This window comes from Myxocyprinus asiaticus, chromosome 33, assembly GCF_019703515.2.
Source record: "Myxocyprinus asiaticus isolate MX2 ecotype Aquarium Trade chromosome 33, UBuf_Myxa_2, whole genome shotgun sequence".
Classification (NCBI taxonomy): Eukaryota; Metazoa; Chordata; class Actinopteri; order Cypriniformes; family Catostomidae; genus Myxocyprinus; species Myxocyprinus asiaticus.
This window is the reverse complement of record NC_059376.1, coordinates 32,079,534-32,367,891: the sequence shown is the minus strand read 5'-3', so window position 1 is coordinate 32,367,891 and position 288,358 is coordinate 32,079,534. Positions and strand designations below refer to the sequence as shown.

Genomic DNA, 288,358 nt, shown 5'->3' with positions numbered 1-288,358 from the left:
TAGAAGTAACTAAAATAAACACGCGTTACAACAGAGCTATGCAGAAAAGCATTTCTGAACATACAAAACGTTGAAAATTGTGGCGGATGGGCTACAGCAACAGAAGACCCCTCTGGGTACCACTACTGTCAGCTAAGAACAGGAAACTGAGGCTGCAGTGGGCACAGGCTCACCAAAACTGGACAGTAGATGACTGAAAAAAAAAATGCCTGGTCTGACAAATCTGGATTTCTACTGAGGTACACAAATGGTAGGCCACTGCAGCCTAATTTTTCTGTTCTTGGCTTACAGAAGTGGAACCTAGCGTGGTCTTCTGCTGTTGTAGCCCATCCGCCTCAAAGTTCGACATGTTGTGCATTCTGAGATGCTATTCTGCTCACTACAATTGTACAGAGGGGTTATCTGAGTTACCGTAGCCTTTCTGACTGCTCAAACCAGTTTGGCCATTCTCTGTTGGCCTCTGTCATCAACAAGGTGTTTTTGTCCACAGAACTTCTGCTCACTGGATGTTTTTTGTTTTTCGCACCATTCTCTTTACACTTTAGAGACTGTTGTGCTTGAAAATCCCAGGAGATCAGCAGTTACAGAAATACTCAAACCAGCCCGTCTGGCACCAACAATCATGCCACTGTCTAAATCACTGAGATCACATCTTTCTCCATTCCGATGGTTGATGTGAACATTAACTGAAGCTCCTGACCCATATCTGCATGTTTTTATACATTACACTGCTGCCACACGATTGGCTGATTAGATAATCGCATAAGTAAATGTACAGGTGTACCTAATTAAGTGGTCGGTGAGTGTAAACATCTACAGTACATCTTAATATTGTCATGAATCCCGCCTTTGTTGTTCCTCCCGCTCACCACCAGAGGGCTCCATCACCTGGGGTTTGACTTTAACTCTCTGGACTCCATTTCCCATAATCCCCGTACCTGTCAATGATTACCTGTTCACCTGTTTTCAATTCATGCAGCTATTTAAGTCTCACTCTCACTTGCTGTCATTGCGAAGTCTTGTTTTGCCCAGGCTGACATTTCTGAGCATTTTCTTAGTTTGTTGATTTACCTGTGTACTATCCTGGACTGTTTACCCTGTCTTTGATCCATTGTTGCCTGCCTACTATTACTGCCTTGTTTGTATATAACCTGTGATTGTCTGCCACCTGCCCCGATCTCTTGCCTGTTTATTGAATACCCCTCTGGACTGCCTTTGATATTACTGCTGCTGGTGATTTACCCCTGCCTGTCTGAATTACTACATTTATTGTTATTAAAAGCTGCACTTAGATATCAACTCAGTTGACTTATCGTTACAGAAGACTTCGCCAAAAACCGATCCAGCTGCTTTTTTCCACTAACCACCGAGGTCTCAGCTCCTTTATCAAACCCAACGGCACACCTGGCCTCAGCTAGAACAATTCACTGCACCATGGATATACCAGCATTCTTCGTTCAATTTAGCCAGGCAGACTTATCAATAAGGGAGTACTCCCATTTATTTTCCACTTTTGCTGCCCACACTGGTTTTGATGATGCCGCTTTGAAATCCATATACCGGATCGGACTCACAGCACACCAGTGGAGGGAATTGCCAGACTCCGGAGACTACACGTGGGAGGTATATGTGAGTCTAGTACTTGAAACACTCACTTCGGAGGAGCCTCCTCTCTCAATCCCGATCCCGGATTCTAAGCCTTGTATGTCTGAAGCCTTCCCACACCATGTCACAGCCACGTCTGAGTCTGCTCCACACCATGTCACAGCCATGTCTGAGTCTGTTCCATGCCATGTCACAGTCAGATCTGTGACCACTCCATGCCATGTCACATCCACGTCTGAGTTTGCTCCATGCCATGTCACAGCAACACCTCAGCTTGTCCCATGCCGTTTCACAGCCAAACATCAGCTTGCTCCATGCCTTGTCACATCCATGTCTGAGTCTGCTCCATGCCATGTCACAGCCACGCCTCAGCCTGCTCCATGCCATGTCACAGCAATGCCTCAGCCTGCTCCATACCATGTCACAGAAAACCTCAGCCTGCTCCATGCCATGTCACAGCCATGTCTTAATCTGCTCCATGCCATGTCACAGTCCAGCCTTCCACGACTCATTGCTCGAAGGCCTTCACAGCCCTTGTCTCCAAGTTGAACTATCCACCACTGATATCGGTGCGTAGGGCCACGAAGACTCTTTCCCACAAATTGTCAGTACCCTTGCCTGCCACGGCCAACGAGCCAACGCCTACCATGACCAACGAGCTGACACCCATGCCTGCCATGGCTAATGAGCCGATGCCCACGCCTACCACGACCAACGAGCCGACGCCCATGCCTGCCACGGCCAACGAGCCAACGCCTATGCCTGCCATGGCCAACGAGCCAAAGCCCATGCCTGCCATGGCCAATGAACCAACATCCACGCCTGCCATGGCCAATGAGCCAACGCCCACGCCTGCCATGGTCAACGAGCTGGAAGCCTCGTCTGTCCCAGAGGCAGCGTTGCCAGCCTCGTCCGTCCCAGAGCCAGTGTTGCCAGCCTCATCCGTCCCAGAGCATGCGTTGCCAGCCTCATCCACCCCAGAGCCAGCTGTCTGGAGGAGGAGGAGAGGAAAGGTTTCTGTTTTCAAGTCTCTGCCAGTGTTCACAACCACAGAGATTGTCTCCGTATCTCAGCCTATGTTCACGACCACAGAAGTCGTTTCCAAGTCTCTGCCCATGTTTACGACCACAGAGGTCGTCTCTGAGTCTCTGCCCATGTACACGACCACGGAGGTCTGTCATGAATCCCGCCTTTGTTGTTCCTCCCGCTCACCACCAGAGGGCTCCATCAACTGGGGTTTGACTTTAACTCTCTGGACTCCATTTCCCATAATCCCCGTACCTGTCAATGATTACCTGTTCACCTGTTTTCAATTCATGCAGCTATTTAAGTCTCACTCTCACTCGCTGTCATTGTGAAGTCTTGTTTTCCCAGGCTGACTTTTCTGAGCGTTTTCTTAGTTTGTTGAATTACCTGTGTATTATCTTGGACTGTTTACCCTGTCTTTGATCCGTTGCTGCCTGCCTAACATTACTGCCTTGTTTTACCTGGATATAACCTGTGATTGTCTGCCGCCTGCCCCGATCTCTTGCCTGTTTATTGAATACCCCACTGGACTGCCTTTGATATTACTGCTGCTGGTTATTTACCCCTGGCTGTCTGAATTACTACATTTATTTTTATTAAAAGCTGCACTTGGATCTCAACTCGGTTGAGTCATCATTACAAATATTGTACAACATATTTTTTTTTAAATATAAAGATGATCGCTGGTGGCGTAGTCATCCTAATCCTATTCCATAAAAGATGCTTTCTTTTAGGTATTATAACCCACTCTTGCTTGCAATGCTTAAGATTACAGCACTCAGTGAAAGGGTAGGAATACTGACACCCACAATGTTGTGATGGGAACAGTAAATCCCTCACCGATGCCTCACCCAAGAATCAAACAGGCAATCTGCCAGATCTCACCAGCGGGCACATGGGAAGACATCTGAATGCCTGGTTAAATTGTTGACAGTCAACCACACCTTCATTTGTGAAGGACATGGTCCTGAGAGAGCCGAATGTGATTGTACAGTGCAGGGGAGTGTAGTGTGACAGATGGGGGCATGAAAAGGTAGAGGAAGCCGAGCTTTGCTGTCTGCAGTCATCACAGATGGCGCAAGTGTCAGTGGAACTGGAGAGAAGCACATAACTGTTATTAAATCACTTTCTGACATGCTGTGTGTGTGTGTGTGGAGAGAGAGACATGAGACAGCAATATACACAGCTGGAGTGGCTATTTCCAGGTGAGAGAGACATGGTGGCACTTCAGCAGCTAATGGAGTGGTGTGTGTGTGTGTGTGTGTGTGTGTGTATGTGTGTGCGTGTGTGTGTGCGTGTGTGTGTGCGTGTGTGTGTGTGTGTGCGTGTGTATGAAAGACAGTATGCAAACATGAGAAGTATAAGGGGTGTATAAGCATTGGCTGAGACTGAGATAGAGAAAGAATAAAATAAAAAAGAAACAAAGAGAGGGTGAGAGAAAAAGAAAGACAAACAGCAAGACCAAGAGACAACAAAGTTCAGAGGAACTGAAAGCAGGTTTCTAGGAAGAACTATTTGACTTAATTTTTGTGTCACCTTAAAGATATAGAGCAGTTGCTCAAAACATATTTGGATCCTAAAGCTACATTTATAAATGTATGAAAGTCATTGCATTTGATAAAAACAATATCAAAAATGTGTCTTTTATTTCAAAGAAAGCTGGCACAAGCACACTTTTCCAACAAAACACTTAACAAAAAGACATTTAAGTTTTAAATGATAAAATAAAATACATACTGTTTAAAGTCAAGACAAAAAAGGATTAAAAATTAGGATTACATGTTCGATGGTTCTTTTTCATTTTTCCAGGTTTTTGAATGCAGAAGTAAACAACTGCAGGGTAAACTTCTAATGCGGTGAATAGGAGATTATAGCAAATATTATTTTTAACAGTAAAATAAAATGTATATTATTACATTGAAACTTTCCACAAGAGGGGGAAAAAGAGAGTGGTGAATTACAGCAGTCAGAAAAGAGAACATGCCAAATTTACTGTCAAATTTACTCCCTAAGCAGCTGTATTAGAAACCCCATTGCAGCTGTGGTAAATTTCTTTTTTTTTTTTTTTTTTTTTTTTTTGTAATTCCAGGGTAATATAACACAAAGCATAATGTTATACATTTACACTAAATAATAATAATAATAAAAAATAAAAAAACAGAAAATAAAAAAAGTTATAGCTAGATTTACGCTGCATAATAATTGTCATTACAGTCTGTGGAAAAGGTCTATTTTCAAACTTGGAACACATCCATTAATGTGGTGAATTACACCTGTGTGAATTTGAGGGGAACTGACTTCAACCATTCACTAAAAAGGACTTTGGGACCAGTTAGTTAAAAGTACAGTACTTGCAAAAATGGTGAAGAAAAGTGAGGTTAGTTCAGAAAAAATATCTAGCATTATTTGTCTGCAGATGCCACTTGGTTTCGTATTTAATTAATTTTATAAATCTAATGTTATGAAATTAATACATTTTCACGTGTGGTTTAAGCTTACAAATACTCTCTGGGACTACTGTAATATTTTGGATAAAGTGAAAAATGGCAAATATTCTGAAGTTCATTAACACTAGAATACATGGCTACTGTGATCATCCTGTTTAAATATATTGTCTCTCTCTCACTTTCTCTATGTCAATCTCACTTTTATTATAACCTATGCTTGACAATCAGCACTCTTTTCTTTGCATGACTCACTTACCAATGTTCCCGAGTCCCCCAGTTACCCTGGCTGTTGTCAGCTATCCTTGGCTTCTGTAGTTCAGCAGTTATGTAGAGTGCCGTGCAAGGGGCTTTTCATTTCTGTTCAATACATGCACAGACAACAAAAAGCAATTAATGTGAGTTTATGAACCTTCACTGTCCTTGCCATATGTTGTGTAACTAAAAAAAAAAAAAAAATATTCTCCCACCCTTCAATAGCATCAGCTTTGGAAGCTGCTTTTATTTATTTTTTTGCAACTGGCGTCACCAAACAGAATTAAAAAAAATAATGTTTTCAAATACATGCACCGTGCAACTGCCATTGAAATTAATGGGAAAATTAACGGATAGCTCTCTACAGGTATTTTTCAACAGAGACAAGTGTGATTTCTCAGAACACTTATTTCAGTGATATTTGTCAGGCAGTAGGGATATTTTATGTGTGTTCAGCAATCAGCTTTAGTGAACATCCACTTTGGTATCAAGTCACTGAACCAAGCAGAAGTATACACTAACACACATGCTGCAATCTATCTCAGCTAGTCATACTCAACCTGCCACCCTCTGCTTATCACTTAAAGCCAGCTGATAATTTTAGAGTCATCAATTACAGATGGTCGTTTACCACCACTCTGCAATCTGATAGGACGGTTCAGATCTGCTGTGGCCACCTGTGCTGACATCACACCTCTCATCATGAGTGTGTCTCTCAATGCACCTCTGTTGCAGCTCTAAATCACCATAGCTGAGGCATTTGTGGATAACTGGAGATTTATTTATGATTAAGGTTATTGCAGGGAGTCTATCACACACTCGGGGGAGAGAGAGAGAGAGAGAGAGAGAGAGAGAGAGAGAGAGAGAGAGAGAGAGAGAGAGAGAATAAGGAACAGGAGGAAAAGGCACATGTAGTGTGCTACTTACATGTGCTCTGCTTTAAGGCTGAGGATTGGAGGTTAGGTCAGTAGGTGAATGTCTGACAAGGTTTGAGAGATGAGTCTGGTCATTATTCACAGCTGTCATTTTTAGAACCTAGTTTTAGGCTTAGCAAATACATCAATATGTCACAGAGAGAGTCCACTTACTCTCTCTCTCTCTCTCTCTCTCTCTCTCTCTCTCTCTCTCTCTCTCTCTCTGAGCGAGTGTGAGTGAATATGAGAGCTTGTGGCGGGGATTTTGGATTTTGTTTATTACTGATACTCTATTGTGGTGCTTCTCTTTCTTTCGTATATGAAAAAAGGTAAGAAGTACTTTGATTAGCATGAATGAAACTTAAAGAGAGGTGGTCAAAACATGCATTTGACCAAGTGAGAGTCATCGAAGGTCAACAGCTCCAGCCTGACATCACACTCACATACCCATATTTTTCAGTTATTAAAGATCGGTTGTATCGAGTGACGCATGACACTCAAACAAAAGAAAATACAACCCAATTATTAGTACCGAAGAGCCGTCAGGACACCCTCTTCCAGGCGGTTCACCATAATCCAATGGCTGGCCATTTAGGTCATGAGAAAACGCTTAACCAAATAATGGTCCGTTTTTTTTGGCTGGGCATTCACAGGGACATTCGCAAGTGGTGTGCGGTGTGCCGTGAATGTCAGTTGGTGAATCCACCAGCCACCCCAAAAGTGCCATTGCGCCCCCTACCGCTAATTGAGGCCCCCTTCAAAAGAATTGGCATGGACCTCGTCGGGCCATTACAACAGACCGCACACAGGCATCGCTTTGTACTAGTTCTGGTGGACTATGCAACGCGATATCCGGAAGCAGCACCCTTGCGCAACATCTCAGCATGTAGTCTTGCAGAGGCACTCTTCAGAATGATCTCCTGAATGGGGATTCTAAAATAAATCCTCACTGATCAAGGCACTACATTTATGTCACGAACACTATGCAAACTATATGAGTTGTTAGGTATTAAATCAATTCGCATCAGTTTACCACCCACAAACAGATGGGTTGGTGGAACAATTTAATAAAACATAAAAAAATATGATTCGTAAGTTCATACACGAGGACTCTCAAACCAAATTCATACACCCCGGTCATGTATGGAGACCACCTCTCACCGTCGGAGCTCACAGACGTGGCCAATTTGCAAGCAGAATTTGCGGACATGTTCTCGCCTCTCCCCAGTCGCATGAACCTCATACAACACCATTTCGAGACCACCCCGGGGGTGGTGGTTCACAGCTGCCCTTATCGCCTTCCTGAACACAAGAAAAGGGTTGTTCAGGAAGAATTGGAGGCAATACTCGAGACGGGCATAACAGAAGAGTCGCACAGTGATTGGGCCAGCATGGTGGTTCTGGTTCCTAAGAGAGATGGGACGGTCCTGTTCTGTGTAGACTATCACAAAGTGAACATGGTGTCCAAATTTGACACGTACCTGATGCCTCGGATTGACGAGCTGCTCGATCGGTTGGGTGCGGCTCAATTTTATTCGACACTGGACTTAACAAAGGGTTACTGGAAGATCCCTTTAACTCCAATCTCCCAATCAAAAATGGCTTGTTCCACACCGTTTTTATTGATCCGTTTGTGTGTGATTACTTGGCCACTGAATGCCCTTTTGTTTAAGTTTTGTGAACGATGTTGAAGAGTAAATAAAGACTCACGTTGACTGTTTCCACTGCCTCCTGACTCCTCCATTTGTCCTGAAAACACGAACTCTGTTACAATGAGTTTTTAACCTGGTTAAATAAAGGAAAAGAAAGAAAGAAAGAAAGAAAGAAAGAAAGATGAAAACACTATGAGAAGGCTTCCTCAGCCAAGGTTAATTGGGGCAAGTGTGAGGCACTACTGGTAGGACAGTGGAGGAAAGAGGCAGCATCTTGTTTACCTATAGATATTACAGTTTTATCTTCTGTTAATGCCTGATCTTCTGTAAAGCTGCTTCGAATCTATGTGTGTTGTGAAAGGTGCTATACAAATAAAAATGACTTGACTTGACTTGACCTGGTGGTTTGCAGTGGGGAAGTATTGGGATAAAGATTTTTGGTGGTTTTTTTTGGTACACAGCAATATCAGGAGAAGAATTGGGATGGTGTAATGGAGAAAGTGTGTGTTCGACTGTCTTAATGGAAATGGTTGCTGCCCCAGCTGTCATAAAGGGGTCATGTATTAGTAGTCAATAACTTGGTTGCCTCGATGCTTTGGCATAGACTTGTCTTACATCCACCAAGGGGCTTAACTGAAACTGTGCAGAGGACTATACTGGACTTCTTTTGGCCTGGGCAGCACTGGATTCAGGCTGCTGCCATTACCTCCTAGCCCACGAAGGAGGGCAGGGTCTCACTGACATTTCTTCCCGCATAATGGCTTTCAGGTTGAAAACAGCACAGAGACTTTTATATGACTGTGGTCTGAGATGACAAGAAACTGCAAAGGTGCTTTTGCAGAGTGCAGGGCAACTGGGATACAGTAAACAACTCTTCCTGCTAAGGCCTGAAGAAGCAAATTTTACAGGACTAACACTGTTTTATGCTTCAGTTTTGCAGGCGTGGCAGGTGTTGAAGATATCTAGGGATCCCAGTGTTTTGTCCGGTATGAGGCTCTTTGAAGAGCCACTGTTTTACAATGATTTTATCTGTGCAAGGACTCAAAATTCTGCCAGTCTACGATCAGTGCTGTGAGAGGCAGGTTGTACAAAGCTGGTACATCTCCTACAGGCCATGCATTCATCTTTGGCTGATTTGGGGCAAATGGCTAATATAAGATCTGAAAGACTGTTGAAAAATATTGTGGAGGAGGTCTGTGCATCGTTGCCACAGCTCCTGAGAGCGTTTGCTGAAAACCGTGTCATGTCTGACCAATGGAATGATAACACTGTGTAACACAATTTTTGTTCCTGGGTTTTAATTGTTATTTCCTAATTGCTTATGCCTCAAAAGTATAGAAAATGGCTATTATTTCCCACAAACTTTGCTTTTGTGACCAGGACAGTGATATTTTGAAATGTACCTATTTCCAATGAGAAAACGGGCAAATTTTTCTTTTCGTTCACATAAAGTCAGAAAAAAACAACATATGAATCCAAAATCCTTCTTTATCTGTGGTCCAACGAAGACACTGGATTTGACCTTTGCCTCAGGCAGCTTAGGGAAGAAGTCTTGAAGGTACTTGAAGACTGCCAACTCCTTATCTAGAGCTCTGACAAATTATTTCATAAGGCCCAATTTGATGTGCAGTGGTGGCATCAGCACCTTACGGGGTCCACCAGTGGCTCCCACTTGACGTTGTTCCTCCCCACAGAGAACTCAGTCCACTGTGGCCAGTCCCGCCTGTGGTAGTGTGCCTTGGTGCTGTCCCACAGGCAAAGATAGCAGGGACACATGGTAAAACCGCCTTGGAGACCCATCAGGAATGCCACCATTTTTAAGTCTCCGATGACCTCCCAGCCGTAGTCATCATACTTCAAGGCGTCCAGCAAGGTCTTGATGCTGTTGTAATCCTCTTTGAGGTGCACCGATTGAGCCAGGGGAAGAGACAGGTACTTGTTACAATTATGGATCAGCACGGCTTTGAATATTACTTTAGTATAAATACATGTTAATTTAGATTAATATGTTGTTTTTTCTGACTTTATGTGAACGAAAAGACACAAATTCGCCTGTTTCTCATTGGAAATAGGTAATTTTAAAAATATCACTGTCGTGGTCACAAAAGCAAAGTTTGTGGGGAATAATAGACATTTTCTATACTTTTAAGGCATTAAACAATTAGGAAATAACACTTCTTTTGAGGCATTAAGCGATTAGCAAATAACACTTACTACCCAGAAAAGAAAAGAAAAAAAACATTGTTACACAGTGTAATTGTGGGTTCGTTTCCCCATCTCTTGGATATCACTCCGGCTGTGGGAGAGTGGAATGACTCAGAGGTCAGCTTCCTCTCTTTTTCAACTCCACAGATGAGTATGTTTGAGGAGCTAGATAAGGAAGCAGCATATATTGTGTGAGTGAAAGTGTCATTAATGCGCTCTCTGGCGGGAATGAAAGCATCAAGGTGGAGTTTTTTGGCCCAGAAAGGCTGCTGGTGATTCCTGTATAAGCTGCCCATTGAAAAATGGACAGCAGATCTACCATGGAGAATAGTTCACGGTGCTATAGCCACAAACAGACATGCAGCACACCTGGATCCTATTCAGGGGGTGGGATGTCCTTTATGTGCTCAGTGTGAAACTTTGGTACAATTGTTCACTGGATGTGTACGGTTGAGGAATCTATTTAGGCTATTAGAATTGTGGTGTTTGGGTTGGGGAGAGTGTTTTTCTTTTAATTTGTTTATTTTTGGTCCAAAGTATTCTGTCAGAAAAAAAGAAAAACATGTTTTAATAAATTTTGTTTTAGGAGTGGCAAAATTGTCCGCATGGCTTTCCAGACAAAAAAAAAAAAAAATTAAATATGATCCAAAGCAGAGGATCAGAGGAAGTTGAATTCTTTCTGAATTATTCTGCAGTTTGTGTATGCTTGTTTTGATGATGTTGATATGCTTTTCTTTTAATAGTTTTCTTTCTGTTTTTCTTTCTTGTTTCTTCTTCCTTGTTGTAATTAGTGGCTGAGATGTTAAATGAAATAGGAAATGTTTAATAAAGTGCTTTTTCAATCAATCTCTCTCTCTCTCTCTCTCTCTCTCTCTCCTCTCTCTCTCTCTCTCTCTCTCTCTCTCTGTCTGTCTGTCATATTTTTGATCCACTAAATTCTACACAATTCATACTACATTTCAATGTTGGGTTCTGGAACCCTGCCTATTTTTGTAATAGTATTATAGTATTGCTTATAATATTATATTATATTATATTATTATCTGTTTGTCATTCAAATATATCTATAGCCATATAAATCTATTTCTGTATGTCTTGATCATCTCTCTATTTTTTTCTATTCTATTCTATTTTCTAGTAAGGCATTGTGTAATGGCCTGGCAACCAAAAGGTTGTAGGTTCAAACCCTGCAATATACAAAAATGCTGGGAGCCAGGGTTTTGTTCAATGCATGTAATGTAAAATGCTTTTTAGGGGGAAAAATGCTAAATGCTAAATGACAACTGTTCCAAAGGCCAGATCCAAAAGAAAGAAAGTATGACTTTAGCCACATGTAAGTTTCTGCTGAACATACACATGCTAACAATGTCTTCCATGTTGTCTGGGACTGTTAAAGAAAAGAACTGTCAGCATTAGAATTTAAGTGATCTATGACCCTATGTGACCTGACAGTTTAAAAAACGTCCCTCTGTTCTCATCTGAATTTGTCCGCTGGCTTGAGAAACAGACATTTTAATATGATCTACTGGTGGGGGATTATATCTAACAGATCATGGATAACAGACAGGCATAATTGTCAGCAATGATGACTCCCTCAAGAGCAATGAGAGAGAGAAACATGGGGATGTTACAGAAACTTGGTGATTATATATCCTCTGCTTGTGTGCCTGTGGAACCTGAATGCTTTTGGGAACTATTCTGTCTACAGGGAGTTGTGTCCTCTTAATATTGAGATTTGCAGGTGTATATTTTTCCTCACTCTCTTGGAAGCTTCATGTAAGTACCAGACAAACATGCAGCCAGCCAGACATTTTTGAATGCTGAGCAACATAATGGAGTAAATTAACAGAGGTTCGGGAGGAGCGTGTTCATTTTAATCTGACAAATCACAGCCCACGAGCAGGAGTATATAAGCTGCTGCTTACCTGCTTCCTGTGACAACTCTCCTGACATCCCACCTCCACCCCATCTCCACATATTCTCTAGATCCATTATCTAAATAAGTCCGGGGGGGTAATCAGGACTTGAGTCGGGTCTCGAGCTCCGAGCCCTCCAGTATACGGACAGCAAGCCAAATACGTTTACTGCTTCAACACAAGATTACATTAACATACAAACTACTGAAACATACCAACAATTTAATGCATTTCATAGCATGCATTAAAAGCTGAATAGATTAAGTGATTAATGAAGTGACTTTCTAAAATGCTTAGAATAGTGAGCACTGATTCAGCACAAGAGTAAGCTTGTTAATTTATCATTATCTCATTGTAGTCAGTACAGATAACTATTTTACACCCGGCTCAGTTTGTTAGTCTACAGTGCAGTTTTGCATATGAAAGGTGTGTATATTTTCTTTGGTGTGGTGTTAGTGTCCTATGTGTGTGTGAATATGCTTCATTTTTAAACCATGCACATTACAGCCACTTTCTATTCTCAGTCATTTTTATCATGCAAATTAATTTGCATATAAGGAGTCAAGCTCAGTTATTCAAAGCTGTAGGAAATTACACGTTACACCACACAGTTTGGGTCATTAGTAAAATGAGATAATTTAATAAAATCATGTGTTTATGGATATGACGAAAGTCTTTTATAGTTAGCAATCAAGGAGATAACTAAGACTGCTATTTATGTAGGTATTATTGCAGGTGCAAATATTTTTCCTGCAACAATACAAACACAAATACACACAGGCATAGACACACACCCTGCAGCTCCTCCTCACCCACAGCAATCTCGCAATGAGGACATTAATCACTAAACACACACCCCAGGGTCTGTCTGACAATATAAACACACTCAGCCCAGCTCTGTTAAAACCTACTTGACATCAGGACGAACTGGCAGAAAGGGTGTGCGTGTGTGAGAGTGTTTGTGTCTGTACTTAGCTGTAGCTTTTATTTTTGTCACTTTATGTCAGGAATCTGACAAAATCTTCCATTGGAGAAGTCCACGTTTGGAGAGAAAAAAAAAAAAAGAAACATAAAATAATAATGTTTTTTATTATTTAGAAAATGAAAAATGCTTTATTTTAGAGGTAGGGTTTGGGTTAGTCAATTGTAATTATAAAATATTTTATATTTTACACTGAATATTTTTTTTCATTGCATGTTGAAAAAATTCTTGATAATTGCATGTTAGGTATGGGAATCGTAAGGAATTAAACTTTCCGGTGTCAGTTTGGATTCCTCTCAACAATTCCGGATCCTTAATGATTTTATTCACAATTTCTGTTACTTTAAGGAAGAAATCATTGGAAATAAGAAATGCAGTATTTACTGTATTCAGAGTTTTATATTTTAAAAGATCAGATTCTTGCAGAAGGCGTGTTTTAGTAAGATATTATATTAATTAATTAATTTGTATAAAATATCAATAATTACAACAAAACTCATAAAGTGTATTTCAAATACAAATTGTCATATGAACAACCAGTCAGTAAATGTAAGCGCAGCATAGTTCTAGCTGGAAGACTAGCAGCTGTACATCATCGCACCATTAGCTAGGTAACTCCTAGCCAATCACATGTAAGCCATTGCTTTATAAGTCTGCTCACAATCTGTCACATTGCTGTTTCAGTGTGCTAACACGGCAACCTCCACCACCACACCACCACCAGTTGAGTCCCGTCCTGCACGGGGGTAGGCTCCTTGCCCCTGCCTCCTATCTCCGGCAGGATATGATGGTTCCGAGTACAACTTCTTCGGACCGCCAGACGGGGCTTACGCCAAAGAGAGACATTACATTTCTGTTCTATATTCATCAAATAAATGTCATCTTAAATTTCACTCAAGTCTTCCTGATAGAAATACTCTGATTTAAGTCTCATGAGTTGGACATGGCGAAATTAATGAGTTGTGGTTCAGTAAGATTAGTTGATTCACAAAAATTAACCGGCTGATAAGAGTCATTCGATAAGGAGTTAGCGTCGTAGGTTTTGTGGTGGGGACAGTTTGGGGGGAGGGGTGTTGGTTGTGACATAACGAAACACATGAATATTAATTAGGTTATGCACAAATAATTTCAAATACTCTTTTACTGTTTTGAAATAAAATCCAATTCAAGGGCAATAAATATTTTACATAATTCTGGGATTTTGTTAGTCTGTGGATAAATACATGGATCAACAATTTTCTTTACACAGTGACTGATTGGTCTCATGGTAAAGTTTTCACCTCTAGTACAAGGAAATCCCGGTTCTAATCAGCTGTAATATAAATTCTATTTTAATAAACCAAGATTACATCTGTATGTCAATGGATTTTTGTTTGCATTTCACTTTGTGATTTAACTGGACAAGAGCGTGAGCTGCTGAACAGCAAAGCGAGTAGAGCACCCGTCTGTGGGCATGAGAGAACATTGCTGCTGTCAACTGTCACTCAACGTCACTCAACAAAATGAAGATTCCTGCTCAAGACATGACAACATTTCTTCAGCATTTGACACTTACCTGACAAACGGCAAGGCCAAAAGTGGTAGGGACATGTCCCACCCGTCCCACCCATAAATGACGCCTGTAGATTCAAAAGAACCAGCTTATATGAGTCATCTGTCCTTCATACAGGACTGTTAACAGAATTAAAAGTCATGAAAATCATTCAGTTCCGGTATTTTTTTAAATAAATACAACTGTTTCTAATAGGATTCCCAACCCTACTGCCTACAATTTTTTCACTCTATTATACACAGAAAGCCTGTCTACCTTTTGCATTGATGCCCACATGTTCATGTAGGTGTGCCATTGTTATCTATGTGCTTAACTTCACATATTCAAACATCAAGTGTCCATTGAAAGGAGCAGGGCATCAGTCGTTTGTGATGGAGGGATGACTCTCTGTCTTTCCTTTTCTAAATAAAGCAGGGTGAGCCATGTCTGTCTCTCTCTCTTTTTCTCTCTGCCTGGCTCTCTCACACACAAAGTCCCAAAGACACTTATATAGTATCTACTCATATGGTGGGTGTAGTTGAAATTTGGGCATTATGAAGTATATTTTTTAAGTTTAAAGATGTGTATATTTTTTAAATGGTAAAAAAAACATTACTATATTGGATAACAGTGAGTCACATTTCTGAAAAGGAGCATGACAACTTTGAGATACAACAGAGGGTTAAAACTTCAATAATACACGTCAAATTTGATTAGTTAAAAGGAGCATTTTAAAGGTATAGTTCACCCAAGTCAATGGCGTAAGTCAGATTTGAACTTTTTAAAATAACTTAAAAACCTGTCGTATTTCTTTTGAAAACATGTAATATGATGTATTAGTCACATAGACTACTTTTATGACACTTTTAGTGCTTTTTTTAAGCTTTAAAGTGAGTCACTATCACTGCCACTGTATGGAAATCATTCTTTAAAACATCTTTTTTTGTGTTCCGCAAAAGTCATATGAGACATGAGGGTGAGTAAATTTTCATTTTTGGCAGAACTAACCCTTTAAAAGAATTTTATGGGGAAATAAGGGGTTAATTTTGAAATTACTATTATTATTTTACACATAATCTGTGTACACTTTCTGGGTCCCCACAACACAGACAGTAAACTCAAGATCAACAGAACATGAAGATTAAAACAAATCTCCTGTAAGAACATGCTGTGAAGAGGAGGTGTAGAGGAGGATCTTTGGCTAGTTTTGCTATACACAACAAAATGAGTCTGGCTTTGTAAGTTTGATCATTTTAAATTTAGGTACCATATTCTTTGCTTCTTCAGTAGTTTCTTAGTAGTTTAATCAAATTATTAACTGCAAATGTTTATTTGCAAAATGTTTCATAATCACAATGTAGTCATTCCAGTTTTTTAAATGTCCAGAAACCTGTGTTTTATCAATCATGCACACCATGACGCAAGAAAGCATCTTGCAGAGCCAGAGTTTTGACACAGTATTTACGTAAAGTCTGGTCCACACTGCAGCATTTCCCAGTTAGACAGGAAGGGGCCATCTGGCTGACGGGTAAATCTGAAATTGGATTTAACTCTGAGAACAATGTGAAATATGAAAGTGTGCTCTCAGATCTTGTTTGAGATTTTGAGAACTTGTCAATAAAGGTAATTCCATCCTGCATTTCCATGAAGCCAAATTATTCTGAAAACAGTGAGTAACGGTACCATTTCCATTAGAAAATGGTTCAGTACAGTACGATTATAAACTGTTCCCACACACATTTATCTGGTTTAGTGACATGGCAACTCACGATTAGTTACTTGTTGGTTATTTTCATTCAAATCCTGATTTTGTAGAACCACAATGGAAAAAGAAATATAACTGTGTCAACAAGCCTGGATCGGTATAGAACAGAACGATTCAGCAATGATTTAGAAAAACAGTTCCACTGATTATCTATTAAAAATTCAATGTCATCAACTTAGTGATGAACTAGTTCTTACTAGAACTGCTTTTTGTAAAAGCCCTGAGCCTTGTCAATAAGCCAATGCTTTCTGTCTACAGTGCTTGAAATTGTAATGAGGGCTAAATTGTTGCTTAATTTTTTTTATTCTGAATATGTAATGCCGTTACATGTATTCCGATACCCTAGCCCATAGCCCAACCCTGTCTATAAAGGCCCAGGTATACTTAGTTTTTGTGCGTTTTGGATTGGCTCGCGCCCAGTTGACCGCGTTGCTTTTCAAAGTACAGTCAATGGCAAGCACATACGCAGATGATGCACACAGACGAGGATGTGTCCGTCTGTCGAGAAAATCAGGGCTGCGCGCAGTCAGTCCATGCTACATTGTGCTGATGACGAAATTTGCGTCATGCACACTGAGTGGAGCGATCCGCAATGCAGACACCCAAAGTACACTTTGGCCTTAAGTCAGTCAATTAAATAAAAGTGGAAAATTCAGCCAGCTCTGTCATATTTAGGTTTTTTTTTTAGCATTTTTAGGCAATAGTTTAACTTTCAGCATGATTTATCAGTACAGAAAAACTTTGGCAGAAACCCCTTTTCTAATTCCAGATCTTATTTGCGTGTTTGAGAGATCCTGTCTGTACATCATCATCATTACTGTTTGTGTTCCTGGCAGAGTGGCAGTAATGAGGAACAGAACATGAAGCCTGAGCTGGTTTCTATGGTTTCTGTGGAAGAGGCTGAGGGCACAGACTGACACCGGTAATGATTACTGACACTCATCTATTCAGGAAAAGAATAGCAGCAGTGTGTGTGTGTGTGTGAGACAGACAGACAATCCTCGAGAGCTGTTGGAGAGAGTATGGAAAGGGGAGAAAGAGACAGAGACAGCCTGAGACAAAGAGAGGATGACAGACAGACAGTGAGACAGACGTGACAGTCATAGCTAATGGTGGGTATACAGTGTGTATGTAACTGGTGTCAGACACTATAGTATTGAGGCTAATGGCGTGTCTTATTATCCATTAAAAACCACACTTCCTTTCTTCAAATGTACCTTACATACATGCTGACCTGGTTGCCTGGCAGGACAGCCACTGTTCTGCACATAGTCACTGCATTTGTGACTTGTGGCATTATGTATACAGGGAGTGAAAAATAAACAAGACTGGATCATGTGGAATAATGAATAGAAAGAAAGGCATACCTTCTCAGTGTTTGACAGACAAGAACAACCATTCTGACCTTCTGATTGTGGATTCCACAGCTGCAGAGACCAATGGCAATGTATACAGAACACTGTAAGACATATAGACATTTGCATTGTATAAGTATCATCAAGCTTTCCATCCAGTCCGCCTGAAGATATACAAAAACACACAGTTAAACCAGACTCATTAAAAAAAAAAAAAGAAAAAAGAACTGCCTTCTTATTACCACATACTGTATCACTTACTGAAGTATGTAAATATACATAAGAACACATTGACTGTTCTTTTCATTCGTGCATCACACAATTTCATAACTGTAATTAGTGGTGGTTGCTAAGGCAAGCATCAACATCACTATTGCTCATTCTTATGGTTAGGAATTTAAACGAACCCACTTCTTTTGTGCTACGGGCTGTGACTGATGCCTCAAATAATTTGGCTTATTAAGGAGAGATGTGCTATAGTTTTTTTTAAGCAATCTATCAGACATCTGCATTTTTGTCAGGTGAACTATAAACTAGAATATCATAGAGACTTGGTAGTAGGTTTGGGAGCCAAGAGCCATTTTTTTTGGGTAGCACCACTAAAAATCTAGTTTTAACATACATTGTTGCAATCAGTTTGCCAGCAGCTCATTAAACTGTTAACAATCTAAGTAGATTTTGCCCACTGCAAACTTAATAAGTTCTTTAAAAAAAAAAAAAAAAAAAAAACTATGACTATATCGGTGTTTGTGTATGTATATGTGGGTGTAGATGAGTAAATTACAGCTGTGTGTGTTGGTGAGTGGATTTTGGTTTTGTGTGTGTTGGCAAGTGGGTGTAGGTCATGAGTGTGTATGTTTTGGTGTGTTGGGGGAGGGGGAGGGTAGGTTAGTGGGTTACAGTTGTGTGTGTGTGTGTGTGTGTGTGTGTGTCTGTGTGTGTGTGTGTGTGTGTGTGTGTGTGTGTGTGTGTGTGGGTAGCACTGCAGGATCTATTGGCAGACCTCCATAATACTGTGAGTCTATGTGGTGCTCTGTTCTGCTTTCTGAAATATCGATCACACCAGCAGCCAGAAGGAATTCAGACACACTATTTAGACATACATAATATAGTTTAAATCCATTTCCAAGATACAGTTTTTTTTTCTCCTCTTTCTTTTTTCCTCCCCAATTTGAAATGCCCAATTCCCAATGTGCTCTAAGTCCTCGTGGTGGCGTAGTGACTCGCCTCAATCCGGGTGGCGGAGGACGAATCTCAGTTGCCTCCATGTCTGAGACAGTCAATCCATGTATCTTATCACGTGGCTTGTTGAGCGCGTTACCGCGAAGACATAGCGCGTGTGGAGGCTTCACGCTATTCTCCGCGACATCCACACACAATTCACCACGTGCCCCACCGAGAGCGAGAACCACATTATAATGACCATGAGGAGCTTACCCCATGTAACTCTACCCTCCCTAGCAACCGGGCCAATTTGGTTGCTTAGGAGACCTGACTGAATTCAAACTCGTGACTCCAGGGGTGGTAGTCAGCGTCTTTACTCGCTGAGCAATCCAGGCCCCAAGCTGACCAAGATACAGTTTTTTAACAAAAATACTGCAATAGTCCAACAATTTTCCATTTGCAAGACTCCTTCCGCTAAACAAAAAGTTATATGGTAATACCATGGTACATCTCTGAAAAAATATGGTATTTTTTGTTTAGTGGAAAGAGACTTGCAAATGGAAAATTATTACCATATTTTTGTACCAGTACCAATGTAATACCATATAATTTGGCATGTGCCATGGTAATACCATATTTTTGGACCAGTACAAATGTAATTTTGTAAATTACAAAATGTTTTTTTGGACATGTAATATGGTAATATGTTTTTTGGACATATACAATGGTAATAACATGGTTATGTGGATATACTGTATATTATGGTAATACTATGGTTGTTTGAACATGCACTATGGCAGTACCATATTTTTGGACATGTACCATGGTAATACCACAGTTGTTTGGATAACCTGCAGGAAAATCCAGCTTAAGATGGTAGCTGTGTTTTGGAACATGGTAGCTGGTCCAAGCTGGTACTTAGCTGGTCCAAGCAGGTCCTTTTCTGGTCCTTAGCTGGTCGTCCAGCTCCTATGTTCCAAAAACCAGCTTGAGCTAGTATTGCCAGCTGGTACCTGGTCTAAGCTGGTCTCCCAGTTTGGACCAGCAAACAACCAGCTTGGGCCAGCACATGACCAGCTTGAAACCAGCTACCATGTCCCAAAACACAGCATATTACTATGGTAATATGTTTTTCGGACATGTACTGTGTTAATACCATGGTAATGTTTTTTTGGACATGTATCGTGGTAATACCATGGTTGTTTGGACATGTACTATAGAAATGCCATGTTTTTTAAACATGTACCATGGCAATACCATGGATGTGTGGATATGGACCATGCTAATGCAATGTTTTTGGGACATGTACCTTGATTATTTCATGTTGTAGAGACATCTACCATGGTAATACCATGGTATTCTTTGAAGTACTGTGGAGTACCATGTAAATACCATGTTAAATGAATATGGTAATCATTCAGTACTGTGGCATATATCAAATGACCATAGTATTCCCATCTGATATCATCACTGTACCATGGTACTGCTATAGTACTGCTTTGTATGGATCTTTATCTAAATTTTGTCACAAAATTAACTGGTAAATCTAGAAATTGTGTTATATTTAAATGTTGACATGCTGAGAGAGCCTCCAGACACTCCGTTAATTCAGAGGTCAGAGTTTGTACCACAGGCAGATGAATTTCATGAGCAGTTACTGTATAACAGAGGCAAACACAGACACACACACACATGATCCAGTGTCAGCCATAGATCTAAAAAAAAAAAAAAAAGTATTTCTGTCTGTATGAACAGTGATTTGCCCTACACACATCCAACTTGCTTTGATACATTTTTTAATAGGTCTCTGCATCACATTTAGAGAGCTCACAGATTTTTCCCTTCAATTCAAGTCCTCCCCAATTAATCCACTCTTTTTTGTATTTTGAGTGTTTCTCCTGATCTCATCTCTCTTTCGCTCTTCATATTCCCTGTCGAGTCGAGAGTGTGCAGCCCACGTTCACTTTTCTAACTCATAGAGTCTATGCATCCCACATGTGGGGAAACAGAGCGAGATGGAGGAGAGATGAGCGCAGCGTGTGGTACATCCCATGTGACGCATGGAACGGCAGACAACAAGATCTTCCTTTTCAAATTTGCGGAATTAATCTTGTGTACCTTCACAGGAACTTGTTTGCATTTCTGATTAAAAAAGTAAGCAAAATTCTGTCATTATTTACTTACTCTCAAGTCATTCCAAACCATATGACTTTCTTTTGTGGATAATAAAAGGTGAATTTTTGAAGAAAATTCCTTTGCCATAACTTTTCCAGATATTGAAAATGAATGAGGACTTAGGCTGTCAAGCTCTAAAATGACAAAAAGCACCATAAAAGTATCATAAATCATGGTCCATATGACTTGTGCATTTTTTTCCAAGTCTTAAGTCTTCTGAAGCTGTATGATAGTTTTGTCTGAGGAACAGAATGAAATTTAAGTTGTTATTCACTGACAATCTTGTCATCTGGCCTAGCTCTCATTGATGCATTAATGAGGGATATTTTTAATGAATCAGTTGATCCAGTTCAGAAAACTGGTCTGAAAAATTTGTTCACGAATTCGATTGATCTGATTCAAATTCAGTTTACTGACTTAAAGCAGTCACAGCTCTTAACAGCCCAGAAGAGGGGAAGATTATAAGTGAATGTTAACTTAAATTTCAGTCTGTTCCTCACACAAGTATACAATGGGAATTTCTTGAGAGAGCTTGCAATATAGCATACAAGATGAATGAACAATTTTAATATATTTGTATAGACCTTAATGGTATGATGCTTTAGCCCCAGTTCTCATTTACTTTCATTATATAAAAAATAATGGCCAGGATTTTGTTTAAATAGTTACCTTTTATGCTCTACGTAATAAAGAAAATCCTATGGGTTTGGACTGACATATGGGTGAGTAAATGATGACAGAATTTTCATTTTTAGGAGAACCTTTCTTTTATTAACTGAGCAAAGAAGCACAGCTCGTCCTGAACAAAAGTGAAAATATGCATGAATGTGGTTTGGCAAGGTGGTTTTATCATTTATTTAATAGAGATAAGCTCGACACACATAAGGCGAATCAGGCTACAATGTGATTTAATTTTAATCATATTAGTATAAACGTTATGCTTCCCATTGAAGTGCAAGTAAAATAAAGAGAAAGAAGCTTAGTAAATCCCACACACACTTGCACACAAGTACAGACAAACAGACACACCACCCCCATTCCAGCCCGTCTGACGCCCACAAGCCCAATATTTCATGATAAACATACTAAACAGTTGTCACATAACCTCACCAAGAATGTTTAATTCGCTGAATGGTGTCCCATTGTCATATTGGAAATAAACATGGTTATTTAGCGTTTTTGATCCAATTTAGATATTTTGGTCCATCCAACACACTGTAAATGTAAAGTCATGTACAGTATTCCATACAGTAATCTGTATTGTATACTGTACATTTTGGCATTGGTCAATGTATCAGGTCATCTGGGTATTCAATGCATTAAAAAAAATGCATGCTGTGCAAAAGTAAGAGTAGTTTTAGTGTGTTATCCCGCACATACCCAACTATTTGGATGTACGGTTCATATAAAATATTTAGTCCTACTGGACCTTTTTATTTGTTTATTTATTTATTTATTTTTTGCAGTTTATTGTGCTACCTTATAACCAAGATGTGTCTTGCCACTCATCAACATTATGTACTCAATGGTGTAAAAATAATAAATAAATTTTTATTTATTTATTATTTATAAATAAATAATAAATTTAATAAATAAAGTAATTAATACTGATAAGGTATAACAATTTACCTTCAAGAGATCTGAAGAGTAATAAGGACTTTTTTTTTTTTTTACTTTTGGATAACAACGTCTGCTAAATGATGTAAATGTAAATTTATCAAGATAAGGATATTCTCGTGTAGCCAGTGGGAACATGGTGAAGAGGTCTCCAGTGGATACAAAATTGCAGGGGAAAGACAATGATAAATGCAAATAATAAAATGCAATTAACCATCTAATCTAATATTTAGAATAGAAAAATAAACAGGCTTATCAGCTTTTAAAAGGGAGGAAAATTTGTTTCCCATAACTTTTGTTGTTGACTTGAAAGGCTGTGTGTCAAACTCAATGGTATTTTGGCACAAATTCACCTGTCACTCGGTTAAGCCAAATCAAGTAGAAGCCAAGCTGATGTCATCAGATAGCATTGTGTGAGGAACCAAGTTGAGAAGTGTTTATGAACTGACAATCTGATGTTTTACTCGTGATTAATGTGAAAGTGAATAAAAGTACTTGTTGTTGTAGTGTCTCTAGTGTTAATTTCACCAGGAAACTGCCATGAAATGTACAACAGGCACATATAAATCATTTTGTAAAAATGTAGGTATAGTTACGTGATTCTATGAGACAAGATTGGCATTGGGTCACCTTTTGATGTCCAACATAAAATCTGGGTCCTGAAGCAAAAGCAGTTGAAAACCACTGATCTAGATGTTAGGTTCTAGACTTACTAAAACTGATAAGTAGAGACCAAACCAAAGGATGTACCAAAGATATATATATATATATATATATATATATATATATATATATATATATATATATATATATATATATATATATATATATATATATATATATATAATTTTTAGGACTGTCGATCTATAACAAAATGTAATCAAATTAATTACATATGTTGATTAACTAATTGAATTAATGGCATATCTAAATAGTTTCTGAGAAAGGCCCTCAAATAATAATAATTACATATATAATAATTATAAATAATTATATTTAAATAATTATAACTTTAATATAATAATTCAGAGAATTTAAATGCATTACATTATTGTGACAGACAAGTAAATTTCAGCGTTGATAGGACAATTAGCGGGCAAGACAATTGATTGACTTTTGTTTACTGACAGTTTATTGACTGCTTTTTTCATATTATTGAACATAAAATTGACTGACTTTAGAGGGCAGTTCACTATTCCCTATCTGTCACTCACTCGACGTTGTGTCGATGTAGTGACACTAGGGGTCACTCTTGGGAGCCCCAAGCAAAAAGGCCAACGAGAATTGGTGAGTGGAATTTGCAAGCCATTCCCCCGGACATACGGGCATAAAAGGAGCTGGTATGCAACCACTCATCCAGATTTTCTCTTAGGAGCCAAGCGGTTGTATTCAGTGCACTGAATTCAATTCCCTCCAAAGACGCACCTCAAAACTGCTGGATTTACGATGTATTTCAGCGGCTTCTCCCCCTCTGCACCCGTGGAGTGCAGAGAACGCCCCTGGGTGCTTCAGCAGAGTGAAAATAAGAGAGTATATTCTAAAAGACTACATTTTCATTCACAAAAAGAGCGGCACACACGGAACATCTTTTTAAAGATGCCTTTCCGTTTGTGAGTTATTCCTGATTGCGGTCGTTATCTCTCCGCTTCTGATGGCCACGATCGCTGTCTTACGTGACATCGTTCGTGGATGAGTCATGTCCTCATTGTGAGAACATGACCATGGCAACGTTGCGGTCGCGGCTTGCTTTCATAAGAAAGCCACCCCAGCGGCTCCCCGCACCGGTCCTTCTACCTACAGGTTTGAGGCCGCATTGGTTAGCACTGGGGGCAATTTGGGGACATCAATGGGACCACCTCCGCCGGGTATCCCCCCATGGACCTCCCATTCCCCAGCACACTCGCTTGCCCCACCGGCTCGCCTCAGCGTGAGTTCAACTTCTCGTTCGGAGCTCCGGAAAATGAGGAGTTATCAAGTGCAGTATCGGAGAGTGGGCTCGTCCAGTCTGATGCAGAGGCTTCGGCTGGGCTTCCTCCTTCGGGAACAGTCGCCCAGTCTCACACCGACACAGAAATGATGGATATGCTTTCCCGGGCGGCCACGAGCGTCGGGCTAGAGTGGAACCCTCCACTCTCCCCTGAACCCTCGCGGCTCGACGATTGGTTCCTGGGCTCGGGGTGCCACCCACGGCCACGCCCCTCCCCTGTTCCTTTCTTACCGGAAGTGCATGAGGAGCTGACAAGATCGTGGGAGGCACCTTTTACTGCCCTTTTACTCTCAATACCCTCGATGGTGGAGCGGCCAGGGAGTATTTGGTGATCCCCCAGGTGGATAAGGCACTCGCGGTGCACTTGTGTCCGCAGAGCGCCGCCACCTGGCGCAGGCGTCCAAAGCTCCCATCCAGGGCCTGTAGGTTTATGTCGTCACAAATGAAGCCCTGACGACTGTGGCCTGCAGTTCCGCTGGACAAGCCACCTCCGCCCTGCACGCCATGGCTCTCCTGCAAGTACACCAAGCCAAGGTGCTAAAAGAACTGAACGAGGGTAGTTCTGACCCGGGATTGATGCAGGAACTGCGCTCGGCAACCGACCTCACTCTCCGGGCAATGAAAGTCATGGCACAGTCTCTCGGGCAGGCGATGTCCACCCTAGTGGTCCAGGAGTGCCACCTTTGGCTCAACTTGGTCGAGATGGGAGAGGCGGACAAGGCACGGTTCCTTGACGCACCCATTTCCCAGGTTGGCCTGTTTGGCGACGCCGTCGAGGACTTGGCCCAGCAGTTCTCAGCGGTGAAGAAGCAGACGGAGGCCTTACAACATATCCTGCCCTGGCGCGGCTTAAGACCCCGCACCCTGTCTGCTTGTCACCAAGGGTGTCCTCCTGCAGCAACATCAGGAAAAACTTTCCACCGCAGCCCGCCCCCATGGCCCGGCTCCTGCGTGGAGCCCTCCGCAGGAAGCAGATACCACCCGTCTCGCGGCGGGCTGCTAAGAACCCGAGGAAGGCTTCGAAGCGTCCCCGAGATGGGCGACCCAGGGGCGAGGGGACCCACTTCTCTGGAGCTGGTCAACAGACCATTCCATCCCCCGGTGTAGGGCTGGGAGGAGAATCTTTTGCAGAAAGGAAGCGCTGTCTCCAAACAGAGGATTGCCCACTGGGTCATTGACGCCATCGCGATGGCATATCAGTCTCAGGACGTGCCACCCCCTGCGGGGTTAAGAGCCCACTCTACCTGGAGTGTGGCGGCCTCCGGGGCCCTGGCCAGTGGCGCCTCTTTGGCAGACATCTGCAGAGCAGCGGGCTGGGCAACACCCAACACCTTTGCGAGGTTCTACATTCTCCGGGTTGAGCCGGTCTCGTCCCTTGTATTGGCAGGTAAGAGCAGGTAAGTTCCGGGACAGCTGGCCGGGTGTACCGCTTGCGCATAGTGCCTTTCCCCTCCCTTGAGGTGAAGACGTGCGCTCTTGACTCCCAGTCGTTTTCACAGACTGTGATCCCTGGATGACTTTCCTCCTTAGCCCTCTGGCAGTTGATTTTGCGTTAAAATATGGTTATCTTTTACTCATTTGTTTTTCAACGGCTACAGCCTCTTTGTAAGCAAAGACCGTGATGTGCTCGTGCATTTATGTTGTCAGTTTGGTCATAAATGTGTTGAAATTGCTGCTCAATTCGGCTCTGACTCGAGCAGCATGTTGGTAGGGGTGTGTGTCCGCTGCAAACTCGCATTCACATCTGCCTCTGTTCCACTACACAATGCCCATATTTTCACAATCCAATCAACAACCAATGAATAAACTCAAATCACCGCCCTACATTTTTTTCTTGTTCGATAAGCTATTTCACTTGGAAATATGTCACAATACGGAAGTCGGTCGCAACTTCTGTTTCATGCCAACTTTAAGCTGATTTCCTGTATCAACTAGTTCAGGCATGCCCCCCAACCACAACTTTCATGCAGTCGAGCTGCAGATGTCAGAGAAAATGGCTCCATCTAGCATTGGGTGAACAAATTTTCTGCGTTCCTGCAAGGAAATATGGAGTAAGATAAGGTGAGGATGTGACGATCAGTTCAACTTGTTGCAAAAAACATAATAATTGCTGGCAACTGTTATTTAATTTCCATAAAAATATTAAGGTACTGTAGTTATCATACTTCTTGCCAGCCAATGCAATGCGTGTCAAAAGTGAGGAAATCAAAACTAGTCAGAAGCCAGTTAGTGAGCTAATCTAAATATCGTTAGCGTATCACAAGCTTTCGTTCACTAGATCGCTAGCTAGCAAGCTAAAATGGAACATCATTCAGATTTGCCTTCAGTTAACATGAAGGAATTAAAGAGCACTGGCAAGGGGAAAAAAGCGTTAGCACTAGCACTGGACATTGGCACTAGGTAGTCAGTCTAGCTAGCAAATCGGTTGTTGGTGTTAGCAACTGGTTGTGTATTTACTAGCTAGCTCGTAAAGTTTGTAAAGCATTACTCCTTGCTAGATAGCAAGAAGAGTACCCATTGTTTTACACGTTATTTATTTAATAGGGTTCACCACAAGTAATAGCAGGCTGCAATGTAACCTGGACAGAAATAAGTATAGAAATGGCTGCTATTTGGCATTTTGCACTACGTAAGTTTGTAATCATGTAGCTGTTTATATATGATTGTCTTTGACTGCCTTACATTTCCTAACTTTGATGAATAAGTACTGTGGCAGTGCCATGGTACAGTAATGGCATCAGATGGTACTTTGATATAAACCATTACCATAGTTTATATCAGATGCTATGTCCAAAAACATGGCAACACATACCTACACTTACAAAAAAAATTACATACATAACATTTATATATATATATATATATATATATATATATATATATATATATATATATATATATATATATATAAAACAAACAAACAAACAAACAAACAAAAAAGGTATTTGAAAAAACTTTTTTTGTAATTTCTTATTTCCTACTGGGCAGGGGAAGGGCAGAGGTAGGTGAAATGAAAACAATGGTTTATTTGCATGCAGAGTAGGTCCAGATAGATTTCAGCCTAATAGTGATACTTCATTTAATGGCCAAATGTATTTTGTGTATTTTCAAGATACAATATACTGTATTTTAGTTTGATCATTTTTATTTTATTTTTTTCACACAGTATTTTTTATTTTATTTTGATACATTTAAACGGAGGTATTATTTTAAATGCATTTTCATGTATTTGTGCCTTCACTACCCAAGGGACCAATCACAGCTGAGCGGTCTTCTTGATCAGGAGCCTGGGTGATACCCCTCCACACGTGGGGAACCACTGGAGAACAGCTGGGACTTTTGCCCTGGAATTTTCCATCTGGCTGAATTATTTAAGAGGGTTGGCAAACAACAGCCATTAAAACATTAGTCTTTAGAGATGCCCTGCTTTGGAGCAGGTACAAATACTAGTTTGGTTTTATTGCTATTAAATGCCACTCGCAATGCAATGTTTAATACATTTAGGAGAGGTGAATTAGTTTGTTGTCTTCTTAGTATAAGGTCTTGTATATAGAGCAAGTTTAATTAAATATACAATACAACCATGTTTTAACTGTTCAGCAGTCACTTAACTTACCTCAAAACATGTGTAAACCATTGTAAAACTGCTTCAAAGGGAAATGTACACAACACATATAGGTATGCTCTACAATCACCTAAAATTTTAGGTTGCTACCTATTGGCCTGTTAAAGGAATAGTTAAACAAATGAAAATCCTCTAATTGTTTACTCACCCTCATGCCATCCCAGATGTGTATGACTTTCATTCTTCTACAGAACACAAATGAAGATTTTTAGAAGAATATCTCAGCTTCGTAGGTCCATTCAGTGCAAGTGAATGGTGACCAAAACTTTGAAGCTCCAAATATCACATAAAAGGCAGCATAAAAGAAATCCATATTACTGCAGTGGCTTAACCCATGTCTTCTGAAGAAATCTAAGCAGTTTTGGGTGAGAACAGACCAAAATGTAACTCTTTATTCACTGTACTTCTTACCATTGCAGGTTCTAGGCACGATCATGATTTCAAGCTTGATAACACTTCCTAGTGCACTAGATAGCACTAGAAAGTGTAATCAAGCTTGAAATCATGATCCCCAAGGAGACTGCTGATGTCAAGATTTTTAGTAAAAAAGAAGTTACATTTTTGTCTTTCCTCACCCAAAATTGACTGGATTGCTTCAGAAGGCATGGGTTAAACCACTGGAGTCATATGGATTACTTTTATGCTGCATTTATGTGGTTTCTGAAGCTTTAAAGTTTTGGTCACCATTCTTCTGCATTGTGTGGACCTACAGAGTTGAGATACTCTTCTAAAATCTTTGTGTTCTGCAGAAGAAAGAAAGTCAAACATATCTGGGATGGCATGAGGGTGAGTAAATGATGAGAGAATTTTCATTTTTGGGTGAACTATAAGCCTACTTTAAGCCTACTTTAAGCTGGTGTCCTCTTAAAGGGACAGTTTTCTTTACGGTAGAGTTCTTACTTAATTTTTACTGTGGAATTATTCATCTCAACCACGTACTGCACTCAAATTGGGATAATATTATTCAAAATTTGGCTATGTATTTCTTAGGCTTTTCATTAGAAAGGAAAATAGGAGGCAAACCTTTGTGTGTAAAATCGATAGTTGACTGTTTGCATGTGTGGGTGGGTGTGAGTTGTTTATGTACGTCATTCGTCTGTCCCTTGGCCCAAGAGCATCTGGACAGAAAGAAAAAGAACCAATAATCCAACTCCATGCTTGTAGTCATTCCCCTGGGGCATTAAAGGTACTACATTTCCCATATCATCACTAAACATTACACAGTCTTAATCAAAATCCATTCTGTCAGCCTAGACCTCCAGTCACACGCAGGGTCAACTGAAATCGACAAATGCTCTTCCCCAGAGGTACACTGATTCAATGATGCCATCACAGTTCAATGACAAATTATAAAAACAGAGTGCTCTTCCCAGCTGCCTAATAGCACAATTTTTCATTCCAACAAGAAACGTCTGTCTAGTCAAAATAGCATGCTATTTATCTCCTCTTATTAGGAACAAAACGTTTAGTTATTTAAGCAATAGCAAGAGCTCACATGACCCAAAAAGGCTGTTGTACTGAATATCATCAGCACGACTGCAGACGTGATATTACTTTTATATAATAGTTCTATAAAAACAAAGTTAATATAACTAAGTTGCATTCAGACACAATATGGCCAGTTATTTCTTCCATTTTGCTCTGAAAATGATGATAATTCTAAACAATGACTAAGCAGGATGACAGCCTGTCAGTTACACAGCAAATACAGACATTTACATTTACATTTATTCATTTGGCAGACACCTGTACATCTGATTCATTACCTCTCAGACAAATGGAGTGATACAATGTCTGCTAATAAATAAATATAAATGCGAAAAAGGACAGGGGGCTGATGACAATTTAGACAAACAATATATATATATATATATATATATATGCCCATAAATTATTTTAATGGGATGTAAAAATTACTTCCTGCAATATTTTGTAACTACTACACTTTCAGAAAACTGAGAAAGTAAGAGCCACTAAAACTTAGAAGTAATTTTTTATATTATATATAATCTTTACCAAATAAATTAGCATTGGTCAACATCTTCCAGTGACCATTTTCTTGAAGTGAAATATTTTTGCATGTTAAAGACAACAGCCAATTTGCATATTTTAAAAACTTGAATGGGTAAAGTCTGAATTTAAAACAAAAATCTTGTTTTTTTGTGTGTATTATAATATGGATAGGAAATAAAAAAGGAAACATTTTCTATTTGTTTATTCCCCCTTTAAAGGTAGATTTCATTTAACATTTGATGTGCCTCTTGAATTATTAATCAGCATGCTCCATTGATCTGATTCGTTACGTTCGCTGAAGAATTTATTGTATATTACTCTCAGTGATAACAAAAGCTCTATCTCAGGTATTTATTTCACCTGTTAAGCAGGAGCAACACAAACTAGCAGGATTACAACATTAAATTAAGCATAAGGAAAGTGTCTAAAAGAATGTAAATAGTTACAATGATCATTGCAATACTGTAGTCACATGCGTGCCAACACAAATTATGCAAAAACACTATTTGCTTAATTTGTATGCTGTTCCACCAAGACTGAAAAGACAAACAAAAGCAACAAAAGACATCTGGACAAACAACTTTATTTTTGATTATGGGTCTATACACTGTACATCCTGACATTGCAGTATATAAGCCAAACTACTCTCAACTCTAATCTCATAGAGCTCTCTATCTTACATTATAGTCCATGTGAAGGGAGAGGGGCAGTCTAAGAGGGAGATATTGACCAGATCAAACTGTATAAGCGGCATCAGTAGAAGAAGAAAGCATAATCTCTTACATAAAAATAATTTCAAGAATTGTAAAGTTTATAGTATATTGTTATAGCAGCAGCAATGAAGGGCTAAGAAGATATGGAAAATAAAGAAACACATTGTTAAAATAAGTACGAAAGTATGTGGATGTCTGATTCAACCAGAATTGATGTATTTGATATTCAGTTGAACATAATAAAAAAGTTGATAACTGAAAAAAGAAAGGTATTTACCATAGTCTACTAAACATTATCATTATTCTTTAAAGCACAAAAAAAAGTGAAATAAAGTACTGAATATGCTTGCGTTGGGAATACAACCTTTGAAATTGTTTTTAAAACAATTCTTTCTTTTTAAAAACACAACGTAAAATATAACTACTATTATGTAAAGTTTTTCTTATTCTGAAAAAAAACAAAAAAAAAAAAACAATATACATTTATGATACAATTTTTTGTAAAATGAAAACAGCTATTTACAAAGGTGAATTTGTACTTTTATCATCCAACTGGCTAATCCTGTTCATTTATAAGTGATGTTATGTCATTATTGCTGTGTTGTAGCTTTATTTGTTAGCAAAAATGGCTCTTTTAGAAAATAAAATCAAACATTTTTAGTATTATATGGGAGCAAAGGAGCCTTTTTGAACAATTTCTCCCTTTTTCATAGAAAACCATGAACAAAGTAAACTACACATATCAATTTGCATGTAAAAACTACAAAACAACCTCATCTGAATTATTTTTTTTAAATGTTTTATTTTTATAAAATTGTTTTGGTCTGTACAAATGCACAGCCTCTTGCTACTCTTGTTGAAGACACTGAGCGTCCTTTAGACCCTTGTTTAATTAATATCTGCAACATATCCTGCATTGTACAGGTCAGGGCAAATCATATCATTTCAATGGCTCTTTTTACATCTATAGCAAAAGTAACCTCTTAAATATATTCAGTTTATTCCTTAAAAACAGAAAGAAAAGAGTTTATTTATCCTGTTGTATATTTAAAAGATATCTTAGTATAAGATTTAAATTCTTCTTTACCAGTGGCAATTGGAACATTAAATTCTGCTATGCATTTCTCTTTCATTTATTTTTTTAAAGAAGAAAACATCAAAGGAATACTGACAAAATGGCATTAAAACCTATCAAATAAGCTCCTATAAAATAAGCTGCCCCCACCACCCCTCCCCCCCATCAGAGTGCAAATGGGACGGCCCGCTCTCATCAGCTGACCGCTGTCTGAACAATTGTTCCTCTTCTGGAACCCCAAGGGGCCAAAGACAGGCACTTGAGGGTCTCCAGCATTGCATATGCACATAAGGTCTGTATTTATCCCAAGAGTAATGGCATTAATGTGTGTATGTTTGCGTTCATGATTGTTAAGAGCTCTTATCTTGAAATTTATTGTTGAGAGGGTTTTGTTTTCCTTTGAAGTAAAAAAAAAGATTAAAATTGCTGTATATTGCATAAAACAATGAAAAATTACATATACAGTTTTAATGCCCAATAATGAATATACGAATGGCAGACTTGATCTTTTTCTTTAAATTCCATGCATATGAAAGAAATTACATAAGCTTGCTATTGAAAGAAGGAACATAAGACAAGCAATAAAATATTCACACAATCTGAAAAACATCCGTTATAGCATCAACAAGAACGACGAAAAGAAAAGAGCCAAAACGTAACATACATTCTGATTGCATTGTACCCAATGTATATAAATCACTTATAAAATATATGTATTTTCAACAAAATCTATCTCAGCTAAGTGTGTGAGCATTTAAAGATGCATTTATTAAACCATCGAAACTTCGTTCATTCATCCATTTGTATACAGTAATATGCTCTTGCTCACAGCAAACATATTTCAGCCGAGAGGAGCACCTGCATTCTTATTTAAACTCTCTTTATCAATGCTGGACATATGTGTGTCTGACTCCTATTCGTTCTGAACGATTTTAAATTTGATTCTGAACCGTTCAATGCATGTAGGAATCCAGGACAGTAACAATAACACTTTAGCAACGATTATAATCATATATCGATAACTATGATAAATGTTGAATTAAAGTCGGATTGGGGGGACAGTTCTGTGTGCGCTGTCCACATTTGAGCAAGCATGTAGATCTTTTTTATTATTATTATTCTTGCAGTTTTATTTATTTACAATAGTATGTCTTAAAAACATGATTACATTGCATTTATTAGAAATGCATATAATTAACAAAAATGTTTATTTCAACTTTATACTTAAGAATACTAAACTCTCTGAGATAAATGCGTGGGAGAGTGTGGGAGCGCAATGTGTTTAGACAGTATTTTGTAATGACAAAGTGCGATTCATTATTGTAAAGTAAAAAACAAAGCGAAAACAAAACAAAAGAGAAACATTTTCATATTTACATATTATAATTTACATAAAAAGAACAATTTGTGGTTCTTGATCACATGACACCTTCAGCCCTAGAAGCCATATCATGAGCTGGGCCAATTCTCAGCACCTCAGCCCACAGAGAAGCACTGTATGAGTGTGTTTGCAAGTGTGTGAGCTGTGGCCGTAGCAAGAACAAACCCTCACAACCCTTACAGAGCCACAAACCGCCAATGCCACACAGACAACAAACTTATTAAATGACCCAAAACGCACACAAACAGTAACATCAAGCATGTGTTTATGTTTGAGTGTACACACATGTGTTAATGTGCATGCCGTATCTGTCTAGTTGTGTGTACACACTCTACAGCTTGTGAGGGGGAGAATTTGTTTGCCATGGCTTGATGATAACACTTACTTGAATACAAATATCTCTCCACTTTCAACAGAGTTGAACCCCTCGGCCCTCTTCGGCCTGGTATTTCTCTTACAAGGATAAGTGTGTGTTTGTGTGTAACTATGTCTCTCCATATCAAAACTTTAACAAGCATGACAGAAATAATTCTTTCTCTTTTCTTGACACGTAAAAGAAGGGGAATTTGAGCCTCTGATAGTTCGCAGAAGAAAGTTGCTGTTTTGTCTCATACACTCACTATGAAGTCTCTTAAATAGCTTATTACAAAGTGAATTTCATCGTACTTCCCCAAGATGAGGAAGGGAACGAAAGGAAACAGGAATTTCAGATGGGATGATGAGTCCTTTTCTGTCAGACAACAGTGTGGGGTGGAGAGCATGCTTTAAAGGTCACCTTAAAAATTGCCATGTAAAATGTTTTATTGTCATCACCAATTTATGATTTTTTTCCATCATAGAAAAGTCTTTGTTTTAAAACATATTCAGTTTCAGGCACAGTTAGCTTTTGTGCTATTGGATTCTTCCTTTCTAAATTTACTTTTTGCATTTTTTTATCCTTGTTATTTCTGATTGGAGTCGGGGTGCATTTCAGTGCTCTCAAAGCAACACATTTTTATGTGTTAAGTTTAAATTCCCTCAACAAAATTTCAGGATACCTCCGATTAGCTCCAATTTTGCACTGGCTAGGAGCAGGTGGGTGGTGCTCACCCGCATGCTAGTTGATATGATTGGGCGGTAAGTTCTGTCAGTCAGGACGATGTTGAAGTGGATTGGGCGAGGTCAAGAGATAGTGAGAAGATTAGTTGTTTGAGTCTTTGGTGGGTGGGGGTGCTGCTTCTGTGCCATTTTTGCTGGAGCTTTTGGGCCAGAGTTGTTCCTGTAGCTCTTTTACCACTCGTTCCAGGTGCTCCCGTGCCTCCCGTTCCTGCATCAGATCGGATCTCAGCTGCTCTCGGTCAGCTTCTGCATGCTGTAGCTTTACCTGCAGGTCCTCAATCTGAAAAGACAGTACAAAGATAAGTTTCCAGTAATAAGCTACTTTTTCAAACAAGTAGTGGTGTTGCATGACAAGACACAACATTGTTGTATTTTGTTACGTTGTATTGCACACACAGCTTTGCCAGCGAACATGCTAAGGCAAGTTGGGAAGTGTGATTTTTCATTTGGTTTTTGAATTAATTTGACCCTGTGTGACATTCTACGCTTTCTTTTATATATATATATATATATATATATATATATATATATATATATATATACATATATATATATAGTGAAATATTTTATTAAATGCTGCTGTTGATCACTGTGTTCAGCTTGGTTATATAAATTAGAAAATCAGAGTGTTTTCTAGTTGTATTAGTTGTGTTTAGTGTAATTAGGTAAGTTGAACTTTGAGTTCACTTTGAGTTCATAATTGTTTTTGTGCCAGAAAAATACTGCTCTGATGTAAATATAATTGAAATCATCTGATAATCATGGTTATACAGTATATTTATAAAGATATCTTCCCCTTAAAGTCAATGTAGTTCTGTAACAATTATTTATTTATTTATTTTTCAAAATTTAGCTTAACTGAAGTTTTCCGGGTTCAGTTCAATACAAGTTAAGCTCAGTCAAACGCATTTGTGGCATAATGTTGATAAACACAAAAATAATTGACTCGTCCCTCGTTTATAAAAAAAAAAAAAAAAAAAAAAAAAGGCAAAAAATCACAGATAATATGGAAGTGAATGGGGCCAGTTCATAAACATTAAAATACACTTTTCTAAATGTCTAGCCACAAGACAAACATAATATGATTTTATTTGGAACATGATTTTGCTTAAACATTAACATGACTTTAGTGTGATAAAAATCGCTTATTAACCTTATCTATGTATATCCAAATAATATGTTATCCTAAATAATATGTTATATCCAAAACTGGGATTAAAGGGTTTACTAACATCCATACTTTACACAGATTAGTAAGGTTAATAAGTGATTTTATCACACTGAACTCATGTTAAGACGTGTCATTTTTATGTCTTGTGGCTATATTTTTGAAACAGTATGTATTTTAACATTAATGCACTGGCCCCATTCACTTCCATTGTAAGTGCCTGACTGTAAACGCATTTTACAGTAAGGTGTTTTACAAGGGATGAGTCGAAATTATTTTTTGTGGTTATCAATTTTATTCTACAAATGCTGTCGCTCGAGCTTAACTTGTACTGAACCCAGGACATTCCTTTAACTACTTTCCATTATGAGTAGCTTGTAGTTTGTGAAGCTGCAGTTTCAAAATAGTTTCAAAATAGCACTGACACACACACACACACACACACACACACACGTTGGTGCGGCTATCCTTATGAGGACTCTCCATAGACATAATGGTTTATATACTGTACAAACTATAGATTCTATCCCCTAACCCTTCCCCTAAACCTAACCCTCGCAAAAAACTTTCTGCATTTTTACATTTTCAATAAAACATCGTTTAGTATGTTTTTTAAGCGATTCGAATTATGGAGACACTAGAAATGTCCTAATAAACCACATTTATAGCATAATACCCTTGTAATTACCAGTCTGCAACCTAAAAAATGTCCTCGTAAACCACCCAACAAACACACACACACAGTCAGACAAACATCTATTTTCTTGTTTAGTCTGAAGCACACATCCTTGACAGGAAGTTACCCTATTTCCTTCTGAGTAATGACACGGATCTCACATGAGACTTGCAGGGCCACACCCAGTCTGAGGGTTCAGTTAAATGTGTGTTTGTGTGGGTGGTGTGTCATGTTACATGTGTCTAAACATACTTTAGATAACTCTTCATTAAACAGGCGCTTGTTTATCCAAAGCCACTTCCAGTACATTTCTAGTACAGGGACAGTCCCTCCCTCTGGAGCAACCTGGGCTAAGTGCCTAGCTCAAGGGCATAATAGTGGTATGCATGAATCACATCTTCAAGGGTTTGAACCTAAAACTTTCTGGTTACTATCCCAGATCTTTAAGCACTAAGCTACACCACCCACCCACATAGTGAATATATGTCTATCTGTATATGTTTGTGAACTAACCTGAGCAGAGTACTTGGCTCGCAGGCGGCCGGCCTCACAGCCTTTGTCGCACACTCGTAGCTGTCTGGCCTGCTCAAGCTCTCTCTTAAGCCGTATACGCGACTCATTGGCCTCCCTCATTTTCCTCTCGCTTTCAGCACGCAGGCGCTCAATCTCCTTCCGCAGGTTCCTCTTCGCCTCAGTTGCCTCACGAAGCTTCTCCTTCTTAGCGACGCGTAAAAACTCCAGCTCCTGTGGAGGACAAGAGAACTGATAATTACTCACTCTGTCTTTTAGATTTGTATTATTTTCCATGACTTTTCCAAGCATGGAAATCACAAATTTATAATGTCCTCTCATTTCCAGGTTATCCATGACCGTGGGAACCCAAAACACACATGCAAGAAAGAAAGTGCGTATTTTTTTGTGTGTATGTGTACCTGCTGAAGGCTCCGTTTGGCCTGCAGGGCAGATCCGAGCTTCTCTTCCTGTTTGACCCTCATCTTCACTATCTCATGCAGAAACTTCTCCTTTGATTCTTTTGAGTCCAAGCCGCTGTCCAGTGCCTGTCTTAGCGTCTCTAGCTCTGACTCCAGGTTCGTCATGCCGTGCCCCTCCCCTCCAGACACCAGGGGGCCTTCAGGGGCCCCACTGGCTGGCATCAGCACTGCTGGAATGGTGGCTCTGGGGCCAGCGGGAGAGCTCAAGTCTTTAGCAGAGCTCGAAGATGTAAAGGATGGGGAGGAGAGGGAGGAAAGTGATGATGTCACTAAAAAAAGAAAGAAGAGACATAATGGTCAACAGTTATTTAAGGTTTTGAATGTAGGAACCGATTACATAGACTTCATTGGTTCATATTTCAACAGCAATAGGTAAAGATGGGTGGATCAATGGTACATTAAATTTATCATGAAATACTGAATATCAATACTTCCCATACTCACATAAATGTATTGATCATGAATATTATCATGAACATTTATGTATTTCATAAGCTTCAATGTGAAAGAATGAACTTTGTCAGGATTTGTCAACTATTTCTCCTTCCGATCATCTGCACATAGCAGAACTGATGTTAATAAATAGAGAACAAAAAAGGAGTCTGATAGTTAATTGGCAGTTTAGGCCTTATTAAATGTTAATTATAAAAATATATATTTTTTTTTTTTCACCCAATTTGGAATGCCCAATTCCCAATGCTCTTTTATGTCCTCGTGGTGGCGTAGTGATTCGCCTCAATCCAGGTGGCGGAGGATGAATCCTAGCTGCCTCCACGTCTGTGACTGCCAACCCGCGCTTCTCATCATGTAGCTTGTTGAGCGCGTTGCCACGGAGACATAGCGCGTGTGGAGGCTTCATGCCATCCACGCTCAACTCACCATGCGCCCAACGGAGAACGAACCACATTATAGTGACCATGAGGAGGTTACCCCATGTGACTCTACCCTCCCTAGCAACCAGGCCAATTTGGTTGCTTAGGAGACCTGGTTGAGTCACTCAGCACACCAAGGGATTCGAACTAGCAACCTAGCGAACTCCAGTGGTGGTAGCCAGCGTCTTTTACCACTGAGCTACCCAGGCCCCTAATTATGGCTTTTTATGTTAAATGGCTAGAATAACCGGCACCCATTTTATCCTTTAGAAAATACAAAATCCTTCCATCTACTATAGGAATTTGTATTGATATCTGTGATATTGGCCTTGATAGTACTTAGTATTGGATCAAAAAGAAAATAAGTGGTATCGCACATCCCCAACCATGGGATCACTTTTTTTCTTTTCTCTGGCATCTGTCAAATATGTGACGAGATGTGTTTTAAAATGAGCCGTAAAGGATGGGGAATGAATCCGTCATTGATTTTCTGTCACATTCACACAAGCTTTTACAGTTTTAATCCACCTCTCTCCAGAGCGCTGACTGAAAATGAACGGAGTACAAAATGAAGTGTGAACATAATCTTAATGTATTTAAATGAGGCCTTCTGTTTCACAACACGAGTCATACTCAGGTGTTTCAGTCCCCTCTCTTGCACACTCTCAAGGGGTGGTCACACTAGGCTTTGAGCACACAATTTTTTTTCGGACAACATAAGTATCCAGGATATGATGTCATGCGGGAGAGATTTTGGTGTAAGTAAATAATAAATCACAAATAACAAATAATATTATGTTAAAAATGTTAAAATATTTTGTCTACTCACTTTCCTTCAACAATAAATCTCACAGCTTTGAAATATGTATCCTTTGAATTGAGCCAGAGGTCAGCGTGTGACGTTTCGGTCTCCTAATGGTAGCGCATCCTCTTATCGTATGTATTCACGATTCAGAGTTCACCAAGCTTGAATTTTGGTACATAGCGTAGTATGAAATTTCTTCACATGAGCTTGCGTTTCCACTGTGCTACATTCGGATGCGTTTGAATGGCAGTGAGTGGAGAGTGAATTGTAGTGTGACTGCCCCTTAAAACATGAAAATATACAAAATACTCCTCAAATAAATCATTTGAAAACATCTTGGAATGCTACTTGCTGGAGGGACCTCGTGAAGTACTCTTTGGTTGGGTTTCAGTCATACATTTTTTTATTTTTATTTATCATCACTAATTTTATGATAAAAAAATCATTAAAATGGAAGGCTTTGGGGCAAGGCAATCTGAGGGGTTTAAAATCAGAAATGCACAGTTCATATTTTTTTAAAGTGCTTATATTAAGTCCTCTGTAAGAATGTGTGAGATTTGAGCTGTGAAGTTGTCTAAATCGTCCTGTTAGTGGGAGGTCTACTAATCTACTCAGATAATTCCTGTGGATTTTTCTCTATGTAAACAGTCCATTCTGGTATCCTTGCGCATATCATGTGAAAGTTCAGTGTGAATTTGAATGTTTATTGCAGTGCAATGCCTTGCCCCATACACCTAAATGTGTTTTTCTTTTTTGAGGGCTGAGGGAAACAGAAAATTATTTCTGTGGTAATCAACAGCATGCACCAATGCTGTTGAGAAAGCTTTAAGGAATAAAATGTAAATGGCAGAACTTTCATTTGTGGGTAAACAATCTCTTTAACTTGAACCCAGAACATGAGGTAGAACAACAGTGAAAAGTTGCTTTACTCACATTCTTCACGGCTGTCCACTTCCACCTCCACATCCGATTCCCGCTCCTCCTGAGGGGGCGGTAGGGGCTTGGTGGCGGTGGCTGAGGGGCAAGACTGTGGGCTGGGGTGGGTCTCTCCTGCCAGCCTCCTCTTCCTCCCATGGCTGGCACCTTCGCTCTCTGCCCCTTGCGGGTGTGAAGTGCTGGGGGCAGTAGGAGATGCCTGCCCCCCTTTATGGAGGGGCGTCAGAGCTACGTTGGGGGCCACTGCACTCTCAAGACTCTTGTAAATGTAGAAGCTACAGGAGATATTGTGGGGAGAGTGAGCAAACCATTTTGAGAGACAAATGATACATAGATGTATTAGAGCAAACAGGCATGGACTGCTGTATTGCTATGCTTGTGTAATGGTGTTACCTAACATCTTAAAGAGTGCGGGTGATTTAGAAGTGAGTAATCCAAACCAAATGGCAGGTCGACAGGAAAAAAGCATCTCTTCAGCACACAAACGAAGGGTGGGGAGAGAACAACGACCGTTTATAGCGGTTTCAGAGAAACCGCCGAGCTGGGCCTCGGTGCGGTGACTCACCCATACCCTCTCCAGTTATGATGGCATAGTTTAAACCACATATATCTAAGCAAACAAAGGCCAACAAGCCTGCATCATGCTGCTCTGTACTGAAAAGCCTCCAAACCCTCTGTTGAATTGCTTTAGACTAACCACATCCAAGAATGACTAACAAGCTGGTTTTATGCGCACTCTCACTTTCACACAAATGAACATTTACACACCCTGACTTAAGGTTACTGTTACAATCTTTGTGTGCTACATCCTCTTTTATAATGTGTTGTTTGCACAATTTTTTAAATAATGTAAAATAACTTCACTCTAATATACACAAACTAGAATTTCTTGTAATTTTTTTTTAACTAATTTGACTTTTAACTGCTGTTGGCGCCATTTATGTACAGTAAGCAGACAAGTATACTGCTTAGTCGTCATTATATACAAATATTTGACCAGTATTGAGCAATCAGACTTGAATATTTAAGAACAATATACAGTATAATAGCCATTGTTATTATTTATCTGCTGTGTTAACAAATTTAGGTTACTGTTACAATTTTTGCAGCTACATCATCCTTCATAACCGTTAATGGTTGCGCAATCATTGAAATGACTATGAAAAATAACTTGTCGCTAAGAAAATAAATGTTTAATTCTATAATCTTGCAATGTGTTGATATTTTCAGCTGATATCTATCCACATATTATGTGGTTGACAACTTCTATAATTTTAATTTTTGCACTGTCTGTGGCATTTATTTTTTAATATCATTTACCTGTCATGTAACATGTTCGCATGTCTGCTGGCTCCCTCCTTGTCACCAACAGAGATGTTTGGAGACCATGGCCTGAATGCAGAAGGTCTCTGCCTGGGCTGGATACAGTTGATCCCCTGGAGCAAGAGAAATAGTCGTTAACTGATGTATTTACTGTAAGCATCATGATGACACATGCATATTCTTACAGTAGAGTACACATATGAAATGTATTCCAATTTCAAATGACCAGATAAAGAATTTTCGTTGTACAAAGAGCCATATGCACACAAAGCATTAAAAATATTATTTAATGAAATGCTTGCTGAAGGTCCAGCATGACAAATGACCTAGCAGTACGAGTACTCTGAGGTCGTGGTGTCTGTTTGAAATCGGAGAAGTAAGCTAGCCTATTTCTAGGCTTTCTTCATTTTAGGAGAATTGATTTTTCAAAAGAACATCATCAGTAATTCTGGGTTGAGATCTCATTTCAGAAGAACCTGATTCTCCGTGTTAGCAAGAAAATAGTTGCTTGGCTCCAAAAATCCTTTTAGAAATGGCCAAATGCCAACTATGCAAACAGGCTTGTGTATTATTGATCCATAAATAAATATAGTATAATCTGAACTCTGTACTTTCGTACAACTGATCACTTGTATCACATGAAAAAATAAAATGCTTTGTAACCTTATTGGCTGATGCAGACAGGGACCGTAGCCAATCAGGTTGCATGTCTTTGTCTCCTGAGGGCGACTGTGCTGGAAAGTCATCATGTTTGGTCTTCTTGGCAGGAATGGTTTTAGACACCTAGAAAGAGAGGAGGGAAGAGAACGCACATAAAACTCATCATCATTCAGTCTGATTTATTTCACACCATGTTTTCGTGGTTTTACACTGCAGCTTCAGTTTACTACATATGTGCTGTCCAGTTGGGTGTTCTGATGCCCTGCAGCCCTTGGTGTACAGTACAGTTATAGCAGGATCGATAAAAGCAGTCTGCCACATTAAATAAGAGTTGAGCCAGAGGGCACCTATCACTTCAGACAGAACCGCGAACCGTAGGAGACAGGTGCAAAGGGAAGGTATCCGATGGCTCAAACTGTGAACATTAAATTTAGTATGAGTGTTGAGAGTGTGTGAGACCATGTGCCTGTGCCATCTCCTTTTATCTTGCTTGCACATACAATCACAAACACACATGAATACACGTTGAGGCAGTATTTGTTTTGCTTTGTCACTAATGGCTGTGACATGACAACACTCAATACCAATAAAACCAATAAAGCAACACTGACCTTCCTTTTCTATGTACTCGTTTGCTCCAGACACATTTCAAGGCTATTAAAAAAACCTGGAGACATTTAAACATGGGGCCCAGTGCAATACCAGATGCTAAAATAATGCATGACTGGAGCCCGTAAAAGTATACAAAAGTGGACAAACGGTATAACCTATTGGTTTTAAGCCAGTGGCCACTTCATCTGGTGGACTTGAGAGCTTGTGAGAACTATTCTTTGCTGAGAGAAATCCAACGGACAAACTGCAGCCTGTTTCTCAGCAGCAATCCGGCCTGGTGGCCTAACTGGCCCAGCAGGGTCTTTTGGATAAGATGCTTCCAACTGGGTTGGATGGTGTCAAACAGGTTTGACACAGTTAATCAATCATCAGCTGAGAAAGATGTAAGAGTCCATGCGACAAGCTATTTCCTTGCAAGTTAGTTACTGCAGACACAAGACATCTAAGGCAGCCATTTTTAAGAAGTTTTACAGTGGAAAAAAAGCAAGAAATTCAGTGGTCATTCCTGCAAAAAAAAAAACAGGCTGTGCATGGAATTGTCTCGGTGGTGCTCACATACATGAATGGTTGCATCACCTATGACCTCATTCAGCAGGCTGGTCTATTGGGTGTGGTTAATTTCCAACATCAGAGTATGATTATCTGACCCCGAATGCAGTCACTTGCCATGTGTCTGTGTTTGTTCATGGATCAAACTGCTGACATTGGATTAGATGTCCAAAAACCAAACTAGACCTGCCTGTCTCAAAGTTTCATTGGTTAATGGATGCCTGTGTCACAGTGCATTGCAGATAGCATTTCATATTCTAAAAATAAAAATAATAATTGTACTTTTGGTCACATAATGGAACATTTATTTTGTAAACCCTAACGTTTTTCCTCTACGCCCTTGCAACACACCATCCCCAAAGTAACCACTGGATTTGCAGTGTTCTCTAATGTAACGTAAACACTATGTGTATGTACCCTTATAAGATCAAAACATCTGTGTGATCTTGAGAGAGAACCATGCTAACTGTGGCCAGTCAGATGACTGTGGCACAGTTAGGCCTTAAAGTCTACAGTGCAGAAGAGAATTGGCCTCTGAATAACATCACTGTAGAAATTAGTTAGTAAATGGTTTTAGCTCTCCCTTAGTCTGTGTCATCCAGTTGGTTCTTCTATGGTCCCTCTAAAGCACATCAGCCCACACCATTACTCTGACATTGATTGGACAGCCTGTGGGGTCAGGTCACTACATCACTCTAAGCTCTCTGTCTTACTCTAGGCTTGATTCGTCAGCCTGCAAGGTGGACCGCTCCCGGGCTCATTGGAAGTTGACAAGACAAGGCAAACAGATGGAAAAGTGGAAAAAGAGAACAAATTAAAGACAGACAAAGAGAGAACAAGACAGCTAGACAAAAAGTAATGAGATGTGCAAGAGAGCTAGAGAAAGAGGCCTTGTCCTAAGAGATGCACTTGAAGTAGACTTGAGGTCTCGTGAAGTCAACGAGACAATAGGATATCCCATTTATCGTTAGCGGACTCTACTGTGTACTTTGACCCAACAGCTTATGTGCCAAAGTGTATACTTACAATAAAATGTACTTCGGTGGTACCAAGGTACAGTATTTGATTGTACCCAGGTACTTTGATATATGGTACTGAAATTCATGGTATTTACATGGTACTCATGGTACTGTATTTACATGGTACTCCTTCAAGGATACAGTGGTACTATAACTGTACTTGTCCAAAAAAGAGGGCTGTGCCATGGTACAATGTAAAAAACATGGTAGTACTTTGTTACATGTCAAAAAAAGAAAATAACATGGTAGCACCATAGAACAATGCCCAAAAACATAATAGTACTATGGTACAATGTCCAAAACATGGTAGTACCAAGGTACATGTCCAAAAATCCATGGAGGTACAGTGTCCAAATATGTGGTAGTATCATGTACATTGTCAAAAAAACAAAAACACGGCTGTACTATGGTACATGTCCAAAAATATGGTAGAACCATGGTACATTGTCCAAAAACATGGTCGCGCCACGTAAAATGTCCAAAAAACTATGGTAGTACTAATGGTAAAGTGTCCAAAAACATGGTAATGTCATGTACAGTGTCCAAACACTACTGTATTACAATGGTACTTGTTCAAAAACATGGTAGTACCATGACAGTGTCCAAAAACCATGGTACAATATCCAAATAACCATGTTAGTACCATGGTACAATGTCCGAGTAATATTGTAGTACCATGGTACTTTTGGTGCTGTAAGTGTGTAACTGAGGAGGAGAACTGCAAAGACTAGTGTCAGAATTTGGGAGAGTGCTAGCGACATCTTTCAATACTTCTAAAGGCTATTCTACTTCCTTTTTTTCATGTCTGAGTTTGTATATCAATGTCTCTATCTATCAGGTCTGTCATTTTTACAGTCATTGCTTCCTCTTTCCTTCATCTGATGGGTGGCAAAGGGGCTTCGTGTTAGTGCCCCCCTTTAAATTTATCCCCAGCTTCCATTCTCAAATTAAACAATTTGCTGAGGGGTACAAAAATAATGCACTTAGCAGCCTATGCATAATGTTTTTGTGTGTTTGTATGTGACAGAAAGGATGGTACAGACAGTCATTCAAGGCAGGCAGACAGGAAATCACACCTCTTGATAAGCAGGACCAAGCATCATGCGAGAGACATACTTAGACATGAGCTCAGCTCTGAAAAATGCACAATATATAAATTCTCTCTCTTTTTTGGCTTTCTGAGGAATCTCACAACTCTCTCGTCATGCTATCTTTGACATGGGTAGACAGTACATAGACGCCTTAAAAGTGAGGGTTGACTAATCATGACACACACACACGCACCTAAAAAAATAAGTGCACAGGACGGACAAGTTTCTGCAAAGCTTTTTGGAACTGCAGGTGTCTAAAGAAGGGCAGGGTGAATACACACACACACACACTAACAGACACTCAAAAAGTTTGCTTTGCACATAGGTGTGAGAAAAGTGGTATTTTTTTGTTGCTTGAGGGTTTTTATCACTTCCTTGAGGGATGACAGAGGAAATGTGTTTCGAATAGTAGAACATCCACACAACCATTTACCTCTTGCCACATTACACACAATTAATCTACTAAACAAGCCAAAAAAGTTGCTAAATCACCTCTCCTCTCTTGCTGTCCTCGTAACACCACCCTCTCCACGTCTAGTCCTGCATTTCCTTTGGCACAGATTGCAGGAATTCCCTCTTAAACAAGCAATCCCTGTCCAAATCGCACACGCACAAACAGAACTGATAGAAACTTCCTGCTGCGACACTGGCACTGTAAACATTGTCCTAAAGTCTCTGTGATATTACAAACTTTTAAATAAAGCAATAAGCCACAAGAGGCTGTGTGTGACAGGGATTTTACTGTTAAGAATTGTTCTTAGGCACAACGTGAAGCCTAAGAAAAAATAGCGGCAACGGTGATAAAATAAAATTTACGAATGTTTAAGACGTAGATAAAATTATTAATTTTAATAATAATAATTGGAATAAACAATTCTTTTGCCAAGTCATTTAGTTCATTAGCCTAACTGTAGGCTGTTTACAATTGCTTTAGTTGCTTTGAACACAGCTAATTCAATCATAATGTTTAGTCTGAACTATTAGATTTATAAAATAACTTATATGTAGTTTTTAACAAACTCTGTGACTGCTTTGCCGTGCCAGTGAAAATCTTCTGGTTTCCCCAGACACATCTGATTGATGAATCTTGCAACAAGACACACTGAGACAGGTTTTCAAGAACCTTGCGTAACAACTTAAACCATGCTAGTGTAATGCAAAAAGAGTAAACCAGCTTTTTGTTTGTGCTAGCGTCAATGTATGTTAGCGATACTCCACCCTCTGTGTGACCTGAACATGGCCTCCCCCTTGAGCTAAGCAACAGGCCTCAAGCCGGAAGGGAGGAACTTCCTGTAAAACTAGCAGAGCGCTGCTCTCTCCTTCCTTCTCTTGCTGTCTTCAAATGGGTTGTCATATCTCTCACCAGGCAGTGACCACAGAAACTCAGTCTACCAGGGTCTGTGTGAGTTTTTAATATGCAGGTGTCAGACAGCGCAATCTACTATCCACAATGCTCACATTTATCTTTCCCAATCTATTTAAATTTACATGACAGCTAACATTGTCATGACTGCTTGGAACTGCACCCAAGACTTTCACCCACTGTTGCACTTGTGTATATGGTTGAGTGACAATAAAGGGATTTGATTTGATTTGACACGTTTAACATTTTGACATTAAAGCTTGGTGTGACCTTGCTTTGCGACAAGCATTCTCAAAAGCAAAGCATTTCAGGTACACAGATGCTGTCAAGCTTAAATAATTTGAGGCTTTTTGTCAAGGAACACGGTTCGATTGGTGACGAAATCCTGAGCGGGTTTATGGGAGGTAGAGGTGTAAAATGAGACTGTGAAATTAATTGTTCTCTCTCATGTGTCGAGTATGTGAGACATGCACTCTGGGCAAGTATCCAGCTCATTAGGAACATAGTGTCTGTACCGCAGCCTGCTAGACAAAACAACTCCCTAATTTTAACATACACATACAGATGTTCAAGGTATTTTTCTTGCTTTTCCAGAATATCAGATGTATAGGCAATAACTTTAAACTAGTCTTGCGACTCTTGGTCACGTTTAATCGCTTTGCGTTGTATTAATTTTACCTGCAAATTGTGTTGGTTTACTTGCAGATTAAATCCACGCATTGTTTTACACTGAATACAGTTTCAAATAAGTATAAAGGGGAAATTATGACAGGCGTTCATCCGTGTTTTATAATTTCAAACATAGCACATCTTAACAGAATTTAGAGTAGGAACAATCCATTTTACAAAATACATTTTGTGTTGAAGATTAAATGTATTCAGAACTAGCTTTCAAAGTGTTCACACAGAATCTGGTTTCAAATAAGAACAAAGGGGATATTATAACTGCCAAAGACACACTGACCTTTTGAAGCCGCCCACTTTTTTGAAATCAGATGCCTAAATATTAAATTATATCACCTAAAATAACAGTAGGTTGACACGTCAGTGTCTGGGCTATTTTTAGTACCCAGATTGCATGGTGGGTAAAAGTCGTTAAAAGTCTTTGGATGTACACAGTGGGACAAAGGTCTCGACAGAGGATTTAAGCCTGTCATTAACGTCTGTGGTGTGTGTGTGTGTGTGTGTGTGTGTGTGTGTGTGTGTGTGTGTGTGTGTGTGTGTGTGTGTGTGTGTGTGTGTGTGAACGTGTGAGGTTGGGCTTCCAGGAAGAGTCCAGTGACTCCAGACATAACAAGGCCGCACAACACTCACAAGTACACCACAATAAGGCAAAGCAACAGAGCTAAATAAGGACCATCTCTTTCAATCGCACACATGCAGTCCATTGCAGACTCACAAACACACATGTACACACTTAAAACCACAGAGCAATACACAAACACAGCCGTACACATGGCACCACATCAAAAGTGAAGTACTCTGTGCAGCTGCTTGCTTGCATATTCAACACACACACACACACACACACACACACAAACCTGGAGTTGTCTAAACTTGGTCACACCAGAGAGGAGGGATAGGGTTCCACTTCCTCTTCCAAATTTGCTTTGGCAACGGCTTGTGTGGGAACGCAGCAGACCCTGTTCCCCTCGGACACATATGGGGCAAGTTCATAGCTCAGGAAAGACGGTATATGTCCTGCTTTTGCACGACTGACTCATCACACACCTTGTTGTATTCAAAAACATAAACGTTGAATGCCTTTCATATCTCCAAGCCTTGATCTGCAAAGCAAACTATATTCAAAATTAGACCTGCCAATGCAACTGACAATTTACAACAAAAGAAAAGCTGAGTAGATGTCATGGATAGAGAGAGAGAGGAAGATGTATAGATAAAGAATGATGGAGAGAGAGAGAGAGCCCTCAGGGTGCATGCAGATGAGGGGAGGAAAGAAAGAAATACAGAGAGGGAGATAAATCTATGACTCATTTACTCTCAAAGTTAAAAGCATCTAAGAGCAAGATAATCACATTTCAATGTTTTTCAAAAGTTGTTGAAATTGCTGAGGTTGGACCTTAATGGATGCTTATTGATCTAGGAGTGTTGTGTGTGTATAACTGTTGCTTTCTGCCATGTATTACCTCATGTCTACTGATAGCCACATCTCTAATCTCTTGTTAGAATCAGCTGTTTTTCTGTCTATGATGATAGGATACAGAAATCTAAAACAGACACGGACAGCCAATAATTTTTATAATGCCGATAAGTTAAACCAATATGATGACAGATATTATTGAATTTATATTGTTTTATATTCACAATGATGTCTCCATTCTAGAATTTGTGGAATACAAGGTGTAGATATTTTGACAGACACTGACAGCCGATAATTATTTGTATTATGCCCGAGAACCGATATGATGACCAATATTATAAATCTACATTGTTTGGTCTGTTGTTTGGAATGGAATCTCCAATCAAGAATTTGACATGCTTCAAGTAAAATCGGATATTGAAACATTTTAATAAGTGATAGATCGACATATCGGCCAAACCAATTAATCAGGCGTTATTTGGCCATTTTGAGATTTTTGGCATCAGCCGATAACCATGTCCACTAGGTATCGCTCTCTGCTCTATAGAAATCTGTTTCAGCAATTGAAAAAAAAAAAAACCTATCAGTTGACTACTAATTTTAAAATAAAAATATAAATAAAAGTTTAGTACTTTTGTAACCTAGCATTGGAAAAAGAGTATTCTGTTTCAATTGGAAAAATAAGCCCTGACAACAAGCCCCAATATCGGCCAAACCAGACCGATATATCGGCCAAACCAATTAACCAGACGTTATTTGGCCATTTTGAGATTTTTGGCATCAGCTGATAACCATGACCACTAGGTATCACTCTCTGCTCTCTAGATATCGGTATCAGCCATCGAAAAAAACATATCAGTTGGCTAATAATTTAATGTACAATAAAAATGTACTTTTCAAACCTAGCAAAAACGCTAATATTGGACAATACTGAGCATGTTCTTACACCGATTAAGCTTAATAAGCGACAACGTGTGTGGTCATGTAAACGTATTAAACAGCGTTCCATTATCGGTGTAAGGTTATAAACTGCGTAAGATTAACTGATCAACACACCTGGAATTTTGCCCATTACCCTGATTTTGCGTGGCAATTAAAAACACCTTAACCGGCGTTCTTACCATCTTATCCAAAATACGCACGTCTTGTGTGCAATCCTCTTCAAGTTTTGCAACAAAAGCAGATAATAATGCGATTATTTCAAATCTCATGTAAACGCGGCTTTCTTGCTTTGTCGGATTCTTTAAATAAGCTGATTTTTGGGAGTAATCATCATACTGGTATGCATGTAAACAGGCTCAATGATACAGTCAAATACAGATGAATTGTGCATCACTAAATAAATGTGATTATTCTTTCTTTGGAGTGTCATTGATCTCCTTTAAGTCGCGAACCTGCTTTCTGGCTTTGTAGATGCCAATCGTTGCTAGCAAAGTTCAAACGCAGTGACAGTTTAAACCTAATCAGGAGAGAAGCCTTTTTAAGCCAGGACTAATTTTTTCCTCTTTGCCTTCTATTCTCGCTCTCTTTTTAATGATTGCCTTTCAGCAACGTCAAAGGAGCCACCGTTGTGAGCATGCTCATAAAAATATTCAGAGAGCCTCACTGAAAAATTCCAGCGTTTATGACCTCATAAAGTCAACCATGGTGAGATACAAAGAGTTAGAGAGAGAGATTTCTCTCATTCCTCACATGAAGGGAGGGAATGGAGGAAAGACAGACAAAAAGAGAGAGAGATGGCAGGCACGGTTGGGTGATGGACTGCTTTAGTTGCCGAAAGAGCAGCCAGCCAGAACACATATCAATAACTGTGGATTAGTCTGTTTATGTGTGCGTGTTTGAATCTATATGTGTGCAGGCATGTATCCAGACAGCTGGCCTGGGATGGGGGTCACACACACACATACATTTTGATGCTCAGTATTACTTGGAGGCAGTGGAACACTGCAAGGTATTCCGGTAGTCTCTGTAGAGTGAAAACACATACTGTATGTCTCTACATGCAACAGGAGCCGAGAGGAGCGCCAAAGCAAACACACACTCGCACAAAATAGGAAAGATGCTAAAGGCCTACACACACACACATTCTGGCAGATTATGAGGTTGCTGAGGCAAACTCCTGAAAGGATTGCTTGCCAGTTCAGACAAGAATATGTGTGATCACCTTATTTTTGACTGAAACAATCCAGCTATTTTAGCTAACCTCATAATTTTCATTCTCTCCTTGCCAATCCACCTCCTTTTTTCCTGCTCTCTTTGTCTGAGATTTCTTGTACATTTCAGCAGTTAGCGTTGAGAAGGCACTAAAAGGAGCTGTAAGAAGTTTCTGCTTTGCTACCATCCACCATTTTGCTAACTTTAACCACACCGTGTCTCTCCAAAACCCTGTCATGCAAAGACCCGACAGCCAACCCGATGTCAGCAATCCAGCGCAAATAAAAATAAAAATTCCAAATAAAAATTGCTTACAGCACTTTTAACAGATGCTTAGCAGCAATGCTAATGCAACACTTATGTAACATTATTTGTTTCCAGAAGAATGCAGCAATCCGTCTAGTCACACTCTCTCACTAAAAATTCAGTACATTTTTGATAATGCTGCGAGACACAAAAAAAAAAAAAAAAAAAAAGTTTAACTCTCATTTGTGATTAGTCATTTCCTGTGAGCAGGAAGTATATGAAATATGACAAACAGTGGTTTAGCAGTTGTTTCTCGCTCCCTTTTGTAAAGCTCCATAATACTTGCAGTCAAGAAATTAGCAAAATCAATGGGAAGTTTACATCCAATTTGGGGTACACAAAAATCTAGTAAAACAAATACATGGTCACATGTTTCCGGCTTGGGGCCCTAAGAAACAATTGCATTATTAATAAAGAAATAATTCGGAAGTGGGGGTTAAAAATAGCACACATAGGGGACGGGATACAACAGGACAAACTCAAACGACCCCACCTCCTGCTGTAAATTTGTACGTGTGTGCTGTGTCCACCCAGCATGTGGCGTCTAGTTGGAACACATAGGGACACATCGATCATTAACGGCTGAGAGTCATGAAAACATTCGGAAGTATTATGGAAACCCTGGACCATTATGGAAAGTGGGAGACCACCGGGGAAATCTGGTGACAATGCCTGGCCCCTGTTCCTGACTCTGACCTCTCCGGACCTGAGCGCCACAGATACGGGATACAGCTCAGGGGTGTGAGCTGGTTTTAATTAGCCCGAGCACTCTCATTCCACAGTGGCAGGAAGGAGAGACTGAAATAGAGAAGGAGCTATTAAAAGGCAGGCCTGAATTTAGCACCGTTGAGCCGCCACAAAACCGGCCTGCACAGCACCCAGCAGTCTCCCGAACAGAGTTGGAAAAAGAAGCGCAGGGCTTTCTTTTGGAAAGTACAGCTGTTAGAGAGAAAGAGAGATGACCACTCCTGGCCAAATCTCTCTTTAGCAGCTGCACTTTCCACTAGAATATTCTGTTCTTCTTTTTCCATCATCTCCAATAGCAACTGCAAAGCTGTATCTGAATAACAGAACAAAGACTTCTTTCCTTTCTTCTCTCCCTCCCTTTTTCCTTTTTCTCGCAGCTCTGAGTAAAGCATTAAGATTCAGATGCGTCTAAAACCTTTAAAGTCAACACGAAAGTCAAAACTGAGCCTATTTACTTTCTTAATATGTATTCCTGACCTTATGTTCACGATTCAGTTTGCATTAGTCCAAAGAAAAAAAAAATCATCAAAATGAAACAACACCTCTTTTTGGTTGAGGTCACCTAAGCTGTCCATACTTTTTGACAATGTTAAAGGGTTGTTTCACCAAAAATGAAACTTCTGTCATCATTAACTCCTTTATGTTGTTAGGCAGAATGTTAGGGACTGACAGCCTTAGTTACCATTCACTTTCATTGTATGGAAAAAATGCAATTCCACAAAATAAAGAAGCTCATATGGTTTTGGAACAACATGAAGGTGAGTAAAATATGACACAATTTTAATTTTGGTTTCAGGAGGCGATCACAACTGCTTCCATTCTGGTCTGGCTCCATTCTAATATGCAACGCCCACTTTTCACAATCCAATCAATTCCCGATGCGTAACATCAATTCCCACTCTACACTTTTCTCTTTGAATATCCTATGTCACTAATATGTCACATTAAAAATAAAAATAAATAATTCATCATGTTCATCTTCTCCATACTTGACTGATGGTGGAGAATGTCAGGAGAGAACAGATTCATGAACTCTGGAAGGTGTTTTATTTGCGCTGTTCTTGATTTGACATGCCTGCTAGTTGATTGCATCGATGAGAATGTTCTATGTGCTTTGCATTCACAAGAGGAGGAAAATCTGTATTGGGAAAACAGCACAGACTCCTGCTTTGTGAAAGGTGGACAGGATGCCAGTGCTGGATTGAGGTCACACGGTGGCGTGAACGTGGGATCCTGTCCTGGAAAGGGGGGTGAGATTGTCGACCAATCAGATGGCACAACCAGGCCCGGCTGATTTAGCATGTTAATGCCAGGTTCATTTACTGCCAGGCTCCAGTCTGTGGCAAATTAATGGGCGATGGCCCCAGTCTAACACAATCACAGCTGACCCAGACAGCGCTCCACTAATGCAGACTCTCTCTCTCTTCTGGCTTTGTGCCTCACATGCATAGTTGCACGCACACACACACGTTTTTAGTATCCATCTTTGTTAACATTTAGTGCAGCAGTAATGTGCAATTGCACTGAAAAATATTTTTCTTAATCTGTATTTAGAACTAGTTTTCAAGTAAAAATACCCAAAGATGCTTAAAACAAGATACATTTACTTGAGTAGCAAAATTACATAAGATATTAAATCATTTCAGAGAAATCAAGTAAAATTTAATGACGCTTATTGTGACTTTATTTATCACAGCTGTGACTATATTCCTTGTAATTATGAGATATAAACATGCAATTGTGAGAAAGTCTTCTGCGCTAGCAACCATACTACTCCAGCCACTTTGAGAAATTGGCAGTGCAATACTGAAGATATTGTTAACTTTTGCATGGCAAATTGCTTGTTATGTTCCTCATTTGTAAATCACTTTGGATGAATTCGTCTGCTAAATGACTAAATGTGTAAATGTAAGTCAAAAATAAGAGAAATAAAGCTGCAATTGCAATATTTTAAGTTACAATTATGAGAAATAATGTCGCAGTTGTATGATATAGTATCAGTTGCAACACAAAAACTCGCAATAACAAGAAATAAAGTCACAATTACGAGATATAGTCACAATTGAGAGAAATAAAGTCACAATTTTAAGATAAAGTCTAAATTACCTTTTTTATTTTCTTATTCCATGGCAGGATCAAGGCACCATAATAAGGGAAAAACAACTTTACCACATTGGCAAAAAGCTTTCTCTTGTTTTAAGCAAAAGAACTCGCTAAACATTTCTTAGATTTCTCTGAAAACAAGACTTACTCTCTTGTCATTTTTTGTTTGACAAAAAAAAAAAAAAAGAAAAAAAAATGATTTAGAAAATAATTTTTGCAATGTATCTGTTGTATCTTCATGCTAGCACAAATGTTAGTTTTACCAGAGCTAAGCCCCATCTACCCACCTCTCTGCACACCAAAATCACCATTTCAAGTAAGTAAGCACTTAAATTACAACTCTAAATCCCCAAACTAACAGTCATGGTATGTTCTCATCTCAAACAGACAGACAAATCCTCTGTAAAAGAGCCATGCTAAAGATATTTTTCTCAGCATGGCTTGATATCACCCCAGTCTGGTGGTGGAAGCTAGAAAGCAGTTCAAACACACACACACACACACACACACACACAGTCAGACCAGACAAATCGCTTTCCTATCTGCGAGGAAATGGGTCATCATCATTATGGGTGGAAATGTGGAAATGGTTGTAGACAGTCAGTACGTTTACATGCAATTTTAAAGTTTGATTCAGTCGCACTAAAACAATAATTTGTCTTTTTGACAAATTATTAAAGCTACAATATGAAACTTTTTTTTGTTAAAAAAATAACAAAATGTTATTAATGAGAGAGTGCAACAAAAATCCATCTTCCAAACCATGTCTTTCCTTTCCCCAAATACACTTTGATAAACCTAAAATAATGATTTATATTTTAGAGCTGTCAGGACGGATTTCGCAGGAAATTGCATACATATGTCATTCGCCCATGCGTGTTGACATCATATCCGTACACAGAGAAAATAAGTTCCGGCTACTGTAGCGCATGTATGGTGTGGGAGTAGCATGAATAATTATACTGTAATCGGTGCAGAACTTTTCACTTGCTAGCACAACTGTGTATTTTTCTTTATAACAGCAATAATTTATATAAATAAATCCTTTAGTCCTAGACTTGCCAAGGACATGTGAGTCTTGAAATGATGTTGACCACTGGTTGGTAACAATGACAATCTATAAATTAGTTACTACCATAGTCTATTTGGCCAGAATATCCTGCAGTTATAAAAACTTTACAATGATTGACCTTATTAGACTAGCAATCGTTATGTCTAATGTTAGTGAACGTTGCCTCATTTATCTAACATCATTAATTTCAAAACATCAATGTTTCCAATAAGTCAAAACAACAGCATAACATATGGCACTTACCTGCTCAGATGACATTTTTTCAGATATCCGTCTTTTCCTTTCTTTCGTTATTTATTTGTCCATTCACTCTTATAAGATGTCCTGTATCCATGTGTACACTGGTGCCTCGAAATACATTCATCCCGCAGAGGAGCAGAGCCGAAGCACAACCAAAACAATGTTCTTCCGCAAGACGCATGCAGTTTTATTTTTTTAACCGCTAGAAGGCCAAAAGTTACATAGTGTAGCTTTAAATGTCTTGTAAATGCTTTAGTCTGACTGAAATTGTACCAGTCTGATTTTTGTGAAGTTAGACTGACAGACCCAGATAATGTGATTGTTGCCCGACTTCATCCAGCATCTTTACATGTTAATCTGACCACAACTGGCCTCAAAGTTTTACACGTGCTACGAAAGACAGAGGTGATGTGCAATGTGTATTTAACACAGCTGATGTCCTTCTTTCAAATACGCAAAATGTCCTGTATACTTGGACAGACAAATGAAGACTATAGCTCGACGAAGCAAAAATTTGCTCTAGCTTGATTATAACTGTGCATAAACGTATTGACTCAGGAAAAAGAAAGCTTATTTCACAGCAAACAAAAAGCAGAAAGAAGCATGTTTGTGGAAGGGTTTCTGTAGGTGTATTGGTGTGTGTAACAAATCAATAAAGAATGTCTCTGCCCACTAAAAAAGCCAATCCTTATTGATTGGAAACTGAGTCATAAGTATTGACTCCATCTTTACACTAACGAGCTGGTTAACAGAGCCGATGGAAACCAGGCCAATCCGAAGATGCCCAGCAGATGGTGACATGTAGACTATGTGTGCAATGAGGCACTATACACAACATTTCCTGGTTGCTCTGCAGCTAAATCATATCAGACAGAAATCACACATGCCATGCTGGTTGAATTGCGTGTGTGTTGCCAGCTCGGCTCTTAATCCGCAAGGTATGTCTTCCAGCGATGGGCAGATGGGGTTATAATCCGATCGTATTAGTCCTCCAAACCCAAACAGATAGCCTTTTAAATGACCCATGTGACTAAATCATAATGCAGCCTTTGAAACAAGTCTGTTTGATGCCATTTTGTTTAACAATGTCTTTATTGCATGGAAATACAGTATAATGACCATTGTTGTGGTAATTCACCTCTTGTGCATGTGATCTACTGTAGATTGCCCATTAGTACTACAACCACGGTCTTTGGACCCCTGCAGGGTGTCCACTGTGAAGATTTATAAATAATATTACATTTTAACTATTTAATGAACATTACCAAAATATTGAATAAGCATTATAATATTTTATAATTGTAGTTAATGTTCTAATGAAAGTTATATGTATGTAATGTGTTACAGAGCAATTTTATACTGGAGATCCTTAATTTGGTCCATGGAACAGTGAACTACTACTACAGCTTCTCCAAACACGCACGCACACATTGCCTTGCTTTGAACCTGTGCTAACAGATGAGCAACTACAGAGCCAGTTATGATGGAGCTTTAACCCAACACTTCACCAGTACTGATCAGCTTATCTGCATCTGCATTACTGCTGACAACCACACACACACACAGAAATACACAGAGCTGCAAGTGGTCCACGTGATATCTGCATTCCAGAGCAGGAGGTCTTTCTCCTCTGAACAATAGAGGATTGGAAAGTGTGCCAGAGAGAGAGAAAGTGCGATAGACAGAGAATGAGAAAGAGAGGAAAGGACAGAAAGGGGGGCATGGGAAAAAATGACTCTAATGTGCCCAAATGCCCTGTCCTACTTCTGTCAAACAATTCTCATGCCAGTCAACCAACTGCTGTTGCAAAATTCATTGCTATCTTAGGGGACATACATGTAAGATGGGTTCTTGCATTCTGTCTGTGCATTTTTTTTAATTGTTGGTCTATGTTCATATGCTTCAGAGAGGGCTGTAAACACAGACACTGAGGAGGGCACTTCTCTCCCAGTATTCAGATTAGTGGTCAATCAAAATGTGTTTTCCAATGGTTGATTCTTAAATTATTACATTTGGTCCTGCCCAGTCTTGGATATTTGGTTAAAGGGATAGTTCACCCTAAAATGAAAATTCTCTCATCATTTACTCACTCTCATGCCATCTCAGATGTGTGTGACTTCCTTTCTTCTGCTGAACACACACACACAAAAAGATTTTTAGAAGAATATCTCAGCTCTGTTGGTCCTCACAATGCAAGAGAATGGTGACCAGAACTCAGAAGGTACAAAAAGGACATAAAGGCAATGTAAATGTGATTCATATGACTCAAGTGGTTAAATCCATGTCTTCAAAAGCGATATGATAGGTGAGGGTGGGAAAAAGACCAATATTTAAGTCCATTTTTTATTATGAATCTTCACCTTTGACCAGCCCCAACCAGCAGGTGGCTTAATGTGAAAGTGAATGTTGAAAGTGTTGATTTATAGTAAAAATAAATATTTAAATAATTATATTTTTCTCATCCGCATCTGTCTTATCACTTCAGAAGATATGGATTTAACCACTGGAGTCATATGGATTACTTTTTATGCTGTCTTTATGTTCTTTTTTGACCTTCTGAGTTCTGGTCACCATTCACTTCCACTGTGTGGACCTACAGAACTGAAATATTCTTTTAAAAATCTTAATTTGTGTTCTGCAGAAGAAAGACAGTCATACACATCTGGGATGGAATGAGGGTGAGTAAATGATGAGACAATTTTCATTTTTGGGTGAACTATCCCTTTAAATCCTTGGGGTCAGATGAACATCTTTGGCCAATGCAACAAGTCTCACCATTTTAGATTTTAGATTTTAAACCACTGGACAAATAAGAAGAAGTTGGGGCTGGGGCAAGCATCACAAGCACATTTAGTGTAGGAACTGCACCTCCATATATGAATACTGCACCATATTCATCACAGCGGAAATATTTTGAAAATATCGATATACAGGTTGAGAGAAATCCTTTCAGGCTGAGTATTCTTCTTAGCTTCAGTTGAAATGCAGTAATGGTGTTTGGTTAGAGCTGATGGTGCAACATATAGCTGTTAGCAGTGGTCAACACACACATGCACACACATTGCAAGCTATAAGTGGACTGTGACTTTAACACACTCTTTCCTGCACTGCTGAGTTCACGCTTTGGCCCTCTTCAAACCAGCAATCAATTATCAGTCTAGCCAGAGCAAGGGCAGGACATATGAGATCAGGGTGTGCATGTGTGCGTGTGTGTGTGTGTCTTGTCTGATGTCCAGTACAGCTCAGGCAATTATACAGTATGTGTGTGTATGTGCTCATGTCATGGGGTTAAAGTCAAAACCAGCACCTTCTGCTCTTAAGCTAGCACATTACAGGCCTGGAACTTGTGATGGAGCAGATGCACACACATGCACTACATACCCACTTATGCATTAACACACTCAACCTGAATGCAACAACTGCTTCTACTAAGTTTGTTTTATTCATAAGGTAATAATAAAGGAGTAGTTGATGCTGGAATACATCAGAAAGAAAGAAACAAGATGTACAGTTACTGACAGCAAAAAACATTGATGACTGTGGGGGGCGTGCACACAGGATGTGTTCTTGTGTTCAAAAACAGCTAGATGGAGTGCAACAGAAGGCAGAAAACTCAAGATGCATCTGTAATGCCCAGTCTTGTTACCAGTTATCCATAATTACCACACAAACCTCTAGAATTCTTGATACTGATTGGTCAGTTTCGGCACTATATAACTGACCGTTGGCAACCATGGCAACTGTGCTAGTTTCACAATTCTCTTATTACTCCACTATCTCCTTCTTCTCGCATAGTAAAATAATTTAAACTCAAATCAATAATTTCATGTTTTTATTTATTTAATAGCTGTATATTAAGTGGTATAATGTACAGTCAGCCAGTGTTTTTTTTTTTTTTTTTTTTGCTAAATAAACTCTTTCAAGATGCCCGTGATACAAGATCCTGAACACTCTTTAGAGATTTATTTTGTGATAATGACCAACTGACTGAATGTACAATATCTCTAAATTAGAAGGGATATTTCATCCAAAATGTAAAATTCTGTCATCATTTACGCACCTTCGTGTAGTTCAAATCCATATTACTTTAATTCTTCCATGAAACACAAAAGGAGATGTGTTAGGTAGAATGTTAGTCTAAGTCACCATTCACTTTTATTACAATTTTTTCCATACAATGACAGTGAAAGAAAAAGGCATGGGGGTTTGAATAATCCCTATAAGATATAACCAAGACATAAGACATTGTAGCAGACAAATAATACAGTTGTTACTGTACATGCTTAAGATACTTTACCTTTTTGTGTGGAGATCGGGAAATGCATCGTCAGGGCATGCCCCTTACAAACTGAACTATTTTTAATGTGACATATAGTAGCATTTTAAAAGCCCAGTGTTCATAATGCAATGCAAAGAGAAAGGCCTATATATGTGTACAAGCCAATTCCTCTGATGTATGTGTACATATAAACCAACAATTAAAAAATAACTAGATAATGCAACATTCTCATTTTTTATGGTGGCGCCTTTAGAGTATCAATGGGAAACAGACTGTTTTACTGATGGCATCTCTTTTTATAAAAGAATGACCACAGTGCTGATGGAAGGACCAGGTGTTAAACTGAAAAACAGTGAAAACTGAAATAAAGTGGTAAAAAAGAAAGGGGGAAGAACTACTGAGGGGTGTGAGAGATGAGTGAAAAGGGCCTATGAGAGCTGTAAAAGAACAGAGCCTGTAAAAACCAGGGGGTGAAGTTGGGGTCGAGCTCTCTCTCTGTTTTTAGCAGGGTTCACTCAGAGGTGATTGACCAGTCCTGAGTCGTAAACAGTCTGAAGTTTACAGCCATCGTTTCGGTTGTTGTGCCCCCACCACCACAACCTCCATAATCAGGCTGAAGAAAGCCTGGCCACTATAAACTCCATGCAGAGAGGGGGACAACTGCTCGCCAAAGCCAGGTCAGGGCAAGCCTGAGGGGGCAAGCAGAGTTCAACTGTCCAACGCTGAGACCGGCAGGAGATCATAAAAGTAGCTTTACTTACTTTTGGTTTCACATGGTAAATTAAACCAAAATGTTTCGTTGCCCTCGTCAAACCAAATGCAGGTAAAATAAAATATTTTGAATACCCCAACTTAAAGTCAACATGAAATCAATATTGACCCTATTTTCATTCTTAATGCACATTTCAGGTATCACTTTGAAAAAAGATTTGTGCATGTTCTCCTTAAGAAAAAAACTGTTTGTAAACTTGAATTAAAATGTAATAATTTGTTCTTCCTCTGAAACTAATTTATTTTACAGACAACGTACCTTAGGCTGTGCAGGCTATCAGATAATGTTAACTAATAGCCAAATAGCTATTTCGACAATGTTTTAGCAAACTCTCATTCTGTTTAGCTCCATTCTGGTATGTAACATGCACCTTTTGCCATCAAATCAACTCCTGATAATACATATTATAATAAAAGAATCGGCCTACATTTTTTCTAGTTGAATATCATGTTTCACCAATGGAAGACGAGAAACCAGTTTAAAAACAATTGTTAATTTTGCAATTCCATTAGGTGACGCTAGTGCTGCACTTCAGCTTTAAATAAATACACAAATAAATTGTAGTTCAACTATTTGGCCAACAGGGGAAAAGGAAGAGGAGGAGCTAAAACGAAGAGATGAAAAGCAAAAGAGAGAGCAAAGTGGTCCGGGGGTCACAGAAGGTCCAGATTCCATCTGGTCTGTATCAGAACAAACATGAAGGGTGAGAGATATACGCTAATGTTCTCATCCTTGATGACGGGAGGTGTCAAAGAAATTACAGCAATGAAAAAGAGGAGGAGGAGAAGAGAGAGTGGGGCAAAAAGACAGGATGTTGTGGTTGAAAAGGGAAAAAAATAGGAAAGAAAAAAAAGCTTGGCACTTTCCTCACTTGAGTTAGTCTTAATTAAAAAGGACTGGTTTTATGTAACTGCCGGAGGGGAGAGACAATTTACTGCAAACATGTTCAGACAGACTATCAGACTACCTAGAATTTCAAAATCCACAAAAGGAGATAGATCCTTTTCCTATTGGCTCCTAAACTATGGAATAGTCTCCCTAACACTGTTCGTGACGCAGACACACTCACTCAAAGTCAAGCCTAAAGACTATGGGTGTAATGGTTCTCGGTAAAAAATGAACCATACGGTTCGCCACCCACGATTCGGGAAGTTTATTAACGCAAATTTGGTTAAAATTTGGTACAAATACCATGGTTAAACTATGGTTACTGTAAAACAATGATTTTTATTAAGGGCAAACCTGTTGAAGTGTTTGTCACAAAATAGAGTATTCTTACTTTCGATTTGGCAGTAATATTTTTTTTTCTGTACATTGCAAATACCGAACCATACCGAAACCATGACCCTAAAACCGTGATATAAACCGAACTGTGAGAAATTCACCTCATTTATCCATCAACTCAAAATTAGGCTGCTTTAGTTAGGTCTGCCGGAACCAGAAACATTTATCATGATCTATAACTCTCCAAAAATTTGAATGGCATCTTTGCTAATATTATTCTGTTTGTGTCCCTGTCACTGGATATAAATCCCGAGGTTACCAGAGCAAGCCAGATCCAGCTCCGTTCCTGCTTGGTGTCGGACTCCACTGCTATTTGTTTCTGAGTGATGACAACTAAATGCAGCCAGTGCCAGCCAAAAATCACTTCAGTCTATTACGATGGACTTCAGGGGATGAACTGATGCCAACTCCAGCCATAAGACATGGGATACTTCATATGCCACTGCCTGAACCTTGGACTTAGTATAGACCTCACCAAAATGACCTGCTGGTTGAACTGCGATGCACCTCACTGATCTCTACCTGCATCACCTTGGTCTAATGATGGACTACACTCTTAAAATGGAATACATAGACTATCAATTATTTGCCAACAAAGCCTTCATCAGCCAACTAACAAAGGACAATGCATCTATATGAACTTCTGCAGTTAATCCAGGGTGAACTTCAAAGACATTAGTCATTAATCTTACAGTTCATACATTCAAAATCTTTGTTTAAACACTGGCCCTTAAAACTTACATAGTTTACTAATTTTAAACCATGACTTGCACTGCACACAAATAACTAATATTGGCATTATATTCATGCTGTTTAGCCAGAGGGGAACTGGGCCCCACAGTGAGCCTTGTTTCTCACAAGGTTATTTTTCTCCATTAACCAACATCTTATGGAGTTGTGTGTTCCTTGCCACAGTTGCCTTCGGCTTGCTCACTGGGGTTCTAATTTAATTATTAAATTTTCTACACAATTTAAAATCATATTTAATCAAACTACACAATGACTTTATAGATATTACAGATGTTATTTTATAGATATTACAGTTTAATTTTCTGCTAAAGCATGATTTTCTGTAAAGCTGCTTTGCAACGATGTGTGTTGTGAAAAGCACTATACAAATAAAAATGACTTGACAGACTGAAAGAGAGAGTCAGAGTGAGAGAGAGAGAAAGAGAGAGAGAGGAAAAATATCTCAGTCTGTGTGGTTCTGCTTAATCTCATGTTTATAGCTGGTTGTGGACACTGAATGAACATGTTTTAATTAGACAAATATAGGGGCAACCACAAAGTTCAATTAGAAATTTTCTTTTGCAGTAGAAAGTTTTAATTAGGGCTCAGGTTTGCGACAGTTTTGGTTTTTATGGGTTTATGACAGCCACTAATATTGGTGTTAATCTAGACTTAAGACCCGGGTATACTTCGGTTGACCGCGTTCCGTATCGGATTGCACCCGGTTGCTGCGTTGCTTTTCTGAATATAGTCCATTGACCCTGAGTGCACACAGTTCGTGTCTGTGGGTCGAGAAAATCTGGGCGGCACGCGGTCAGGCCATGCGGACTGGCTTATGACGAAATTTACGTCACGCATACTGTGCACGGAGCGATTAGCAGCGCGGACAACCGAAATATACTCAGATCTTTAGTCTTAGACTAGTCTGCAAAGGTAAATCCTTCAGATCTAAATCAGTAAAACCTAACAATCTCCATAACACAACTGTAAGTAAGCCATTCATAGATTGATTCACTCGAAATGTGTAAACACTGTGGTGCTTTCCAAACATCACACAGTTTGTCTAAGCACCCCGACCAGCAGGACAATCCAACATTGGCTCAACCAATTGACGAGTGGTGCGGGTTTGGGACGGGACAATGTGTTTGTCGACCAAGCAAAGACGGGGGAATGTTTGAGAAAATTATTTGAAAACAATAAGATGATGATAGTGGTGCAAAAAATACTCTTTCAAGTGTTGCATTCACAAATACTAATAACAAATAAAAATGTATTACAGATGCATCACCATCCCAAGTCTACTCTTCTTTACATCCAGATTTGACCAAAATGATGTCTAGGACAAACCTAAAGAGTGCTCTTGCAAGCATGTTATTGCACCATAATTCTGAACACACACACGTTTCTCGCTAACCGTTTGGCGCACAGACAGGAAGGTGACTATTTCCTCAGTGAGAACAAGCTGTAGAACAATCTCACTTTCCTCATCTTGTGTGTGTGTATTTGGGTGTGTATGTACTAATAGTGGTGGCAGAAAGATTAATTATGCTCAAGAATGTCCCAATGCAGGAAATTCTGTCTGACACTATAACGGCAGGTTAAAAGGAAGCGCTGACCTCATCCTCACCCCTATCAGACACACATTTTAATTATATATTCACTCTACCCACCTTGTATTCCTCAATCACAGAACAAGTCAATTTAAAAGTGCCATAATGTTTTATCAGTTCATTTGCCTGGAACCACTTAAATTGCTATGGATTTGGATGTAAAGGTCTGAATGCGGAACATGTGATCAGAAGAAAAATCGACACTAAAGAGGTACGTGAAAAGGTATGAAAGCACTTAAACACTGCCTGCAGTATCCAAACACACTGTGTCATAACCAGTCACAATGCAATAAAGCAACAAGCGCTAAAAGTCATTTCTTGCATGTAATATGAGTTTTTGTTCTACCCAGCCATGACCATGACAAGCGACAGAAAAATGTTCTTGTTTGGTTGGTTGGTTACAATTTTAGTCAAGCTTTCTAGGTAGCCTCACCCACAGTGAAATCTTGTTGGTCCAAAATCCTGCTCCACATTGCTATTTGATTGGCTGTAATTGTGTTGTGCCATGTAGCATTTTTTGTTTAAGTATAGATAATGTTGTTGTGTTACAAAATGTGTCAGCGCAATTTATAAAGGAACTTTTTTACATGAATGCCAATGCTTCTAGCTAGGCAAGCTTAATTTTGTACATTGTGTTTTGAAAGGTGTAAGTGCAATTTATAAAGCAACTTTTCTACACTAACGCTTTTAGCTATGCAAGCTTAATTTTGTGCATTGTTGCATTTCGGAATGTGTCAGCGAAATTCATAAAGCAACTTTTCTACACCAAGGATTCTAGATAATTTTGTGCATTGGGGCATTTCAAAATGTGTCAGCGCAATTTATAAAGCAACTTTTCTACAGGAACGCCAATGCTTCTAGATATGCAAGCACGATTTTGTGTGTTATTCGTTGTTGTCGATATTTAGAAAGGAATTCACAAAGCATTTGCAAATGTGTTTGCATAGTTGCTCGAAGTTGCCCATTTTTACAGCTTTAGGGAGGGCAGTAAAGAGTTTAGGCTACACAGTGCTTTTAACAAAGCACATTTTGTGCGCTGATGTGTTTTTAAATTGTGTCAGTGCAATGCATAAAGCAACTCTTCTACACAAACACCAACACTTCTAGCTACACAAGCCCAATTTTGTGCATAGCTGCTTTCCGAAATTTGTCAGCGCAATGCATTAGGCAAAACAATACTACATGAACGTCATTGCTTTTGGCTTCAAGCTCAATTTTGTGCATTTTTGCATTTCGAAATGTGTTACTTAGAATGCAATTCACAAAGGATTCAAATATGCATTGTGCAAAGTATGTTTCTGGCTTTAGAGAGGACAGTGAAGAGTTTGCACTGTGATTTTAACTAAACCTGCAAACCTATATTCAGAGAAACTGCCCTGCCAGCAAGATGTTTCTTTAGAAACTTAGAACAAAGACTCCTCACCAATCTATAGAAGATATTCATCATGCTTTTTTCCAGACTAAACTGTTTTAAACTTCTCCATCACACACACACATACACAAACATGCCCTAGACTAAACTGTAACTTCTAAGTAAAGCCAGAAATGCCAATGTAATCCGAGATCTGTGTCCATAAACATACGGGTTCATCCACAAGTGTATTTTGAGAGCAATTCTCCTGTGTGTCTGACCATTCAAAATCCTGCCAAGTCTACTGTGCCACTGATGTTACTATAGCAATGGCCAACAAAGTGCAATCCAAACAGCGGTCATAAGATCGTTTTTGTGTGTACAAAAAGATTTGTTCCATGTTTGCAGTAGCAGTCTGAGTTACCAGTGGAGTTAAAGGGAGTGCCAGCCTTTGTGTGTGTGTGTGTACATGTTTATACTACATTGTGGGGACCAAGTGTCCCCACAAGGATAGTAAAACCTGAGATCACCTACATTGTGAGGCCCAGCCAGTGGTCCCCATGAGGGAAATGGCTTATTAAACATATAAAAATTTGAAATTTAAAAATGCAAAAAGGTTTCTGTGAGGGTTAGGTTTAGGGGTAGGGTTAGGGTTAGGGGATATAAATATGATATATATATATACAGTATAAAAATCATTATGTCTATGGAGAGTCCTCATAATGATAGCTGCACCAACATGTGTGTGTGTGTGTGTGTGTGTGTGTGTGCATGTGTGTGTGTTTGCATAGATGTGTGAGAGCTTGTCTGGTGCATGCATGATTGAGTGTGTGTTTCTGTGCATACAAGCATAGATTTGAGTAAGCATTCATGCATGTTTTTTTGGGGGGGTGGGAGGGGTGGGGAATCAATATTTCAAAGTTTTGCCAAATTCATAATAGTGTTTTGATATTCTAATGGAAAGAAGTTATATCTCTACTTACATTTTTAATATTTATATTTTTTGCGGAGAAAAATTTACCAACTTTGTTCGTGTGCACCTGCCTCTAAAGGTGGGCACACTCATGTTGGCATTGCTGAATTGTGCAGACATGCATGTACAGACATGAATCTGGAAATTCCTTTCCCTCATTCACAAACCCCACCAGAAAAAAAGGACAAGCCTTTCTTTCTCTGAAATAGTGAGGCATGTCAAACTGTACATCTGCGTGTCTGCATGCTGTTATCTGTGTGTTTGTTTAATGCAAATCTGTCTTTCGAAAGTCTCCGGTGAGGCAGAACGAAAACTAAGACTCTGACTGAGAAAGAAACAAAAAGACTCCCTTACAAAATCACCAGCCCGCACACACCCACCCACACATGTGCGCAAACTTTCCCACACATCCAACCAAACCTATGGTGACAGGGTTATTATAGCTTTTATTTCTATTTTATCTTCAGTTTAGTTTAGTTTTCGCTGTTCAATTTTAGTTTAGCTTTTCAGTGTTTTCTAGTTTTAGTTTAGTGTTTTGTGTGTGTGTGTGTGTGTGTGTGTGTGTTGTTTTAAGTTTTAGTATTAAGTTAGGGTTAGGTATAGTGTTTTACCAAGTTAATGTATTAACTAAAGCACTGGGAACCGAGAACATACAACTCTCATGAGCTGGTTTTGGTGAATCTACAGCACGAAACATTAGCGTGTACAAGCATAATGTTGTACTTCAGAACTGTGAGACTTCAATCAGGCAGTGCAGTTACTAACTGGTTGATTGTATGACAATTTGTCAATTTGTAGTTAACCATCCATGGTTATCACTCTTCATGTTTAATGAAGGCAACTTTCAAAGGTTTTACATTTTATGGTAATTTTTTATTTATTTTAGTTCATTTTTGGAGTAATTAAAATGTGATTTAGTTTACATTTTCCCAACTATGTTAATTTTCATTTTTATTTCTGTTAACAAATATGTTTTCATTTAGATTTCGTTTCAGTTTCTGTTAACGACAGTGATGGTGACAAGCATTTACTCCCCCAAAATCCCCCCTAAATTGAAAACCTATATTAAAACTAATTTCCTACTCTAGGAGATGAGTGACTTGACACACACACACACACACACACACACACACACACTAAAGCACACAGTAATTATGAAAGTGCCTTGGATTCCAGAGCCGTGTTCTCCTTAAAAGTTGACCTTTGCCTCAGTCCAATCTGTCGAATAAAATGCAAAACATCAATCATCCCTCTCTCAGAGCTCTATTTCTCTTTTTCCATCTCTTTCTCTCTGTACTAATGGGTCTCATCCCTCATTCATGAAGACAGACAGGAGCGAGTTGTTACTCACCTCATAAAAGAGAAAGACAGCATACCATATGCAGCCATATGCATCATTAGAGAAGTGCAGAAGAGAAAAAAAGAGGGGCTTTTTTTAAATAGTTTATCTTGTTTGTTTATCATTTCATGTTGCCATATTTTCGGGCTATCGCATACAAAGAATTTGTGAGTGCGCATGCACTCATGAGTGCGTTATTTTTCATTCAATACTGCAAGATACGCCGTCTGTCTCCACACCCTTAAAAATTCTTGGATGGGGTTTTGTTTTTTTCCCCAGACGTGCTTTTTCTTTCGCTCCCCTTCTCTCTCTGTCTTTCTTTCATTCTTGTACTCTTCGGTGTCTGGCAGGGCGAGTGTTTTTCTCCATGGAAACCGACATAACAGTCTGCCTAAGCCAAACTCCAGCTCTACAAACAGAACCAAATCAAATCTATCACCCAGTCATTCTATTCCATGCTCTCTCTCTCTGTTTTTTTCTCTCTCCCTTAACTAAACCAGTTCTGAAGGATACAGTTCCGAACATAGACGTCATTCCCAAACTCCTGGGGATCGTTAATATTTGTAAGATGAGGTTCTGTGAGTAGGGAAAGCACACTCAAAATATAAGGTATATAAAAGATGAAATCATCGACACCACACAAGGGTGTAAATTCAGTCCAACGGTGTGGTTAACCTTCTCGAATGCTAACACAATTTTGAGTGTGCATTCAACCAGAAAACTGACTTAACTGTTTTGAATCGCTTTAATGACAAAATCACCACAGAACCTGGATATTTTTCTTGGTTACATAAGGGTTTAGCCCGCAGATGGAAAAGATGACGAATGTCATGGGGTACTACGTTTCCAAAGGCTTTCCCAGTGAAACACATTATGAAACACATTGTTCTTACTGAATTTGACGAATGCATTTGAAGGAAACTAATGACTGAGGTCTTGAAACTTTCCAATGCGTGCTCACAACCATATGCATCCAACCTTTTAGCAATTTTAACTTTTCGCAAAGATCTGCTAGTTTGAGTACATGTCTATATGAGCATGTCTACATGCATATACCTCTATACGTACTGTATGTTCAGAGCAGCTATTTTCCCATCTAAAAGGGTAGAGGGTATTTATCCCTCCTTAGCTGAGTGTGTGGATGTGTGTATGAGTATTTACAGCTAAGTTGAATCCATTCTTAATATACTACAAGGTGAAAGGTAATGTACCATTAAGAAGCTTTGATAAAACCAATACAGCCAATTGACTCACTGGCTTCTTCATATGAACCTTTGTATGCAAAGAGATTTCTGAGGTGTGTGTTTGTGATTGCTCACCTTTGCATTTCGGATTCAAATCCACAGCTACATTACAAAACGACATTATGTAAATAGTGTTGCTTTTCTTTATACATACCACACTTTGTGCCATCTTATTTAGTCTGTCATGTTAACAAGATTACAGATGTTTTTTTGTTGTTGTTGTTGCTGTTTTAAAGGGATAGTTCACCCCAAATTGAAAATTATGCCATTATTACCCTCCCTCCTTGTTCCAAACCCATGACTTTTTTTTGTCTTTCATGGAACACAAAAGGAGATATTAGGCAGACTAAAGGCTAACTTATACTTACTGGCCAAACAGGCTTCGCTTCGTTTGTCTACAAATGATGATGAAATGCAGTGAAGTTTTTGTTCTGCCAATGTGTTAGTTTGGTGATATTTCTCCTGTTAATGCACATCTCTGAAATTCTTGACCTAGGAGAACTTAGCTGGTCAAAGAGCAATGATGATTGGTTAAAACTAATCGTGGGTGGGATTTGGAAGTTCCGTTTTTTATTTACAATCGCACGTGACTGCTGAGGAGTTGTTACCTAGGTTACTGTCGTTAAAATTGAGAACTTTGAAACCAGTCTCTCAAAGATTGTGCAGAAGTATGCCTTTTTATATGATTCGCAGCACAAACTCCACAAAGACAGCATGGCCATGACAAATGAGTGGAGATGTTGGAGTTTTTAAAAGTGGAAGGGGCTCCATGACAAGTTAAATAAAGCAAAGAAGTGATACAGCGCTAAAAGCGGCGATCCATGGAGAGAAAAACCTGCATTATTGGTATTATTTCCGTGACTGGAACAGTACGTTAAACGCGTGACATCACCTTAACTGAAATAGTTTTAAAACAGCATTGCACATAGTATAAACGCTGATTTTGGTCGTCAAGTCATATGAGTTTAGAACAACATGTCATCAGTAAATTGAAATTTTTGAGTCAACTATCCCTTTAAGAAACACCCAGGAATGTATTTATCTCTCTCTCCCTGCCTTTTCTTTCTGTCAATTCCTTGCTGTTCCTTTGTTTGTGAACCAAACATCAGGAAACATATGGAAATGATAGACACAGAGGTATGGCGATACAGAGAAACCTATTATTAATGGAGCCACAATTCTCCAGATTTATCGTTCTCACTCTTTATTTGATTCAGAATTGCTTGTCAAAGAGACAAAATCACAAGTTTTCAATGACAAAAAGGCTTTTTGCAATATAAACTGCCATTCACAATCACGCATAAGGAAAGCATTTGAAAAAGCTTTGCATAATTTTCCACATTGACTCAAGAGTGCGTTCCTTGGCTTGGCTGAGGCTTCCGCTTTTTATATTTCCCCAGTCAGCCTGCATTGCAGTTTATGCTCAGCAAAGCCCAGAGAAAAAAAATGGCAGAAGCAGGCAGCTGCCTGTCAGCAAAGAGAGAGGGAAAGGGGGTGGAAGTTACGACTGGGCTGGGGGTGTGTGGATAAGTAGTAGGATGTACCAGCATGAGTTGGCGAGACTCAGGATTTTCCACTGACATGCCTCCCCTAAGGTTCCTCTGTCTCTTCCACTCTCTCATACCGTCACTGTCTCTCTTACTCTATGAGTGGGTCAGTGTTCGCACTCTCTGAGCGGGGGTAAGAGGGGCGGTTAGAAGAGGGGTGTGTTTCCTGCTGTCCTCGTCGCCTGTATCACTCTCTGAACAGCAGTTGGGCAGCTGTGAGCATTTTGGGGGGAAGATTTGCACCAGGTTTCAACCGTAAACAATGAGCTCATTCTTTTGCATCTGTTTCCAACCACGTCAGCCTGAGCTTGTGCTATATCTTTGCAAAATAAGGGCTGTTACAAACAAATCTACATTTTAAATGCTTTGTTGTTTTATATTATACTGTACATGTTTTAAGACCTTTAATGATGCGTCAACACTGAAATATTATTAAGATACACGTAAAATGTAACAACTGCTTTGTAGGGCTGAAATGATTTATAATCCAATATAAATATCTAAAACTCCTTTAAAACAACCTACGTTTTCTTTAGCAGCTATACAGCAAAAGAAAAAATTGTTATCTGAGAATGTTGAATATAATATTAAAAATACAAATATTTTAAAATATCTAAAAATCCTTTAAAAAAAGATGCATTCACCTAAGAAGCAGCATATAAGATATTTAGACTTGCTTTTACAGAATAGATCTTGAATATAAGTATATTTTTTCTTTACTGCACTCGCAGAAGTATAACCAAGTGAAAAAATACACTTATATACAAAATACACTTATATTTAAGATACATTCTCTTAAAGCAAGTCTCAATATCTTATATGTTACTTCTCAAGTAAATGTATATTGTTTTAAGAATTTTTAGAATTTTAAATGGAAAACAGGACAAAAACAATTGATAACAAACAAAATGATTTTTTGCAGTGAATTTCTTTACTGAATTAAACTTAATATAAAGTATTTTTTTCCCCCTTTAATTCAGTGAATGTCATTTAGAGGTATTTTTAAAAGATGATTTTGTCCTCTTTATTGTTAGTAAGCACGTTTAATACAACCTTTTAAGTCAGGGCACAAGCTGAATAATCGGTTAAGAGCTAATGATTCATCGTTGCAATAATAACAGAGTAGTCGAACAATCGCTCTAATAATTGTTAGATTTATCAATTATCAAAATATTTGTTAGTTGCAGCCCTACTGCTTTGGCACTGCAAAAAACATTCCCTCATTCGTATTTTTGTCTTGTTTTCTAGTAAAAATACCAACATGTCCTTAAAACAAGATACATTTGCCTGATAAGCAAAACTACATGAGATATTTAGGCTTTTTTTCATAGAGTACATGAATCTTAAATCAAGTTTGTTTCTGAACTCATTGGCAAACTGTTTGTTTTTTGTTTTTGTGTTTTTTAGGCATAATTCTAACAAACTTTTGTAAGAGTAATAATTAAAAGATAGGTATTCTCTGAAAACAAGCCTTGTTATCTTTTACCAATTTGATTCTCAAGTAAAAGATTTTGGGATATTTATACTGGATAACAAGACAAAAATACTGACAAAGAAAATGATTTAGTTGCCGTGTGTTCTAATTTAGGTTGTACGCTAATGTTCTCAGCCCTATTTTTGTTTTTCCATCCATCTTTTCACTGAAAAGTCGCAGCCCATGCATTTTAAGTCTAGGCCTTCAGTGCGATTCATGCCATTAAGAAAACTCAGTTTCACAATGAAAAAAACACTGCATGCCTATCATACATTACGTGGCAGTCAACTAATAATACCAACTGACATTTTAAAAACACGTCCACGCACGAAAGCCAGAACCAAGGAGGTCTAATACCAAGAAAAATCTCTCTAATAATGTTTGCAATTTAAATTTTGCTTGCAATAAATTTTGTTTTGTGAGGTTACACGGTTACTTTTCAAAACTTGATCCGACACTGAACGCTCAAGCAGCCTAATTTACACTTAGAAAACTCCTGATGTTGCTATAACAATGCAAAAAGCACTTACCAATTTACTTGAAGTGAAAATCAGTCCTCCTTTCCTGTTTAATTAATCAATCACACGATCATGCAGAACATCTCAGATTTTTAAATCCATAAGGATCTCTTTCTCAACGGCAATAACAGCAGTGACAGCCGACTCGTCAGCAAGATCTCATGCTCTTTGCTTTCAAATTACGTACATCACTTAAAGTGTGATTGCGTCACTCAAGCCAACTAGAAGGCCTGGAATGGGACATATCCTAAAGATCACACCCACCAAGAACAAATAAATCAATCTGATTGGCTGATGAATCTGACAATCTCACTTTAGATGCCTATTCACTGCAGTGTTGAGGGATTCTGCAGAAATTCTGAAGGCCTGACGGGGTGGAGCTCAGACTCACGTGCTGCTTCAGTTAAGGAGCATGGCTTCTGGCATGTGATTTGTAAAACAGTTTTCATAATTTGCTTGTAAGCATCGAGGAATAAATTCTGATTGGATAAACTTTTTGTTTTTTGCTATTCTTTTGTAGATGAATTAGGAGTGGAAAGTGATTGAAAATACATAGGCAAAAAGGTAAATGAGAATGAAAGGATGAAAAAATATTTTTTATTTGGCATGTTACGCCAGCAGAGAAGGCTTTTCAGTTACATCATATTAAACCTTTTCTGGAAAACTGGCTTGAGATCAGCAGAACAAGGGAAACATCTATATGGCAGTGAGAGAAACATCAACCCATTTTGTCTAAGCCATTTCCTGTTTAAAGTAGGATGTGAAAGGATAAGAGCCTGTAAAGCTTTCCTGATGGCTTCTTTGCTCTTTTAACAGCGTCGTCTCTCTACTATTTTACATGTTCTCTCTCGGCAAACAGCATTTCAATTAACTTGGCCTTCGGTTTAAAGGGATGTTTTCTAACTGTGTTACTTTAATGCTGGAACGGGCTTGTTACGTGATGAAATAAAAAGCAGCCACTTGAGTTTCGATAAGGACAGTTACTGAAGTTAATTTTTTCCTTAACATTTTTTTGTGTGTGTGTGTGTGTGTGTGTGTGTCTGTGTGTTGTTTAATTTTCTCACCATTTCTGAAATATAAATATGGATGTGTCAAATTATTATACTTTTTTCAATTACCATGCAAGTGAGTGATTAATGAGAGAAAGGACCAATCTGATCGGTCCGTCTAAAGTAAAATTATACACAATAAATTGAATAATTATTAAAAAGTTTGACCATGTGCATTTGGCTTGCATTTTTATCATTTATTTGGGTCAAGGACAGAAAAGAGTGTGTGTGTGTGTGTGTGTGTGTGTGTGTGTGTGTGTGTGTGAATATTTCCATGCCAAGAGAAGTGCAGAGGGTGAGAGAAAGTGTTGTGACTGCAGTGTAGGAGGATATTCCGTGTGTGTGCGTGTGTGTGTGTGTGTGTGTGTGTGTGTGTGTGTGTGTGTTTGCGTGTGTGTGTTTGTTTCTGTGTGTGTGTGTGGGTGTGGGTGGGTTTGGGCGGTTTACGAGGAAATTTTTTTAGGTTACAAACTGGTAATTACAAGGGTATTATGTTATAAATGTGCAGAAAGTTTTTTGTGAGGGTTAGGTTTAGGGGTAGGTTTAGGGGATAGAATCTATAGTACAGTTCGTACAGTATAAAAACCATTATGTCTATGGAGAGTCCTCATAAGGATAGCCACACCAACATGAGTGTGTGTGTGTGTGTGTGTGTGTGTATGTGAGAGAGAGAAAGAGAGAGAAAATGCCAGCCATGCGGAGGGGGGTCTCTGTGCATTTTGACTGCAGTGTTAGGACAGACAGATGAGCAGGTGGTGCTCAGGTGGGGGCGAGTGTTGGGTGTGGGGGATTGTGGGCAATGCCAGACTTCTCTGCCCTTTACGCTCCACATGCCTTCATACTACACATGCTTCAAACAAGCACCACCACCACAAGTAACTGTGTGCCTGTGAGCCTGCAGCACGTGTGTATCGTGTGTTCTCATGAAACACAGTTTTTTTTTTTTTTTTTTTTTTTTTTTTTTTTGCAGTCTGAGCTGGGTCGAGCAGTAATATTCCATGTTCAAATGCACCACGGAAGCCTTGTGTAAAAGAAAAGCTCAATTGGGGTATAAAAAGCCCCTCACACACATGCACACACACTCAAATCTGATTAGCAGTCAGCAGGGTCAGTCAGTAAGACTAAATCTGTGTGCATATGTGTTGCACACAGGCAAAAACTGTTGGCACAAAAAGTCATACTCTGGATAAACAGTGAGCAATCAGGTCTCATAATCTCAATGGACACTTACAACAGTCAATAAGCAATTGAGAATGATGAGAGTGTTTATTTGTTAAGTTATTTCATGGAGGATGCTTTTATGTGAAGGGAGATATGGTAAGTTATGTGATAGGTATCAACAATATTTTAGAAATTGAAATAATGAAATAGATTTAAAACTAGGTCAATGGCCCTGATAACATTTACATTGGCCATATGTCCGTGTGTGAATAGGTTTTCAAAATAGTCCTCCCTTTGGGGATGTCAAAGTTAAAAATTATTCATAAATAATGTAAATAATGCAGTTTTGTTTTAAATTCTAAAAAGAAAATAAATTTAAAAAAAATTTTTAAAAAGTGTTTCTTTTAGGGGTAAGGTTTGCGTTTGGGTTAGTCTGTATAGTCGGGTGATTCTCATGAAACTGGTCAAGAAAATGTCCAAGTCCAATTTTATTTCAAAATCAAAACAAACAAATGACAAATTAAATTTTGCATAAAGAAAATGAAGACTATTTTAGGGCCATTCTGATTTTTTTTTACATTGTGACATATATATTACCACAATGCGAAAAAAAATATGGTCATTATGATATTCTCATTACCGCAATGTGAAAAAAAGATATATTATTTAAATTAGTGAAGTATGTATACATCATAGTAATACGGTGTTCCGTTTCCGGTGAGAGAATGCTGTGCGCACCGGGCTGCCGCTTCTCACCGGTACTCGTGTTTGTTCTGCATGTTTGAATGTTTGGACTCCCTCATTTGCTTTGCTACATCTTCTCTTACCTCCATTGGACTATACCCTGGATTATCTTCATACCTCATCACCTTATTGCTGTATTCACCATCTGGATTTGCTTCAGGTTTGCGTGGCTCTTGCTATTAACTGTGCATCTGTCTGCCGCCGGCTGCCAACCTCTGCAATTCTCTTCTGTACCTCCCTGCATAGTTGGTGAGTGAGTCTCCACACTCTCGTTTAACTGTTGTGGACAGTATTTGGGTAGTGGGCTACCTCCCGCTTCTTAAATAACTGGTAAGGTCTCTGTGTCTCGCTGGTGTTGTACAAATGGCAACAGAGCGTGTCAACCCCGGTGTATGTAACAATTACGTTGCGCAACCCTTAGTGATGTTGTGTTTCCACTGCTGTCCATCACTGATCTAACCATGCACATTTTCGGACTCAAAACGTTCGCCCTCGGCCTGCTTAGAGCGGCTGCTCTAGGCTTGTTGATCAGCTGCATCCTTGCCATGGCACTTAGCTATTTGCCGCTGCAACTGCGTGGCTTGAACTCTCACCCCCGGCTCGATACGGCTACATACTGCCTCTGTAAAGCGCTTGGGATAACCCGACGGCCGTGCTACATCCATCGCTCTCCTCGTCACTACCTCTCATTACACTGCTCATCGCCTTCTGCTATCCCCTCTATCTGGTCAAATTGTATGGATACTCGTTACTCTATGCTGCCTGCTGCTGATCATGGGAGAAATTATAGCTCCCTAACTGCTATTCCATGCGAACCGCCTCACCAATACGATCTACGTGACGTGACTGTTTACATCCTGCCATTGTCCTGTTCAACTGTCAGTCCCTTACAGAAAAGGCAACATTGCATTGCACCACAATAACTGATAATAACCTAGATATACTGCTGCTTACTGAAACATGGCAAATTCCCAATGACTATTTCCACATGAACCTGCTAACTCCCTCTGGATATAACTACCTGGCTAAACCTCAACTGATTTCCAGGGGTGGGGGTCTGGCTGCTGCCTATCGCAGCAACTTGCATACTAAAATCATTGACTTCTATGAGATTAGCACCTTTGAATACCTGTTTTTTGAAGTTACTGGTCCATCGCCACTGCTTGTGGTTCTTGCCTATCGCCCACCAAAATCTTTGTCTGATTTCTTCAGTGATCTGAATGAGCTGTTAACTCTAACCTGTGCCATGTGTCAATCTGTATTGTTACTTGGTGATTTCAACATACATGTAGATACTGATTGCGCTGCTGCCGATGAGCTCATGTCTGTGTTTGAGTGTTTCAATTTAGTACAACATGTTGACTTCCCTACACACTCTCATGGCAATACTTTAGACCTAGTCTGTACTGCTGGTTTAAGTAATGACTCTGTGCTCGGCTCTCAGATTGGACTATCTGATCATTAATTCATTGAAGTTGTGAAACCCCTCTCCCCAGGTCATGCCAGAAATCCATTATAACCTACCGCAACTTTAAATCTATTGATCCAGTATGCTTTTCTGCATCAGTACAAACCTCATACCTTACAGATATTACTGAACTTACCTGTCCCACTGACATCCTCACTAGACATAATCCATCAGTTTCTAATGCCCCTGATTTACATGTCCCTCTTAAGAGTAGACTTGTCCCCTCCACTAACTCGTCTCCCTGGTTTATACCTGAACTTCGCTCTCTGAAAGCTGCAGGATGCCGCCTTGAGCGTTTCTTTAAGAAAACTGGCTTAACTGCTCACTCATCTGCCTACATTGACCATAAGCAGATATACAAATCTGCATTAAATGCTGCATGTTCTGCATATTTTTCTTCCCTTATAAATAATGCCTCTTCCAGATCCAAAACACTCTTTTCCACTGTTAACAAACTCACCAACCCACCTGTGTCTGTTATTTCCAATTCTGTTGAGCTCTGTCTTCACTTCTTTCAAAATAAAATGAATTCACTATGCAAACTTTTCCCTCCTATCATATCCCCAGATGCTCCACAAGATTTCCTCACTGACCTCATGATTGGCACATTTTCTGACTTTACCCCTACTAGCACAACTGCAATTAATGAGTTAAGAAATCAAATTCTACTTCCTGTCAGTTAGACCCGGCCTTGTCTGTCTGCCATTTTGGTGCCTATTTCCCTCCTCATCAACAGACTTCTTAGTATACTGGTATTGTCCCTCTAGAACTAAAAACTACAGCTGTCACCCCAGTTTCAAAAAACCCAGCCTAGACCCCTCTGATCTTAAAAATTACCGTCCCATTTAAAATCTCCCTTTTCTGTCCAAATTGATGGAAAAAGTGGTTGCCTCTCAGCTACAATCCTATCTGGCCTCATACAATCTCTTTGTGCTATGGAGTGGACGGAAACCAGATTGAAAATACTCAGAGACTGCACTCATTAGAGTCGTTAATGATCTTCTAATGGCCGCAGACTCTGGTGCACTCACTATTCGTGTTCAATTAGAATACAGTTCTGCATTTGACACAATATCACACAGCATACTAATTTCTCGCCTCTCTGCTATTGGCATTTCTGGTACTGTACTATCCTGGTGCAATTCTTATCTCTCTGACCATCAACACTACATCTCTATTCGTCAGTCAAAATCTACTACAGCTCCTGTTCCTCAAGGCGTTCCTCAGGGTTCTGTTCTTGGTCCACTGCTCTTCATCACTTATATGCTTCCCCTGGGTCACATCATCCACCGGCACAGACTCAACTTTCACTGTTATGCTGATGACGCACATCTTTATATCAGTTCAAAACCCACTGCCCCTTTACCCAAAGCTCCTTATCTGAATGTATCAATGACATCAATACCTGGATGACCAATAATTTTCTTAAACTTAACACTGACAAAACTGATGTACTTGTGTGTCTGATGTGTCCTGATCAGACCCTCCTCTTCAGTCAGAAACCTCGTAATTATTTTTGATTCTTCACTCTCCATCCTCCCTCACATCTCTTCTCTCACAAAAGCTGCTTTCTTTTACCTCCGTAATATTGCCAGACTACGCCCCATTCTCAATACAAAAGATGCAGAAACTTTTGTTCACAGTTTTATCACTTCACGACTCGACTACTGTAATGCCCTCTTTTCTGGTCTCCCATTCAAAACAATCAATAAACTGCAATACATTCAGAATTGTGCATCTCGGGTTCTCACTTATTCCAAGATCTCACATCACTCCCATTTTTCATAGACTGCACTGGCTCCCTGTCTCTTATCGCACTCAGTATAAATTACTCCTCACTACATTTAAAGCTCTCCATGGTCTTTCCCCTCCTTACATCAAAGATCTTATTCATCCCAACACCATCTCGCTCACTCAGGTCTTCTGACTCCGGTTTACTACTCATCCCACGTTATAAGCTAACATCACTGGGTGGCAGGGCTTTTAGCACTTCTGCTCCAACATTATGGAATCCTATCCCACAATCCCTCCATGACCTCAACACCATACATGATTTCAAAACCCACCTGAAAACATATCTCTTTGCCCTATGTTATTCTGAATCTTAATTGATCTGCTTTTTTTTTTTTTTTTTTTTTTTTGCTAAAGCGACCTTGAGTTTGTAGAAAGGTGCTATATAAAATAAACATATTATTATTATTATTATAATACTCCCTTAGGTACTGCCTTTTACTTTCAATGATTTTAATAATAAAAATGAAAAACTTTTTTTACTTTAATACAGTATAAAAAAAAAAATGCCTGTGTTATGGTAATGAGAATCATCATTGAAAACAATGGGAATGAGAATTGGGGGGTAAAAATGTGCTCAAGTGTTCTAAAATAATGTCACAACCTAAAAAAATCTTAATGGTCCTGAATTAAGTCTTCATTTTCATTTTTTACATTTATTGGCTTAAATTTGACTAGAACATTTTCTTGACAGGTTTTGTGAGAATCACCCAGTCATTATAATTAACTTTATCCAAAAACAATAGTCTATGAAATGACCTCATTTGAAATAGCTAGGTAAACATGTGTGAGTGTGTATGTATAAGACAGGGAGAAAGTCTTCATGAAATCATAGCTTTACTGTCTTCACACAGCTGTTAACACAACTACATTAGAACACAGACTTAAAATCAGTATATTAAAATAAACATTTCGAACAGTGTAAAATTCTCTCCTTCCTGTCAAGTTTTAATTCACAGAGGTTTCTCTGCTATTTGCAAGCAAGGTCGCTGAAAAAAGGGCATGGAATTACACCAACATTATCTCTCCTTCCTCTAACCTACCCCCCCCCCCCCCCCCCAACTCTCTCTCTCTCTCTCTCTCTCTCTCTCTCTGTCTCTCTCTCCCTCACAGAAACTCAATAAGTTTTAGCAGTCTAGCCAGAAGGCTACAGGCCCAGACTGCAGCTGTTCCATCTTGTCTTCTTCTCTCCCACCCCTTTTCTTTCTCTCTTTCACTCTCACTCTCTGCAGAGTTGATGCATACTGCAGGCAAGCCAGTTTTTGCTCTAAAATTGACAGGTATAGTTTTTCTGGTCTCCATTCACTTCAGTTATGTCCACCACTTACCAGGAACACAGAGTGCCATTCTTCTCACTCTCTTTTTCCCGCATGTTTTCCCCCTTTGCATCCCTCTCTTTAAACTGAATGACTGGCTGGAGAGAATATAAGGCCGAAGAGAGCTGGGCAGAAGTGGAAAAACTGCTGATCTTTCAGGGAACATGATCACAGAACCAAAAGAATTCTTTTGAAGTTCTGCTATAAAGAGACAGTATGGGGGAAATGGTTCAAGAGAAACTAACGGAATAGCAGCTAGCGTGTCTCGCTCTTTGTGAATTATATATGCTAAGTATACCTCAGTTGCATGGCGCAAATTTTACAATCGGACTGTCAATGTGCAGCTTAGTCGTCGGCGGTGCAGAGGCCTGGCGCTGACAATGCTGAAAGAGTATCAAAAAGCAGTCGCAGTGCGCATGAGTTAAAGGAGTCTATATACACTCATGGTCAAAAGAGTCCACTTTGAAATACTGAACACTGGACCGTCAGTGAGATGGAATGGTACGCAGAAAAAACATCATTCAGATGGAAAAACACAGTGATCACAATGCTCACATACATCACTACCGTGAGTTTGCTGTAAGAGGCGAAATTATAGGTGGTCTCTGCTGAAAAAATGTGTTCACAGCTGAATCCGTAGTCTCACTTTGGAGAATCAGACACTGCCAGATGCTGGCACGCGTCTCGCAGAGTTCTGCTGAAGGCTGAGGTGAGACTGTCAGCATAAGTCCTTCCTATCCTCTGCTCTGATCTACCTGCTCAGCCTCGTGCCAGTGAGGAGAGGAAGCCATTAAAGTTTAATGAGAGCTGAGGGATACAGAACACACTACAGACACACTTGCATACCCACTCCTCTACAAACTACCGTCAGCTCTTTTCTATTTCTTGACATTCCCCACATCACCATCACTACAGAAGTCAGCTCCACTCTACACTAGCTGAATGGAGATGAAGGGAGAAAAATGTGAGAAAAAGAAGGATACTGAGAGAGAGAGAAATTGTGTGATATTGTGGTAAGAGCGTTCTGTGGCTCCTGACCTACATGCAACAATGATTCACATGATTTAGCCCTGCACATATAGTCAAGGGGAAATAGATTTACTGAAGGAAAAGTGGTCTTATCAGATGTCCACTTAGCAGTGTGATGTCCACTCTCTCTATTAGCTATTTAAAAAAACAGCAAGCTCTTTGATACATCCCACCCAAATATACAGTTTAGGAAATATGATAACATAGGATAGAAAACTGCAATTTTTTGTTTGGATGATATGATCTGGATAAAAACATCAATCTTGTTATCTTTTGGAAAGTGGTTTACTTCCTTCAGTGCTTCACGGAAAAAACATTTGGTTTTGTTTCTCGCCACAAAAAAATTCAAAAGCCGTAAGGAGATGTAGTGCTGTGTACCTTACTGATAAGAATGTGTGTTTGTGTTAGACTAGGGTGGTAAACCGTCCCAGCCACTTTAGCAATCAGTGTGGTGTGTGTCTCGGTCTATCTTAAAGCCACGCTGGCCTACACTTCAGTTTCACTACGCTTCTAAGTTTGTGTATGTGTGCATGTCTGTTTGCACTGCAAAAGCCGCTACCACAAAACCATTTTTACCCAGATCCTCCCTTGCTTAGGTTGAACACACACCCATATGCATCTACATATTCACAATTTGTCACATTTATGTTTAGATAATGTATATGAGATATGGAAAAACAGTGACACTTACCTAAAAATGGAAGAAAGCAGGTCCAGAAACATGAAAAAAGAAAAAAGAAATTAGTTAGTCATTGATAGCACAAATAACCTAAATAACAGATCAAACTGCAAAGCACTTACATTTTAATAAAAAATGGTTTAATTCTACGCATGTTTTATGGAAAAAGGAAGATTTCTGAAGTTCAAGGGAAGGAAGACAGCCTCAAGCAGGACTCTGTAAAGCACGTATTTTAGTTCGCAATAAATTAAAAAAAACAGAAAAAAAAGAAAACAAATTCCACCCCCACAAAACCAAAAGGCTGCGTAGCGCCACATAAACACACACAAAACACACAGACGTGCAGTGCTTGTGAAAAAGAAGACCTTTGTAAGTCCTTATGCATCAAGAAGACCTTTGTAAGTCCTTATGCATCTGTTTGCTGATCTCGCTCTATCTTTCTTTCTGTCTCCCTCTTTGTCTCTCTCTTTTTCCATTTTCTGTAACCTCTGTGTAAGTGGCGGAGGGTGATGCAGTGTAGCTCATTAGAGGTAGTTATAGCATAGAGATTTCCAGCCCATAAAACCTGCCATTTTTCCCCTCCTTTCCCTCAGAAACCTCCCCAATTATCACAAACACAGTTGTACACGTTACAGACAAAACGCAAAATCACAGAAACTCTTTTAAGTTGCCATTAGAGTTTGTCTTTCATAGATTTGTTGAAAGTAAAAAACGAATTAATTTAATTATGTATCACAACATCTCATTTAGGATTCCACAAATCCCCACACAAACATAATTCAATCGTTCTACAAGGCCAGGCTTGTTAGCCTCATGAGTGATGTGTATTTAGTGTGGTCAGATAAGAGCAAAAATATTCCTGATAGCAAAACTGCTTTGCTAATCTTCAAAGCAAGAAACCTCAACTACAGCAAATCTTTCTTTGAGCAACTTTGCACATTTTCTTTAAAAATACTATGCTAATGCTCAGCTAACGTGAACATTATTGTGTGAGTGGGACTCAAGTGGGACTTTTTGCTTTATAAACAGACACACTTGTACATGTTCACGTATAAGAAATGCATGCGCACTCACTAGTGCACACTTGTTCTGCTAATGAGGTGAAGCCTTAGCAAATCTGTTTGCTTTTCTCATCTTACCCCCTCATTACATCCTACTTCAGACACCCACAAATGATCATCATTCACAGTTATTCAACACAAAGAGAAATATAAAAGGAGAAGAGGGCGAAAGAGGAAATGTATGCTAACCGCTAAATGCTACAAGCTAGCCACTCTGTACGACCGTTGCAGAGAAATGCGAGATTGGTGGCGTTTTAAAATAATAATAATAATAATAATAAAATAAAAAAATAAAAAAATAAATAAAAAAATTAATGGCAATGCTTACCACTAAATGCTACAAGCTACACACACATTTATGATCTTATAAATTTTTTTTTACATTTTCAAACAATTTTGTCACACATAGTGAACAGGTAAAGTACAAAAAAAAGTTTTTGTATTTAATAATAATTTTTTCCTCTGTATAGTGTAGTGGAGATCTTTAGCCATCTAAAACAGTATTGCACAATGGGCTAAGCCATTTGGCATCACACTGTAAAACAACATCAAAGACACATTTTCAGAAAGTGTCCCACTTTACCCATATGCACCCTTTTGTGTAGCAAATTCCTCATCTTGTGCTGGTGGAGGCTAAATCCGTACATATTTAAATGAGTCACTGAAGAATTATAGCGTGTAAATTTGTATTTTACATCTTCAAAACGACAGAAATGTTTGCTCTGGTAGCTCAGAGAGAAAGGCATTTTCTCTTTGAGGGATAAACAGTAAATATGTGCTGACAGATGAAGTGCAGACAGATCAGCTGAAATTTTAAGGTGAATGACTCTCTTCAAAGACTCCACTTTCACATGGAGATTAATCACTTAAGAAGATTGTCTTCCCCTCTTTTTCAATACTGATGCTGTTAACAGGATTGGTTTGGCTAATGTTTCATATTTAGCTTATCCCAGACTGACTGAAAGTGGCACATTTTCAACTGAAAGTGGGATCAACTTGAGAACTTGGGATGCATGCTTGAAATGCAGTCAGTGAGTGTTGATAGGGGGCTCTGTTGTGTTTATCTGTCTTTAACCTTTAAACACCAGTCACTAACTGTGAACGCCCGGTTTAGCTAGAGCCCGGCTGAGAAAGTGAGCCCATTTCCTTTCTCACTACCTTATCAGCCAGACCACATCTGAAAGCCCATTCTGAGTCTAGTTCTGTTTAAGTACAATTTTTGAGGGGACAGAAGATAACAAAAAGCAACTACTAAGAAGTGAGAATGGAAAGAGGAAGATGTGAGTTCGTTCAGCAGCCCCAAAACATTGTTCTCGTGAAGCATCTGTCGAAAGTGTCAACCAACAAAACTCTCACTTGAACTGGGAACATTCACCATCACTCTTGCATTTACTCTTTTCAACTTTTGAAATGACTTTATGAATCATGGTTAACAATTCGTAGTTGTCATTTTTGACACTTTTACCAATTGCTCTGTAGGTCAGTTCATCAACACTTGAAATAAATACCTTTGCAAAACACAGAAGTTCCTGCTGGATGATAACTTAAGGATTAACATGAACACTGAAGTGTTGTTTAGTATTGTACACAATGGACTTTTGACCTTGAGATGATGGCTATACATTTAGAAGTTGAGAATGAGGGGTCGCCTCTTTACCCCCTCACCCCTATTAAGACCAAAGGTTAGGCAGCCATGCCACTTTATGGGTGCCAGATGTTATGGAAGCAACGCCATGCCTGTGAACTAGCCTGAACCTCTGTTAAGAGTGACCGCTTGACCCTGGTCACATAAACCTGGCATTCAAAATCTCATTCATCAACAAAGAAAAGCCTTACAGCATAAACTAGGCTATGCTGATCCACCACCTAGACCTGCACCAAACCAGCATAAACCAGCCTGGACCAGCATGGAAATTCAATCTAGGTTTTTTGGTTGCATCATCCAATCTATAAAAAATCTTGCAATTTTGTCATTTCCAAGACATTCCAAGAACCAAAGAACTTAGGATGACCAAAACTCTTCAGAGAAGATACCATCAAACCAGTGCAGATGAGACAGACGTGTGCTTGTCTTGACGAGGTCGCAAACCCATGAACGCTCGAAGTAATGGCTCACACACCGTGTGGGTTTATAACCCTTCGCACTCTAAAGTTTGGAAGGGCAAGTCTGGAGCCCTTTTAAGAATAACAGCCAGGCACTTTAAGTGCTATCTTGGAAAGTGATCAGCAAAGACAAATCAGCTTAATGTCACCATAATGAGCACGGGCTTGCTAACAGTCCCTGGCCCAGGTCAGTCTCAGTTCAGGTTGAAATACAGGGCGTCAACCACAGAAACTACAGTGGGACTGAATGGAGGGTAAAATGAAGATATAGCATAGACAGTTTGAAAGATTGAAAAGAATGAAGGAGAACTGGAAAATCAGAAAATGTTTTATTTACAGATCTTCTAGACTGACAAAGGTTGATAGTTTTTGGAAGAACATGAAAGAAGATTTGATCACTTAGAGAAGATGATTCTCAGAGAGCTAAGATGAAGACAAAAGTCACCATGACTTTTGAAGTCAACATGAAATCAGAATTGTCCCAATTTACTTAACTGACGCATTCTTGGTCTTATTGTGTGCTATATACATTCTTCCAAAGGAAATAAAAATGTCTTCAGACATTTGCTGCACCTCTAAACATTTTTTTTCTTGTTAGCTGACATCATAAAGCACTCTTATTTTACAACCCCTCACTACTATCTGTCATACAAAGACCACTTTTCATTAACCAACCAATTCCTGATGGATAAATTGAGGATGAAGTCTCGCCCCTTAATTTTTCTCTTGTTGAATATCCAGTATCACTCAAAAATCTGCCACATCACTAAAGTCAAGTCGGTTGCATCAACATTTATGTTGACTTATACAAAAGCTGGGAATGCAGTGAAATTGTAACTGTAAGCATTTTCACACCCCTGATAGGGAGGCCTTCTTCTCTGTTTGAGAGAAAGAGGGAATTTGAGATGGTTAAGAGCAGTACAGGAAAGAGAAGGCATCAGTTTTTACAAGATCCTTTTTACTGCATGGTTTTATTTCCCTCTCTAGTGCTATTACACATCTGGAAAACAGGGCTGAAGCCACCCCCACCATTTCTCTGTTTCTTTCACTCTCTACTGACATCACCTTTGTTCTCTGGACTGATTAATAGCACATGAGGGTTCAGTTGATGTGGGGGGGGGGGTTGTAATTGGACATGTAACTTAACTGCAGGTCTATGCTCTTGTAATTTTAGTAAATAAGTCCGCAGTGAACAATTCATATTTTATAAACTTATTCATAAACTTCAGCTGGTCCAGAACTCAGCTGCACGAATCATTTCTAGAACCCCCTCTATTGAACACATTTCACCTGTTCTTCAACATTTGCATTGGCTTTAGGTTAAGTACCGAATTGATTTCAAAATCTTGCTTCTCACCTACAAGGCCTTAAATAATCTTACTCCTTCATACCTCTCTGATCTTTCTCATATTTATACACCTACTCGTACCCTCAGATCTTCCACATCAACCCTTCTTGTCATACCACGTATTCGTCTGAACACTATGGGTCTAGAGCCTTTAGTTATACTGCCCCTAACTTATGGAATTCCCTTCCTCTGGACATTCGTAACAGTGAAAGTCTTCATACTTTTAAATCTCGTCTTAAAACTCACCTTTTTAAACAGGCTTTTTTATGACTGTGCATGCATTGAGTTCATACTTTGTATCTTCCAATGTTTTATTGTATATCATAGTATTGTTTGCTTAATGTTGTTATTGCTGATGCTTTCAAGGATGACTTTTTTGTGTTCTGTTTGTAAGCTGACCTGTTGTGAAAGGCGCCTATAAATAAAATGTATTATTATTATTATTATTATTATTATTATTATTAATATTTTCTACCCCTAATGCTGCTTTTGAGGTTACGTAAACCAGTGGGAACCAGTTTCAGAACTAGATAAATGGAACTGAAGATGAGCCTGCATGATCTAGGCACTCATTTACCCATTTACAAGCTTAAAAGAGTATTTTCTTTCCTAAAAAATAGGAAGGAATAAATACAAACACTTCAAATGTCCCTTTACAAAGCTTCAACATAACCCCTCCTTATTGAATTCCTTACACATAAAACCAAAATATCTCTACATTATAAAGCAATTAGACATTTTATTAGAATATCAATTTATAAAGAGAGAGGGTCAGATGCACAGAGGTAATAAAGGCCTCTTTGTCCCTAAGCGATAATCACTCTCTCTACCTCAGCCATTATTACCAATTAGAGAGTCTGTCCTCATTTTAGTGGGATGCTCTTCTCTTCTCCTCCCCTACCCTTCCCTCGCACATAGACCCATGCACAGACACCTGCCTGAGGAAAAGGAAAAGCTTCTCAGTCACCATTTCCTTATGCCCTTCATCACAAAAGTGTTTGAGTCAGGAAAGTAAAAAAAACGGAAAGAAAGATAGAGCACTGGGTACACTTAAGGGGCAATTATTGCCTCTCATTTGCCAAAATTAATGTTAGGCATTTCTGTTTGCAACTTTCATTATTATTTATTATCTGTTTGTAATTATATATTATACAGATTACTACAACAAAAAGGTTGTGGCTAAAAGGTTCTAAAGTCTCAAAGGTAATTAGGTTGCACTATTTTGCTTTTTGTGGTCACCAGGACAACCACCAGATCTTAGAGTTCCCCAACCTCCAAAACTGCAAATGTAACCCCTGTTTACAACTTCCAGCTGAGGGCTGTCATAGTTTGACTTGTATGGTAATATTGTAATGAGCTCAGATGCTGGGACCTCCTTTTCTCAAATCAATAATTTGGGTGTTTTGAAAGGTTTTTGTACCAAACATATACCCACTGTATGAATTATCTGACTCTGAGCACTCCTCTCCATCTCTGTGCTGAATCTTTGGATGCAGGTAACAGCTGGCTAATGCTATTAGTTTAAGATATTAAGGTCGGGGGGTAAGCCTGCTCAATGAAACAAAAAAATATCCCTGCAGTCTGAAACACAGGCCAATGTGGTTAACCCATAGAACAAAGACAAAGAGCTGCAGAAACAAAATATTGATGTCATTTTTATGACTCATGAGAATGGAAATAACACTTTGATGCTAAAGCTACACACGCTTAGCTGAGGTGAGCCCTGGGGTGTTGCAGTGAACGCAAAGACTGAAGCTGTTCCGGTGTAAGAGAAACAAACATTTCACAGTAGCAAAGGCAGTTTAAAGTGAAAAGTGTGCACTTTGCCGTTGATTAGTCTTTCGTGCCAAGACGAGGAGCTGATTACCTGTTGTTGACAATAATCTGAAAAGCTGCTTTGGTGGGTTTATAGATGCAGAGAACTGGCTGCTGCCGCAACCTGGAAAAAGGTCTCTCCAACTGGAGGTGATATCTCTTGTAGACCTCAACTCAGATGGATTAAATAGGGGGATTGATTAAAAATATTGATTATCTAATCTTATTCAGATTGTAATTTTAACTCTCTCTGGAGTTCGGCCCCTCTTCTGAGAACAAAACTGCCTCTACATGATGATCATGCGGAGTTGGCGCTTGTGACGTTAGCTCGTTGTGGAGAGGAAATTTACACTACATGTTCATACGTAAATCATGGCTGCATCCCAACTTAAATACTATCTGTCCTTAATATATAATACAAGATTAGAATAAGTGCTTCCCAAATTGTCATTTGTTGAAAATGCCAAAGGTAAACATATGGTGTACTATTTATGGTTGATTGTGTGCACCAGTGCTTGTTTTTTGGAGTTATATCGCTATCAAAGAGGAATGGTGTGTGAAGGTTGTCTTTCACATTTTTCAGTTGTCGAAAAATGCAGAGGAATGCAAAGGTAAGCTGCCACAACAATTTTTAAACAAACAAACCTAGTTAAAGGTGCTATATACAGTAAGCGATTTCTGATGTTTTGCCAACTTCCACTAGACCAAGCCACTGAATTAGCCCGCCCCCATTGCTTCAATCACAGTTTTTTTTAAATTCCCGCCCTCCAAAGACATGTCAGCCTACCTACTGTCAGCAACCCCGAACACATAAAAGGCAGAGAGCATTTCTGATTGGCTAGAAAAGGGAAGGCCAATCCCGCAACTCTTTTTTCCATTTACAGAGCCAAGGGCTAACGCAGAGACAAGTAATATTTCTTAGGATACCTGTTTCAGTGATGTCTGTCTGAAAATAATGACATTTTATTGCTATTGCTTACTATTCCAAAAAATAAAAATGCTTACACTAAAGTAATTAGATGGTGAATTTAGCTTAAGTCTAATGCGTTCATCCAAACAAATAGTTGCCACATTACAAAGTGGACTGTGGCATCAAGACCCAACTTTATGACGTGATAGTATGATACTACCTTACTCTCTTACTCTCTTACTCCATCCTCAAAAGTATGTACTCTCCCAACCCACCCATGTGAAATGACGGCTATAAAAATAGGCCCAGACTCCCTTAACTACCACTCCCACCACATGAGCAGCCACACAGGCACAAACATCACCACAGAGGCCAAAGGTGCTTTGCTAGGAGAGTGATAAGCTAGCTCTAGTGGTGAGGGCCCCTCTCTGGAGCTGAAGGAAACAGTTTCGGCCCTATCTCAATGACTATAGAGGCCTCCCGTCCCTCATTCTCTCATCTCCTCCTCTTCTCAGAAAAGATCCCTCGTGTGTTGATACGGAGAGGCACATGGTGAGGTGCGCCTTATAATGCAGGCTAATGTCACACTGGTGAAGGTAGAGAAGCGGATTCTACATAGGGGAGATGAGAAAGGAGGCAAAGAATTGGCAAAGAGACTTGAGAAAACAAACAAGGGCTATCTTCTGGCATGGAAAAATAAACGGGTGAAAGAGAGAGAAAGAGAAAAAAATGTGAAAGAATAGAGGGATTAAAAGAAAGAGGGTTGAGTAATTGGGAGTGACAAGCCTGTGGTGGTGTGTCAGGCTTTCAATTAACAGGGTTGAGTGAGTAAGAGATGGAAAAGAAACAAGAGAGAGAAAAGGAGACAAAAGAGAGAGGGGGCTGATCTTTACTTTCCAACTTTTGATGTTCAGTAAAAAGTAGCATGAAAAAATATAGAGAAAAATGCCTCGATCATCTTATGTTTGTTCATCATGTATATGTACTGTTATGTCTTGCAAATGTAAACACAGTTTTATTCCAGCTAAACTGTGTATGAATGAATATAAATTACATTTTAGTTCATTTAAAACCTAATAACCTAAAAATGTGCAGTAAATAGTTTTTGTTAGCACTGTATAAATATAAACAGTATAAATATATATATATACACTGTATATAAAATATCTTGCTAAAAATAATAATCAGCCCTTTATGGTTGGGCCGGTGGAAATGTTGGCAGGGGCGAGTAAAAATTTGAACTACTGGCCCCTGTGGGCCAGCAGGAAAAAAAAAATCCTTATTGTTGAGCCCTGCCTCCTCAAGTTGCCATGAGAGAGCAGCCTTTTAGAGGTGACCTGTGATCAAAGGCAACATTTCATCCCTGAACCCTCCTGCTGGGAGTAGCCAACCTCTCTCACTTTCTCTCTCAATCTCTCACTCAAACTCAGAGAGTAATATCTCCTCATCTGCCCGTAAATATCACAGATTATATCAGACTTTAAAAGGTCCTGGCTCTGTCCTCTGAGGGGCCACCCTGCCTGGGCCAGTCAATGGGATGGGGAAGAGGAAATGCAACCGTGCGTAAAAGCATTAAGCTAAACTAGGCACAGCTACTCTGCATGGCACTGCAGAGCCTGTCAAACACACTGTAATGCAGTCTGATCCATAATAGAGAGAGAAAGAGTTCACCACACTTAGCTGAATCAGGTCATACACTAGCAAGCACACAGATGCAGCTCACAGACCCCACCTACGCACAGTCACACACATACTTTAAATTGATGACACTTTCACTCTTAAACACCACCTGAATTAAAAATATCTGAAAAATATCTTCAAACCCTTTGAGAATATTTGCACAATTCTTACCTGAGCAACTCCTTTTTGTTTCTTACTCTGAAAATATGAAGTTAATGATAAGATAAGACAGTGAAAGTGAAGACGTCAAGATGAAATCAAGATTTTGAAAGAATGGAATTAATAAATATTGGAAATTTTCATGAAAACAATCAAGCCTATTTTAAGACCATTATGATTTTTATTTGTTTATTTTTTTTTGCATTGTGACAATTTTCATGACAACCAAGCAAATGTTTTTCCAAATATCCATATATACTGTATATATTTATATAGTATATATACAGTGTGTGTGTGTATATATATATATATATATATATATATATATATATATATATATATATATATATATATATATATATATATATATACATGTGTGTGTGTGTGTGTGTGTGTGTGTGTGTGTGTGTGTTTGTGTATGACTATATATCTTTCTTGTGACTGTAATACAATAAATCATATAAAATCTTATCCAGAAACAAAAATTCTGTATAATAAATACTACCATGATATTTAATATTTTTAAAAATTAATATTAACGTATGAAAATATATTATTTACATTGTAATAATATTTTTTTTCACATTAAAGTCATGGGAATTGGAGTAAAACAATTATTCATTATTATGAAAAAAATCTTAATAGTCCTAAAATAGATTTTATTTTCTTTATGCAAATATTTTTCTTTGTTTTTTTGTGTGTGTGTGTGGGGGTGGGGGATAAGGAAATCAAAAGGAAATCAAAAAGGAAATCCCATATCAACCACGTTTCCACTCAAGACAAAGAAAAATAAAACTTTGTGACTTTTATTTCTTTGTCAGCTAGCTCAGATCTCCTGATGACATGCTAATACCATGCTGTGTACTACAGCTACACTGATCTTTGATCTGGGTCCACTGCCTCACTTCTGTAATTAAAGAACCTGGACACTATGAAATCTCACTCCCGCATGATGGACAGTTGACCCATGCCATTGGTATTGGCTTTCACAGAATGACCGGCTAGCCGTCTTGAGTGTGATAGACCATTACACACATGAGGCTTACATGTCTGCATGGCTGGACGGCACAACTGTCGTGTTGCCTTACAGGGTTACACATGCTTCTGAAACCACATGCTGTAATGGCTGGTTTCATTTTTAGCACTAGCCACTTATCGGAGAGTAGCGTCTCAACATGAAAGGTTGAAGGTGAATGGTCAATGGGTCCAAATTAGAATTGTCACTCACGATTACTAGACGTTACTTTTGTTTTTATCATCCTGGTACCCAAGTATTATCCCTTGCCCACATTTGATCTTGATAAAAAGAATAAACAATTTTACAGGAAAGGCATGAATTAATAGATGACCCAGTGTCATATGACTATTGTGACCATTTCATTGGGAAAGCACTCATTTCCTGTCTGCAAAGCATGGCTGTGGTAAGGAAAACAATGAGTCGGGCAACCCTCCTCAGTAATGCAATTATTTTCTGCTTAAGCAAAGCACCCATGTCTGCAGCAGTGCAACAGCTCTATGTGTGTGTGTGTGTGTGTGTGTGTGTGTTTGTGCGTGTGTGCACGTGTGTGAGCATGCTATTTCAGCCCACCAGCCAGTCTAGCTCCTATTTAGCACAGGAAGTGCAGATTTGCTTAGCAACCATATTAACTCTCCCTTCACGGAGGTATTTGGATTTATACCTCTTCAATGACAGCCAGGCATGCATGGGCAGACATATTACATACACTCACATAAATGCATGTTTTCCTGATATTTGAACTCACAAAGGAAATACCACTCCCAAGACACACAGCAGGAAAAGGTTTCCGTGGGCCGCCAAAGACTGCTGTGCACACACACACTGGCACAAACCTGGTACTTTCCCTCCAGCAAATTCCACTATGTTCCATTCATAAACCAAGTTTGTATTTACATGTACATAGACAGGCAATCAACTCTCATTCAATCCAACATCCCTTAAATAAAAACTGCTTTAACCAACCAAAGCTAGTTTTCTGGTCTTAGCTGGTCTAATTTAAATGCTGGAAGAAAAAAAAATCAACCAGCCTAAGATGGTTTGGTAGTACTTTCACTTCAGTGTATTCCACTATGCGTTATTCATTAACTACGTTTTTGTTTACATTTACACAGATAGCCAATCAAAGCTCAAAAAACAGGTTAAGGCAACTTAAGCAGGTTTGCTGATCTAATTCCATGCTGAAAACAAAAACAGCTTTAAACAGCCTAAGATGGTATGGTGGTCTTAGCTATGTTGGTCTCCTAACCTGGCTAATCTCGTAGCTTGGGAAATCTGGTGCTCAGCTGGTTTATTGGTTGCCAGTAGGTCTCCCAGCATGACCAGCTGAAAAGAGTACCCAAACTCCTCTAAAACCAGCAAACAGACCAGTCTTACCAGGCTGTGAGACCAACAAACCAGCTTTTTTTTTTCCTCAAGGTTCAAAACCCTGAGTTACTCAGCCATAAAACCGCTGCTCTGTAACTTACAGACAGACCCAACCTATGAGGTCTTTGACTCCAATCAACTGGTAGTTTGACTCTGATAGATTGTTTCTATCACAGAGGTCAGAGGAGATTAATGAGAGGGGGAGTGACAGGAAGTCGAGCCAGTTCCACTCAACAGAAGCTGAAGAGGCTGTCTGATATGTTATCGAAAACAAAATAAACATTTATCAGCGTGCATGCTCTGCTCAGCCCAATCACCCAGTCTCTGCATCAGGGCCCCAACTCAGGTTCCAAAGTTCAGCCGCACAATTTACTCGCCAAACAAATCCAGAATTCGGTCACCATTAAATACAAGTAGAAGTGGATGACTGTGATCATGCTCAGTCAATGCATTCGCTCTTGGAGCTGTCAATCATGCACAATGAACCGGTACACAGCGGGGTTTGGCCGCTATCGTTTGTCGGTTTTCACACAATGATTTCTCAAGACCACTCACCTTTGGTTGAGAGAATAGCTTATTTACACATGTGTCAACTTGAAATTGAACACCTTTCATAGGGGTTTTTTTTCTGCCAGGCTTTTGTGACAAAAGAAGAAAAGAAAACACAACCACATGCCTTTAACTGAATGAATTTGCTTTACAATCTGTTTTTTTATTAAGTTGGTTAATAGTGTTGAAATGTTCCAACAGCTGGCTCCTGAGCAAATTCAACAGTTCTTGCTTTTGGTGAGGGCTTTGTGGATGGCGAATTGCTGTGCTTGTTGGTGCTGCTGCTGTTGTTGTTTGGCAGCCCTTGTCTTTCTTTGGAAGAGGGGAATACAAAGGAGCTTTGATTAGAGTGTGTTTGTTAGGAGTTGTGCTGACATCTGTGTGTCTGTGTGTGTTTGTGCAGTGTTGGCCTTAGTTGAATGCTCAGCAGGTCAACTAGAACATGCTGGCTGTTTCCCTCAAAGCCGCCAACATTCAGTTCCAAATGAGTTCAGCTTGGGGAGAGCCTTCGCTCTGGGGCACAATCACAAGGCTTACTGTTACAGGCATGAAAGAGGGGAGAGGGGGATGGGGACTTGTGAACGGGGACAGGAGAGATCTATCCGGAATGAGAATGAGGCAAAGAGAAAGTGAGGGATGAAAGTTTATAACATTTAACATAACTGTACTTGTTCTGTGGTTTTGCTTTGCCTTGGGGAATCGGGCTAATCAGCCGGGAGGGGGATAAAGACGAGCCGGAGGTGCCAGTTCGAGAGAGAGACACACGCGGCCACGTTGCATGTGTGTCTGTGTTTGTCTTAAGTTTTATGTTGTTTTCAGTTCATTTATATCATTAAACCTTTATGTTAACTGTTCAGCCAGTTCCCGCCTCCTCCTTCCCTGTTAATTTAGGTATTAACATATACTTAATACCTAAATAATTTGATTGTAGCTTGAATTCTTCCAGCATGTATACAAATTAATTGGATCACAATTGGCCTCGCCATTGAGCATATCCTCTGAAAGACAGGTGGTGACGTGTATTATGTATTATCGCACTCCCTCAGTTGTCCTTCAAATTTGATTATGTGTTATGTCATGTATACTTGGACAGACAGATGAATACTGTAGCTCCTCAATGATGATGAAAACCCTTTGCAGCTTGATTATAAGACCGCATGTAACCGTGTGGAGGGTAAATTGCCTTTGAGACTCCAACTAAGTCAGCTTGGTTTGGTACTTTGTCTTGGTACAGCCAAATGTTGGACCATTCGAAACTTCACATTGCTGTAAAAACCATCATCTTGAATGTGAGTGAAAGTAGGCTGCAGTGAATACAACATTCAAGATCGCCGTTTCAGGTCACTGTGTAGTTCATCTAGAGCAGTTCCGACAAACTGAAAAGACCTTAGGTAAATGGAGAGCCCCAGGAAGTGGAAGAACTGGCTAAGGCCCAGCAAGAGCGACTACACCCAGGAAGAGGAGAGATCTGGGCCTCCTCAGGAGACAGTTTGAGAAGCAGAAAAGAGAAGGGTCCAATTTCATCTGATAAGTAAACAGAGCTGGAATAGGGTCCCTGCACAGGGGATGCAGAGTGTGTGTTCTTTTGTCATTGCTGCCAAAAACTACACACTCAAGAATAGAACCTGCTAACTTAAATACTCTCTTCTTTCCTTCTCGCTCTCAGACTTTCTCTCACTTGTTAAATGTTCATTCCAATATTGTCAGTGATTCAAAATCACTGTTACTCAGTTACAGTTACTCTTGTTTGTTGCCATATTAAGTAGCCAACTCGCCGTATGATCTTAAATGAATGTTCAATACAAGATAAAGGAACATTCCTGGTTTAGTGCAAGTTAAGCTCAATCGACAGCATTTGTGACAATGTTAATTACCACAAGTGCATTATTGTATCCAAGTTTTGCAAGGGACGAAAATTATAAAAATGATTTTTGTGGTAATCAACATTATGCCACAAATGCTGTAAATTGTGCTTAATTTGCACTGAACCTGGAACATTCCTTTAAGCTCTTACCACAGAAAATAATTTTGACTTATCTAAAAAAAATCTTAATTAAAGTGCTTTAACAAAATATATGAGCTTTGCATATAAAAATTATTTTCTGTGGTAGTCAACATTATGCCATATATGCTTGCGATAGAGCTTAACTTGTATTGAACCCGGAACATTCCTTTAAATGTCACATGGTTGAGGGGCAACTAGAGCCTTATGCTATCTCTTTTGAACTAGCATAATCACTTGTTTGACAGAGATGTCAGCTCATGAGAAATAAAACCTGATGACTTGCGGAAATCAAAAACTGTTATCTACACAAGCTGATTTTAAAAGTTGGCGTGGACGCTGATTTAATTTTCTATGCTGTACAATTAATTTAAATGCTTCAGTCCAGGACTGTTTGATATGGCAAATGGTGTCTCCTATCTCATTCTGCTTGCTTGCTCCATCTTCTTCCCCCTTCCATATCACCTTCCATTCTTCCATCCATCTCTTCCTAGATGCTAATGGACACATTAGCCTGTGTTAGCTTCAAGCGAGCTTATTATGCAGCCCTGGCTTTATCAATTCACTTCTGTCTCAATTAGCATCAGCTTCATGCTGTCTCTCCTCGGCCGTGAAGGGCCATATCGATCTACGACTCAATTGATCTCCTGAACGATTTCACACAGACCTGTCTGACACACAGCGGAGCTTGTGTATTAAAAGTATGAGCATATTTATACAGTCACTTTATATGACCATCAATTCAATCAAGATAGTGAAGATATACTGAATAATTGTTGTTGCACTGGTAATATTTCTATTGTTTGACTGATATTTGGCTTGGCCTGTGGGTGCTGTTTTAGTGTAAGTGGTTTTGTCGATTGCAAAGTGGCTTTTAAAGCAAAACTAGAGTGAAATAACAAAGCCATTCTTCAAGCAACAATTATGTGATTTTGCACAATACTTGTTGTTTCTCTCAGAGTCTGATTAAAGTGCAAGGGCAATTTGTTTATCCGCTCACGCCCTTGTTAAAGTCTATGTGTGTGTGGGTGTGTGTATGGCCCTGAGATCTATTGATTACTGCAGGAAGCACATTCTGATGTTACACTGGGCTTCCTGAATTTGATGCCATCTTCTTAGACCTTGTATGTGAAGGCATTTTGACAGTGCATGTGTCTGTGTGTGTGTGTGTGTGTGTGTGTGTGTGTGTGTGTGTGTGTGTGTGTGTGTGTGTGTGTGTGTGTGTGTGTGTATTCTTACCTCCCCTCAGACACGGAGACAAAACAGCTCAACCTCTGTCCTTCCTTAAAGACACAACAGCTCTCTGACACAGACTTCTCTCTCGCTTGCCCACAATAACAGGCTATAGCTCAGTGTGTTTCTGAATAACACTCCAGTCACTGAGCCACCACATGGTCCATCTTTTGTAATACATTTTCCACAGCTTATACTGTTGTTCCCTGACGAAATAAAGAATATTTCGTCTCTCCAAACATGCAGTGTGGACACAGTTAAAAGAAAAAAAAAAAAGACAAGTGGAAACGTACAAAACACTGATGTTTTCTTGAAACTTCAGCTCTTTGTGCGAGCGACTAGGCTACATTAGAGGCATAGTTCAACCAAAACTAAAAATTCTGTCATGGTCATTTATTCACCCTCATGTTGTTCCACATTGTTCCGTGGAACACAAAAGGAGATGCTAAGCTGAATGACTCCATGTCACCATTCACGTTCGTTGTGTGGGAAAAGCAGCATCAACAGTCTTCAAACTTTCTTGGCTTGTGTTCCACTGAAGAACGAATGTCGTTCAGGTTTGAAATGCCACGAAACTGAGTAAATTATGTCAGAATTTTCATTTTAAGGTGTAACCCATTAATGTTTGGTCAAGTGGGTTTGCTAGGTTCCTTCCATGGAAAAAATAAATATGAGCACAAATTGCTAGTATATTGTCTTAACCTCAGTATAGAGGAACTAGCTGATGATCAGCCAAAAAGCTGCAAAATACAGTAAGAACCTTGACCCAATGAAGGCACGGATTGTTAGAAGCCAAGGTAAACAGATAATTAAACAGACTGATATGCCAAATAGTGAGATGTAGGTTAAAGATAGCAAGAGAGAGGCAAAATATCAGACCACTTTTACAAAAGTCTGCACAGGGCAAAGGTAAATAGTAGTAACCTGTAATTAGATACCACAGCTGCTGTGCTATATGTGTCAGATGTTCTACTTAATCATAACAGCCGTATAGAAAGGAAACAAAGACGTATTGTCAGATATAGGATGCCTCTTTAAAACTGGGCGGGCTAGTCGGAGACTAAGAGGGTACAATTATCTTCAATTTCCTCATGGAAAAAAAAAGACCTGGGAGAGATTGTGTTCAACTTTCTCTCTGTGTCTCTGTCAGTTCAAGCTCTTGTGAGTGTGTGTGACAGTCCTTTTCAGTGCAAGATTACATGCGTGGGCAGGCGAGGAGTGGTTTCAGACAGTAAATCAATGGATTCTATGGTGTAGAAAGTCTGCATGTTTGCACAGAGCACATGGGGAGCCACACACCTTTAACCTGAGACCTTACCTCCCTTCAAGAGCACACACACACACACAGAGCTCTGGTTTCACACACATTGTTTTATTTAGCATGTCCGTTGTCAGCTCATTTGGAGGAGTGGTACCAGGTTGGAATAGTATTAATTGCGAGGGATCTATGACCCACGATCGCTAACCTGAGGCACCACACCAACCTGGATGCTAATGGTATTATAAGCCATTGTTTCCAACACTTTAATTTACCTGGAGTAAACCGAGAACATGCACACACTCCTTCCTCCCCCAAACCTCACAGCCTTCCCGGACTTCTGATTGGTTTAGAGCTCTAACAACTCCATGATGGCCAGGATAGGAGTCAAATATAAATAATTCCTTTCTTAAAGGTCTGTGAGCAAAATCTTGTCAAATTAAAGGGATAGTTCACCCAAAAATGAAAATTCCATCATCATTTACCAATCCTCAAGTTCTTTAGCTCATGTTCCTTAGCACAAAAAGAGAATAACCAATCACTTTCATTGTATGAGAGAAAAAAGATGCCATGAAAGTGAATGGTGAGTGAGGCTAACATTCTACCTAACAAGTTATATGGGTTTGGAACAAGATGAGGGTGTAAATAATGACCGTATTTTCATTTTTGGGTGAACTTCCCCTTTAAACTGAATCAAATAAATTGATCGGACCTGTGAGGTGAACTGACAATGTTCCAAAACAGAGACAGTGTTCTTACCAATCAGCCATTTAGAAATTCACTCATTCTGTATTAATAAATTTAGGACATGTAAGCTTCAATTCAATTTGACAAAGATAAAATAGCTAGCCTAAACCATTGACCTACATAAAAATAGGCTACCTCTCATAAATAATTGTAAATAAACACTAGTCCTCTCTCACACAGTTTGCGAATTCAAAACTCCTACATGCTCCTGAACTTTAAAGGACTATGTGATATTTTGCTATTTAATTTTAGTACAATTTCAGTTTCTGGGGGGGGGAATGGAAAAAAGCTATTCAGTCAGAATGATAAGTTCACCATTCACCAAAATCACCGCTCAAACATTTGTTTCACAATGCAACTGAACAAATTATGATTCAAAAAGCACAACATTATTCACTCTGACGGCCAGCGACTTGTGCTCTATTGTTAGCATTTGACAGCAAAGGCTAACTGCAAGAGAAAGAGCTGGGGAGGGGTATTGTTGAAGAGAGACAGACATTCTTTTGTTATCTGTTCAGCAAAACCAAAATAGCCTGCAGGCTAAAGGCTGGAACTGATACACCACGTCCCTTAATCAAAGAACAAAATGACAAGCTCTACATGTCATGCCTAGCATGGCCTTTCCACTATAGCCGCAGGGGTTTCAACTGGCAGCCATCTTTAGCAACAGCAAACTAGGAAATGATTAGATGATTATATAGTTGTGTCTGGTATAATAGGTAAGAGCGTGATTATTTTAAACGAGATATGTTGATATTACATCAGAAAAAAACAACAGGAAAAAGGGTCAGATTTAACAGAAAATAAAGAATAAAAAAGACTAAACCACTGTGAAAATCTCTCTAATGGTTTGCAAACATTAGCATAAGTATAATGAATACCCACTAATGTTATCAAGATGTTTGAACAATGTAATTTTAGAGCGTTTGCTCTAAAACGTTTCCTGAAGGATGTAAGAATGTCATTCGGTAAATGTTCTTACAACATTTACAATTCTGAATGTACATGAATGTTAGAATGATATTCAGCCAAAGTTTTCACAGCATTTACGATTCAGAATATATGTAAATGTTAGAACAATATTCAGTGAATGTCTACGAGACATTTACGATTAAGAATGTATGTGAATTTATGTTTCCCTATCTGTCACTCACTCGACGTTGGTGTCGATGTAGTGACACTAGGGGTCACTCTTGGGAGCCCGAGACACCTCTGGTCTTTGATAAAAGGCCAATGAAAATTGGCAAGTGGTATTTGCATGCCACTCCCCCGGACATACGGGTATAAAAGGAGCTGGTATGCAACCACTCATTCAGATTTTCTCTTCGGAGCCGAACGGTCATGCTCATTGAGCTGAATAGCACTGTTCATTCACCTCTGCAGGATCTGACGGCGCATTTCAGCGGCTTCTCCCTCCTCTGCACTGGTGCACTGCAGAGAACACCAAGGCGGGCTTCGGCAGAAAAACTAGAGAGTATATCTTACGAAAGAGCGTTTTTCCCCTCTAAAAGAGTATATTTCTCTAAAAGAGCGCACACACGGAATGTCTTTTTAAAGACGCGTCTTTCTAAAGATGCCTTTCCGATCATGTGTTATTCCTGGTTGCGGTCGTTTTCTCTCAACTTCGGATGGTCATGATCGCTGTCTTTCGTGTCTGGGCGCGACCCACACGGAGGCAGCGTTTATGAATGGTTCATGTTCTCACTGCGAGAACATGACCATGGCAACGTTGCGGTCGCGACTTGCTTTCGTAAGAAAAGTCCCCCTGCGGTGACTGCACCAGCGTGGAGCCCACCGCAGGAAGCCGACGCCACCCGTCTCACAGCTGGTGCCGAAGAACCCACGGAGGTTCTCGAAGCGCCCCTGAGACGGGCAACCCAGGGACGAGGGAACCCACTCACGTGGAGCTGGTAGAAAGACCACTCCATCCCCCGGTGGAGGGCCGGGTGGAAAATCTTTTGTTGCCTTTTTGTTTGATTTCGCCGCACGCCCAAGTGGCTGCGGTACCCAACAGTTCAGCAAAAGAGCGGCTTCCTTCCTCCCTGGGTCACATACCCGGTGTGTACGGTCGTCATCACGACTACCATCCACGGGCTTTTTCTTGCAGGATTGGTGCTCCAGCGGTGCCCTTTCAGCCCCTGAGCGACCAGCTGTGGCACACAACCCGCCCCCGATGTGGCAGCCTCCACGTGTTACGAGGACAGGCCTCTTCCTCCCCGTCTCAGGCTGTTCCGGGGGTGGTCACAAGGAGCCAGGTAAGTGCTTCGATGTCCCTAGACTCAGCACGGCCACGACGTGCTGTGGCACCTCGCGCTCCGCCCCGCCGCAAGGCCCCACCTGCCGGTACATCCAACGACGTTGTCCCCTTGGTCCCCCTGGCGCGGAATTTGGACGCAGGGCTTGCGCCTCCCAATCCATTGCGGTGGCTGGTCCGGACCGTCCGACTCGGCTACGCGATTCAGTTCACCAGGCGCCCGCCCAGGTTCAGCGGTATTCACACACTGCGTGGCCATTACGTCGGTCTGACACCGTCTTTTCAGCCCTTGGACCGACCTCTCGTTTCTACGAGCAGGTGTTCCCCTAGAACTGGTCTCCAGGCGTGTCGTGGTCACGACAGATGCCTCCAAAATGGGCTGGGGCGCTGTTTGCAACGGGCACACAGCCGCCGGCCTCTGGATGGGTCCGCGACTGCGTTGGCACATCAACTGCCTCAAGTTACTGGCAATTCTGCTCGCCCTGCGGAGGTTCCGGCCGTTGATTCAGGGAAAGCACGTGCTAGTTCGGACGGACAGCACGGCAGCGGTAGCATATGTCAACCGCCAAGGTGGTCTACGCTCTCACTGTATGTCACAACTCGCCCGCCATCTCCTCCTCCGGAGTCGGCAGCACCTCAAGTCGCTGCGAGCCACTCACATCCCGGGCAACCTCAACACTACAGTGGATGCGCTGTCACGGCAGGTTTCCCTCAGGGGAGAGTGGAGACTCCACCCTCAGGTGGTCCAGCTGATTTGGAGTCGATTCGGTCGGGCACAGGTGGACCTGTTCGCCTCCCAAGAATCCTCCCACTGCCCGCTCTGGTACGCCCTCACCGAGGCTCCCCTCGGCATAGACGTGCTGGCCCACAGCTGGCCCCCTGGCATTCGCAAATATGCGTTTCCCCCAGTGAGCCTGCTTGCACAGACCCTTTGCAAGATCAGGGAGGACGAGGAGCAGGTTGTCCTGGTAGCACCCTACTGGCCCACCCAGACGTGGTTCTCGGACCTCACACTCCTCGCGACAGCTCCCCCCTGGCAAATTCCCCTGAGGAAGGACCTTCTTTCTCAGGGACGGGGCACCCTCTGGCACCCGCTCCCAGACCTCTGGAATCTCCATGTCTGGTCCCTGGACGGGACGCGGAAGACCTAAGTGGCCTACCACCCGCGGTGGTAGACACGATCACTCAGACTAGGGCCCCCACTACGAGGTGCCTGTATGCCTTTAAGTGGCGTCTATTCGCTAAGTGGTGTTCTTCTCGACACAAAGACCCCCAGAGATGCACAGTCGGATCAGTGCTTTCCTTCCTGCAGGAGAGGCTGTAAGGGAGGCTGTCCCCTTCCACCTTGAAGGTGTACGTTGCTGCCATAGCAGCACACCATGACGCAGTTGACGGTAAGTCCTTAGGGAAGCACGACCTGATCATCAGGTTCCTAAGAGGCGCCAGGAGGCTGAATTCCTCCAGACCGCCCCTCGTTCCCTCATGGGATCTCTCCGTAGTTCTTCAGGATCTACAGAGAGCCCCCTTTGAGCCTTTGCAGTCAGCCGGGCTTAAGGCACTCTCCTTGAAGACTGCCCTCCTGACTGCGCTCACTTCCATCAAGAGGGTAGGTGACCTGCAAGCATTCTCTGTCAGTGAAACGTGTCTGGAGTTCGGTCCGGGCTATTCTCACGTGATCCTGAGACCCCCGACCGGGCTATGTGCCCAAGGTTCCCACCACTCCTTTTAGGGACCAGGTGGTGAACCTGCAAGTGCTGCCCCAGGAGGAGGCAGACCCAGCCCTGTCGTTGCTGTGTCCGGTGCGCGCTTTACGCATCTATTTGGATCGCACGCAGAGCTTTAGAGTCTCTGAGCAGCTCTTTGTCTGCTTTGGTGCACAGCGGAAAGGAAGCGCTGTCTCCAAGCAGAGGATTGCCCACTGGCTCGTTGACGCCATAACCACGGCATATCTCGCCCAAAACATGCTGCCCCCGGTAGGGCTACGAGCCCATTCTACCCGTGTGTAGCGGCTTCTTGGGCCCTGGACAGAGGTGCCTCTCTAACAGACATTTGCAGAGCAGCGGGCTGGGCAACACCCTACAACCTCCGGGTGGAACCGGATTCGTCCCAGGTAGTGGCACGCAACACAAGCAGATAAGCCCGGGATAGCCGGCCGGGTGTATCGCTTGCACATAGCGCCTTCCACCTCCTTTTGAGCTGAAGACGTGCACCGTTAATTCCCGGTAGTGTTCATAAAATTTGTTCCCTGGTTGACTTCCTCCGAGCCCTGTGGCAGTCGAGTTTTCGGAGAGACTCACTGCCGGCCCAGTACACACGCTAACTAAGAGCCCTGTTCTGGGGTAGGTGCTCCGCATGTGGTGGTTCCCTGTAAGGCTAAACCCCATGTGATCTATATCTTCCGCTAGTTCGTTTCCCTGCTGGCCAACTGCATCTTCCTTGGGCAGAGCCCCTCTGCCCCAGTCTCCATGTTTGTAGTAACTCCTCCCCCATTGGGCAAGATCTACCTTGAAGGCTCTCCACATGGTTGGAAAGACCATTTGAAAAGAGTATTTTTCCACTTAAAAATATCCCCCCTCTCTCTTGGGGCGAGGTGTTGTCTCCGCGGTGTCCTCCCCTTGGGAGGGACACCCCCCAACTAGACCTGGCGGCCCAGTCAGATAATCCCCCTTCTTTTTTAGGGAGTGGAAAAAGAGAAGGAGAAAAGAGGCCACGACTGGGTTAAGCCTGTCTCTATCTTTGGGTAGTCGACTTGTCCCCAAAAAGGGCCGTTCGACACTCATAACTGTGTTGGGGGAGGTTACGTGTCGACCTGGTGTGCTGGCTATGAGGCACACAGCAAGTCTGCCCACCACACACTGCCAGTTCACGTAACACCGTTCAGCCTTGTGGCGTTTTGTATAGGGACCCCTAGTGTCACTACATCGACACCAACGTCGAGTGAGTGACAGATAGGGAACGTCATGGTTACTGGTGTAACCTCCGTTCCCTGATGGAGGGAACGAGACGTTGGTCCCTCCTGCCACAACGCTGAACTACCCGCTGAAATGGCCGGACCTTATATCGGCTCCTCAGCGTAAAACCTGAATGAGTGGTTGCATACCAGCTCCTTTTATACCCGTATGTCCGGGGGAGTGGCATGCAAATACCACTTGCCAATTCTCAATGGCCTTTTATCAAAGACCAGAGGTGTCTCGGGCTCCCAAGAGTGACCCCTAGTGTCACTACATCGACACCAACGTCTCGTTCCCTCCACCAGGGAATGGAGGTTACACCAGTAACCATGACGTTTTGCAGCATTTACTATTTAGAATGTACACGAATCTTATAAGGATAATCAAATGTATGTTTTCGAAACATTTACGATTAAGAATGTATCTGAATATTAGAACATTATTCTTTGAATGTTTTTTAAACATTTTATGAATCAGAATATTTGTATATTAGAATGATATTCAGCCAACCATATTCAGTAAATGTTTTTGCAACATTACAATTTAGAATGTGTCCATTGGCTCTTTTTAAGATGTTTATACACCAATATAATGTTAAAACAATGCAATGCTTCCAGATGAAACCTTTTTTCATAGACATCTCTACTGGGTTCATTTGTTGAGTTTCTCTTTCTGTCCGACATGCTACATCATAAAGTGTCAAACCATTTGCTATGCTAGCCTCACTTGAGGATACAATCTTGAGAATGTTGAAGAAAACCCAGGGCAAAGGGGCTTGTGAAGACCACAGCCATGACAATAGACTTAGGCCTGGGCTTTGTCTTCAAGTCCCATTCCTAAACTCCATCTGATCCTTTTTCAGACATTTGAAGGACAAAAGGAGCCCAGTCAAACCCCAGGAATGGGAGATGGGACCTTGGCATGCTCTCCATCACCCCAAACACAAAACCCCTCTCATGGCCAGGAGTGTCCCTTGACATTGGGTCTTCAACCTACCATTCTTTAATATTCAACACTCTTGCCAGACACTAACACACACTCTCGCATGCACAAATGGCAGACAAAAAGACCCTCTGATTTGCCTCCCAATGAAATGCAAACACCCAGGACACATCAATGACAGAGCCGTGCTGTGTTGCAGACCGCAGTATGCGGTTGTTCATTTAGACAGGGTTTGAGCACAGGCCTTTGTGTAGTTAGACTGACTAACATCCACACACACAGAAGTGCACACCCGGCCTATGCCCCAGTTCTGTTGCCTGTAGGGGTGTGACGATTCGCTCTGACAATGATTTGATTCGATTACCTAAAAATTATAATATATTGCGATGCATCGTGAAATCTGAAATCTGAAACCAGTAATTACAGACGAAATGTCATGTGCAGGCAGATACGATCCAGGTTTTAATGGAGCAGGCTCAGCAGGGTCATAGAATGAAAACTGTCTATTAGTAGCATGTAATGACAGCAGTAAAGATAGCTTGTGATTTTAAATTTAGACTTCAATTGGATATAAATCCACTATGCGCTGTGGTAGACATGTAAATAATGCTGCATTTTATTCTTCATGATTTGTCAACTGGTCGTTTAAATTTTACGACTCTTTATATTATAATCCAAATAGCTCCAAAAGTTGAACACCTAGAAGACTGAAACCACTCTCATCTTGATCATCTGAATTGAGAATTTTTTCACAGCAGTTTGTTTTCCTGTCAACCCTTTTTAGTCCATGAGTCGTGAAGGTGAAAAATAAGCACTCTTCACCTTTAAAGGCTATTTCCAGCAAACACGCTGTCTGGGTTCATGCAAATTCATTTGTATTAGATAGAGCATGATTTGTGAAAACATGTAAATGTGGTAACACGGGATGTGGTAACTGTGAGTTCCCTATTCATTTTGGGATAGGAAAGAGGCGCCAGGCAAGCCTGTTAAAGAGAATTAAATCACATTTTCATGCAGGACTGTTTGCAGCACACACTGCGAAAGATAAAAAAAATGTGATCCCTTCGTGGCTGTCGCATGTCATTGACCAATCACAGGTGACTGTAATCAACTGGTTAGTTCCCTTCAGAACAGTCAGAAAGTGCTCCCTATTCTGTAGCATTCACTAAAGAGAATGAATTATGAAGCATGAAGTGCCCACCAATCACATTTATTTAAGCCATTCGTGGTTAAACTGTTTTATGGGGAAATTACACATTTTATGGAGATACAAAAGCAATATTAACATATTGCAATTGGGGAAGAAGCCAAAAACATTATTGGGTATTTTGAGGAAAATAATGAATTTAATCCATTTTGGAATAAGGCTATAACATAACAAAATGTGGAAAAAGTGAAGCACTGTGAATACTTACCGGATGCACTGTATATATACATACATATGCGAAACTTTTCTTTTAGGGTTAGCGTATTCTACAGTTTTTATGATTAACTTTATGTAAAAGCAGTAGAAATCTATGGTTATGTCCCCCTTTAGATTAAGTAAACGTGTGTGTGTGTGTGTGTGTGTGTGTGTGTGTGTGTGTGTGTGTGTGTGTGTGTGTGTGTGGACATTCTGATTCAACGATGAACCATTTGTGTGGGTGACAGACAGATGGAGTTATTATGAGTGAGTAAATGTATTTACACCTTTATGCACATTCACACTAAAATGTACGATTCATAGCATCCATACCCTGCTGCCGGTCTGGCAGTGATGATGATAGTAAACCCATCATCTGCTTCTCTCTCTCTCTCCTCTGTAGATGATGCCAAGAGCCCAGACAGCAGTCATAACGAGAGGATTTGAATTACATTTTTATCCAGTCATGTACTGTAATAGTATGTCTGTCTACTAATTTCAACGTTAAATTGCACATTAAAAAGCAGGATCCCTCTGTGCAGTGCACGCTTCAAAGAACTGCAGTTATACAAGTTTGACTAACCAAACCAAATTATGGTGCATCACAAACCAAATGCCACTGGACCCAGACGAAGGCTTAATTTAGAATGGGGTGAGGAAGGATGTTTAGTCATTTGTGTGCCTATTTCTTTCTTTAAGTGTCTGAGTACAAAGCTTTACATGCCTGTAAACAATTACAGTATGGCCGAAGCGTTAAAGTATGATCGTTCAAACTAAATCATTCAGTACAGGTTTTTTGATGACAATTTAGCACCTTTCTAGACATTTTTAGTGAATTTCCCCTATATGGTAGGGTATTATGCTATGTATCATGCTATATTTATGTACTAGGTTGTATATACATATTAGTACTATACATGATGTCGATTGTCCATTAAAAACTTTCCCCAAGCTATAGCATGCAGATATATAGAAAGCTGCTATTGGGGCAGAGTGACTCCAAAAAATAACAGATTTTTGTCATCATCATTAAGTTTGAGGAAGTGTCACTCTCTCTGCTTATGTGTGTGTGTGTATGTGTGCGACTTTCATGCTGCCTCTGTCAGACAGCCCTCTGTCCGGTGGGAGCTGAACGGTGGCCCCTGATTGGTCAGTTGGTCTGAATAGAGAGGGGTTTGATGAGAAGGGTCATGTGTCAGACTTCTCTTAAATACACACACACTGCCAGCTAAAGGCTGACTCACTCCATCACACAAAGACAATAGGGTTCGGCTGACACAGCAGAAAATCCAATGCACACACATGGACATTTAGGCTCAGCAGTCACCAACCATAGTGTGAACCAAAAAGAACTGTGCCACGAATTTAATTTAGAAATTTCATATTGGATGCATTACGTGAGGTTGTATATGTATAGTCCTGAGAATAAAGGTGGTCCTGGCCCTGTTTCCTTTTGTGTGTGACTGTGATACATTGAAATGCCAGTGTAGCTCATAGGAAAAGAGTGAAATCAAAAAGTGGAGGGGGTGGGGGATCCTAATTGGGACACTCCACAAACATGGAACCACACCACAGATATACTCTCATATTTACTCACAGATATGAGAAAACAGCTTTTTATATTCGCAAACAACTAAAGATAGGGGAAGTGTACAATTGTTAGGAATTAATTACAAAAAGTGAATCTACACTGATAAGCCACAACATTAGAGCCAGACCGATATGGGATTTTTGAGACCGATACCGATTTTAGAGAGGGAAAATTCACTGATTACAGATATGGTGGCCAATATATTACATTTTTTAGCTGGAATGAAAACAGACCTTTTCTATGTGGATTTTGCACCGATTTTGCACCTATATGACTATGCAAATGTACTCAGAAGGCTGCTTTCTTAAACAAATATTTTTATCAAAGAATATTTGACATTATTATTATATATTGTCAACAAATTCTAGAAATGAACACTGAGAAAATAAAGAATAAATAAAAATACAATAAATAGCTTAAACATCAGTACTGTATGTTTAGTATCAGTCAGTTGCTGACAATTAAAATAAAGAATAAATTCAAATTAAATAAATAGCTAAATAAACATCAGAACTGTTTAGTATCAGTCAAATGCTAACCATTAAAATAAAGAATCAATAAAAATAAAATAAATAACTAAATAAACATCAATACTGTATGTTTAGTATAAGTCAATTGCTGACCATTTAAATAAAGAATAAATAAAAGTACAATAAATAGCTAAATAAACATATGTACTGTATGTTTAGTATCAGTCAAATGCTGACCATTAAAATAAAGAATAAATAAAATAAAATAAATAGCTAAATAAATATCAGTACTGTTTAATATCAGTCAAATGCTGACCATTAAAATAAAGAATAAATAAAAATAAAACAAATAGTTCAATAAACATCAGTACTGTTTAGTATCAGTCAAATGCTGACCATTAAAATAAAGAATAAATAAAAATAAAATAAATAGCTAAATAATCATCAGTATTACTGTTTAGTATAGGTCAAATGCTGCCGACTATATTAATACTGCAGAGTCAAGAGATAAACAGCAGCAGCGGTGTTACACTGTATTCTGCTATACAAGTTCAGGGGAAACTTTCAACGGTGGAAAACCAGACTTTTAAATATTACATTTTATAAATGCAACAACTGGAATTGTTTGGTTGAAGGGGGTACCAAACTGTGAATCCTAAACAAAACAGTTTGGTGAATACATGTTTACACATTAGCTTCCACTCAGCTGACAACAATGAAAGTAGCTACGTGATTAGCTAGTTAGCTATAAGCTCGTTGTCACAGAGAGTAAAAGATGGACATTGTTTATTTTACTTTCCAGCATTGTGTCTCACCAACTAGGTAATAACATAGCGTGAAATCAACACTCAACAGACACAATCCACCACCGCACCGTTGTCTGCTGAGCTGCAAAAAGATACTCTGATGTTTACCTTTCAATATGCTACATTACTTACTGCACTGACAAACTACAGCTTGCTAACAGCAAACAGACATGAGTGACATGGTTGTCAGGGACAAGGTTAACGTTATATTAGTTATATTGAAAAGGGAAAATGATGGGGTCATTGTTTATTAAGTTTCCAGTATGTATTTCACAAACTAGTTAACAACTTATCATCAAGAAAAAATATCATCATGATGGCGCCGTGGATGGCTGCCTCGGTGTGGAACTCCTCAGTTCTTTTGTTGTTTTTGTTTGTTTGTCCTGTGTTTAGTAATATTTTTCCAGTTAGTTTTAACAGAGACGAACTGCTGAACATTCGACAGCATGTACCAGACAATCTTTTCCCGGTTTTTAAATATTCAGACATTTTGCTAGACATTTTCGTTGGAGGCACGACTTTGTTGTTCAGAAGACGCAGGCGAGGGAGACGAGCCGGTGCGCTGGTCAAACTCCGTCGGCGCGGATTTCGAACAGCGCTGCCGAGTATTCACTTAGCGAATCTCTGCTCTCTTCCTAACAAAACGGACGAACTACATCTCCTCACCCGTACAAACAAGGACTTTTCAACCTCTGCTGCCTTGTGCTTCACAGAAACCTGGCTGAGTGAAGCCATTCCGGACAGTGCGTTACATCTCCCGGGCTTTTCAAAGTTCAACAACGACAAACCGTGGTTTACAGCAGAGCTCAGGCAGCTTCGTCAGGCCAAAGAGGATGCTTACAGGGGTGGGGATAAAGTCTTGTTCAATCAGACCAGGAACACACTGAACAGGGAAATCAGAGTGGCTAACAGGAGATACTCTGAGAAGCTGAAAAACAAGTTTTCAGCTAACGACCCTGCATCAGTGTGGAGTGGCATGAAACAACTCACAAATTACAGGACTCCTACCCCCAACCCTGTAGGGAACCAACAACTGGCTGACGACCTGAATGTGTTCTACTGCAGATTTGAAAGGCCCAATCTCACACCCCACACCCACTCTGAACTTCACTTCACACAAACACCAACACCTCCTGCAACCCCCCTCCTCCCCCCTCCTGCTACTCAACCTGCACTTAAGATCTGTGAAGATGATGTGAGCCGCGTCTTTTGGAAACAAAAGACAAGGAAGGCTTCAGGCCCAGATGGCGTCTCACCAGCGTGTCTTCGATCCTGTGCTAACCAGCTGGCTCCCATCTTCACACAGATCTTCAATAGATCACTGGAGCAGTGCGAAGTCCCATGCTGCTTCAAATGCTCAATCATTATTCCTGTCCCAAAGAAACCAAAAATCACAGGACTTAATGACTACAGACCTGTCGCCCTGATGTCTATGGTCATGAAATCATTTGAGAGACTGGTGTTGGCCCACCTGAAGAACATCACTGGACCCTTTCTAGATCCCCTTCAATTTGCTTATCGAGCAAACAGGTCTGTGGATGATGCAGTCAACATAGGATTGCATCATATCCTGCAACATCTGGACAGACCAGGGACACATGCAAGGATCCTTTTTGTGGACTTCAGTTCAGCTTTCAACACCATCATCCCAGCTATACTCCAGAACAAATTACACCAACTCTCTGTTCCCATGTCTATCTGTCAGTGGATTACCAGCTTTCTGACGGACAGGCAGCAGCTTGTGAGACAGGGGAAACTTACTTCCAGCACCCGTACAATCAGCACTGGTGCCCCCCAGGGATGTGTGCTCTCCCCACTACTCTTCTCCCTCTACACCAATGACTGCATCGCCAAGGACCCCTCTGTCAAGCTCCTGAAGTTTGCAGATGACACCACTGTCATCGGCCTCATCCGAGATAACAATGAGTCTGCATACAGAAGGGAGGTTGAACAGCTGGCTGTCTGGTGCAGTCAAAACAACCTTGAGCTGAACACGCTCAAAACGGCGGAGATCATTGTGGACTTTAGGAGAAACACCCCAACACTGAACCCCCTCACCATTCTAAACAGCACTGTGGCAGCAGTGGAGTCATTCAGGTTCCTGGGCACTACCATCTCACAGGACCTGAAGTGGGAGACCCACATTGACTCCATTGTGAAAAAGGCCCAGCAGAGGTTGTACTTCCTTTGCCAGCTGAGGAAATTCAACCTGCCACAGGCGCTGCTGATACAGTTTTACTCAGCAGTCATTGAGTCTGTCCTCTGCACTTCAATAACTGTCTGGTTTGGTTCAGCTACGAAATCAGACATCAGAAGACTAAAAAGGACAGTTCGGACCGCTGAGAGGATTATTGGTTGCCCCCACCACCCCTTCAAGAACTATACACTTCCAGAGTGAGGAAAAAGGCTGGAAAAATCACTCTGACCCCACTCACCCTGCCCACTACCTTTTTGAACTGTTGCCTTCTCGCTGACGCTTCAGAGCTCTGAGCACCAGAACCGTCAGGCACAGGAACAGTTTTTTCCCTCAGGCTATCCATCTCATGAACAGTTAACTTGCCCCATTGCGCAATAACTATGTGCAATACACAGTTTAGTCTTTTTTTTTATATTTATCCAACACATCCAACCTCTTCTGCCATTTCATTCCTCTGAAGAAAAAAAAAGAAAAAAAAAGAAAAAGAAAAATTGGCAATAAAGCTGATTCTGATTCTGATTCTGAACTTACCGTGATGACACTGCTGAACTCCGCCCTGTCTGCAGAGCCACCGTCAGCTCAGCTAAATCGGCACTACACAACATTAAAACCATCTGCCTAATATTGTGTAGGTCCCCCTCGTGCCGCCAAAACAGCGCCAACCAGCATCTCAGAATAGCATTCTGAGATGCTATTCTTCTCACCACAATTGTACAGGAGCAGTTATCTGAGTTACTGTAGACTTTGTCAGTTCGAACCAGTCTGGCCATTCTCTGTTGACCTCTCTCATTAACAAGGCATTTCAATCCGCAGAACTGCCGCTCACTGGATGTTTTTTTTGTTTTTGGCACCATTCGGAGTAAATTCTAGAGACTGTTGTGCATGAAAATCCCAGGAGATCAGCAGTTACAGAAATACTCAAACCAGCCCATCTGGCACCAACAATCATCCATGCGATTATATAATCAGCCAATCGCGAGAAAAATGTGATCTCTGTGATTTGGACCATGGCATGATTGTTGGTGCCAGATGGGCTGGTTTGTGTATCAAATTAAACACTTAATAGAAGAATTAAATTTTGGAAAATCTTTATGATCTATATGTTGATTTTACCGACAAAGGATGGAACAGAAGGTGATGCAATTGCACAGAGGTACAATATATGCATGATACATTTTTCAAAACTGAACTGATCCAGTAAGCAGTGTTTCTCCTTTGCATGTGCATAACTGCCATTAATAATACATATCTACAGTGCCATGAATGGATGAATGCAAAAGAAGGAATGAATGAGTAAATGTTTTATTTATTTAAAGCATTACATTATCTAGCCCTTGTTTTCACCAAATCAAAAAGTTACCTCACACACCTTTAAGCACATCCAGTCTCACATAGACAATCATAGTAACCACAAATACACCCATACCCCTCTGACATGCATCTACGTATTTTCCCACCCCTCCTCCCTTTTGTGCCAGACATAGAAGAAAAAAAACTCCCTCGTCCATCCCACACTCTTCTGTCTGCCACCCACCATCCCATCTTCCTTACCTCCCCCATCGTCTCTATCACTCAGGTATATGAATGCCTTCCCAATGGCCAGCCAATACAAACACACACACACACACACACACACAAACATAGACTGGGTTGACTGATGTGCGGGGGTTGGGTGGAAGGAGTCTTAAAAGAAATGAAAGCTCCTTGATGAACCTCTCTCTCTTTTATCTGTGTTTATTTCCATCTGACATTAATGAGATTTCAGCTACTGCATGTTGAAGGGGAGGGGTGAACAAGCTAGAAGGCTAAACTGTGTGTGAGTGTGAGTGCTTGACATGGTAATATAATGTCACAACACAGCCAAGTCATGACGAAGGACAATTACGCAAGAGGGAATAATTAGAAGAAATGTACAGTCTCATTTGCTTTTGCCGTATAACTCAAACTGAGAAACCTTGGAGCTTTTGAAATCGAAAATGCGTTTTATCAATCGCTAAGAATCTCGACAGTTGCAAAGACACTGCAAGGCTGGGGTTGGCTCACTTGATTTAAAAAGTTGTCGAAGTCCTTGGTGAGAGTTAGGGCTGTGTATCGTTTCCTGTTTCCTGATTTGATTCGATTTAGATTCACAAGCTCTCAATATGTTTCTGATTTCATTACAATTTGATTAGATTCTGATTCATTTGGGTACATTTCAGTTATAACATTAATTTTGCTTACATATGAAAGATATTCTCTCTAAGCTAATGCCCTGCTGAGGTTGTTAAATAATGGTGAAAAAAATGCTGAAAAACAAATTATTTGAAATTCAGCTCGAGAGGTGAAAAACTGATCAAATTAGCATGAATGTGGCAAATAAGCCAAGTGTGAATCTTCACACATGAATTGACTGCTAGCATACAAAAAACCAAAATGAATTGCCTTGCATTTGTATTCTATTAGAGCCACAAAAGTAATTCAAGTCTTGAATTGTTCCGGGGTGATCTCTTCTTATCTCTAAATCAAAGGCACATATTCTCTCTCTGTGCCTAGGTAATCACAGCTATGATCCATCAGATCGGGCCTGTCAGTGACGGACTATATGAAAAATCTTAATTAGCACCTGAAGAAAACTCGGTACAACAGCTGCTCACTTTGCACAAATTGCATCGAATTTAATAACCACCTAGAACTACATGTGAGGGGACTTTAATTCAGGGTCAGTGGGAAGAATGAGCTTTGTTATGAAAGAAACAGATTACTGTTTTTTTTTCCTGCAAGTTTCATATTGAGTAAAACTGTTCAGGTTTCTTATCTGGTGCTTTTATGCAACAATAAAAATTACCCTTGCAGATATGCAAACAAAAGCCTGTTCATATCAGTAACCGACTGGACAACATTGAATCAGTTTCTGTGCCTTGCAGGTCTTTGACCTTACGAGACCAAGTTCTGGAACATACTTATGACGAATTTGACACGAACAGTCTTAAAACAGCAGTTCAGCTCGGTTCTCAGTCAGGATCTTCTGGTTTACATCGTCAGAAGCTGCAGAACTGCCCGTGCTCGTGAAGCCCCTCGAATTCTGAAGGGGAGGCGGAGAAATACGCAAATGCAACTCTACATGCTTCAGCCATTGATATGCATACCAGGGACCAGCTGCAGCTGAGCTGTCCAGTATGTGTGTGTGGGGCTAAAGAGCGATATGCCAGGCGAATGAGATGGGACATACCTAATGGGGGGTGGGGGGGTATCTTGTCTCAAAAGACATTGGAAAGATGCCATGCTCTCTACGACATAAAAATCACAAGTCAGCCAAACCGTATGCAGAGGGCGGACGAAAGAAACTGAACATACAAGGTGTTTATCAAAGGCTGTGATTTAGACGTAATTATGTAGCTTTGATGCCAAAGAGCAAACAATTAAGTAAGAAAATGTCTTCAAAGGCTGTGAGTGGTTAAATCCTGCCTTAATGACTGGATGATTAGAGAACTTCACTACCCACTTCCAGCACCTGGGGAGAATTAAAGGTAGAAAGAAAAAAAATAACACTTGATTGTGGAGGAGACAAGACGTTGGCAAGGGTAGAGTTTTATACGGAGCAGGAGTGTAGATTTGTGCGTGTCTAAGTGAGTTGGAGGCAGATGCGCAGAGAATGCAAGAGAAAGAGGGCACGCTTCATTCATGCTCATTCATACTCTTGTTTGCATAATCAGTCAGTTCTCACCGCGCTTTGGGAGTGGCGGTCCTGGAATGCGGCTGTCACAACTCTCCCTTCCCGTCACAGAGCTGTGCAAGAACGCACCGTCTGCTAAAACTCTTTAAATAACCCCTGATAAAACACCTCCACATTTAACAGGAAACTCGGAGGGGCAAATCAAACAGATGACTAAGTGGGAAGTGGTCATGATACAAGCTTGCTTTTGCTTATGGGTCCGAAAAGTGCATGGAAATGCCAATTATTTCGTTGAGTAAAATTATCAATGTAAAAACATTTACCACAAAAAAGATTAAAGATAGTGGTAAAAAAGAATTTTGATGTGTTTTTAACCTTCTTTTTTATTCTATAAATTTGCCCCAAGAAGGCATCAAGACAATATGCTAGGCTTTTCAATTAAGGAAAAAAAAAAATACAATAAAATTCAATATAAACCAACATTCCAAAAAGTTCAAAAATTAATTAGTATACTTTTATTTAATTTTTTTAAAGCCTACTAGTCACCTCTTTCAATTTATTTAAAAGCCTTTTAGTCACCTACAACACTTATTGTAAGCTTACAGTGGCTTTTTAGTGTCAAGTCATATAGCCTAGTAGCTATTTTTGTGCTTAATTCATCCAAAAATTCCTGACAAACAGATCCAGACTTTGTTCTCGTGTAAAATAATCACGATTGCTCATGAAGTCCACACCTAGGCTTACACTTTGAACCTGTATTCTAGAGTTCAGTAAACTCTAACCTTGTTTGCCAAATGGTCAGACACACAAACTCATTTGAACCCTCTGAATGAGATTTGGAGCAATAACAGGATTCGTCTCAACAAACAAGCGTAACACTAATCGTTACTGTAGTGTTAAAAGCAGCACGTTTGGACCCAAGACAACTTGACAGAACATAATGGCTTGGAACGTTATACTCTTAATTAACAGTGCGGCAGCATGAACGTGTGTGTGTGCCGGACACAGAAGCACAGAACATTCTGTCTTGTTGCGTCTTCCGGCTGCAGACTGTAAGCACCAGACAGACACACACACTCACAAACACATATACACATATATGTCGAGAGAGATTGAGTAACTACAGTCTGTGACCTTCTCTGAGCAAGCAGCAAAGAAAGAGGAAGTTCCTTCACCCCAACCAGAGACAGAGAAAGCAAGAAAGTGTGTGAGAGAGAGAGAGAGAGAGAGACAGCTAGACTACTTTTCACAGATGAGGAATGTCTCAGTACGCTCTGTAAATAACTCAGCAAAAAAGGAAAAAAACACAACAACTCTGTCACACACACACACACAGACATAATCTCCATTTTAAAACCTGGTGAGCTTCCTACCTAGACAGAATTTAAAAGAGAGGGTTCATCCAAAAAATATAATTCTGCCATCATTTAAAAATCATTTACTCCCCCACATTGTTCCAAACAAGTATGACTTCCTTTATTCTAAATTCAGACTAGAATTTATCACAAATTGTGGCATTGCGACAAAGTCAGGGGAAAATTTTCCCAAAATGTCGGAGTTGAGAGAAGCAATGGCTATATTTACATTTCATTCAATACTTAAAGGTATAGAAAAAATAATTCTAAATAATTTTAAAAAAGGTACAATTTTATCCAATATTTGTGTGCTACATTTTTTTTTTCCAAACTTATTACAGTATTATACCGTTATCTTAGCAACATGCTAATATGAAATGCTATTGGACTCAATTGTAATTTGCAACTTCTGAGTTCTTTGCAAGTTGTGTAGTGTGTCAAGTTGCCAGTAGATTGTTCAAAATCAGTCAATTTTGTGTTTCGATTGTAGTTCGGAACAGAGCTTCAGAGTGGTGGAGAGTGGTGGTGGTGTAGTGGACTAAAACACTGAACTAGTAAGCAGAAGGTTGTTGGTTCAAGCCCCACAGCCACCACCATTGTGTCCTTGAGCAAGGCACTTAACTCCAGGTTGCTCCAGGGGGATTGTCCCTGTAATCAAGGCACTGTAAGTTGCTTTGGATAAAAGTGTCAGCCAAATGTAAATGTAAGCTTCAGAATAGACCACAGAAACACAGTATACAAACACATAAACTGTTATGTCTATCACTTCAGAAGGCTTGTATATAAAGCCTGCATCTTTATACTAATATCTGACTGGAAAATGAAATTGTGTTGTTACACTTTTGCGAGAAGTCATCAAAATCAAATTCCGACTCTTCCTGGCAAAGGAGTGACCAGGCAGTCGGGCATGCGTAAAAATACCAAATCTCTCCCGCTCTCCCTTTCTAGATAGATCAACAGATATATTCCACTTCCTCTCTATGTATCTAGGTGGTTTTCGAGTGTTCCCTTCTTGTGTGTCCCGAGAGGCAGGAAAGCTCTTGAGATGGATAAAAGCCTGCAGTGGGGGGTCTGATAATATGATAATGCCGAGAGCTCCGGGACATTTTGGTCTCACTTGAGTCTGAGGGAAACAGCTCGATGTTAACGAGGAAACGCCATTCACTGCGCAGCCTGTTCAAGTCTGCAAGCACTTATGCCACACATCAATGTGCATAAACACACACTCCCTGTTTCAGAAACGGCCTCGTTTTACATTCTCTAGCTCTATCCATACAGGGAAAGTAACTGGGTGAAGGAGCGACTGTATGTGTGTGCGGGTGGGCGAGTGGGGGGTGGAGAAATGCTGATCAGAGAGAGAGATGGGAGGGAGGAGATGTTGGTGAATGCACCTCTTTGTTGGTTCATATTCCGTTTCCACCACAATACTCCAATCCCTGCATCATCAGCTCCATTCATGAGAACAGTTCATGCAAATGACCAGGCTTGCAATTCATTGAGTGTTTGTTAGTGTGTATGTGTGTGTGTGTGTGTGTGTGTTGCAGGGGGAGGCACACTACAAAAATTCTCTACCTCACAAACAGGAACCCTGTCTGCTGCAATAGTGTAAGAGTAAGTATTAGAATATAATATTATTATACTTTATCATTAGCTGGTTTTATTGCATTATACCTTCAAATTATCACTTTTTCAACTAGTAAAAAAAAATATATATCTTTATGATGCATATATAAATGGCAAACTATAAGCAAACACAATGATAACTTGGAGTGCAGTTTGGAGAACTTGTTTCCCTCCCCCAAAGCTCTAGTGGTTCAAATCAACAGCCCAGTTATTAAACCCTCAATGGCCCAATCATTAAAAACACATCCACTTTCAAGTACCTGATAACTAAACAACCCATTTCAGAATTACCATAACATGACATCATTGCCGTGGGACATGTGGATGTCATGCTGGGTTCGGGAGAGACAAATGGGGGAACGAAATGATAAGGAACAAGCACTAGACGTGAATATTGCCCAAGCCCTTAGCCACTCTTTTAATGGCCCTGAATGGATGTTTGTTTTTACAGTCAGCTCTATCTACAGTAAAGGCCAATGGGACAGAGGTCACGACACCTATGCAAGACTGGTCAATTAAATGTATTATGTGAAACCCAAGATCTGCCTACAAATTCTCTGTGATTTGATGTTGGTCTGCTGAAGTTAAATATTTCATGCCATTAAATTTAGGCCAATTTAGGCTATTAAATTGTCTCTATATCCACCCACAGAATCCACATCTCATGCCCAGATATCAGGTTGTAACATTTGGACTGGGAAACCAATATCGTGATAGTCTCGAAGACTGGGTCACCAAAGCACTGCCACTCTTGGCCCTTGTCCAAGCACTCTTCTAAGGACAGCTGATATATACAGCTGATATATACTTGGAATATATCAATGCAATACTTAAAACACACAAATTTCTCACTGCTACAGACTTTGGGGTGGTGTGGCTTTATTAAATATCTAGTCTGCACCCCCCCTCCATCATCAGGTTGTTCCATAGGGACTGTCACTATAATAAGTATAGGCTACTGAAAGTCTGTCAAGGGACTACTTACTGATGAGTCTTAAATTTGTGCCATTAAAGAATATGGACAATCTTGGCCTTTTTCCAAGGCTGGCAGTTCTTGGATACATTTCAACAAAACTTAACCAATTCACCATCATTTAGAGTACAAAGTAGCAGCAAAAATGTATCAAACTGGCTTACCCTTGATGCTTTCCGCTTATATTTATTGGCGAAGTCAAATTTCTCCTTAATGTCATCCAGGAGCTGCTCCAGACGCACTCTCTCCTCTTTCCCCGTGTAATCCGGACTCAGAAGAACATATGCCCTCCAGTTGGCCGAGTCAAAGCCCCAATGGCAAGTCCTGTTCTCCAGCGATTTGTGACTGTGCACCACGAATTTATGGGTTGGGTACATGAGCCTGCAGTCCATGCACTGGATGCAGGGCGCGTTGGGACTTATGTAGAGCTCCGGGACGAACAGCCCCTTACACTTCCCAAAGCACTCGTGGTAGATCTTGAAGCTCTTCTCGGTGAGCTCCAGCTCTATAGAGCCGCCGTAGATCTCCTTTTTGCAGTGCGGCGGATACGTTCCCCCGTAGATGAGCGCGTTGCACAGGCGTTCCGCGTCCGTCTTGGTGATGAGTCCGCAGGACGGCGCGGAGAACGGCAGGATGCCCATCACTTTCAAGATCTCCAGCTGGTCGGCGGTGCATCGGGAGCAGTAGATGTGCAGATCGTCGCACACCGAGTTGATCTGCTGGAGCGAGAAGTCCCGCAGCACTGTGTTGAGGATCTGCGGCAGGCACAGGCGCTTCTCGCCGCCGACCACGAAGCACGAGATGGTCTCGCCCTCCAGGACTGTCTCGCACCTCTCGGTGGAGCGGTCGGACGGGATGAAGAGCGGCCCCGGCATCACCGGAGGAGGCTGCATGGGCGGGAGGTGCAGCACGGGCTCCGGAACGTCCTTCCCGTCCTTCTTGAAGAGCAGATCGTGTTGCCATCTGGCCGAAAAAGCGGCCGGTCCTCCGAGAGAGATCATGGAGCTCAGGTGAAACTGTTTGAGAGTTTGTTGCAGTCCCGGGTGAGGCTGGAAACTCTGTCGCGTTACCGTTTCCATGTTTTACGCACCGTTTTAGAAGTAAAACCGAGAGTCTGGTTAGGAAAACAACTCAAGGGTCCTCGTTCTTCGTCTCTAATTCCAAGTCTCTGAAAATAAGCACAATAAGGCGCAAATGGCTTCATCAAACATCCATCAATTCTATATAGTTTCCTCCCAATTTCCTAAATCAGACAAATGTTTCTACCGGCGTGCCTTCTTCCCCTGCAGCGCGCACTCTTCTGTCCATATCCACAGACAGAAAACTGTAGTCTAACAGAATCACAAGCGCGCAAGTTGCAACAAAAGTATCCCACGGAGGAGCCGAACCTTACCCACTTCAAATTCAGCAGTGAAATACACAATCCACACTTTTAAATCCGTATTTTCCTGTGAGAGTAGAGATCGGTGCAGCCGGACACGGCGCGTCGCATCCGCTCCCCTGCCCCTGCAGTTCAGTATGACTGAGTCAGTGAGCACAGCTTCTCTCTCGCTCTATCTTTCTCTTTCTCTCTCGTCTCGCTCACTCAGTGTTTGTGTGTGTCTGGCTCAGTCATTGAATCCCAGCCAAGAATGTGACTGACTCCGCTGGCTGTGGCTCTTCCAAGAGCCAGCCTTCACTCCCCATTGCTGTAGAGAGGGAAGGCCATAGGGAAGTCACTATACTCATTATTATAAATATTTATCGTTTTATCCCCCTGCTTATTATTGTCGTACTTAGTTATTTATTTATTTATTTATTTATTTTACTTTAATTTATCCTTTGTGGGTTACTTTGAATTATTTCATGTTATTTAATTTCATTTATTCATTTTGTTAAAAATGTTACATTTTTAATTTCTTAGATATACTCTGCATACTTATTCTATTTTATTGTTTATAACTACTTGTTTACTCCATTTGCTTTCTGTTTAGTTTTACTTGATACTTATTTTTGCGCTACATTTAAACAGTCGATCCTCAAGCAACCTGTTAAGAAAATGTCCTGGTCATATTTTATGAAAAAAAAAAATAATTAAATTATATTTTACATAAAGAAAACGTCTACATTATACTATTAAGGTTTTTTGCATTGTGATATTATTTTCAGGGCACTATTTTACCCCCCAGTTCTCATTAACGCATCTGTAACGCATCTGGACATTGGACATTAGAATTACTTTACTAATCCTATTGCTTTCAATTACGATTCTAATTAAGAATACCTCACAGTTTAAATATTGTGTGTGTGTGTGTGTGTGTGTGTGTGTGTGTATTAGAAATGAGAATCAGTAGGTAAATATAAAAACAGGACATTTTCTTGACGGCTATATGCTACAAAGGCTTTGAAAATACACAAATTCAATAAGAATATTGAATTTTACATTTCAATTCCACATTCTAGAAACCTCATTGGTGTATTGGCATGGTAATATGCTTTAAATTGCCAAAGCAATAAAAAAACAAACATTATATACATACAGTATATTATATACAGTACATACATACATATACAATCAATAAGATTATCCATTTTAGGTAATGGTATGTACACAAATGATTTGTAACATTTGAACATTGTACATTTGTACATTGAACATTTGTCAGGGAAGAGGAAATAAGAAAGAGAAGGCAAGCAGGGCAGTATGTTGAGTGGGTTGATGGGTGGAGTCTGAAACAGACGCTCTAATTTAGACTGACTGCGGTCTGAGTTTGTAAGCTTTGGTTTTCCTGAGAACTCTAGACTGAGCTGAGTACAGCAGACTGAACTGAGAAAGAACTGGAGTTACTAGAAAAATAAACACTCTTATAATATGTTTGTTAACATGCGTATGATGCAAGGCAAATATAATGTTACGGCAATTATTTAAAAATTAAACAATTATGTCAAGCTATTATAGTATTATAACTTCCATCATCACTGTCATGATTTTCAAAATAATGATCATGTTATCATTGCAATTGCATGTAATTATATGTATGGTCATATTTAATACCAATGTTACAATGTCACTTCTGAGATTCATAGAGGGTTTGTGAAAGACAGACCTATTCCCTGTCTGTGAACAGCTGAATACTGTGACCTATATTTATCTAACACATGGTCTATATCAGTATAAGTATGGATTTTATGGCTGATGATTATGAGGCTAATTTCAGCAATGGTCCACACCTTTCTTCGGACACTACAGTGAAGTACATTTGCCTGTGATTTATTAGTAATAATTCTCTTTAGAGTAAGTCAAAACTTTAGCATGAAGCATAGGTATTCTGTTGCAGTAGCTCTCTCTAGCTCCAAGGAGATGCTACTGCAGTCTAATTACAATGAATCAAATGGCCTTGAATTGATGCACAAGCATCAATTCACCAGCTGCCTACTTCCATTTGTAGCAAAGGTGCTGTGTTACAAAAAAGGAGTGTATGCCACTGATTAAAGGTAAGATACTGATGCACAGTTCATATTTTAAAGGGATAGCTCACCCAAAAATGAAAACTCTGATGTAATGTACTCACTCTCTTGTTGTTCCAAACCCCCTTGACTTACTTTCTCCCATGGAACACAAAAGGAGATGTAAGGAAGAATGCTAGCCTCAGTCACCATTCACTGAAAGTGAATGGTGTTCCAAAGAAGAAAGTTTTAGGGGTTTGGAAGAGCCTTGTAAGTTTGACCAAAATATGATCATTAAGTCTCTGCTGTTTCTCACACTTTTGCACAGTTATGGAAATGTATTAAAATAGGTGGTGTGAATGGGAACAATAATTTTCTTTTCTTTTAGGTGTTTTTTTTTTCTCCGTCTGTTTTAAAATGTCAAATATTACTTATATCAATCTTCAATCAAGCACTGTATTTATACACAAATGTAATAACTATAAACAAAACAAAAATACTATACTTTAATGAGTCTTTTTATTTTTTTATTATTTTTTTTTTATTATTCAATTAAAGCTGTTTCTCTATTTTGTCCTTGAAAAAAAATCCTTTTTGGATCCTGACACTGATTAGACAGGTTAAAGTCAGACCAGCATAGATAAAGTTTTATTTAGATAGCTGTAAATAGCATATGAAAAAAGAGAAATCTATTTATGTCTTGCATTATGATCCTGATATAAATATCCATTTTGTGACTTTTTGCTAGACAAAAACAGGTTTGTATAAAGCCTGTAAAATGCAAAGGCATTCAGATTAGTTGCCTTTTGTTTAGGCATCACGACATATTTGCAATAATTACACCGCAGAAGAGTCAATTACCTATTTAAATTTACCCAGCGATATTTTAAATGGCAGACGCAATGGCAGACAACAGTGTGGGAATCAGTGAATCAGACTCAATTAGTTCCAGACTTAAATCATTTATTTAATCTTTTTATTTTTGAAAATCCAACACACTCGTGCCCTCTGAAAGAGGAGGACAAAAATGAATAAAGTGGTATGAATAATAATTGATTTGGTAGGTAATAATTAAAAGGTTATAAACTGCATTGAGAGAGGTTTAAGAGAGGATTGGTGTGTTGTTTTTGTTGTTGTAAGACTGTTTTTTAGACATCTATGCCCAAATTACACCACCACCCTCTTAAAAAATCGAATCAACATCTGGCAAACCCAGATTAGAAGAAGAAACCAAAGATAAGTGCTGCATTACTGCCATTAAAGAAGGAGAATTATAAGCAGTGATACATGCTGATGTTTTGTAAACACATGGATTAGAGGTAAGCATAAAGTCTCACTTTCCCAGCACTGGCTGTGCAACCAACCTCCACTGTGCCAGCTGTCTGACAAGTCAAACCCGTCAGAGCCGCGACCATTCTAAAGAAGGGCAGAACTGCGGCTTAATCATTCTGGTGAGTGAGAGGCCATGCCTGCATCTCTCTCTATCTCTCTCTGGAAGAGACCCAACTCAGCCTCCTCTAGTTACATGCTGGCATCTTGAAAGGGGCAGAGGTTTGGTAACAGATACAAGCAGATAAGAGCTCTGCATGCAGTGCAGCCTTTCAGACTCATCTTGTGGATATTCTCTTAAAGGAATAGTTCACTCAGTAACTACATTTCTCTGTCATCATTTACTGACCATTATGTTGTTCCATACCCATATGATTTTCTTTGTTCCATGAAACATAAAAGGAGATGTTAGGCAGAATGTCAGCGTAAGTTACCATTCACTTTCATTGCATTTTTTTTTTAATACAATGAAAGTGAATGGTGACTGAGGCTATCATTCTGCCTAACATCTCCTTTTGTGATTTCCAGAAGAAAGAAAGTTACACAGGTTTGAAATAGCATAAGGGAGGACAGAAATTATATATTTTTGGGTGAACTACACCTTTAATATACTCATTCTCTTGCTTTCTTTCCATCTCACACTTCTACCACAGTGCATTGAGAAAGCTTGCGTTTGGAAGGACTTGGGTAGTGCCCGCTATTTTTACATTTTTCACTGTTCATCAGGCAACCATGGCGACCTCTCACAACATTGCCTCAGACAAGTCGAAATGACATAAGCGCTCTTTCCTGGACGCAGTCTCCCCGGCTCCATCACCGAACAGACGGCCCAGTCTTACTCAAAATTCATCTGCTATTGTACTCTCTCACTGTGTTGCTATGGAACCATCAGTGTCAGCATTAGAACCTTCTGGAATTCCCATCCAGAGGAGCGATGGATCCAATCCGTGCCTCAGCCTCTCCAGAGCCCAGAAATTTGCTTTCAGTTTTTGTTTTTCACCACCATGTTCCCTTATAATGCAATCATGATGCTGATGTTAATAGTGTGTATGTGTTCCTTTAATCCCTGCCATGATCACTGGAAAGCTATTTAGTTGCTATTTTTGGTGTAGCCTTTTCCCAATTATAGTGCTGGTGTATATTTTTTTATCCTTAAAAGTCTCAGTTGTATTATTCTGACTTTGAGATACCTTAGTCATCCAGGTTATTTTATTTCCAGAGCACCCTGGAAAAATAAAACCTAAAATTAGACTACTTTTTTCATGCAACCCTTTTGCAAAATACATTTGATTATTTTTATTATTTAATATTAAAATATTATTCAGTATTTATAATACTACTTTTCTCAAATTAAAAGTTGAAATTTTAAAGTGAAACGGTAAAAATAAAATTACATTAAATTGCACTGGGTTTCCATATTAATACAAATCAGAGCAGCATTATATAAAAACCCAGTGAAAACTACTGTTTTATTTTGTTTTGTTTTGTTTTAATTTAACATTATTTTATAAAAGGGTTGCACAAAAACAAGTACACAATATTTTATTATGAATCTATTATTGTATTTTTTTTTATTTTTATTATTATTATTATTTTGTTTTGTTGAAAGATTTTGGTTTACTTACACATTTTATTCTAAAATTAAATAAATTAATAATGCACTGGTTTTCCATATTAATACAAATCAGAGCAGCATTATTGATTTAGAAACCCAGTGCATGTTATTTTTTTTCTTTCATTTTATTTTATAAAAGGGTCACACATAAAAGTAGATTGAAAAAAGCAAATTGTATCAATTACAGTTGAAGTCAGAAGTTTACATACACTTAGGTAGGTTGAAGTCGTTAAAACAAAAAAAGAATTTAACCACTCCACAGATTTCATATTAGCAAACTATAGTTTTGGCAAGTCGTTAAGGACATCTGCTTTGTGCATGACACAATACATTTTTCCAACAATTGTTTACAGACAGATTGTTTCACTTTTCATTGACTATATCACAATTCCAGTGGGTCAGAAGTTTACATACACTAAGTTCAGGAAAATTCCAGAAACTGATGCCAAGCCTTTAGACAGTTAGCCAATTAGCTTCTGACAGGAGGTGTACTGAATTGGAGGTGTACCTGTGGATGTATTTTAAGGCCTACCTTCAAACTCAGTGCCTCATTGCTTGACATCATGGGAAAATCAAAAGAAATCAGCCAAAACCTCAGAAAAAAAAATGTGGACCTCCACAAGTCGAGTTCATCCTTGGGAGCAATTTCCAAAAGCCTGAAGGTACCATGTTTATCTGTACAAAAATAGTACGCAAGTATAAACACCATGGGACCATGCAGCCATCATACTTCTCAGGCAGGAGACGCATTCTGTCTCCTAGAGATGAACGTAGTTTGGTGTGTAAAGTGCAAGTCAATCTCAGAACAACAGCAAAGGACCTTGTGAAGATGCTGGAGGAAACAGGTAGACAAGTATCTATATCCACAGGAAAACAAGTCCTATATCGACATAACCTGAAAGGCTGCTCAGCAAGGAAGAAGGCACTGCTCCAAAGCCGCCATAAAAATGTCAGACTACAGGTCTTACTTTTTGGAGAAATGTCCTCTGGTCTGATGAAACAAAAATTGAACTGTTTGGCCATAATGACCATCATTATATTTGGAGGAAAAGGGGGTGAGGCTTGCAAGCCGTAGACCACCATCCCAGTCGTGAAGCATGCGGGTGGCAGCATCATGTTGTGGGGGTGCATTGCTGCAGGAGGGACTGGTGCACTTCACAAAATAGTTGGCATCGTGAGGAAGGAAAGTTATGTGAATATATTGAAACAACATCTCAAGATATCAGCCCGGAAGATAAAGATCGGTCGCAAATGGGTCTTCCAAATGGACAATGACCCCAAACATACCTTAAGGACAACAAAGTCAAGATATTGGAGTGGCCATCACAAAGCCCTGACCTCAATCCGACAGAAAATTTGTGGGCAGAACTGAAAAAGTGTGTGCGAGCAAGAAGGCCTACAAACCTGACTCAGTTACACCAGTTCTGTCTGGATGAATGGGCCAAAATTCCAGCAACTTATTGTGAGAAGCTTGTGGAAGACTACCCAAAACATTTGACCCAAGTTAAACAATTTAAAGGCAATGCTACCAAATACTAACAAAGTGTATGTAAACTTCTGACCCACTGGAAATGTGATGAAAGAAATAAAAGCTGAAATAAATCATTTTCTCTACTATTATTCTGACATTTCACATTCTTAAAATAAAGTAGTGATCATAACTGACCTAAGACAGGGAATGTTTTCTACGATTAAATGTCAGGAATTGTGAAAAACTGAGTTTAAATTTATTTGGCTAAGGTGTATGTAAACTTCTGACTTCAAATGTATGTATCTAGGATTTTATTTTTGTAGGTTGTTCTAGTTGAAATAATTCGATTTACTTACACATTTTATTCAAGCAACCAATAAATGAATAAATAAAGCACACTTATGCTGTATATTTTAGCAACGAAATACTACTGAATGTCACTCGTACTGCGCAAATCGCGAGCAGCTTTAACCCCCAAAACTTTTGCTACCCAACACGGAAGTAGTTCAAAGAAATTCCCGCGTAGTTTGCAGTGTTTGGAAAAGCTATGTGCGGCCAATAAAACCAAAAGAAGAAGAAGAGATCCCGGTGTTTGTGTGTTTACAAGCGAATTACCACGATGTCAAAACTAAAGAGGAAAAAATCAGCAGTGGAGGAATGTAGATCCGAGCAGCTGTTCCGGATCAAAAAGACAAATGAGAATTTATGCACATTGCAGGAAAGTAGTTGCAGTAAAACATCTACGGGCAGGTAGGAAGTCTGTTTAAACTGATTTCTATTGATATACGAGAGCTTGTGTATTTGTGTTGGGTTTGAATAAGAACATATTTCCCTTGCAATATATAATTTTCCCTTACAATATAGAGAAGTACCATGTTATTATGGTATAATATGAATATGGTAATGATTCAATTTCATGGTATATATTAAGGAGATCTAAAATATGCACAATCGACAAAACGTTTGGACACAACTGAATTTATGTTTCTCATAATCTCAAAGCTAATGCTTAAACGCAGTGGCGGTCCGTGAAGGCTAATGTGTACATCAAAATCATATCAGTTTTGCTTGTAATTATGCTCTTGTGCACAGACCATCTCTCCCTGATATCTTAAAGAAGACTTGATAACGATTAACGGTTAAGCTTTCCCATCACCACACCAACCCAACACTGGTCAACAGTAAACAAACGGAACAAATCAATCACAGTGCCATTCAAACTCTGACCAAAACAAACAAATGAATGGAGGCAGGGCCCCATTCAGCACTGACCTATGAGAAGCAATTCCATTCACTGCTCTTTCATTGTGTGAACTTTTAACTTGTTTTTAGATCCTTCAGTAATATGGATTTTATCAATATTAATAAAAAAAAAAAAAAAATATCCCATCACCTGTTGCACAGGCTTGATTAAGCACTCAATTGATATTGAAAGTTCTGATAGTTCACCCAAAAATGAAAATTCTCTCATTATTTACTCACCCTCATGCCATCCCAGATTTTTAGAATTAATATTTCAGCTCTGTTAGGTCCTTACATGCAAGTGAATGGTGACCAGAACTCAGAAGGTTCAAAAAGGTAATAAAGGCAGCATAAAAGTAATCCTTAAGACTCCAGTGGATAAATCCATATCTTCTGAAGCGATGTGATAGGTATGGGTGAGAAACAGATCAATATTTAAGTGCCTTTGTTTTTTTAAAAAAAATTTTTTACTTTTTTTTACTGTAAATCTACACTTTCACTTTCACTTCCACATTCTGGTGTGGAAGTGGTTTTCACATTCAGCCACCTATGGGGTTGGGGCTGGGGCTGGCCAAAGGTGGACATTTATAGTTACAATTTTTTTTTTTTAAAAAGGACTTAAATATTGATCTGTTTCTTACCCTCACCTATCATATCACTTCTGAGGACATGAATTTAACCACTAGAGCCATATTAATTACTTTTATGATGCCTTTATGTGGTTTTTGACCTTCTGAGTTCTGGTCACTATTCACTTTCATCGTGGGGACCAACAGAGCTCAGATATTCTTCTTAAAAGTTTTGTGTTCTGCTGAAGAAGGAAAAGTCATACACACCTGGGATGGCCTGAGGGTCAGTAAATGATGAAAGAATTGTCATTTTATGGGTGAACAATCCCTTTAATTGCTTAACTGACAGCATTTTGAATGAATGGGCCGTTTAAGGAAACTGAGCTCCACTGCTAAAATGAATTAATTTCTTTGTTTTGGCCACTACATAATTTCTGTTATTTCTTAGTTTACTATTAAATCAAATCAAATCAAATCACTTTATTGTCACACAGCCATATACACAAGTGCAATGGTGTGTGAAATTCTTGGGTGCAGTTCCGATCAACATAGCAGTCGTGACAGTGATGAGACATATACCAATTTACAATAACATCAAATGAACACAACACAATTTAAACATCTGTTATACTCATAATTACACTCAACAATATACAAATAATAACATACACTGTACAGTATACAATACGCTGTTTTTTTTTTTTTTTTTTTTTTACTATATAGATACACATTATTCAATAAAAATTTAAAATAAAAATATATAAAAAAAAAAAGTATATATGTATAGAATGTACTGTATTGACATTCAGGCTGTCGGTTGATAGTCAGTTGTTAAGAGAGAACATAATATAATAATAATAATATAATTTATGACAGTCTGGTGTGAGATATAAGAGTAAGGGTAATAAAGTGCAGTGCTGATGTATTTTGATCGTGGGAGATCAAGAGTTCAGAAGTCTGATTGCTTGGGGGAAGAAGCTATCATGGAGTCGGCTGGTGCAGGTCCTGATGCTGCGATACCGCCTACCTGATGGTAGCAGTGAGAACAGCCCATGGCTCGGGTGGCTGGAGTCTCTGATGATCCTCCGAGCTTTTTTCACACACCGCCTTGTATATATTTCCTGGAGGGAGGGAATCTCACCTCCGATGATGTGTCTGGCAGTTCGCACCACTGCCAGACACAAGTGCTTTGCGGTTGTGGGCAGTGCTATTGCCGTACCAGGCGGAGATACAGCCAGTCAGGATGCTCTCCACAGTGCAGGTGTAGAACCGTGTGAGGATGTGGCGGTTCATTCCAAACTTCCTCAGCCGTCTCAGGAAGAAGAGGCGCTGATGAGCCTTCTTCACAACGACTTCAGTGTGGATGGACCATGTGAGTTCCTCAGTGATGTGGACACCCAGGAACTTGAAGCTGCTGACTCTCTCCACTGGTGCTCCATTGATGGTGATGGGACTGTGTTCTCTGTCTTTTCTTCTGAAGTCCACCACAAGCTCCTTTGTCTTACTGACGTTGAGGGAGAGGTTGTGCTCCTGACACCAGTGTGTCAGAGTGTGCACCTCCTCTCTGTAGGCTGTTTCATCATTGTCAGTGATCAGACCTACCACCGGCGTGTCATCAGCAAACTTAATGATGGCATTGGAGCTATGTGTTGCAACACAGTCATGTGTGTACAGGGAATACAAGAGTGGGCTGAGAACACAGCCCTGCGGGGCTCCAGTGTTGAGGGTTAGTGATGAGGAGATGTTGCTGCCTATTCTAACCACCTGGCGTCTGCTTGACAAGAAGTCCAGGATCCAGCTGCACAGCGAGCTGTTTAAGCCCAGAGCCCGGAGTTTCTCATCTAGCTTGGAGGGCACTATGGTGTTGAATGCTGAGCTGTAGTCTACAAACAGCATTCTCACATAAGTGTTCTTTTTTTCCAGGTGGGAGAGAGCAGTGTGTATTGTAGATGCAATGGCATCATCAGTGGAGCGGTTGTTGCGGTAAGCAAACTGCAGCGGGTCAAGATTGAGTGGCAATACAGAGCAGATGTAATCTCTGATTAGTCTCTCAAAAAATTTGCTGATGATGGGGGTCAGAGCAACAGGACGCCAGTCATTTAAACAAGTTATTTTTGATTGTTTTGGTACAGGCACAATGGTGGATGTTTTAAAGCATGTGGGGACTACAGACAAAGAGAGGGAAAGGTTGAAAATGTCCGTAAAAACACCAGCCAGCTGGTTCGCGCATGCTCTGATGACGCGGCCCAGAATGCCGTCTGGGCCCGCGGCTTTGCGGATATTCACCCGTCGGAAGGATCGGGTTACATCCGCTACAGAGACGGAGAGTGAACTAACCTCTGCAGCTTCGGCCGCGACAGCTCTCTCCGCGAGGGTGGTGTTATTTCCCTCGAAACGAGCATAAAAAGTATTTAGCTCATCCGGTAGAGAGGCAGCAGTGTTCATGGCGGAGTTTTTATTCCCTTTAAAGTCCGTGATGTTAATTCCCTGCCACATATTATTCTAAAATGTCGAAAACTAATCATAAATAAGCAGGTGTGTCCAAATGTTTGACTGGTAGTGCATATTAAAGGATCATTATATTACCATCTATTACTTATACCGTCAATTAGGGATGCATGAAATGAAGGAAAAATGTGATATGCAGTCAACTTGTTGGATAATGTGATGGTGATATGCAATGCGATGAACATGCGATTTATGTGTACAGATCAAATTAAATGATTTTCAAGTAGATTTAAAGCTAGAAAACAATGACATATTAAAGTGGCCTGAAGTGACATTCTGTAAAAAGTATTATCTAGCATTAATGGCAATCAAATTGAAATCTAAACATTGGGTAGGCTAAATTGACCATTTACAGTGTAAAATGACATCTCAAGATAAACATATCTCTGCATCTCCACAAACTATACAGATTAATCGCAACCCTGGTGATACACTTATTGCGATAAGTTCATTTGCGATATATTGTGCAGCCCTACCATCAATGTACCATGGTACCTCAACATTGCTTTATAATATAATATAATATTATATGATAAAAACTAGTAGTACTGGTTTACATAATATACAATACTGTCTTTTTCATGTCATTGTGTACTATAATGTCCAGTTCTGCTGCTGATGCTGTGTCATGGTGGGAGAGATCTGAATTAAGTGATGTGGAGAGAATCTGGGCTCTTACCTGGAGGGCCCTTTGCCCAACCCTGCAGCCAAACGAGGAAGAATATGTTCCACAGCTTCCTCCACCCTCATCCACGGTATAACATCAGGTTATGATGAGTTAGAAAGAGGGGCATTCATGCTGGGACACCTCCTTTTGCATCTTCTAGGAGTTGTTAGGAAAATAATAAATGGGTTTACAATTTACATGGTAGATAGAAGCTATTATATGGCTTCATTTCATATAGTCTGAGATATTTATGAGGTTAATTCCTGCATTGTGTTCTGAAATGGATGTTGCATGCAAACAGACACTGTAAGGTCTAAAGATGACCTCATACTGTCAGAAGCGTTAATGAGGCTAGTTCACTGAACACTTCATTCCCTTACCCAAAATGTCACTAATGGTTAAGCAGTAATAAATCATTGTCTTTAGAAGCAGGACTCCACCCTCTAATTGTAAGACCTTGACTCTCACATTTTCCTTGTTTTCATCTGTACATGGGAAAATAGGATTAATGTTATTTTCCATGGATATGAGAGAATGGACAGTGCTGAAATCTGTTGTTCAGCATTGGCATTAGGGCTGTAGTCTGCTGTTTTAGTCCAAAGCTGCATGTTTTTGGAATAAAAGTATATTTATTTTGAAAATTATATGGAAAATGTTACAAAATGTAAAAGATTTTCTGGCATCAAGTTATTTTTCATTGGCATATTGTCAAAGGTAAATTTGTGATTAGATATATTTGCTATAATTACATCATACATTTAGCTTTTCTTATACAGTGTTATTTTCTCTAAGTTCCCTCAGAGAGATCCTGTAGAAAAAGTAAGTGATTGGAGATGGCACAGTCCAGATGAAGTTGTTAATGCCCCTCCTGATCTGCCTGCTCAATCTTTCCTCAATCAGCTACCACCAGTGAATGACTTTAACCCGCATTCACACCCTCCAGTAGCACAGAACACAAGGGAATCTGGACAATCACCCCTCATCAATCAAGAAAGTCATAAATCTCAAATTTCTCAGCAGTGCCACCTAGAGGAAAAAGTTAATTGTGGCCATGCATCGTCAGACAAACCGAGCAACAAGCTTGGCCCGGCAGGGAAAGAATCTGAATGTCGTGAGATGGAGCATCATGGGAAGACAACCATCAAGAGTTGTAGCTCGTTAAAGAGAGCCCCCAGCTATGAAATGGTTGAGGGAGTTAAACTGAACACAAAGGCACCTTCTGTGCACAGGTACAGACAAGACAGTTCAGCCATGACAGGAGGGCAAGGTAGAGAGAGGGAGGGGAGGATGTCAGAAAAGCAAATGGGTGCTGGAGGATCTTTAGGAAGACTGGAAGTAGAATCAGGAGCAAGAGGATCTGGGCTGGGAAAAAAATCAGGAGTAGGAGGATCTGGATCAGGGCTACAAACAAAATCAGTACGAGGAGGATCTGGATTAAGCTGGGGAACACAATTAGGAGTGGGAGGATCTGGATCGGGGCTGTTAATAAAATCAGCGGCAGGAGGATCTGGATCTGGACTGGGAGCAAAATCAGGAGGCCTGCAAACAAAATCAGGATCTGGATTAAGCTGGGGAACACAATCAGAAGGAGGAGGATCTGGATCAGGGCTTGGAGTTAAATCAGAAGCAGGAGCATCTGAAGAAGGGTCTGGATCAGGACTAGAGTGTTGCCCTATGTGTCTTATGCCGTTTCATGCAGGGTAAGATTGATCATCTTTTTATATTATATTATTTATATTATATTTTTAATTAGCCAGGTCTAGGTTACAACTTCGTAGTCCAAAGACTATAGTACCAAAGGTATCCCAACATTCCCCCATTTTGTGTTGATTTTTGCTTATAGGATTATTTTGGCTGAGCAATAGTCAGAGAAGAAAATTGTAGATCTTGAATTTTTTGGATTTTGTTGGAATTCGATGGGGTTAAATTGGCATAACCTGTTCTTCATAAAAGTTATCTTTGCTCAAATGAAGATCCCCAGAGTCTGAAAGGGTAGGCACACATTCTTGAGGCAAGAAGACTGAGATCATATTTGGCACAAGAGATGTTTAGCTGTTACTTAAGGTAAAGCTAGAACATACATGTGCTCACTCTCTCAAGCCCCTTGGCAAAACATTAATTGTCAGGAAACATTTTGACTAGGTTGTAAGATGAAGTGATGGTGGATAGGATCATGCATTCTGTCACCTCTTTCAAATAGCCAAGAAATAGAATTAGTCATGTTTTGGAGAAAGACATTTTATTTTCCCTAAATCAGATGGATTTAAGTGTTTGCGCCTTGGGTGCTGGATGGATAATGCAGCCATGATTATGTAACTCACTCCTGGATGTGAGCTCATCACTGCAGAGGAACTTGGTTCAGATGGGATCCATATATATTTAGTTATATGAATACCAGATCCTTCACTCTGATTGACAAACATAGCAACATTTAGCAGCTGTTATTGTGTACTACATTATGTAAGATGCAAAGAATAAATCAACAATTAACATTGAATTCTGAGACCTTTTCCTTACATAAAAATACTGTGGTGGTACAGTGGTGATATCTGATGGTAATATCCTCATACTTTTATATATATCATGAATCATATATGATTGAATGATTACCATATTCATATACAATGGTTTTTCATGATACTCCAAGGTATAGAATATCATGGTATAGTACAGTGCATCCGGAAAGTATTCACAGCGCTTCACTTTTTCCACATTTTGTTATGTTACAGCCTTATTCCAAAATGGATTAAATTAATTATTTTCCTCAAAATTCTACAAACAATACCCCATAATGACAACATGAAAGAAGTTTGTTTGAAATCTTTGCAAATTTATTTAAAAAAAAAAAATCACATGTACATAAGTATTCACAGCCTTTGCTCAATACTTTGTTGAAGCACCTTTGGCACCAATTACAGCCTCAAGTCTTTTTGAGTATGATGCTACAAGCTTGGCACACCTATTTTTGGGCAGTTTCTCCCATTCTTCTTTGCAGGACCTCTCAAGCTCCATCAGGTTGGATGGGGAGTGTCGGTGCACAGCCATTTTCAGATCTCTCCAGAGATTTTCAGTCGGGTTCAAGTCTGGGCTCTGGCTGTGCCACTCAAGGACATTCACAGAGTTGTCCCGGAGCCACTCCTTTGTTATCTTGGCAGTGTGCTTAGGGTCGTTGTTTTGTTGGAAGATGAACCTTCGCCCCAGTCTGAGGTCCAGAGTGCTCTGGAGCAGGTTTTCATCAAGGATGTCTCTGTACATTGCTGCATTCATCTTTCCCTCAATCCTGACTAGTCTCCCAGTTCCTGCCGCTGAAAAACATCCCCACAGCATGATGCTGCCACCACCATGCTTCACTGTAGGGATGGTATTGGCCAGGTGATGAGCGGTGCCTGGTTTCCTCCAGACATGACGCTTGCCATTCAGGCCAAAGAGTTCAATCTTTGTTTCTCATGGTCTGAGAGTCCTTGAGGTGCCTTTTGGCAAACTTCAGGCAGGCTGTCATGTGCCTTTTACTGAGGAGTGGCTTCCGTCTGGCCACTCTACCATACAGGCCTGATTGGTGGAGTGCTGCAGAGATGGTTGTTCTTCTGGAAGGATCTCCTCTCTCCACAGAGAAATGCTGGAGCTCTGTCAGAGTGACCATCGGGTTCTTGGTCACCTCCCAGACTAAGGCCCTTCTCCTCCGATCGCTCAGTTTGGCCAGGCGGCCAGCTCTAGGAAGAGTCCTGGTGGTTCCAAACTTCTTCCATTTACAGATGATGGAGGCCACTGTGTTCATTGGGACCTTCAATGCTGCAGAAATTTTTCTGTACCCTTCCCCAGATCTGTGCCTCGATACAATCCTGTCTCGGAGGTCAACAGACAATTCCTTGAACTTCATGGCTTGTTTTGTGCTCTGACATGCACTGTTAACTGTGGAACCTTATATAGACAGGTGTGTGCCTTTCCAAATGAATCAACTGAATTTACCACAGGTGGACTCCAGTCAAGTTTTAGAAACACCTCAAGGATGATCAGTGGAAACAGGATGCACCTGAACTCAATTTTGAGTGTCATGGCAAAGGCTGTGAATACTTGTGTACATGGAATTTTTTTTTTTTAATAAATGTGCAAATATTTGAATCAAACTTCTTTCACGTTGTCATTACGGGGTGTTGTTTGTAGAATTTTGAGGAAAATAATTAATTTAATCCATTTTGGAATAAGGCTGTAACATAACAAAATGTGGAAAAAGTGAAGCGCTGTGAATACTTTCCGGATGCCAAAACTTGGCATTACAATGGTACCATACCCCCCCATATTACCATATAATATATATTATATTATTTATTATATTTTATTTATTTTGCCTTCGGATCACTGTTTTAATTTAGGATTATGCTTTAAAAATATACAAAGAGGTACAAATGTATTAAATAATTTCCATTGAACATGGATTGTATCTGTAGAAGACATGACAGGCAAACATTTTAAGAGAACCACAAGGAAAGATAAATGCAACTTAAAAAATATTTGCTTATGACCAATGGTTTTAATTTGGTCAATAATTGGCCAATAAATATTGGTGGACAATACAGGATCGGTACATCCCTAGTAATATACCATGATACTTTTTGAAGGTGTTACTTAGAATTTCCATTTATATACATCTATTGCCTTGCAAAAATCTACTGTGGTAGTACCGTGTCACAGTGATTGTATCAGATGGTAATCCCATGGTATTTTCAAATGCTACAAAGAATTCGTTATTACCGTTGTACCATATTTACATGTTCTTGGTCTTATGTTATTTCACATTAAAAAAAAGTCTTTGTAATCTTTATATATATATATATATATATATATATATATATAATATAACTTGTTCAGCCTCTGAAATTACTTTTGATTTTGGGTGACGTCATAAATTCCATTTACTTTTTAATCCCTTCAACCTCATGGCTCAGTTCTGGTATGTAACACTTTTCATGATCCAATTAGTTCCCGATTAATTAGATCATCCCACCCTACTTTTTTCCTCTCTTTGAATATCCGATTGCACTCGGAAATAATCAATTCATGACTCATTTTTTTATTGTTACCTGTGACAGGCTTTTGTAGTCATCATTTTCACCTTGCTGCCACCTTGAACCCTTTAGCCAATTTTAACAGTATGAAAAGGCTGTTTATTAACTTTCCTGCTTGTAAACTTTAGACCACCTCTCAGAAAGAGGAAACACTATGTTGAAATATGGCAGACTGTGAGTGTGTTTTTGCAGAGGAGGAAGAGATACTCTAAGAAGGACAGTTATTCATCAAAATTCACCAGATTCTTGCGAGGTCCGGCAGTGCTGCGCCTTCAGTGTGGTGGGCAGCACAGAACGTTCTAGAACAAGGCAGGACTTTGTTGGGAGAGCAGGGCTGGCGTGCGCCCTGCCCGCTCTCTGCCTGCTTGTGTACATTGGCTAGACTGCATAGCACAGCCGAACACAGGCAGCCCCAGGAGAGAGACACAATGAATACTCTTGTCTAGAGTGGGAGAGATACAGAAAGAGAGAGGGGAGAGGTGAAGAGTGAGTTTCCCAGGGCGTAGATATGAGCCAAAGCCAGGGGGAAAGATGGGTGAAGAGATGGAAATATTGATGGAGGGAATGAAGGAACTGCATGGCGAGTTGGCATGTGTAGGTTCACAGAATGGTTTTGAGGTTTGCTGCTGGGAAGCAGCAAGCCATCTTGATTGGAAAAGGGATTAAAGAGGAAAGGAAAGAGTCTTAGGGAAAAGGAATACAAACAAATGAATGTGAGTGAAAATGAGGTAGTTTTGGGGTGAGAAAGGAACTGTATTATAAACGTTCTTTGGAAAGTTGCATTTTAGACCTGGTGACCTCAATTTCTGTGTGTGCTTCTTAGCCTGCAGCATACTACTACAAACTATTATTTAGTACTGTATTTTTGCCATATGTAATCAAATCCACATCAGTAAACTACAATAAATTGAGTTTTTCTGTAATTTCAATTGTAGTTTTCAGTGTCTGATGTTATTATAGTACAAAAAAAAAAAAAAAAGCCACCAACTAGCAATAAGTTAAAATCTAATAGGAGGTTCCGGGGCTAATTGTCACAGTGGAAAGTTGTCGCTATGGCTTTATCTAAGTAACTGTAAGGTTTTGAGTCAAAAGTCCAATTACACAAATGTTTATTTCAAACTTCTAGTTTAACATTTATTTTCGTATAATTCTAAATTTGAATATTATGATCCAAACTCCAATATCATCATATTTTTGTAATAGCAGTTGGGTGTAACTTAACTGAAAAGATAAACTATTCTTTGAACTGGTATTTTACATAAATGTCAAATTGAGGCAAGTTGTCACATCTTTTAAATGTTGTGAATTTACACAATTGTATATTTAGATAATTAAGTACAGTATCTGTTGGTTTTAAACAATGCTTTGATATGTGTTAGCTTTTACATTTTTGCTGTTTCATTCATTGAATGTTTTGCGTTTCATAAATGTTTAACTGTTTAATTTTTGGTGAAAAACCTATGATAGGCCATTTAATGGCATTTTCCCATTGTGACAACATACCCCAGATCATGTGACACGCTGTATTCAGTATAAACCATATCTTTTTCTTTTTTTTTATTTTTTATTGGGCAATAATGGTGGATATGCTCAAAAGCCTTTTTTAACCAAGACTTTAAGGCATGTGCCTATACAGAAATGACTTTCAAAAATAAACCTGAGAAATATTTACTGGTGTAAAATGTGTTACAACTAGCCCCAGTCTTCCCTAACTAATATAAAACCAGCATTTGTCAGTTCTGGGAAAAGTGCATGAATTCTAGGTTTTCAGTACATATTAATAAGGTAGAAATGTTGGAAACCATGAGGAATAAAATAGAAGGAGCTTAAAATATTGAAGTGTTTCCAGATAAATGCTTCTTGAGCAACACCAGAGGATTAGCTACACTGTAAAATATTTAGAAACAACTTTTCTCCGCATTCCAAAACTTACGTCAACATGCTTTGCTTCCCAAAAAATTTGTTTATCATTTTTTTGTTTTTTTTTTAAATAAAGTGAGGGTTCAATAACTTAACGTGACTTAAAACCTTTTTTTTTTTTTTTTTTTTTTTTTAAACTACTCATTGTGCAAGAAGGTAATGTTATTGCATTAGCACCCTTGTGTCAAACTCTGTTCCTGGAGGACCACAGCGCTGCAGAGTTTAGCTCCAGCCTTGTACTAACTTGCCTCCTTGTAATCTTCAAGCACTCCTGAAAACCTTAATTAGCTGCTTCAGGTGTGTTTAATTAGGGTTAGAGCTAAATTCTGCTGGACTGTGGCCCTCCAGGAACTGAGTCTGACACAGGTTTATAATTCAGATTACTGGCAAATCAAATGTGTCCAAGCAGTAGTAAGCAGTGAGATCTTTATGGTCCAGTTGCTTGCTGTTTGATACATGGCCAAACTTTTACCACTAACCAGCCTTGAAAAATTACAACAGCACAGTTGCACTTTTTTATATTTGAGCACCAGTGTTCTTTTGTGTGTTTCAAAATATCATGTTCTCCTAAAGAATTAATAGTTCTCTGGTCTTTTTCAGGTTCTCCCAAATGGAATGTGATGCTCATCTTGCACAGTGTTTATCGGAGATGAATGAAGATATTGCCTGGTGATGATAACACCGTCATGTTATATAAACCAGTCTGCTGGATCCCTGTATTATCTTCCTCCACATGTGCTTACATTGCATCACAAGGATATGTAGATATTCTATACATGATTTCCTGAACTTTATAAATTAAAGTAATATTTACATCTAAAATTTGAATTTGAGTAAAAGATCACATGAAATGCCCATGCAAGTGCTATTTTTTCTATCCTGTTTTGACATTATTCCTATTGAAAAAGGAAGTTTTAGGTGTTTTTTTTTATTATTATCTAAATAGCCAATAGCCTTTAGTTTACATCACACCCGTGAACCATGATTTGCTACTTTCTGTTGCTAGTCAGAAGTGATATAACAGCGCATTCTCTTTCTAGACTAGAGCATTTGAGTAAGATATCAATATTTTTTGTCCACTTTCCCGAAAGAGAGTTACTGTAAATTTTAAATGCGTGCATTGCTCAATGATATTTTTCTCAACTTTGTGGGGTATACTAGCTTATATGACCTCAAAACTAAAGCTAACAAGGACCAAAAGCTACAAAATTTCAATTTTGATTGGGTCTATAAAATTGGAATGACATTTTGAAATTCCTCTATGCTGAGACTCGAACCTGTCAAGTATTTCTCATCATAAAATAAGATCAAGATCTGCATTTTGCATTAAGCACAGCGTCAAACTGATGTGTTCTCCAGGTTCTCACAGGACAATGTTGTTTTTCTTTGTTGTTTTTTTTTTTTAAACCCACATATTGGGTTCCCAAACCCAGAAATCATGAGACAGGAAATCTAAAGTCATTACAATGAACATTTACTGATTTACAGTTGTTATGTAAGATGCATAAGTCTTAACCTTAAAAGACCAAAGACATGTTCACATCTCTCTCCCATTCTCAGCCCACAGAAACTCTACTATAGCTTTCATTTGCAATAATTTTTAAAAACAAACACTTCAGATATAAAAGTATCCCCAGCATTGATAAAAGTGTAATTTGCTTTGGACTCAACATAAGGAAAGAACAAAAAAAAAAAAAAAAAAAAGCAGAAAACAGCTCGCAACAGATTTTGTATTTTGCAAGTTATTAAATAATGGAAATTTCTTAACCTCTTTTGGTAGTTGTTCAAACACGCAACTACAAATGCTTTTAGGGAATGGATCTCATATTTATTGCAGTTTTGGCTCTGAATTTAAGACCAGCGTTTGGGAGATTGAAGATATCTCTGATAATGGTGCACTGCAGAAACAGATTTATTTATTTTTCTGAAAATGATTAAGGGTTAAATTACAGATATTTACAAAGATGAACAATGCCAAACTCATTCCATTTAAAAAATTAACAAAGTTAAAACAATGCACAATCATCTGATACTTATACATGTGGATTCTGTACATTAGCTCGAGCTGGTGGTAAATTAAGTTGTTGGTTGTATGAACATGGTTTATTGGTCCTTTGTAAAATACCATAGTACCTGTTCTCATACTGTTGCAAGTATAACCATTGGTTTATGAATGAAATATGAGGTTTTATTTTATTTATAAGGTGAAGACGTAATTTCTGAGCAACAAGTGGCACCGAATGGAATTGCAAAAATAATGACATTTTCAACCTCGTTTCTAACCAATGGAAGAATAGGGGAGTGTTTTCAAACAGGCTTTCCAAACTGTCTTCCATTGGCCAATCAAACTAATATTCACGACCCAAACTTATGCCATTAATTGAGCCGGTGTTATGATGTCGGGATTCCCTAAGCTGGGATAGGAGAAAGTATTTTAACCTAAAAAATATATTGCACACATAACCTTTAAGTCAAATGTCATGTTGAAGTTTCCTTCAATGATGCAGGACCATGGTTACCACCCCCATCAGGGCTGTCAAGCTATATGTGAAAGCCACTTGTTGGCAGTTCATAAAAGAACATAGTTTGCATCCAAGTTCTTGTAATAAACAAAGCATCTATATGTCATTCATAAAGATGCTCATATAAATTTTGTGCCTGATTTTGTACCAGCTTTTCATTCACAACGGTTGAGTAATCTGGTTTTTTTTCTCTGCCTTGTTATCGTTACGGACGACACACATGTTATCTCCTGGGTTGCTCTTTATTCCTAGCCTGCCTGCTAATCTCACTACTGTCTGACACAAAAGAAGCAAATTAATCCTGTTAACATGGCAGTGGTTCTTCATGCAGGTCTGATATCATCAAAGCGTTCACATAAGAGTGGTCTTCCGCTTCTCTCTCCAAGAAAAAAAGGAAATAAAAAGCTCAAAACTTAGAGGTTAAGTGCATTGAAAGATAAAAAACATATCTAGTTGCTTGATAACTATATCACTTGGAGGGATTAATCAGTAAAGCTAGCCTGTGATTGGTTGTTTTGATTCTTTAAAGGGAAATTACAGGTTTTGAAGTTAAATTTAAAGACCTTTTTGTGTGGCCTGGAATTTAAATGTACCCTTCATTTTTCCAAGTGGAAAAGGTGTGTGTAGCTATGTTCTCACAAGCTTTGCAGTATGTGTACTGTGTACAGTATGCATGGTATACCTGGGTGACCTACCACATTTGTCAAAATGTGCAGTATACAACAGCACACTGTGCAGAATACCATATTTCACAACACAATGAGCTCAACTTGACATTCCATTTCCAGTGTGATGAATGAACCGAAAGTAATTACAGCTGTGATTTCTGTTTTCACTCATTACTTGATCAAACTGCCAAAAGTTAAGGCAGTTTTAAACAAAACTGAATAAAAAATTCACAATATTTCCAATGCCTTGCATATTATTTGCATGAAGGTAACTGGATGCCACTAGTATGCAACGTGATGAGGTCATGTCACAATGCAAACCAAATTACTTTGGTTTGAAATATTTATCATAAAATAATGCCTACTATTTCACTTACTATTTAAAAAAAATAGAATGCAGAACACAGTGTATACTTTACTGTATTCATTAAGTAGTTATTTTTCTGCTTGGATTGAATTGAATTTAGCATTTAATTTAGCATTTGGATTGTGTAGACTTCCTGTATTCAGGTCATGTGACATTCTGTTGCATTTTTTGAGATTCTGTTGCACAAGTTTACCACCACATGACGGTGACAACATGATGTACAAAGGCTCAACAGCACGCTATTGACAGATCACATGATAGTTATCGACATGATTACAACAACACTGAGTAACAGCCATTTGTGTAATTTAGTGTGCGATTGTAATAAACTAAACTGTTTTATGTATTTGGGCTTTGAGATCATTCAGTGTCTGACCTTCATGTCTGTGGTACTAAATTTTGGACAACATTTGTATCAGTGTGTTTGTGTTATGCAAAAATCACACCTGCGGCCCACATTCGTATTGAATGATGCATTGGAAAAATAACTCCAAGCATAGTGAATTTTGGATCTTTGAGGCACTTCTTCAAAAACACATGTTGTCTCCCATTTACTCAGTAAAAACAAGTACAGTTAAAAGCATAATAGTTGTTTAAAGCACAGCTACCCACTGTGGATGAAACCATCACGGTCATAAATTAAAATGTGCCACTTTGCATCATAGAAGGCATCATAAATTCTTTGATTGGCTACCTACACTATATTACAAGTTTTATCTTTTTTTTTAACCTTTCAACATTGTACATTCTTGTTTTGCTTGAGGTCGCACCTCATACAAGATTAAAAAGAATCAAAACTGAGAAAGTTTAACAGAAAATAAAAGTGCACATAAAGTTAAAACTTTCATATTTAGCGAGGGATGATGGGGAATGTAGTCTCTTATGGACGCAGGCACAATGATGGAGCTTACTTGAGTCCCAGGCAACAGTGCGCGCACACAAACAAGGGCATCAAAATCAAAGAGGACGCTGGGAAGAAGGAAGACAATAAACGGCTGAAATTTTGGGAATAGTGTAGAGTTTGTTTTCTGCAAAATTTTCATCTCCAGTTGTTTATTCTTCCAGTGTAACCCCAAAATTACGTGGGGAGGGTCAGAAAGTCTTAGTGTTACTTTTTGTCTTTAACACAGAAAAAGATGGGCATCCTGCTGTCTTCTCTGTGAACACAGTCTGAGAATAACTCAGCTGCAGTAGTCTTGTGGAGTCACAGGCGGAAAAATATCGGCTGTGTTGTTCTTCCCTCATACAGTTTCTTCAGTGGAGAGCAGCAGAGGGTTAATATACTCAAATCCCTCAAACTCAGACTGGTCTATTCTCTTTATCACGTCCCTGATGAGAGAGAGAGAGGAAAAAAACATTATTAATGTAGGAGTTACAATTCAACAGTGTATTTCCAGAATGTGGGGAGTATTTTAATAATTGAGTGAGTGGGCAATTCAACAAAATGGCTAAAATGAGGGAGCTGAAGACCTGGGTTGAGAAAATACTTTTTTCAAAAGTGACGTTGATGAGTTTGTAGGTTTGTGTATGAAACTGGTGTAACTGCGCAAACTGAATGATTAGAAATGGCGATGTTGGGGGGCCTGGGTAGCTCAGCGAGTATTGACGCTGACCACCATCCCTGGAGTTGCGAGTTCGAATCCAGGGTGTGCTGAGTGACTCCAGCCAGGTCTCCTAAGCAACCAAATTGGCCCGGTTGCTAGAGAGGGTAGAGTCACAAGGGGTAAACTCCACGTGGTCGCGATTAGTGGTTCTCGCTCTCAATGGGGCACGTGATAATTTGTGCATGGATCATGGAGAGTAGCATGAGCCTCCACGTGCGGAGTCTCCGTGGTGTCATGCACAGCGAGCCACGTGATAAGATGCACGGATTGACAGTCTCAGAAGCTGAGGCAACTGAGACTTATCCTCTGCCAACCAGATTGAGGTGAGTAACCATGCCACCACAAGGACCTACTAAGTAGTGGGAATTGGGCATTCCAAACTGGGGAGAAAAGGGGATGAAAAAAAAAGAAATGCCGATGTTTATGATGCAATTTCTCTGTATGTAGCCTTGAATAGGTTTCATTCAGGCTGTCAAACCACAAACAGACATACTTGTAACTGAAAATACATTGTGTAGGTTATTTGAAAGATACTTATACACATTTTGATCAGCCTCCGGAGATGTTGCGGCAGTATGCAAACCTTCATAGAAAATAATAGTAATATTTATGAAAATATTCATAGAAAATATTGTAGTAATTATGCAATGATTAGCCCTTTTTTATATCTGGGGGAAAATGCCAATATACACTACTGGTCAAAAGTTTTGAAACACTTACTCATTCTTTATTATAATTTCTTTTCACATTTTAGAATAATAGTAAAGTCATCAAAACTATGGAATAACATAAATGGAACTATGGGAATTATGTTGTGACTAAACAAAATCCAAAATAATCAAAACTGTGTTATATTTTAGTATCTTCAAAAGTAGTCACCCTTTGCCTAGAATTTGCAGAAATTTACTCTTGACATTTTCTCAACCAACTTCTTGAGGTATCACCCTGGGATTCTTTTTAAACAGTATTGAAGGAGTTCCCATCTATGTTGGGCACTTATTGGCTGCTTTTCTTTATTATTTGGTCCAAGTCATCAATTTCAAAAACTTTTTATTTTATTTTATTAAATTTTAGTTTTATAATGAAATAAATTAATATGGTGGCACAATTATATTTTTGTCTACAAAACTAATTTCAAACATTTAAGCATATGCCTTCAGATCAAAAGATTTTTAAGATCATGAGAAACATTTCAATCAAGTGTTTCAAAACTTCTGACCAGTAGTGTAGATCGATAATCATCTGGAAAATGTTCTGGGCTGCATTTCCCAAAAGCATAGTAAGCCTAAGTAGATTGTAGAAACCACTTGCGCCAATGGTCTCTACGATCAACTTAAGCCTGTGATGCTTTTGGGAAACCCAGCCCTTATTATCCCAAGCCTAATAAATGGTATAATGAGCAATCAAGCATTCATTTTCACAATATAACCACCAACAGACACAAATGCAAACTCTGATGCAATCTGGAGATGGATTTCAGCTGTTTCTGAAGACTCTGCGGTCTCTTTCTTCTCACATAATAATGTAATTTCAACTGAAATCATTATTTCATGTCCTTTTAATTATTTATTCTGTAAGTAAGCATTTAAAAAGTGGAATAATCAAATTTGTTTCCTGTTGGGGTTTATTCTGCATTAACGACAGACTGACTGCAAGCTATCCCTTACGCAATTTTGACACAGTTTTGGAGATTTCGTTCTTTCCAAATTCATGTTGATAATAGATGTATTTGTATGCCTATTGCCCACATAAACAAATAGCTGCCTGGGTCGCCTTCCTGTCTAATTGGGCAGAATAAACTACAGTGAGGTTGAGTCTTTTTGCCTTTATTTATGTCAAAACTATGGCTATGCAAGGCAATGTAGGTGACCTGAGGTGGCCAGTGAAATCAGAGCTGGTGTGTGCATAAATCCAGCACTAAACAGCCTGCCCAATAACAACAACAACAGCCTACTGCGTCAACAGCGTCAAGGGGCTGGTTGACCAAAGATGGGCCTTTATTACAGCAGTGGGAAGACAGGATTCCGCTAGAGTCCAATTGATAATTTTAGCGGCGTCTTCCTCCTCTTGGCTAGCAGCAGTAATCCTTTAAATGTGTAAGGAGATTGCAACATCTTGCTGAAATCATAGACCTCTTGCCTTTCTGGCTAATCCTTACAGAACCTCAGGAATTCATTGATCTATTTAATCAGCCTGTTGAGGATACCTCTATGCTGCTATGCCCCACCTCTTTTATGGTGTAATGTTGGGACGATTCAAAACTTGTTTATCACTTTCTGTCAAGCACGGTCCATGGAGGACAATTCTCCTCTCCAACAAGCTGTGTAAGAACTTATATTTCACCAGAACCGGGCTCAATGCCGAATTGTGTTTGTGCTGTGTCTGTTTGACTAAAGTCCCAAGAGTGCCACTTGACTGTGTGTGTGTGGGGGGCCGAAATGCATCCAGCGAGAGAGAAAACTAAAATAACATGAATGACACCTCCATGCCGTAATATCAGGCTCGTGTTTCAAAGGGAGTGCAGGGGGGAATGTGTAATGCCACAGAGGAAGAAACAGAGAAAGAGGGACATTTTTGGCACTGACCAAAATAAACAAGACTCTTCACTGTGCAAATGTTGTTTCAGAAAAGAATTACCAGATGCAGCTAATTTCAAAGAGGATGGATAAGAAAGAAAGAAAAAAGAAAGACAGAAAGAAAGAATGAAAAGAATGAAAGAATGAAAAAGAAAAGCAAAGCTGCATTATGCTGCCTTCATATCCTCATCGAATGTTCCTTTACGTGTTTTTCCTTACGAGGAAATTGTTATCATGACATGATGTGCATTCAAGTGATTTTACTTGGAAGAAAATGCATATGTTGGGCAATTCCTTTTTTCTTTTTCATATTCTGATTAACACAGGAAGCTTTTTTTGCATTAGTTTAAACATTTAATTAGCACACCCGAATTCACTGTGGTGCCGTTCATATGTGGGCACAATATAAATATGATCATTCTGGGGCCTGGGTAGCTCAGCGAGTAAAGAAGCTGACTACCACCCCTGGAGTTTGTGAGTTAAAATCCAGGGTGTGCTGAGTGACTCCAATCAGGTCTCCTAAGCAACCAAATTGGCCTGGTTGCTAGGGAGGGTAGAGTCACATGGGGTAACCTCCTCGTGGTCGCTATAATGTGGTTCGCTCTCTGTGGGGCGCGTGGTGAGTTGTGCGTGGGTGCCGCGGTGGATGGTGTGAAGCCTCCACACACGCTATGTCTCCGCGGTAACGCGCTCAAACCGCCACGCGATAAGATGCGGAGGCAACTGAGATTCGTCCTCCGCCACCCGGATTGAGGCGAGTCACTATGCCACCATGAGGACTTAGAGTGCATTGGGAATTGGGCATTCCAAATTGGGGAGAAAAAAGTGAGAAAATAATAATAATAAAAAAATTATAATAAAAAAAAATGATCATTCCAATATGACTTTAAGGCAGCATTTAACTTAGTAACAATAGAAACTGAAAAATTATACCAAATAAATACATTATTATACTAAGGAAATATTTTTAATCTTGTTGTGATGTGAAATATGGAGGAGTAAAGTATGCATTTAGTGGATGGAGGTGCTACTTCAATCTAAAATGCTTTTTAATTAATACAATTTTATTGGTAGGAGCAAAACTGCAATTTTGGTACAGAACATCTTAAGCCACGTCCACACTAATAAGTTTTCTTTGAGAATGCATTGATTCTGCTGTTTACACTGCTCATTCACAGCGTTTTCCTCCATAAAAACTTCCACATAGACTTGTAAAAATGCTCACCGTAACTGCATACTTTGGAACTGCATACTTTACTGCATATGATTATTTTAGGAAACTGACAACAGAGTTTTCAAACGAGGGGGCCTGGGTAGATCAGCGAGCAAAGACTCTGACTACCACCCCTGGAGTCTCGAGTTAAAATCCAGGGTATGGTAAATGACTTGAGCCAGGCTTCCTAAGCAATCAATTGGCCCAGTTGCTAGGGTGGGTAGAGTCACGTGGGTTACCTTCCTTGTGGTTGCTATATGGTGGTTCTTTCTCTCGTTGGGGCACGTGGTGAGTTGTGCATGGATGCGACAGTGAATAGCATGAGCCTTCACACATGCTAAGTCTTCTTTGTAACGTGCTCAAGCAAGCCACATGATAAGATGTGGGGGCTGACTGTCTCAGAAGCAGAGGCAACTGAGATTAGACCTCTGCCACCCGCCACTACGAGGTATAAGAGAGCATTGGGCATGCCACATTGGGGAGAAAATGGATTAGTGTGGACGTGGCCTAAGAGAGTAGTATCCCTTCCAGGGCTGTATTACAGAAACATCCAAACTCTAGAATCCTATTTTATCTGTTTAGTCACCAATGTTATTTGAGAATCCCAACTTGAACTACAACTTGTCATTTCTTACCATGAGACCTAAGCCACGTTCACAATAATACATTTTTGTTTAGAAACATATTGATTTTGCTAAGTTTACACCTCTTATCCACACTGGAACGTGTTGTCCTCCAATGAAAACGGAGAATTTTGAAAATGCTCTCTAGTACCACATACTTTGGAAAACAGTGACATTGGGAAATGGAAAATGGAGTTTTCAACTAAAAAGTGTGGAAGTTAGAGTGGAAACCTTAAGCTTGGGAAGTTTTAGCTCTTATGAGAAGAAAGAAAGAATTAAACTGAAGACTGTAATGAAAGAATATGATATGTAAGGCCTAAGATTTCATTGACATCTTTTTTTTATAAGACCAGACTACTAATATTCAGATCTTCAAAAAAAAAAAAAGCCCCATCATAATAACTGACATCCACTGGACACACAATTTTCCTTTCTAAGCCCTTTGTGTGAGCAGTGTAAAAAGCAATCGTGTCTCTAGCCACAGTGGATCCAGTTCATCCTTTTCTGCTGTGCTCCGAAACACAGCCCACTCTGGATGCATTTTACTTTAATTCAAAACACTAAATCTCTTACAAGGAAGGATTTCACCCCCAAACCCCCCTCTTTTTTCATCTGCCAGATCCGTCAAACAAAAAAGGCTTCCATTACTCCCCCCAACCATCGTGTGGGACGTCAGGCTTTTCCAGAGCTCGCTCTGCTTTTGAAGTGTCTGGCTGCTGCGTTCCTTTGAAGCGGGGTTGGAAAATCTCGTATTGAACTAAGAACCTGCTATGGCTCTATAGATTACTGTCTGTCAGTTCATCAGACTGCGGCCCACTTGCTTTCCGCTAATTATGAGTGACAGTTTTACCAACAAATTCAATCGGCTTCTAGACCGAACTGATTGTGTATTCAACAGTTTGTGTTCACTGTGAAACAAGGGTCGTCTTCAACAAGATTTCCACAGAATTGAAACGCCCCCGTCATTCAAGTTCTACACATCCCCACCCCTTGCATGTTTGTTGATTAAATATTTTGTATAATTTGATTATACTTTCAGCTACCTGCATGAGTATAGTAGAGTATATTACTCTCAGCTCCATTAAAAACATAGTAACATGTCTCCCTAAATCTCAGCACAGAAAATGCAAAAAAACAAAAGTCTGCAGATCGCATCTGGGTCTGCCCATGGCCTTTGAATTATTGCGATAAAGGGATAAATATAATTCACAGTCCCAAATCACGTCATTATTCAAAGATGCCGCCCTCTTTTTCCTTCCCTCTCTTTCTGAGCTGCATTTTCAAAGTTGCATTTAATGTAAATTGAAAACAGGAATCTGCTTTAGTAGCTTGAGTACCGCCTGTCTCTATGGATCAAATCAGAATAACTAATTTGGCCAAATACAAAAGTCATTGTAAAGACCAGAGTTCCTCTCCAGAGAAATACACCTCTACAGAACAATACATCTCAAAGCCTGGCTTGATCGTTACCCCCGCAGAATGACTGGAATGTCTGAAGAATCTCTTGAAAGAAATGGGGTGAGGCCACAACAACTGACCCTAATGTATTCAGGCATGCCATGTATTAACCTCCAATCTCTAATCCAAGTCCTCTGCCTTCCATTAGCCATCAAATAATTTAACATTTTATGCACAGAGTTGACTTGCCTTTCTCTTATTTTTAGCACTTGTTTTAATCACCTTCTAGGTATTCAAAAAGGACCGGGTTTATGAATGAGGAACTGAAGAAAAGACTTCAAACGCTTTCAAGACCCCCTAGTTCACACTGATTAAAGCCAGTTTCCATCTAATTCTGTGGTTTTCAAAGCCTCTCGGCATCAGGTTTTAGCCATTTAAGAGCTGTTCTTTGTCCTTCCTTTCAATGTGGCCCTTTTCGGCACACCTCATACTGTAAAGCAATCAGAAACCCTGGAGGGGATGTTTCCATATGACATCATCACCTCTTGACAATAGCCTCCAGATGGCGAAACCATTTCACTTCTGAAGGGGAATCTTAGACATAAACCCTCACCATCCTGACCACCAGAATCGAGTTTGAGTGGAAACCCCCGTTATTAAATGCTTAAAACTTCTGGTAGTGCAGTCATGTAACTTTGAAGTTGTTAAATTATTACATAATCACTCTTAAGATGGATTCCGCAGAAGTGACGACTTACTTTTATTTCCATTAGACATTTGGAAGATGTTACAGTATGTAAGGAGATGGCAATTTGTACTTTTCATAACTGAAATCTTCAAATCAGATATGACCAAACACCAGTTCAATCACATTAATGGTTTTAGCGACCAAACAGGCCTTTGGAATATAGGTGAAATGATTCCTTTGTCGCAGATTAATTATCCTTTTAAAAATATCACGTACAAAAAACTAACATATTTATAGTGCTTCCAAGGCAGCACTGTACATATACCTAAAAAATTCTAATTAGTGATTTTTCAAACCATTAAACTTAAATATTAACTCTTATAAGTTCTTAAGTCATTTAAGATTAAAGTTTGCAAATCACTCAATCACTGACATGATAGAGTGTTCGGCACTCAAAACCTAAAGGACAGTGATAACTTCATCTTAATATTTGAATATTGGATTCCAATTGGTCTTCTTTCTTTCATGTATTTGCAGACTGATTTGTGATTGGTCTTTTCTTCTTGTAATTATTTAACCATATGCGCTCCTTTGTGTGTGTTAATTCTCATACACAGCCGACAGAAAACAAGATGCAGCAAAGCGATTCAGATGAAACATTTACTCTGAGCCAAAGCCAAAAACTAAGCTTATCTAAAACTTTTAACACTATTTTTGGTAGCACTTTATTTGACAGTACTGTTCTACATTTACGTACTATGTAATAAATATAACTATAGTAATTATGAGGTACTAACCCTAAACCTAACCCTAACTTTAACCCATATTAAGTACAGTACATGTACTTACCCAATATTACTCAGTACTTTCTTGGGTATACTGAAAGTACACGTACTGTAATATAAAGTGCAACCCTATTTTTGCTGCCTTGCAAGCACTGGCATAAGCACAATATTTTTCAATACTTACTCGTCGTCTGGTGTGAGCTGCACCGGTTCATTGGTGAACTGTGTGTCGAAATTGTCTAAACCATAGTCGTCTGTGATCTGAGGTTTGAATGGTGGTGTCACCTGCTTTTGTTCCAGCTGGAAGAGAAATGTGGAAAAAATTATCAGTTGGTACACAGTCCACTCCAACATCACAATATCAATACCCCTGATCAGGAGAAATTGCCTAATATTGATTAAGCTATACAAAGTAAGTGATTATAGCTCCTTTCCAAACTTTACAGAGCTGCCTTGCTGTCTACTGTCTTGCATAGGCAGATATCTTATAAGGGTCCGTTCACACAGAACATGTTTTTGAATTCATCTGCATTGTTTTTCAATTGTTTTTCTATGTAAACGTGCTAGATAGACATCTTTAACTGCTGCATATCTTGCTGTTTTTTCAGCATCTCACGCATGAGCGCTGCATTTTTTAGATGCCACATCATATTAAAAAGAACTTCAATCTTGAGACACCTTCTTTCTGTTCTGTTTGTTGAACTATCTGTTGGTCTGAACGGCCCCTAAGGTTGCATCTGAAATAAAACCTCGTAAGTGACTGATTTGGAATGCTCTACATATAGAAACTCAACTCACAACTGATCCCACCAAAGATTGATGTTAGCATGTTGCTAAGCTAACAACGTGATACTCTAATAAGCTTAGAAATATACACAAATATTGGGTAAAATAATCCATTTACAATTAGTTTGAACTTTTATCAATACTGTTTGAAATTGAAAGGAATGAACAATTTATTGTCGACAATTCTCTCGAATCATGTTGGATTCATTTTTCCATTCTGGGATAGCCTTCTCCTCGAAGGATACATGTGAATGCCTTTGACTGTAGTCAAAAGAAAGTATCTTAGAGGGCGGCATAATGTTGCCGCCTACTTTTTAGAACAGCTTTTGCATCAGTAATGCACCTATGATGCCTTAAAATGCTATCTAGGAAGGAAACTCACTAGGTGTTGGAACAGAGCAAAAACATAAATGGTTGCTGTACTGCGACAACTGTGTAAAACCACAAAAACACAGGCAAAAAAATGCAGGACAGAGAAGATTTTTAAATGATGTTCTCTCAAGGTCGGTAATGAATAATATTCCATTGCATGCACCATTAAAAACACTTTGAAAAGTACCAAAAGAGGGTGAAATGCCCCTGTGTGAGGGACAATTAAGTCTGTGTGAGTTCTGAAGTGCCTCAGAGAGTTTTTCATAAAAGCAAATAAGACAAAACAAAGTGGCGAGGGGCAAGGAGAGAATTTTCATGAAACATGAAAGAAAGGGACAGTGGTATTTATTGTGGGCTGAGGTGATGTTATGCACTCATCAGAATGGACAGATTCTGTGGTCGTCAACACTATGGGTCAGATAAGGTTTGTTTTCATGTTGTGGACTCTTTTTGCTTCTCTAACGTTCTCTCTCTGTTTTGAGGACATGATCCTGCTGTGTTCCACTCCACTCGAACAGATGGCCCCTCTTCTCTACTTTCACAATATTCTCACTCTCTCTCTGATCAGATTGTTAATTCATGACTACCTTCATGTCTCTTTTGTTGGTTTGCCAGATAGAAAAAGCAACTAGATTTTTACATGATTTTCCAAGTACATCTGGCTGGTTTTCAAGGTTGTAGGTTTGTGAGAGCTTGACATCTCAATTTGCTCTTTTTACATCCCCCTTTCCCTCTCCTTTGCAAATCCTCATCTGCCATTCTTACATTTACGTCACTTGACTTTTCCCCAAGAGCAATATGCTTTGTCTTGCATACTTATGGATTGCAGTGTAATGGCAAAACAAAAGCGAAGAGAGACATAACAGAGAATTTAAAGATGACACACAAGGGAAAAAGAAATGTTAATTGGTGCCCAGCCGCCGTGCATGCATGTTTTTTTTATTCCCGGGACCATTGACTCCAGAGAGTGAGGCGTGACTCAGTTGGCTGCAGCCTTTCTGGCAGAACATGCTAACGCTCGTCTCTGTAGCAGAAAACCAATTACACACGCATACCCATCCAGATGCACAGAGAGTTTTCACGTGGACATGTGGGAGGGGATTATTCCCACACATCTCTTTCTCTAGTTCTCACTTTCATGCCGCTCTCTCAGTCTCTCTGTCGGGGTCCGGCATCATCTTCTCTCCATGCAGAATGTGTGACGAAATGGTAGTAAACTTGCTGAAATGTTGAGATAATCTGCTGGGATCAAACAGCACTGATTGCAATGGGACACAATGTACCTTAAGCAAGCTTAATATGGTTAGTGGGAGCTATTACGAAAATGAAAACTAGAAGTAAAAAATATATATTTTTTGTTAAATTAAAACTTGAGATTGCAAAAGAACAATAACTGCACTAAAACTATGAATGTACACTATTATACAAATGAAAACTAAAGAGAGTAGGGGTTGCACCAACTACTGGATTATTTCTGCCACTTTTCTTCACGTTGGATCTGTGTTGACTTGTCATGGATAACATGACTTGGATAAATGCCCCTGAAATGCCAGAGTGAAGGTAGTTACAATTTACTACTCAGTGTAGCAGCAATGGCACATTTATAGCACATGCCATTGTCCGCAAGGACAGCAATATTTTGTGTTGTTGTGAATTTGATAAACTTAAACTTTGAGTATATACAGAGTGGTATGCATCATTAGGAAAATGGAACGATTTGCGGGGCTATGCTTTAAAGAACAAAAACTAAAACTAAAAACTTATGAAATAATAAAATAAAACTAAAATATTAATTTTCATAATATTTCATCAAATATAACTGATCTAAAAAAATTAAAAAAAAAATTTTTTTAAAGGATTTATCCACCATTAAAACTATCTTGACCTAAAATTAAATACAAAAATACAAAACAAAATAAAGGCTACACATGAAAAAACAATAAAAATAAATAACCAAATAAAAAAAAAACCTTTACAAAACTATAATAACCCTGCTCTTAAGACAGTGGAGTTTTCTTTCTGTCTGTCTATCTATAGATCAATATATTACATAGTTATCCAGTATAAATTATACATATAGAATATCAAAAACATGTTGAATAGCTTTCCTATAGTTTAAATGGTAGATTGTAGCACTAACTACACCAAGGTCACTAGTTCGTTACCTGGTGAATACACATACTGATAAAATGTACAGCATGATTTGCACTTTAAGTCGCTTTGGATAAAAGTGTCTGCCAAAATGCATAAATGTATATATGTACTGTAAATAAACTATACATTTGAACCTTTTATATTAGACTGCATAGACAACCATACAGATTTTTTTAATCTTTTTTATTTTTGGATAGACAATACAAATGTGTGCGTACATATAATAAAATCTCAGAGGACACACATAAACACACCAAGTCAATTAAGACATAACTGCACCCTCAGCATTCACCAACTCTCTGCTTATAGAATTAGGATTCCTTTGTGAGTTATTTACACACAGAGATACTATCTAGCGACATAAAGGCATAAAGCATGTTGAAGCAGTCAACATGCTCTCACACAATTTTAGTTAACCTGTGTCTTTAGTGATTTGTTTTTTTCTCTATCATTTATACAGGACATGAGTTCATAAAATTTCCTCTTACTGTTGAGACTGAACTCAGATCAATTTTTGTCCGCCTATTGTAAAGGGTAAAACTGACTTCACAACCTGTAATGTTTATGTATTGAATAAATGAAAAAATATCTTGTCAAAGCCAAAGGTGCTGCGGTAGTGCACATGCTCTTGATATGGAGCCAAAAAATTGGACATTTATAAATTAATTTAGGATTTCAGGATTGTGGGATATCATAGGCAGCAAAAGACACATCTATGCTGTCTTTAAAAATCCCTCAGATTAAAGCTGCACTCCATAACCTTGTGCTCTCAAGCGACATCTGTGGTTGCAATTTAAAATTGCAAGCAATTTGCGGAAGAATACATTACGTCAGTCGTGTTCTGGCACTGCTCTTCTGGCAGATGAATCTCCCAATTTGAGCTTATCTGGACATCGACTGTGTGTGATCATGACTGGACCCGGAGTCATAACATGCTATTTTCATGTTGATATTATGTTATACAATTAAACATTTGAAACGGAAATATTACTTGCTTTGATGAAGATAAACAACACTCTTATTTCCATATTTGAATGAATTTTACATTTAAATCGCTTTTCTGACACTACACTCTTTTAAAAAGAGAACAGGGGACTCTCCCCAGCCTCCACCAGCAGATCTTAATATGATTATTCAAGTGTTTTATCTACTATTAATGTTTGAATTGTACTACAAGGCTTTATTATTTTTATACTCTATTGTCCAGCCTCAGTTACTACAATAGCATGTCTATGCAATGCACACAATAACACCATAAACTAAAAACATAAAACGAGGATTCAATAATGATGGGGATAAAATATACTTTATTAAACGTAAAAATAATATGTTTAAATATGCAATATAACAATTACAAGGAGTCAATTTCAGAAGTCATACATATTAAACATGTCACAGTAACTTCACCGGACAACATAGATACATCGCGATCGGTTAACACACGAGTAATGTTCAATTCCTAAAAGCATGACAAGCAATATAAGCTTCAACAACCCTACCAGAAAATATATCCAAGCATTATAGCAGGTAAACAACTTCGCCAAATGGATAACAGATAAACATCCATCTAGAGTGCAACGATGCTGTCCTGAAATGAGTGAGTGTTACTGAACTGAGCTGAACAGCGTAGTTAGTTTCTCCAGCCGGAACATGAGACAGCCGGTACTTCTTTCCTGTGCGTGCGGATATGACGTAATGAAGCAAGAATGTACGTCATAAGCCAGTGATTTCACGCCAAATCGAACCCAACAGCTCAAAATACAAATAATTTATATAGGCTTACTGTAGTGAATCGGGGTAAGGTAATGACATTGTTTTGAACTGATTGTTTATGTACTTAATCAATAATGGCAATTTGTTCATTTTTAACCAAAAAATCTTATGAAGACATGCAAATATTGCATTGGATTTGGATGTGCCTTGTTGCCTTCCTACCTTTGTATACTGCCTGCTAAGGAGCCAGTAAATTTAGCTAGGTATGCCAAAGGGCATAACTTCTCCCTGCTCAATTGTCTATGAGCACATGACCCAAACCTTTTGGTTCTCTGGACTAGCCTCAGATGTAGACTTCCTGTGCCACCTCTCTGCTAAATCTGCCTTTACATGCTGCCATCACTGAGAGTGACGCAGAAAGAATGTGTGTTCTGTTGCGTCTCCCTCAGGGCCCACATTGCAGACGGTGTGAAGAGAGAGTGGAGAGAAGCTTTTACACCATCACAACGATTCTCCCACTCACTCAGTCTACCCCCTGCTTCCTTATTCAGTCCTCTTCTCTCTCTCTCTCTCTCTCTCTCTCTCTTCCAATTTGTCTCTCACTGTCTCAATCCACCTCCCTCTTCTCATTCGTCTCTCTCTGCTTTTCTCACTCTCTCCCACTTTGTCTCTTACCATCTAAAATCATCTCCCTCTCCCCATTCAAGCCGTTCTCACTCTCTCTCTTTTGCAATCTGCCTCACACTGTCAAAGTCAACTTTGCTCGTGGTCCCTAAAGGAAAAGTGAAGCTTTTCTCATTTTGCTAATCTCTTTTTTTTCTGTTTCCTCTCTCTGTGTTGTCTTGCTCTCTGCCATAAAATTGTCACGATTAGTCACAACACTTTCCATAAACATTTAGCTTTGGCCTCAAAAAGTAATTGGACACTTTTTAAGTCACACTTAAATTTATGAATGCCATTGCATGAATTTCCAGGCTGGTTTATGCTGGTTTGGTGCTGATCTAATTGATGGACCAGCAATGCTGGTCTTCTTAACCACAATTTTTTTTTTTTTATATATACTTTTTGATGCCAAGGACCCTCAAATATGACGATCCTCTAACTAGGAACCCCTTGTCTAAAATATAAAGGTAGCTATATATGTTTATGTATAAAACCCTATTTATACTGTTTGAGAAAAATAGTAAGTGTGATATTATAAAGATTACATTTATTTGCATTATTAAAAAATTGCCTTTTATACTGTCACTGTAATTTCTTGAAATGTCAAATGATTTTCTTTGCATTTAAGTTGACAGCGTTACTTTTCTACCCTCTATTAGAGAAATGTTACAGTACATAAACCTGAAGAAAAACATTTTCAATTTAATAAAAGTTTTTTTGTAGTCTTTAAAAAGCTAAATGAAGCAGTAATAATGCAGTTTTTTTTTTATTTATTTTTTTTTACTTAATTATTATTATTATTATGTTTCTTTAAAAAAAAATTATACTTTTTTTTCTGCTGACCCCCAAGCACCCCTAAAGGGGTATTAAAATCCCTGGGGTAGATAACAAAATATCAATAAAGTTGGGTTTATTTAAAAGAGAAAACTGAAAATGTAAATGTTAAATTAAAATATTTAACAAAAAAAGGTTTGTTTGGTTTTAAGTGAAAAAAGAAACAATACATATACTGTTTGAAATGAAGACAACATGTATTTAGTCACTGTCTGGTTGTGAAACATATGGTAGTTAATACGATGAACTACACCTGTGGTTATTCTGCTAGGACACCTGTTTGAACTTAAGAAGAACTGACTTCATAATCCACTAAAAATTACATTGGGAAAAGTTGGATAAAATTATAGCCAAAATGGTACAGAACAGTGAAGTTAGTTCTGAGAAAAAGTCTTGAAGCATTTGTTTGCAGATGCAACTGTTATCTAATGCAAATACGTTTTCAAAAAGTATCCAATCCATCCATATTTTTGGGCCACTGCATCTGTATTGGTATGCTCACGAAACTTCAACATCTGGTAAAGGTGAAAGACGAATGTTCACTCATCAATCACAAAAGGAAACATTTCTGAAACGGCAATTATAGCTTTATCTGAAAAGGTCAAGCTGAAATACATATCACACAGAAAAAAGAAAATGTATTAAAAAAAGAACATCAGTGAAAGCATCCACTTGAAACCACTTCGTACAACCACAGTAATAGTTTAGACAAGCTATGTGCTCTCAGTTGAACATCAAATCAATGTCTTAACTCATTCATGAGCAATTAACAATAAGTGTAGCTCAAGCCTGTTCATTAGCAAAGCTCTGGGGTTGATTCTGTGTATAATACAACAGCTAAGTGTGTATGTGAAAGAATCTGTGTGTTCAAACTCATCCATTAAGCTAACAAAGTGGCAGAAAATCTCAGCAATTGAAGCATAGCACGTTAGTGACAGAACTCTAGAGCACGTCATTTCCTTTCCACATTGCCGACCTCCCGAGTGCACATCAGAAAATACACAGTGGGCACGACCAGCCAACACAAATGCAATTACAGCTAATAAAACAGAACAGGTCGCAGCTGACTGACTGGCTGAGGAATTCAGTTATGTGAAGATGTACAAATACATTGTCTCTGAGAGAAGTTTGAGATGGTATCGTGAGACAGAATGAGATGGAGTGTAGCTCATATTCAGGCTATGTAGTTCTTACAACCCAGAATGAATCTGCATGCTTTTTGTCACATTTTCGACGTTGATTCTGAGGAAAATATATGTAATTCAGGAAAATGGATTTAAACAACATGTAATTGCATTCAAATGACATTTTACTTACTTAATGTGACATTTTTTAATAACATAGGATCTAAAAAAAAATAAAAATAATGGGACTTGACTGTATTCACTGGAAATGGATTGAATCATGAAGAGTGGTTTCTATACACTAAAAAATATTTTAAGATTTATACATTTTAATATCATAAAAAAATTCCATCAAATTGTATTGTGTAATCTTTAGCTAAATAAAATTAATACATATTAAGTTGTTTCATTATAATTAATTTTTTATTTTTTTAAGATTACACCATTCAATTGGATGGAAATTTGTTATGAAACTGAAATCGTCAATCTTAAAAGTAAAGGCTGAAATATTTTTTAGTGTATAAAAGGTAATTAGAGTGGAAGGGTAAAAAATAAATGAAGTTGATAACGTAGGATGGAAATTAGTTTGAGAGGTGGAGCAAGTTATGGCATTTCGATTAAAGATTACAAATACTTTTTTTTAATATATTGTTTTTTTATAACATGCACAAGAAGAACCAAACATGTAAGGGACAGGGAATGACGAGTGTGTGAATTCCATGGAAACCGGCGGTGCTTCTTTTTGAATTCTTGCGAATCTTCAGTATATTCCAAAATAAAAATCCCTTCCAGCACCTTTAACTTTACTCATTACCTCATTTTCATCATTCTCTCTTTTTCACTCACTGTCTGTCTATCTGTCTATCTCTGCCTCTCTGTTGTGAATCCAGAGTCTTCCTCCTATACATACTAACTCATCCATTACACACATGCATATGGTTTTCTGCAGTTCCTGAATATTGTATGTTCTCTCACTCACTTTAATATTTCAGCACTGTGTGCATCAGCAATACGAGGCCAATTAACAACCCCCCTTCAATCTTGTGGCGTTTCAGCAAAGGCTGAACCTTATTTGATATTCTCATTAATTTTTGCTGCTGTTATGGAGAAAAACACCCATCTATCAATGGCCACGCACTACATCCTGCATTCTCAAAGTGTAGTTCATAAATTCCCAGAGTCTGAAAGTGCTGTAACCCTTGTTTAAATAGACATCATCAAGACAACTGTAGTCTTTGGTAGAGCTTTCTACTATTTTTCAGGGAAATGTCCAATAAAGCTGATTTAGATCACTACTTTTATAATTTTAAACCAGGTCAGGCAGGTGCTGCTCAGCTGTGTTAATTGTATAATAACGATTAATCTTGGACCACTTCAATGGCAGCTTTTATTTTAAAGACAAATCAAAAAAGCATTCATGCCATTCCAAGATCATCAGTAAATTTCAATCACCCTAATTTTCAGCAAATGTAAACAGCAATAAAAACAGTAACTAATGTCAGAGCCATATCTTAGTAATTAGTGTGTGTGCTTCAGACATGTTGTGGGAGACATGGGTCTGTAACGTGTCCTGATCTCATCCCTCCGTCCTCCCTCAACCCAAATAATTTCCTGTCTGCTTCCATCAATAAAAAAGTAATAAAGCTTGCCATAAAACCTAAAGCTAACAAGTGACAGATGCTTACCTGGTCCCAGTCTATGCTTCTGAAGAATGTGTGAGACTTGATGTCTGTGAATCCGGTCTGAACTTGGCACCCCAGTCTCTCTTTCGGGTCCTGAACAGAACACATGCCCCATTAATAACACATCCAACAAAAGCCAGAACTTCACAAATATTTATATTACTTCATTTCGTGTATCCTCTGTATTTCAGGAGAATTGGGTTTATCCAAACTGTATTAAAGGATTAAAGTAATTCACCCAGAAAATCTGAAAAATAGCCTTATATCGGTCAAACCTGTATGACTTTTTTTCTTCCTTGAAACACAAAGTGAATTTTTGAAGAATATCCTTCCAGTTCGTTCCCATAAAATGCAAGTGAATTGTTCTTTTGAGTTGGATCTTTTTAATTAATTGGTTAATCCAGTTCACAAAACCGGTCCAAATGATTCTTTCATGAATTGGACTGATCCAGGTCTCAATTTCAACTTACTGACTCAATGAAAAAAAAAAAAAAAAGATCAGTGAGTAAAGACTTAAATTTCAATCTGTTCCTCACACAAAGCTATCATATGACTTAAGAAGACTTTGAATATAAGTTGCTTGGACCACTTTAATTATACTCTTATGGTGCTTTTTTTTTTTTTTTTTTTGTCATTTTGGAGCTTTTCAGCCCCAATTCTCATTTACTTTCATTAAAGGGAAGAGAATGGCCAAATTGTATGGGTCTGAAAAGTTATTTTACAGAAGAATAAAGAAATCTAGGTTTATAAGTAAAAATGGCTTTATTGCTTAGGCTTTCTTGAAATCTTCCCATAATACAGTCACTGTTTCATTCACTGTTGTTATCTTGCGCTCAAAGACGTTAGATGAGGATCCAGGAGTCTGTCAATGGCTCACTGTGCTGATCTACACTCGTTTAATCCAAATGAATCAGGCAGCAGCTAAGAGGGCTGATATAACTGATTACAGCGTGTTATTGGGCTTGAGGAACTCCAGCTCTTTGATAAACGCAATTTGTCTTTGACGATTAAAGGAAGACACTTCATTATTCAAAGATTTAATCAATCCAAACACACACAGGCACATAAACTCCAGTGCATACACCCTTATGAGACCGGAGTTATCTGGAGGGGACCCTTGATGATGACCCTCTTTATTTTAGTCCAGATATTTTAGGTCAAGTCTTCAACCCAACCCACTAGGAGATGAATCACAACATTACAACATGTGCTTCTATTCAACATTTGATTAAATACTGTGTGTTTGAAAATCAGATAAAAAGACAATGGTACAAGAATTTGTTCGTTTGAGGGATTTGATTGAAAGATTTAGACATTATTGCCAAAAATGTGCAGCTTAAGTACTCCTTATTCTCACCTTGTTCAAAAAACCTTTCAGTACACTCGCTGCCTTAACAGACAATGACCTGGGAATCCGTATCGGCTTCTCCAAAATGACTAAAAGAGAGAAAAGGAAAGAAAGAAGATAAAAGAGTATGAGTCATCCTTGCAGAGTATTCTGGTCGTGTTGTGCAGATATGTTAACACACACACACCCACCCACACACACACACACTAGAGCCGTCTGAATAAACCCTTTAATATTCAATCAAAGACTAAAAAGATTTCCCCTCCACCATGTTTATTTTTGTAAATTCATAAAATTTTGTTGCACTGTTAAGTGGATTTAAGACATCCCACGAAACATAAAATGGAGAAAATGTGTCTTTTTAATATGTCTCATATTTGCTTTTCAAATCCTTGCATTTTTTTTCTTTTTTTTTTTTTTTTTACTTGTGTGTCATGGGCGTCCATCCAAAATAAAAGCCTGTTAAATTTCATCCCTCTCACTTTCTCTCTCTCTCTCTCTCTCTCTCTCTCTCTCTCTGTCCTGAAAAACAGAGTGCAGATGAGCGTTTATCTTTCCCCTTTCTAAATGCCACAATCCCTGTTTGTTTTCTTTTCCAAATGAAAAGCTAAAGGGATTTAGGATTCGCTGGGGCCGTGCCCTGCTGCTGCAATGCGGTTTGGATGGCAGCCCAAAAGCGGCTAAATGTTGGCTCGGTGGTGGCATCTGGGCATCTGCCCTGCTCCTGGGTGGGCGGCGGAGCACCGGCATGGGGGACAGCATAGGGTAGAGGCTGGATTGGGATGGCACTGCAGCATATGGACGGACTGAGATTGGGATAGAGGGAATACAGTTCCGGTTCTGGAGACAGATCCAGGTTCATGTTGTGTGTGTCTGTCTGAAAACGAGTGATCCAGGATCATGCTGTCCTCTCGGTTGGAGGATGAGAGAACAGACAGAGAAGCAGATGACCACTCAGTGTCTGCTTTGGAGATGGCAAGGATGTGAGAAAAGGTGAATAAAGGAATGACACAAATGCTCCGACATACCAAGAATGTCTTACTAACGTTAAATTAGATATGGATAACAGATATGTAATTTTCTTTAAAGAACATTCACTGCTTCAGAATTCAGAGCGCATTAAAGATGCACTTAGTAATTTTTTGTATATTTTGCCAGTTGTCTTGGACACATAACAGTGTAGATGCAGCATCATGCAAGATCGAGTTTTCAGTTACTAAGGCCATTGTAGAAATGTGCTTTTTTGCACTGAGCCAATTTTATTCTATTCTGTGAGCGAACGTATCTGATAATGGGGGTTATGAAGCTAATATGAGCAGTATGTGGCTGGTCATAGTCCCTGTGAGGCTACTCGCTTCATGTAAAATAAGTCTTCACATGTAAGCATACATAATTTGAAACATGTTTTATTTAATTAATATTTCTTTAGGCATAAAAAAACATTAATAAGGAAAAAACTATAAGTGCACTTTCCATGTTTAAACATCAACACTGCAACATAAACAACAACAGTGTTTCCTGTACCTAATGTTAGTCTAGTCAACGATGAAGATATATCTTGTTGACGAAGGTATGCCGAAAAAAATCATATAGCAAGACATTAACAATGCAATAACACTGTTTTATTTTATTTTTAAAGAAAGAAAAATCTAGATAGAATTGATTCAAATTATCCTGTAAGAGAATGTTGGGGATTTCCATGCTTGAGCTGTCTGAGCTAAAAGAGGTTGTTTTGTTTAATTTTACTGTAACAGTTATGGAAAGGAGGAAGCTGGGGCCGGCTTGACAAAACACTTTTCAGCAGTACACAGAAGGTTTGCTTTTCAGCAACACCACATTGATACACAGATACACACAGACAGCTTCGTGTATCTCTCTCTCTCGTCTGCCGCTGTCTCCTCTCCTTAAATACTCCCTGCCCCTCACTGGAACGCGGACCTTATTCGCCACTTATCTTCCTGGCCTCGCTCTGCCTAGCCGCCACTTGGCCCCGCCCTGCTCGCCACACTTACATGTTAAGCATATTCATCTTTAATCTGTTTGATACTTGTTTAAATAATTGCAAGTAGTTCATACATTTGTCAAAATATTTCAATATTTGGTAAAAGTTTGGTCTTTTGGTTGATACATGTTTTTATAATTTTGTACATTATCGTTAACTAAAGTGTTTTTTTGTTTGTTGTTTTTTTGTCAACTGAAATTATGTGCCATTTTAGTCAGAGTAAAATTAACTAAAATGAATGAATATGACATAATTAAATGTCGACTAAAATTAAAGAATATTATCGACAAAAGAGTAAAATTATGACTAAAATGAAAAACTGTGAAAATTACAGCTGTACAGAATCTATAGCTTCTTGGGGGAAAAATAAATAAATATTCCCTTTAGTGAGTTTGCAGTCTGAATTGAATTTGATGAGATAAAAAAAAGACTGGACACTACAAAATAATAGAAAGACAGTAATAAATAGACAACACATCTTTCAGTTGTGCTGTCTGATTCAAGAACAAATTACTCTTATTGGCTGGTTCTTTAATGAATCAACCAAAATGTCTCATCAATGAGTTATTGGTTGGAATTAGCGAAAATCCTTGCTGCATCCGTCAGAGCAGTTGCAGAATTAACTAACTGACTGGATGTCTGCATGATGACAATATTCATTCAAAAAAGAGTTTTGTTTGAAGAAATGTTATTTAATGGTTAAGAATAATTATTGGTTATTATTATTTCAATTTGACACAGGGATAAAGATGCATAATTATTATTTTGGTTAGGCCTGCATCGTCGCAAAGGTGGATGCGTAAATATAAGATCTGAAAGTGTTGTTTTGGCTGAGAGGGTTCAATGAACACACCCTGGAAGAGATATTCCTCTGTGTTCATATCTGGATTGTCAGTGATGATGTCGAAGGGAGATCGGCCTGCCATCATTTCGAACATAAGCACACCCAGGGCCCACCAGTCTACACTGAACCCTGAGAGAGAGAAATAAACAAGTAGAGAAAGAAAGAGGAAGGGCAAGGCAGAACAAGAGAGAAAAGTAGCAATTTATTAAACAATCCTTCTAAAATAATATTATACTAAATGTTGGGCTCTGCGTCGTTCAAGATCATGTGGTATTGATAGTAAGGATGTGCACGGATTCAGGAAGTATAAGGACAGGTTGTTACTCTTACCATAATCCTCTCCCCTCAGGATCTCAGGGGCGATGTAGTTGGGTGTCCCACAGAATGTGCTGGTGGTGTCACCCGGCCTGATTCCCTCCTGAAACAATGGAAAAGCCATAATGAATGCCACTCTTTGTTCACATTCTGGCTGTAAAGAGGTAATTTTATTGTTATTACTGTTAATAATGATCATTAGGCTCTACCTTGCACATGCCATAGTCTGTAATTTTGATATGGCCATCCTGGTCCAACAGTACATTGTCCAGTTTTAAATCCCGGTAAATAATGCTCTTCTCATGCAGAAAATTAAGAGCGATGCAGATTTCAGCAGCATAAAATCTGTAAGAAACAGGAAAAAAGACATCATAGCTAAGACTCATTATCACTGAACTTACACATAAGGAACAACAGACGATGCGTTGTGAATACCATTGTTACCACAAGTACATTTTCAGGTTTTCATCCCAAAAACACTTGTGTGGTAGGACTGCTTGTGCTACTCAAAGTATTTTGCAAAGAAACAGGCCAAGTTCTTGTTACTGGTTCAACAAGCCTCGAAAAACTTGTCATGCAATTGAATTAAATTGAAATGTTTCCTTTTGTGTTTGTATAAGAAAGAAAAAAAATACAGGTTTAGATGCGAAATAAGGGTGAGTAAATTATGAGAGTATTTTCATTTTCAACTATCCCTGTAAGAATCAATATGAAAGCACCACGATGGACTCTCATACACTCATATTTGGTTTTTTTCTTTTTCATTTTGATGATTTAGGAAAAAGTAGATAAACATCAACATAAAAGTGGGAGCTGCACATCCTTCTGTCTCAGTGGGAACATTTGACTGTCTAAAGTTAAGAGTTTAAAAAAAAAAGAAAAGAAAAAAAACAGATAAAAAAGAGAAGGTGTTCAAAGTAGGAAAAATTAGTGGTGACATTTCTGATCAGGTTTCTCGACTGGCACTCTGCTGCGTTTGCTTCATGTCGGCATGCAGCAAGGGCTCGTGGGACCTTTAGGTGCAACTCATGAATATTTAAGCTCATTAGCCACAATTAGCATGTTTATTTGCATATGCATGGTGAGCAGGGTGCATACTGATAGAGCCAGTCGGGGGTGCGCTTGACTCACCTAATTAGCCCATGTTTGATCTCAGTTTATCATACGTGTGAAAGGGGGCATTACACCAGCTGTAACAGGATTCACTGGGGAGTCATCATCTAACAGACCATCCTGACTCTTTTAGAGAAATATAGACTAACAGTAGTGTATTCGAACTACATTCAAAACAAGGGCGTAAGTTGGTTTTAAACATTGGTAAGGGATGTTTTAAAATCAACGCAACTATTCAGATGTTCCATGTTTTTGACTACATAGTAAAAGGTTATTTTACAGCTCATCAGTTGCTCGTATTTAGAAAGGTTATAAAAAAAACATATTCTTGTAGTGCTCTTTTATAAAATTTTATATTTTAAAATGTGAATGTAATTTGATGTTATTAAATTATTTTAAATGTAATAGCCAACATATCAGGGTTGCCACCAGTGTCAGAAATTGAGTTTTACATTAAGGGGCAATGTCTGCCCCTTGGATTTTTGATTTTCAGGGGATTTCTTCCCTTTATTGAGGCATCTTTCTTTTTAGCCATGTAAAACATTAACTTGTCATGTCTGTTTATGTAAAATACATCAATTTAATAAATTAATACAAATTCTTAAAACTGAGAATTTATTTCCTCCTACCCAAAGAATTAAATCAACATCAACTCATATTTTATGCCACAGATGGACTATTAAGAACTACTGTATATCAGATGTTCACAGATACAGATGTTAAATAAAAAAATGGAATAATTAACTACAAGGGCAATTCACATTTTGAATTTCATGCCATTTATGTAATTTATTTTTTATATTTTCATTTTTGGTGGCATTTTTGCCACATGACCCTTTTATTTCGGACACTGATTGCCACATTTGTTTTGACCAATGAATTTCCATGACTTTTCTACAAACTTTCATGTCATTTCTGATTATAATACAAAAAAGGATTATCATTTTTTTTATTCAGATCACTAATGAATCATTCGGACAGATTTATGAATCAGTTTAACGATTCATTTAAAAAAACTGAAAAGAATGATTTGTTGACAAATCAAATAACACTATCGCTTGTGAGCAAGTTTACCTCAACATTAGAGCAACACATAGACAGTTACATATTTTTGAGCAGAGCAAAAATAGAAAAATTAACATTCACTAAAGAATTTCCATTACTTTTCCATGACTTATAAAATTTTATTCATTTCCATTTTTAGTTTAACATTTTAACATTTTATTAATTTTCAGGTTTTTCATGGTTCCATACGAACCCTGACATATTTACTAATTATAAAGGGCTTTCTAAAGACCAATTAGAAAATTAATTCAGTCAACCCATCAAATTATACACACACAAATACATAAATATATATTAATATACTGTGTGTGGACAGACAGACAGACAGACAGATAGATAGATAGATAGACAGATAGATAGACAGACAGATAGAAGTTTTGCACATCCCTAGAAGACTCTTTGGAAGCAAAGATAGTAGGATCTACAGTGTGTGCAGATTTATTTAAATAACTTAAAATCAAATAAATACAATATAACTAAAAGGATCAATCCATCCACATTAGAAATTCCACTTAAAATCTGTATGCCTAATCTAAATAGCTCACTTAAGTCACTGTACAGAAAAATCGCATACCTGGCATGTTCCTCTGGAAGCTTTCGCTGCCTCTGCATATGGAACATGAGATCTCCTCCATTCACATACTCAATCACAAGAAACAGCCTGAATGGAGAGCAAGAAACATTCATTAAGCACACTGTTTTTCAGAAAACTTTTGGTTGTATCTTGTTTTACTGTTACAGAAATACAAGCGAGATATTGATTATCTACATTTGTATTCTTATACTTAATTAGTAAGTAATTTGTAGGTTAATTTCACTTAAAAGTGTAACAATATGGCTATGTGGTGCTTTCAGAATATTACTCTGTTTGTTTGAGCAACTAGTCTAGCCAGACACAGCAACACTGGCTCAACCAATTGTGTCTCGGGCGGGATTATCTATTTGTCTGATCAATGGCATGAGTTTGGGGCATGGCTATCTGTTCGTACAATCAACAGGGGGAGTTCCCTATCTGTCACTCACTCGATGTTGTGTCAATGTAGTGACACTAGGGGTCACTCTTGGGAGCCCCAAACACCTCTGCTTTTTGAAAAAAGGCCAATGGGAATTGGCGAGTGGAATTTGCATGCCACTTCCCCAGACATACGGGTATAAAAGGACCACTCATGCAACCACTCATTCAGATTTTCTCTTCGGAGCCGAGCGGTTGTGTTCAGCGAGCTGAATTACTCTGCCGATCCATTCACCTCGAAAAGCTGTTGGATTTATGGTGCATTACAGCGGCTTCTCCCCCTCTTGCACTGGTGAAGTGCAGAGAACGCCCCTGGGCGCTTCAGCAGCAAAAAGAGTATATTCTTCCTACTAAAAGAGTATATTTTCCCTTCTTAAAAGAGTGGCATTAATGGAGAGCGTCTTTTTAAAGATGCCTCTCCGTTTGTGTATTTCCTGGTTGCGGTCGTTACCTCTCCGCTTCCGATGGCCACGATCGCGGTTTTACGTGCTTCGGCGCTGCCCACGCAAAGACAGCGTTCGTGGACGGGTCATGTTCTCACTGCGAGATCGTGACAATAGCAACGTTGCGGTCGTTTTCCTCGTTAGAAGGAAAGGCCACCCCAGCGGCTCCCCGCCTCAGTCCTTCTACCTACGGGTTTGAGGCCACCTCGGTTAGCACTGGGGGCGATTTGGGGACCCCAATGGGAGCCACTCTGCCAGGTAACTCCCCACGGACCTCCCATTCCCCAGTACGCTCATTTGCACAGACTCCCATTCAAGATGCTGATGCAAAAACGCATTTAAGCGAGCGTCCAGCATCAAGATTGGTTTGCGGCAGTAGACCTGAAGGATGCGTACTTCCACGTCTTGGTTTTACCTAGACACAGACCCTTCTTGTGGTTTGCTTTCGAGGGCCGGGTGTACCAGTACACCCATCCTTGTCCCCTCGCGTCTTCATGAAGGTCGCAGAGGCAGCCCTTGCCCCGCTAAGGGAAGTGGGCGTCCGCATACTCAACTACCTCGACGACTGGCTGATCCTAGCTCAATCTCGAGAGTTACTGTGCGCACACAGGGACCTGGTGCTCAGGCACCTCAGCCGTCTAGGGCTTTGGGTCAACTGGGAAAAGAGCAAGCTCTCCCCGGTTCAGAGCATCTCTTTTCTTGGCTTGGAGTTGGACTCGATGACGACGCGCCTCACGAATGAGCGCGCACAGTCGGTGCTGAACCAGACCAGACCAGTTTGCGGAGAAACTCGCTGCCGGCCCAGTACATGTGCTAACTAAGCCCTGTACTGGGGTAGGTGCTCCACATGTGCTGGTTCCCCATAGGTGACCCCATGTGACATATCTTCCGCTAAATCATTTCCCTGTCGGTAAACTGCATCTTCCTTGCTTGTAGAAACTCCTCCCCCCTCGGGTAGGACCTACCATGCGACTTCTCCACATGACATACTTGTGACATATTTCCACTCAAAATACCCCCCCTCCCCTCTCTGGGCGGGGTGTGGTCTCCGCGTTTGTCTTCCCCTTGGGAGTGACACCCCCCGACGTAGACATTTATGGCCCCCAGTCGGTTAACAAATTCCACTCTTTTTGAGGGGAAAAAAAGAGGAAAAGAGGCCACGGCCGGGCTAGCCTGTTCCTATTTGTTGGGCAGTCGACTTTTTCCGAAGGACCATTCGACGCACATAAGAGCGTTGGGGGAGGTTACGTGACGGTCTGGTGCACTGGCTACGAGGCACACACCGGTCTGCCGTCTTGCACCACCAGTCCACGTAACACAGTTCAGCTAGTTGTGGCATTTTGTATAGGGAACCCTAGTGTCACTACATCGACACAACGTCGAGTGAGTGACAGATAGGGAACGTCCTGGTTACTTTTGTAACCTCCGTTCCATGATGGAGGGAACGAGACGTTGTGTCCCTCTTGCCACAACACTGAACTACCCGCTGAAATGGCCGGGACCTTGTCTCGGCTCCTCAGCACAAAACCTCAATGAGTGGTTGCATACCAGCTCCTTTTATACCCGTATGTCTGGGGGAGTGGCATGTAAATTCCACTCGCTAATTCCCATTGGCCTTTTTTCAAAAAGCAGAGGTGTTTGGAGCCCCCAAGAGTGACCCCTAGTGTCACTACATCGACACAACGTCTCGTTCCCTCCATCAGGGAATGGAGGTTACGAAAGTAACCAGGACGTTTTCTAGAATCTGTTTGGAAACATTGTTATTTTTTTTTAACTCTGTTTGGTGACACTAGTGGCGTAGGTATAAAACACTTTAACTTTAATTAAATACAAGGCGATTGCTTTCTTATAGGCGAAGATGTCACAATATTATTGTATTTTTAAAGAGATAGTTCAACCGGAAAAATCTAAATTCTCTCATAATTTACTCATGGGGCCCTATTTTAAGAGCGCTAAGCGCAGCGCTATGCCATAAGTTATAAGCACAACGTCAGTGGGCATGACCGTGAAGTTTTGGTATTTTCGTGCATGCATGCGCTAAGTCTAGGCGCAAGTGGGTTTGGCGAAATCTCGTGTGCCATGCGCAAATGGGCTTGGTCAAGTGCAATTTAATTGGGAGGTTCTTCTCCGGTTATTGCACCCTCTGTGTCCTATATAGTCCATTCTCTCAAGCATCAGCACTCACAAACAGCACATTCATATGAAGCTGGTAGTGTAAATGGACTGTAGCAATGAATTAGAAGAATAGAAATATGGACACAGTCCTTTTATATGCTTAGAAAATGTTTTTCTTGTCAGAATTTGGATGTACGTTCTGTTAGATTATAGGGAATGTAAGTATTATTAATCATTTTCATCTACTGACACAAATCATAGCTAGTATTAATAGTGATTGTATCAGCGCACACTTCACTTCTACCGGTCATTTTTGATTTTGAAACATTAACTTCTAAATTAAAAATTAAATTACATTTATTGAAACTACACATTTCTAAATTCAAATTACACTTTGAATCAAAATGGTTGGAAATTCATCTACCAAATCCAAACAATTTATCCTCTCCAATACCAATACAAATTATATCATAAATACAATTGTATATAAATAGTAATAATAATTGAAAAATAAATCATGACCTTTAGAAAGCTTAACACAAATCTCATACATTTTTGTTTCATCAGATGGCTACAACTCTGATTGTCAGGGACATAATTTGATGTTCCACAATATTTTCAGAGTTTGGACATGAACTTTATTAATCTCCAAACTGCAAATGCAGGAACTGAATTCAGATGTTGAGCTGAAAACAGGCCTGCTTTTGAAATGTCTAAGCGCAATTACATATTTCTAAGGAAAATAGCACATGGCGTTTTGCGGCACTTCATTTACATACAATACACCCAGAGTTTGCATGCATACACCCACAGATAGTGCAAACACTCCCACCCACGCCTACTTGCACTTTGCGCTTGCACGATAATTGCACTTAGCATTAGCACTCTCATGAAAATTGGATAAGATGTAGTGCACGGATGTTGTGCGTAGTGCTGCACTTTGCGCACTCACGAAAATAGAGCTCATGATGTCATTCCAAAACCATATGACTTTCTTTCATGAACACAAAAGGAGATGCCTGAAAGCCTCAGTCACCATTCACTTTCACTGTATGGAATAAAGATGCAATAAAAATGTGAATGCTGACTGACACTAACATTCTGCCTATCGTTTCCTTTTGTATTACACTGAAAAAAGGAAGCCATTTGGGATTGGAACAACATTTTGGGGTAAAATATCCTTTAAAGTGTAGTTTGCTGAATTAAATATGTTCTCCTCTCACCGGCTCTCCGTCTGAAAACAGGAGTGAAGTCCTACTAAGAACGGATTGGTTGATGCTTGTTCAAACACATGCTTCTCTGTCTGGACCCAGTCAATGTCCTAAAGCAGAAAGAGAGACAGAGAGACAGAGGTTTGACTCCTCATGAAAAATTAAGTGTAAAGGAAAATGACAACAAGCTGTTTGACTGTTTTCTAAGAACTAGAGAAGAGGACATGATGTTTCACTGTCTCTACTGGGGGGGGACTAATGTAGAACAAAAGAAAAACAAGCCTCAAAGATGTGTTTTCTGAGAAAAACCTGATCTATTGATCGTTTAACAGCGGAAAACACTTTGCACTATGCATGGTGACACTTTGAAGCATCAAATCAGTTCGGAATTAAAAAAAATTAAATAAGAAAAGCACCTTTCTCTTCCTCTTTTAAAGATATGTATAATGCAGAAAGGAAAGACAACAGAGAAAAAGACATGTAAATAAAAGTTTCACAGGTCAATTATGGGCCAATACCAGTCAAATGTTTGGACACATGTTGGGGTTGATTTGTGACCACATTTTGTTTTATTTTAACTTCTTCATAGTAGCCACCATTTGCCTAGATTACAGCTCTGCATTCTCCACACCAACTTATGTAGCCACCTGAGATGCTTTTTAAACCTGAATTCCCCTGTGTGCTTGGCACTTTTTGGCTACTTTTCCATCACTATCTAGTAAGTAAAAAATGTAACAAAAATGTTTGTTTTGAAAATTATTTGTACACTACAAAACATAATTTGTACAAAAATAATTTAAGCATTTAAGACAAAGCCTTTAAGTCAAAAATGTTTATACGATCATGAGAAATATAAATTCACTCTGGTGCGTTCGAACCTTTGACTGGTAGTATATACAGTCTACAGTTTGTAATTAAAATGTACAGCTGACACTCATTTTCATCTGTCATCTGCAATTCGGAAGACTCTTACACTTTTACCTCATTTAACTATCCAGATGGGATGTTACAAAACATCTTTATTGAGAATTTCCTGTGTGTGATAACACTGGCTCAGTGATGTGTTGATAAAGTCAAGTGAGTCTGCAATGTCAGCTGCTGTCAACACTTGAACATTAGGCAACACTTAGAATCAGCTCAAAGAACTCCACAGAACTTCTGTTACACAACAACTAAAGCTGAAAAATGACAATGAACTTCTGCTCAGAGACTAAGGATGCAATTTTCAACCATTTTGACCAACTATTGTTTAAAAATACACACACACACACTCACACACACACACACACACACACACACACACACACACACAATATGTGGTGAATAGATGTTTTTATATTTTCATCACACAAAGCTATTTTAAGATTAAGTCTTATGGACTACATTAATCATGTTTTTCCTTTCCACTTTAGGAGCTTGATAGCCCCTGGTCACTATGAACTGCTGTTGTAAGGAAAAGAGCTGTGTGAAGTTCCACAGAAAAAATAACAGCATATGGGTGGAGAAAATTTTCATTTTTGCTTAAACTATCCTTTAATTAGTGTGAATGGTTACTGTAGAGCATAAATGCACACAGAGATACAGTACAGTACAATAAAATACAAACAAATGAGAGAGAGAACAAGTTCTTTGAAGCAACGCCTGCTTTCTTGGAAGTCATTATCCTCTCTGTTTGTGCCTATTCAGAGGTCAATTGCATCTCTCTGTCATTCTGAAAGGACCTTTGCTCTGGGTGAACAAGGAGTTCGTGAACTTCATTCATGTGCATTAGCTGGCAGCCAAGCATGGCTTTATGCTCCTGCGCGAGCCAAGTTTACATAAACACAAAAGCTTTGACTGTACAGAGTTTACATTGTGTTGAATAGCCGTACAGTTCAGTTTGTCTTTCTGTTTGACCTCTGTTCACACAGATCAGGTTTCACTTCAGAGAGAAAAACAGAGAGATAAAAACCGATTAGGAATGGCTAAAGTTATAGCTTGGTTTCTCTTTGATTTCAGAATCAAACAATAATAGAGTAATGTGTCTCCTAATGTTGGATTAGTTCTTTCAGTTTAAATTCACGGTCTACACTTACTACAGTCAAAGCTCATTTTAGGAGAACTCTGCACCAGGAGCTTTGAAGCCTCAAATATGCAATAATGGCTCAGAAAAGTGAAATTACTTATGAGAAAAGCTCTAGCACCATTTATTTGCAGATGACTGGTTTGATATTTTGTAATCTATACAATATAATTCATACATTTTTAGAGAGCCTAAAGTGTCCAAAACATTTTGGGGCCACTTTATTTCTATGAATTCATACAATGTAAATACTAATAGTTTTCTAAATATAAATAAATAAATAAATAAATAAATAAATCGTTGACTAAATGTTTTACTTTTCTTACTAGTTTTAATTAAGTTACCATTACTCTCTAAACCCTTAAGTTGTCATTAATAAAAACAATCAAGTGGTCCTATTTAAACAGTAATTGAAATGTCACATTTTGGAATCCTAACTTAATTGAGTTATATATAATGATCTACCAAATTTGGCTTCAAGTACTACTAACTCAGAATGATCAAGTACAAAATTGCAGCTGTGTGGAATACCCATAAACCCTTGCACTTGGGATACATTATGTATGGGAACTTATGGACAAATATAATATAAACAAATTTATATAGTTTTAATTCTTATGACTATTGTTGTTATTTTGTTGTAGCTGGTTGATATTTGTGATTTGTATGAAATAATTAGGGTGATTAGTGTTAACTTTGGTGAACTTGGAGCCTGTTAAATTTAAGTCAATCTTCTCTACAAAAGAGCAGATTTTGGTGCGCTAAGAAGTACTGAGTAGAATCCAATGTGCCATATGGCTAACCTCGAGTCCAGTCATAATTTCCCTTATTCTGTATAAGATGTGTTCTAACTCAATAAAAAATAAAATAAAAAAAAGTTACTTTACATCACAGATGAGTAAAGTTTAAATGTAACTAGTTAACTGTACTTAAATAATTAAGTTCACTTTACTTGAGCCAAAAAAGCATGCAAACCAACTGCCTTAAAAAAATAAATAAAATAAAAAACAAATTACATTTTACAGTCACAAGTTGCACCTTAAAGATGGTTAATAAATACTGATAGTTCCTTGATTCCTTTTTGATTATATAATAAAAAAATAATAGAATAATGTGTCTCTTAATGTTCTTTTAGGGTTTCCAGTATATAAACTCAAACTACACTTATTACAATCAACACTCATTTAAGGAGAACTCTGCACTGGGAGCTATGAAGCCTCAAATATGTGGAAGACTCTTATGGTCCCCACTGTGGTGGTCTTGGCAGCTTCCCTCCAGGGGAATTACAGAGAAAGAAGAATCTCATCTTGTGTTTTTAGGAAGCAGAGAGGCAGGCTGCAAGGCAGCTGGGGTCAGGAGTTTATCTCCAGCTGAATTTCATGAGACAGAAAGCTGTGCCTTCGAACGTGAGTTACGATATAGGTTTAGAAACAAAATCAGTTGGTATCAACAATAAATAGGTGGTGTGGTATAGTGGCTATATATCTGGGCTGGTAACTGAAAGGTTGTAGCTTCAAACCCAGGGGTATTGTCCCTATAATAAGTGCAATGTAAGTTCTTTGGGCAAAAGTCTCAAATAAACCACTAACTAATAATGAATTGGCTGAATCTTTAAACTAAATGGCTACTAATGATCCATCTGGCACTTTCCTAAATATACGAAAAACAGCATTATCTGTGGTCTAAAACTAGAGCACCGTCACTTTCAAACAGTACCACAATATTATTACTACTGTTTTTTGGAAATGTTACCATGTTAATACCATTTTATTCTGTGAACCTTGCAATACCATGTAAATACCATGGTATATGAATATGATATTCCACGGCATTGCAATCTGATACCATCACTATACCTTGGGACTGCTATAGTAATGGTAAAGGTAGACTCAACTGAGCTAATCTAGGACAAGTTACTCAAAACCCAAGGACAATCAAGGACAAGGACCATCTGAACATTTTGGCACTGGATATACTGTATTTTCATTGATAGACATGAAATTGTGGTTTGACACTATTGTGGCACTAAAGGTTCACTATACAGTTAGAAGGTATCTTTCATTTTAATTAAACATGAGCTTGTGAAATCCCCTAAATATGTATTTCAAGCTAGTAGTGATGGAGGGAGGATTTAGCAAACGATTCAAAATAAGCACAATCTTACAGCACCCTCTACTTGTCATATTTAAAATAAAAGTTCAACATACAGAGAACATTTTAAGGGGTCAGTGTTTGGTTAGCTTCGGCTAGCCCCTGCTGGTAGATGCAGTAATTACATCATAACATGGGATAGAACATGCTTCTCCACTGACAGCTATTCAAAAGAAGCTTTGTATTCTGATTAAATGAAATTTTTGCAGGCAGTATATACTATATGTATTATATATTTTAGTAGATGTTTTACCAGTGCCCGGATTTAAATGCCACAAGTTTTGGATTAAAGTTCCTTTTCTCTCATCTTTCAAATTGACAAAAGAACAAAATGCAACACTGCATTGTGTGTAAAACTAAACAGAAGTGTTCTAAATGTTTTATTAATTTACCAGGACTCAGTAAATATTAATGTTAAACCTATAAAGCATATCCGTGAACATAAAGCAGCCCTGTGCTTAAAGGGACCACTCACACAAAAAGGAAATTCTGTCATAATTTACTCACCATCTTCTTGTTTCAAACTCATGTAACTTTATTTTCTGGAACACAAGATGAGATGTTAAGAGGAATGTAGCCTCAATCGCCATTCCCTTTCATTGCATCCTTTTAATTTTTTCATTCAATGAATGTGAATGGTGATTGAGGGTATCATTCTGCTTGAAATCTCCTTTTGCGTTCCATGAAAGAAAGTAAGCCATAGGAGTATGGAAGAATGAGTAAATGATGACAGAAGTTTCATTTTTTTGGTGAACTATCCCTTTAAGCATCATCACCATGGCAACAGTCTGTTACCTCATCATCATGCACCAGTTCTTTCTTCACCACCTTCATGGCATAAATCTGTTCGTTCTTCTTGAGTCGAACCAGCAGCACCTTAGCGTAACTACCCCTCCCAATTACCCGGATCAGATCAAAGTCTCCCAGCCCAAGACCCTGAGAGATCTGAATCCCCTCGATACCGTCCACCACTGCCTTCAGATCCTACATGCACACAAACACACATGAAACAAAATTCACATTCTTCATATCAGTGTCTTCAGAATCAGTTGGAATTTGTTTTTATTTTTTGTTAAAGAAAAATCCATTCAAAAATGGATTTCAAATTATTCAATTTTTTCTTTTTTTTACCAAGAAATAATAAGAAATAAGCATTGCAGTCATTAAATATTCCCTTTGTTATCTATAAGGCTCACATGAATTTGGTCTAGATCATTAGTCATGATGCTATGGTGCCTTGAAAGTCTGTATGAAATCATTGTCAGGAATCTTTATATAAAAACACAGCCTGTTTCTCATTGACAGACAAGAAACAGACAATTACTTCAGTTTCGGACACAACCTTTGTGGTTTTGGGATGCATGTGTCATACCTCTGCATCATCTTCAGCTTTCTCCACTTTGCGGTTGTGCGTTAAAAAAGGTACTGGAACTGAGAGAGAAAGAGAGAGAGAGAGAGGGTATAATATGCAAGACCTCTTCAAAATGTTCACCAATGCAATGTTTTCACATCTGACCCCAAACAATACTGTTTAAAAACATTTTTATTGCTTTTTCCATACTAAAAAATGGTCGTACCAATAAAGTACACTGAACTGAGAAAGAAAGACTGATCTTAAAATCCAGTGTCTGCATATTAATTTAAGATAAGAAAAGTTTTAACATCCAAATTACACACTCTAATCACCTTTAAGTTTTATTATTAGTAGCATTTAGAGGTCCGATTCATTTTAGTGCATTGGTTTGTTCAAACGGTTTGTTGCAATGCAACTGTTCAAAACACTTATTTAGCAATTTCAAAATTATATCAAAAGTGTTCCCAAAGTGCTCATGTGCCATTTTATGTTTCATTTCTGTAGTAAAATACATTTTAGTTAAACACTGCCATTTATCAGCTTTATCCAGCTTATTTTCAATTAGGTCATATACTGACTGCTCAAATGATTTGTTGTTTATGGTTCCAAAGTGTCAACCACCTCACAGCTTTACCGAAAAGTAAAGCAAACATAGTTCTCCTTTACAGTTAAGTGATTGCAAAATTAGCTTGACCGAATCATTAAAAAAAGAACCGGTTGAAAATAATTATTTGTTTTTGCATTTTGAACATCACTCACCGAGAGAAATGTGAAATGTGTTATGAAATGCAGATCCCAACAGGGGGAGCCAGAGACTGGCCTGCCTCACAGGGAGAAGCACTGTGTCTCTCTCAACTGGGTCAATGTGACATTACTCACACCTGACGTACTACTGTATCCACCCAGAGTCAGCAGTGCCCTCTGACAGATAGAGGAGAGAATGACCCCAATACTCACACTAAAACAGCATTTACACACACACAGTGGAGATGAAGACCTACTTGTGTCTGTTTCCTCAGGGTCCTCAGGGGGGAGCTCCACTTCCTCGCCACTTTTATCATCATCTACCAACGGCTCCTGTGATGGCATGACTGGATCCTGCAGAAAGATAGAGAGAGAGGAGACAGACAAAAAGGTATCAAAAGTCTTGTTTTCCCTCTTTTCCTCTCTGGTCCCCCGAATTCCACTTATTCCAACATCAAATCAAAATGAACCCTGCACTATGCACATTATTCTAAAGAAAATAGTAATTTTGTTTTGATAATCTTCCATCAATGAAATAACTTTCTCTGCCGCTAAACTGACTTTTATGTTGACGTAACCAAGGCTGCACGGACTGGAAAAATAATGTTAACCAATAATATTATGCAGTAGCCAACTTTTCACAATTTAATCAAATGTCAATGGATAAACATTACATTACATTACACTACATTATACATTACACTTTTATTTACTACATTACTAAATTTTACTCAGAAATATCATGTCATATTAAGGCAGTTAAATGCTTCGGAATGCTGTTTCTTTTATGTTGTCTTTAAATGTATAATTCACCCCAAAATCAAAATTCTCTCATCATTTAGTCAACCTCTTGCCATCCCAGATGTGTACAACTTTCTTCTGCTGAACACAAATGAAGATTTTTTAGAAGAATATGTCAGCTCCGTAGGTCCAAACAATGTCAACAGGGTCCAAAATTTTAAAGCTAATAAAAAGCACATAAAAGCAGCATAACATTTATCCATACTACTCCAGTGGTTAAATCCATGTCTTTAGAAGAAATATGATAGGTGTGGGTAAGAAAAATCAATATTTAAGTCCTTTTTTACTATAAATTCTCCTCTCTGCCCAGTAGGTGGCGATATGTGAATCGCCAAAAACAAAAGAAGAAAAACTCTTACAAGAGAAGAGCGCTCTGGAAGGCTGTTTGAAAGTGGAGATTCAGAGTAAAAAAATGACTTAAATATTGAACTGTTTCTCACCCACACCTATCATGTTGCTTCTGGAGACATGGATTTAACCACTGGAGATGTATGGATTACTTTTATGCTGCCTTTATATGACTTGCATTGTTTGGACCTACAGAGCTGAAATATTCTTCTAAAAATCTTAATTTGTGTTCAGCAGAAGAAAGAAAATCAAACACATCTGGCATGGCATGAGGGTAAGAAAATGATGACAGAATTTAAATGTTTGGGTGAACTACCCCTTTAAATTCTTGAAACTCAACCTATGGCTGCTGAATATTTTACAAAGTAAAGTTTCAAACTTCCTTAACAAAAATATGCTAGAATAAAAAATAAATGTACCATCTGAGCATTTCAAAAATGTCTGGCCAAAGTGGCACTACAGTAATTACTGAGGATATTGTGTCCCTTTCTGAAGACATTATTTTAAAGGCATGTGAGGTCCTGGCCTCTGGAGAACATGGTTTCAGTTACATCTTACTAAGTAGTCTCAGTCTAGACAAACAATTGAGATAATGAGTGAGAACTAGAGTGAAAGTCATCAAGTGGAAGACAAAGGTTTAAGATGTCATCACAAAGAGAAGTCAGATAGTGTCAATAAAGCTCCTAAGCTTTGGGTTTTGTTTAAAGAAATCATGACAATGGAAATCTGATGACTGTTAATAAAACAATACTCTCTTGTTGAATTACTGACCTATGCAAAAGTAAAGGAATTTCATATTTCTACACAAATGATGGTGTTTTAGAGATGATTTATCTGACAGTTTTCAGTGTGTGATTCTCTTTGGCATAGAATCAGGTCAGTTAATACAGACAAGTCCACAAGGTCAGCCTTCGAAACACTATAACCGACTTTGGTTGGGGATGCACTTCCAGTTTTAACAAAATGACAAATACCAGAGAAATTGTTTATGCTTTCATATTTTACAAGTTAATTTTTCAGTTCTTTAAGTCTGGTGGTGACCGAATAAAAACTTTTAACACACTGGTCCATAAACATACAAATGAAAGCTGACTAAAAGACTCACCATATGCCTTTGACAGGTCATTGGAACAAGCTTGTGACAGCGTTTATGGACCAGTAGCTTGCAGTTGATACACTTGTAGCCCTGACGCCCCAGTCCCCATATCCTCTCACTGCAGTGGCCACAGTATGCTTTCTGAGAGAGAGAGAGAGAGACGGACATGACTATTGGAGTCAAACTATCATTATTTATAGCCAATTTAGTGCATAAAAACACTGTAACGGGTAAGTAAATACATTTTATAACAAAAACAAAGGCCACGTCCACACTAATGCATTTCCTCACGTCATCATCTTCCAAAGTATGCGGTACTAAAGAGCAATTTTGAAAGTCTCCATTTTCGGTGTAGGAAAACGCCATTCCAGTGTGGATGGGAGGCATAAACGAAGCTAAATCTGTGTTTTCAAACAAAAACGTATTAGTGTGGACTTGGCCAAATCAAAGAATAATTTAATAGGCAGATAGAGCACATCAGCCTAGTAATAAACTGAATTACAAAAAAATTAAATGTAAAGGAAATAAATAAAATAAAGTGTAAATAAAATAAAAACTAAAAAATAGGTACACTCAGTATTGCACAAAACTTTTAGGCAGTTGTGAAAAATATTGTATAGTGAGGAATTTTTCAAAATTAATGCATCGAATAATTTTGATTTATCTTTTAATGAATGTTATACAAATTGCAGTAAACAAAAACAAAAAAACCCTATGCCTTTAAAAAAGCACAAATTCTCCTAGGTACACTTGTGCACAGTTTTCAAGGTTGTTGGCAGATAGGCTGTTCCAAGCATCTTGGAGAACTTGCCACAGTTCTATGTAATTAGGGTGTCTCAGTTGCTTCTGTCTCTTCATGTAATCCCAGACTGACTCAATGATTTTGAGATCCGGACTCTGTGGGGGCCATACCATCTGTTGTAGGACTGCTTGTTCTGCTTCTGTGCTATTCTATTTGCAAAGGGAATGTTTGGAAATCTAAAATGGATACTTGTATTGACACACTGAAGCAGAAGATAGAAAATAACAATCTTATGACAAACAGTGTTTATTTATTTATTTATTTTTACATCAACTGTGCCTAAGACGTTTGCACAGTACTGTATACACCACTGTTGTATAAACCATTTTTGACAGCATACGAGCAAGATAAGTATTGTGCAAGTAAATTAGAGTATTAAAATTAAAAAATAACCTACATCAAGTCAACAGAACAACAAAAGGAAAATCAAATGTTACTGTAATTAGTAATCACATATATAGCATTTCAGCATATATTTAGTCAGATTTAGCAGCAGGAATAGGAACAGATCTGATTTGACATCTATGAGTGTATCACTAAACTGCTCCATGTACAGCTAACACTTGCTAAATGAGGCATGCTCAGCACCTGTATATTTAAGGCTTAGTTACTGGACTTCTAGTTTACCAACAGATTTTATTTAAAATCCTGGCAAGGCAGATCAGATGAGTCTCTTTGCTGACAGTGCAACCAATGTTAAGGTTTCAAATGAACACACACTCTGACACCCATGCCCTCTGAGTCATAAATATATAAATCACAAATCCTCAGCTCAGTTTGTTGTATGCTGCACCATCTGTTTGCAGATGAGCAAGATGCAAAGAGAATGAGAGAAAGAGAAACAGAAGATAGAGAAAGACACAAACACAGACTTATAGGCTCCAGAGGCTAACAAAAAGATTGAAAGTGTTGCTATGAAAATAATAAATAATACTGTCAAAACTGGGAAACAATTTGTAAGACATCAACAAGAATGATGCTAAATGTTCACAGTGTCTATGTTTGGAATAGTGTATAACAGTATATCTTGGGTATACTGTGTATAGTATGCTAATTTTCTACATACAAAAATACCCGGATGAGCTACTATTTTTGCCAAAATTTTCAGTATATTACAGAGCATACCATAAGTAATACTGTATTGCACACTGCAATGCACTTGACTTGACCTTCCATTTCCAGTTTGATGAATGAACCAGAACTGAATACAGTCCTGATTAGCAATTCCTCTTTTGTGACTCATTATTTGACGAGACTGCCAAAAGTTAATATATATTTAAACAAAATTTGATTAAAAATGAAAAATAACATTTTTATTTCCAAGATGCTAACTGGATGCCACTCACATGCAATGTGATGCGATAGTGTTACAACAATGTAGCATACTACAAACATTCATTGTGAAATAATAACTACTGTTTCACAAGCTATTATTATTAAATACTAGGCAGTATACAGTATATATTTGATGCAGTATACATAATTTAGTAAATAGTAAGCTAAGAATTCAATTCCAAAGATAGTTATTACATGCTGTCTGCTAATGCAAAGCTAATATCTTCTGTCCATCTGGTAAACCGACTGCCCACTAGGGGGCTCTCTCATAGCAGGACTTCTACATGTAGTGTGTTCATATTAAATCAGCTAATCTTTCTATAACGATCATGCACTTTCTCGCCCCTTCCGACAGATCAGTGACTCTGTCTGCTCTACCAGACACCTGAGTATCATCAGATTAATCGACTGTCAACAAACCCTCAGAAAAGAAGTCTTTTGATAATGGATGTACAGTAAAGGAAGCTGGACATGCTTTCTCTAGGCTCTGTTTTACAGCCCTGTGATCGTGTCATGATCCGCATGCTACTGATGAGTTTTTAGACAGCATTTCCTTACTATATGAGAAGATATTAACCTGCTGCAGTGATTTCTCTGTTATCTATGGAGCCTCCAGCCCTGATGAATGACCTACATTTTTCTTCTGCTTTCTGTCAGGTGCTCAATTTATATAACTGAGGTTAAACACTCAGAAATCATGGTTTGAAAGTATCACAAAGTATCTAAAGCTTGAAGCTGGCATCAAAAAATAAACATGTTCCTTATGTTGCCATCAAGTTGGAAATTACCATATTTATGAAATGTACACACAATAATGTCACAACAATGTCGTAATAACAAGCGAGAATGACAAAATGTTCCATGAGGCCTGAGTTTCCAAGTTGGGGGTGTCAATTAAAGAATCATGGTGGAAGCTAATGGGTATTGGTCATACTTAAAGCTGAAATATGTCATTTCTGTACCACTAGCATTACCAAAGTGAATTCCAAAAATAAATATTTCTAAAGGTTTTCAAAAAGGCTTCCTGAACACTACTTCCTCCTACCATTGATTGAAAAAACAGAAAGTCCTGCATCAAACTCACACCATCGATAAAGCACTGTTGCTCTTCATTTTTTTAAACAAATGCTAAAAGCAGACTATGTTTTGTTGGGAAGTGAAAAAGAGAGAAAGAAATATTAAATTGCATAATATGGCTATTTTATTCTGATGAAATTCACTTGAATGCACATTACATCGAAATTACAATTTCAAAACTTGTAAGTAGGAGCTTCCTTTTTGAAAGCAGTATTAGATCAATCATCAGAAAAAAATGATCTAACAAGAATGCCATGGAACCACCTAAAGCAATAAGCAATTATTCTGCTCAGTTCTTCTTATAACTGTGTTCCAGTCTTACATATAAACAGTCATCTATTTCTTTCTCTCTCTCTCTCTCTCTCTCTCTCTCTCTCTCTCTCTCTCTCTCTCTCTCTCTCTCTCTCTCTCTCTCTCTCTCTCTCTCTCCCTCCCTCCCTCCCTCCCTCCCTCCTAAATTCCAGCACAGCTTCCACCCTGTGGATATTTCAATGAACTTTTCAGCAAATCGAGCCAGTGCTGCTAAGCAAACACAACGTCAGAGAAACAATTTGTTTCTTCACCCATTTAAAACACATTAACTCTGCACATATTGGGCTTTCATTCAGGATAGTGGATAAAACTTTAAACCCAACTGATTGTCCACACACATGGCAAACATTTAGCACAGTTGAGTGATTGGGGCCTTGAAAGCTAAGCGTATGCCACATGTATCCCAGATACATCATGTACATCATGGGAATGGACAGGAAGACCCTCTACTATCTAAAGTTAGAACTAATACTACTGGCCCTGCTATATAAATACAGCTACTGATATTTCTAAATAGGCCTTTGTTGGTGTGTTTCTCTAGTAGATCCTGGTCTTGACCACATGAGAGTGACTTAAAAAATGGCATGACTATTTGAATTTTTCTCGCTCTTTTTTAAATCAGTTTGGTGTACTATGTATACTCCAAGGTTCATAACATAAAACTGTTTATGGAAACTAGGTAACAAAATGGGTCATTCAGAAATAATTGCTATATCAACAGTCACAACCATGTCACAACATTAACACATGACCACATTGATACTCATTTCATATGCGAAGGGGCTAGTAAATCAGAAGTCAGAAAAATATAATTTTCATAAAGAAGTCTTAAAGGTACAATAGCAAAACAGCATGTTTAATACTTCGGGTCAGAGAGGAGGTGGAAAACAGTCATGAAAAACTTAATTATAAAAAAATGTATGTATTTATTGCAACCTGGTCTCATAGTGAAAACGTGAATCTATACATTTTTGCAAAACTCATTAAACGTGTCTCCAGGTACAAATTGCTGCAGTTTCTAGATTAAATGAACATTATAGGTGCTTCAACAACTGTGTGTTTTATTCACATTCACACAAATCATAAGGTCAAAACCTGATTATGACTTTATAAACACTTAGTTTTCTCTCTCTTACTCATACAATGCTATGATATCGACACACTTTTACTCTAACGCATCATTTGAAAAACGAAACATTTTTTACGCTTGTATTATAGACCCACCTACTTATATGCACTTATACTAATGTGACCAGCTTGCATGGTAGCTCACATGGTAGAGCAATGGACTTTGAACTTAGCAGACTGCGGTTCCAGACCGCTCAAGAATGCAAGCTGAAACATGACACCACAGTGTCATAGAAGCGACATGAAAAGACATGCTTGCTTAAGAAAATGTGCTTTTCATTTCCCTTATGCACTTTAAAACACTATTGGTTGGGTTTAGGTGTTGGTTGGGTTAGGATTTAGGATAGAGCTGATTTATTATCCACAGGATGGGCTGAGACCATTACAACCTTTACGAAACGGCTGAAGACACACCTCTTCTGCAAGCACATAATTAATCAGTATCCATAAATAAAGCCACCTCCTGACAACAACATCCAAAAAAATCTCTCTAACTCTCTTTTCTCTACTTTTTCATATTTACACTTCTGTACTACTCTGGTTTACTGCTGACATATGGCATTGCTGTACAATGGTGGCTCTTGATAAATTGATTGTGATTTTTTATCATACAATTTATCTTGCGTGATAAATTGCTTTTGCTATACCTTTTAATACAAATGTTAGATGTATAAGTGGACTTCATAGGAAAAAAAAGAGAAATATTACGTACAGAATGTGCACTACGATATAGCCCCTTTGAATATCAAAGTATCAGTGGGTGGGATAGAGTAACGTCCCAAATTCAGAACTCTGGAACAGCTCATTTCTAGGCTTTACCCATAAAAATATGGGTAAAACCCCTGTTCAATTAGGCTGTACACATTTAAATCATTTTTAAATCATTACAGCGGGAGGTGACTGAGGTAAAAGCAGAGACTGAAAATGACCAGAGACATAAGTTTAAATGTAATGCAAAACTTTCAGCACAGCAGGAGAGAATCTGTCTCCTTTTTTGCAACTCATGATTTTTTTATAAGGAGCAGCGCAGAGCACCACGAGAGGATCAAACAGTTATGTCAGACACTTTCACATGTGCATCCACCCACACACGCACACAAAACACACTGTCCTATCCTCCTCTCTCTTTTCTATTGCCTGCCTCTATTTCTTTTATGTCCTCTCTCTCTCACTGCCTCCCTCTCTTTCTCTCTGTCTGTTTTGAATAAAGGGAATAAAACATAGAGTGGTCTAATTCAAAGCCATCCATGTTTTTCAGCATTTCTTAAAGCACACACACACACACACACACACACACACACACACACACACATACACACACACTGCCATAAGTGGGACACTGATAATAATTATAGTGTATAATTAAAGTGTGGATCTCTATAGTATACACTACACAGAGTACATAGTACAGTAAACACTAATCACTTTAAATGACTAAGAGCTCTCAGATCTCAAAACAGCGGCAGTAGCAGTTTAATCTGCTCAGAGGAGTTGAGCACATTGAAATGAGTGCAAAGCTTGGTTCTGTATGAAAACAGAAAGAGAAAGAGTGAGAGAGCTGCATCAGTTAGAATGGGTTGAAAATGATAGGCCTACACATTATAATACATAAAAAAGTAACAGACATTATTGTAACAGGTAAAGGTTGGGCAAGGAGGAGGTAGGAACCGGCTAAACTGTCAATGTAAAGTTTAATGATAAAACTCAACATAAAACAAACATTAACAAACACAGACACACATGCATCTCTCATTTCTCTCTCGAACTTGCACCTCCGGCTTGTCTTTATCCCCCTCCCGGCTGATTAGCCCGATTCAGGTCCGGCCGTGTGTCCTCACAACCCGGCCCCACCCTCCTCCTCGTCACAGTTATATTCTGAATAGATCAAAAAGATTACCATTAATACTGTACTCAGTGATTTTCTTTTGATAAGGTCTTTGTCTACGAGCCCATTAACAACTTCTAATGAATCAGTAATCTTTCACTTCGTATCATTTTCCAGAAAACTTTTACGTATTTAAAGTTGTCATGGAGCTACAGCCCTGATCTTCGGCTGTTTTTAAAGAATTGACCAATGTCTGATAATGCAGTTAATTGGATTTATCATCCGATACCAATGTTTGGCCGATACATCGGTGCATTTCCAATGGAAAGCTCAAAGTGACAGAGAAAACAAACTGTCAAGCAAACAAAAATCCTTTCCTTTGCTCACGTGTAATTGTTTAACAAGAAACGATTAAAAAGAATAGGAAAAGATTATGAAAACCAGGTGGTTAGGAGAAAGCTTGACAGAGCCAAAGAAAGACACACTGTGTGATTTTGTTCTATTCCCTCTCAGCTTGGCAAAGGCTCCACACCACACTTAGAGAACCACAGTGCTGGATTACATGATCGTGAGTGAGTTTAAAGGAAGATTTACCTGAGATGACTCAGATAATATAGCTGGCATGGATCTCTGGCTGCTGGATAAAACAGATTTCCATTTACACTGTATTCAATAGTATTCATTTGATAGGGCTTTCGGCCAGGAGCCACACAAACACACAATTACCAAGCTATCTAAACAAGGACATTCTTTGGGCTTCTTTTGTTTTTACACAGGTATAAAGATAATTATAATGACTACAGAGTACACTCTAATGCTCAAAAAATTAATTGTATTGAGTAGTGAAAAATAAATCATACAAATTAGTTCAAATAAATTAACCTTGATGAGTATTTAGAACTTTCTCTTTCTTTTGAGTTCACAAAACTGACACCTTTTAAGTAACCTGAATTATTTTATTGTTTTGAGTTTAATGAACTTGTCTCATTATATTTACAGGAACTTAAATTGTCCAACTGAAGCTTCAGTTTGCCATAAAAAAGATATAAGCTATTGGGCATTCCACATTCCTCTTTTTTTTTCAGGCTTTACTTAATCTATTTGTGTTGGGTCAAGATGTATATTTTTTGTTTGGTTAACTGAAACTGGGCAGGGGAGTTCTGATTCCCAGCATGCTTCGCACGGGACTCGACAGGGAGAGTAAATGTTAAAATGAAGTGTTATATAATGTGTCTTTGTGCAAGATCAATGTAAAGTTGGGAACAATTGCTAGTGTTTAATGCATTGTTGTGTTATTAAAAAGAGTTTCTGTTGGAGATGTTGGAGTTTTGAGGGCTAAATTTATGGTGAATAATGGAGCTTGAGCTTAGGCTGAGGACAGGTACAAGTTAAGATTGTTGTATGTTGCTTTACTCATTAAACAGTTGCTATGCAAATCAAAGCCTAGTGTTTCCAGTTAGCACTCATTCAGCATGCTAGCGTTCACTGTAATAGCTAATTTATAACAGAAAGAGATTAGGTTAAATTAATGAAATATGTCTAATTTAAGTAGGGTTTACTTAATTAAATTAGGTTTCCACTACTTGAAGTGTTTCCAAAGTTCATCCAAAGAGTTAAACTTAAAGTTAAGTGCCATCAAAATGAGTTAGCTTACTAAATATTTCAAGTTAAGAGCAATTAAAATGCATGTGTGGAAAACAATCAAAATCTGTAAGTTCTATTAACTTGAACTTTGAGTTTATAAATGATTTTTTTTTTATTTTTTTTTTTTATGTACACACACACACACAAACAAAAGTTTGCTGAACTTAATTAAATTGAGGAAAACTTTTCCACGCAATTAAATTACATTTTTCCAAAAAAAAAAAAGAATTGTTTTGAACTGACTTGTTCTAGTTCTACAAACTTAAATTCATTTTGTCAGACCAACTATATAAGACCTAATTAATCATCTTAAGTTGGTCCAACTAAGTTAATTTTATTAACCATAAGTATATGCCAGGTGAGTAAATGTAACGACAGTGAAACTGTTGCACTGTCAGTTTGACAGCAACTGCTTATAGAGCTAAACTGCACTTAAATCAAACATCACCGAAAGTGAGAGTCCATCCTCAAGCTAAGAGCAAGCACTAATCCTCACCACAATGGTAACTCCAAAAACTCCAGCCTAACAATGTTTTTTTAAATGCCATATTAAACATGAACAAATCTCCTCCTATTCTTATCTTACTCAAAAATGCATAAAATAGCGCTTTCATCAATACTATAAAAAGAATTCATGTAGTGCTAACTCAAATTGATTGAGTAAACTTCATTTTTACAAATTTAATTGAATAGAATGCTATGACATCAAGTTAAGACAAAATGTTCTAGAATTGTGCTGCTTCATTTTAATGAAGTAAACTGAACAACCTGCAAAATCCTTTTTTTTTTTTAAGTGTAACTGATTTCTTCAAATTTTTGGAGTTCTGCTAACTTATTAGGGTTTACAGTGTAACTCAAGGATTTTCAGGTCTTTCTCAATTCTGAGGACATATTTGTACTCCAAATTAAAGTTAAGTAAACACACATGCAGGTACGCACAATACAATAGAGGTAAAAGGTACAAACTGTCCCTTGAAATAGGACTTGCATTAAACTAGTAAAGAGAATGTCATTCTGAACTAGTTTGAAGTGTATTAGATACTCAGATAAATACTAATTCACTTCATCGCCACATACAAAGGGGACATATCGTGGAAAACAAGCTCTTTTGAAATAGGAGGTCAGTGTATTATAAGTAGACAAGTAATGCTCCTCAGTCCACCAAGATCATTTATGGGAACTAAATACATTTTTCTGTTATGCTGTAAGAACTATTAAAACATTAACATATGACTGCCCATATTTACTGTACATATTAACTCCTATTCACTATAAAGCAGCTTGGCCCGCCCTGCTGAACAACATTATGAACTACAGAAGTAAGTATGTATATAGTCATAGATGGTGAAAATGGTTATGAAAAAACCTTAATTACATTCTTGGTGCAAGAAACTTGAATAACATTATAAGTGGACTTAATCATATAGATAAAATGATATAAAATTTTTGTGTGTAGTGGTTTCTGGAGGTGTAAAGAGCTCTGTTAAGTGTTTGTTATCTCTGGGCAATGGTGTTAAAAATGCAGGTCAGTCGGCTATGAAATTAGAGAGATCTGACTCGGTTTTTATCGACCGTGTCCTCAGAAGAGCCAAGATGAGTGAAGTGCCTGGAAATGATCTCAATGTATTAACACACACACTCTAACACACACACTCTCTCTCTCTCTCTCTCTCTCTCTCTCTCTCTCTCTCTATTAAAACACTTACCATCTAAAAAGCTTAATGACCAAATAGAGTTTGTGCATCTCCAGATCCATCACTTAATGCAAGTAATTTGAAACGATCAATTTGTTACAGGTTACATAAGGACACACTAACAGCAGAGTCCTCTTTTAAACATCCAACTGTCAACTAATATCCACACAGAAATGAACTCACAAAAAAATAAAAAATAAAATGAAAATGGTCATCTTTTACTATCCCTCATGTTGTTCCAAATTGGCATTTCTTACATTCTTCCAAGTAACACAAGGAAACCATTCACTGCTATTGCATTATTTGTCCAGACATTACAAGTAATGGTGACTGGTGACTGAGGCTGTGTTTTGTGTTCCACAGAAGAAGAAAAAAGTAATATGGGTTTGGAACAACATAAAGCTCACCCTAAAATGATAAATGACAGAATTGTAATTTTTGGGTGAACTATCCCTTTAAAACTGAAGATACATTCCTCTGCTTCTTACACTCCATCCCCAAAAAACACTGTTAACATGATAAATAATTACATTAAACATAAAACACTGCCATTCTGAGACAATGGGTGTTTCTTAATTCTAAGAACGCAGAGAATGGACTTGTGTTCTTATGAAGACCAGTCTTGCCAAGCTACCTTGGAAGAATGAACTCGTAAGGACAGGATGACGTAGAACACATCTATTGCGAGCTTTGAGATGTGCTGTGATCTTCCTGTTGCACAATTAACAGTCACAGCACATTTGAATCCAGTGAGAGAACTAATGGCATTATCAAACCAGTGACAGCATTAATGTCATCACACCAGTGAGGTTTTGCAGGACTAGTGACATGTTAAAAGAATAAAGTCTGTAAACACTTGTTTTCTCCATGTTTATTACTGTATTAAAATGATGCCCACAAAAACAACAAATGTTGACAGAGTATAACGACTCTCGCGAGCAGTCAGACTTTTGCAAGGAAACTCTTGAGGAAAAAACAAAATGATAAATGTCCTTCGTCTGCCACCGTAGTATCGAGTTCTTGCCCACAAATCACCATCCAATCCATCCTCGATTTCAAGGACACATCCGGGTATTTTCCCAGTGTTCTCGGTACTTGCGTTCTTGAGGATTGGAATCGAACTTCGGCAGTGGATGATGACATAGAACGAGTCCACGAGAACGTAAGAACACATAAGAACGCACATTGAGAAACAATGTGTAAGAGCTCAATTACAGTTTATTGTGTTTTAGCAGCTGTTTCTTATATCACAGTGGCCAGAGCTGTCGTTTAATTACACTCTAAAGCATCAACAGTCTGTCTGATACAACACAGATGCCACACCTGCAACCTCCATCACTGCAGCGACAGATGCCACTTTCACTTTTTATGACATCATAAATTAATCTCTAGGAAAATCTGCTCGGCTTTTTATTTTCAGTTGCAATATACACAATCTCCAGAGCGTTCTTCTTATCAAGGAGCCTAAAACAAGATGGACAAACACAAATAATCCCTTGTCTAGTTCCACCAGGTTATAGGAAAATAGCCTTATAGAAGTCCCAGGAAGCTTTAAAATGTGTCTATGGTAGCGATGCATTTATTCCGTGTAAAAACTACATTTGTTCAAAATTGTCAGTGGTTTGCTTTAAATGCTAGTCAACTAATTGGAGGTCCTGTATAATTAGGCTGATTAAAGGGACATATTAGATGCATTTCTTATGGGTTGTTCAAATAGGACGCTTTCTTGAGTTCAAAACAGATGGATCACATCAGAATGGGGAAAAAAAGGAACAGAATGCAGAGGTCTACAGATGCGTTTTTAAAAGTTGAACAATTTTTAATGTGACAAAAAAAAACATGATGCATCGCAACGGCCACTGTATGTGTGTTAAAATCTCAGAGAAGTTGCATCTTTTTATTCATCCCCTTTAAACAACAGCCTCAAAAATAAAAAAGGATAGTTCACCCAAAAATGAAAACTCTTGTAATTTACTCACCCTGATGTTGTTCCAAATCAACAAGACTTTCTTTCTTCTGTGGAACACAAAAGGATATGCTAGCCTAGGCAGAAAGTTGGGGACTGTCACCATTTACTTTTCATTGCATATTTTTCCCATACAATGAAAGTATATAATGACTGAGACTGAACATTCTGACTTTTGTCTTCCAAGGGAGAAAGTCATACAGGTTTAGAACAACACAAGGGTGAGTAAATGACAACATTACTTTTATTTTTGTCATAATCTCTTTAAAGATAAATATATATATCTATATAAATTATGTCCTCAAAAGAGCACAAAAGAAGTAAAATAATAAAGTAAATAGATTGTTTGTCCAAAAAAGACGAGAGAGAGAAGAGAGGAAATAGTACCAGAGGTGCTGATGACAGAACAGGAGGGAAGGAACAAGTCACATCCTTAAAGGAGGGACAGAGGGGGGAAAACATGACCTTCATCATCACTTGTTTCTATGGCGAGGAAAGGAAAGAGAGTTGGAATAGAGAAATGCAGTTGAAAAGGCTTTAAACACTGATGAATTAATTTTATACATTAATAAAAGTGGTCCCACTTTATATTAAGTGTCTTTAACTACTATGTACTAACATTAAAATACATACAATAAAATAAATTTTTGAGTAACTACATGTTGTTCTGCAAAATTCTCATAAGATTCACATTTGCTGCTACTGAGGTTGGTGTACTTTATGGTTAGGTTTAGGAGTAGGGGTAGGGTTTAGATTAGGGTTAGGGTTTAGGGTAATGATTGGGGTAGGGTTAGGTTTAGGATTAGGATTAGGGGTAAGGTAAAGAGTGCAACTACAGTTGTACTTACATGCAAGTACTTTAATGTAAGTACAATCCAACAACATGTATGTGCATAATAAGTACATTGTATTAAATGCTTGACTACATACAGTAGTAGTTAAAGATACCTAATATAAAGTGGGTCCATACAAGTTCAAATGAGATACTAAAAAATACTCATATACACTAAAATGGTGACTAAATAGTTTTGGTCACCATTCACTTGTATTATATGGACCTACAGAGATGAGATATTCATCTAAAAATCTTTGTTTGTGTTCTGCAGAAGAACAAAGTCATACACATCTGGGATGGCATCAAGGTGAGTAAATGATGAGAGAATTTAAATTTCGGGGTGAACTATTCCTTTAAAATACTTCCTCTTATCCCTTAACTAACATTTTCTTGTAAAATAGCATTTGTGATTTTAATCAAATCTAAAACGTGACAGGACATTTTTAAGGTGAACAGCAAACTCAACTCTTTGTTGAATTAATGAATGTTACATTTATATAGCGCTTTTCTGACACTACACTCAAAGTACTTTATATAGTGAACAGGGGACTCTCCTCATTCACCACCAGTGTGCAGCATCCACCTAGATGATGCAACAGCAGCCATAGTGCACCAGAACACTCACCACACACCAGCTGTTGGTGCAGAGTAGAGAGTAATTAGGAGGCCATGATTGATAAGGACCAATGGGGGGAATTTGGCCAGGATACCGGGGTTACACCCCTACGCTTTACGAGAAGTGCCCTAGGATTTTTAATGACCAATGAGAGTCAGGACCTCAGATTAACGTCTCACCCAAAGGATGGAACATTATAGCCAATGAGACTGCTGATTTCAAGATTTGCTAGTGAAAAAGGAGTTACATTTTTGTCTGTTCTCACCCAAAACTGACTGGATTGCTTCTGAAGACATGGATTAAACCACTTGAGTCATATGTATTAGTTTTATGCTCCCTTTATGTGTTTTTTGGAGCTTTTGGTCACCATTCACTTGCATTGTATGGACCTACAGAGCTACAGGGATATTCTTTTAAAAATCTGTGTTTGTGTTATGCAGAGGAAAGACACATGTGGGATGGAATGAAGGTGGGTAAATGATAAGAGAATTAAAAATTTTGGGTGAACAGTTCCTGAAACACTTCCACTTATCGCTTAACTAGGGGGGTAAGATCACTTATCTTAACTAGAAGTAAGTCATTTGTGGATCAACTTCCCAAAAAGTGTAAACATTGTGGCTCTATGGTGCTATCAAAACATTGCTCTGTTTGTTTGAGCATTCTGACCAGCCCGACATAGCAACACTGGCTCAACCAATGATGTGAGTTTGGGACAGGACTATCCCACCAATGGTAAACAAGGGGAGTGTTTGGGAAACCTTTTGGAAAACAGTTGTTACAAGAAATGACACACTTCACCGTTAAAGCCTGGTGTTTCATATTCAGAAACTCAAATGGATGTCTGGGTTAGGCAGAGATTTGTGGTGTCAGCAGTCTGGCATGAACATAAGAGTACTTATCTGGTCTAAAAATGAGACTCTCTAGTCAGATTCAAAACAGATTCAACATAAGATTATGATTTCATATGATTTTGAAGACATATTCACAATTAGCTTAGTGATGATATCCTGTAACATCCAACGAAATGTGGTCATACATCAATTACCTCGTTAAATTGGGAGAAATTCGATGAGTAATTTACGCACATTAACATGACACACACCTGCTGTGGCAACTGGCAAGTGGGAGCTTTTCCAGGGCATCGTGCCATAGCGCTGTACTCATCATGTCTCTCTTTCTAAGCCTTGTTCTCTCTACGTTTTTTTTCTTGTCCTCTTTCTTATCCTCTTTCTTAGCTGAGGGGGATTGAAATGTATTCAAGAAAAAGGACATTTCAGCATCTGTAAAAATAGCACAGGCAAGTAGAAAAATGTCACTTTTCTCTCCCTGTCTCTGTTTCTCTCTCTTTCATGTTGTTTTGGTATTCTTGATTATATGGCTTATGTTCTGCTCAGTAGAAGAATGAGGACTTCTGCAGGAAGAGGTCTGCATTAACATAAGAAACCCTCCAGGGAGGAGATCTGATTATATGAAGGGCATCGCTGCATAACACAGACACTACACTCAAGAGCATCCATCTCATCCTCCTTTTCCATCTCTCTCTCCCTCTCTCTGTCTTACCCTTCCCTTTGTACATACTTTATAATAGCCAATACAATAATGTTTTTTATTCTAGTGCTCAAGATCAAGGCAGGCGAGAGAAAACATCAAGGATACCAAACCACTTTTCCCAGATACTTATTGTAACAGTCACAACTGCAGCTACTTATTGTAGAAGTCACTATTACAGATACTTGCTGTAATAGTCACTCATAACAGCAACAGATATGCAACATAACAGTCACTATTACAGTAACATACTAGTAACAATCACCACTACAGCTATACGTATCAGAACAGTCACTACTACAGCTAGATACATATTGGAACATTCAACATACAGCTTCATTTACTACCAATCGTAACAGTCACAGCTACAGCAACAGATGCATATTGTAACAGTTAGTACTACAGCAACAGGTAGTACAGTATCGCTACAGTCACTATAAGGCTACAGATTATGGATGTGCCAATACCGCTTTTTCTCTCCCAATTACTATTCCGACACCTGAACTCCAGGTATCGGCCATTACCGATCCCAATCCCGATCCGATACCAGTGTTGCATTTTTATAAATCAGTTCAGAATACCTGTACCTCACTGTGTGGAATGGATTGAGAGTACTCTTTTATGTGTAAAGGAACACAATCCTCTAAAATCCTCAATATACTTATCATAACAGACAGCACTACAGATAACTTTCTTTTCAATTTTCAAGTGAACAACATCCACAGCTTGTTTGTCATTCAAGCAGCTCAAATACAAACAGAACTCTAAAAATGTGAAAATCTGTTCCCTTTCAAGAAGGGAATAAAAGAATAAAAGAATACTGAAATTTTGCCCTGTTAACAAGCTCATAATGCTAACAAACCAAATGTCAGTGCAAAGTGGGTCAAATATAATAACCGTCCAATCTGACATCATCATTCGACCAGGAGAAGACTGGAGGACTCACCCTGTTAAAGCGTTTGGCCTGGAAGAGGTGCCCGTTCACCCGGTACAGCTTCCTCCATCGTCTAGCTCCACGGCGGTAGATCGATTCTAGGAGAGAGAGAAAACGGTTGTATAGGAGCAGCATGGAGACTCAGGGAATTAAAAATCAATCCCGCCACGGAACGAGAGAACAAGATTCAAAGAGGAGAGGTAGAAGGAGACAGATAGAATGAGGTGTGGCTGGTCTTGACCTCCAGTGAACGTGGACGGATTTCAACTGCTACTGGATGAAAACATGCCCCACTCAAATCCACAGAAGAAAGTTATCAATCCCTCCCTGTTCCCTCTCCCTCTCTATTTTGCTCTATCCATCTGACCCACCCTCTTCTTATCAACTCGCTCTAGCACCACTGATCTTTGTCTCTCAATTCTTGTCTCTTGTCAATCTGTTATTCCCTGCAGCATCACTTTGGTCACATGTGGACTGTCTCATGGAAATGTCAAACATGTGTATCAGGTCTTCATACAACAAGAATGAGACTTTGATCTTTCGGAGGGACTGTCTCTCTTGGGGTTTGTCATCATGTATTATGTCAGTGATCTGTCTCGTCACCATGACAACATGAACTACTGTATGACCTTTGAGAAGATTGGAGTGCATACACACCTGACTGTCCAAAACAGTGGCTGCATCCCAATTCACACACTATCCACCATAAATAGTATGTATAGTAAGATTAGGATTATTGTCTCTCTCTCTCTCTCTCTCTCTCTCTCTCTCTCTTTCTCTCTCTCTCTCTCTCTCTCTGTGCTTTTATCGATTGTTCCAGTTGATCTGGCAGAACTTCATCATTTCTGAGTGTAAGGGAGAGTCTGTTATTTGTGTTCAAGCCCTGAAGATTTGCTGTGTCTGCTGCTGTTTCATGTTTATGCTCAACTGCAGCTCAGTTACGTAAAACCGTTAAATATGAACATGTTGGCGAAATTTTCAAGTGTCAGCCACTAATGAGCATCGAAGGTAATTCAAAAGCCAAGGATGCTTGTGTGTGAGTATGTGATATGTGTGCATGTGTGTGTAGGAGAGAGAATGAGATCTAAGACAAATTCAACACTGAGAAAATCAGAGCCTCCATCGAACTTGCGTAAACTAAATGTGACATAATATAGTGCTTTAATAACGAAACGTATCTCCAATAATACGAAATATAGTCAGCTTTGGAGTGTACAACACCCAAAATATCAGCGTGAATCAACACCACACATGTATACATGTATAACACACATTCATACATTCAAAGCACAGCATGGCTTACATCAAAACTTCACAACATGAATCATTTATTAACAGAACATGATAAAGCCGAAGCTTACACAATCTTCCATAGGAATATCTCAACAATATGAGACTCTCCAGTGAAACATGTGGATATGAGAAGAGTTGAATAAATCTGAACTTCAGCTTCAAACCCCATGAGATTGACTTTTGGGGAAAAACATTCATAATATAATATCATTGTTTAATAAAGGTCTTTCTTTCTAACAGTCACTCAGACTCCATTTACACCTGGTATTAAGATGCGTCTCGGGTGATCTGATCACATGTGGTCAGGTGAGACACATTGCTGTTTACACCTGGTCGGTTAAATGTGTCTCCTGTGTTACTGCATGATAATAAAGCGTAAAAAAACGGCATGCTATTTCTCCCAGATGCATCTGAAATTTAATCTAAGCACAAACACAACATTTCGAGCTGAATTGTCTATTATTTTTGTGGATTACCTGTGTTAACCAGAGCTGCAGATGTTTGTGCTTCTCATAAGTGTCCCTTCATGATGATATCAGATACACTGAAAAAGAACCGTGAAATTCTCATGCTTGTGTATATAGCTGCTTTTTTCATTTTTACGATCGGATGGTTATTTCATTTTAAACCGCTCGTAACCGGCGAAGTTTAAACTCTTGTTTTAGCTTAGCTATTGATTGACAGGTGAGGGGTGGTGCTTCGCTGCTGCCGGGGCGAATACAGGACGGATTAGCATTTACACCTCAAATGCAATGCAGTCATATGTGTTTTTGACCACATTCTTATGTGGTTTTTGTGATCCAATCACAAAACCTTTTAGACCCCTTTAGACCTGTATTTAGCACTGACCATATGTAATGGGATCACCAAAAACGCATCTTAATGCCAGGTGTAAATGGGGTCTTACTGTCTATTAATGTGTTAATTGCAGAGTTTAGAGAAAAATTAAGATTAATGAATACATTTCCTAGTATATTTCATAATTTATTTCTTATTTTTTACTTTTCCATTACCATATCATGGAAAGCATGATTTTTCTGGCTCCTTTGTTGTATAGGCCTATTCGACATAATCTTATGTTCCTAAAGTTTCTTTGAAAAGTTTTCCATTTCCCTGTGAGATCAGTCTGACAAAAGTGAAGCATAAGGAGTATTTAATCAATATACAGGGGCCAAAAAAGTATTTGGATTCATAACCCAGATTTTAAAATGTATGTCTTTGGATTAAATAAACTAAGTGACATTTATTTAAAATAAACATTACATAAACACACTTTTTAAGCACAACATTTCATAAAATGAAGCATGTTAGGATTCAAATTATATCATGACTATCATATAGTGGACTTCATCCCCTAAAATGACATTGGAAACAGTTGGATAGGATGAGTAATTGCAAAGATGGCTAAGAAAATTGGAGTTAGTTCTGAAAAGAAATGTTTAGCATCATTTGTTTACTAGCATCACTTTGTTTGATATTTTGTATCAAATGCAATGACATTCAGACATTTTTAAGAGTGACTGAAGTGTTCAAATTCTTTTTGGGACTACTGTTTATATTAGGTACAGATTTGCCCACACAAATGTTTGAAATGTGCCAGACGAGGCCTAGATAATACACTGAAACACACCTATCTTCTTCCAACAAGCAAACCAATTCACAATGTTTCTCTGCTGCAACAACTCAGTGACAGACTTCAACAGAACTACTGTACAAACTATCTTCCCCCACACATCTTCCTCAGACAGCCTCAATATCAGCTGCTCCAGAAACAGCTCTGTGTTTGCTATCATCCATATTGGGGCTGGAAACTCCACACCTGTCTCTTCACAACAATACTTGGTTTCTGAATGTTGGAGATTAAAGCATAAACTAGATTCGCATTTCCAGAAGGATATAGCAGTGCCTGCAATCCAATAAAAATATTTACAGAAATGTTTTAATAAAGCTTAGGTTTTAGGCGTATAAATAAAATTCTGCATCACAGCCACTTTGCCGTCATCACGATACTCAGCAAGCTTCTTGTTTTCTGTCGCCTGTGTGAATCCACATTCAACGTGACACCATCTTAGATGTATAAAGGTTAAATAGATGCAAGAAAAAAGACCAGAATTATAAAAGAACAGAATTCAGTATGCTAATATTGCACTATAACTTTCTATCTTCTAACTTTCTAAGTCAATGAAATTCATTTAAAGTTTAGGATGAAATTATCTACAAAACAAAGTTTGAATGGAATGGAGTCTACTCATTAAGCAGTTTGGGCCTAATTAATTGCAGAAATGTAATACAAATGGTTAGGGGTTTAAAAGAATCCCTAACCACAATGTTTGAGGAATATCAATACAGTGCTGCTTTGCAAGCATCATGAAGAAGCCTTGCATTTTTAGCTACCTATCCTGGAAAATGCCAACTGAATGATGTGAGCATTTCTTGTAATTCACGTTGGTCATAAAGTTTTTCTAAGAACAGGGAAGTAAATATAACTGTAGTGTACTGTAAGATGTTTTTCCCTGGGTTTAGGGTGTAACCATGGTTTACTTCACTGAAGTTCCTACAATCCTCTCTTTGACTGTCACAGTAGAAATTCATCTCAATACCAGCTGTCATAAGTTATGTAGCCAAAACAACTGTAAAACTGCTGTGATTTTGAATTACAATGATTCAAACACAATTGAGAGCATTGTAAAGTGCAAGACAAATTAACTGACATCTACATACAAACCAGCATCAAAGAAGGAACATCAAAAATAAGAACTGAAGCTCTACTTTTAAAACTAGGAGATAAATAAATTTTTAAACCAGAGCAGTTCTTCCCATGTTGCATCATAAGCATATATTTGCCATATTTCTCAGTAGAGTGTGATGGAAAAAACACAAAAGTTGTATAATTAATGATTAGGCCTTTCTCTTATCTCATTTTGTTTAAAATGAGCATGATCTGTTCATGTCTTCTCAAATCGGAAAGTGTTTGATGTTGCAAAGCATTCACTGGTCTCAAAAAGCATTAAACTATAAAAGAAAAACCATCATTAAAAGAATGCTAGATGACTAGATTGTGTTCAATTTTTTTTTTTTTTTCAGTCATTTTAAAGGCTGTAGTGATTATACAAACTGGAGGGTTTTGTAAATAAGCAAACAAAACTACAAAAAGTATGAAATTATAAATAGGTCACCTCCGCAAACAGGATGTTTTACCATGGAATGACATTTTATTTTGTAGTAATAAAAGTATAAATTGATTTTCTCACTTTCTGGAGAGCTGTTGTTTTGTTGGTCCTTTTAAATTAGGATTGAACAGATGATGTCACAACACACAGTTACACAACAACACCTTTGCTTGATCTGTGTCTATGTGTGTGTGAGAGAAAGAGAGGGGCTAATTAAAAAGACAGAGTTGGGTCTTTAGCGCATTCATCACAGAGATCTATCTCTAATCTTATTAATTTCACCCCTACAGGGAGAGACCTGGAAAAATCGCACTGTGCTGTTGCCATAGTTACCACTGCACTTTTCTGGTCATTATTTCCAACATTTGACCAAAGAGAGAGAGATGTCTCAGGCAGTAGGATGTAACATCACATCAGAGGCACATTTATTGGCTCTTCCTGGGTTATTAAACCACTAACGGCGTACAGAAAGTCTACTACCCTGCTGTTAAAGGAATAGTATGCCCAAAAAGGACAATGATTCCGTCATCATTTACTCACCCTTATGTATTTTCAAACCTGTATGACTTTCTTTCTTCCTTGGAATACAAAAAAAAGTTATTTTTAAGCCAAATCTTACTTAGCCTCCCTCAGTCACCAAACAGTAATCTGGTTTCCATCCAGGTATTTTTATGCACATTTTGGGATATTGAATAAAAACTGCTGGATGGAAACCCAAGATGCAGAGCAAATCTCCAAAATGCGCATAAAAAACGTACAACAAAGTTATAGATGTGTTTCCATGAACTAACATGGAAACACATTTACAGAATAAACTCTTTATAATTTATAAAGGAATACAAGATGCGCATCAAAAAATGTGACTGAATAACTTGTTCATAACTGGACTAACCAGCGGACCAATCATCATATCTGAAATGTTGCTCTGGTCATCCTGAAAATCCAAAGCCTGCATAGAGGTTGCAGAGCAAATAATTTGTTTACAAACTTGAACTTTGCCAAAGAGCAGGTATATTGACACTTTTAAAAAATATCTTATAGATCCGCACGGTAAAGACATAAGGATGGAGGAACGCACACGCGTAGTGCTCCCAGAACTGTGTGACGTGTTGCCACTTCCAGACATGAGACAAGTTCTTTACTGTGTTTTGTCTGTGTGCTCTACACCACGAGTATTTTATTAATAAATTAGTCTCAGTGGCTACAATTTCTCCGGAAGTGACGATTTTGTTCTTTTGAACACATGGGATGGAAACGTGGCCTTGTTCGCACATTGTGTCTGCGATATTATGGTTTTTCACATGAATTAAATTCACAACTTGGATGGAAACATAGCTGACAACATTTTTCTGCACAATGACAGTGAATGGTGACTGATGCTAATATTCTGCATAGCATCTCATTTTGTGTTCAACAGAAGAAAGTCAAACAGGTTTGGAAAATCCCTTTAATTCAGTCTAAGGTGGTCTTCTAGCCTGACCAAGTTGGTTTGACTTGTCTGTTTTTATAGTTTTAGAGGGGTTTTGGGCCCTTTAATGGGGAAAAAAATTACCGAGTGTAGCTTTAATGAATGAATGGATGTGATCTGTGAGGAATCACTCACAAAAAAAACAAACAAAAAAAACAAACAGAAAATGACAGTTCGTGCTGTTTGTGTTTATAACACCTGTCCTACTCATTATTAGAGAATGTCTGATCCATAACAAAGCCACAGGATGCCGGTCATCTGTCTACCAACATCACAAATTACAGTGATGATAGACGTGTGTGCGCGCGCTCGTATGTATGTGTCAGTGTGTGTGTTTTAAGGAGAATCAGGCATGAATTTTGCTCTGATTACAAAGACAAGTGAACATGTTAAGTGCACTGTGTGTATTTAGACATGATATTAAATGATAACTACAGACTTGACTTAGTAGTGTCATGTGAAGTAACTGTGCTGTGCTAATTCAAATGGAGCTGTGGAGAATGCCAGCGTAGACTCTATTCCAACCCTGCATATGCCCTCAGGTGGAGCGTCACCCTCCGTCCACTGAAGCAAGGGCAAATTTATAATGACGAGTGAAATCTCATAAGCGTGCACTGACTGAGCAGTTGGTGTCCCCAGTTAAGTGCAGCCATTCAACAGGAGAACAGGAGGGTAATTAAGGACAGCATGGATAGAGAATGAGAGTGCAGCTATGATTAGAGTCATTAATATTCTGCCTGTTAATGTCAAAAGATCACTTATTAAAACATCATATTGTCTGTACAGCGTGTGCTAATGCCTATGATAAATGCATATCCACGGTAGCCTAAAAAAACCTGTTTTATTTTACATGGAGTGGGTTGCCTCATGTTGGTTGACATTTTACAATCCTATAACCAGCCAAATACTGCTTTCTTTATCTCAGTAAAATAACTATTATTGGACAATTTCACCCATGAGAAAAATGGCTGACTGCAAATAGGTTATTTCTTCAGTATAATGGCACTGGTTGAAAACTTTTTCTTTTGTGTGATGCTGCATCCATGCCGCTAGGTGTCAGTATACAGTCCAAGAGCCATAGACAGATATGGCAGAAGCAGTAGGAGTAGTATGGGTAGTAGTAGCCTATGCCATTCCGAACTCAGCCATAGACAACTTTTTGCACCTTTAACACTAATGACAGTAATGCATCAGAGAACATTCTGACACATGTCAACACTTCACTCGATGAAATACTAGACAAATGCGCCATTAATGGTAGGTTAAGTTAAAAATAATTGATGTAGCTCCAGTAGGAATCCTGGCAGTGATCCAACGTGCTGACCTTAAATTGAACAATAGCTTTGGAGCCGGAAAGTCTACCACACTGGATATCACTGAAATATCTGCCACTGGCTATGAAACGAGAGTAAGAACAAGAGTTACAGGATAATCAACCATCAACAACAGAACCCTGAAAACCAACGTCCTTACAAACAACACGCAAAGTAGAAATGATTAAATTTAATTTGCAGATAAATAGAACATCTAAATTAATTGTTATTTAGTTAATAGTTCATCTGTTAATAGTTAATTGTTTTCTTTTATTTAGCTGATCTGAGCTGAATTCAAAATGATATACAAGAAAGAGAGATCAGAAAGACAGTGAGAGAGAAAAGTTATCACGCAATTTCCATCGGTAATGGGGAAGCTAATTTAAAACTGTACGTTAGCTTGCCAAGCCACAAGCTACTCATTATATAAAGTATTTAAAGTACAGTCTAGCTACACTTTTGAAAAGGTACATTAAAAGTACATTGCAAAGCTAAGCTACTAGCAAAAAGCGAAGTACATTGAAGTTATTTACAAGGACAATATATTTTAAAATATATTGCTTAAAATATCTTTTTAAAATTTGATCAGATTATATAATAATAGGAGCAGTATTTTCTTTTTGAATGAATTAATTAATCTTGATTTGGGTGACATCATAAAAGAAACATATTTGTGGGTCACTAACAAATTACATTGCTCAAGTCCTTTAAATCCTTTAAAAATCGTGTCCATGTTGGTTTCATACATTTAAAAAAAAAAAAAAAACATTTGTAGCATCTACTAGAAAAAAAAATAATTTACTTAATTTAAAATGTCAAGTGGTGTGACCACCAAGTAAAAGGTATTAAAATAATTTCCTTGAACGTTCAAAACCTGAATTTACACAACGTAATAATTGATTTCTTAAAAGTTTTTAAACATATAATTTAAGGTAAAAATATGTTTTTACAAATATTATGAATTTTTCAGTCACGAATATCAAAAAGTTTTCTTATAGTTACTCTGTTTGACTGGTCAAAATGTGCTATTTCATAAAAATAGCACTAAAAGGAACTTTTTATGAGACTTTTATTTTATTTTACTGTCTCTGGATGGTTCCGCCACTTGGAAAATGTTTGACTCTACTCCCCAGAAATAAAATGTCAAAAAGACTTTGAACTTAGAAACTGAAAACATGTTCATCATAGTAGAGGTGTATTTAAGTAATAACTTTAAGTTTTGAATTTTGGAATAACTTAATAGATCTGGACAAAACAAAATTGCATCACGTCATTCACCAATTTACACTACATCATAAAGAAAAAAATTGAATATAAGTGAGTCAAATCAGTGATGAAAAATGGCTTTTAACTTTATATTTCAGTAAGGACTTCTGTACAGACACTCGAATCGGCACTGACTGAACCAATTCACTAAAACAGATTTTACTTTCCAAAGCTCTTGTACATACAGTATTAAAGAGAGTGATGGCTGCCTCTGCTCACTTGTCTTTAAAGCTGCATGTGCATTACAATGTGACATAATAAATTGCATTGTTGTAACGTTTTGCTGCATCTTGTTGGAAAAAATAGCTAAATACTTGAAAACAGCTGAACTACTGTCACGCAACTAATCATGTAGTTAAATTAGTACCATCACTACTGCTGTTACTCTGAACACTGATTTCCATTTAGCGTCCTCTTGCCTCGCTATGATTAATCATGTTTATACCTCCTTCAGCAGTCTGAGAGCACACCAGTGTTGAATCAGCCCATATTCTTCCTCCACCTCCCCCAGTCAGAGGAACTATGACGAGCGAACACAGCGGCACCAGACTTAGTGCTGGACCTTGTGAGTCCTGGAATGATGCAGAGAAGCCTGCCATGGCACACCACGGTGACCCAAAAAAGCTCCAGCCAATGCTAAATGTCCTATGAGAGGTTCTCTGTCTGGTGAGCGTGTAAAGGCCAGGGGCTCAGAGAGCACGACCAGTTAAAATGGGCTTGACTCACTTCCACACATTGTTGACTGGACTGGCAGGAAGATGATAAAGGGGGCTTTCCTCTGCTCTGAGGGTGTGTGAGATCAAAGAAGGCAGTGGGATTTCAGCTGAATGAAAGACTAAGACCGTAGCTCACGGTTGGAACACAGCAGGAGCCAAAAATTCCTGTATAAGAGCCCTTATATTCGGCCACTAACTTGAACACTGAAACACTAACACTTCTGTTCTTGGCTGCTTTCGACTGACTCTTCAAAGAGAATAGAGACTTGAAAACAGGTTGTCTCCTTAAAAGCTACAAAATTTAAGTTTTTAGCCCTGAAAGTGTCTGCATGAACATGCTATGGCCAGATAAATCCAGAAACACATTTCAAATCACTAAAGCTCTGTGATTAAATCATTGTACTGGTGGTTGCTCGTAAGCATTGCTGCTCTGTACCACTGTATCCAAGTACATGTCACTGGATTTCGCTCATCTACCGCCAATTACTTGGTTGCTTTATTGCTGCACAACACTATCAGTGTGAACACCCCTTAAAAAGATGGAAAGTTATTAACAAAATCTGGAAACAGTTACACCTACCACTTAGAGCTTCCTGAGAAGAAGATTGAGAGCAAAGATGACCTTTGCTTGACTTTTTGTGCCCTTAAGTAAAATAATCTGATTGGGCCTTATCATGGCAAAAGGATTTTCCTTGCTCTTTCGAAATAAACTAAAACTAAGTTTATATCAGGTTATTTATTTATAGCAACACATTTCAGGCCAGTATCAGAAATTAAGTTTTACATTAAGGGGCAACATTTGCCCCCTGGATTTGATTTTCAGGGGCATTTTTTACATTTATGGAGGAACCATTTAAAACTTAATCGTCTTGTCTGTTTATGTCAAAATATGTCAATTTAAACAATTCCTTAATACAAATTTTCAAGATTGAGAATTTATTACCTCTTCTCCAAAGGGTTAAATCAACCTCAACTCATATTTTATGCCATAACTTATATAACTAGGACTATAATAGAATATTAAGAACTATATGAGATGTTACACATAAAAAAACAAAACAAAAAAGCAACAACAGAAAAATCCATTATGAGTGCATTTTTTGCCCCCACAGAGTATTCAGTTATTCAGCTGGGGCCATTTTAAACGCTCAATATATGTGCCGGGGAAGGTGGGAAAAACCCCGGAGACCACATCCTGCCCGGAGGGGAGGTAACATGTGGCAAACACATCATGTGGGCTCAGAGCCGCACATAGAAGAGGCACGGTGGTAGGTCCTGCCTGAAAGGGGAGGAGCTCTACAAACACGGTGACTGGGAAAGAGAGGGCTCTGTCGAAGGGAGATGCAGGTCTGCCGACAGGGAGACCGTACTGCGTAAAATACATCACAGGGGGTTACCGGAGTAACCGGCACCTGTGGAGCACCTACCTCAGTAAGGGCATTTAGCACATGTACTGGTTCCGGCTGTGAATTCCTCTGCTGAATTCACGAGCCACAGGTCTAGGGAGGAAGGACATCCAGGGTTCACTGGGTTCGTGAACTCGCATGGGAAAAGAAGCGCACATCTTCACCTCTTTGGAGGGGAAAGGCGCTATACACAAGCGATACACCCGGCCAGCTGTCCGAATTCCCGAACTTACCTGTTCATACCTGACAGAACACGGGACGAAACCAGCTCAACCCAGAGATTGTAAAATCTCTCAAAGGTATTGGGTGTCGCCCAGCCCGCTGCCCTGCAGATGTCTGCTAGAGAGGTGCCATGGGCCAGTACCCACAAGGATGCCAGACTCCTTCCCTTTCCGCTGTCCGCCAAAGCAGACAAAGAGCTGCTCAGAGCGTCTAAAGCTCTGTGTGCGATCCAAGTAGATGCGCAAAGTACACACCGGACACAGCAACGACAGGGCTGGGTCTGCCTCCTCCTGGGGCAGTGCTTGCAGGTTCACCACCTGATCCCTGAAGGGGGTTGTGGGAACCTTGGGCACATAGCCCGGCCGGGGTCTCAGGATTACGTGAGAGTCACCCGGACCAAACTCTAGGCAGGTATCGCTGACAGAGAATGCTTGCAGGTCCTCGACCCTCTTGATGGAGGTGAGCGCAATCAGGAGGGTCATCTTCAAGGAGAGGGCTTTCAACTCGACTGACTCTAGTGGCTCAAAGGGGGCTTCGTGAAGGCCCAGGAGGACCATGGAGAGATCCCATGAGGGGAACAGGCGTGGCCTAGGAGAATTCAGCCTCCGGGCGCCTCTGAGGAACCTGATGATCAGGTCGTGCTTCCCTAAGGACTTACCGTCCACTTTATGATGGTGTGCTGCTATGGCGGCCACATACACCTTCAAGGTGGAGGGGGACAGCCGTTCCTCCAGCCTCTCCTGCAGGAAGGAAAGCACTGACCCGACTGCGCATCTCTGAGGGTCTTCAGCTCGGGAAGTACACCAATTTACGAACCGACGCCACTTCAGGGTATAAAGCTGCCTCGTGGAGTGAGATCTGTCCTGAGTGATCGTGTCTACCACTGCTGCTGGTAGACCACTGAGGTCTTCTGCGTCCTGTCCAAGGGCCAGATGTGGAGGTTCCAGAGGTCTGGGCATAGGTGCCAGATGGTGCCCCGTCCCTGAGAAAGAAGGTCCTACCTCAGGGGAATTCACCAGGGAGGGGCTGTCGTGAGGAGCGTGAGGTCTGAGAACCAAGTCTGGGTGGGCCAATACGGGGCACGAGGGTGACCTGCTCCTCGTCCTCCTTGACCTTGCACAGGGTCTGTGCAAGTAGGCTCACTGGGGGGAACGCATACTTGCGCAGCCCCCGGGGCCAGCTGTGTGCCAGTGCGTCTGGGCCGAGGGGGGCCCCCGTCGGACAATACCAGAGTGGGCAGTGGGAGGTTTCTCGGGAGGCAAATAGGTCTACTTGTGCTTTGCCGAACCAACTCCAAATCAGCTGGACCACCTGGGGGTAGAGTCACCACTCTCCCCTGAGCATCACCTGCTGCGACAGTGTGTCCGCTGTGGCATTGAGGTTGCCCGGGATGTGAGTGGCCCGCAGCGACCTCAGTCGCCGCTGACTCCATAGGAGGAGATGGTGGGCGAGTTGCGACATGCGACGTGAGCGTAAGCCACCGTGGCGATTTATATACGCTACTGTCACTGTGTTGTCCGTCCGAACCAACACATGCTTGCCCTGGATCAACGGTAAAAGCCTCCGCAGGGCGAGCAATACTGCCAGCAACTCGAGGCAGTTGATGTGCCAACACAGTCGCAGTCCTGTCAAGGAGCCAGCGGCTGCGTGCCCATTGCACACAGCGCCCCAGCCTCGATTGGAGGCGTCTGTCGTAATGATGACGCACCTGGACGCTTGCTGTAGGGGAACTCCTGCCCGTAGAAATGCAAGGTCTGTCCAAGGGCTGAACAAGTGGCGGCAGATCGGCATGATGGCCACGCGATGTGTGCCGCAGCGCCATGCCCATCTCGGGACTCGAGTCTAAAGCTAGTGCTGAAGCGGCCTCATATGCATCAACCCTAGTGTCGTGACCGGCGCCGAGGATGCCATATGCCCCAGGAGCCTCTGAAAGTGTTTCAGTGGAACCGCTGTTCTCTGCTTGAACGACTTCAGGCAGTTCAGCACCGACCGCGCTCACTCGCTCGTGAGGCATGCTATCATCGAGACTGAGTCTAACTCCATGCAGAGAAAAGAGATGCTCTGAACCGGGGAGAGCTTGCTCTTTTCCCAGTTGACCCGAAGCCCTAGCCTGCTGAGGTGCCTGAGCACGAGGTCCCTGTGTGTGTATAGCAACTCTCGAGAGTGAGCTAGAATCAGCCAGTCGTTAAGGTAGTTGAGTATGCGGACACCCACTTCCCTTAACGGGGCAAGAGCTGCCTCTGCGACTTTCATGAAGATGCAAAGGGACAGGGACAGGCCGAAGGGGAGGACCTTGTACTGATACGCCCGGCCGTCAAAAGCAAACTGTAGGAAGGGTCTGTGTCGAGGTAAAACCGAGACATGAAAGTACGCGTCCTTCAGGTCTACTGCCGCGAACCAATCTTGATGCCGGACACGACAAAATGTGTTTTGGCATCACCACACACCACCTTTCTTTGGTACAATGACATAAGGGCTGTAAAACCCTTTCTTCATCTCGGCTGGAGGGACAGGCTCTATCGCGCCCTTGTGCAGAAGGGTCGCGATCTCCGCACGCAAGGTGGTGGCGTTCTCGCCCCTCACCGAAGTGAAGCAGATGCCGCTGCGGCTGGGCGCCTGGTGTCCGTCATAGACCACCTGGCCGTGGGTGTGAGTGTGGTGCGACCGGACGCGTGAAGGCGGCGTCTAAGTCGCAGGTGCTCAGTGCCCAGTTGCCATGATAACGGCGGTCGTAAACACTGGCTATGTGACCCAGGGAGTGATAAACTGCTCTTTTGATAATGTGGGTACCGCAGCCCGTTCGGGGTGTGGCGAACATAAAAGAAAAGGAAACCAAGGATTTACCTCCCGGCCCTCCACCGGGAGATGGAGTGGTCTGGATACCAGCTCTGGGTTTGCAGCAGACATATTGCTCCCTGGGCCGTCCATCTCAGGGGTGCTTAGGAGCCTTCTGGGTCCTCGTGCCGGCCCGTGAGGCAGGGGGCGACAGCTTCCTGCGGGGGGCTCTACGCTGGGGCCAAGAACTGGGCTCGGGCTGAGCTGCCTGGGCTTTTGTCGCCGCAGGGGGACGCCCTCAGTGAGCAGACGGGATAAGATGTGTTGCATAGCCTCCATTTGCTTCCTCACCGCCGAGAACTGCTGGCCGATGTCCTCTATGGTGTCGCCAAATAGGCCGATCTGGGAGATGGGGGCATTGAGAAAGCGAACCTTGTCCGCGTCCCTCATCTCGACCAGATTCAGCCACAGGTGGCGTTCCTGGACCACGAGGGTGGACATCGCCTGCCCGAGTGCTCGGGCCGCTTCGTCGCCCGGAGTCTCCAGCTCCTGAATCACATCGGGATCAGGACTACCCACGTGCATTTTCTTTAGTGCCTTGGCCTGGTGTACTTGCAGGAGGGCCATGGCATGCAGGGCAGAGGCGGCCTGCCCAGCGGCGCTGTAGGCTTTGGTTGTCCTACAGGCCTTGGAAGGGAGTGCCGGGCGATCCTGCCAGGTGGCTGCGCTTTGAGGGCACAGGTGCACAGCAACCACCTTATCCACCTGAGGGACCTCCGTATACCCGTGGGCCGCCCTGCCATTGAGGGTAGTGAGAGCGGATGAGCTGGGCGGTTGATCTTTAAACTAAGCAGGCTCACAGAATTAAAAACGTAATGGCACGTAACACATTAAGGGCAAATAATGATCACGAGTAAAGGCCCAGTTCAGGATCGCCAACTTTTCCAAGTGTATTCTCCAAAAATTCCACAATATGCATAATATACCATAATTTGGGAAGGAAAGAACAATTATTTTTATTTATTTATTTATTTATTTGCTTATATAGAACAGTGCAATTATGAACAATGAGGAAGAAATCTCAACTAAACTTTCTTAATTCAAACAGCATGTTTGTTTCCTCAGTGACACACCCCACGTCTGTTGTGAGAGTGCGTGTCTACTACTCAATGTAACACATTGTAATTATAATTGATTATTAAATTCCGTAATCAATGCATCAAAGTTTCAGCATAATAATTATGGATTTTTACACCCCAACAAACTATTATTAAGCTTAAAAAAAAGAATTTAATTTTGGTGTGCAAGCTTTTATTTTGTGACATCTGAACACCCTGGAACACCCATGGCTATGCCACTGTTGCGTCAGAGAGGCACCTCAGCAAAAGGGCAGGGGCTCGAACCCCTAGAGCCAACCCCTCTGCATATGCCTGCTGTAAAACACTCCATGAAAGCAATTACACACTTGTAACATCTTTTTTTTATGTCTCCCACAATTGTCACACTACACAGATCACAACACTCATTTGCTGTGATGTAACTCATCTGAACTGCTCTTACGTGGGATGGGAGTGTATCTGTACATTTCATACCGAGTGTGTGGGTTTATCTGGACCTAAGTCAAATACACACACATAGACACATACGACTTGACAATCAGTGAGTCAAGCCTTAAAGAATATTGTGACAACCGCCACCTCCACAACATATTTACATAAACATAATACAGAAGAGCTCAAATGACTCTGTGAGCAACCAACACAAACATTATAGAAAGAACATAAAAAAGATAAAAAAAGATACAAAAGAGAGTGGAATGTGTTAAGGAAAAGGACACACAAAGTCATAAGTACCATGTGAACAGGGATGAAGAAAGAAAAGAAAGGATAAATCTGCACACAGTGACATTTCTAAGATATTTATACATACAGAACATGGGGAAAAGAAAGGTTTGTGACTGTGTGTGTTAAAGGTGAATTGTGTAACTTCTGCGCCATTAGTATCATGTAATGTAAACCAAATAATGACTGTTTTCAATCACGTTTCTCTAGCAACAGCATGTAGTAAATCATGGTTCATGGTGTAACTAAAGTATTTCCTCCACCAAAACTTCCTGTTACAATAGGAAATACAGTACATCAACACATCAAAGAAAACTGCCCGTCAAGCCATTTAATTGGATCTTTAAGTCTTGGGCTGATGGTAATGTATTCTGAATCAGACAGTGGTAATAGATTCCACAGCTGAGAATGAATCACAGTTATTTAAGGTCACAATGTGCCTGCAAAGCCTCCAGCTAATACATACACACATACTGTACACTGTATAACACATACACAAATACGTCCACACAAAGACACACTGGCATCCCTCATATCATCTTTCATTCTTTTCTTTCTTTGAAATGTCTAAGATCATGGCAGTTAATGGCCAGTTAATATTTCACCTTCTGAACAACTTTAGAAATTTTGTGTTGATAGAAATGCCTAAAAAAAATTAAAGGAATAGTTCATCCAAAAAGGAAAATTCTGTCATCATACTCCCACTCATGTTACTCTAAACTGTACTACTGAGCTAAGGCAGGTGTCAAGATTTTCAGTAAATATTGACTTAAATTTTGGACTGTTCCTGAAGTGGTATGGACCAGTTTATGCTAATATTTTTTATTTATTTATTTATTTTTCATTTTAGAGCTTTACTTTCATTCTCTGTAAAAGAGTGACCAGGATATTCTTCAAAAATTAAACTGTTGTTTTCCACAGACAACATGTGTGCATTGGAAGTCCTATTGTTGCTTCCGAATGTTCCAGCACCCTTACATCAACCCCATTATGCCAAGTTACAAAGAAGAGGCATCTCCCATGAAACATGTCTGCATCGGTTCAAGTGTGTTTACATTTTCACGTGGCACAACCCGAAGCATGTTGCGTCAGCCATGTGGGAGACCTGGGTTTTCATCCCACATTGAAACCTGGAAGTAATTGTGTTCTAATAATTAGTGACGAGCACAAATCAGAGGTTCCATTTCCACTCTAAGAACACATTTTTACACGACTGAGGGTTAAGTTTAGGGTCTGCGGGAATTTCATCCAGAAACTGGGGATCCCATGTGCCCTTACATTTAAAAACACTTTCCGTTTTGACCACTGGGGGCAGTGCTTCGCAAATTCAGTAAGCACAGACCGAGTTTATCTTAAAGGGTTAGTTCACTCAATAATTCTCTTTAAAGTAATTATCATAAACTAAAACAAAAACGAAAACTAAGTGTAAAAAAACATTTGCGTAAACTGGAATAAAAATAAAAAATAACATAATTGGAAAAACTAAAACTAAACTAAAATACATTTTCATGGCTCTGAAACTAAAATAAAAATAATCTTGAAAAATATTTAGTTTTTGTTGCGTTATGTTTTTAAACCTTTAAACCCGCCATTACCATAACATGAAGATGCCACTAGATGGTGGTAAAAGACGGTCTATCGACCTTATTGCATTAGCAACAGAACGGGAACACACCCTGGGGTGCCGGTGCTAGGCATGCCGCGGAATGTTCAGTTTTTTATTTTTTTCTACCATTTATAAAAGTACATTTACAAAGGAACTGACAAACAAAATGAAAACTAAACTAAATTGGAGTGAAAAATTTAATATTAAATAGAAATAAAAACTAAATAAAAAATGTAAAACTATTATAACCTTGCTTCAGCAGAACACATTTGAAGAAAAAAAGAAAAATATCTTAGCTCAGTAGGTCCTTAAAACACAAGTGGATGGTGATCCGACTTTTGAAGCTCCAAAAATCACAGACAGTCAGCATAAACGTCATCCATACGACTCCAGTGGTTAAATTAGTCTTCTAAAGTGACACGATCGCATTTGGCTATCGCATACTTTTTAACTATCAACCATCACTTCTGGTCAGCAGCAGTATGTGCGTGTGACATAATCGAGTTGGCATGTTCACACAAGAACTGACACACATGCGGCACGAAAGAGCAGCACTGTTTACAACTGAGTAGGAGGAACACTGTACAGAAGCTTTGTTGGTTTTGGTTTAGATCTATAGATGTATCTGTTCGTTTAGTCACAATGTGCTTTATTTGTGTGCTTATCCTGGATGTCTCAACCCAGAGAAGAACTTGAGATTACATCTGTAACATGCCAATGCGAATTCATCACACGAGAGACCAGGTGAACTCAGCGCTCTCGTGAATGCATATACTGCTGCTGAACGGAAGCAATGGTTTATAGTTAAAAAGTACTTAAATATTGATCTTTTTCGCACCAAAAGCGATCGTGTCATTTTAGAAGGCATTAATATAACCTCTGGAGTTGTATGAATAACATTTATGCTGACTGTCTGTAATTTTTGGAGCTTCAAAGGTCTTATCATCATCCACTTTTGAAAGCTACACGATGTAACTTTTGTCCCTTTAGCGGTTAAAAAATAAAACTGCATGTGTCTTGCGGAAGCACATTGTTTTGGTTGTGCTTTGGCTCTGCTCCTCTGCGTGGATGAATGTGGTTCGAGGCACCGGTGTACACATGGATACAGGACATCTTTTCAGAGCGAATGGACAAATATATAACAAAAGAAAGGAAAAGACGGATATTCGAAAACATGTCAACTGATTAGGTAAGTGCCATATCTTATGCTGTTGTTTTGACTTATTGGAAACTTTGATGTTTTGAAAAAAATTGACGTTAAAAAAGTTAGGCAACGTTCGTTAACATTAGACATAACAATTGCTAGTCTGATAAGGTCAAATATTGTAAAGTTTTTATAACTGCAGGATATTCTGGCCAAACAGACTATAGATTTATTTATATAAATTATTGCCGTTATAAAGAAAAATACACACGTGTGCTAGCAAGTGAAAAGTTCTGCACCGATTACAGTATAATTATTGTATTTCACTACCATACACATGAGTGTGTGTGTGTGTGTGATTACAAAACTATACATAGACCATATCTATAAAATATCTTACCTGCTGAGTAAGAAAAAAGCCATCTCTGGGTCGCTTTTAAATCTTTTCAGATCTTGGAGTTGTAGCCACCTCTGAAAAGCCAAGCCGATGTTGATTCGGGTTATTTCACGGACTCTGTCACTTTCACTTTTTGCTTGTAGACTCTGCTCTATTCGGGATTTCTTTGTTTTTACAAAGTGATTCCCTGGAGGTTTGCGTTTTTTTTGTTTGTTTTTTTTTATCCCCTTTTTCATCCAATTTGGAATGCCCAATTCCCACTACTTAGTAGGTCCTCGTGGTGGCACAGTTACTCACCTCAATCCAGGTGGCGGAGGACAAGTCTCAGTTGCCTCTGCTTCTGAGACCGTCAATCTGTGCATCTTATCACATGGCTCGTTGTGCATGACACTGCGGAGACTCCCAGCATGTGGAGGCTCATGCTACCCACGCACAACTTACCACGCTCCTCATTGAGAGCGAGAACCACTAATCGCGACAACGAGGAGGTTACCCCATGTGACTCTACCTTCCCTAGCAACCGGGCCAATTTGGTTGCTTAGGAGACCAGGCTGGAGTCACTCAGCACACCCTGTATTCAAACTTGTGTCTCCAGGGGTGGTAGTCAGCGTCAATACTCCCTGAGCTACCCAGGCCCCCTGAGGTTTGCCGTTTTGAATGATCCATGGTCAATTTCGTTGCGACAACAAACTTTCAGCTTTAGCTACTCCCACACATGCGCTACTGTAGCCGGATCCTATTTTCTCTGTGTATGGATATGACATCAACACGCATGGGTGAATGATGTATGTATGCAATTTCCCACAAAATCTGTCCTGACAGCTTTAAAGTATTTATAATATAATATAATTTTTATAGGTTTATCAAAGTGTATTTGGGTAAAGACATGGTTTGGAAGATGGATTTTTGTTGCACTCTCTGATTAATAACATTTTGTTATTTTTTAACAAAAATGTAACATTGTGTAGCTTTAAGGACTTACTGAGATATTTTCTATTTTTTTTTTTTTTCAAATGTGTTCTGCTGAAGAGTGAAAGTCATACACACTTGGATGCCATGAGGGTGAGTAAATGATGAGAGAATTTTCATTTTTTGTTAAACTATCAACCTAATATTTCCAAACTCACTATGAGATCAGTCTGCCACAGAGGAAAGAAAGGAATACAGGTTTGGAACATCATGGAGGCCAAAATGTTCATTTCTGCATGACGTGAGAAGCTGACATCAGCGTTGCAGCTTCGGTTTCAATCTCATCATAGTTATTTGGGATGAAAGTAAAACTCCTCAGTGCAGAGCTTGCGGGCAACCCTTTGATGCCTGATGCTTCTTTTTTAGCTTCTTTCCTTCACTGCTCTGTCATTCTCTCCCTCTGATTCTCTTGCGTATGAATTAAACACAAAGTTCTTCAATAATGAGCTTTTTGTCACCTCGAGATGTTTTTAAAACTTGAAAAACATCTCATTCATAATTTGGAACTTCAAAGGTTTCAAACATCACTGTTTTCCCAAGTGAGTCCCTTCATTGTCCTATGTTGTCGTCATTGATAAAGAGATGACCCTGAGTCCAGGACGGTGCCTTCGGCCAGATGGGAGTGTGTGTTTAAGTAGTGCCAGTATAGTATTACATAACAAAGATAAGTATTGAGTTCACAGAATGAGGCAGTTTTAAGTAATTAGGAGTAAAATGAACAAAAAGCTTCGCCCAAGACTTGCTTCTCAGGAGAACAGCGCTCCCATGAGACCGCATTGCTGAGTGTACACACGTGTTACAATCTTTGAAATGGTAACTATTCACTCCGATATAAGTATAAAGCACATGCAGAAGTCATGAGTTCTTAATTATAGAGTCTTTGTGTGTTACCACACATCCAGTGCAGGTGGAATTTGTTTCAGTGACTTTCACTGAATGTTACCACAGAAGAACAGTGATATTGTTATTCAAACAAACCCCTAACCATAAGTATTAAACTTCTGTTTAGATTCTGTTTATATATATATATATATATATATATATATATATATATATATATATATATATATATATATATATATATATATATATATATACACTGTATGTGCTCAAAAGTTTACATACCCTTGGAGAATTGGTAATATATGTACCATTTTTAAAGAAAACATGAGTGACCATGCAAAACACATTTCTTTTATTTCTTATGGGATTCATATTCAACTGTAGGTTATAACAGAATGGCACAATCATGAAACAAAACATGGCAACAAAGAAAAAAATGAAATGACCCCTGTTCAATAGTCTGCATACCCTTAGTTCTTAATACTGTGTATTGCCCCCTTTAGCATCAATGACAGCGTGCAGTCTTTTGTAATAGTTGTCTATGAGGCCCCAAATTCTTGCAGGTGGTATAGCTGCCCATTCGTCTTGGCAAAATGCCTCCAGGTCATGCAAAGTCTTTGGTCGTCTTGCATGAACCGCACGTTTGAGATCTCCCCAGAGTGGCTCGATGATATTAAGGTCAGGAGACTGTGATGGCCACTCCAGAACCTTCACCTTTTTCTGCTGTAACCACTGGAGGATCAACTTGGCCTTGTGCTTAGGGTCATTGTCGTGCTGGAAAGTCCAAGAGCATTCCATGTGCAGCTTTCATGCAGGAGACTGCAAATTGTCTGCCAGTATTTTCTGATAACATGCTGCATTCATCTTGCCATCAATTTTCACAAGATTCCCTGTGCCTTTAGGGCTCACCCCCCCAAAACATCAGTGAGCCACCACCATGCTTCACAGTGGGGATGGTATTCTTTTCACTATAGGCCTTGTTGACCCCCCTCCAAACATAGCGCTTATGGTTGTGACCATAAAGCTCTATTTTGGTCTCGTCACTCCAAATTACAGTGTGCAAGAAGCTGTGAGGCGTGTCAAGGTGTTGTCGGGCATATTGTAACCAGGCTTTTTTGTGGCATTGGTGCAGTAAAGGCTTCTTTCTGACAACTCGACCATGCAGCTCATTTGTGTTCAAGTATCGTCGTATTGTGCTCCTTGAAACAACCACACCATCTTTTTCCAGAGCAGCCTGTATTTCTCCTGAGGTTACCTGTGGGTTTTTATTTGTACTGCCAATTCTTCTGGTAGTTGTGGCTGAAATCTTTCTTGGTCTACCTGACCTTGGCTTGGTATCAAGAGATCCCCGAATTTTCCACTTCTTAATAAGTGATTGAACAGTACTGACTGGCATTTTCAAGGCTTTGGGTATCTTTTTATATCCTTTTCCATCTTTATAAAGTTCCATTACCTTGTTACGCAGGTCTTTTGACATTTCTTTTCTGCTCCCCATGGCTCAGTATCTAGCCTGCTCAGTGCATTCACGTGAGAGCTAACAAACTCATTGACTATTTATACACAGACACTAATTGCAATTCAAAAAGCCACAGGTGTGGGAAATTAACCTTTAATTGCCATTTAAACCTGTGCGTGTCACCTTGTGTGTCTGTAACAAGGCCAAGCATTCAAGGGTGTGTAAACTTTTGATCAGGGCCATTTGGGTGATTTCTGTTATCATTATGATTTAAAAAGGAGCCAAATGACTATGTGATAATAAACGGCTTCGTATGATCACTACCCTTAAATAAAATACTTTTTGCAAGATCAGTCATATTTTCAAAAATCAATGCCAAAATTTCACAATTTCTGCCACAGTATGCAAACTTTTGAACACAACTGTATATTCTGTTATAAAGCATCAACTAATATGACATAAAAGTGTGTTGTCAATGACTTTGTGCCTCATTCTGTGCGTAGAATTCACACAAGACCAGTAAAAGAAGCCGTATTAAGCATTTGATGACGATTGAAAGTAATATACAGTATATGCGGTTGATAATGTGCAATTTATCTTGTTTACATTCTGAATAAATGGAGCTAAATGCACTAACATGCTATACGTGGCCATAATATGTGGACTTTACCCTCTGTTATTGTAATTTATGATGGCACCGATACTACTGCAAAGATGGGTGTATAAAAGAGTGTAAATGACCAGAATACAGACAAAATAATGATGATAGGCATCTCTTACTTGGGCAGATGTATGAATGGCTTTTGGCTACAAATGGCACGAATGAATGGCCACTTGAGAATATTTTAGTAGATTTGACTCCTTTTGCAGACTAATTAAACAAAACAAAAAGAAAAATCACATGACATGTTAATGGAAAATGTCTTTACGCGAACTATCGTACAGATGTAGGTAAATTTGCACCAGCTCACTAATAAATCTGCTTGCTGGTGTGTTCATGTTGACTGAGCTGTGTAATAAAGGTAGTTAATCATATTTGTTTCATATAATATTTTATAATGGTCAGTGTTACCTGGAGTGTGTTTTCTATTCTTAAACATTTTGCAAGAACATATCGAGGTAAATTAATGATTTAATGTGATTAAATATTTTCTGTCAGCAACAACAAAACCACACAAGGATCCATTTTTCCATTATGAGCACTGGCAAAGAAAAACCAATTCTCAGTCCGAGGATGTGAACAACTCAGAGTAGAAACATCTCATAAATACTGTAATTCCAACAGGATGTGAATCCAGCCAGAGACTATTTATTTATGAGAGACGGGCCACTTCTATTAAAATGAATGGGAGAAATTGGAACGCCCAACCAAGGAGCTCTAGTGCCCAACGGTCAACAGATGTAGAAAGGAAATCCTGCCTTTCAGGTAAAAGAGCCAATCACCTTTTAGATACAGACATCGCCTGTAAATCAACTCGAGAACGTGTATGCGCATCAGCTATACAAGCCAGGAAAATTTAGGTTTTTTGCATAATCTGAGGTAAAGAAGCACAATTTATGATACCAGTGTAGTCAGATTTTACTGCTGATTTGTAATATGTCCTTTGATCATAATCTTCACCAACAGTTTTGGAGATATCGTTCTTTCCCCATTCAAGTAGATAGGAGCTGCACTGGCATGCCACTTGTTTACATAGAAAAATAGCTCCCCATGAGCATTTCAAAGATGGCCGCAGAGTGAACTGACTTGCTAAAAAGACGTTGCTTTGATCCAGCATTACACTGACGGAATGTTCAAACTTAAAAATTCAAATTTAAACAACACAAACAAGGCCTTTAATCTGCTTAGAGCTGCTCTCTCTCTCATCTTTCTATACTCTGTATCTCTATTTCAGTCTGTCTGTCTGTCTGTCTGTCTGTCTATCTATCATATCTCAATCTTTCAAAAGTCAACAAGTGTCTAGCTTTTTTTTATTTTTATTTTTTTTTTATCACCACACGACCAGGGTTAGTGGAAATTATTTTTGCAACTTTAATGTGACAATGCCCCTGGAGCAAACTGGGGCACAATAATGACAGTGATGGCTCTAAATCTCTGTACTTCTTGAAGGGACTGAACCAGCAACTGTCCGGTTACAAGCACTTCAACCACTACACCACACCATTCTTAAAAACCTTTATTGCTAAGAACACTGTGTTCCAGTTCCTTCAGAACTTAGTACATGCTTTCAGCATGCGCTAACATTCCATTAGCATCATTTTGCTTTGAAACAACAAAACTGGACAGCGTACAGAGCCCTGAGGAACTATTATTGAGTAATGCACTAATAATAGCCACCAAATCCATGAATAGACATTTTATTCCAAAGGAAACGTTGAACTCATCCTCCATATGGTGCAAATTGGGACACATTACGATACTAGTAACCTCGGAGCTAAACATCAATACAGCTCTTAGATTACATAGACGTGAATCAAGATAAACTCAAAGTGTCAACTAACAACCCCCTATCAACTTTCGAAGAATGACAACAAAACAGAATGCTTGATAGATTAAATAAATTCAACCTGAATGGAAAGGCCTGATATAACAAAGATGTGATGTTACGATCATATTAAAACACTGTCCCATTAATGGCCTGTTATGTCAGTGAGAGTGAACCGTGAGCTAATTGAAAACTCTCTCAGCAAAGAGGACAAGTTACAAAAAAAGAAAAAGAGAGGAACAGAAAGAGATGTGCATTGTGCAAGTGAGACAGAGACACAGAACGTATCTCTTTTTATCAACATACCAGCACCAAACAGTTTAGTCAAGAGCAGAGTCAGAAATTATGTAGTTAAAACATTATACCACTAGTAGAATATTAAGGAACAAAATCCATCACTTAAAATGTTTTTATCTTTTCAGCAAAATAAATATCCTTATTCTACTATTCTTAGACAAAAAATTTTTTTCTTAATCAGTATTTGTGTTTTGTTTTCCTTTAAAAATTGTACAATTGTTTCTCTAAATTACATTACATTCATACTTTAAAAACAATTAACAATTAATTGAATTGGTAAAAATAAAAATAAAACTTAATTCAAGATATATTCTCCTAAAACAAGTCTCAATATTTAATGCATTTTGCCTCTCAAATAAATATATAATAATGATGTTTAGATATTTTAACAGGAAAACACAAAAATACAGATTTTTGTGCTGTGTATTTCCTCTATATAACAACTTTTTCCCTTCCATGTCTCTCTTATTCTGTCAATCTCTCTCACCCTTCTATCTTTCTCTGTCTCTCTGTATAGCACACAATGGTACCTTTTACTCGCAGATAGAACAGCAGTGTTAGTAGCATCCCTATATGGGCTGGTGGTGCCTGGATCCACTTCACTGTCCCTCTTCCATCCTTGCTGCCATTCTACTGGAGTTCAGCCTGTTTCTGGTCCCCAATGACTCGTTCCTACTCTCCGTCAGTATCAAACCATCACACACCCCTCTGTCTGCCTCCATCTGCATGCAAACATGTTCGAAAAGCACAGCACCACTGAGCATGCTCTGTTTAGCCCGGGTGGTTGTTAAAGGATTTTTTTTGGGGGGGGGTGGTTGTTCCAGTTGCTGTGTTTAAACGTTCTATCTTTCTCTCTCTCCTTCTTCCAGTGTCCTCATGAGGACCCCTACAGGTTGATGCCCTCACTTGTAGATACTTGTAATAACATGCACCTACCACAAGAGGACAGAGCTCACTTTCGACTGCATTGGCCTGATTTTCTGGCTCTGTGGGGACTTGGTGCTATTATTAAACTCCATGGGGCAGCAAGAGTTAGAAAGAAAGTCTTGCTGATGAAGTCATATTTTAGAAGGAGAGAAGGTTCAGAAACTAACATATAGCACAGGTGAATGTTTATACTTTTTGTTAGATTATGGTAAAGGGCTGAATGCAATGAGGTTAAAACTTACTTAACCTTTTAATATATAATATTTACAGAGACATATTATATAAAACAAAATTTTCTTGCTCTTTTAACATAAAATTTACAGGGCCTGAGACAAATTGCCCCCCCCCCCGTGTCACAGGGCCAGGACATTGTTCCCAGTTGCTCCCAGGGAAACAAAATAAAATGCTGTGAATGTGTAGAGTAAGGTCCCTTAAATGAGGATGAAAGCACGATACATTATGACTAAAACTGTCTCAGATTAGGATGAAAGGTCTTGATGATATTTTTATTTTTATTTTATTTATTGGTTTATTTGACAGGGACAATACAGAATAACATTGCTACACAAGTTTTGAGCAGCAGATGCTCTATAAACATGCTTCCAACTAATAGCTAATTTGCAGCACCTGTCCCTGGTTAGGCTTTTTCTAAAAACTTAAGAAATCTAACAAACAGCAAACAATCATAAAAAATGAAATACAATAATACAATATATAGCAGACAATATAAATACATAGTAAAATAACCAATTGTATAAACACTAAATAAAACCATCAATGTTCACAAAATTGGCTCTGTTTAAGCCAGTTTTTTTTTTTTTATAGTTTTATTGAATCTTTTCAATTCTGTTTGTCTTTTAATTTCTATTGGTAAATTATTCCATAACTGTACACCTTTTACTGAGAATGATGACTGTCCAAAGTCTGTTTTACGTCTTGGTACGCTACAATTATGACTTGTTACACCCCTCATAGTAATTCCCCTTTCCTCTTGTTTTGTTATTAATTGAGAAATAATTTCAGGAGCCAAATTATTTACGCGTTTAAAAATTAATTTCAAAAATGAAAAACGTATAAAAATTCTCAAAACTAAGTAGACTATGTCTTTTTTGTAATTATACAATGATGCCATTTAATTGACTTCAGATCCATTATTTTAAAAACTTGTTTATATAAAAAGCACTATTGGTTTGATAACTGATTGAGGAGCCTGACTCCAAACGGTCACACAATACGATAAATGTGAAAAAATCATTGCATGCACATATAATTTGGCAGCTTTAATAGGTACATAATGTCTTATCATGTGAAAACAGTTCAGATTTGTTCTAATGGTTTTACACAGTTTTCTTTAATATGTTTATCAAACTTTGATTGGGAGTCCAAAATTACACCTAAAATTTTTCTCTATTTCCTTTTGATCAACTGTAATTATAAAATCATCTATTGTTTTCTTTCTAATTGAAAACATATTGAAACAGTTCATGTAATTCAGTGTCAAACAATTATTTTGCATCCACTGAGACACGTCAGTCATTTCATTTGTTAATAATTTGGCTGCCTTAGGGGCCTGGGTAGCTCAGTGGTAAAAACACTGACTACCACCCCTGGAGTTCGCTAGTTCACTAGTTCAAATCCCAGGGCGTGCTAAGTGACTCCAGCCAGGTCTCCTAAGCAAGCAAATTGGCCTGGTTGCTAAGGAGGACATTCAGTGTTCTTACAACATTCTGGTAAATCATTAATATATAATGTAAAAAGAAGTGGTCCCAATACTGACCCTTGAGGAATACCCATTTTGATACTTTGACAAGAAGAATAGACGCCAAGTATACTTCAATGATTGTGTATAATTTTTAATAACTTTTTCAAGTGTTGTCATCATATTCTCGCAACATATATCTACATCCATGATTTGTAATGCATTACTCCAATTAATGTTTTTTATATCATTTTCAACATTAACTATTTTACTCTTTGGAATACCTGTAATTTCAAGTTCACTATTCTGGTGAAAAGGATGCTGTAGACGCTTTATTTTTTCATTACCAGACAACCAAGATCATATTATGATTAAACAAACCAATTAATAAATTACATACTTTCATGACCCTCTCAGGTTTATTAGTAAAAATTTGATCAATAAGAGTTTCAGTGGTTCTAGTAATTCTTGTTGGACCTTTAATTAGCTAACTAAATTTATATTTTGTTGTAATTATTTTAAATTTTTGCTTACTACACTTGTCTGCCCAATTTATATTAAAATCACCAGGTAAAATAGTTTCACTACATTGATTCAATGTTTTAAACAATTCACCTATAACATGATAAAATGTGGAATCATGTGAAGGTGGGTTATACATTTACACAATATTAAAACGTATTTTAGGGGATAATACAAAATTTAATGGCAGACATTCTAAACCAATATCATCCAGTTTAATTTCAGAGCATTTTAAGTTATCTCTTATATAGATCAAAACTCCCCCACCTCTCCTTGATGCCCTGTCCTTTCATTAGCACATAACCTGGAAAATCAAGCAAATGTGTTGGCACATTTGTATTTAACCAAGTTTCACTCAGTGCTAAAAAGTCCAGATTTGAGTCTGTAAGCAGATGTTGAACTTGATCTCCCTTTGATAAGATAGTCTGAATATTAAAATGTCCCCCCAAATTTCCTTTTGGTTTGACTCTTGAATCCCAAACGGCCTTAGCATGGTTTACAGTTTGAAATATCTTTAACTCACTCTGTTTCTGTTGAACGTGACTAATGGGTCTGCCGCTCTCCGGATGAGAAACAGGATCACCGTGATGCCCTGATGTCTCAAACAAGGACATAATCTGCGAGAGCTCCAAGTAAAATCCAGCCCTTGATCCTTCCTCCTCAGTAGAACCAGACCCAAGCCCCGAAGCACCTTTAGTGTCTGCATTGATTATCCATCAATGGACCCGGTTTCAACTGTATATCTCCACTTAATAGAAGAAAAAAATGTAAAATACAAGGTGCATTACACTTGCTCCCCTTGGCAAATTGTTTCTTAGCTTTTCTAATGCTTCGGCAGAAAGTAGAGTGAATAACAGAATATCCTGGACTGAAAAAGTTCAGTTTTGGTATATCAACGGATGAAATAATCCGGAAAGTTAGATGTTTTATCTCCAGCAACACTAACTCCATGAGCACATGGCCTCACCAAGAACCAGAGGCAGATCAGCCACATGCAATAAGATCCTTTAGATCTTTCCTTGTAATTTAAATGTCTGTCTTGATAGAAGTTTTCCTTCCCAATAAAATATAACTGTTGAAATACATTGGTTATATTAAAAAACAAACTTAAAAAGAAGTATAACAAGAAAGCAGGAGTGGAGCCTAACAAACCAAACCTGCCTCTGTCGGCCATCACATACACACATACAAACAATTAAGTGACCAAAGTGTAATTTAAATGAAAGCTCCACTGAGGATCCCTTTTAAAACCATAAATCCTAAATATTTGGCCTCCCCATCTCTCTCTGTTTCTCTCTCTCAGTAACTCTCATCTTCCTAGTCTCTCTTTCATTCCACTGCAAAGTCTACCATTTCATCCAGGATTAGCTGATGTTGCAATACTTCAGAGGTTGTGAAAGCATTTCCCAAATAGCACAACAATGAGAATCTCTCTCTCCTTTGATCAGGATTTTATCAGAGCCCAGCCCTGCTAAGGAACCTCACCTTATCTGAGTACTTTCACCTCCTCTGCTGCTCTGGCTCAGAATTACAGCTGACTGAAGCTTTATCACATGTGCTGCGGACATTCCTGTGTCCACTTCCTACACCCCTCCTTTCGGTCATTCTGTTTATTGTTAGCTCAATAAAGTAATAATTGTATTCATTCCATCCATTCTATGCAATATATATAAAAATAACACAACCTTCAGTCTGAGTCAGGCATTTATTGTGTTCAAATAGAGAAATGGAAAGAGTTTGACACAGATTTAAGAATTATGTCAAGAATTTCTGTGATGAGCAAGGGCATACTATGTCCTGTGCTGCCAGTAGGGTTGTGCAGAATTGAATTGAGAATGGATTTTAAATTCCAGTACAATTATGTTTATACTTGAGGTAACAAACAGGTATGTTGAATTTTAATTAACATTTTTATTTAAGCATATATAATTAAAGCTAAATGAAATTTAAAGAAATTAGAAAAATGCTTTGATGTAATTTTTAATAATACATTTAATTCTTCAGTATGAATTCTCCATAAACATATCATACCCACACACTCACACAATACTAAACTCAGCAAAAAAAAAAGTCCTCTCACTTTCAACTGTTTTTTTTTTTCAGCAAACTTAACGTGTAAATATTTGTATGAACATAAAAAGTTTCAACAACTAAGACATAAACTGAACAAGTTTCACAGACATGTGACTAACAGAAATGGAATAATGTGTCCCTGAATAAAGGAGGGGGTCAAAATCAAAAGTAACAGTCAGTATCTGGTGTGGCCACCAGCTGCATTAAGTACTGCAGTGCATCTCCTCCTCATGGACTGCACCACATTTGCCAGTTCTTGCTGTGAGATGTTACCCCCACTCTTCCACCTAGGCACTTGCAAGTTCCCAGACATTTCTGGGGGAATGGCCCTAGCCCTCAACTTCCGATCCAACAGGTCCCAGACGTGCTCAATGGGATTGAGGTCTGGGCTCTTTGCTGGCCATGGCAGAACACTGACATTCCTGTCTTGCAGGAAATCACGCACAGAACGAGCAGTATGGCTGGTGGGATTGTCATGCTGGAGGGTCATGTCAGGATGAGCCTGCAGGAAGAATACCACATGAGGGAGGAGGATGTCTTCCTTGTAACGTACAGCATTGACATTGCCTGCAATGTCAACAAGCTCAGTCCGATGAAGCTGTGACACATCGCCCCAGACCATGACAGATCCTCCACCTCCAAATCGATCCCGCTCCAGAGTACAGGCCTCGGTGTAACGCTCATTCCTTCGACGATAAACTGAGTCCGACCATCACCCCTGGTGAGACAAAACCACGACTCGTCAGTGAAGAGCACTTTTTGCCAGTCCTCTCTGGTCCAGCGAAGGTGGGTTTGTGCCCATAGGCGATGTAGTTGCCGGTGATGTCTGTTAAGGACCTGCCTTACAACAGGCCTACAAGCTCTCAGTCCAGCATCTCTCAGCCTATCACGGACAGTCTGAGCAGTGACGGAGGGACTGTGCATTCCTGGTGTAACTCGGGCAGTTGTTGTTGCCATCCTGTACCTGTTCTGCAGGTGTGATATTCGGATGTACTGATCCTGTGCAGGTGTTGTTACATGTTGTCTGCCACTGCGAGGATGATCAGCTGTCCTTCCTGTCTCCCTGTAGCGCTGTCTTAGGCGTCTCACAGTACGGACATTGTAACTTACTGCCCTGGCCACATCTGCAGTCCTCATGCCTCCATGCAGCATGCCTAAGGCACGTTCACACAGATGAGCAGGGACCCTGGGCATCTTTCTTTTGGTGTTTTTCCAGAGTCAGTAGAAAGGTCTCTTTAGTGTCCTAAGTTTTTATAACTGTGACCTTAATTGCCTAACGTCTGTAAGCTGTTAGTGTCTTAACAACCATTCCACAGGTGCATGTTCATTAATTGTTTATGGTTCATTGAACAAGCATGGAAAACATTGTTTAAACCCTTTACAATAAAGATCTGTAAAGTTATTTGGATTTTTACAAAATTATCTATAAAATACCGTGTCCTGGAAAAGGGACGTTTCTGAGTTTATATGGGGAATTTCCAGACAGACTTATCTCACAGTGAAATTGGAAACAATAGTCTGATTTTTCTTTAACGAATATCGGTCTGTGCTTACAGAAATTTGAAACACTGCCTCCAGTTGCTGGGCGTATGGGAACGTATAGGCTCCATTTTCCAAAAGCAAGTTGTGAAATGAGTTGTTTTCAGCTGTACAGGCAGTAATACAGTGAAGATAACTGCATGTTTTATAAATTGTACCCCCCAACCCAAATCCCAAACCTAAACCTAATCATCAGTGGAGTAAAAATGTAATGTTAGAGGGAAAAATGCAACCTTCGAATCGCACTCGTCACCGATTATGCAATCCCGATTACTTCCTGGTATCAATGTGGGATCTGAACCCAGGTCTCTGACACTGCTAACGTGACGCACATCCGGTCACACCACAGGTGAAGGTAAACACAAGGGCGCCGTTGCAAAGTCAGCATAATGCAACCGATCCTAGGGTACCGGAAGTATCAGAAACAACATGCCGATCATGTTGCTCCAGAAACATTAGATGTTAATAATAATCAATGTTTGAAATGCCACCTACCGAAATTTGTATTTAGCTTATTTCATTTTTAATTAATATATTAACTTTGATTTTATGGACCATGGTAAAAAAAATCTCTAATTTACTTCATATTTTGACAACATTTATTTTAACATGATATCTAAAAACAATCTGGTCTTGTTTTGGTAATATTAAAATCAGTTTGAATGGCTGTCTTGACAGTATTGATTATGAGAAATATGTCTAATCATTTGAATTGTATTCTACATAGTCTACATATCTAATAAATTGGCATAGTCCAAATGAATCATGTAATCAGTTATTCTTTGTTGCAAAACTTTTGTGACTGTGTTGAATTTCTTTGAATTGCATTTCAGTACATTCCCTTTCCTTTCATTCCAATACAAATAACAATTCAACATCCTGTTGGGTGTGGCCAATTCAATTCTTATTTTAAATCGTTAATTGAAAGGGAGCCAATTCTTAAATTCTGAGCTATACCCAACCCCGGCTTCCAGTCGTTCATCCTGTCCTGATTTTAGTTCAACCATTAATTCAGCCTTAACAGCACTAATTCAAATTACAGATTATAAAATGATTGCAGCTAAACAATCATAATTGCTCGACTGATCAACCCTACTCTTTTGTAGTCTATCAGCCATCAGTACATCCGCTCCATATTTTCATCTGTATGAAGCAATTTCGAAACTCTGCTTCAACACATCAGACAGCTGTTTTCCAGACTAATATAGTCTGCTGGTATTTTACTTTGGATTTAACAAATAATCAAGTTAAATGGCAAATTTTGGACAGAATTTAAAATGGAGTACATTACAACTTCCCCTATGTTACCTGTCTGCAACCAGGAGATGGTAGAGGAGAATAAAATAACAGTAAGTTAGCTCCCAGTTCATATTAATATCGGTAGGTAAAGGTTTAGGTGATCAATGGACTGCACACATAAACACTTCTCTACTCAGTCTAGCACTCAACATTTTTACAGAACGTTTTAAATCTTTTTGCATATTTTTTTCATTAGCCTAAATTTTACCACATTTTTACATTAAAATGATTCTATGAAAATAAATTACATTTAAATACATTATGAAAATATTTTTAAATTGTATCAAAAACCTTGTGAGTGAATGAGTTGTACAAGAACCTAAAATATAAAATCACCCAATTAAGTGTATAGTTTGGACATTTTATTCTGTGTACAAAAGATAGTGGACAATATACTAATAGGTTATATAAACCTATCTAAACAAGAACAACTGATGAGTGGTAACAGGCAATTTCGATTCCATCGATTCCAAAACCAGGAATCGGAATCCGAGTCCACTCCCAAATTTCTGGAATCGAAAAGCCCTAGCTGCCATCTGACTGAAAAATGACTGACCAGTGCAGCAGGATTTAGAAAAACTCAGGACTGGATAATGTACAACTCTTACCCAAAAGTAAACTCAATACGCAGTCATTAGGCCTTAATTCACAGCAGTTCTGTTTATGTGCCTGACAACATGGAATCACCTCTCTGGTCTGTCTAGTCTAGATTAGCAGTGTGTGCAAAATGAGTGTGTGTGTGTGTTTATGTTTGCATGTAATAAAGGGATTAATGGAAGGTCCTGAGACTCGTACAAAGACAGACAGCAGCTATGCGTTTGTACAACTCTAATGGTTTTCCATTACGGCCCAATGATGCATAACCAAAACTAAATTGAATGCATGTGTGCGCACTGAGGTGTGGATAAGTCATTAAACAGATGTGTAGCAACCATCTCTTTACTGTGGTTCAAACATACATTTGAGAAATTCATGCCATTTTACCCATTCAAAAGTGAGGACAAACAACAGACAACAACATGTGGCCTCATGAATAATTAATTATTCAGTGCATAAACTATAACAATTAGTACACATCATTTTAAAATTCTGGGTGAGTTAACAGAGCAGTAATTCAGACAATATCACTTCTATAATGTGCTTAATGGCTCAACAGGAAATCAAGTCCAGTATTCAGCAGCATGGAAACCAATTATCTGGAATAAAACAAACAAACAATAGCATAATCTAAATGCTATTCTAATCAGCCAAAACACTCCACAGGATGATGATGTCATCGTCTTCCATGTCATCTCTCACTGATACAATCCCTGTCTCAGTCTGACCACACATTGAATCCTAATACCACAATCATTCTGAGTAGCCTGTCAGAAGTATTTATCAAACACATGTGTCTCCATAATCGATTCTTGACAAATGTTTCGTGCATGGTGAAAATGAAGCAGATTGGACAGACTGGCAGCTGATGAAAATGTGAAACAAAATGCCAAGTATGCTTTAACTGACAGAATGACATCACTTACAAGAACGAAACAGACCTTCCATGAAATCAAAATAGGAATTTTGTGGCTTTTAGGCCATGTGTTAGGCTATATGACAGTCTACTCATAAAATTTGACAAAATAAACTTTTAGCTGATATCCTCATTTTAAATTTAAGGTGGAAACATACTCTACGTACATAAACGAAGACGCCTTAACTGTACCTACACAAACTTGATTTCGAGCATTGTTGCTTTCCAAAATGTGTCAGACCGTAAATCATAACACAATGCAAGTACACATTCTCAACGTTGCCGCAAGAGGCACTACAGTGAAAATTTGTTTTTCTATAAAGATTGTCAAATTAAAATTTTAAAATTCTAATATTTGTCGAATTTAGGATAAAAAATGCACATTCTAATGCTTTGGATGTGTGCCAATCACTGACGATGACTTACACCCCGTTTATACCTGGTATTAAGATGCATCTAGGATTATCTGATCACATATGGTCAGGTGAGACACATCGCTGTTTACACCTGGTCACTTAAATGCATCTCCTGTGACCACTTGAGATCGGATTTGGAGGGGAGGGACTCTGTTTCATGACGCTATGCCAGTGTGTTACTGCATGATAATAAACCGCAACAAATTTAGAAAAGACAAATAAAGTGTGAAAAACGGCAGGCTATTTCTCCCAGATGCATCTGAAATTTAATCTAAGCACAAACACATTTCGAGCTGAATTGTCCATTATTTTTGTGGATTACCTGTGTTAACCAGAGCTGCAGATATTCATGCTTCTCATAAGTGTCCCTTCATAATGATATCAGATACACTGAAGAAGAACCGTGAAGTTCTCATGCTTGTGTATATAGCTGCTTTTTTCATTTTTACGATCAGACGGTTATTTCATTTTAAACCGCTCGTAACCGGCAAAGTTTAAACTCTTGTTTTAGCGTAGCTATTGATTGACAGGTGAGGTGTGGTGCTTCCCTGCTGCCAGGATGCTTACAGGATGGATTAACATTTACACCTCAAATGTGATGCCGTCTTATGCATTTTTGACCATATTCTTATGTGGTTTTTGTGATCCGATCACAAAATGTTTTAGACCCCTTTAGACCTGTATTTAGCGCTAACAACATGTGATGGGATCACCAAAAATGCACCTCAATACCAGGTATAAACGGGGTCTTATGAGTCGTTCAGACCGATCACATTCTTGGGCTACAACAGATGCAATGCAACTTGAAAAACAGAACGCGGGTGTGTCAAGAGACATTTTAAAGGCTGAATTTCCTTTTAAATTGACACAGCATCTAAAAATAAAATCACTCCTGCACAAGCTGAGAAAAAACAGTGTGACATGGCGCAGCAGACAAAGTCATCCGTCAAACATAAGCTTTCATTAAAAAAGATGGACATGTTCATAGTGAAAGGCCCCTTGCTCTTATGAGAATCTTGCTGTATAAGTATGAGGAATATACATACAACTGTATTTCATTAAAAAAAAAAACACTGTGGTACCACCAGTATTACGAAGCTTGAGTCTATGGTAGTACTATTACATCGGTATGGGTTACTGTGCAACATTAAGTCAACATAGAACCATATATTGAACCATTTCTTTTCTCGTTTTTCTATTTTATTTAAGATTGGCTAGATGGCTAAATCTTTTGACTATCATTTTAAGCACTTTTGTAAACAGACAGATATGTTCTTTGCAATAATCAATAACTTTAACAGCTATTGGTTTATATTGATTTGTTGCACCCTCTTGTGGACGTAGGAGACAACGTCGATTTAAAAATCAGATGTCTTGTAGATTTTTCCCCCTACCTGAAATTATGTTTTTAAAATTCAGAGATAATTTTAATTTTGGTAATATTTCAGTGAAAAAATCAAATTTAGTTTCATGAGTACTGAGGTTTGTTACCGCTACAGTAACGCAAGAACGCACTTGCGTACACATACTTGCGTGAAATGTAAGCGCAGCATAGTTCTAGCGGGAAGACTAGCAGCTGTACATCATCGCACCATTAGCTAGGTAACTCCTAGCCAATCACATGTAAGCCATTGCTTCATAAGTCTGCTCACAATCTATCACATTACTGTTTCAGTGTGCTAACGCGGCAACCTCCACCACCCCACCACCACAGGTTGAGTCCCGTCCTGCATGGGGGTAGGCTCCTCGCCCCTGCCTCCTATCTCTGGCAGGATATGACGGTTCTGAGTACAACTTACTTGGCTTACGCCAAAGAGAGACATTACATTTTCTGTTTTATATTCATCAAATAAATGTCATCTTGAATTTCACTTAAGTCTGCAAGTCTTCCTGATAGAAGTATGTTTCTGGACATACATTCTTACTCTTCTGGGAAATCTGACCAAAATTACTGAAGACTCATCTTGCACTCAGGGGATGTATTCAAATGTTTAGTCCAATAAAAAGTTCTCTAGCCTAAGAGAGTCCACTTCCCCTAATACCACCGGCCACCGACTAGCAATATCAGCAAGTCATTGTTCATGGCTGTGATATAAACTTAAGCCTATTGGCTGTTTAAAAAAAAAAGGACAAGCCCTAACTCCCTATTTCAAAAGGACATCCGTCAACACAGGTAAGAAAATGGTTCTTGTTAAATAATTTCACAGGGTATTTAATAACAAGAAACAAAAGATCTTTGTTGCTTTGTTCCTTTCCATGTAATTAAATTGTGAAGTCAAGAAGGCCTGTATATTTACAGATGCATCAATGCATAATTTTTTTGTCTTTTTGATTAATATTCATCAGAGCATATGAGAAAAATATTTCAATACATGTTCAATATGTTTGGTGCTGATGAGCAGGTGGCGTCGAGGAACTTCAAACTACACATTTACCCAAAACACACACACATAAGCTTACAGAATTATTCTCCTTTTTTAATTTGGGCACTCTTCCAAATTAAACAGTGTTTTGAAGATGGGAAAGAGGACATTACCACTTAGACAAAAATATTTTTGGCCATTTAAGTTAATGTGAGTCAAGGTCTGTCCAGAAATGTGTACCAGATGGCAACACCTTTAGCATGATTCAACTAGTGAGCAAGGGGAAGAAAAGGTCAGAGGTCTGTCATACATGTGTAAAGGGGGGTAGAGACATAAAAATGTCTTTAAAAACATGAGATCTGAGATTATTTGATTATTTATTTGAGAATGTATTATTCTTAAAAAGACTAACCCCAGTGAAATGATACACCTGGACTCATCCTTCAGAAACATCTGCCATTGGTATGGGTCTTAAGATTAGGTCTTACTCTAGATCTGAACCTCAATGTGCCTACTTTTGGTCTGGGTCTTAGATAATCTGGTATTGGTCTTGTTCTTAGAGGGACAGGCATTAGTCTGGGAGAACTGGTCTTATGGCGTCTGTTATTGGTCTGTGTGTGGGTCTTATGGGGTCTGGTATTGGTCTGGGTCTTAGGGAGTCTGGTACTGGTCTGTGTCTGGATCTGGTCTGCATGTGGATTTTGGAGGTTCTGGTATTGGTCTGCATCTGGGTCTCAGAGGTCTGATTTTGGTCTGGGACTTAGGAAGTCTTGTACTGCTCTGTGTCTGGATGTGGTCTGCATCTGTGTCTTAGGGGGTCTGGTACTGGTCTGAGTCTTAGGGATCTAAAGTTGATCTGGGTCTTAGGGGGTCTGGTTCTGGTTTGCAACTGGGTTACAAGTGGTTCGATATTGGTCTGGGTCTTAAATCGTTTGATATTGGTCTGAGCCTAGGTCTTTCAGGGTCTAGTATTTTTCTGGGTCTGGGTTTTATGAGGTCTGGTCTGGGTCTTTGGGGGTCAAGTATTGTTCTTGGTCTGGGTCTTAGGGCTCTGTTATTGATCTGGGTCTCATAGGGTCTAATATTTGTCTGGGTCTGGGTCTTACAAAGTCTGGTATTGTTCTGGGTCTGGTTTGTAATAGTTCTGGTCTGGGTCTTGGGTGGTTTGGTGTTGGTCTGGGAATTAGGGGGTCTGGTATTGTTCAGGGTCTGGGTTTTAAGGGGTCTGGTATGGGTTTGAGTCTTAGGGGGTCTGGTATTGGTCTGGCTTTCTGTCTTTGTCTGGTCTCGACCTGTGTATGAATGATCTTCACTTACATTTCATAAAATAAATATGCATTACATATAACACATGTCGAGTCCTTCAGATAAAATATTTTACAGTTGTTCAGTTTCAGTTGTCACATTATCAGATTCTTCTGTAGTCTCTCATATGCAGAAGGTCACACAAACACATTAACTAAGTGCAGGTCAGCTGTGCCATCTGTGGATCAATGGTTACATAAGTAAGCTCTGAGAAACACAGAAAAGAAGAGGAATGGAATGTGTAATGATGTCATGGAACATGGAAGATTTAAAATGACTGGCATTATGACATCATTATACAGGGAGTATATAAGATAAAACTGTATTTTTAAGCTTTTATCTGAGTTTAGCTCTGGCAGAAGCAGAAAGACAGGGCTTATGACACTTTTGAGGAGATCGTTTTAACGAGAGGGGACTTCTCTTTAGAGGAAAAGTGCCAGAATAGTTTGTGTAAGTGCTTTAAAATAAAAGGAGGATTAACTATGAGGCAAGTCCTACCAGATACTGTGACACAATAAAATACAGAGGAATACATTATGGAAGATTATGAACAAACCTCCAGGTTACTTTCGTAACCTCCGTTCCCTGATGGAAGGAACGAGACATTGTGTCGATGTAGTGACACTAGGGGTCACTCTTGGGAGCCCCAAACACCTCTGCTTTTTTGAAAAAAGACCAATGAGAATTGGCGAGTGGAATTTGCATGCCACTCCACCGGACATACGGGTATAAAAGGAGCTGGTATGCAACCACTCTTTCAGGTTTTGTGTTGAGGAGCCAAGACCAGGTCCCGGCCACTTCAGTGGGTAGTTCAGTGTTGTGGCAAGAGGGACACAACGTCTCGTACCCTCCTTCAGGGAACAGAGGTTACGGAAGTAACCAGGACGTTCCCTATCTGTCACTCACTCGATATTGTGTTGATGTAGTAATACTAGGGGTCCCTATACAAAACGCCACAACTAGCTGAACTGTGTTACGTGAACTGGCATTGTGTGACGGGCAGACTTCTGTGTGCCTCGTAGCCAGCGCACCAGGCCGTCATGCAACCTCTCCCAACGCTCTTATGAGCGTCGAACGGTCCATTAGGAACAAGTCGGCTGCCCAGCTATAGGGACAAGCTAGCCCAGCCGAGGCCTCTTTTCCCTCTCTTTTCTCCCCAAAAAGAGTGGAATTTGTTAACTGACTGGGAGCTATAAGTGTCTGCGTCGGGGGGTGTCCCTCCCAAGGGGAAGACACCGTGGAGACCACACCCCGCCCAAAAAGAGGGAGGGGGGGGTATTCTGAGTGGAATACATCACATGGTCTTACCGAGTCTTGTCGGAAGTATGTCATGTGGAGAGGTCCCATGATAGGGAGGAGTTTCTACAGAGCATGGAAACCGGGGGCAGAGGGGCCTCTGCCCAAGGAAGACAGTTTACTGTCAGGAAAACAATTTTGCGGAAGATATCACATGGGGTCGCCTTAAGGGGAACCAGCACATGTGGAGCACCTATCTCAGTACAGGGGCTAATTAGCACACATACTGGGCCGGTCAGCGAGTTTCTCCGCAAACTCAACTGCCAGAGGGCTAAGGAGGAAAGTTATCCAGGGATCACAGTCTGTGAACACGACTGGGAGTCAAGAGCACACATATTCACCTCAAGGAGAGGAAAGGCACTATGCGCAAGCGGTACACCCGGTCAGTCTGTCCCGGAACTTTCCTGCTCATGCCTGCCAATACACGGGATGAGACCGGCTCAACCCGGAGATTGTAGAACCTCACAAAGGTGTTGGGTGTTGCCCAGCCCACTGCTCTGCAGATGTCTGCCAAAGAGGCACCACTGGCCAGGGCCCAGGAGGCCGCCACACTCCTAGTGGAGTGGGCTCGTAGCCCCGCAGGGGGTTGCACGTCCTGAGCCTGATATGCCATCGCGATTGCGTCAATGACCCAGTGGGTGATCCTCTGTTTGGAGACAGCGCTTCCTTTCCGCTGTCCACTAAAGCAAACAAAGAGCTGCTCGGAGCTTCTAAGGCTCTGCGTGCGATCCAAATAGATGCGTAAAGCTCGCACCGGACACGGCAACACCAAGGCTGGGTCTGCCTCCGCCTGGGGCAACGCTTGCAGGTTCACAATCTGATCCCTAAAAGGAGTCATGGGAACCTTGGGCACATAGCCCAGTCGGGGTCTCAGGATCACATGAGAGTAACCCGGACCGAACTCCAGGCACGATTTGCTGACAGAGAACACCTGCAGGTCCCCTACCATTTTGATGGAAGTGAGCGCAGTCAGGAGGGCAGTCTTCAAAGAGAGTGCCTTAAGCTCAGCTGACTCCAAGGGCTCAAAGGGAGCTCTCTGTAGACCCCGAAGGACTACAGAGAGGTCCCACGAGGGGACAAGGTGCGGTCTGGAGGGATTCAACCTCCTAGCACCTCTAAGAAACCTGATGATCAAGTCGTGCTTCCCCAAATACTTACCATCTACTGCATCGTGATGAGCCAAAATAGCAGTTACATACACCTTCAGGGTGGATGGGGACAGCCGCCCCTCCAGCCTCTCCTGCATGAAGGAAAGCACTGATCTGACTGTGCATCTCTGGGGGTCTTCGCGTTGGGAAGAACACCACTTAACGAACAGACGCCACTTCAAGGTATACAGATGCCTCGTAGAGGGAGCCCTAGCCTGAGTGATCGTGTCTAACACCGCGGGTGGTAGGCCACATAGGTCTTCCGCATCCCGTCCAGGGGCTAGACGTGGAGATTCCAGAGGTCTGGTTACGAGTGCCAGATGGTGCCCCGTCCCTGAGAAAGAAGATCCATCCTCAGGGGAATTTGCCGGGGGGGGGGGGGGATGTTGTGAGGATCGTGAGATCCGAGAACAACATCTGGGTGGGCCAGTAGGGTGCTACTAGGATGATCTGCTCCTCGTCCTCCCTGACTTTGCACAGGGTCTGTGCAAGTAGGCTCACTGGGGGAAACGCGTATTTGCATAGTCCAGGGGGCCAGCTGTGTGCCAGTGCATCTATACCGAGGGGTGCCTCGGTCAGGGCGTACCAAAGCGGGCAGTGGGAGGATTCCCGGGAAGCAAACAGGTCTACCTGTGCTCAACCGAATCGACTCCAAATCAACTGGACCACCTGAGGGTGGAGTCTCCACTCTCCCCTGAGGGTAACCTGACGTGACAGCGCATCCGCTGTGGTGTTGAGGTCACCTGGGATGTGAGTGGCTCGTAGCGACTTGAGGCGCTGCTGACTCCAGAGGAGGAGACGGCAGGCGAGTTGTGACATGCAATGGGAGCGTAGACCGCCTTGGCAGTTGATGTACGCTACTGTCGCTGTGATGTCCGTCCAGGCCAACACGTGCTTGCCCTGGATCAACAGCCAGGACCTACACAGGGCGAGCAGAACTGCCAACAACTCTAGGCAGTTGATGTGCCAATGCAGCTGCGGGCCAGTCCAGGAGCCGGCGGCTGTGTGCCCGTTGCATACGGCACCCCAGCCCATCTTGGAGGCATCTGTTGTAACCACGACGCACCTGGAGACCTGCTCCAGGGGAACCCCTGCCTGTAGAAATGCAAGGTCGGTCCAAGGGCTGAAGAGGCGGCGACAGATAGGCGTGATGGCCACGCGATGTGTCCCACGGCGCCATGCCCATTTCTGGACTCGAATCTGAAGCCAGTGCTGAAGCGCTCTCATATGCATCAACCCAAGCGGTGTGGCCATCGCTGAGGATGCCATATGCCCCAGGAGCCTCTGAAAAAGTTTCAGTGGAACCACTGTTCTCTGTCTGAACGCCTTCAGACAGTTCAGCACCAACTGTGCATGCTCATTCGTGAGGCATGCTGTCATCGAGATTGAGTCCAACTCCAAACCGAGAAAAGAGATGCTCTGAACCGAGAAGAGTTTGCTCTTTTCCCAGTTGACCCGAAGCCCCAGTCGGCTGAGGTGCCAGAGCATGAGGTCCCTGTGTGCACACAGCAACTCTTGAGAGTGAGCTAGGATTAGCCAGTCATCGAGATAGTTGAGGATGCGGATTCCCACTTCCCTTAGCGGGGCAAGGGCTTCCTCGAGGTGCCACGTCGAGGGGATTCAAGCCCCGTGGCTGTGCTGAGTCCAGGGACATCGAAGCACTTACCTGGCTCCTGCCGCCCACCATAAGATTGGCCGAGGAGGGGGGAGGAGGAGTCTCATCCCCGCAGACCCAATCCTGTGTGGGCGTGTTTGTGCCACAGCTGGGCGCACAGGGGCAGGGGGACCGCCGCTGGAGCGCCATACCTGCAAAGATGGAACGGTGGACAGTGGTCGTGACGACGGCCATGCGCCCCGGACATGTGACCCAGGGAACAAGAAAACCTCTCTTTTATTGAATATTTGGTACCGCAGCCTCTTGGACATGTGGCGAAATTAAATGAAAATGAAACAAAATATTCTCCTCCCGGCCCTCCACTGGGGGATGGAGTGGTCTGCTCAACAGCTCCAGAGAAGCTGGTCTCCTTGCCCCTGGGTCGCCCATCTCAGTCTGCTTTCTGCGCTGGGCTCTACGCCAGGGCCGGGCCACAGGGGCGGGAGGATGCCCTTGGCGATGAGCAGACAAGGTGCGGGGTCTTGAGCCGCGCCGGGGCAGGATGTGCTGTATGGCCTCTGTCTGCTGCTTCACCGCCGAGAACTGCTGGGCAAAGTCCTATACGGTGTCGCTGAAAGGGATGACCCCTGAGATGGGGGCATCAAGGAAACGTGCCAGGACGTTCCCTATCTGTCACTCACTCAATATTGTGTTGATGTAGTAATACTAGGGGTCCCTATACAAAACGCCACAACTAGCTGAACTGTGTTACGTGAACGGGAGTTTCGGGCGCCCGCGCCAGGTGGAGGCGCTCTGCAGACACAAGTGCACCGCGAGCGCCTTATCCACCTGGGGGATCACCGAATACCCCCTGGCCGCTCCACCATCGAGGGTAGCGAGAGCGGGGAGCTGAAAGACTGGAACCGGGTAGTAAAAGGTGCCTCCCACAATCTTGTCAGCTCCTCATGCACTTCCGGGAAGAAAGGAATGGGGCGGGACCGTGGGCGGTGCCACAAGCCCAGGAACCAATGTCGAGCCGCAAGGGTTCAGGGGAGAGTGGAGGGTTCCACTCTAGCCCAACGCTCACGGCCGCCTGGGAAAGCATGTCCATCATTTCCACGTCAACCTGGGACTGGGCGACCATTCCCAAAGGAGGAAGCCCAGTCGAAGCCTCTGCGTCCAACTGGATGAGCCCGCTTTCCGATGCTGCGCTCGATAACTCGTCTTCTTCCCGGGCTCGGCGATCTCGTCCGAGCACCCGACCGGGGCAAGTGAGCGTGCTGGGGAATGGGAGGTCCGTGGGGGGATACCCGGCGGAGGTGGTCCCATTGAGGTCCCCAAATCGCCCCCAGTGCTAACCGGCATGGCCTCATATCCGTAGGTAGAAGGACCGAGGCGGGAAGCCGCTGGGGTGACTTGCTTTCTTACGAATGTAAGCCACGACCGCAACGTTGCCAAGGTCATGTTCTTGCAATGAGGACAAGTCCCATCCACGAACGATGTCTCCACGTGGGCAGCGCCCAGACACGTAAGACGGCGACCGTGGCCATCAGAAGCGGAGAGATAACGACCGCAACCAGGAATAACACACAAACGGAAAGGCATCTTTAAAAGACGTTCCGTGTGTGCCGCTCTATTAGAAAGGAAATATACTCTTTTTAGAATATACTCTTTTAGTTGTTTCTGCCGAAGCGCCCAGGGGCGTTCTCTGCACTCCACGGATGCAGAGAGGGAGAAGCCGTTGAAATGCGCCGAAGAATCCAGCAGATGAGGTGAATGAACTTCGCGGATGAATTCAGCTTCAATGAATAGAACCGCTCGGCTCTGAAGAGAAAATCTGAATGAGTGGTTGCATACCAGCTCCTTTTATACCCCTATGTCCGGGGGAGTGGCATGCAAATTCCACTCGCCAATTCTCATTGGAGGTGTTTGGGGCTCCCAAGAGTGACCCCATGTGTCACTACATCAACACAACCTCGAGTGAGTGACAGATAGGGAACTGCACTCTAACTTCTCTTTCACTTGCTACAGAGAAAAACACAGCCTTGAGTTATGAAAGCTGATGTCAGCCATTCAGGTGCAGTAATCCTGCAGAGATTACGGAGTGCATTGGAATCTTTAAATATCACAATGCGGACATTAATCCATGGGTTAAACCCTTTTATATTATAATAATAATTCATGAAAGTTCAGCTAACATGAAGATCTTTAAAAGGCATTATGTAATCACAGATATTTTCTGTGATTACCCGGTGAATTCTGATATTTAAACAAACAGTAAGCCTATCCTAGGTATGTGATTTCATTTACGGTAAAAACTGTAAATGTCATCTGACTACATATAGAGCAGCGTGCTCTGTGCAGTATATCTTCATTGTCATGTGAATATACAATACCTTCTATCACAATTGTGGATTTCATCATGTGATAAACTGGGCCAAATCACTTCATGTGTGGGAAAAGGGCTTTTTTGTCTCTTAATTCGGTTTTCTATGTGTTGAAAAACATACCTGTCTATTGTATTCTATTCTATTCTATTCTATTCATTCCTCTCTGTAGGAGTCCCTGTATCATCATGATTTTCATTACAAACAGTCATTGGTCTTTCTGTGTATTTTATGCATTTTTATTGAGAGCTACTGAATATGGAGAGATCCCAGATCGGTGAAGAATGCAATTTTTGCTCTACAGGCGAATGCTCCATTTTTACACACTCTGACTATGACAACATAATAACTAAAGCTCAAACTGCCACTGAGAAGCTGCTCTGTCCTGTTACTAAACTTCACATTTACTTACAGTACAATAAAAACTTGATGCTCTTCTCCTACTTTCTCTACCCTACTTTGCTAACCCCAACATTTTTATCCTTCCCTCCTTTCTATTCAAAACTAAAGTGGGCTGCCCATGGCCATCTTTCTGATTGCAGCATTGTGCCATCCAATTACATAGAATGAGGTTGAAATGTCTAAAACCACATTGAAAATCTGGGACTTAAAATCTAATTTAAATTTCATTAGAAATGAACATAGTTTGAGGACTTTGAAAAGTGTATACAAAGAAGCATTATGACCTCACATCGACCCTTTTAGTAGCATGAAAAACAACACTGTTTTTGCTTTACTTTTTTTCTCCCCTTTTTCTCCCCAATTTGGAATGCCCAATTCCCACTACTTAGTAGGTCCTCATGGTGGCACAGTTACTCACCTTAATCCGGGTGGTGGAGGACAAGTCTCAGTTGCCTCCGCTTCTGAGACAGTCAATTCCCCAATTTTATCATGTGGCTCACTGTGCATGACACCACGGTGACTCACAGCATGTGGAGGCTCCTGCTACTCTCCGCAATCCTCAGTGATCCAAATTACCATGTGCCCCATTGAGAGCGAGAACCACTAATTGCGACCACGAGAAGGTTACCTCATGTGACTCTACCCTCCCTAGCAAATTGGCCAATTTGGTTGCTTAGGAGACCTGGCTGGAGTCAATCAGCATGCCCTGGATTCGAACTCACGACTCCAGGGGTGGTAGTCAGCGTCAATACTCGCTGAGCTACCCAGGCCCCCATGCTTTACTTTTAATTAATTATACACAGAGAGTGAGCAACGTGACAATATTAGAATGCTCCCATCCCATTATAATCAACATAGCTGTAAGAACAGGAGTGGAACAACACAATCTGTGGATATTTCTGATACCAATGGCCCCTTGTGAGGAACCCCCTTCCTAAAATATAAAGGCAGCTACTGTATATAATTTCATGTAAAAACCCATTTATACTGTGTGAGAAAAATATTAAGTGTGATTGTAACAGGTTCACAAGTTGGGCAAGGAGGAGGCGGGGACCGGCTTGAGCAGTCAACGTAAACTTTTAATGACGCAAATAAACTTAAACAAAACATAAAGAGTCCTTTGCAGCAAAACCCCCAGACACGCACACACAGCTCATGCGTCTCTCTCTCTCTCTCTCGTCTTCGTCTCCTGGCGGATGTCAGCGGGCTTCTGAGCCTTCTAGCAAACCACTCCAGTACCACCGGACCATACCTCCTCAGCGTCACGACCCTCCATCTGCGGCGAGGGCTCTCCGACAGCTCATCCCTCTTCCCTCCCGGGTTTCGGCACCAATGTAACGGATTCACAAGATGGGCAAGGTGGAGGGAACCGGCTGAGCAGTCAACGTAAACTTTTAATGACAAAAATGAACTTAAACAAAACATGAAGAGTGCTTTGCAGCAAAACCCCCAGACACACACACACACAGCTCGTGCATCTCTCTCTCTCTCTAACTGGCGTCTCCAGCTCCCCTTTATCCCCCTCCCACTGATTGGCCAACTCAGCACCAGGCGTGCACCCTCACGGCCCGGTCACGCCCTCCTCCTCGTCACAGTGATATATTATGAAGACGACATGTTTCCAAAATTAAATTATTGGCCTTTTTAAGTAAAGTACTCATTTCTAAAGCAAAAGCAAGTTATTAAAATATTATTTGGAAAAACTTACTTTTCTAACCACTGGTGTGCTGTTATAGTTATAGTGAAACTTTTTCAATTCAAAATTACTTATATAGCTCTTTTCAAAATAAATAGCTTTCCGAAGCTGTTTTACTTTTTTACCAGACAATCTAGCAGCCCTTTGCAGGGGGTCCCTGGGGGTCCCTGGACCCCAATTTGAAAATACCTGGATTATTAGACTGCTTAAAACTTACACATTAGGACCAGTTGTAGTTACTGATAGGCCTATACAGAGGACAAATTTTAATGCCTCTGATTCGTCATCGCATTCATGACATCCCAAGCATCATGTCAAAGACAAACTACCCAGACATCCCTTCACCCAGACGTCAGAGATGTTCATGACAGCTGGCTCCTTCATGCATGGTGACAGACATGCGGCTCAGTTTGGAGACAGCCAATCAAAGCCTTAGATGCAATCACATGAACATATACACACAAACACCCATCCTCCATTTTCTCTACATTCCCCCAGAGTACACAGAGCTTCTTATTTCTCTCTCTTAAGCCCCTCAGGATCAGCTCACAAACACAGAGCTTTTTGATTTTTGAAAATCCTTCCAGCCCAGGATGAATACGAAAATCCTCTGTGTGTTTGTGTGTGCATGTTTGCTGTTGAACATCTCTTAAGGACATTGTGTAGTCAAGGTCAGCGTGAGTATACAAGGATGTTGGACTAATAGATTCATTTAGCAAACTATTCCCATGAAAGCCACGTCAATATGAAGGCAAAACCGAATCAATGGCAAATCATGAGAAGTTCACTAGATTCACCCCGGAGAAAATCATCGCTGCAGTGAAAGGCAGTGATTATTACCGTTTGACCAAACCTGGCAATGTTTTGTTCATGTACTGTATATGAAGGGACATGCAAGGAAATACATGGCAGAGCTATAGGTTACTACTTCCTGTATCTTATGAGTGCAGCTCTGAATAAGGACTCAGGGACAGTCACACTAGGATTTGTGTTCCATTCGCTTTCATTAAATCACATGCGAACAAGGGAGAGCGAGTATGTAATAATCAGTGTAGAATTTCAAAGGACTCAGACCTCTGAATTCATATACGACATTTGACCAATAGATCTTTATAGATATAAACATCATAGATCTAAACATCGTAGCCAATGTGACCAATGTAAATATCAGACAGATGGGTCCAGTTGTGATTTTAGAAATCCAATTTGATGTATTCCCTCTTGATTCCAAACTGGTGGCTCTTTTCACACATTCAAAAGCACATCTTGAGCATTCCAATATGCAAAAACGCTCAATCAGAGCTTTCTCTAGTGCAGGTGCCTTAAGACTGCATGGATTGCGGGAAACTGGACTAGATTGTATATTTTAACATTTTGAATGTATTACTATTTCTTTGGGTTTTTTTACATATATAATTTATTGTTTTTTCAAAGCAGAAGCCTTGGTGCATGACATAATTTCCTGCTGTGCATATGCATTGCTTTTGTTAATTTCGTATGTATTTCAAGTGTGACCGCTCCTCTAGTGCTAAACCATTTTTCCCGTCAGAAGAAATGTTACTAAAAGTTACTAGAGATATCCAGGATGTAATGCTGGGTAAAAATAGGCTTTGATAAGTGACCCAATGGGGAAACTAATATCTGAGCTTAAACTCTGACCCTGATGACCTCATCAGCACCATGTAAACACTCGGGAATGACAGATGCTATACATCTGCAGTCCGCAACAACATTCACATGGCACGCAGACAGTGTTCATGCTGTGACCGTTAGAGATGCCCAACCTACGCTAGTATGACAGAAACACCTTTATAGAATGAGATCACACAGCTCATTATAAAGTGTGGGCTTTTTAATGTATTCACCTGTCTCATATAATCTTTATTACATTTAAAAGAGCACTAGCAGGTTCCCAGTTTGTCAGCATTGTGCACATAATCCATATTATCCATGTACGCATGCCAAAACATACATTTCTATCTACTTAGTTTGATTATGCATTAGAGGGCTGTTCACACTGATTATGCTTTTGCACCCATCTGCGCAGTTTTTCAATTTTTTTCAATGTAAACATGCGCTAGTCTGATGTCTTTGACAGCTGTGCAGTGTCTTCCTTTTTTTTTAGCATCTAGTGCAGGAGCAAAACATTTTTTTAGATGCCATGTCAAATTAAAATAATTTCAACTTTTAAAAACATGCCTTGAGACTCCTGCGTTCTGTTCTGTTGTGTTCTTTTCATTACATTTAGTTTGTTTTTTGTTTTTTTTTGTTTTTTTGTGCAAGAATGCACTCGGTCTGAACAGCCACTTAATCTGTGGTAGTTCCTTTTTTAATTCACTAATGATTGTTAATTAATAATTTTGAAATGTTAAGTGTGCTTACTGATTGGTAGGAAAAAACATAACTATAATGTCTTTATAATCCTAATAGTTAAATTCTATAACTAATAAAAATAATGCAACCAATAGACTTTTTATTTGTGTAAAAGCTAGAGATTTGTAATAAAATCCAATAAACTCCTGAACAAAGGTCAAAAGATGGAATCAAATGGGCAAATATGGGATTAAATAATAATGCTTCCTCCAAAAAGGAGGTCAGTAGGACTTTCTAGACAGGTAAGTGTTAAATAATAAATGAATGAATGAATAAAAGCTAAATCCACTAAGAGCCCCTTTCACATCAGGTTGAGCAGGCTCCATCAGAAATCTTATTGGCTAAGAGGTGCCACAGGGAGAAACACCATTGGCTGTAGGGCTATGAAGTGTGTTGCCTGTGGTTGGAGTAAAGAGCCTAATTTTTACTATACTGAACAAATCATAAGTTGACACTGAGTGGATTGGAAATAAAGTGCATAACCACATTACTGAAAGCCACAGTGAGATATTTTCTTGGAATTAGATTACAAATCCAAACCATTGTGTCAAATGACAAAAACAACAAACATCTTTGTAAAAAGAGATAGTGATAACTTGCCTTTGTATAGATGAGCAGTTCTCTGCAGATTCAACAAGCTCACCAACATTTTTCAATATCATGACCTCTAAAGTCTGGAATTTTATGTGTAGAATACATTAACAGGCAGTGGCTGAGAAGTTTCTCTTCCGAATGCATTGCACTGACGGTTCCTGGAGAATTTAGACTGGGTGTGATGCTAAAGGGAGTGCAGCTGACGACAACATGGACCAAAAAGTCCCTGAGTCATCATAATCATGGCATTCGCTAATTACAGCGAGATGCGCATCACTACAGACATTGAATAATCAAGCTTAAGTCAGCTTATCTGTGACATGTTCATTATCTGATGAGGGAACTGCTTTCGAGAAAACATCCCATTTTTTCTCTCTTAAACATAAAGGTTTCACAGAAAAGTTTTTAAACATGACATTGAATATGTCTCATTCATTCTAATTCTTAGTTCCCTATACTGTGAAACATTACTTTGAAAACATGAATTCAGGCACTAGCAAATGCCTTGACCCACTAAAGTTTGGGACACTGATGACTCAATTTCCTGTGCCACAATTACGGGGTGTGATGAGGAGGAGGGCATGGCCGGGCCGTGAGGGTGCATGGCCGGCACTGAGTCAACTAATCAGCGGGAGAGAGAGAGATAAAGGGGAGCTGGAGATGCCAGTTCGGGAGAGAGAGAGATGCACATGGCCGCTCTGTCTGTGTGTTTTGTGTTATGTCAAAGTTAATTTATGTCACTAAAAGTTTAGTTGACTGCTCAGCCAGTTCCCGCCTCCTCCTTACCCATCCTTTACCCATTACATTGGTGCCGAAACCTGGGAAGGAGGAGGGATTCGCTGTCATGGAGTCCTCGCCACTGCCGTCCGCCAGGGGAGAGCTGCGGCCATCCACCGGGGGACGGAGGAGTCACTGCCGGCCGCCGGGAGTCGGAGGAACCGCTGCCACCCGCCAGGAAGGGGAAAAGCTGTTCCGTCCACCAGGGGTCAAAGGACTCGCTGCCGTCCGCCCGGGGAGGAGCGGATGTCGTCCGCCAGAGGGCGGAGGAGTGGCTGAGGACCAGCCGACGGCATGTCCGGGGACCAGCGAGCAAGTTTTTCTTTTTCTCTCTCTCTCTGTGTCTCTCCCGTTCGCACTTTCCCTCTCCCCTCTCCCCTCTCCCCTCTCCCTCCCCTCGTCTCTCCCCAGGTTCCCAGGAGGCGGGGTGGACCATCAGCTGGCGGACCCTCCAGAGATGGGGGGGGAGTAGGCCAGTCCAGATGGCGGGGGGAGTAGGCCAGTCTGGATGGCGCCCCGGCCTGAATCAGGCAGGGGAGGAGTGTGATGAGGAGGAGGCTGTGAGGGTGCACGGCTGAGTCAACTAATCAGCGGGAGAGAGAGAGGAAAAGGGGAGCCGGAAACGCCAGTTCGGGAGAGAGAAGCACGCGGCCGTGCTGTCTGTGTGTTGTGTTATGTTTAAGTTAATTTATGTCATTAAAAGTTTCGTTGACTGCTCAGCCGGTTCCCGCCTCACCTTTGCCCATCCTTTACCCGTTACAAGGGGTCATAGGTCACATTAAAATGAACAACATCACTCTATAGTATAAAACTGTTCAAACACACAAAGCCATAATGAAACATTTTAAATGAATATACTATTAAACTACTTACTGTCAAGGGCATAGCCAAGAAACTTTTGGGTGGGCCTCAATAAAAAAGGATGGGCCATTGGATTGGAAGTTTTCACCCCAATTTTTTTTTGTTTATCAAATTTTCTTTAACAACAGAGAAGCGGCACATTCAAACAGTTCTTTCATGCTTTCAGAAATCATAATGTATGCAATTTTTTTAACTATTTTACGAATTTATATTTGAAGCCAAAAAATAATCTCTAATATTCTGGGTAGGCCTGGGTCTAATTTGGGTGCGTTTACACCACTACATCACTGCTTACTGTAAGTATTGAAACACACTCTGAGACTTCCCAACACTTTCCTTTAATCTAACCCAAAGATTTGATAAAGACCAATCACAATTCACTATTCAAATAATGTAACAACATAATTTAATGGGAGATAATAAAACTTCTCAATTTCTTTTCTTACATTAATTAAAACAAAAAATACCTTGCAAGCACTGTAATTATTACAATTAATAACTAACATGGAAACAAGGCTCATTCTACATGAGCTTTGGGTTGAGAAGAGCCACAGGCAGTTAACTGAACATGAGTGAAGATGAGTGTTAACATACCTCAAAGCTGAGCACCAACGCAAGTGTGAAGTGGGTGGAAGTGAAGTCACCTCTTTCTCTGGTGGGTGGAGGAGATAGAAGTGGCAACAACACATTATGATCTATATTGTCAAGAGACATCTACAATATCCAACATCCAGTTCCAAAAATTCAGAAAAATGGGTTCTATCCACACCATCCCCATACACCTCTACCCTCTGAAAAAATCTAACACATTACGAACCACCCAATGACTGCGTATTGAGCCACCCATCCGTGGATCACAAATGTTTAGGTAACATTTTATTTTAATTCCAAAGGAAAAAAAGTTCCATCATTTTGCAAGCTATTTTAGTCCACTTCCTCCCACATAATAAGCCATAGTGTTCCTAAAACTAACACAAACCTCAAAGTTATCCAATATTTATTCAGGACATTTTTTATCATAATCACAGCTCTCTGCATTTAGTGTGTGCTGGGAGATTTGTGTCATCCTTTTATCAAAAAGGCCTGGTACTAAGGGCGACCCATTCAGACTTATTCCCCTAAATGATGTATGTCCTTGAGAGTAAATGGGGTTTGGTAAATAATGTTTTGGTAAACAATATCTTAGAACAAATGATGATGACTCATCCAAACATCTAAGCAAGTAAAAAGCACTAAGATAATACAGCAGTGTTATTGCCAAAGATTTATTTTTCCTTTCTCTTTCATGCACACACACACGGATACACACATTTCTGCATTAGACTCTGACTCAAGCCACTTATAAAGAATCGCATTTGAGTGATGTAGAAATGAAGAAGTATTTCTCTGAAAATTTAGCGCAAAAAAAATTACGAGACAGGATGTATCCCAAAACATGTGACAGGTCTATTTTAACTCTTTAAACAGGTAAAATGTTTTACCTTAAATATCTGCAGAAAAAAAAAAAAAACACTTAGGCTTGTTGTAGCTTTTTTAAGGTGGTCTTAGTTGGTCTACAGTGGTTTCCCAACCTTTCAAAGCCTGGGGGTCCAAAGTATACAAAACCAGCCTGACCAGCATTGGAGACCAGCTATGACCAGAAATCCAGTTTAGGCTGGTTTTAGCTGCTTTTTTTCAGCAGGGATTGCTTTTGGTAAAACATAAGTGTCGCACTTTACACAAAACCTATTATTAAATAAATGGCATTTGAACAGCATAGTTTGGGCCCTGTTGTTAATTTTTACATTTCATATTTTTTATAAATATTTAAATAAAATAGCAATTAAACTGCACAGTTTAGGCCCTCGCCGAGGGAGTGTTTGATCCGGTGGCGCTGCAGACCCGCATCAACCGGCAACCGGAAGGAATGGCTAAGGGGTCCAGTGCCATCACCCGGCGTTGCGGACGGAAGCAGGACAGTGGGCCAAGGACCACTCAACAGCGTGTCTGGGGCCGGCGAACTTCTCTCTCTCTCCTCTCTCTGCTTTCACTCTCCCTTTTGTTATTCACGCCCCCCTCTTCCCTTTCTCCTCTCTTTCGTCCTGTTCCCCCTCCCAGGCATGCACAGGTCGGATCCGGAGACCGGTGTGACCTGTCAATGCTCCCTCCCTAGAAATGGAGGGGGGAGTGGGTCACAGGCCGGAGAAATCCCTGACCTGAGTTCGTCAAGGGGGGAATGTGGTGAGCAGGGCGGAGTCGAGCAGCATCTGGGCAGAGCGAGGCCGGGAAGATAAGTGGCGAATGACTTTCACCTGCGTGCCACACCAGTCTTGCATTCCAGCGAGGGGAGGCAGGAGTACTTAAGGAGAAGAGACAGCGGCAGACAGAAGAGAGAGATGCGTGAAGCTGTCTGTGTGTATCTGCGTGTCAGTGTGGTGTTGTTGAAAAGCAAACCTTTTATGTACTGCTGAAAAGCAGCCTTATTGTGTGCGACTGAAAAGTGCAACAATAAATGTCTATGTGTTTTGTCAAGCCAGCCCCAGCTTCCTCCTTTCCATAACTGTTACAGCCACCTCCAGCTATTTTAGCGATACAAAACTACTTTATGTTGCTTTATATTGCAGGCTGGCAATATGTGTCATCATATTATTATCATCATATATTATTATTTTCATAAACACATTGGTTTTAACACAAATAGTTTTAATGTTTATCGCATTTTGCCATTGTTTCATCACACACTGTTGCACAGGCAGAATGAATGAAAGATCAGGCGCTGATTGCCTTTTGATTTAAATAAATAAATAAAAGCATCATTAGATGTTTTGCAGATTATTATGAATGGAGGTTTACATGGAGACAATCGTCACACTCTCAGTAAAGTAACACACAGCAACAAGTGAATGATCTACTTACTCATTTACTTTAAATGCTGACGTTAGAAAATTATCCAATATTGGCATATTATTCTGCTGTACATCCTGTATATTTTGGCCTTTAAGAAGCAGCTGCCTGTTTAGGCAGTAGGCAGTGAGGCAGCAAGGTTTTTGAACGGAGCTATCGAGCACACGTCAACATCTGGTGTCTCTCACTCTGACAGTTGTCTGCTCAGCTTGTAAAACAAGGGAGGGAGGGGAATGATAGAAAAAGAAGGGGAAGTGAAGAAAGACAGAATGTGAGAAAAGTAAGGGCTTTAGAACCTTAGAGTAAAATAGAATGCCACTTTTTTCCCACAGTAAGACAATTTTTCCACTGTCTTTATCGCATTTCTTCATATTAGTTTCTCTCAAAACTGTGTTTGTGTTGCTATCAAGCTCCATAAAAGCACTTTAATCAAACCTAGACCGCCTTAATTAAAAACTGGTATAGTTTATATTTTTCCCCTTTTCTCCCTAATTCCCAATGCGCTTTTAAGTCCTTGTGGTTGTGTAGTGATTCGCCTCAATCCGGGTGGTGGAGGATGATTCCCAGTTGCCAAAGAGTTTACCCCATGTGACTCTACCCTCCCTTGCAACCGGGTCAATTTGGTTGCTTAGGAAGCCTGGCTGGAGTCACTCAGCATGCCCTGGGATTTGAACTAGTGAACTCCAGGGGTGGTAGCCAGCATCTTTTACCACTGAGCTACCCAGGCCCCCAGAAAAATTTTTGATGTCAATATCAATCAGTCACGAGAAACGCGAGAACCATGAAGTCGAACCTGGAACGACGGGTGTTGAGGAATCTGGTTTGAATGTGGACAAGCGTGAATGAGATTTGAGATCTACAGTTATGGGGACAATTTTTACTTCTATTTCTGACTTTTCCTCACACAAAGCTATTCTATGGTTTTAGAGGACTTGGAATATGGCACACGACTTATTTGGGCCACTTTTATCAGGCTTTTGGAGCTCGACAGCCCCAGTTCACATTCACTTTTGTTGAATGGAAAAGAGCAGCCTGTACATTCTTCTAAACATCTTCTTTTGTGTTCCATGGAAGAAACAAGTAAACAGGTTTGGAACAACATGAGGGTGAATAAGCGATGAAATCATTTTAATTTTTGAGTGAACCATTCCTTTAAGCATTATTCTGTTTTACACGATGTACAACCATTCTACAAAAATTAACAGATCATAGTACATTCTGATCACCACAATGCTGGAATGAACATAAGCACTAAGGTTGCACAGAAACTGCATGCTAATGAGAGTGCTACTTCAGAACAGGATAATTAAGCTTTTTAGAGTAATTAATTGGCTAGAGCATCCTCTCAGATGGTATAATAAGGTAGGTATGGGGAGATAAATAACGGCATCAAACCAGCTTAATGCTCATCAAACTCTTCAGGTGGTTTTGTGCTCATAGTCAAAATATGTGGCGCTTTCAAGGATTGCAATTTTGAATGTTTACAGAACAGAAAATCACATTCATCAGGAGAATTTGTGAATAATATCTGACTGTTTATTCTGCTACAAAACCAATCAGATCTAATCATTAAGGAGTGATTTCATCTGCCAGCTGGATGCATCTTCTAATCAGCAAGATATTCAAGACACAATTTTACCACAAAAACACAAACATTTCTGTTTCTTTAGAAGTGGATCCTCTCTTTTCTCATAACCAATTTCAGATTGTTTCTTTGTCCTATCGTTACAAAAATATCATTGACCCTCTCTTATAACAGGTGAATAACAGGTGAATGTTTAGCCTCAATTGATCCTCGAGTTATTGATTTACTGCCTGAAAAAGGCACAGAATGTCTGGCATCCGGCACCATGCAAACATGGGGGTTTATTGTGGATGATGACAGTTGCCAGAGAGCTTTCTAATACAAACTAAATTGAACAAGGAAAATTACTGTAGCCTCTGGCTGAAATGTATCCGAATTTAGCTATTTAATAAACAAAGAGAAAACATGGGCCCAAAATGTAGTTTATGATGCCTTCAAAATAAGCATGTTAACACAGTTTTAACATCTCAACTGAATATGTTAGTATTCACTAACAGAAGCTTTTTATTTTAAATTGTAATATTTTAAAATTGTACATTTTATTTTTACAACCTTGTGGCACAGGTCTTCAAATGTTTCACAAAAGAATAATATATAATACTATATACTATATTAATATTACATAAAAATTAACTAGCCTAAGCTGGTTTGCTGGTCTTAGCTGGTCTCTAGTTTGTCTGGTCTCCCAGCTTGGCCAAGAGGGTGTCCAGCTGGTTTAGCTGGCCAGTCAGCTGCTCTCCTAGCCTGACCAGATGACAAGTTCCTGAAACCCCTCTAAAACCATCAAACCTGAGCCTGAGAGCCTGAGAGGCCAGCAAACCATTTTAGACTGGTTTAAGCTGTTTGTTTGTTTTTGTTTGTTTTTTCAAATCAAAGTGGAAATACAGCCTAGAGCAGTGTTTCCCAAACTGGGGTACGTGTGCCCCTGGGGGTACATGAGGTGACAATGGGAGTACGTGAATAAAATTCTGAGATTTATTGTTCTTTTAATTTCATCACAGTCCAAAATAACATTCAAACCCAGTTCATGTATTTCTCACTGGCAAAAATTATTTTGTGTGCCTTTACTCATCATCGTGCGTCACACAAGTATCTTCTTTCACCAGCGCAGCACACTGCTAGGTGACGTAGCTTAGTGATAGTAAGTAAAATTGATACTTCACTGTTTTACCAGACTCACACATGTCAATCGTCTATGATTTTAGTTTTAGATTGTTTTTTTGTTTGTTTTTTGCAGTTTAAAATGTAATTTTTATTTAAGGTTAGATGCATAGGGAGTTTTGATTCTGATAGTATAAGTTCATAAGCTTTGATGACAGGTGTCAGACATCCGGTGTGGCCAAATAATTTTCCACATTCACACGCAGTAATTTTCACCTGTTTTTACATTGTTGCATGATGTTTTTTCAGAAGATGAGCTCAACTTTGCTAACAGTATCAAATGTGACATAAAAAAAGCACCTTGAGCTGACTGCGCAATTGCACAGATTCTTACCCGCAATGCTCGAAGTCGGCCGGCAATGCCGTACCTGCAATGATGCGCAATTCCAGGCACAGAACCGAATGCTATTCTTGCATACCACGAAGTGATGAGGGGGGGAGTTTTCAAGTTATGCAGTTATATCATATCTAGCATATCCATCTCAATCGGTAAGCCATTTATTCAGTATGTATATGATTAATATAATGTACAAAACATGTACAAATATAACATGTTTAATATAAGGGAGTTGTTTTACAAAGATAATTGTGTTAAATATACATATTTTCAAAATACCTTGTGCGAATGTTATCTATGCGTTAGATGGGGGTACGCGAAAGGATGTTGAATGTTTGGAGGGGTACACCACTGTAAAAAGTTTGGGAACCACTGGCCTAGAGGAATAAAGTCCTTGGCTTCTCTGACAGTAGATAAAAAGGTCTGGGCATGCCATTGTGTGGATAGAACCCTTAGCACTGGAAACCACTTAAGACTTCAGCAAACATTGTTCTGGACCACAAAAGAGGGAGAGAGATAGAGAGAGGAGAGACAGAAGGACAGGAGGATACAGGGAAAAAGGAGGGGGCTACTGAGAGAATGAACGCATGTCTGCATGTCTATTTTAAGTTGGATGTCTGAGCAGCTAGGCCCAGTGCTCGGGGCACTGCTGGTGCCTGATCTACATTTCAGTCTTCCATTGTGCGAGTCCAGTCACATGACAGAGAGAAGGGGAGAATTGGACTCAAGCTCTTAGTAAACTCAGATAATGCCATTTTCTCATCATGGTTGAAGATTCCATGTGTAGATCTGTTTTTTTTGTTGTTGTTGTTGTTTATCTGGATTATAGTGATCTTTAAAGTACTCCTTATCCTCAAAATAGCAGAAAAAAACTTAACATGTTTCCACCATAAAAATAGACCAAATTGTGTTTAAAGTGCCTATTGCTTGAGAACTACTGGCAATGTGCAAACAGATGAATTAATATAGCACATCTGATCATATGTTAGTAATACCAACTACAAAGATTTCCGTAGTGTTCTTGTCACTTTTTTAGTGACAAGCTACTTTACCAACAAGTAGAGCTGTTTTTTGTCAAACTGTATCAGACACACAGCTTTACAACCGAGAGAGCTGAAGTACCAAATATGCTCTCTTTGGGGCCGTTCACACCGAACGCATCCTTGCACTTAAAAAAGCTCTAACATTATTACGAACGTAGGTGTTTCGAGATGCCTTTTTAACAGTTAAAGCCATTTTCAACTACACAACTTTTAAAAACTGTGCCACTCTTGTGCAATTTTCCAAAAAACACTGCGAGAGGGGGCGCAACGGTCAAAAACATCTGTCTACTGCATGTTTACATAGGAAAGCAATTGAAAAGAGTGGCCCCTTAAAATGTCCTCTTTCTCTGAAGTAGTCCAAAATAATTTTAGTGAATTGGTTCACTAAGATGATTCGATTTCAATGAACCAAATAAAAAAAATCTTTACTTATAAATTGTCCAGAGCTGCATGCTTCTTTTTGGTATTGAAATATTTTTGTTAAATGCTGCTGTGGTGCAGTTAATAGCTTTTTGAACTTGTCATTTGATTATATTTTAACTACTTTAAAGGAATTCTTCACCTAGTGAACAATTTTCTAGTGAAACACAAAGGTGGAATGTTAGTCTCAGTCATCTTTCACTTCCATTGCATCTGTTTCCCATATGAAAGTGAATAGACAGCAAATTCGCATTACACTTTTTACAGTGTAAGAAATGACTAATCAGTGAACAATGAAAATCAAATGTAAGCTCTTAGCATGGATGGTTCAGCATAGATGGTTTCTCTCTGTGGAGGGCATCTGACGAAATCTAACCAGGCTGGTGGAGGAGTGGAAAGGAGGAGGAGAGAACAGCAGCACAGATAATGAACGGAAAAGAGTGACCGGCGTGGGAGAGAGAGAAACAGAGGAGGAAGAGAAGAGCAAAGAACAGAAAGATCACGAGCTGAGCAGAGCAGAGGACAGGAGGAGGGGGGGTGGCAGTCAAATGCAGTGGATAAAGCTGAGTTGGTCAGATGGCCAGAGAGGACTGATAGATAGACAAAATGAGGGAGAGAGAGAAAGAACAGGAAAGAGCAGGGTAGAAGTCAGAAGTCAGTTAATGAGCAAAAAGAAAGAGAGAGATAGAGAGAGAGAGAGAGAAAAAATAATTGTCACTTCATTACAATCTCCATTTTAGAACCATCTGTCTTCCTGAGATGATCCACCATATCTATTACATCATAATAACCATTACCATGACAATAAACCTTACCCGGCAACAGCCAACATAACAAGCTTGCACCTTTTTACACCTAATCCCTAAAATAGCCACAAAACACAAGAGCAACAGAGCAGACTGAAAAGAGCAGAACTCCACTGTTGGAGGAGAAATGTTAAACTGAAGAAAACTGCAGAATTTATCATTGATTTGAATCAGTGCTGGTGATAAGTCAGTCAGATGTCTTCAAACATCACGTGCAATCAGAAACCAGACGTTTGGATTTATTCTTCCATTGCTTGTTTTATGAGGATACATACAGTGGTTCCAAAAATGAACATAAGCCACAAATAAAATGTCTGAATGTCTTTGCATCAGATACAAAATATCAAACCAAGTGGCATCTGCAAACAAACAATGTTAGAAAAACAATTTGAGCCATTTTTGCAATAATTATTTTTGTTTTTGTTTGTTAGTTTTTTTGTTTGCTTTTATTATTATAATTTTATTTATTTATTTTATTTTTATTTTTTTTGCATTTTTGCATTGTATTTTTGTCACTTTCAAGGTTATTTTTCCCCAAGCTCCCATTAATTTCTGACCCTAGTATAAAGTCAGTTCTCCTCAAGAACACACGTATTCTAGCAGAGTATCCACATGTGTAGTTTATCACATTAACTATGTACATGTTTCACTACATTTTAAAGGAATAGTTCACCCAAAAATGAAAATTCTCTCATCATTTACTCACCCTCATGCCATACCAGATGTGTTTTCTTTCTTCTGCAGAACACAAGCAAAGATTTTTATAAGAATATCTCAGCTCTGTAGGTCCATATAATGCAATTGAGTGGCCAACTCTAAAAAGCACACAAATGCAGCATAAAAGTAATCCATACAACTCCAGTGGTTAAATCCATGTCTTCAGAAGTGATATGATAGGTGTGGGTGAGAAACAGATCAATATTTAAATCCTTTTTTACAACAAATCTCCACCTTTGGCCAGCCTCGACCATTAGTTGACGATATGCACAAAAAATGTGAATTGACAAAAAACAAAAGAAGAAAGTGGATGTGAAAGTGGATGGACCAACAGAGTGGAGATATTCTTCTAAAAATCTTTGTTTGTGTTCAGCAGAAGAAAGTCATACACATCAGGGTTGGCCTATATATTTATATATAAAGTATATACTTATATATAGAGAGAGAGAGAGAAAGAGAGAGAGAGAAAGAGAGATTACATCTTGAGATGAATCTCAAGAATATATCACTAAATGTAACTAAATGTCCATCAATACTAAAAATGATGTTAGATACACAACAAGCAGTTTTAGACAAATAAATGAATACAGTTTCATATTTAAAATGTTTGGCATCTGCAGAAATGTTATTATCTCTTCTAAGAACTAAACCACAGTACAGGAACACTGTCACCAATCAAACTGTCAACAAAGTAATAAATCACCAATACTCATTCATAACCCTTCATAGATTGTTAGAAGATATTTACATCACACATTATGGGTTATCCTGGGCAGTCACTAGTGTGCTGCAGTGGCCATATTTAGATTTATTACCAATCAATACTGGAACAGGTGGATCATATAACATTCAAACACAGACACTGCAGTTAAAAAGAATTCAACACAAAAACGGCTAGATCTGCTGCACCGGTATGGTTCTGTTCTGGCTACTTTATTGGCCTGTCTGAAACACCAAGGACAAAACAGCCGGTCACTGAATGCACTGTGAAAACACATCAGACAAGCCAAACAGAGATCAATGAGGCACAGATCCCTAAAGGACCCACCATGCATCTGACAGAATGGTCAACCTAGTCTCAGCCTCAGACGGCAAGCCCACAGACAGCCTACAGTCCATTTGCAGTCTTTTGCATATTGCACACAAAACTAGAAAGCACTTTCTTGATCCGACAAGCTCTAAACTGATTGGCTGACTTTAAACAACTTCCAGCGGTAAGGGCACAGAGGGTTTTTTTATCAGTCCGACTGGAAACAAAAAGCACTTTTCCACCATCAGGCCAAACGCTTCTGAGCATGGTATGGAACGGTTCCAGTATGGAAGGACACAGTTCCGCAATGAAAACCTTTCAGCCCTTTGGTGGAAAAATGCTGTTGTGTTTACAAGACTGAGCATTTTGAGAATGAAATAATCACAGGATTTGCCAAAGTTCGTCATTTAGTGCTATCAAATCCTCAAAAGAGTTTTGTTAAAGGCACTTAGTAGCAAGTAAACTACATTAGATATCCACAAGCATAACTCTATATTCCACTTTGTTTTCAGAGTTATGTATATTAAATACAGTACTTATTACCATTGGAAAGGCAATATTCTGATCACAGAGTCTATTAATCTGGTTTAATTTATTTCAGATACAGTAAATCAGCCCCTAAATGTAAAGTGAATACAAAACTAAACCAACACTGTTGTTGGCTATACTTGGCCAGAATAAGCTGAAATGTGGCCCATACCTGTTTGCTGTTTTATCATAAGGGTCAACCCAGTCAGAACTAGCTGGCAGGTACATTTGGTAGAAAACAGACTAAGAAGAGAGGCATTTCCAACAATTGTCAGACAACAACAGTATCAGGGCTTTTGTGTTCCAGGAGGGAGGAGTACAATTCTGCTTTGTTAATTTCCAATAACGTCAGTAACAAACTAATCTGCAAGAGCATTGAATGTGAATCATTGTGTCTTTCGTTCAGCCAATGTCACAAACACACAAATGTTTCTTCCCCCTTCCGATGCAGAGCCTCGTGTCTGGGTGCCTAGCAGCCGAGAGGTGGTGTTGTAACTGACATCTCGCTAATTATGTCAGTCAGACTTAAATAATGCATGAGCATCTATTTTAACCACCCTGCTCAGAGAACTGCAAAGAGAAAGGCAGGCCAAAATCGTTCATTATGACATAAATACAATACCCCCACTCTCAATCAGCAGTCCAAACTGCACATTGTCCCGCAAACCAGTGGCGATTTCTCAGGGCCAGCAAAGCCTTCTCTGCTGGCGTAACATGCCTAATAAATAAATATTTTTTCATCCTTTCATTCTCATTCACCTTTTTGCCTATGTATTTTCAATCGCTTTCCACTCCTAATTCATCTACAAACAAATAGCAAAAAACAAAAAGTTTATCCAATCAGAATTTATTCCTTGATGCTTACAAGCTAAGTTTAACAACTGTTTCACAAATCACATACCTGAAGCCATGCTCCTTAACTGAAGCAGCTGGAGCATTCAGTGTCGGATCAAGTTGTGAAAAGTAACCGTGTAACCTCACGAAACAAAATGTATTGCAAGCAACATTTAATCACAAATATTATTAGAGAGTTTTTCTTCGTATTAGACCTCCTTGGTGCTGGCTTTCGTGCGTGGACGTGTTTTAAAATGCCAGTTGGTATTATTAGTTGACTGCCACATAATGTATGACAGGCATACGGCGTCTTATTCATTGTGAAACTGTGTTTTCTTAATGGCATGAATCGCACTGAAGGCCTAGACTTAAAATGCACGGGCCGCCACTGCCGCAAACACAGTGCAGAACTCCAATAGTAATAATAGACTGATATATTGGCCAGGCCGATTAAAGGGATAGTTCACTCAAACATTCATGCACCATTAATTTTCAGTGTATCTTTTCTCCATACAATGAAAGTGAATAGTTACTGAGGCTAACAAACTGCCAAACATCTCGCTTTTGTGTTCCACAAAAGAAATATATACTGGTTTGGAACAACATGAGGGTGATTTTCTTTTATGTGTGAACTGTCCCTTTAAGTGGCCAAAACTGGGACATTTTAAGATGATTGGTATCAGCTGATTAAAATGTCTACTTGGCCTTTTTACAGAGCTGTTACTTCCAAGTCTCAGTTCACATGCCAACTGGACATGCCAATGGATAATAAAGTATTTGTATTAAATTTTTTAGTTAATTTTGTAAATATTGCGAAAAGTATTTATATAATTATATTTATATATATATTTCAGAAATTTTGTGTACATCCAAAAAATGAAAACTGTGTCATAATTTACTCATTACATCATTATGTTCCAAACCCATATGACTTTCTTCCTTCTATGGAACCCAAAAAGGTAGAATGTTCCTCAGTCACCATTAACTCGCATTGTATTGAAAAGAGCAGCGTGAGCATTCTTCCAAATTTCTCTACTTGTGTTCAATGAAAAAAAGAAAGACATATGGGTTTGGAACAACATGAGGGTGAGTAAAGGACAACAGAATTTACTAACCCTTCAAATTGTATCACGTACCAGCATAATACCAGCCATCAAACACCCTGCTATCTAGATATCTGTATCGGCATTGGCAATAATAAAATTTTTTAAAAAAACACATCGTTTGAGCACTATCTCCAGATTCTGTCTCTTTAAGTCACTAAATCTGAAAAGAAAATACCTTAAAATATCACACAATCACCTGAAGCAAGACCTTGAGATGATACAACACCATTCACATACCGTCTGACTTCTGTGGATGCATTGGGTCTCCAGCACAGAGACAGAGAGAGCAGAGCCAGGGAGTGTGTGGATGGTCTTCTGTCTTTGTGTGTTCAGTGTGAAAGCTTACTGAAAAGGATGTTAGCTGCTCTCTCTTGAACTCTGACTAAAGCTTGTTAGGTAGGTGATCACACATACACACACACCCACACACATCTAAACACTGCCGCACTTGCGAACAGGTTCCAATCCTGGTAGGAAAACCCGAGTATGGCAAGCAAGATGGGCCATCAAATCACTGCAGTTGATACGAAAAAGAAAGGATGGAAACAAGAGATCAAAAAGAAGACAACAGCATCAGAGGTACAATGCACCTAGTTTGTTATAATCACAATACTAATACACACACACACACACACACAGGGATGCATGCAAGCACACACACACACACATTCTTGCATGCATGCATGCATACACAAGGGCTGAACACACCGCGGATACAGCGCACGCTAGCTCAATGTCAATCCCATTTCTGCATAAAGACAGCATCAACACGAGACTAAATGGACAAACGAATTATATCTGAATGTGGCGCTCACCGGTATCTTCTTTTTCTGCTCGTTTTAGCACATTTCCCCTGGCAGCCTCCACGACACACCGGCTACATCCCCTCCTCCCTCGCGTTCTCTTCTGCTCACTCAATCTCTCCTCTTCCTTGTGATTTATTTAATTATTTCTCCCCCTCCCTCCTTATTCCTCCCTGCGTGCAGTCGTTACAGCTGGCTGTCCTTGTATTGGCTGCTTCCTGGATGGTATCAGGGATGGGGCGGCATGGCTGGAAGTCTTAATTTAGATGGGCAGCACGGACAAAAGAAGGGGGATCCTGCAACATGGACTGATATTTTGCTTTGGTGCCTGATTCTGCTCTGCACTCTTCGCCTCTCCTCCCTATTATCTCTCTCTCTCTCTCTCTCTCTCTCTCTATCTCATCTCTTGGTCTGGGTGTAGCTGTGTCCCTTTAGTGCCAACAGCTAACAGCTGAGGGGCTTTGTGGAAAACCTGGAGTGGAATTGGTGACCGGAATGGCTTCTGGGTTTCAGGAGCATCAGGGCAGATGGTGAAAGAGCTCAGTGTCTGGTGACTGGGGCGGGGGGTCGGGGGTAGAGAATATCTCTAGCTCTTGCTAGTGGTCCTTTCAAAAGCAGTTAAAAAAATTAAAAATCTGCAATTAATTCTGTATTTGATTGTAATATGGAGATGAATGATTCCAAATTATGGCCAGGTCTAAGGGGGGATTGGGGGCATTGTGGACGGCAAAACAACAGAGAACCACCCAGAATACCATTGCAACTGTATTTAAATGCACTAAAACCACTCAGAACACCTTAGCAACCATAGCAACACCCTGGCAACCACACACAACACCCTAGCATCATGATAGTGAATGCTATCAGTGAATCAGTGAACTTTGCATGGGAAAAAACACTCTTGTTTCTTGTTATATGGTGCTTCTTAGTAAGTAAATGAAAGGTTAACACTGTAAATGAACGAAACAATGGGGTTCACCAGCAATTAACTTTTGTAATGTTTGCTCTCTGGAATTGATTTTTTTTTTTTCACAAGGGTATATCTTTCTATCCATATACTGTTAAAGAGATCAAGTTGCCCATTTATGTCTAAAACTTTAATAAATTGAATAAATTCCCAATGTGCACAATTATGACTGTTAATTATAAAAATCAAATTAACATCAAATACAAAGCAGATGTAAAAAATACACACTAGAATATAATGTTATGGAATATATCCAGTGCTACATGTTAAAAATGTAAACAAACCATCAAAACACAGGAATTCACTATGAGGGCATTTGATATATATGGGGCATCTTTGTCACTTTCATTGACATTTCTAGCTTGAGACCTGGTTGATTTCTGACCCCTGCCTTACACAGAAAAACAATGCACAAAAAAAAAACAGTTAAGGCTATTTTTTTGGTTTCGCTTGAACAATATATTAATCTTCACTTTAATGTCAGCATTAAGTTATGTACAGTATGCGTCACAGTCCTGTCACTCTGTCAGTTTGGGTTTTTGTCTGACAGGACCCTGGCATTATCATCCCATGTCTGTCTTATGTTTCGTTGTCTGTCTTTGTGTTCGTGCGCTCTTCAGTCCTTCTTGTTTCATGTCAGGAGCACGGTGTCTGGACCTTGACTTTCTGTCTGGTTCGGTTTCAGTCTGTGTTGGGATTCGGACACTCGTGCTCCATGTCTGTCTGTTATTGACGTGGGTGCATTGCGCTTATGTCATCTTGGCAGCATGCACTCGCGTCTGGCTCTCGCGAACGCAGGTGTACCTTGCGTCATGCTCACCTTGCACGCCCAGGTCGCGAGCTGTCTTTATGTTGTGCTGAGGTTCGGTCACTTCGATCTAAGGTGTCAGGTGTGTGTGTGGCTGAACTCTCGCACAGGTGTCTTGTTTTTGTCACCTGTTGTGTGCATCGAATGGCGTTTGCCTCACGATGTATGCTCAGGTTTCGTTTAGTGTGCCGTTGCTACGCATTCTCGTCTTGTTTGTCGGTTGGCATGAGCGTATATTGCCTTATTGTCTTGCCGATGTGCACTCATGCCATTCGGGTGTTTTGTTGTCCTGTTAGAGCATGTGGCTTTGTTTTGTTTCTGTATCGCCGTGTGTCTCTCTGTCTTACGTCATACCCTGCCTACTTGTTTGCCCATTATTAGTTTATTAGTCACACCTGCCCTGTCTTGTTAACCTGTTGATTTCTCTCCCTATTTTAGTCTCCTCGTGTTTGCTGTCCAGTTCCAGTTCATCTTGTTTCCAGTCTTGTGTGTCTTGTGCTATCCAGTCAGTCTTGTGTAGTCAGTCGGTCCTGTTTGTTCCTCATCCCATCCCTGTCTGGTCCGGTTGGTTCTGGGTCCCCGTTCCCCTCTGCCCCAGCCCTGGATTGTTCGTTTTCTCCTACGGGGTTGTTTATGTTTGTTTCCCCCCTTGTGGAAGTTTTGGTTGAGTTTTTCCCCTTTATTTTGTATTTAATAAATTCCCTTTTATTTTTTCAACTCTGCACCTGGGTCCTGTCTCTGCATTCTCTGACAGAACGAACTGACCAAGATGGACCCAGCAGAGTTTTCTTTTTCTCAAACTGGTTCTCCTGCCTGCCAGCGTGCAGAACGCATAAGGAGACTGCACAGGGTACGGCAGGAGGACAAGTCTGTGTGGGGGTTTGCCCTTGAGTTTTTAATCATTGTCCTTGGGTCTGGGATATGATCAAAACTGCCAAATCAGAATCAGCTTTATTGCCAAGTATGCTTATGCATACAAGGAATTTGTCTTGGTGACAGGAGCTTCCAGTGTACAACAATACAAAAACAATACAAAAAACAGCAGCAATACATAGATAATAAAAAATAAAAAAAATAGTTATACACATATGTACATACACACACAGACACACACATACATACATACATACACCCATACACATACATAGTGCAATCTAATACAAATCTGTTATCTGTTATGTAAAGTGCAAAATTATTATTATTTTTTTTGTTGTTTGTTTGTTTGTTTGTTTTTTTCAGAGGAATGAAATGGCAGAAGAGGTTGGATGTGTTGGATAAACATAAAAAAGACTAAGCTGTGTATTGCACATAGTTATTGCTTAATGGGGCAATTTAACTGTTCATGAGATGGATAGCCTGAGGGAAAAAAACTGTTCCTGTGCCTGACGGTTCTGGTGCTCAGAGCTCTGAAGCATCGGCCAGAAGGCAACAGTTCAAAAAGGTAATGGGCAGGGTGAGTGGGGTCCAGAGTGATTTTTCCAGCCTTTTTCCTCACTCTGGAAAAGTATATTGTTCTTGAAGGGGGGGGAGGTGGCGGGGGGGCAACCAATAATCCTCTCAGCAGTCCGAACTGTCCTTTGTAGTCTTCTGATGTCTGATTTCGTAGCTGAACCAAACCAGACAGTTATTGACATGCAGAGGACAGACTCAATGACTGCTGAGTAGAACTGTATCAGCAGCAGCTGTGGCAGGTTGAACTTCCTCAACTGGTGAAGGAAGTACAACCTCTGCTGGGCCTTTTTCACAATGGAGTCAATGTGTGTCTCCCACTTCAGGTCCTGTGAGATGGTAGTGTCCAGGAACCTGAATGACTCCACTGCTGCCACAATGCTGTTTAGAATGGTGAGGGGGGTCAGTGTTGGGGTGTTCCTCCTAAAGTCCACAATCATCTCCACCGTTTTGAGCGTGTTCAGCTCAAGGTTGTTTTGACTGCACCAGACAGCCAGCTGTTCAACCTCCCTTCTGTATGCAGGCTCATTGTCATCTCGGATGAGGCCGATGACAGTGGTGTCATCTGAAAACTTCAGGAGCTTGACAGAGTTGTCCTTGGCAATGCAGTCATTGGTGTAGGGGGAGAAGAGTAGTGGGGAGAGCACACATCCCTGGGGGGCACCAGTGCTGATTGTACAGGTGCTGGAAGTGAGTTTCCCCTGTCTCACAAGCTGCTGCCTGTCTGTCAGAAAGCTGGTAATCCACTGACAGATAGACATGGGAACAGAGAGAATTTATTCTGGAGTATAGCTGGGATGATGGTGTTGAAAGCCGAACTGAAGTCCACAAAAAGGATCCTTGCATATGTCCCTGGTCTATCCAGATGTTGCAGGATATGATGCAATCCCATGTTGACTGCATCATCCACAGACCTGTTTGCTCGATATGCAAATTGAAAGGGATCTAGAAAGGGTCCAGTGATGTTCTTCAGGTGGGCCAACACCAGTCTCTCAAATTATTTTATGACCACAGACGTCAGGGCGACAGGTCTGTAGTCATTAAGTCCTGTGATTTTTGGTTTCTTTGGGACAGGAATAATGATTGAGCATTTGAAGCAGCATGGGACTTCACACTGCTCCAGTGATTTATTGAAGATCTTTGTGAAGATGGGGGCCAGCTGGTTAGCACAGGATTGAAGACACGCTGGTGAGACGCCATCTGGGCCTGAAGCTTTCCTTGTCTTTTGTTTCCGAAAGACGCGGCTCACATCATCTTCACAGATCTTAAGTGCAGGTTGAGTAGCAGGAGGGGGGAGGAGGGGGGTTGCAGGAGATGTTGGTGTTTGTGTGAAGTGAAGGACAGAGTGGGTGTGGGGTGTGAGATTGGGCCTTTCAAATCTGCAGTAGAACACATTCAGGTCATCAGCCACAGGGTTGGGGGTAGGAGTCTTGTAATTTGTGAGTTGTTTCATGCCACTCCACACTGATGCAGGGTCGTTTGCTGAAAACTTGTTTTTCAGCTTCTCAGAAGTTCTAGCCACTCTGATTTCCTTGTTCAGTGTGTTCCTGGCCTGATTGTACAATACTTTATCCCCACCCCTGTAAGCATCCTCTTTGGCCTGACGAAGCTGCCTGAGCTCTGCTGTAAACCACGGTTTGTCATTACTGAACTTTAAATAAGTCCTAGTAGGAAACTGATATATGATGTAACAGTATCTGTGAGCTCGTCCAGGTCTGTGACTGCAGCCTCAAAAACAGTCCAATCCGTGCATTCGAAGCAGGCTTGTAGTTCCCGCTCTGCTTCATTGGTCCATCATCTCCTTACAGTCCTTACTACTGGCTTGGTTGATTTAAATTTCTGCCTGTAGGTTGGAAGAAGATGAACCAGACAGTGATCAGAGTGTCCCAAAGCTGCTCTAGGGACAGAGCGATATGCATCCTTTATTGTTGTGTAGCAATGATCCAGTATGTTCCTGTCTCTGGTGGGGCAGGTAATGTGCTGTTTTTATTTGGGCAGTTCATGTGTGATATTTGCTTTGTTAAAATCCCCAAGAATAATAATAACAGATTATCAATTAAAATAATTGATCTCTTTTGGGCAGGTCTGAATGAACCTTTTAAATCTTGGGTCCCAGATCGGGATGAGTATGGAGATTTTCTTGAGGCAGTCAGGCAGGCTATGAAATATGCCCCCTGCACCCCCTTCAAGAACTATACACTTCCAGAGTAAGGAAAAGGCTGGAAAAATCACTCTGGACCCCACTCACCCTGCCCACTACATTTTTGAACTGTTGCCTTCTGGCCGACGCTTCAGAGCCCTGAGCACCAGAACCGTCAGGCACAGGAACAGTTTTTTCCCTCAGGCTATCCATCTCATGAACAGTTAAATTGCCCCATTGAGCAATAAGTATGTGCAATACACAGTTTAGTCTTTTTTATATTTATCCAACACATTCAACCTCTTCTGCCATTTCATTCCTCTGAAAGAAAAAAACAAACATTCGCACTGTACATAACAGATTTGTATTTGCACTGTACATAACAGATTGTATTAGATTTGCACTAACCATGTGTATGTGTGTATGTATGTATGTGTGTGTCTGTACGTATGTGTATAATTATTTTTTATTTTTTATTATTATCTATGTCTTGCTGCTGTTTTTGTATTGTTTTTGTATTGTTGTACACTGGAAGCTCCTGTCACCAAGACAAATTCCGTGTATGTGTAAGCATACTTGGAAATAAAACTGATTCTGAAATGGGAGGAGTTTGTTTCATCCTGTGCCTCGGAGGACTTCCATTCCTCATCCCAACTCAAAGACGAGGACACCCCCCACATGGAAGTGGATTCCTTGGCCGAGCACACTGCTGCTGACCGCAAGGAGGCGAAGGCTGCTACAGCACCAGTGCCCCTCTCCACCCGGAAGAGGAGGAGGAGGAGGAGGGGGAACTACTACTCAGTCGCTGCCATTGTCCACGGCCATGGGGGCCGTTCCCCTGCTGCTGCTAGCGCCCGTGCCTGCCACGGCCAATGAGCCAGCACCCATGCCTGCCACAGTCAACGAGCCAGTTCCTGAAGCCTCGTCCGTCCCAGAGCCGGCTGCTGACCGCCAGGAGGCAGAGGCTGCTACAGAAGCAGTGCCCTTCTCTGCCCAGAGGAGGAAGAGGAGGGCACCTACTCCTCAGTCGCTGCCAGCGTCCATGGTCACGGACGCCATTCCCATGCTGCTGCCAGCGCCCATGGCCACGGAGGCCATTCCTCTGCTGCTGCCAGTGCCTGCACCTGCCACGGCCAACCAGCCAGCACCCATGCCTGCCACAGCCAATGAGCCAACGCCCACGCCTGCCACGGCCAACGAGCCAGCACCCACGCCTGCCACAGCCAACAAGCCAGCACCCATGCCTGCCACGGTCAACGAGCCAGTTCCTGAAGCCACGTCCATCCCAGAGCCGCCGTCTGAAGCCTCGTCTGTCCCAGAGCCGGCGTTTGAAGCCTCGTCCGTCCCAAAGCCAGCGTCTGAAGCCTCATCCATCCCAGAGCCAGTGCCTGAGGCCTCTGCCATCCCAGTGCCAGCATCCTCTGTTATGACAGCCGCTCCCACAACAGTGTTCCCGGCCACCCAGAAGAGGAGGAGGAGAAGGGCTCCTGTTCCCCAGACGCTGCCAGTGCTCCCAGCCACTGAGGCCGTTCCCCAGTCACTGCCAGCGCTCCCAGCCACTGAGGCCGTTCCCCAGTTGCTGCCAGTGCTCCTGGCCACAGAGGCCATTCCCCAGTCACTGCCTGCACTCCTGGCCACGGAGGCCGCTCCCCAGTTGCTGCCAGCGCTCTCGGCCACGGAGGCCGCTCCCCAGTCGCTGCCAGTGCTCACGACCAAGGAGACCATTCCCCTGCCGCTGAGCCGTTCCCTCCTGACCCCTGTCCTGCAGCCGCCGCCCAGTCCTCTGACCCCTGTCCAGCGGCCGCCGCCCAGTTTCGTTGTCTGTCTTTGTGTGAGCGTGCTGTTTCGGTTGTATTCCCTGTCATATGCTCTTCGGTCCATCTTGTTTCATGTCGAAAGCACAATGTCTGGATTCTGACTTCCTGTCTGGTTTGGTTTCGGTCTGTGTCGGGATCTGGATACTCATGCTCCATGTCTGTCTGTTATTGACCTAGGTGCATCGCGCTTATATCATCTTGGCAGCATGCACTTGTGCCAATAGTTTGTCTGGCTCTCGAGAATGCGGATGCGCCTCGTGTCATGCTCGCATTGCGTTGCGCACCCGGGTCGCGAGCTGTCTTCGTGTTGTGCTGAGGTTTGGTCACATGTGTCGGGTGTGTGTCTGGCCGAACCCTCGCACAGGTGTCCTGTCTTGTTTTTGTCGCCTGTTGCGTGCATCGCATGGCGTTTGCCTCGCGATGTACGCTCAGGTTTTGTTTAGTGTGAGAATGCGTGGCATCATTTTGTTTGGCATTGCTACGCATTCTCTCGTCTTGTTTGCCAGTTGGCATGGGCGTATATTGCCTTACTGTCTTGGTGATGTGCGCTCATGCCATTCGGGTGTTTTGTTGTCTTGTGAGAGCACGTGGCTTTGATTTGTTTCTATATTGCTGCTTGTCTCTCTGTCTTTCATAAAAGAAAATCTGCACATAATCCTCAGTATGGGCACCTTAAATAGAAATACTTGTTTCCATAAAGGTTCAGACCTGATCAAGATCAATTTAGTGGAATATGTAAAAAAAGAATACAAACACATTATCAAAAACAATAATGCAGTGAGGGGAAAACATAAAGCATGTAGTACTGTTTCCAAAACGGTGACCGTGATTTAGCCAAGTAGCACATATTCCTAGATCAACATCCTTGTTGGTTCTGGAGCAACATTTTTATCAACTAACCAAATTTTAAGGTTAAGTATAGAGTTGGTCCTAGAGCAACATTTTTATCAACTAATCAAATTTTAAGGTTAGGTATAGAGTTAATGTTAGGGGCTTGCACACCATTTTTATTAACCTATAATTTCACTAAAATGTTGGGGGTAGGTTATAGTTAGGGGTAGGGGTAGTGATAGAACTATGTTTCTCTGACAGGAATAATATTCCTGGGCCAAAAAAAAAAAAAAGATTGATCTATGTCCTAGGGACTGTTCAGACCGAATGCATTCTTGTCATAAACAAAGCTAGACGCAGCTTAGCGTATGTAGAATACAGGTGTCTCGAGACTTTTTAAAACTGATGTTCTTTTCAACCTGACACAGAGTCTAAAAAATGTTGCACTCCTGCGTGAGACTTTTAAAAAACAGCTATATGCAACACAATGGTCAAAAATGTCTGTCTAGTCCTTGTTTACAAAGCAAAAACCTGAAAGCACCAGAGACGGCAGCCAAAACTCGTTTTGTGTGAACAGCCCTCTCACAGACAAAATTGCTGTGACAATTCTATAACATGGGTGCCTGATCTAACAGATCTTGTGCTGGGTAATAAGACAACATGCAGTCTTCTTGATATGGGAAAACAGGATTTTCCTTGCTCTTTGAAATAAAAGTTTTACAGTATGTTCTACTGTATGTAGACATATTTCATGATTTCAGACATTCAGTGTTCACAGCAAAAAGCTCCCTGCCCTGAACACCCGAACTACTTATGAAAACTAAGCTGCAAAAATGGTATTGCCATCCATGAACACATTAACATACTGTATAACTGCCCACATATTAACATCCATTCCATAACTTGATAGACGATGAACAGTGAACTATGCCAGTATGTGAAGGTTAGCCAATCATCCAATGATCAATCCAATGAGTCTTAATAGACAGTAGCCAAAACAACATGTTTAATTCTAAGGGTCAGAGAGAGGATGGAACATTTTTAATAATTACATGTAAAATAACTGATAATCTTAAACATGTCCTTTTATAAATGGAAGAAAAAATGTGGCAGTAAGTTTTAGATTTCATTTATTAATGCAACAAGAGAATCTGCCAATGTGTTGTGTGACTTAGTCTCTGAAATAATCTAGTTATTGATTTTTAAACTAACCGGGAGTTTTTACACCACTCATAGAATCAAAGAGAGCGAAAACCATGACAAAACTATAAGATCAGTGATTACACTGACAGGAACTCCTCCTACACACCACAGCAGAGTAATGCAGGAGGCAGAGAGAGTTAGTGCTGTTATCTGAAGATATATCTTCCTCATTTAACGGGAGCCAGCTGGTACGTGAAAGCTGTGCAGTGTGTGTAAACCATCAGTGTGCACTGGAACACACTGCTTAACAACACCCTGGCAGGGTATGAAATTAATTTTTTTGTCCACCAGTCACAGTGGCAGGTGAATGCCCAACTCTGATTTTTTATATGTATATATATATATATATATATATATAAACTATACAAGTTCTCTAAAGATAGCTTTGTTTAAGGAACAGACTGCAACTGAACGCTTGAACACATTGAAACTTGCCATCTCACAATGAATTAGATTTGAGAGCTACAGCGGAGGGCAAGATTTTCAATGAATAATGACTTATATTTGGTCTGTTTCTCACACAAAGCTATTGTATAGCATCAGAAGACTTCTTTTTTTTTTTTTTATCCCCTTTTCTCCCAATTTGGAATGCCCAATTCCCACTACTTAGTAGGTCCTCGTGGTGGCACGGTTACTCACCTCAATCTGGGTGTCGGAGGACGAGTCTCAGTTGCCTCCGCTTCATTAGAAGACTTTTACAATTTAGTGCACAAGTCATACAGACAACTTTAACAGGACATTTATGGTGCTTTTTTTCCTTTTTTGAGCTTGACAGCACCTGGTCACTTTCTAAATTTGTATGAAAAAAGAGCAGCCTGGACAATCTGGAAAAAAATATTTTGTGTACCGTGGCAGAAAGAAAGACATACAGGTTTCAACCATGATGGTAAGGAAATAACGAGAATGTGATCTATTCCTTTAAGCATCATAAGCGTCCAGTCACACCTGCCCACATAAGTCAGTACACACACGAGACTAAGCGAGCAAGCTAACAAGGCTTTACAGAATAGAATTCTGTGAAAATGTCTGAACAAAAATGCGCCCATGATCACTGAAGCAGACTGTACCTGAATAAAAGGTTATAATTCATTGTTCTTCATGGCTGTAAGCAGAGTAGCTCTAGGTTACTGAGCTTTCATGCACAACATGAAAAACTGACCTTGCATATCAATGAGGCCAGAGCAATTCTACACAACAGTAAGGTGCTGAACCTGAGGTCTTTACACTGTCAAATCACACAGTCACTTTGATTACCTGTTCAGCAAGGGTGCATCACACATGCTATCATGCACAATGAAGCCAAAGAGGAGAGAGAGAGAGAGAGAGAGAGAGAGAGAGAGAGAGAGCAAAAGAATGTATACAGAAAAGAGGAGAACAAATGTGGCCAGTTAACAGCCTGTCACAAGTCATTTCGTACCTACAGTATGACAGTCAGAGGAGGTCAGCCGTGAGCACTTATTCTTAAAACATAGGACAAAAACATGTCCCACAATTTTATTTCTAGTTAGTTTTGAAAATAGCAAATACAAAATAATTATTTGAGTATATATTAAAGAGATATTTCACCCAAAAATGTAAATTCTCTCATTATTTACTCACCCTCATGATATCCCATGTGTGTATGACTTTCTTTCTTAACCGGAAAAATATCATCAAAAGTCGGATCACCATCCACTTGCATTTTAAGGACCTGCTGAGCTAAGATATTTTTCAATTTTTTTTCAAATGTGTTCCGGTGAAGAAAGAAAGTCATATACACCTGAGATATCATTAGGGTGAGTAAATTATGAGATAATTTTCATTTTTGGGTGAACTACTCCTTTAACTTCATTTCTGTAGCCTGTTTTGTCCCAGCACTCAATAATCAGTAATAGTGTTATCACTCACACAAGCACAGAAAAGCAGGGTTATTCACATTTATTTATTCATAATGCAAATGCACGCACACACACACACAAATAAGTACACACGGCATATAAGGAGCATTCCACATATACACAAGGGTGCCATTAATAAAGTTTATCACACCACCACCATAACAGAACAGCACACAGTTCTCACTCTCTCTCTCTCTCTCTCTCTCACACACACACACACACACACACACACACACACACACAAATGAAGACAGCATATATCGTGCCTGTGCCATAGGCAGGGATGGTTGTGAATTCTTAACATCTTTAGAAAGGGTGGCCAGGCTATGAGCAAGGTGCTGACTCAGCAAATTAACTCTGCCTGGCCTTCGGGCAGTAAAACTGCCCATCAACAGTGGATTACTGTGTAGTTACCAGAGTGGTATACAGTCCCACCGAAAGACACTGTATTTTCTACTACAAAACTGCACCTTAAAGGCACTAAAAACAAGCCTTTTACAAGATCTTAAAACAGAGAGCCATAAATAAGCAAAGGGTTGGACCCTTGTTCAGTGAGCTGTGAAGTTCAAAAGTGAAGGAAAAGCACAAATTGAAACCAATTCCTGGGCTAGATTGGTGAAGTATGTAATTTATAACTTCAAAATAAAATAAAAATCTAGTTATTTTTGCATGCTGTTTGGTGGTTAGAGTTTTTATATTTTTCCTGTACTGAGTCACTGTAGCTAAAAGAATGACCTCTTTAAACTAAATCAGTATAAGAGCACATGAAGAGAGCTGAACATGACAGACATGTCATATCCCGAGATTACCAGAGCCAGCCAGATCCAGCTCCATTCCAGCTCCACTTGGTGTCGGACTCCACTGCTACGTGTCGCTGAATGATGACAACAAACTACAGCCAGTACTAGCAGACATCACTTCAGTCTTTTATGATGACTTTAGAGATGAACTGATGCCAACTCCAACTGTAAGACATCGGATACTTCATTTGCCACTGCCTGAACCTTGGACTTAGTATAGACCCCACCAAACCACGTCAAAATTTCCTCATTGATCTCTGCCTGCATCACCTTTCTCTATTGATGGACTACACTCTTGAAATGGAATACATAGACTATCAATTAACTGCCAACAAAAGCCTTCATCAGCCAACTAACAAAGGACAACGCATCTATGTGAACTTCTGCAGTTAATCCAGGATGAACTTCAAAGACATTAGACATTAATCTTACAGTTCATACATCATCTTTGTTTAAACACTGGCCCTTAACACTTACTTAGTTTACTAATTTTAAACCATGACTTAGACTGCACACAAATAACTAATATTGGCATTATATTCATGATGTTTATCCAGAGGGAAACTGGCCCCTACAGTGAGCCTGGTTTCTCCCAAGATTATTTTTCTCCATTAACCAACATTTTATGGAGTTTTGTGTTCCTTGCCACAGTCGACTTCAGCTTGCTCACAGTGGTTCTAAACACAATTATTATTTAACTATTTATTTTTATACTCAATTTACAATCATATTTAATCAAACTACACAATGATGACTCTAAGACTTTATAGATATTACAGTTTCATTTTCTGCAAAACTATGATTTTCCTGAAAGCTGCTTTGAAACGACGTGTGTTGTGAAAAGCACTATACAAATGAAAATGACTTGACTTGACTTGACAGGACTTTGATGTAGAAACAGTAGAAACACTCACTGTCCTCTCCTGGGCATGGCATACCAGGCTTTTCAGGAATGCTTGGGAATACTGTGAGAGAGACAGAGAGAGAGAGCAATGAGTGTAACTCAGACAAGTGGTTTAATCTGTTTACAGACTGGGGTGCATGGGGACAGCAAATACACTTCTAAAGAAATTGACTTTTTTAAGTGCTTTAGCCGCTCAGTGTACACATGATATTTTGAGTGGTCTGGTGGAGTTCTGCTGGGTAATACAAATGTGGTGAGATTTGCATTCAGTTTAATTTCACGTCTTTATAAATAGCAGGGTAAAAATATAGTCACACAACTACCCGGGATAATTGAAAACTGAATAAGTGTTTGTAAACAATGAGAAAAGAGATTAATTTCAGTTCTGAATCAAGTACCATGCAGGAAGAGTCCGGATCGCCTGTTCCGGCTGTAGATCCGGAATGCTTCCTCCAGCTCCATCTGAGAAGAGATAGTACACGGATCCCCTTAAAAGAAGATAAGAATGACAATGAAAATGTTAATAAATACTCTAAACATTAGGGGGCAATTGGCTGCATTCAGATTACAAAGAGGAAGTCATTTGTCATAATGTAACCTAGATAAAAGGGATCTTCTGACTTAAAGTTGACTGTTTAGCTTTTATCTATAAAAAGCAGGTTGATCTCTGACTTGCACTCAACAACATTAATTAAATCTGCTTTAATCACCAGCCTAAAATGTCAGACAAAGTTCAAAAGTCAAAAGTACCTTCATCATCGATCCATTTGAGTGTTATTGGAAGCTCTCTGCAGACGCTGCACATCTCTCTCACCTCCTCACACAGCTCTGTGTACGTCATAGACGAGTCCAGGTCAGAGATAAGCATGTCCCTATAAAAATACAAATAGACTTAATACAGAAAGCTTTTTCATACAGATCTGAAAAGATGTTTTAATGAGATTTATATGTGGTTAAAAATGATACACATTTTTACAATACTAAAAAAAGACAACAACCATATTTCAACTGGATTTGAAAATTAGTTGACACATAACAGTTGACACCACTTCAGAAAGAACCAATCATAAAAGATGCTAACTTCTTATTTAATGTCTGTCCTACAGTATGCCAATAAATCTTTTTAAAAGTATTGATGTCAAATTGAAAAGTACTTCGGTACCAAGTCGTGACAAAAATTACAAAGACGTAATGATAGCAGTCTGTCTGCAGAACCGGCAGTACTGAAAGTGCTCATGGGAAGTTCATACTTGCAAGGTCGGAAATCGTAAATACGATGTGATGTGAGTTCAAGTGGTTTTAGTCTGCAAAAACTGATCCTTTTTGCAATTTCATATTTTGTTCTCACTTTTTCACTTACTAGTGAAGGCAGGAAGCTTTTTTAGCACTAATGCAACAAAATGAAGAGCAAAGCTATGCATAATGTGTGTAATTAATGCTTATCTATCTATTTTATCAAACTGTTGTGGCTACATATAATGAAGGGAAATGTAGTTTTGTTGCAAATGCTTGTCGCAGCATAAACTAACTGACTTATTTTCATTGTTATTTTCATGTTTTAGCATTATTCTTTAAGTACAAAAAATGCATACAAACTAAACTGCACAATCAAAATTCTCAAGTAAAACGTACCAATAACAATTTGCTTCCGCCATGATTCTTAAATCGACATACCCTCAACTCAGAAAGTTGGGGCTCAAAGAAAATCCTGTTTATCATTTGTAATTACGACTTTGTGGTGGCGTTCATATGCACTCAGCTCGTAAATATGATCATTACGACATGACTTGAACGCACCATGAGTACCAACTCATTTCGGTATCCATGCGTTGTCTGACTGACAGATGGCTTCTTTTTACAGTATGCATGCACATGCCGGTGCTCTTGGTAATGCAAACATGTGCCTGAATGGGCAAACTTTTGGTTAGTTTTTGGTTCCTAGAACGTTCCCAGAATTCCCTTTTCTTTTTTTTTTTGGTTCATTATATTTTACTGAAAAAAAAGTTACCTTTAGGTTAGGAGAGCGTTCCCCTAGCATTCTCTTAACTTCTACTATATTCCGATATCCTTTCTGCAACCCTGCTGTACGTACTGTAATTAACCAATCTACAATCCATGTGTTGCTTAATTAATTGTTTAATTAATCATTAAAATAAGTTAAACCCACACATCACAATATGAAGAATTATAATAAATGTAAGATTTGCTGGAACATGTATTTTTTATTTTTTTTATTTATCATTGTACCACAATTTAAACTGAAATCTGAGCCTTAATTATGTTTCCTAAAACACAGTACACCAAACAGATATTGAAATTATTCAACAACAAAAAATAAAATACAATGATTTCACACATCAAGATATACATCAAGTTCTTTCGATTATTTGAGTTAAATCTTTAAATATAAATGTTATTGATTTGATAATCTCACATCTAGGAGCAAGTATTTATTCAGGAAATCGATAAACGATTGTCAGTCAGTGAGTCGGTCCACGGGAATGGCTATTTACTTTTAAATTGTGCGAGCTCTCTGCAACTGAGAACATTAGTTTATGGTTACAAAAATAAAAAAAAACTTTCTAGAATGTTAGGAACTGGTTCCCAAAAAAATTACCGAACTGAAACCATACACTAATGTTAGGGGAATGCTCTGTGTTTTCTGGGAATACACTTTGAATATGTTTCGGTCAAAATGGCTGTGGTTGCTAATGTCAACATAGTCAGTTATATTTAAAGTGACTGTAAACAGCAGGACAAAAAAGCAGATTCATATCAATATAGGATTTGTGCATTTGTATTGGCATTGGTACAGACTATTGAAATTTTGGTATTGTGATGTAAGTGCAATAAAGCTATTCTGATTCTTATATTCTTTCCTCACTGCTGAAAAGAGCAGTTTAAACCAACATGAATTTCTATGCTGATCCAGGCTGGTTTAGTAAGTGCTGTTTGGTACTGGTCTAGTTGGTGGACAAGCATAGCCTTGCTGTTAACCAGCATATAATGCTGGTCAACCAGCATGGTCCTCTGGTAAAGCTGGTTGACCAAGAAAATCTTACTAGTTAAGGTAGTAAAGAAGCCTGATGTTGTCACCAGTACACCATCATCCAAAACACAACATATGCTGCATGGTGACCAGCAATCCTGGTCTATTCAGCAGGGCTTATATTAGTACTGTTTAGGGGTGTAACGATCCATTGATATATCGATCAAATAACCAACGATGTGATGCATCGATGCAACGCTTAAATAATCTATATGTATTTTTTAGAATGCTCCGTTATTTTGACACTCTCATGTCAGCCATATCCGTACCAGCCTGATCTCATGAAATGTATGTGAGCATTGTAACGTTTTTGTAAAAGTGAAATGATGTGGTTCATTACACGTTTGGCTGCAGTTTTCAAGTGAAATGTCCAGTGGGGGGCACCAAAACTGAGCAAAATGAAGTTGTAAAGATGAATTTTAGATGGAGGTTTTAACAAGTAAAACATACCTCCCTAACCTAAAACTTTACCCTAAACCTAACCAATAGTGTCCGAAAAGATAAATGAGAGTTTAATAAAACAGACATCCTTACCCTTAACACCTAACCCTAACCCTAACCGATAAGAGTTTTAAAATGCAAATTCGAAATAAAAAAAGAAAACACACATTTACTGAAGCAAAAACATTATTTTGTGTAGCATAAGCCACTTTCACTTTCGTGTGTCTTTGGCTGGACACAAACCGTGGCCGTCGAGCCCAAAGTCCAATGCTCTATCAGGTAAGCTATCAGGTAAGCTAAAGACAAAGGAATAAGTGTGTATATGTAGGTAGGTCTATAATACAAGTGTTAAAATGTTTCGTTTTTCAAATCATGCATTAAAGTAAAAGTGTGAAAAATGTGAAAAATAAGTTTTTATAAAATCAAAATCAGCAATACTCGTGATTTGTGTGACAATGATTAAACCACACAGTTGTTGTAGCGCTTGTAGTGTTCATTTCACCAGGAAACTGCATCGAAACGTAGAAGGCGGTACGTTCAAGTCAGTTTGCAAAAATGTATATTAAGTAATATTCATTCTATGAGACCAGGTTTGTCCGTACGCATTTCTATCAAAGCACGAAGTAAGAGCTAGGCGATGTAGCAAACGCACTCTGAGCAGTAGCAGCCAAGAAAAAAGCACAGATAACGCAAAGATGAAGTTACTGTTTAGAAGCAAACGCTCCGCTCCAGCACTACCGGTTTCTTTTGACAGTGCAGAAAATGACTGCTGTCTATGGGCACTTCACTTAAGTTGTTGGTGGGGTTGAAACACCAAAAGATTACTGTAGGTTTGTGCTTCTTTAAATTCCCATCAGGATCGATGGATCAGGATAAACTCAAGATTTGACATGATTTATGATATTTTGTGGATCACCGTCATTGTTATCGCGTCTGCTCTATTTAGGCCCATTCACCCCACAGGTGAAGGAATTGCACAAACAGCTGTTTTCAATTTCCAAAGTGCAACCACTGTGACGGATATGAGGTCAAATAGGATCTAATTATGATCTTAAATTAACAAGACCCATAAGATAACAGGAAGAACAGGACCCGTCTCTCCACTACAGTGCATTTGTGAAAGGATATGTAAATAAAAGTAATTTAATAATGTAATACTTCTAAAATTATGTCTGTGCATTTATTTTGACTGCAGTAATTAACTTCTTCAGTCAAAACCGGCTGTTATTAGATTTGAATTTTGATGACCCATGTGTGTGACTTTATTTTTTATATTATTATAAAAATAGGCGCATATTATTGCTTCATATTGATCACAGGCCCCTGAATCGAATTGAAATCGCATCGCTGCAGACTTTGAGGTACTGACAAACATCGGATCGCTGGCTAAGAGAATCTATATAAGATCATATCATGATAAAAATGGTGATTTACACCTAGTACTCTTTCTAAAGTGAGAAGGTTTACCAAAAAAGTAAACAAAGGGAAGAGCTCCCTCCGTCACCCTAACTTGCGTAAAATGTAACTGAGACGTACAGTAACAATCACTTTATTTACAAACATACTTTTATCTGCAACAGTCTTCATATTGTCCCTTTGCATAATTAGCTCTACATTACCATCTAAATTCACAGCATCACATAGCAAATCTTGAATCTCTTTTTCAGATATGCTCTGTAGCTTTAAATTGCAACATTGGACTGAAGCTGTGCAGCCACAGCCAAACAAGCTACATCTGTTTGGATACACAAGAGACTTTTTTCCCCAGATCTTCCCTAGTACACAGCTGTCTGGTGTTGTCCCTGGCCCACTTTTACACTAACTACAGGAAACAGAGCTGCCTCAGAGAGAGCCAAGTACAAGAAAACACGATTTGATGCTGTGCTCAGTATCAGTACAGATAGAGAGATGATTCACAGTACAAAAATGCAATCATCGTGTGTGTGTGTGTGTGGGGGGGGGGGGTGTCTTGGGTGGTTTACGAGGAAATATTTTTCGGTTACAAACTGGTAATTACAAGGGTAATATGCTATAAATGTGGTTTATTAGGACATTTCTAGTGTCCCCATAATTCAAATTGCTTAAAAAATATACTAAACAATGTTTTTTTGAAAATGTAAAAATGCAGAATGTTTTTTGTGAGGGTTAGGTTTAGCAGTAGTGTTAGGGGATAGAATCTATAGTTTGTACAGTATAAAAATCATTATGTCTATGGAGAGTCCTCATAAGGATAGCCGCACCAACATGTGTCTGTGTGTGTGTGTGTGTGTGTGTGTGTGTGTGTGTGTGTGTGTGTGTGTGTGTGTGTATGTGTGTGTGTGTTCAACAAAATCTCACATCTCTTTCTTCATGGCTCTACATTACCATCTAAACTTCCAAGTATGTAGATCTTAAATCTGTGGTTATGTATTGACAAAAACAGAAAGCCAGAGTGAGTCTTTCTTGTATGCAAATACCGTACATGTAGTATTTGATCACAGGTGCATTAGTAAACTAATCAACAGGGTTTGTTTAATTAATGTTAATCTTAGCATACTTCCACAATCCATCTTTAAAGAGATCAAACTAAGCAAGTTATGCACCAAAAGACCTGTAATCCTCATAGAGATAACATTGCATGTTGCAACTCATATATGTGTTACTTATTTAATGTAAACTGGCAATCCTGATTAACTTGCCTTGACAACAACAACAAAAAGCACCATTATATTGCAATTGTCTTTTGGATATGAATCATAGTAATATCATGGTACCTTGGAATACCATGTAAACACAATGGTATACGAATATGGTAATCATCTAAAACAAAAGAATACATCATGGTACTGTACTACTTTTTATAATAGTACATATTAATAATATATTCTATCATATTTTATGATATTTTAATATTAAATCATTAAAAAATATATTTCAAATACATACATTTTTAAAAATGTCCCCACAGTACTTTTGTGGACCCCCAGGGGTCCGTGGCCCACCTGGATGAAAACTCTTGACAGACAGGTGAAGGAAAATGTGACGTATGACAAATCAGATCTACAGTCTGTGTGTCTTTTTTCCACTGAGAAAATCTCTGTAGCAGCTTGCCCCTCAGCAGGGAAACCCTTATCATGGGTCCATCATCTGCCATCCTGCCCTTATGGTTCCAACCACCCCCTACCACCCTCAACGCCCACATGGCTGGCACTGAAGCTGGGGGTGAAAGGATCTCCTACCGCATGACTCTAGAGACTGATAAATATAAATGTAAACTCCTTAGCGCACCTGGTGTTTAGAGTCAGCATAACTGAAGTGGGAGGCACGATGATTCAATTCCAGAGCAAGTCATGTGAAACATTTCTGATTCCTGAGGATGCCAACAGTAAAATAAAGCAATTTCATATCTAAGGTGTTAATTTCTCACTCCATATTAAAGCAGAGAGTGCTGGGTCTGAAATAAATGAGACAGACAGAAAACTGCTATCACAACTTGAAGATAAAACACAACTTGCAGGAAAACGCTGAGATTTAGCAGAGGTTCATCAAGAACACACCAGAGGGGGGCCTGGGTAGCTCAGTGAGTAAAGACGCTGACTACCACCCCTGGAGTCACAAGTTCAAATCCAGGGTGTGCTGAGTAACTCCAGCCAGGTCTCCTAATTGGCCTGGTTGCTAGGGAGGGTAACCTCCTCGTGGTCGCTATAATGTGATTCTCACTCTCAGTGGGGCGTGTGGTGAGTTGTGCGTGGATGCCACAGAGAATAGCATGAAGCCTCCACATGCACCATGTCTCCATAGTAACACACTCAACAAGCCACATGATAAGATGCACAGATCAGACATTTACATTTATGCATTTGGCAGACACTTTTATCCAAAGCGACTTACAGTGCACTTATTACAGGGACAACCCCCCCAGAGCAACCTGGATTTAAGTGCCTTGCTCAAGGACACAATGGTGGTGGCTGTGGGGGATCAAACCAGCAACCTTCTGAATACCAGTTATGTGCTTTAGCCCACTACACCACCACCACTCTACACGGAGGCAACTGAGATTCATCCTCTGTCACCTGTATTGAGGCACTACGCCACCATGAGGACTTAGAGCACATTGGGAATTCCAAATTGGGGAGAAAAGGGGAGAAAATCAAAAAAAAAAAAAAAAAAAGAATGAAAGAAAGCACCAGAGGATCATACAACTACTGAAAAAAAAAATTACAGGTGAAAAGTTGTTTTTTTGTTGTTTAATTATTTTATTAATAACTGATTCCAAATAGCGCATTTCTACAACAGCATCATTAACCAAAAACTTCATTGTTTAGATTATTCTGTATCCATACCTATAGGTGTCAGTATGACTTCAAGACGAATGTCTTGTCAGCCAGTACACATTTAAATCTTTGGTTAGTACCTAAATGTTATTGTGACCCACACCAGTAAGCCAGAGTTGTAAATTATTCATATTTCTTTATTAAATCATACAGAGAATTTGGCTCCATTACACTAGGCTAGCACACAGTTTTTTCAGACTCTGCCAGTAAAGAGCTCCTGAATGTTCTGTGTATGAGGTATTCCATGATTAAACTGAGGTTCCAGAAGCCTGCTGGAACCTAGAACTCTCTATTTTAGAACAGAACTTGGTTCCATGGTTAATAAACACTCCTTGTGTAGGTGTCCACTTGTGTGCAGTTTTGGGTAACAGTTTCATGTGCAGACTGAATCATCAAACACACACCCTCTTTGAAATGCTTGTTTCTGATTGAGCTGCCAGACTGATCCATAAAACTGGCCCAAAATGGTGCATCAAGCCCCTGAGGAAGCCCACACAAAAGATGGAGCAGTTCAGTTCAGTTTAAGCCACAGCTCTTTTCAGACTAAGAAAATTAAATCCTGTTGACTTCTAGTTTATCACAAACAAACACACAAAAAATAAATAAAAAAAATCCAAGAACCAAAACAGAGGTCACAGGATTGATATACTACTGTACTGTATATGACTGCTATACTACAGTCTACATTTTAAAACCATTTTTGCATTGCATTGCAATTAATGGTCTGATTTGAATTGCAGTCTAAACTAATTTGTTCCATTTATGTATTGGCCTACTTTATAAGTTTAAACCATGAATTTAAAAAATGCCCTATTTATGGAGAATAGTTGTGTCATCAGACTCAGTGTATAGCATAAATTCAAATTCAAACAGACTGGATTTGCATGAAGAGGAAAGGCTCAGCTGTATAGCGTTAAGTCTGAGTAATGTTGCCCTAAAGTTAGCACTGAAACTTTAGAATATGAAATGAATATGAGATTTTTTTAATTAAAGGCCTATTCACATTTATTCCCCTTTTTTGGTTCCTATTGAGCTCACATAAATGCATAAACTAAACTAAACAAACAAACAATGTCCTTGGTAATACATTAAATCAGTTTTGAACACATTGCAATCCTTCACTTATGTTTTAACTTCTGGTTGACATTTATGGCCAGTGAGCACTATCTAGTCCAGGACTAAAGTCCAGAAATAGAAATGGAAACGGGAAATAATTGCCAAGTTAAATTATCTCGACTCGGGCAGGCTGCCGATGTTAAAGCAAATATGATGAGTAACACCTAGCACACTTTTTCTATCATTGCTTATAGTTAAGGATTAGAACTAAAGATCTATTTACCCATGGTTAACTATGTAGTAGGCTATTAAAAAGCACTATTATGCTATTATAACAGTGTAAAATTTGATCTTATGACATGCTACATAATGTAACAAAAATAAAAATTTCTTCTAAGAGTTTTACTTTAAACATTTTTAATTTCTTTTTTTATATAACCTTGAGAAACTTTTTGTCCACTGAAAAGTAAGTGTTTTATCATTCTGATAACTTCCTCTAGACTTAAATTGGACCACTGCCATATGGCAAGCCAATTTAGCTTTTAATGCTCCCAGTGTTACCCATTGTAATTGTAGAGAACTCTCTATTTGCATTTTTACTAGTAAGAATGAAATTGACAGAGCTCTACAAATAAATTACAAAGCCCTGCAATTGTATTTTTACTAGTAAAAACTCAAATTAAATAGATCTACAATTGAAAAAGAGAAAGATTCTTACTAGTAAAAATTAACTTACAGAGCTCTCTTATTAGAATTCTTACTAGTCAGAATTCAAATGTAGAGCTCTCTAATTTAATTTTCTTCTGGTAAAAAATTTAAATTGTAGAGCTCTGTAATTAAAAATGGAGTCAATGGAACATATGACAAGTAAAAATGCAATTGTAGAGCTCTCTAACTGGAATTCTCAGTAGTAAAATGTAATTATAGAGCTCTGTAATTGGAATACTTACTAGTAAAAAGCAATTCTGACAAGCAATGCTGGGAACATAAAAGATAATTTGGCCTTCCATACTGCCATGCCTTCAACCACAACCCTCTTTCCAAAGCCCACACCTCAAAAGCCATTTCAGCAAACCTGAATGCAAAAATGATAGACTGGCAGAGAGCATTTCTGATTGGCTAAATTTTCTGATTGGCTAAAAAAAAAAAAAAAAAAAAAAGGGCAGGCTGCTCCCCTGACACTTTTGTCCTGTTTACAGGGGCAAGGGCTGTCACAGAGGCAGGTGTCATACCTCAAGGAAATATGGTTATTTTATGTGCAGTATTCTGTGTGGTATTCCCCAGCATAACAAACAATCTGTTTATTCAAAATGTACAGTGCTGCTAAACGTGACACTACAGGTGGCTCATAAGGCCATCAATGTTTAGTATCAAGCAATTCCCCTTCTGAGATGAGCTATTTTAAACAGTAAAATATCTTGATTGCTTGCCAACACTGAAACATCCTGGACCGAAACCTAGAGGCCTGGGCTCAAATCAAAACAGTGCCTGGAATCTCCATGAAAAAAAGAGCTATTATTGAGGCTTATGACTCGTTGCTAAGCAACTGCCTGGTTCAGGTTGTCAGCCAGTTACCAAGATTTCTTTCCTGCCTGGTGCAAACATCCTCGAAAATATTTTTAGTAGTGGGAATTACCAAGGCTTTCAAAAATGCTCAGAATACGGCTGACCCAAATTCTGAGAGCTGTTTTACAAGCTCATTGCTCATGTGAGAGTGAATTCATACTTCCGTAGACACTGAGGAACTAGATATTCACACTTCACTTCCTATAATGCAATATCAGGTATTGTGTTCTTGAATCAAAGGCCTTTCTCCATAGAGTGAACACGCAAGAGATAATGTTGCATATACGTCTATGTAAAGTAGTCCAAAAAGTAGTCATGTCCTACACTATCTCATCCTTGTTATCTATGCTTGAACATTTTACAACACTTTAAACAACCAGCCCAGAGATTAGTATTTATAAAATGTAAAGTAAAGAATATGTGTTCTTTATTCTTTGAAAAACTCCCCAACTGAAAGTTTAACATTTATAGTTTCAATACAAGTGAAGCTTAATCAACAGCATTAGTGGCATAATTTTAATATTATCACAAAAAATTACTTCTACTCATCCCTCATTTAATCTCAAATATAAATATATATACACTATACAATATATATATATATATATATATATATATATATATATATATATATATATATATGGACTGGCCCCATTCATTTCCATTGTAAGTGCCACCATATTTGCTTTTTTTATTTTTTTATAATCAAGGGAACAGTTTATATTATTTTCTGTGGTACTGTGATCAACATCATGCTACAAATGCTGTCAAATGAGTTTAACTTGTATTAAACCCAGGACATTCTTTTAACAAAGTGTCAGTCACAACATTCAAAAGGTTTCCGACTAACATTTAGTCCAACATAGCGGATTTTTGCTTGTTTTCCCCACATAAAACTACTGTAACAAACATTACATAAAAGGCAAAAGATTAGACTTCTCTTTCTATTCTGAAATCTGAAATCTTTTCTTATAACCAACTAAATAAATAAATAAATGCAAACAAAATCTGCTACAGCTTGGAGTTTTACCTATTCCTCTACTTTATTGACAACTGTCCACAAGGGTTAAAATCGCTATTATGATTTAGACAGATTATCAGAAATTATATCCTTCACATCGTTAACTAAGGCTGAGTAATATTAAACCATTGTGCAGTGACAGCATGATTAAAAGTGATTCACAATGATGTATGCATTGTCATCTTGGCAGCATGCACTCGCGTCAATAGTTTGTCTGGCTCTCGCGAACGCAGGTGCACCTCGCGTTGCGTTGCACACCCAGGTCTTGAGCTGTCTTTATGTTGTGCTAAGGTTCGGTTACCTCAGTCTAAGGTGTTGGGTGTGTGGCCGAACTCTCGCACAGATATCCTGTCTTGTTTTTGTCGCCTGTTATGTGCATCGTGTGGCGTTTGCTTCATGATGTACCCTCAGGTTTCGTTTAGTGTGAGAATGCGTGGCATCGCTTTGTTTGGTGTTGCTACGCATTCTCTTGTCTTTTTTGTCAGTTGGCATGGGCATATATTGTCTTACTGTCTTGGCGATGTGCGTTCATGCCATTCGGGCGTTTTGTTGTCATGTGAGAGCATGTGGCTTTGTTTTGTTTCTGTATCGCCAAGTGTCTCTCTGTCTTGCGTCATACACCACCTCTTTGTTTGTCAATTATTAGTTTATTAGTCACCTGCCCTGTCTTGTTAACCTGTCGATTTCTTTCCCTATTTTAGTCTCCTCGTGTTTGCTGTCCAGTGCCAGTTCATCTTGTTTCCAGTCATGTTTTCTAATCGGTCCTGTGTGTTTGTTTGTTTATTCCAGTCAGTCTAGTTTCTTGTCCTGTTCATTCTTACCTGATCCTGTCGGTCCTGTTCCCCACTGCCTTTTGCCCCAGCCCTGGATTACCTTTTTCACCTACAGGGTAGTTTATGTTTGTTTTTTCACCCCTAGTGGGAGTTTTGGTTTGTTTTTGCCCTTTTTGTGTTAATAAATCCTTTGTTTTTTAAAACTCTGCGCTTGGGTCCTGAGCCTCATTCTCTATTCCTGACAAGTAGTACCATGGTGTTGTGATGGTATCAAATGCTCCTTTGATATATACCATGGTACTTAATGACAACCATATTCATGTACCATGGAATTTACATGGTGTGTAATTCAAGGTCTAATTAACAGACTGTTTTAGATAATGCTTTTTTTTTTCATCCCCTTTTTCTCCCCAATTTGGAATGCCCAGTGCACTCTAAGTCCTCGTGGTGGTGCAGTGACTGGTCTCAATCCAGGTGGCGGAGGACGAATCTCAGTTACCTCTGTCTGAGACAGTCAATCCACGCATCTTATCACGTGGCTTGTTGAGCGCCTTACCGCAGCGTGTGTGGAGGCTTCACTCTTCTCTTCTACGTGGCATTCACGCACAACTCACCACGCACCCCACCAAGAGCGAACCACATTATAGCGACCACGAGGAAGTTACTCCATGTGACTCTACACTCCCTAGCAACCGGGCCAATTTGGTTGCTTAGGAGACCTGGCTGGAGTCACTCAGCACGCCCTGGATTCGATCTCGCGACTCCAGGTGCGGTAGTCAGCGTCTTTACTCGCTGAGCTACTTTAATGCTTCTTTAAAGAAGTATGCATGGAAAATTCTATTACCATATTTGAAAGTTTTATACTGTCATATAACAGGAGTGGTGTGTTAAACAACAAGTGAGATAAGACCACAGGATGCAACATTTCATATTGAAGAATTACTTGTTGCAACTTTTATTATTTGCTCATTTCTTATTATTGGCAACTCGGTGGGAGGTCAGGATGACTTATGGAATGTCATATATTATGAACTGATCTATTGTAAACTGCATCATGTGACAGCTGAATTTCCTTACAATATATGTGCCTTATCAAATCAATAAAGAAGTTATTACAATGAAAAAAGTATCACAACATTTAGAAGTATAATAGGTTTCTAAGTATGGGAGTGAAGTGCGTTTGTAAACATGCTATGCTTTACACTAAGCTTGCAAATGCGAGCCGGCATATTTCGACCTTTCATGGCACAAAAACACTGTAGGCCAACTTAAATAAAAAACAACAAAAAACACTCCTTTACCTGTGCAAGTTTACAACACTTACCCTGCGTAATGCGCCTTTATTTTCACATATTCGGAAGGTAAATCCATCATCGAGCCGTTACTTACAGGCATTATAAAAAAGTCAACAAACACTCTCGCGACAGAAAAACACAGACTCTGTTCATTAAAAGATGAGCATGATATCAGATGCAAAGTGACATAATTCCGAATGAACTGTGTGATATTGTCCCTAATGTCCTCAGTGTCACGTCACTGTCAAGGTTCGCCTTTTGTCCACTGAAATCATCCATATCCCGAGCGCGTTGTTCATTCCGTTTCTTTCCGGTACGGTGAATGTTACGGCGAGAGTGCTTTTGCTATGGTTACTCTTGGTGGCGGAGAGTGAGGGAGCAATGGTGAAGTACGGCTACTTCCAGGTCTAGATCGGCCTCGGAATCCACCTGTTGTTCACTTGCGCTTCCGCGGGACGGCTTCTGTGGGACATTCAGCACGTGACGCTTCGAAGCGTACGTGTTGCGCTGTCGCGAGGAAATTTTCCAACCTACTCTTGTACATCCTAACGGAATAGCAGTGTCAAGTCAGCGTGTCTCGCGCGTAGATTGTTCTGTTCGATCCAGTATGACGTCAGAGAGGAATGTGCACATTCCATGAACGCATTATTTGCAGGTGGATAACGGTCTGCACTGATAGTATGTGGGTCCAGCCGGTCTCTCCCTCTCTCTCTCTCTCTCTCTCTCTCTCTCTCTCTCTCTCTCTCTCTCTCTCTCTCTCTCTCTCTGAGACGGAATGCTTATCCAATTAAATCGAATTAGGCCGGTGAATAATGCACGTTAAAGATCCTAAATGTAGCCTATACTCCTGAACTCCTGTAGTTTTGAGACTTTCAGTAAAGAGTCAGACATAATAACTAATTTGGCTGTAAAT

At 39.6% G+C, this 288,358-nt stretch overlaps 3 protein-coding genes and 1 long non-coding RNA gene across 7 annotated transcripts; 2 read left to right on the top strand and 2 right to left on the bottom strand.

Annotated features, from left to right (window-relative positions):
• Positions 1-30,794: 30,794 nt before the first annotated feature.
• skia (v-ski avian sarcoma viral oncogene homolog a) lies at positions 30,795-120,652 on the bottom strand. Its single transcript, XM_051669132.1, has 7 exons — positions 119,273-120,652; positions 41,934-42,053; positions 41,268-41,383; positions 39,945-40,222; positions 37,275-37,603; positions 36,856-37,086; positions 30,795-34,778 (listed from the first exon to the last, which is right to left on the bottom strand). The coding sequence occupies exons 1-7, from the start codon at positions 120,185-120,187 to the stop codon at positions 34,581-34,583; spliced, it is 2,187 nt and encodes a 728-aa protein (XP_051525092.1). The 5' UTR covers positions 120,188-120,652; the 3' UTR covers positions 30,795-34,580.
• A 6,793-nt stretch (positions 120,653-127,445) lies between these two features.
• On the top strand, positions 127,446-143,706 carry si:ch73-70k4.1 (keratin, type I cytoskeletal 9). The gene is made up of 4 exons (XM_051669319.1): positions 127,446-127,699; positions 131,876-132,023; positions 132,728-133,635; positions 139,519-143,706. Exons 1-4 carry the CDS (start codon positions 127,569-127,571, stop codon positions 139,589-139,591), a joined length of 1,260 nt encoding a protein of 419 aa, XP_051525279.1. The 5' UTR covers positions 127,446-127,568; the 3' UTR covers positions 139,592-143,706.
• LOC127424282 (protein kinase C zeta type-like) lies at positions 140,807-288,132 on the bottom strand. Of its 3 annotated transcripts, XM_051669316.1 has the most exons (18): positions 287,475-288,132; positions 274,682-274,803; positions 274,330-274,419; positions 273,942-273,992; positions 196,443-196,528; positions 180,724-180,855; positions 178,727-178,823; positions 177,744-177,802; positions 177,167-177,355; positions 172,171-172,268; positions 167,952-168,038; positions 165,409-165,544; positions 165,215-165,302; positions 164,894-165,013; positions 162,048-162,127; positions 160,694-160,783; positions 151,547-151,662; positions 140,807-143,804 (listed from the first exon to the last, which is right to left on the bottom strand). In XM_051669316.1, the coding sequence occupies exons 1-18, from the start codon at positions 287,543-287,545 to the stop codon at positions 143,717-143,719; spliced, it is 1,800 nt and encodes a 599-aa protein (XP_051525276.1). In that variant the 5' UTR covers positions 287,546-288,132; the 3' UTR covers positions 140,807-143,716. The 3 variants fall into 3 exon arrangements, with proteins under 3 accessions (XP_051525276.1, XP_051525278.1, XP_051525277.1); XM_051669318.1 differs by lacking the exons at positions 273,942-273,992; positions 274,330-274,419; positions 274,682-274,803; positions 287,475-288,132 and adding an exon at positions 260,570-260,735; XM_051669317.1 differs by lacking the exons at positions 273,942-273,992; positions 274,330-274,419; positions 274,682-274,803; positions 287,475-288,132 and adding an exon at positions 221,629-221,764.
• Positions 162,267-183,804, top strand: LOC127424284 (uncharacterized). Of its 2 annotated transcripts, none has more exons than XR_007894442.1 (3): positions 162,267-163,031; positions 178,745-178,860; positions 183,207-183,804. It is a non-coding gene; the product is annotated as an uncharacterized LOC127424284 (long non-coding RNA). The 2 variants fall into 2 exon arrangements; XR_007894443.1 differs by lacking the exon at positions 183,207-183,804 and adding an exon at positions 180,740-180,861.
• Positions 288,133-288,358: the final 226 nt, after the last annotated feature.

Excerpts from the sequence above, each read along its gene's own strand:
- si:ch73-70k4.1 (XM_051669319.1), top strand. The coding sequence starts at position 127,569 with ATGTCAAAACTAAAGAGGAAAAAATCAGCAGTGGAGGAATGTAGATCC. Across the intron at positions 127,700-131,875 it reads AGTAAAACATCTACGGGCAG|TTCTGCTGCTGATGCTGTGT; the intron begins GTAGGAAGTCTG and ends TATAATGTCCAG. Across the intron at positions 132,024-132,727 it reads TTCCTCCACCCTCATCCACG|TTCCCTCAGAGAGATCCTGT; the intron begins GTATAACATCAG and ends ATTTTCTCTAAG.
- skia (XM_051669132.1), bottom strand. The coding sequence starts at position 120,187 with ATGGAAACGGTAACGCGACAGAGTTTCCAGCCTCACCCGGGACTGCAA. Across the intron at positions 37,604-39,944 it reads AGTGGACAGCCGTGAAGAAT|TGACATCATCACTTTCCTCC; the intron begins GTGAGTAAAGCA and ends TTCTTTTTTTAG. Across the intron at positions 34,779-36,855 it reads GAGCCAAGTACTCTGCTCAG|ATTGAGGACCTGCAGGTAAA; the intron begins GTTAGTTCACAA and ends CTGTCTTTTCAG.
- LOC127424282 (XM_051669316.1), bottom strand. The coding sequence starts at position 287,545 with ATGCCTGTAAGTAACGGCTCGATGATGGATTTACCTTCCGAATATGTG. Across the intron at positions 273,993-274,329 it reads ATCCGGACTCTTCCTGCATG|TATTCCCAAGCATTCCTGAA; the intron begins GTACTTGATTCA and ends TCTCTCTCACAG. Across the intron at positions 151,663-160,693 it reads GAAGCATAGACTGGGACCAG|CTGGAACAAAAGCAGGTGAC; the intron begins GTAAGCATCTGT and ends TTTCTCTTCCAG.